The following is a 243,793-nucleotide window of genomic DNA, read 5'->3' on the forward strand; positions in this document are numbered from 1 at the left end:
GCCGATGCTTCCTATCTGACACGGGTGCTCAAGTGAGTGTGCTGCCAGTATCACCTATTGAAAAGGCAGAGTGGTGACATCTCGCTGGAGGCCGCCAGCGGCAGCAGGATCTAGATGTGCAGGACTCGACGGGTGACACTCTGGTTCAGTGGGCAACGTTACACGTTGGACTTTGCTCCGGCTAGAGTGGCTAGACCACTGCTCAGTGCAGATTTCCTGTGTGCCCAGGGACTGTTGGTTCATCTTAAGAACTGCCGGCCTGTGGATATCAAGTATTTTGGTTCATTACTCTGCTCCCCCAGTAAATTCCCCACAACGACCCTGTCAAGCATATGCATCACCACACGTGAGTTTACTCGACTACCGCCGGGCGAATTCTCAGACCCCACCAAGCCCACATTCTCCACTACAGACACAAAACATAGGGTCAAGGACCACATTCCTACAACTGGCCCTCCAGTCCATGCCCGTGCATGTAGACTGGACCCAGATAAGCTGGCACCGCATAGGTTGAGTCATCCAACATGGACAGGTGGCCAGAGGTTGTCTCCCTGGCTTTGATGATGGCTGCAGACGCCGCTCGGGCATTCATCGGCACCTGGGTTGTTCAGTATGGCACGCCGAGTGATATTTCCTCTGACCGCGGTTCCCAATTCATTTCAGAACTCTGGGCTGCGATGGCCTAGAACCTTGGCGTTAGGCTACATCACACCACTGCGAATCACCCACAGTCCAATGGCCGATGCGAGCAGTTTCGCTGCTCCGTAAGGGCTCCTCTGAGGTCTTCCCTGACAGATGGGTGTTGGCGTCATCGTCTCCCATGGGTCCTGTTGGGGGTCAGAACAGCTCCAAAAGGGGACCTGCAGTTGCCCGTGGCTGGGTTGGCATACATTCAGCTGTTGTGAGTGCCAGGTGATTTCATTCCTGATGCCACAAGCACCTGGTCGACTTCTCAACAGCGTTCCACCCTCCTCAGTAAATTCAATTCTATTTTCACCTATTGCTACCTCCTGTCATGGCATCCAGCACTCTTGGGTTCCTATTGATCAACATCCCACCTCGTTTGTTTCAGCCCACCATGATGCACACCAACATCCCTTTAGGCTCCCTTATGAGGGCCCGTTCCACGTTTTGGAACGGCGAGAAGTGACTTTTATCATAGATAACAGGGGTAAACCCGAACTGACCCACCAAGATTTGGAGTATTCTGTTGCCATGCCCCTGGCTTCACAAGGTAACCATGAGTATGTCAACGCACCTCTGGACAAGCCAGCAACACGTGCAGTTCCTCCACCCATGGAACATAGGACCCGAGCTGGGCGACTCGTCCGAACTCCAGACAGGCTTACAATGCTGGTTTCAGTGAATTCTGGGGTGGAGCCTGTGTAGGGTAACGTAACTGGGAGAAATGTACATAATTCCCAACCACCAACGTTGAGATGGTGTCACATTTCAAGGAGCTGGTCTGACGTGATGACGTTATTATGTAAAGAGCTTTTGCGCTTTTTTGTGTTTAGCTTTTGGGAGTTGAACTAAATGTGTTACGGGTTTCATTCAGCACAAAACGTCTCACTTTGTTTTTTTTGCGAAAACTTGCAGGGGAACTTGGGGAATGGCGCAGCGTGGGGTTTTGGGAGAACAGAGATGTGAGCGTCGGGTATCTCCAGGAACGGGAGGTGGAGTGTCGCGGTGTGCGCTCGCAGGACTAGGCCCAAGTGCGCAGGAATGGCAGACTCACTCTGTCACGGTGGTCGCTCGCAATGTAGATTTTAGCAAAAAAAAATTAAGTGAGTCGTTTTATGTTTAATGAAACCGGTAACACGTTTAAGAAACTGCAAAAACTAACCGAAATCCCGCTAAAATGTTTTACGTAAAACGTCATCGTGTCAGACCAACCTCTTAAAGTGAAACCCCAACTCTCTGTCGGTGGTTGTAAATTATGCATTTTTCCACCAGTTACATTACCCTACACAGGCCCCGCACCCCCCAGAATTCATTGTCAGCCTGTCCGGTTCTCGGACGAGCTGCCCGGCTCTGGTCCTGTATTTCATATCTGGAGAAACTGCAGGTGCCTCTGGCTCATCCGGAGATGCTTTGACACGCTCATGGTCACGTCGTGACGGCAGGGCCATGACAGCGGAACACTCCAGATCTCGGTGGGCCAGTTTAAGGTGATCTACCAAAATACATTCTGGTTTATCAATCTTATCTATAATAAGTCTTTTCTCCCCGTTTCAAAATGCAGAACGGGCCCTCATATGGGCGGTTAAAGGAATGTTGGTGGACAAAAACCATCAAGGTGCAACGTAAGTCAATGGGAACCCAGAAGTGCTGTATTCCATGACGGGAGGTAGGAATAGGTGCAGAGGAATTGAATTTACTGAGGAGAGTGGAATGCTGTTGAGAGGCCGACCAGGCAGTTGTGGGGTCAGGAATGAAATCACCTGGCACTTGTAATAGTTGCCCGTGTACCAACTCAGCCACAGTCGACTGTGGGTCCTCTTTGGGAACCGTTCTGAGCCCCAGCAGGACCCATGGGAGATGATCATGCCAACACTCATCGTCAGGGAAGACCTCAGAGCAGCCTTCAAGGAGCAGTGAAAACACTAGCGTAGGCCATTGGACTGCGGGTGATGTAGCCCAACACGGAGGTTCTGGGCCATTTCACAAATGAAATGGGGACCAGGGTCAGAGGAAATATCAGATGGGGTGCCAAACTGAGCACCCCAGGTGCTGGTGAATGCCCGAGTCTCATCTGCCGCCGTCGTCGAAGGTAGAGGGACGACCCCTGGCCAGCTGGTGGTACAGTCCACCGTGGTAAGGAGGTGCGTGAAACCGCGAGGGAGTGGAGAAGACCGACAAGGTCCACCTTGACATGGGCAAACCGTCGCTCAGGGACCTCAAAAGGTGCCAATGGCGCCTGAACAGATGGCTATTTTTTGCCCACTGGCGTTTCACATAGTCTGCAGTCCAATCACACGCGTCCTTTCCGAGACCATGCCAAACAAACTTTAGTGGAACCAGTTTCTGTGAGGGCTTCCAGACTGGTTGAGAGAGGTCATGTACAGATTCAAAAACCGTCCATCTCCGGTTGCTGACATGATGGGGCGAGGGTGACCGGTTGAGACATTAAGCAGAAGAGAAACCCCAGCTTCCCTGAACTTAATGTCAGCCAACTGCAGGCACATAACTGCTGTTTGGTATGCCTGGACCTCTGGGTCAGTATCTTGGTCAGCTGCCAAGCAGGCATAATCAATCCCTATGTGTACGGCCTCAATGGCTGGTCGTGAGAGGCAATCAGCCACGGCATTATTGTTCCCCTTGATATGTCGTATAGCCGTTGTGAACTCTGTTGTGTAGACAGAGGGCGCTGCTGCCATGCAGGCCAAGGGTCTGATATTTTGGCCACCGTGTGCACAAGATGTTTCTGGTCAACAAACGCTGTGAAATGGTTATCCTCTAGAAGAAAATGAAAATGGCCGACAGGCAGATAGAGACCGAGAAGCTCACAGACAAACGTGCTGTATCTCCTTTCGGGGCGACGGAGCTGCCGGCTGAAGAAGGCGAATGGCTGCCACACGCCTCCAACCAACTGTTCGTGCACACCACCCACAGTGTAGCCTGAAGCGTCAGTGTTAATGGCTCTGGATGCATTGCGGAGCGGGGCAGCAGTAAGGTCGCGTTAGAAAGAGTTTGTCTGGTATGATCAAGTGCCCTGGTCTTGTCCACTGATTGCCTTTAAGCACACTATACAGGGGGAGCATAAGATCAGCAGCTCGCAAAATAAAATGACGATAGAAATCTGCCATACCTAAAAACCCTTAGTTTTTTAGTAGGGCGTGGCAGTGGGAAATCCATAATAGCGGCTACTTTTGATGGGAGAGGTTTCGCACCTCCTGCAGAAATACGATGGCTGAGAAAATGACGCTGGAGATATTGTAATGAGAGATGCAGAGCAAGCAGAGGAACTGAATGCGTATTTTGCATCAGTCTTCACAGTGAAAGATGTCTGCAGTATACCGGACAACCAGTAGTGTCAGAGAGGTGAAGTTTGTGCTGTGAAAATTACGACTGAGAAAGTGCTCAGGAAGCTTAATGGTCTGAGGGTGGATAAATCTCCTGGACCTGATGGAATGCACCCTCGGGTTCTGAAGGAAGTAACTGAAGAGACTGAGACGGAATTAATGATGATCTTTCAAGAATCGATAGATTCTGGCATTGTACCATAATACCGGCTGGACTGGAAAATTGCAAATGTTACTCTGCTATTTAAGAAGGGTGGGAGACAGCAGAAAGGAAACTATCGACCTGTTGGGCTTATTTTAGAAAGGATATACTGACATTGGAGAGGGTTCAGAGAAGATTCACAAGAATGATTCCATGACTGAAAGGGTTACCATATGAGGAACTTGTGGCAGCTTTTGGGCTGTGATCCCTGGTGTTCAGGAGAATGAGGGGGGATCTCGTAGAAACATTCTAAATGTTAAAAGGCTTGAACAGATTAGATATGGCAAAGTTATTTCCCATGATAGGGGAGTCTAGGACAAGAGGGCACGACTTCAGGTTTGAAAGACGTCCTTTTAAAACTGAGGTGCAGAGAAATTACTTTAGACAAAGGGTAGTAAATCTGTGGAATTTGTTGCCGTGAGCAGCTGTGGAGGCCAAGTCACTTGGTGTATTTAAGGCAGAGATAGATAGGTTCTTCATTAGCCAGGGCATCAAAGGGTACGAGGTGAAAGCGGGGGAGTGGGGATGACTGGAAGGATTGGATCAGCCCATGATTGAATGGCGGAGCAGACTCGATGGGCCGAATGGCCTACTTCTGCTCCTACATCCTATGGTCTTATGGTCTTAAAATCAATGGTTGACAACCCAAACAGGCTAATAACAGGGCTAATAATCAACACGTGTTGGCTGAAGCGCTCGAAAAATGTGTAGAGGTGAGATATGCGTTCGGATTTGAATGCATTGGCGACAAGTATGTCATCCAGGTAAACAAAAAGAAAATGTAAGTCTTTTAATACAGAGTCCATCTGTATTGGAAAGTCTGTGCTGCATTTTTTTTTTCATTCTAAACAGCGTGCGCAGATACTCAAAAAGGCCAAACAGGGTTATCATAGCTGTTTTGGGAATATCCTCCTAGGCACCTGATTGTAGTCGTTAACTAGATCGACTTTGGAAATTGTGCTGAGAAGTCCTGAATGTGTGGGCCCAGGTAATGATCGGTGGGGTGGGGGTGGCCTCGTTAAAGCATTAGTAATCACTACATGGGCGATAACCACCATCGGACTTGGGGATCATATGGAGGAGCGAAACCCAGGGGTTATTGGACTGGTGTATAATGCCAAGTCTTTCCATGTTGAGAAACTCAGCCCTCACGGTTGTCAGCTTTTCTAGATCCTGTCTATATGCACAGGCATTGACTGCCAGCCCAGTTGTAGGAATGTGGTGCTCGACCCCATGTTTTGTGACTGTAGCGGAGAATGTGGGCTCAGTGAGGTTTGGGTATTCACCCAGAAGTCGAGTAAACTCATGCGCTTGACAGAGTCATTGTGGGGAACTTACTGTGGGAGCAGGGCAATGACCCATAGTCCTTGTCATTCACAAGCCAGCAGCTCTTAAGATTAACTAACAGTTCTTGGGCACACAGGAGATCTGCCTCGAGCAGAGGTTTAGTCACTTCAGCCAGATGGAAGTACACTGAAGCAGAGTGTGACCTGTCATGTCCCGTAGGTCTGGGTCCTGCTGCCGCTGGGGGCCCCCGGCGAGGTTTCGTCGCTGTGCCCTCTCATCCACAGGCGATGCTGGCAGCACACTCACTTGAGCACCCGTGTCACATGGGAAGCATCGCCCTGAAAGGGTGCCCGTAATGAACTGTAGACAGCCCTGGCAGCTGAAACCCATGGTGGTCACATTCCTCTGATGCACTGGCACTGTTGAAGCTGCAAGGCAGTTGGCACTTCCTGGCATTTGTACAAAAGTGAGCATGGTAAAAAGACAGACCCCATGTAGTCCATTTTGCAGTCATGGGCGTCCTTATGTTGGGAGCCTTGCTGACCTGGCTTATTGAGGTAGAGAAAGGAGGAGGAATGATGCATCACTGACAGGCTGAGTGTAGACTAGGAACTTCCTATGGTCCTTCACGGGCACATTAGTGAGGGCTATGCGAACTGGATCAGGCATTTGCTGCATGAAAAGTTCTTTAAAAGTAAAACAAGGATGGTGGTTTCCCAAAAGGAACATTAGCTCCGAAGACTTAGCATTGCCGAGACCGGGTCAGGAGAACAACTGCTTGGCGCGCTCGGATTCCTTAGACCAAAAGTGTGTGAAAGGTGAGTTTTCAGTGATTGTATTTTATCATGTTCGGGCTGGTGTCCTAGTACAGGGGCCCCCAACCTTTTTTGCACCGCTGACCAGTTTAATATTGACAATAATCTTGTGGACCGGCTGACCCGGGGGGGGGGGGGGGGTGTATTCAAGTAGGGTTAAACTCACCTCAACATGTCTTCTACAGTTAGAGTTGCCAACTTTCTCACTCCCAAATAAGGGACAAAAGTAGCAGTCAAATCCCAGGACACTTTACCCCAGGAAAGACTACCATGACCATGAAGCCTTGCGCGAGCACCTGTGTGCGCATGTGATGTGCGCATGCGCGTACGTGCCGATTCCCCCCCCACAAATCGGTTTTGCCTTCATCTTCCCGACTATCTGTACATACGTTATTTCTACTTTATATAGACTGTGTATTTATCATATCATTCCTGCTTTTACTATATGTTAGTGTTATTTATTTTCGATTTTATGTGTTATTTCGTATGATTTGTTAGGTTATTTTTTTGGGTCTGGGAACGCTCAAAAAATTTTTCCCATATAAATTAATGGTAATTGCTTCTTCACTTCACGCCATTTCGGCACAAAAGGTTTCATAGGAACGCTCTACCTTAGCGGGGGAAATACGGGACAAACCACTTTAGCCCAATATACAGGATGCCCCGGCAAATACAGGACAGTTGGCAACCTTATGTTCAAGTTTAACAGTGCCTGACAGGGAATGAGGAAAGGTGCAGCTGACTCATATCGTTTCTTCATGGCCCGGTAGCACATGGTGGTTGGGGACCGCTGTCCTAGTAGACTCACCACTCCTTTAGCCGAGGAGTTGCTGAGTGACACTACCATATAGAAATACCTGGTGGTGTTGCAGAAACCAAGCGACGGCATTTTGCTCCAAAAACTCCGGCAGTTTCAAAAGTGACAGCGTTGGCCGACATGTTCAATAACTCTGGAATTGTCAGAGTATTGGGATTATCTATGTAGTGAAGTGTTTTATGTTTAATGAAACCGTAACAAATTTTATTGAACTCCAAAACCTACACACAAAATCGCGCTATAACTATTTGCGTAATAACGTCATCATGCCAGACCAGCCTCTTAAAGTGAACCCCCAACTCATTGTTGGTGGTTGTGAATTATGTGCATTTTCTCCCGATTACATTACTTTACAGCACCTGCTCAGCACAGGAGCGGCGGACGACAGGCTCATGATTCGACCAAGGAGCGGAGAAACGGCAGAACCGGCGTGAAGAAACAGAACCAAGAGGTTAGGCATAGGGATGTCAACAGGACCTCAGAAGGATGACTGAGCAACACTGCGAGACAGTTTATTCTCCCCAATACAATGACTCCACTAAGGCACTAAATGAGAGTCCTCTTTAAATAATAATAGAATGAGGGCAAAGCCATGCCAGTCACAATTAACTTGACAAGATTAAACTGGAGCACAAGGCTTAGAGGCTCTAGTTAAAGATAACGGTTTGTAAATACATGTGCTCATGAAGCCGAGAAGCTCAGTGTTCTATGGCGAGCCGCAGTGGCCCGCAAGGTTCGTGACAATGTGGACTACCTTGGAGCACTGGAGAGGATGGAGGGTCTCTCGGAATGGGCAAAAGTAGCGAATCTCGCGATACGGCTGACGGTTCGGGACTCCGGGGAACTGGAGAGTGTGGGTGCATCGGGGAACAGGAGAAGGTGGGGAAGTTGGAGGAAGCGTGAGGGTGGGGGAATCTCGGGGAAAAGAATGGAAGATCAGCTGGGAACCAAAGAAGATAGGGGGAATCTCAGAAAACAGGAGAAAGTGGAGGGTCTCGGGGAACAAGAAGGGGTGGGGTATCTTGGGGAGCGGAAGACGTTAGGGATCTCGGGGAACGGGAAATAGGTGGGATCCCAGAGAATGGGAGAGTGTCAGGTAACTCGGAGAACTGGAGAGTATGGGATATCTTGGGGTACGGGAGAAGGTGGTGGACCTTCTGGGAGGGGGTGGGGAGAGAAGGTGGAAGATGTCAGAGAAAGAAAGAAGGTGATACCTCCTGAAATTCCTCCACCTTCTCCTGATCTTGGCGATCCCCCACATTCTCCGGTCCTCCCAGATTGCAATTCCCCTCCCATTCCGAAGATCACCCATCTTCTCCAGTTCCACAGGTTCTCCCACACTCTTCCATTCTCCAAGATCTCCCACCCTCTTCCATTCCCTGAGATCCCTCAGCTTCTCCCATTCTTCGAGATCTTCCAAGGCTCCTAGATCCTCCTCCCTCTCTCGATCTCCGAAATCTCCCCCATTCTCCATTTCCCTGAGATCCCCCACATTCTTGTATTTCCCTGAGAACCAGAACGGTCTCCCGTACTCCGATCCCCCCCAGCTTCTCCCGTTCTCCGAGATCCCCTGCCGTCTCCTGCACCCCAGGTCCATCACCTCCTCTCATCCCGGGAGGTGGAGATTGTGAGTTACTACTTCTCCCGTGACTGGTCGTGGATCAGTGTTTAGTGTCCCGGAGCGGAGGAGTGAATGTTTTCCCCGTTGGGGTACTCTGGGTGAAAATGTGTGTGGGGGTCACTCTTTCCCCTGAGCAGTTCCAGCGTGGAGGGGTGTGTGGGTCAGTGTTTCCCTTGGGAGGGGGCCTGTGTGGGTCACCATTCCCCAGGAGGGATCTCGGAGAGTGGGAGTGAATGGGTCAATGTTTCACCCGGGAGTGACTAGGGAGGGGGACTGTGTGGGTCAGTGTTTCACTTGGGAGGGGTACTGGGGAGGGGAAGTATGTGGGTCTGTGTTTCCACTGGGAACAGCCCTGGGGAGGAGGAATTGTATGGTCCCTAGAAGGGGGACATTGTGCGGGTCACTTTTCCCCCTATTTTGGGTCCCAGGGATGAGGACATTGTGGATCATTATTTCCCCTTGAAGGGTTCTCGGTGAGGAGGGGTGTGTAGATCACTGTTTCCCCTGGGAGGGGTCCCGGGAAGGAGGGGCTGTGTGCGCTTGTTAATCTGGGAAGGGCCCTAGGTGGAGTGTCCTATCCCCCAGCCTGGGTTCGATCCCTGTACAGGCTGTGTGCAGCCAGCAGAGGTCGCCAGCTCCCTCTCCTGCCACGACATCGTCCTGCGCCTAGGATAGATAGATAGATATTGTACTGATCCCGAAGGATCTCAATGTCACAATAGCAATACCATAAGACCATAAGACAAAGGAGCAGAAGTCGGCCATTCGGCCCATCGAGTCTGCTCCGCCATTTTATCATGAGCTGATCCAATCTCCCATTTGGTCCCACTCCCTCGCCTTCTCACCATAACTTTTGATGCCCTGGCTACTCAGATACCTATCAATCTCTGCCTTAAATACACCCAATGCCTTGGCCTCCACTGCCGCCCGTGGCAACAAATTCCATAGATTCACCACCCTCTGACTAAAAAAATTTCTTTGCATTTCTGTTCTGAACGGGCGTCCTTCAATCCTTAAGTCATACCCTCTCGTACTAGACTCCCCCATCATGGGAAACAACTTTGCCACATCCACTCTGTCCATGCCTTTCAACATTCAAAATGTTTCTATGAGGTCTCCCCTCATTCTTCTAAGCTCCAAAAAATACGTCCAAGAGCAGACAAACGTTCCTCATATGTTAACCCTCTCATTCCCAGAATCATTCTAGTGAATCTTTTCTGTACCCTCTCCAACATCAGCACATCCTTTCTTAAATAAGGAAATGAAAACTGCCCACAGTACTCCAAGTGAGGTCTCACCAGCGCCTTATAGAGCCTCAACATCACATCCCTGCTCCTATATTCTATTCCTCTAGAAATGAATACCAACATTGCATTCGCCTTCTTCACCACCGACTCAACCTGGAGGTTAACCTTAAGGGTATCCTGTACGAGGACTCCCAAGTCCCTTTGGAACTCAGTACTTTGAATTCTCTCCCCATTTAAATAATAACCTGCCCGTTTATTTCTTCTGCCAAAGTGCATAACCATACACTTTCCAACATTGTACTTCATTTGCCATTTCTCTGCCCATTCTTCCAATCTATCCAAGTCTCTCTGCAGACTCTCTGTTTCCTAAGCACTACCGGCCCCTCCACCTATCTTCATATCATCAGCAAACTTAGCCACAAAGCCATCTATTCCATAATCCAAATCGTTGATGTACAATTTAAAAAGAAGCGGCCCCAACATGGACCCCTGTGGAACACCACTGGTAACCGGCAGCCAACCAGAATAGGATCCCCTTATTCCCACTCTCTGTTTCCTGCCAATCAGCCAATGCTCTATCCACGTACGTAACTTTCCCGTAATTCCATGGGCTCTTATCTTGTTAAGTAGCCTCGTGTGGCACCTTGTCAAAGGCCTTCTGAAAATCCAAATATACAACATCCATTGCATCTCCCTTGTCTAGCCTACTGGTAATTTCCTCAAAAAATTGTAATAGGTTTGTCAGGCAGGATTTTCCTTTAAGGAATCCATACTGAGTTCTGCGTATCTTGTCATATGCCTCCAGGTACTCAGTAACCTCATCTTTGACAATCGACTCCAACAACTTCCCAACCACCGATGTCAAGCTAACAGGTCTATAATTTACTTTTTGCTTCCTTGCCCCCTTCTTAAATAGCAGAGTGACATTGGCAACCTTCCAGTCCTCTGGAACCATGCCAGAATCTATCGACTTTTGAAAGATCATCGCTAATGCCTCTGCAATCTCCACAGCTACTTCCTTCAGAACACAAGGGTGCATTCCATCTGGTCTGGGAGATTTATCTATCTTTAGACTATTCAGCTTCCTGAGTACTTTCTCTGTCGTAGTGACTGCGCACACTTCTCTTCCCTGCCACTCTTGAGTGTCCGGTATACTGCTGATGTCTTCCTCAGTGAAGACTGATGCAAAATATTCGTTCAGTTCCTCCGCCATCTCCTTATCTCCCATTACAATTTCTCCAGCATCATTTTCTATCAGTCCTATATCTACTCTCACCTGTCTTTTACTCTTTATATACTTGAAAAAGCTTTTAGTATCCTCTTTGATATTATTTGCTAGCTTCCATTCATAGTTAATCTTTTTCCTCTTAGTGACCTTCTTAGTTTCCTTTTGTAAGCTTTTAAAAACTTCCCAATCCTCTGTCTTCCCACTAATTTTTGCTTCCTTGTATGCCCCCTCCTTTGCTTTAACTTTGGCAATACAAATGCACATACATACAAATTTGAGAAGAGAAGTAAGAAAGAATAAAAAAAATAAGTTACCACAGTCTAACAGGAGGGAGTCATCATTTCCCCGTCTATAGGTTAACTCATTGTAGAACCTAATGGCCGAGGATAAGTACGACCTCATATAACTCTCTTTGGAGCAGTGCAGCTGTCTTATTCTATTGCTGGAAGTGCTCCTCTGTTCAGCCAAGGTGACATGCAGAGGATGAGAGACACTGTCCAGAAATGCAGGGGTAGGAAGCCCAGCTCACACACTCGTCACCTTGAGCCAGCCAGATCCCTGCTCCTGACGAACAGCGGGTGGAATACTTCCAGGCCAGGGTACTGTGCAACATGAGAAAGCAAGTGGCAGGATTGGGCTGGGAGAGGCTGCAAAGCCCTTCCTGCCCTCTGTGATTTTCTGTAACATCCAGAACGATCTTCAACCCCAGTGCATCTAATCCAAAATCTGCCAATCTCCATTTTAGACACACTCAGTAACCCAGCCTCCTCTGGAGCAGAATTCAAAAGCTTCGCCATTTCTGGGTGAAGGCATTCCTTCTCACCTCTGTGTTGAACGGCTTATCCCTTACCCTGAGGTGGTGACCCCTGGATCTGAACATCCCAGCAAGAGCAAACCCCAACTCAGTTTCGCTCTGCCAAGCTCCACAGGAATCTCGTACCTTCCAATTAGAGTAGCTTTAGTTCCTCTAATATCTGGAGTTTGCCAGATCGGGCCCATAATCCTTCCTCATAAGACAGTCCTAGTGCTGCAGGGATCAGTCTGGTAAACCTCAGCTCACTCTCTCTACCCCCCGCCCCCCCAGTGTTTGACATTTGGAAGGAAGACCAGGCCTGTCTCCAGGTGTGGGATCAGCAAGATCAATATAACTGTCTCTGCTCCTGCACTCAAACTCTGTGGCAGAAAAGTGCCGTCACATTTCCCAGCCGTGTTCCTGCATGTTAACTTCCAGTGACTGCATACTGGGCAGTGGGCTCAGGGTGCCACGAACATGGGTGCCGGGGAGGGAGGGAGGCTCAAGGAGTCAGGGGGGTGGGCTCAAGGAGTGAGGGATCAGTTTAGGGAGTGAGCGTTCAGTGATGAGAGAGATTGGTTTAGGGAGTGAATGAGATCGGTTAAGGGAGTGAGGGGGGTCGGTTCAGGCAGTGAGTGAGGTGGCCTTGCGGAGTGAGGGGAAGTGCGCTCTGGGAGTGAGAGAGGGTTCAGGGAGTGAGGGAGGTGGGTTCAGGGGGTGAGCATTCAGTGAGTGAGAGAGATCGGTTCAGGGAGTGAGGGGGGTGAGTTCATCCACATCTCCCCTTCACTGACAACCAGCACAGACACATCTCAGGAATGCATGCTTCCCCCGCTGCTCTACTCTCTTCACATTCATGACTGTGTGGCTAAGCACAGCTCAGACACTATCTGTAAATTCACCAATGACACCAGTGACAGTGGCAGAATCTCAGATGGCGAAAGGAGCTTACAGCAGCAAGGTAGATTGGCTAGTTGAGTGGTGCTGCAACAACCACCTTACGTTCAACCGAGGAACTAATCGTGGACTTCAGGAAGGGAAGTCAGGAGAACGCACAGCAGTCCTCATTGAGAGGGCATTGGTGGAAAGGGTAAGCAGGACAAGGTTACGGTGCATCAACATCTCAGAAGATCTGTTTTGGGCCCATCACATGAATAAGGCATGAGTGGGATGACCTGGTGTGAATGTCACCCAAACTGGAAGTCCTGCAGCGGAGGGTGCTGGTGTGGACATGCTGAGCTTGAGTGTTCTAGACTGCAGGTCCTGAGGTGCAGAGCCTTGGTCTGGAGGTGCTAAGCTCCTGGTGCTGATCGGGATTGTCCTGGTCTCGGGATCCTAGGCAGCAGGTCCTGGGACGGAAGTGTCCTGAGGTGATAGTCGTGTCCGAGAGGGTCCTCGGCTGGAACTCTTGGTTCGAGTGCTTTAGCTAAGTGTGCAGCTAATGCAGGAGGACAGGGATTGGGCTGGGACATCTTTCTATAGGGTCAGGGTCATTTCTGGGGGGCGGTGAGGGAGTTGTGAGTGGTGGAACTTCTTCCTTTGATGCTCTGGTTTATGATGCCCTTCTCATTTACCAGGCAGGAATGAAGACAGTGTGTGTGTTCACTCATACACGCTCAAACACACACACACACACACACACACACACACACGGTCATATGTACATGCACATACACGCTCAAACACACACACACACACACACACACACAGTCATACGTACATACACATACACACTCAAACACACATTATATATACACACACACACACACAGAGTCTCTCCCTCACAAACAGTTTCACACAAACACACACTCACACCTGTACTTAAGGGGGGGAGAGGGCCATCAGTCTGAAGATGCTGAAGGTAAGTGTTGGTGAATTATTGATGGGACCAGTAACTGGGCCTGTGCAGTGTTGCTTACACCTGCTCTGCCCTGTCCCTGCCCATCTCCTGCAGCATCAGCAGTAACGTAACACCACCTGGGTGCCAGTGCCTGTGTTCGGGGGGAGCCGATGTCTGTGTGAACATCGGGATGCAGCCTCTCATCCACAGGGCAACGGAGGTGTCAGACCCGACCGTGTGGGTAGGGGTGGTCTCTGTGCAGTGGGGCTTCTCCTGTCGCTGGGGTGGGGCCACTGATCGGCCAGGAGGGGAGACTGTGTGTGTGTGTGTGTGAGTGTGAGTGTGAGTATGAGTGAGTGTGTGTCTGTGTGTGTGTGAGTGTGAGAGTCTGTGTGTCTGTGTGTGTGTGTGGGTCTGTGTTTGTGTGTGTGTGAGCGCGTGCGTGCGTGTGTGCATGTGTGCGTGTCTGTGTGTGTGAATGTGTGTGTGTGTGTGTCTGTGTGTGTGTGTGTGTGAGAGTGTGTGAGAGTATCTGTGTGTGTGGGTGTGTATGTTTGTAAGTGTGTATGTGTCTGTGTGTGTGCATGTATCTGTGTGTGGGTGTGTGTGAGTGCGTGAGTGTGTGTGAGTGCGTGAGTGTGTGTGAGTGAGTGTGTGTGTGTGAGTATCTGTGTGTGTGTGTGTGTATGTTTGTAGGTGTGTATGTGTCTGTGTGTGTGCGTGTATCTGTGTGTGGGTGTGTGTGAGTGCGTGAATGTGTGTGAGTGAGTGTGTGTGTGTGAGTGTGAGTGTCTGTGTGTGTGTGTGTGTGTGTACGCGCGAGGGGATGGGGGGCGAACGGAGGTTGATACCAAGAAATAGTGTCTTCCCACCCTGCCAGAGTTTCCTACCCCCACCTGAAATCACTGTTCTTCTGCTGTGTTCCGAGTCTCAAGCCCACCATGCTGTTTGCTTTCTGTGACCAGAGCTCATGCCCATTTGGCAGTTTGCAGGTTAGATTCATGTAGCCTGACCTCTGTGCTGAGAGCGAGGGTCTCACAGCCCACTGCTCCGTGGGAACTAGCTTCCTCCTGTGCCTCAAGATAACCAGTCACCTCACCCTGGTGCCTTCTGTCTTCCTGGCCAAGGGCAGAGGGATGTGTTACCTGTGTACGGCTATGTTGCTTGCATGTTACCTGCGTACAGGTGTGTGACCTACAGTATGTGCAGCTATGTTACCTGTGTACAGGCGTGTTAGATGTGTCTTACCAGTGTACAGCTATGTTACCTGTCTACAGGTGTTATCTGTGTCTGACCTGTTTACGGGAATGCTACCTGTGTACAGGTGTGTTAACTGTGTCTGACCTGTGTACGGGAATGCTACCTGTGCACAGGTGTGTTAGCTGTGTCTGACCTGTGTACGGGAATGCTACCTGTGCACAGGTGTGTTAGCTGTGTGTGACTGGTATGAACCGCTGACATCTGCCACACCTCACTTTTCCACCTCTGGATGGAGGCTTCCCTCATGGTAATGCCACGCCACTGGCTCTCCCCAGATTCAACCCCCCACCTAACACCAGAGCTACCTTACAGCAGAGACTTGACCACAATCCCACAAGAGTTTGGGATGTGGAAGGAAACCTGTGATCAACCAGATGAACCACAGGAAACCTGTAGGGAGAACATGTGAGCTCCAGCCAGACAGAATCAGGTTTCATGTCATTGGCAGATGTTGTGAAGTATGTTGTTTTGTGGTAGCAGTACATTGCAATACATAATTTTAAAAAACTATAAATTAGAATAAGAAATATATATAAATTAAATAAGTAGTGCAAAAAGAGAGCAAAAAAAAGAAAATAGCGAGTGAGGCAGTGTACATCAGTTCATTGATTCAGAAATCTTATAGAGAAGCTGCTCCTAAAACATTGAGTGTGTGCCTTCAGGCTCCTGTACCACCTCCTTGATGGTAGCAATGAGAAGAGGGCATGACCTGGGTGATGTGGGTTCCTGACCAATGAAGCCACTTTTCTGAGGCATCACCTTTCGAAGGTGTCCTCGATGCTGGGGAGGCTGGTGCCTATTATGCAGCTGGCTGAGTTTGCTTCTTTCTAGAGCTTTGCCCAATCCTGTGCAGTGGCCCCACCATACCAGACAGTGACGCAACCAGTTAGAACGCTGTCTCCATGATAGATTTGTAGAAACTTGTGAGGATCTTTGGTGACGTACCAAGTCCCCTCAAACTCTGAATGAAATATAGCCACTGTCATGCCTCCTTTGTAACTGCATCAACATGTTGGGTCCAGGATCAACCTTCAAAGATGTTGACACGCAGGAACTTGAAATTGCTCCCCCTTTCCTCTGCTGATCCCTTGATGTGGAGTAGTGAGCTTTCCCCTGACTTCCCCTTCCTGAAGTCAACAATCAATTCCGTGGTCTTACTGACCTCGCATGCAAGGTTGGTGTTGTGACCCCACTCATCCAACTGATCAATCTCACTTCTGTACGCCTACTCGTCACCACCTGAAAGCCATCAGCGTGCATCCTCGAGGTGTGCTAGTGTTGATTGTCCGCAAGGAGGAGATGTTACTTCCGATCTTACAGTCCATGGTCTCCTGATGAAGAAGTCAAGGTTCCAGTTGCAAAGGGAGGTATGGGGGGCCAGGTTTTGGAGCTTGTTGGTTAGTACTGAGAGCATGATGGTGTTGAACGCTGAACTGTAATCGATAAATTTCAACCTGGTGTAGGTATTGCTATTGTCCAGCTGATATGCGTGGAGAGCCAGTGAGGTTGCATCTGCTATCGACCTGTTGTGACAAGAGGGAAACTGGAGCGGCTACTAGAGGTTTGGATTGAACCTGGGTCCCTGGCTCTGTCAGCCAGCATCTCTGCTCATTGCTGCCCAGGGTCAGACACATCATACTCAGTTAATTCCTTTCTCACCTGTCCTATTCTGACAACTTTACCAGCCTTTGCTTTTGACTTAAAGATAAATATAGATAAGATAAGCTTTATTTCTCACAAATACATTAACAAAATGTAAAATGCCTAGTTTGCGTCAAAACAAATCAGCAAGATTCATTTTCTTGTGGGGCATTTATAGTAAGTATGAATCTTGCTGATTTGTGTTGGGCACGTGGCCAAGTGGTTAAGGCGTTCGTCTAGTGATCTGAAGGTCGCTAGTTCGAGCCTCAGCTGTGGCAGTGTGTTTGTCTCCTTGAGCAAGGCACTTAACCACACATTGCTCTAGTGTCTGTGCGAGGAGTGGCGCCCCACACAGACTTCCAATCTGCGCCTTGTAAGGCATGAAAATGCCCGATGCAGGCTTCATGGTCTGAGTCGACGTTCCCTCCATAGTAAGCACAAAAAAATACAACAGAATCAATGAAAGACCTCACCCAACAGGATGGACGAACAACCAAGTCACACACACTAAATGCTTGGAGGAACTCAGCAGGCCAGGAAGCATCTATGGAAAAGAGTACAGTCGACGTTTCAGCAGGACAGGAGAGAAAAGACTGGGGAGCAGATTTAAAAGGTGGGAGGAGGGGAGAGGGAACCACCACGTGACAGGTGAAACCTGGAGGGGGAGGAATGAAGTCAAGAGCTGGGAAGTTGATTGGTGAAAGAGACAGAAGGCCATGGAAGAAAGAAAAAGGAGGAAGGAGCACCAGAGGGAGGCAATGGGTGGGCAAGGAGATGAGGTGAGAGAGGGAAAAGGGGATGGGAAATGGAGTGGGTGGGGGGCATTACCGGAAGTTTGAGAATTCAGTGTTCATTCCGTCAGGTTGGAGGCTACCCAAATGGAATATAAGGTGTTGTTCCTCCAACCTAAGTGTGGCCTCATCACGACAGTGGAGGAGACCATGGATGGACATATCGAAATGGGAATGGGAAGTGGAATTAAAATGGGTGGCCACTGGGAGATCCTGCTGGTTCTGGCAGATGGAGCATAGGTGCTTGGTGAAGCAGTCTCCTAATCTACGTCGGGTCTCACCAATGTACAGGAGGTCACTCTGGGAGAACCAGACACAGTAAATGACCCCTACAGACTCACAGATGAAGTGTCGTCTCACCTGGAAGGACTGTTTGGGACCCTGAATGGTAGTGAGGGAGGAGGTGTAGGGTGCAGGTGTAGCACTTGTTCCGCTTCCAAGGATAAGTGCCAGGAGGGAGATCAGTGGGGAGGGATGAATGGACAAGGGAGTTACATAGGGAACAATCCCTGCAGAATGCGGAAAGTGGGGGGGAGGGGGAAGGAAAGATATGCTTGGTGGTAGGATCCCGTTGGAGGGATGGTGGAAATTTCAGAGAATCATGTGCTGGATGTGGAGGCTGGTGGGGTGGTAGGTGAGGACAAGAGGAACCTTATCCCTGGTAGCATGGTGGGAGGGTGGGGGCAAGATCAGACTTGCGTGAAATGGAAGAGATGCGGTTGAAGACAGTGTTGATGGCGGAGGAAGGGAAGCCCCTTTTTTTAAAAAAGGTTATCTCCTTCTTTCTAGAATGAAAAGCCTCATCCTGAGTGCAGATGCGGTGGAGACGGAGGAATTGAGAGAAGGGTTTGGTGTTTTTACAAGTAACAGAGCGGGAGGAGGTAAAGTCTGGGTTTATAATAGCCATCAGTGGATAAGCTGTCTCTGGAGATAGAGACAGTGAGATCAAGAAAGGGGAGGGAAATGTCAGAAATGGACCAGGTGTATATGAGGGCAGGGCGAAATTTGGAGGGAGAGTGGATGAAATCGACGAGTTCAGCATGGGTGCAGGAAACAGCACCAATGCAGTCGTCGATGTAGGGTGGGAAAAATGAGGGACAGCCACCACTGTAGGCTTGGAACATAGACTGTTCCACGTAGCTGACAAACAGGCAGGCATAGTGTGGACCCGTGTGAGTGCCCATGGCTACTCCTTTTGTCTGAGGAAAGTGGGAGGAGTCAAAGGAGAAATTATTTAGAGTGAGGAAGTGAGGACAAATTCGGCTACGTAGAGGAGAGCGATGGTGGAGAGGAACTGGTGTCCAGAAAGAAACCGAGAGCTTTGAGGCTTCCCTGGTGGGGCATGGAGGTGTGGAGGGACTGGATATCCATCATAAAAATAAGGTGATGGGGGTCAGGGATCCTGAAATCCTTGAAAAGATCAAGAGTATGTGAGGTGTCATGGATGTAGATGGGAAAGGACTGAACTAGGGGGGATGAAACATAGTTGAGGTATGCAGAGGGGTAGAAACAAGCTGAAATAATGGGTCTACCTGGACAAGCAGGTTTGTAGATCTTGGGTAGGAGTTAGAAATGGGAGGTGTGGGGTGTGGAAGCTATGAGGTTGGTGGCGGTGGATGGGAGATCCCCAGAGACAATAAGGTTGGTGATGGTGTGGGAGACAATGGCCTGGTGTTCCTTAGTGGGGTCCAGCTCTTTAGTTCATCCCCTCCCACTTCAGGGTTTCACCTATCACCTTTTGTTTCTTTCTCACCTCCCCCGCCTTTTAAATCTACTCCTTAGCTTTCTTCCTCCAGTCCTGCTGAAGGGTTTCAGCCCGAAATGTCGACTGAACTCTTTTCCATAGATGCTGCCTGGCCTGCTGAGTTCCTCCAGCATTTTGTGTGTGTTGCTTGTCGCATACGTCACTTGTTTTCACTCTGTAGGAGGTGAGAGCATTCAAGCCCTAGCACAGCTGTCGAGCACCCTTCAGTGATCCAAGCTTGGTCCCGAATTGCTACCTCGCCATCAGATTGTACCCAGACCTCGTGCATCTTATTTGGTCAAAAGACCTGAACGCTACCGATCTGGCCCTCGGCAGATTGCATATTACTCAGAGGGCAGTGGCTGTGTGGAACGAGCTTCCAGCAGAAGTGGTTGAGGCAGGTTCGATGTTGTCGTTTAAAGTTAAACTGGACAGCTATGTGGACAGGAAAGGAATGGAGGGTTATGGGCTGAGTGCAGGTCGGTGGGACTAGTGAGAGTAAGAGTTCGGCACGGACTAGAAGGGCCAAGATGACCTGTTTCCGTGCTGTAATTGTTATATGGTTATATGGTTATATCTCTTGGTTCATCCAGGGTTTCTGGTTGGGGAGGACTCTGAATGATTGTGTGGGGACACACTCGCCCGTGACAACCATAGTGAATTCGTTCAGATCCTCTGAGTCCTTGAACACAGACCAGTTCCCCAATCCCACAGCTGCTCCTCTGCCTCCTATGGCCACCCCTCTGTTGTCCCAGTCTCTGGAGCTTTGCTCTTTAACCTCTGCTTGTATGCAGGTTGGAGAAGGACAGACAAGTGATCTGATTTACTGAAATGTGATCTGGGCATGGAACTGTAGGCATCCCTAATCATACTATGGTGCTGTAGGTTATATGACAATAGACAATAGGTGCAGGAGTAGGCCATTCACTGTGGTCATGGCTGATCATCCACAATCAGTACCCCGTTCCTGCCTTCTCCCCATATCCCTTGACTCCGCTACCTTTAAGAGCTCTATCTAACTCTTTCTTGAAAGCATCCAGAGAATTGGCCTCCACTGCCTTCTGAGGCAGAGCACTCCACAGATCCACAACTCTCTGTGTGAAAAAGTTTGTCCTCAGCTCCATTCTAAATGGCCTACCCCTTATTCTTAAACAGTGGCCTCTGGTTCCGGACTCCTCCAACATCGGGAACATGTTTCCTGCCTCTAGCGTGTCCAATCCCTTAATAATCTTATATGTTTCAATCAGATCCCCTCTCATCCTTCCAAATTCCAGAGTATACAAGCCCAGTCATCATAGTCATAGTCATAGTCATACTTTATTAATCCCAGGGGGAAATTGGTTTTCGTTACAGTTGCACCATAAATAATAAATAGTAATAGAACCATAAATAGTTAAATAGTAGTATGTAAATTATGCCAGTAAATTATGAAATAAGTCCAGGACCAGCCTATTGGCTCAGGGTGTCTGACCCTCCAAGGGACGAGTTGTAAAGTTTGATGGCCACAGGCAGGAATGACTTCCTATGACGCTCTGTGCTGCATCTCGGTGGAATGAGTCTCTGGCTGAATGTACTCCTGTGCCCACCCAGTGCATTATGTAGTGGATGGGAAACATTGACCAAGATGGCATGCAACTTAGACAGCATCCTCTTTTCAGACACCACTGTGAGAGAGTCCAGTTCCATCCCCACAACATCAGTGGCCTTACGAATGAGTTTGTTGATTCTGTTGGTGTCTGCTACCCTCAGCCTGCTGCCCCAGCACACAACAGCAAACATGACAGCACTGCCCACCACAGACTCGTAGAACATCCTTAGCATCGTCCGGCAGATGTTAAAGGACCTCAGTCTCCTCAGGAAATAGAGACGGCTCTGACCCTTCTTGTAGACAGCCTCAGTGTTCTTTGACCACTCCAGTTTATTGTCAATTCATATTCCCAGGTATTTGTAATCCTCCACCATGTCCACACTGACCCCTTGGATGGAAACAGGGGTCACCGGTACCTTAGCTCTCCTCAGGTCTACCACCAGCTCCTTAGTCTTTTTCACATTAAGCTGCAGATAATTCTGCTCACACCATGTGACAAAGTTTCAACATATGACATTCCCGCCATCCCAGGAATTAACCTTGTGAACCTACACTGCACTCCCTCAATAGCAAGAATGTCCTTCCTCAAATTTGGAGACCAAAACTGCAAACAATACTCCAGGTGTGGTCTCACCAGGGCCCTGTACAACTGCAGAAGGACCTCTTTGCTCCTATACTCAACTCCCCTTGTTATGAAGGCCAACATGCCATTAGCTTTCTTCACTGCCTGCTGTACCTGCATGCTTACTTTCAATGACTGATGAACAAGGACACCCAGATCTCATTGTACTTCCCCTTTTCCTAACTTGACACCATTCAGATAGTAATCTGCCTTTATGTTCTTGCCACCAAAGTGGATAACCTCACATTTATCCATAGTAAACTGCATCTGCCATGCAGCTGCCCACTCACCCAACCTGTCTAAGTCACCTTGCATTCTCATAACATCCTCCTCACATTTCACACTGCCACCCAGCTTTGTGTCATCTTCAAATTTGCTAATGTTACTTTTGATCCCTTCATCTAAATCATTAATGTATATTGTAAATAGCTGCGGTCCCAGCACCGAGCTTTGCGGTACCCCACTAGTCACTGCCTGCCATTCTGAAAGGGACCCGTTAATTCCTACTCTTTGTTTCCTGTCTGCCAACCAATTTTCTATCCATGTCAGTACCCTACCCCAATACCATGTGCTCTAATTTTGCCCACTAATCTCCTATATGCTGATGTTAAATGGGCAGAGATTTCTTCAAGCAAGCCTGATTGAAGTCCCTGACTATGATTTGAAAAGCATCGAGGTGGAGAGGTTTTTGTATGATGGCAGCATTCAAAATCTCAAGTGCCTTATTATTGTCAGCTTTCTGCTGTATGTAAACTGCAGTCAGGAGTTAAGTCCGCCAAATCCTTCAGAAGATTGTGAAATTGCTAGTTCATTGCAACGATTCAAAAGTACATTGCTTAAAGGGAAACTACAGGCTGCAGGTTCAAAAGAGGTATAGTTAGAAGTTTTGCAAGCAGCTCGCAACTCATCACCATGGTTCACCGGCAGCATCTTGCTTCTTGGAGAAATTAGCAATAAATATTGATAACATGAGATGAGGGGTCCTTGAAAGTGAGTCCATAGGTTGTGGAAACAGTTCAGTGTTGGGATGAGTGAAGTTGATTGAGGTTATCCCGTCTGGTTCAGGAGCCTGATGGTTGAGGAATAATAACTGTTCCTGTTCCTGGTGGTGTAGGTCCTGAAGCTCATGTACCTCCTTCCTGATAGCAGGAGAGAAGAGAAGGCCTTGGTAAAGGCCAATAAAAAGAAGTTATGTTTAAGCAGAGCACCCATTGTTGAAGAGAGGCAGTGTTAGAGTGGGGAACTGAGGCTTTGGCTAAAGGTGACTTGGGTGAGAAGAGGTGGAAGCTGCTGTGAGGTGTCTGACAAGTTTCTTTTCCTTTCTTTCTTAGTTCCTGGCTAGAGCAGTGAGAATGGATCCCAGGGAAGTGGTCTGCTTCTCATGTAAGTTGCGGGAGATCTGGGAGACATCTAGTGTCTCTGAATGCTACATTTGTGAGACATGCATCTGAGTGCAGCTCCCTACAGGCCACATTAGGGAACTGAGCTGGAGTTGGACGACCCACTGCTAATTCGGGAAAATGACCAGTTCATAGATATGAGTTACAGGGAGGTAGTCACACTTATGTTCAGGAGACAGGTAGCTGGGTAACTGTCTTTTTTTCTGATTTCTCTGTGGTGGGATATCTGTGCTGTGGAGTTTACATGCCTGCGAGGAGTGTCTGTCTGTTAAATGTTTAGAGCAGATGTGGTGAAGCGCTTGGTGCTGGACAGTGTTATGTACCCCTGGCATTCCTTTTTGCTGTGGATCGTCATTTTAAAGCACAAGAAAGAACTGAGACTAACTTTTGGATTTCTGCTGGGGGGGGGCAGAGTCTGCCTTTCAGCTCGTGTTTACACTTTTACAAGGACACTGACTGCTGCTGTCAGCTTTTGGGTTGCTATGGAAAGAGAGAGAGGTGGAGCTATTTGATGGACAATCGATGTTATAGTTTCCCTGCAGCATGTTTACACTTCTGCAAGGACACTAGCAGCTTCCAAGTTCTTACAGAGAGAGAGAGAGAGAGAGAGAAGGGAGGAGCTACTTGATTGACAGCTGGTGATCAGCACGGTGAGATAAATAGAAGGTCAACTGTTAGACCTACAGACACATGGTTTTGGACACTGAATGAGCTTTGTTGTGCCCCCAGAAAAGGTGGGTTTTGGAGGATCGATCAGGCAGATCGATCAGTGGCTCTCGCAGTGTGAAAAGGGTGTGACCGGTGGAGAGTTATTCGTGTGCCGTCCCTCACCTGGGTTGATAGCTCCACCATAGAAGAACGGTCCCCTTTGTTGTGGTCACAGTCGGTGACTCCTAAAGGATTTCAGAGGACAACAGGAAGATCGATGGCGTCAGCTCACCTGAAGACTCAAATCTCCCCGTCTCTCTCTCTCCATCACTACTCAACTCAATACCACGAACTGAACTGAACTTTACTCATCATTGTAAGACTATCTATTTACCCCCAGACTTGAAGCAGCTTGGTTTTCATATATTTCCACACTTACTTGTATATAATCATTGCTAACCTGTTTGATATATCTGCATTTATATTACTGTATTGCATAGTTATTAATAAATACCATTAGTTAATAGCAATACTGGACTCCAAAGTGTTTTCCATCTCTGCTGGATCTTTAACCCGTCACAGGGTACGTGACAACAGTGTTAATCATCCTTAGAGTTGCTGGAGCTGCCCACATCAGGGTTCGTAGGGAGTGTGTGTTCTATCACATGCCTGACTTTTTCCTTGTGGGTACTGGACGGGGGTGTTGGGAGGTGTGTCATCATCACGGAGTATTCACCACCTACAGCCACAGGTGCCAAGGACCCACACCTCAGGGATCAACAGTACCTTCTTCCCCGCTACCACCAGATTCTAACACTGTATATTCCTCAACTTGCTCTAATGTTCCTCAAGTTGTTTCCACATGTAATTTATATACCATTTATATTAATTTAAAGTTTATGTCAGTACAGCTCAGAAACAAGCCCTTCAGCCCATCTAGTCCAAATTGAACTATTCTGTCTGGTCCCATCGACTCAGACCCAGACCATAGTCTTCCATAGCCCTCCAATCCATATACATCCAATTTTATCTTAAACGTTGAAATCGAACCTGCATCCACCACTTCCGCTGGCCACACTCACCATCCTCCGAGTGGAAAGAGTTCCCACTCATTTTCCCCTTAAATATTTCACCTTTCACCACTAACCCATGACCTCTGGTTCTGGTCTCACCCAACCTCAGTAGAATAAACCTGCTTGCACTTCCCCTATCAATACCCCTCATAATGTTGTATATCTCTATCAAATCTCAACTCATTCTCCTTCAGTCTAAAAACAATTTAAAGACATCAAGACCTAACCTCTTCAGTCTTTCTCTATAACTTAGGTGCTCACGCTGGCAATCAATTTGTAAATTTTTTCCACCCTTGTTCGGTCTTAGTGATATCTTTTCTGTAGTTTGGTGACGAGAACTGTAATTTATGTTTATTGTAATGTACTGTGCTGCTGTTGCAAAAAGCTCATTTTCAATGCCCTGAGTCTGAATGCCCATGAGAATAAACCGAACTTCTTTTAAAGATTAGCTTCATTTGTCACATGTACATCAAAACAGAGAGTGAAATGCGACATTTGCATCAAATCGGATCGATGAGGGTTGTGCTGGGGGCAGCCCATAATTGTCGCTACACTTCCGGCATGCCCACAATTTATTAACCCTAACCCGTATGTGTTTGAAATGTGGGAGAAAACCAGAGCATGCAAGGGAAACTCACGTGGTCATGGGGAGAACATGCAATCTCCTTACAGCGACGGTGGGAATTGAACCGCAATCACGGGGCTGTAAAGTGTCGCATTATCTGCCATGTTACCCTGCCACCTGTGTTTGAGGCCTAACTTGGTTCTTGCATCCAGTGAAGGGGCTGCTCAGAGCCTAATTGCTCGGTCCACTGTGACCCACAGGATGTCAGTGGTGGGATCCTGACAATGTCAGTGCCACTGAATATTCAGAGTGGGGTGGTTCCTACTCCCCTTGTTGAAGCCGTTCCTCAGAGGAACTTGAGGGTTGGAGATACAAGGGACTGCAAATGTTGGGACCTGGAGCAACACATGATAGGCTAGAGGAACTCAAGGAATTGTCAATGTTTCAGGTCGAGACCCTCCATCTGGACTGGGATTCGCTATCCCGCTGAGTTCCTCCAGGCAATGTTCTGCTGCGCCCTCTAAAAGAACCCCCACCATCCCGGCCATGGTCTCTTCTCACTGCTACCATCAGGAAGGAAGTACAGGAGCCTTTGGTCCCTGCCAGCAGGTTCAGGAACAGTTATTACCCTTCAACCATCCGGCTCCTGAACTGGCATAGATAACTTCACTCATCCCCAGACTGAACTGATTCCACAACCTATGGACTCACTTTCAAGGACTCTACAACTCATGTTCTCAGTATTATTTACTTACCTTTGTTTTGTTTTTGCACAGCTTTTTTTTTGCACGTTGGTTGTCATTCTTTGTGTGTAACTTTTCATTGATTCTACTGTATTTCTTGTTCTACTGTAAAATGCCTGTAGAAAAATGCATCTCAAGGTAGCATATGGTGACAATATATGTATTTTGATAATAAATTTACTTCGGACTTTGAAGTTAGCATACAAGTACAGCACAGGATTAGGAAGGCAATTGGGAGACTGTACTTTATTGGAGAAGTATTTGATAAAATGTCTGGCTGAAATCAAGTAGGGCTCTGGTGACACCACACCTGAACTCTCTGCTTATCTGAGGAGCTACCTAGGAGTGCAGGGTTGTGGTGTTGCCTGGTTAGGAAAGATTAAGCAGACAGCCCAGTACCAGAGTGAGAGGGTATCTTATTGAGTGGGGCTTCACAGGGTAGATGCAAGATTAACGTAACCTATCAAACATTGAAAGACCTAGATAGAATGGATGTGGAGAAGATAGTGGAGGAGTCTAGGACCAGAGGGCACAGAATTAGAGTAGGAGGACGTCCCTTTAGAACAGAGATGAGGAGGAATTTCTTTAGCCAGAGAGTAGTGAATCTATGGATTCCATTGCCACAGACAGCTGTGGAGGTCAAGTCATTGGATATATCTAAAGCAGAGGTTGATAGGTTCTTGGTTAGTCAGAGTGTCAAAGTTTACGGAGATGAGACTGGAGAATGCAGTTGAGAGGGATAATAAATCATTCCTGATGGAATGGTGGAGCAGACTTGATGGGCCATGTGTTCTAATCCTGCTCCTATGTCTCATCATCATGTGGTCCGATATTTCCCCAGGACGAGGTGTCCAAAACAGTTTGAAAGTACGGGATTGTCTGATAAGGAGAGAATTTGGAAGGGATGGATATCTTTGGCCAGAGAGTGGAGGATGATTGAAATTCTCTCCTGAAGAGGGCAGTCATGTCTCAGACACCCTCCCTCTGATTCTCCATTGCTACTGTTTTACCCTGATCTTACCTCAGCGTACTCTGATCTGAATGAACAGTGTGCAAAACAAGGATTTCATTGTCTCTCAGCACATGTGACACTAATAAACCAACTCCAATTCCAGTTCCATTTTCTTATTCCCCCCTCCCATCGGCAAAAGCCAGACACCACAGACCACCAGGCTCAAGCAGAGCTTCTATTCCATCATTATTAAACTATTGAATGGTCCCCTAGTACAATAAGATGGATTCTTGACCTCACAAGCTACCGCATCATGACCTTGTGGCATATTGTCAACCTGCACCACATTTTCTCTGTAACTGTGCCATCTCAATGCACTGTCGCAATGAATTGATCTGTGTGAATGATATGCAGTTCAAGATTTTCACTGTACTCATCACATGTGACAATAAAAAATCAATTTAGTAATTTCAGAATATTCTGCAATCTGCTGTTGCCTTTTTTCCCTTTTGTACGACCTTGATGTATTTACAAAACAGACAAAATGCTGGGGGAACTCAGCAGGCCAGGCAGCATCTGTGGAAAAAAGTACAGTCGACATTTCGTGGCGAGACCCTTCGGCAGGACTGGAGGAAAAAAGCTGAGGAGTAGATTTAAAAAGCAAATAAAAAAACATCCAGTGGGTGAAAATGCCTTGTTAATGAGAGAGGTCAGAGGAGAATGGCCAGACTGGTTGAGGCTGACAGGAAGGAAACAGTAACTCAAATAACCACACGTTACAACAGTGGTGTGCAGAAGAGCATCTCTGAATGCACAACACGTCAAACCTTGAAGTGATTGCCTACACTAGCAGAAGGCCACATTACGGGAGGGGAGAGAGGAACACCAGGTGATAGGTGAAACTGGAAGTGGGAGGGATGAAGTAAAGAGCTGGGAAGTTGATTGGAGAAAGAGACAGAAGGCCTTGGAAGATGGAAGAAGGAAAAAGGGGGGAGGAACACCAGAGGGAGGCGATGGGTGGGCAAAGGGATAACATGTGAGAGAAAAAAGGGGGTGGGAAATGGTGAAGGGGGGGAATAGGTACATACTGGAAGTTTGAAAAATTGATGTTCATGTCATCAGGTTGGAGGCTACCCAAACAGAATATAAGGTCCTGTTCCTCCATCCTAAGTGTGGCCTCATCACAACAGTGGAGGAGGTCATGGATGGACATATCAGAATGGGAAGTGGAATTAAAATGGGTGACCATTGGGAGATCCTGCTTGTTCTGGTGGACAGAGTGTAGATGCTCGATGAAGCAGTCTCCCGATCTATATCGGGTCTCACTGACACATAGGAGGCCACACCGCGAGCACCGAACACAGTAAAGGACCCCAACAGACTGACAGGTGTGTTTGCACTCAGTGGCCACTTTATTAGGGACAGGAGTGGAACCCAATGTGGCCTTCTGCTAGTGTAGGCAATCACCTCAAGGTTTGGTGTGTTGTGCATGCGGGGAATCTCTTCTGCACACCACTGTTGTAACGTGTGGTTATTTGAGTTACTGTCATCCTCCTGTCAGTTTGAACCAGTCTGGCCATTCTCCTCTGACCTCTCTCACTAGTAAGGCATTTTCAGTCACTGGAAGTTGTTTTGTTTGTGTAACACGCTGTAAGGTTTCACTGCTAAGGCTAATGTAATAATGGCTTCTATGTAATGTTGCACTCTTAAGGTAGTGGTTTCTCTGTAGCAGCAATGCTTGGGTTATGACTCAAGATAACGGGGCTTTGGAATGCCAGGGCTACCCAATGGGAGAAATGTTGTTCTTTTTTGTGTGTCTGAGAGCCAGGTTTTTCCCGGTTTTTCGTCGAGGAGCGATGGAGAGAGTCGGAAGACCACCAGACGTAGTGGACTGAAGAGCGAGGGTCCGAGGACCGGCTGCGCTTGGAGGTCGACGGGAACAAATGAATGAGCAGTGAGCATCAACGATGCCCAATAGACTGTTTCATGAGAATGGGCCCTTTTCTTTTTTATTTTCTTTACTAACCCTCTATCCAGATTAAGATTTATAAAGTTCAATCATTTAATCGCATATTGTGTACTGTTCAATATTTTGCGGTGCAGATTTGTAACCGGGCAACACATCACGCGGCATCCACATAAAACGAGATTTCCCATTTTGGTGGGGTCAGAAGTTGTTTTTCCCGAGACGAACACGTGCTGGCCAGGCCTGAGGGTTACATTTGTTTCTTTGCACCATTCTCTGCAAACACTAGACTGTTGTGTGTAAAAATCCCAGGGAGATCAGAAGTTCCTGAGATAATCAAACCTCCCTGGCTGGTACCAACAATCACCCCATGGTCAAAGTCACTTAGATCACATTTCTTCCTCCTCCTGATGTTTGGTCCGAGCAGCAACTGAACCTCCTGACCATGACTGCATGCTTTTATGCATTGAGTTGCTATCACAGGATTGGCTGATTAGATATTTGCAATCATGAGCAGGTGTTCAGGTGTACCTAATAAAGTGGACTATTTGTCTGGATAGCATGCGATAAAAAGTTTTTCATTGTACCTCATACATGTGACAATAAAAATCTAATTTACTAATTCATGTTTATTTTCAAGTATGGGGGGGGTAATGGAACAATGAAAAACTTGCTTGCAGCAGCATCACAAGCACAGACACAACACAGGCATGAGGGGCCGAATGGCCTAATTCTGCTGCTATTGTCTAGTTGCCCAATACACATTATACATAAATACATATAAAATTAAACCATACAGTGAAAAATCAACAACGTGCAAAAGCAAGACCTTGGTGTAAAACAAAACCAAAGACGATTGGAGCCCATGGGAGCGCACTCTGTTTCCAGGTGAGGTATGAATTGTGGAGAATCATCCTGGACTAGGTGCTATGGCTGCAGCCTTCTGCCATTGTAATTCACTTTCTGATTACTCTAGCACAGAAGAAAGCCATTCACCCTGTTGGGTCCACGTCGGTCACTAGGAGATCATTCCCCCTCGCCTTACTTTGTGTCCCTGGCAATATATTCTCTCTTGTCTAAACTATTTGTCTTCCCTCGATTAACCCATTCATGTATGTTGCGTGTGTGGGAGAAGAACACGCAAGCTCCGTGGAGACAGTGAGCAGATTCAGGGATTGAACCTGGGTAACTGGAGCTGTGAGCAGTGCTGTTGTGACTCTGTGGCCCTCAGCCTGCTCCTGACGCACCCCACCAAATGAATGGAAGGCATCTCCTCGGGCTACTGTGTGGCCTTGGGTGGGGAGGTTGAGCAGCACGTGCATGGCTAATCCTGCTTGTTAACACGTGCACAGAGACTGGAGTGCTAAGGCCAATTTATACTTCTGCGTCAAATCTACGCCGTAGGTACGGTGTAGCCGCGTGCCCTACCCCGTAGCCTGACGCGCACCTCCCCAAAAATGTAACTACACACCACGGCGACGCAGACTGCAAAAACTGTGATTGGTCTGCTTGGTAGCATCACATTTCCGGTTGCTTCTTCTCGTCAAATCGTCAAATCTACCTGCCGACATCCGAAAATATTTGAAATGCACTGCCTCGTCCATGTCTCTCAGTGGCCGGACAAGCACAGAAAATTCACCCTCCTTCTGCCTCAATCCGCTCAATGGTCGTACACACCATCTCCTCCGACGTCTTCTGTCTTTTCCGCGTTGCAGTAACTTCAATAAAAGTAACTCTTGTTCAACACCTATTAGCTCCAACTCCAACATGATGCGCTCAGTTTCAGTCGCCATTGTTTGAAGTACACAAAGAAACTCAACACAGTGGCATAGAAACCCCACCACCAACTAGTGTCTTGCTGGTGAATTGCAGAGCGACGCAGACACACCATCGCACAAGTATAAAGGCTCACAACAGCATAGAGCCTACGCGGAAGTAGAAATCAGTTTAGGGAGGTGAGCAAGTGAGATTGGTCTGTTGTTAATTTACCAGACAGACTCTGGCTCTCCATGGAACATAAAACGTAGATCAGCACAATACAGAAATGGGCTCTTTGGCCCACGATATTGTGCCAAACTAATTGATGCCTAATTAAACTAAATCCTTTCCGCCTGCACGTGGTCCATATCCCTCCATATTCATCTCTGCCTCACAGCCTCTATCATTTTGGCCTGCACCACCACCCCTGACAGCATATTCCAGACACCCACCATTCCGTGCAGAAAAACTTGCCCTGCACATCTCCTCTCACCTTAAACGCATGCCCCCTAGTATTAGACATTTCAGCTCTGGAAAATAAAGAATACAACTGTCTATCTGCCTTTCATAATTTTGTAAAATTCATTTGGGTCCCCTCAGCCTTTGATGCACCAGTGTAAAACAATCCAAATCTGCCCAGTCTCTCATTACAGCACATGCCCTCTAATCCAGGCAGCATCCCGGTAAACCTCCTCTGCACCCTCTCCGAAGCCTCCACATTCTTCCTGTAATGGGGAGACTGGAACTGAATGCAGTACACTGTTGATGAATGGGTGCTAAATATCGAACAGGGGACACAAGAAATAGCAGATGCTGGAACCGAGAACGACTCACACGATGCTTTATGGAACTCAGTGGGTCTGGCAGCATCTATGGAGAGAAATGGACAGATGATCTTTCAGGCCGAGACCAATTATCATCTGTGGTTGCTGCCTGGCCTGCTGAGTTCCTCCAGCATCTTGTACGTTGGCAAATTTCCAGCACCTGGCTCACTGTGAGGATGTGAGTGATTGCCTCACACAGGGCCGAGGCCTCCACATCGTGCTCACCCTCGGAGCTGGGCTCCAACTCAGAGTGCCAACCGTTGCTAGGGAAACCTGAGACCTGCAGGAAAGGCCGCACATTCCCGGCAGGAATATAATGCAGCTATTAAAAAAAGGGAGCCGATTTGTATCGACTGACTGTGCTGCAGAAATCAGATATCGCTGCATTGTACTGAGGTCTAGTCAGGGTATTGTGCTCCTGTGTCTAATAACAGCTTTAAAAATTCATCAGAGAAGAGGATAAATCTTCAGGGATACACAGTTCAGCCAAAGACTGCCTGACAGAGGGGCAGAGACTGTGCCTGTGTTAGAGTGCCTCTTTTTTTAATGGGACCATTCCATATTTACTTATTGCAGGAAAACAGGCCATTCAGCCCATTGAGTCTGTACCAGGACACAAAGTAATGCCATTCCCCACATAATTCTCCTCACAATATCATTTTGCAGCTGTGTAAAACTTTGGTGAGGCTGCAGTATTTTGTGCTGCTCTGATCACCCTAGACAAATGATGTGGAGGATTTGGAGAGGGTGTAGAAGAGGTTTACCAGGATGGATTAGAGGGCTATGAGGAGAAGCTGGACAAACTAGAGTCACTTTCTCTGGAGGCTGAAGGGAGATCTGACAGTATTTCACAAAATGACGGAAGGGGTAGACAATCAGAATCCTTTTCTTATGGTAGAAGTGTCAAACACTACAAGGTATAGCATTAAAATGAAAGGGGTAAAGGTCAAAGGAGAAGTGCGGGGCAGGCTTTTTTATACCAAGCATGGTAGGTGTCTGGAACGGGCTGCCTAGGGTTGTGGTGGAAGCAGATACAACAGAGGCATTTGAGAGGCTATGAGAAAGGTACATGAATATGCAGGGAAGGGAGGAATATGGATCGTGTGTAGGCAGAAGTGATATAGTTTAACTTGCCATTGTGCTTGGTGCAGACATTGTGGGCGGAAGAGCTTGATCCTGTCCTATACTGTTCTGTGCTCTGTGTAATCCTTGGTGACAAGATTCAACCACTCTCTTTTACAATTTACCTAGCAACCTGTATGTCTTCGGGATGTGAGTGGAAACCAGAGCACCCGGGAGAAACGCATGAAGTTACAAGGAGAATGTGCAAACTCCACAGAGACAGCATCCGAGGTCAGGATTGAATCTGTATCTCTGGAGCTGTGAGACAGGGTCTGCACTAGCTGCACCACAGTACTAACAAGGTAAAGGGTGGTCACTTTTTTCACCCTGTATCGGACACTCCCAGAGCAGATCCAGTGGGAATAGTTGGAGGCTAAAACTCGCTTTACACAGTCAAACTAAACATTCCCAGGACAGCACGGGACATTAGAGGAGTCAGTCATAACAATGCTCCATGTCAGTCCTATCATAGTCTGCTCTGAGCAGAATGGAGTTTTCCCAACCCAGCTGTCCCCGTTCAGCTGAATCCGGTCACTGATCCTATACTTCACGCAAGGTTCAAGATTAAAGACTGGTTAATGCCATTCTTCAGTACACAAAAGCAAAGGAGAGTAACATTTGTGTTACTCCAGGTGTGATGTAGCATAACAAACATAATAAACATGAAGAACTCAATAAAAATACAGAAATGTATAAATATAAAGCAATTTACAAGGGACTGTTATATAGACTGATTGCATGTACTGGCATGGTGGTGTAGTGGTTAGCACAGACGACACGGGTTCAATTTCCACTGCTGCCTATAAGAGGTTTCTATGTTCTCCCTGTGATTGCATGGGTTGCTCCAGTTTCCTCCCACAGTCCAAAGGCGTATCAGGTTGTAGGTTAAATGATCATTGTAAATTTGTCCGTGATTAGTCTAGGATTAAATTGGGGATTGCTGGTGGTACGGCTCAAAGGGCCAGAAGGGCCTACTTTGTGCTCTATCTCAATAAATAATTTTTTTAAATGCCAGGTGATGTGTATGTCGTGCCTAGTTTAGTGTTGGTCAGTATACTCTTCATTCTCGTAACGGTGTCTTTTGCCATCCCTATTCTTCTTTTAATGTCCATGTCACACCTGCCATCTGATGTCACCCAGCTTCCTAAGTAGCAAAAGTTCTGTACTTGTACAGTTATGTTATATGGATCAGAATGTTGGACAATATCTAGTAACATGAGGAAATGAATTGAAGCAGCAGAGATGTGGTTTTTGAGGAGGATGCAAAGAATGTCATGGACGAAATGAATATCTAATGAGGATGTCATGAACAGAGCAAGCACAAAAAGAGAAATAATGTATGAGATCATGAAAAGGCAACGTAACTTCATTGTACATGTGATTAGGAAAGAGGAGTTAGAATGCACGGTAATTATGGGAAAGATTGAAGTGAAGAAAGCAAGAGGAAGGCAAAGACAAATGATGATGGAGACAGCAGCCAGAGAACTGGAAATGAATACCAATGAATTGATCCACTTGACCCAAAACAGGAGTGTGTGGGCCATGACAGTCAAAGCTCAAACTGGGCATGGCACCTGATGATGATGATGATCATGTGTATGTAGTGGGTGGTGAGGGTTGGTAGACTTGGTTAATGGATGGAGGTGTTGATCAGCCTGTCAGCTTGGGGGGAAGTAACTGTTTTTGGGTGTAATGGTGCAAACACAAGGAATTCTGCAGATGCTGGAAATTCAAGCAACTTTCACCCTGCCCTCAAGTTTACCTGGTCCATTTCCGACACCTCCCTCCCCTTTCTAGATTTTTCTGCCTCTATCTCTGGAGACAGCTTATCTACTGATGTCTACTATAAGCCTACTGACTCTCACAGCTATCTGGACTATTCCTCTTCTCACCCTGTCTCTTGCAAAAATGCCATCCCCTTCTCACAATTCCTCCGTCTCTGCCGCACCTGCTCTCAGGATGAGGCTTTTCATTCCAGGACGAGGGAGATGTCTTCCTTTTTTAAAAAAAAGGGGCTTCCCTTCCTCCACCATCAACTCTGCTCTCAAACACATCTCCCCCATTTCACGCACATCTGCTCTCACTCCATCCTCCCGCCACCCCACTAGGAATAGGGTTCCCCTGGTCCTCACCTACCACCCCACCAGCTTCCGGGTCCAACATATTATTCTCCATAACTTCCGCCACCTCCAACGGGATCCCACCACTAAGCACATCTTTCCCTCAACCCCCCCCCTCTGCTTTCTGCAGGGATCGCTCCCTACGCGACTCCCTTGTCCATTCGTCCCCCCCATCCCACCCCACTGATCTCCCTCCTGGCACTTATCCTTGTAAGCGGAACAAGTGCTACACATGCCTTTACACTTCCTCCCTTACCACCATTCAGGGCCCCAGACAGTCCTTCCAGGTGAGGCGACACTTCACCTGTGAGTTGGCTGGGGTGATAAACTGCGTCCGGTGCTCCCAGATGTGGCTTTCTATATATTGGCGAGACCTGACGCAGGCTGGGAAATGGTTTCGCTGAACACCTACGCTCCGTTCGCCAGAGAAAGCAGGATCTCCCAATGGCCACACATTTTAATTCCACATCCCATTTCCCTTCTGATATGTCAATCCATGGCCTCCTCTACAGTCAAGATGAAGCCACACTCAGGTTGGAGGAACAACACCTTATATTCCATCTGGGTAGCCTCCAACCTGATGGCATGAACATTGACTTCTCAAACTTCCGTTAATGCCCCACCTCCCCCTCATACCCCATCCGTTATTTATTTATATACACACATTCTTTCTCTCTCTCTCCTTTTTCTCCCTCTGTCCCTCTCACTATATCCCTTGCCCATCCTCTGGGTTTTTCCCCCCCTCCCCCTTTTCTTTCTCCCTGGGCCTCCTGTCCCATGATCCTCTCATATCCCCTTTGCCAATCACCTGTCCAGCTCTTGGCTCTATCCCTCCCCCTCCTGTCTTCTCCTATCATTTCAGATCTCCCCATCCCCCCCCACTTTCAAATCTCTTACTAGCTCTTCTTTCAGTTAGTCCTGACAGCCCGAAACGTTGACTGTACCTCTTCCTGTAGACGCTGCCTGGCCTGCTGGATTCACCAGCAACTTTTATGTGTGTTGCTTGGGTGTAATGGTGCTGACTTGGATGCTGTGTAGCCTTTTCCCTGATGGGAGTGGGACAAACAGTCCGTAAGCAGGGTGGGTGGGACCCTTCACGATATTGTTGGCCTTTATCCAGCACTTCTCTGTTTATATGTCCTCGATGACAGATAGGCTGGTGACGGTGATATGCTGGGCAATTTTACCTACCCATTGCAGAGCTCTCCTGTATGCCACAGTGCAGTTTCTGTGCCACACAGTGATGTAGCACGTTGGGAGTCTCTCCATTGCGCATCGGTAGAAGATCGTGCGTATTAATGTGCATAGAACAAGAACCTTGTTTCAGGAGTTCCATACCACAGGGGTACTTTCCATCTGGGTTCATGCACAGCTGGCACGTACACAGCAGGCCAGTGGGCATGTTTCTGTGCCGTACAACTCCATGCCAGGTTTAGCAGGATACGTGCTAAGCACAGGCAAATGGAACTAGCTTAGGTGGGCACCTTGGTCAACAGAGACCAGCACAGCGGAAAAGCCTGATCCTGTCCTGTCCTGTCCTAGATTCTCCAGTTACACAAGATTCAAGATCAAGATTTAGCGTTAGATTCAGTCACATGTACATCGAAGCAGACAGTGAAATGCATCGTTTGCATTGACAACCAACAGAACCTGAGGATTGTGCTGGGGGGGGCAGCCCACAAGTGTCAACATAGCGTGGCCACAATGTTCGGCAGAACAACTCACAGCCGACATGCAAGAAGAAAGACACAATATTAGCAAAACAAACCCATTCCTACCACCCACCTGCCACCATGTCAGGACATGCAGGCCTCAAATCCTAGGACAGGCCACCTCTGACCTCAGGCTCGGACTTGCTGACCTTAGGCCCACTGACTCCCCTCCAACCTCGGGGCCTGCTGAACAACCTTCCTCATCTGCCATCCAGACACGCCAACGTTGGTCTGTTCTGCACTGGACAGGCAGGAGGATCTCCAGAGGAGGTCTCTCTGAGCATGAGTACTCCCCGTTACATCAGAAGGGAGGGTGGGGAGTGTTGAACAGAGCAGTCCGTGGGCTGTCTGTCATTTCTGAGGCCTGGAGGACTCATATTTATGTCGACGCTTGAGAGTTTGAAGTGATTTCTCTTCAAATTCTGAATGCCCTTCAATTGGCCTTTGGAAATCTGGTGGTGGGGGTGATTTAGGACTGATTGGCTTGCCAAGGATGCCATCCAAGCCTGCCAAAGGGTCTTAGCCCAAAACATCAACTGTACTTTTTTCCACAGACGCGGCCTGGAGTCCCTCCAGCATTTTGTGTGTGTTGCTGGGGACATGTCTGCTGGCTGGCTGGAGGCCTTCTGGGACTGGTGGGCACTGTAGAAGCCAGTGAGCATCCTGAATACCCAGGGCAGCATAAATTAATTTAATAATTTTTTTGATGTTTTGATAAAGGTCTTTGAAGTAAAATTTAAAAAAAAAACACACAGAATGGGAGCCAGGAATTAAATCAAATCAGGTTAGCTACAAGATTGAAGATTGTTAATTATCATCCATTAACTCACGAGTGTAAAGGAGAACAGAATGATTGTTACTCTGAATCCAAAACAGCGTAAAAAACACAATAAGCATAAATAATACAATATAAAAACACAATAAATATAAACACATAAGATTAGAGTGATTGTATGTACATAAATTGATGGTAGGTACTGGTGTGACAGTGGCCGGCTGGTGGCGCAATGGCATCAGCGCCGGACTCCAGAACGAAGGCTTGTGAGTTCGAATCCAAGTCAGGACACACCCCGGAGCATGCTTTCCATCCATGCTGGGTTGAGCGTCCAGCTAGCCACTCGGCCTCGTTAAAAAAAAAGGGTCGAGTCAGGAATGTTCATATTGTGACCCGGTTAATCCGAAAGGAGACCAATCCTGACATTACGCGCCAGACTGTCTGGTGCGACACGCTAAAAAAAACTGGTGTGACACGTAGATACATAGGGTGACTTTAACAGGAAATGATAAAATAGTGTACAGTATAAAGCTCGGAGAGTAACAGAGTAGACCCCCCTCTACACTACCTCCAGCTAGGGTGGCACTGTGGTTAGCACCACTGCCTCACAGCTTCAGGAGTTCAATCCTGCCCCGGGCACCATCTGTATGGAGCTTGCATGTTCTCCCTGTGTCTCCATAAAGATTTCCTCGGCTGCTCCAGTTTCCTGTCCCAAAGAAGGGTTGGTCGATAAGTTACCAACCCTGAAGGTAGGTGGGTGAGCTGAGAGTTAGACATGGGGGTGCAGAGGGAGTGGATGGGCACTGTGAGTAGGATACAGGGAAAGAATGGGATGGGACGCCACTGAGAGTTGGCAGAGACATGACAGGCAGAATGGCCCTGTCCTATCTCAGAAGGAAATCTGAAATATAAGTTGGTCAGTAAGCTAATTTTTATGGCACGGATTTAAAGCTACAAGTTTTTAAAACAACTCAGGCTGCTGAGGGTGTGGAATAAGGTAGCTGACGGTCTGGTTCAAAGTAAATTTATTATCGAAGTATGTTTATGTCACCATTTGCTACCTTCAGATTAATTTTCCTGCAGGCATTCACAGTAGATCAAAGAAATAGGATTAGAATCAGTGAAAACACAAAGAACGACAAGCAAACAGTGCACAAAAGAAGAGAAACTGCAAATACAGAATCAATCAATAAATAAGATGGATGAATAAATTAAAAAACCTACTGAGAACATAGTAGTTTGTGATGTGGGACCTCCTTCCACAACGTACATGGGGCTTATGTCTGTCCTTCCCCAAGTCAGGGAGTTACAGGACAGAGATCACCAGCACTCAGTAGAGAGATGGCTTTTCCATGGGGAAGCCATGAGCACACGTCCGAACATTTCCCTTTCCTGCAATGGGGCTCCATTGTGCTGTGGCCTAGCCTTCCACATGGAGCTAGCTGAGAGTTATTAGGTCCTCAATATGTGGATGTTTGCCCAGGTGTGGAGATGGACGTTAGTGCTGTGGGGAATGTGTTGATACCCCTCCAGTGCCTAAGATGTCTGCTGTTAGATCTCCATGTCTTGGAGAGGATCTCAGGTGCCTGATGGTTCATGGGGGTTTGTGCCAAGTCTGAGGTGCTGGCCTGCAATTTCCCTTTTCCTCACTCAACCATAGACTGTGCCGGCCCTTTCATCCCAGTGCTGCATTTCATCAGCAATCCCCATCTTCACAGAGGTGGTTCCCTTGATATGGGGAATGCCTCATGTCCTCAGGGGCTTCCCACAGACCTTTATTGTCAGAGGGGCAGAGTGTAGTAGATCATAAACACCAGAGCAGGAGTCCCCAACCTTTTTTGCACTGTGGATCAGCTTAATATTGACAATATTCTTGTGCACCGGCTGACAGGGGGGGTGGGGGTGTTCAAGTAGGTTTAAACTCACCTCAACATGTCTTTTACAGTTAGGGTTGCCAACTTTCTCACTCCCAAATAAGGGACAAAAGTAGCAGTCAAATCCCAAGACACTTTACCCCAGGAAAGACTACCATGACCATGAAGCCTTGCACGGGCACCTGTGTGCACATGCACGTACGTGCCGATTTTTCCCCCCACCAATCAGTTTTGCGTTCATCTTCCCGACTATACTGTACATACATTATTTCTACTTTGTATAGGCTGTATATTTATCATATCATTCCTGCTTTCACTATACGTTAGTGTTATTTATCTTCGGTTTTATGCGTTATTTGGTATGATTTGTTAGGTTATTTTTTTGGGTCTGGGAACACTCAAAAATGTTTCCCATATAAATTAATGGTAATTGCTTCTTCACTCTACGACATTTCGGCACGAAAGGTTTCATAGGAACGCTCTACCTTAGTGGGGGAAATACGGGACAAGGGCGGTCCAGTATGGGACAAACCAATTTAGCCCAATATACGGGATGTCCCGGCAAATACGGAACAGTTAGCAACCCTATGTTCAAGTTCAACAGTGCGTGACAGGGAATGAGGAAAGGTGCAGCTGACTCATATCGTTTTCTCGCGGCCCGGTAGCACATGCTTTGTGGCCCGCTACCGGTCCATGGCCTGGTGGTTGGGGAGCGCTGCACTAGAGATTCTGCAGGTGATGGATCCAGACCACAGCCGCTAAATGCTGGAGGCTCCCCTGACCAGTTACAGGGAAGTGATCTGGTACCTGATCACCAACGGCCAAAATTCTATCAGTCTGTTCACCACGTTCTTTTCACAACCTTAGCAACATGATCTGTCCGGATGGCATGCAAAAACAATGTTTTTCACTGCATCGCAGTACATGTGACAATAATAAACCAATCCCAAATACTGTATTTGACCCCAAAATGAATCTCAGATTATAAACTGAGTGCTCCCTCTTGCAGCCCAAACTCCTCTCTGCCTTGGCCAATGCACTGCTGAAAACCTCACGTTAGCCACCTCTGAGTGTGATTCTTACAACACACTCCACCAGCATGTTGTCCATGCTGAACTGGTGAGATTAATTTCACTCACCTCAACTCTGAACTGATTCCACAACCTACAGACTCACTTTCAACGACTCTACAGCACACGTTCTCAGTATTATCTATCAATCTATCTATTAATTGCATACGTGGTCTTCTTTTGCACATTGGGTGTTTGTCAGTCTTTTTGAATATTTTTTCATAAATTCCATTGTATTTCTTCATTGTCCTGTGAACACCTGCAAGAAAATTAATCTTAATGCAGCATATAGTTGACATATACGTACTTTTTGAGTGGCGGGGTGGAGATACGTCTCTACCGTAGGAGGTGTAAAGTGCTCCTTCCTTTCTGCTAGTCTGCAGCTCACGCTTGGGCAAGGTGTAGCACCTGCTTAGCCACCCGATCAGGTCACATGAAGCCGTGGGAGCAGGTGGTGGATGGTTCATACGAGCAGCTGTTGCAGATCACTAGTGCTGGTTATGCGACCGCTGACGCCAGGCAGACAATCTCTGAAGAGGATTGATAATGGCTGGGGTCACCCGATTTGCCCAGAAGGCGGCAATGAGAAGGCAATGGCAAACCACTTCTGTAGAAAAGTCTACCAAGAACGATCATGGTTATGGGACAATGATCGCCTTCATCATACAACACAGCACATAATGAATAAATTCGATAATAAATTTACTTTGACCTGGACTTTGATATAAATCCCCCTAAGGGAGCCATGGTGTGATGCTATTACAGCTCAGAGTGTCAGAGTTCAGAGTTCAATTATGACGCTGTCTGTCTGTCCTTCCTGCGAAGTGTGTGGCTTTCCTCTGGGTGCTCTGGTTTCCTCCCACATCCCAAAGGTTAATTGGTCATTGTAAATTGTCCTGTGATTAGGCTAGTGTTGAATAGGTGGGTTGCTGCCGGTGTGTCTCGTTGGGCTGGAAGGGCCTGTTCAACACTGTATCTCTGAAAAAAACGAAAATGAATCTTGCAGGAGTACATGGCGACATGTAGTATGTACTTTGACCATCCCTTCACTCCCACCTCTCTGGCCAGGCCAGTTCCCACTCTCCCCTCACTCTGTGCCCATTAAGCCTATAGTTACTCTGGCACTGTCTTGGCATCACACCTTTCACCTTCACTCAGCATCCCTCGGTAGCTTGGTTTCACGCTAGCCAGGACCCACCCTACCCCTCTGCGCCCTGCTGTTCCTACCCCTCATGAGCTCCTAAGGCTCCGCACGACCAGTAAACCTCTTTCCTCTTTAAGCCGCTCATGAGAAGCCAAGCTTCCTGACCGGCCTGCGAGTCATATGCTTTACCGCTTTGCCGCCTGGCTTTGCGGGATAGAAGAGTGCCGAGTGTTTCTGGTGCGATTAAGGGAAAAGAAGGTGAGTTGGCAGCTGCTGGCTAAGGCCTGGGGGTGTCCAGGGCTAATTAGGCTAGAGGGTGGAGGTGTCAGCACTGGGGAAGTAGGCAGGTGTGCACGTAAACACACAGCCGGCACAGGAATGAAATCCAACCCTCGGTAGCCCGGGCCGGCTGTGATTGCACTGATGTTATTGGGGGAGGGTTGGCTGTGTATGTATACCTGGCGCTTGTTGTGGCAACTAGAGCGCTCGCAGTACAGTGCGGCACGGATCCTCCGGACCGGGGTGCCTGCCCCAGCGCACCCCGGACTAGTACCGGTTGCTCCTAGCCGTTCTTGCTCTTCACCAGCTGATTGAACCCTCATGGTTAGCAGTTAGCCGGGGTCGGCTGGCCGCCACTGGGGTGGGGTGGGGTGGGGTGGGGAGGGGAGGGGTTTGAGGTCCAGTTCCCATTTCGGAATCCGGTCCGTGTTTTTCAGTGACGGCAGTGAGCGGATTCCTGGGTGAGGAGGTGGGTCTGAAGGATCGGTGAGTTGCCCCTGGACCGGGGGCGGGGTGGAGGGGATGGGTGGGTGTGCTTGGGAGGGGGTCAGTCCCCGGCGCGGCGGGTTTGAGAGCCGCTGTCGGTATCGGACGGGTTGCGTATCGGGGACGGGTGAGAGTCTCCAGTGTCTAAGATTGGGGGTCGGAGGGATGAGTGGGTGAGTATCCCGATCCCGGGGTCGTGAGGGGGTGGGGGTGATGGGTGAAGGTGAGCGTCCCGGGATTGGAGTCGGGGGTTGGAGTGGGTGAGCTTCCCGGACCGGAGTGGGTGGCAGCTCCACTCCCGGGGCAGGGTGTGGCTCTCTTCCACCCTAATCTCACCCCCGTCTCCTCAACTTCTTGCCCATTTTCTCCCCGACACCCTCCCCACTCCCCTTGTTCTCTCGCACTCTCTACCCGTGTTCCCCCCTCCAACACCTCTGTCCTCCCTTCCCTCTCCCCCACACACCTCCCCTTCCCCCCCACACACCTCCCCTTCCCCCCCACACACCTCCCCTCCCCCCCCACACACCTCCCCTTCCCCCCCCCACACACCTCCCCTTCCCCCCCACACACACCTCCCCTTCCCCCCACACACACCTCCCCTTCCCCCCCACACCCACCTCCTCTTTCCAAGCCATCCCCACTTCTATTGGTCTGATCTATTGGCCATTCCCACTCCCACTTGTTGCTAATCACAGATAAGAGAACATCTACAGATACTGTAAATCCAAGCAACACACACACACAGTGCTGGAGGAGCTCAGCAGGCCAGACAGCATCCATGGAAAAAAGAGCACAGGTATAGCCCACGTTTTAGGCCGAGACCCTTTATCAGGATGGGGGTGGGGGGGGGGAATGAAGATGGTAGGTGAAACTGGAAGGGGTGATGATAGAGCTAGGAAGTTGAAAGAGATACAGGGCTGGAGAAGGGGGAGTCTGATAGGTGGGGGTGGAAGGCCATGGACGAGAGAAAAGGGGGGAGGCGATGGGCAGATACGGGGGAGAAGGGAGTGAGGAATGGTGAGGGGAGAGGACGTTACCACAAGTTGATGTTCATGCCATCAGGTTGGAGGCTACCTAGGCAGAATATAAGGTGTTGCTCCTCCAAGCTGGGTGTGGCCTCATCGCGACAGAAGAGGAGGCTGTGGACTGGCGTGTCATGGCTAGGCCTGTGCTGTATTTGCTCCTAGCAGTGCTGTGTGCAACACTCACAACACGCTGGAGGAACTCAGCAGGTCAGGCAGCATCCGTGGAAACGATCAGTCAACGTTTTGGGCCAGAACCCTTCGTCAGGACTGTAGGGGGAAGGGGCAGAGGCCCTATAAAGAAGGTGGGGGGGAGGGTGGGAAGGAGAAGGCTGGTAGGTTCCAGATGAAAAACCAGTAAGGGGAAAGATAAAGGGGTGGGGGAGAGGAGGCAGGGAGGTGATAGGCAGGAAAGGTGAAGAAAGAATAGGGGAAAACACAATGGGTAGTAGAAGGAGGTGGAACCATGAGGGAGGTGATAGGCAGCTGGGGGAGGGGGCAGAGTGAAATAGGGATAGAGGAAGGGAGGGGGGGGGAATTACCAGAAGTAGGAGAATCCTGTGTTCATACCAAGGGGCTGGAGACTACCTAGTCGGTATATCAGGCATATGCTTCGACAGTAGTTCTGTATGCAGGCGCTAGAGAACAAGATTGCTCTCAGGGAAGACCCAAGTGTTGCTCCATGTGGAGGAACACTGATCCCTGAAGCTAAGAGATTGTGGGGTCCATATATATATATATACACTGATAACAGGTGAGGTTCCAGGTGACTGGAGGATGCCAAGCGTGGTCTTTTATTCAAGAATGGCAGGAGGGAAAAGCCTGGTAACTACTGGACATCGGTCGTAGAGAAATTATTTGAAAAATTCTGAGGGGGGGAATTAATAATCAATTGGAAGGCAGGGACGAGTCAGAGACGCCATGGCTTTGTGAAAGGCAGATCTTGGCTAACCAGTCAGAGTGAATTGTGTGAGGTGGTAGCAATGTACCTTGATGGGGCCTGTGCAGTAGGTGTGTTTTTGTGCAGTTCGGTAAAGTCTTTGACAAGGTGTCACATGAGAGACTGGACCCATGGATCCCAGGGTAAGTTGGTAAATTGGGTTCAAAATTGGTTTAGCAAGAGGAGATGGGAGATGGTCAGATGTTATTTTTGTGATTGGACGCCTGTGACTAATGGTGTTTCACAGGGACTGGTGATGGCACCCTTGCTGTTTGTAAACCAAAAAAAAAGCATGAATGATGTGGATGTAGGAGGCGTGATCATTACATTCACAGCACGAAGATTGAAGTTGTTGATAAAGTGGAGGGTAGTGGAGAGTGATATTAATGAAATGGGCTGAGAAGTGGCAGATGCAGTTTAATCCAGGTGAACATGAAGTGATGTATTTTTGCAATACCAATGAGGCCAGGACATAAACTATGTATGGTAAGGTCTTGGGGAGCATTGAGGAAGTCCAGAAATCCCTGAGGTTGATGGTACAGTTAGATAAACTGGTTGAGGAGGCGCGGAGGGCATTCTGACTGGTATGCAGGTGCCAATGCACAGGATCTAAAGAAGCTGCAGAGGATTGTAAACTCAGTGAGCTCCACCGTGGGCACTAGGCTTCCCAGCACCAAGGGCATCATCAAAAGGCGATGCATAAGAAGGCGGCATCCATCATTAAGGACCCTCACCATCCAGGGCATGGCCTCTTCTCATTACACCCATCAGGGAGAGGGTACAGGAACCTGAAGACGTACATTCAATATTTCGGGACTGCTTCTTCACTTCTGCCATCAGAGTTATGAACTGACAATGGACCCATAAATACTAGCTCTCTTTTTGCACTAATTTATTTTTGTATATTTCTTATTTTAAATTGTATATTTTTAAAGTTATGGCACAGTACTTCTACTGCAAAGCAACAAGTATCATGACATATGTCAATAATATTATAGCTTCTCATTCTGATACTGATTTGGGACACTGGCCCTCATTAGACAGGGTATTGAATATGAGAACAGGGAGGTTATGTCCTAACTTTATAAAACATTAGTCAGATCTCAGCTGGAGTTCCATATGCAGCTTTGTGATAACTAAAGAGAGGGCATAGAGGAGTTCTTGCAGGATGTTGACTGAACTCCTGAGTTCCTCCAGCACCACGTGTGTTGCTATCTGTGAAACCAAGGTCCGCTCCCAGGCCACCACAGCAGCATAAAACTTTATCTTGGGAATCACTCTGGACATTGAGGAAGAAAGTCAACTCCACCCTCAATGCACCAAAAAAGAGTTAAAAATACATGTGGACTAAGATGTTAACTGTCCTGTGCTGTCACCAGTGGGATCATCAGTTGATCTGCCACCTGTCTTCAGGTGTTTCGGCCCACTTATGATAAAGACTCCCTCGAGGTGGTGGGCCAGCGGTGCTAAAGCACCACCTCCCACTAGTGAGCTTAAAAACTTGGCATTTAGAAACTGCCTTTGGAAGTCTGAGTAACGATTGAGATATTTGACCTGACATGAACCCATGGCCTATGGGGCAGCACTGATCTTGCCCTCCGGTATTATTCAGAGATCTGGACTGTTTTCCAGACAGATTCTTCCATACACAATTACATCAAGATAGCACAAAAGGAAAATAAATAATGGAATGCAAAATAAATGTTACAGTTGCAGAGAAAGAGCTGTTAGACAATAGGGTGCAAGGTTATTATGATGTAGACTGAGATCAGGAGTTCTTTATTGTACAAGAGGTCCTTCAGAGAGTCTTCTGACAGTCAGAAGTTGTCATTGAGCCTGGAGTAACATATTCTCAAGCTTTTGTATCTTCTGCACATTGGAAGTTGGGAGAAGAATGAATGAATGGGGTGGGAGGGCTCCTTGATGATGTTGACTGTTTCCCAGAAGTATTATTGTATGGCAATACATTTACTTTGAACTCTGAGGCAGTGGGAAGTTCATACAGTCAGTGGAGAAGAGGCTGGTTTTTGGGATGGAATAAGTTTCATCCTCAACTCTTCAATTTCTTGTGGTCATGCTTTACCAGGCGGTGTGCATCTGGATAAGATGCTTTCTGTGGTGCATCTGTAAAAATTGGTGAGGATTCTTGGAGATGTGCCAAATTTTTTTTAATCTTCTGAGGAAGTAAAGGCATTGATGTACTTTCGTACTGTCTTCGTGGCTGGACTAGAACAAGTTATTGTGATATTTGCACCTAGGAATTTGAAATACTCAACCATCTCCAGCTCAGCACTGTTGATATAGACAGGGGCATGTACTCCACCCCACTTCCTGAACATTCAAGGATGTAACGATACCAAGATAAGGTGGGAGGGATAGGTCATGTTGTGAAGACAGCAAGTCTGCAAAAGGACCTGGACAGGTAGGGAGAGGGGGCAAAGTAGTGGCAGATGGGATATAGCACAGGGAAGTGTATGGTTATGCACTTTGGTAGGAAGAATAAAGGTATAGATTATTTCCTGGGGAAATTAGATGTGGAAAACTTTGGAGACCTAGTTCAGGATTCCCTCAAGGTTAGCTTGCAGGGATTGAGTCATTAGTAAAGAAGGCAAATGTAATATTAGCATTAGTTTTGAGGGGAGTAGTACATCAACGTGAGGTTTGCTCTCAGGCTTTATAAGGCACTTGTCAGATTTCATTTGGAATACAGTGAGCAATTTTGGGCCCTGTATCTAAGGAAGTATGTGCTTCCCCTTGCGTAAGTCCAGAGGAGGTTCATAAGAATGATCCAGGAATAAAAGGCTTGACATATGAGGGGCATTTGTCTCTGGGCCTGTACTTGATGGAATTCAGGAGGATGGGGTGCTCTCATTGAAACTGGATACCGAAGGCCTGGATAGCTTGGACATAGAGATAGCTTCTATTAAGTAAGAGTGTTTACGTTCAAGGCCACAGCCCCAGAATAAAGGAACATACCTTTAAAACTGCGATGAGGAATTTCTTTAGCTCGAGGGTGGTGAATCTGTGGATTTCATTGTCACAGAGAGCGATGGAGGTTCTTGACTGGCATGGGGAGAAGGCAGAAGAATGGGGTCGAAAATGGTGGAGCAGACTTGATGGATTGAATGGCCTAATTCTGCTCTTACATCTCATGGTCTTGTGGTGCTGCTGTTTACTGTAGAGAGAGGGATGTCTCGATGCTTGTGAAAGAGAGAGGCAAAGCAACAGATGGAAAAAGATATGGAAAGTGGGACAAAGCAATAGATAGAGAGAGGCAGAAAGAGTGATAAGTGGATATGGAATATATCCCAAGAGTTGCTGTCACTACAGAGTGCCTTTGAGATTGTCTAACGAATTCACAGTGTGAACAGACATGCAGGCAACAACAAGTGCATGCATCAAGCAGAGCCATTTCTGACCAAGGATAGTTCTAAACACGTTCACTGATCAACAGCGCCAACTCTACTTCAGGAGGCTGCCCCGCCTCCTGCAACAACACAGTCTGCTGGAGGACCTCAATAGGTCAAGCAGCATTTGTGGATGCAGGGGGAGGGGGGTGGGGAGTGGAATTGTTAATGTTTCGGGTCAAAACAATAACTCTTTTCTTCCCACTGACGTTGCTTGGCCTGCTGAGTTCTTCCCGCAGACTGTTTGCTGCTCCAGATTTCGGCATCTGCAGTCTCTTGTGTCTTCCTGATCTCAAAGTTCAGAGTAAATTTATTATCAAAGTACTGTACTTGTATATCACCATATACTACCTTGATGTTCATTATCTTGCAGGCATTCACAGTAAAGCAGAAAAGTAAAATAGAATCAATGGAAAACCTTGATAATAAATTTACTTTGAGGTATCTTTGCTGTTCAATTTCATAAGGTTTGTGAATAGAGTAGCTTAAAACTGGGGGTCATTGTTAGAAACAACTCAGGACAAAGCACATTGAGAACTCAAGTCATCTGTAGTGCATTCGATAGTGATATGTGTTCCTCTTCAATCCACCCAAGTGATTATTGACCAGTACCTTATAAAGATCTATGTTTTCTCTGTGACCATGCCAGCGAAGAAATCTCTTGGGAGTTCTTCCTACAACTTTGTTCAGTAATGGTTCCAAGCTATTTGCCACAGAAGGTCTGGGAATAAAGTTTCCTCCTCTTATTTTTGTTATTCCTGTGAAAGGGGAGCAACTTCTTCACCCAGAGGATGGTCAATATATGGAATGAGCTGCCAGGGAAAGTGGGTGAGGCGGGTACATTAACAGCTTTTAATAGGTGCTTGGGCAGGCACATGGATGGGAAAGATTTAAAAGGGTATGGGCAAATTGCAGGAAAATAGGATTATTTTAGATCACTAGGAACAGGAAAAGAGCATCCATGGGATTGTGGGATTATTTTAGAAAGGGAAATTTAGAGGGATATGGACCAAATGCGGGTAAATGGGACCACCTTAGATGGGAGTTTCTGTTGGCATGGACCAGTTGGGCATCTTTCCATGCTGCTTGACTCTATGGCTCTCCAACAACGCTTCAAGGTATAACTGAGGGATTGAGGCAGTAAACATTCTTCCAAGTCTCAGGCAGATACCCTATGCTCTTCACTACAGCATGTTTCTGGTGCTCTGGTGTTTTACATGGCTGTACTTACTGGAGAAAGTGCATTGGCATTCTGCCATAGTAACAACTTGCACGTCAGTGCACTGGCTGTGAATCAGAACCTCCGAAGACTGCCTGATTTCTGCGGTTACTGTTTGAGGGTTGAGTGATGTACAGGCTGGATTCCCTTAATGGAGAGTGCCTGTGCGTGACTTTGCTTAACATGGGGAGGCTGATGCCAGGGCAGCCACGACACTGTCCTTGACAAACCGAGGTCAGGGTCCAAGGGCATGGAGCGCAGGATGACTGGATATCTCACTGCTGCAGCCATTCTCCGCCTTCGTTCTGTCGTGATGTGTTATCATCTTCTGCCTGCCCTGTAGTTGAGGACCTGGTTGGATCGCTCTTGAGCCGGAACCTTCTGCTTGACCTTCCTCCTGTGGGTGACCTGCCAGGAGCCAAGGGCCAAAGGGCGTAACTCTCGGGATCGCAGGAACGCATGAGCCTCTCCACCACGACAAGGCGACGGTCCTTGGAGAAGGAATATAGTCCAACCCCGTTTGTCGCTGAATGAATTTCTTAACACAAGATCTCCTCTCCGTTGTCATTTGGAATTGTCACGGTTGTTGTTTATCCCTGTCTTGGAAAGTGACCTGTCCCTAGGCAAGTGAAACACTGAAAATGACTACGAGTATAAGCAACAGACTGAACCGATCTCTCCTGTACTGTCTGGTCTTGGCTGCAGCTGTTCTACTGTAGATCGCAGCTTTATTTGAGAGAAACTTTGTTTGATGGTACACACCTTAATGTTATGGTTGCCTTCTAATGATGTGTTCAATAATGTCTGGGAAATCTTATGTAGGCTAGCGGAGAGGTGCGCAGCTGGCAGAGTTTTGTCTCTGTTGTGGACATCTGTCTTCCCTTCCCCTTAGTTTCCTCCCAATCTTGATGACTGGTGGGTTTGTAGCCTAAATGGTCTCTGTAAATCTCGGGGAGGGGGTGTTGTGGGGAAGTGGGGAGAATAAAACTTCTGTGTAGAATTAGCGTTGGTAATGTCTGACGGTCAGGCAGATTCTGCACTGTAGAGACTGTTTCAGTGCTGTGTAACACTATGGTACTCTTCTATAGCTGAGAAGACACGAGGTACTGATGTACTACCTCGTAGAAGAAGTCAAAACTCAAAGTCGAATTCATTGTCGTAAGCACGTGCAATGAAAATCTTACTTGCAGACACATGGCATCATAAGAAAAACATAGATGAAACATAAATTATACAAGGAAGCACACAATGAGAACAAAAAGCAAATTGTTCATGGTGGTGATGTTGTACTGTGATAGTGATTAGGGTTGTGCACCTTGGTTCAAGAACAGAATAGTTGAATGGAAGTAGTGGTTCTTGGAACCTGGTCATAATAGACTTCAGACTTCTGTACCTTTTGCCCGATGGTAGCTGTGGAAAGATGGTGGGGATCTTTATGATAGATGTTGCCATCTTGAGGCAACGGTTCCTGTAGATAGTACTGAGGGTGTGGAAGGATATACCCATGAAGTATTGGGTCGAATCCACTATACTCTGCAGCTTCTTGTATTCCTGTACGTTCAAGTTGCCGTACCAGACCATTATGCAAACAGTGAGAATACTTTCAACAGTGCATCTGTAGAAGTTTGTTAGATATAGTTTCATTCCTTGGAAAATAAACGTCAAAGTGGGCAAGAAAGATCTGGAGGTGTCGATGAGAAATCACTAAAAGCTGTGACAAGATTGATGTCATGGAAACACAATAAGTAGTGGGCATCCTTTGCGTAATATAAACAAAACAGTGAGGTTAAACTTGAAGAGATGTTTGCCAGGAAACACTTGGAGTCCTGCCACCATTCTAGGCTCCGTTACATAATACGGACTAGCAAGGATGAGAGAAAATGCAAGACAGCGAAACAAGAATGATGCTTGGACTGGGAGGGTCTAGCCTTCAGGGAAGCCTGAACCCGTGAGAGCACTTAACTCTGGAAAAGGTGGGATTGAAGGAGGACATGAAGGGGGTTTAATATTATGTAATGGATTTGTAGGGAAGGCAAAGGAATGAAAGATGTTCCTTTCACAGGTGTGAACCAGGCAAGCATGGATGAATATATATAGTGGTACTTGGAGACACTAGGAACAGGAAAAGAACATCCATGCACTTCAGAAGAAACCTGATAAGAGATGAGGAGCAATGAACAAAATAATGTATAGCCAAAGTTTAGAAGAACAGTGGGGGGGGGGGGGAGAATCTCATTGAAACCTATGGAATATTGAAGTCCCTAGATAGAGCGAATGTGTAGAGGATGTTTCCTATAGTGGGGGTGCGAGAGGTGTAGGACCAGAGGGCACAGCCTCAGAATAAAAGGATGTCCCTTTAGTCCAGAGATGAGGAAGAACCTTTTTAGCCAGAGGGTAGTGAATCTGTGGAATTTATTGACAGAAGCTGAGGAGGCCAAGTCACTGGCTATATTTAAAGTGGAGGTTGATTTATTCTTGATTAGTCGGGGTGTCAAAGGTTATGGGAAGAAGGCACTTGAGAGGGATAATAAATCAGCCATGATGGAATGTTAGAGAAGACTCAATGGGCTGAATGGCCTAATTCTGTTCCTATGTCTTATGACCAATTAATCTGCTAACCATGCATCGTTAGATCATGGGAGGAAACGGCAGCAGTCAGAGGCAGCCCAAGCAGTCCGGGAGAAAACGTATGAACTCTCTGCAGACAGTGGCGGGGATTGAACCTGGGGCACTGCCACTTTATTAATGTTATGCTAACCGCTACATTACTGTGCAGCCCCATTTTCAGCTTTTGATGACATCTGTGTCAATTATTCTCTCTCCATATCTCTATTACAGCATCTGCCTCAGCCGATCCGCTGTTGAAACTCTTCTCCATGCATTTGCTTCCTTCCTTCCCTCCCTTCCTTTTATTCTTCTCACTGCTACCATCAAGGAAGAGGTACAGGAGCCTGAAGACACACCCTGAACATTCCAGAAACAGCTTCTTCCATTCTGCCATCGGATTTGTGAATGAACACTGCCATTATAAGAAACTCCCATTATAAGAAAACAGCTAATTTCACAACATATGCCAGTGATATTAAACCTGATTCTGTTTGTGTTCTGCGATAGAAAAGAATACTAGTGATGATGTGTTTCATAATAGAGTTAAATCCTGGGGTTCTGTGTTCTATTATAGAGAAATCCTGTTTAACTTTTGTTCTATAACAGAATGAAATCTTGATGACTGGTGAGGATACATTCCAGAATAGAGTTTCATAATCCCTGTGGTGATGTGTTGCATAATAGAATGAACTCTTACTGACAATGTTCTCTGTAATAGAATGGAGATCCTGGTAACAATGTGTTCTGTAACAGAATGAGATGCCAGAGTGGTGCATTCTGTAGTACAGTATAATGATGTCCTGGTGAGAATGAGTTCAATTTCAGATTGAAATCCAAGTCATGATGTGTCATGATACCAATTATCACAGAGGGATCAGAAGTGGAGAGAGTGAGCAGTTTCAAGTTCCTGGGTGTCAAGATCTTCGAGGACCTAACCTGGTCCCAACATATCGATGCAGTTATAAAGAAGACAAGACAGTGACTACACTTCATTAGGAGTTTGAAGAGATTTGGTATGTCAACAAAAACACTCAAAAACTTCTATAGATTTACCATGGAGAGCGTTCTGACAGGCTGCATCACTATCTGATATGGGGGGTGGGAGGGCTACTGTACAGGACTGAAAGAAGCTGCAGGGGGTTGTAAATCTGGTCAGTTCCATCTTGGACACTAGCCTACAAAGTACCCAGGATATCTTCAAAGAGCAGTGTCTCAGAAAGGCAATGTCCATTATTAAGGACCCCCATCACCCAGGGCATGCCCTATTCTCACTGTTACCATCAGGTAGGAGGTACAGTAGCCTGAAAGCACACACTCAGTGATTCAGGAACAGCTTCTTCCACTCTACCATCTGATTCCTAAATGGACATTAAACCCATGAACACTACCTCACTTCTTTTAATATATATTATTTCTGTTTTTGCACAATTTTGAATCTACTCAATATATTTATAGAGTAATAATTAATTTATTTACTTTTACTTTTACTCTTCTATATTATGTATTGCATTGAACTGCTGCTACCAAGTTAACAAATTTCACAACACATGCGGGTGATGATAAACCTGATTCTGATTCTAGAACAGATTCCTTGTGAAGGTATCACACACAAAATGCTGTAGGAACTTAGCAAGTCAGGCAGCATCTGTGAAGGGGAAGAAAAAATAAATGTTTCAGAACGAGGCCCTTCAACAGGTCTGGAAAGGAAGGGAGCAGAAGCCAGAATTCTGCAGAACACGTCATCCTGGCATCTCGTTCTATAGAACACTTGGTCACCAGGATCTCATTTAAGACTAGAGTAAAATATTAATTATGTAGTTGATAATAGCCATTGGAAGTATATTTAACTGTTCATTATTTTCTCTAGGTTTGTAAAGTGTGAGGGGTGATTTTTAGAAGGCTTTTGTATCTTTTCAGTTACAGCTTAGTTTAGTCAGTCACAGCATTTGGGGGCTCATCTGGGATACATTCAGGACTCATTACACGTCCAACTATCTTACAGTCAGAGGGGAAAAATGTGCATTGTTACATACAAAGCCCTGGGTCTGCGGCTCTGCAAGTCCACTGGGGAATTTGGAGGCTTGATGTCTGTGAGTTTGCTGGAGGGTCGGAGGCACCTTGTCCTGGAGTTGGAGGACTGTCAATGTGTGTGAGTAGGTGGGAAGGAGAAAAGGGTCTGTTTTGCTGTTGTTTCATTGCTGTTCTGTTGGTTTTGCTATGTTGATGCTGTAATGTGTGCCAATATTTGCGGGCTGCCCCCAACCCATCCTTAAGTTGTACATGTGATAAATTATTCTGAATCTGATGAGTAGATGATGTGTTCTATGGTAGAATGAAAATGCTCTGTTGCCCAGTGAAAATCTATTGGTGTGCCTTATAACGGAATATAATTCTGGTATTGATGTGTTCTTCAGTAGAATGAAACCAGATAATGCTATGTTCTGTAATGGAATTAAATAGTGTTGATGACATTTGTATAACAAAAGGAAAACTTAGAGATGAGGTGTTTTGCAAAAGAATGGTTTCCTGTTGACCATACTACAATGAAATCTTGACGATGATTGGTTCTAGAACAGATCCGAAGCCCAGCGCCAGCGTGTTCTAGAACAGAGTGAAAACCCACGAGTGATGTGTGCCACAATCAAGGTCCTGATGTTATGTCCTATAATTGAATTAAATCCAGCTGTTGATACACTCATGGATGGTGTAGCAGTTAGCGTAACGCTATTACAGCCCAGCAACACGGGTTCAATTCCTGCACTATCTGTACTGAGTTTGTACGTTCTCTCTGTGGCAGCGCGTGCTTCCTCTGGGCACTCCGTTTTCCCCCCAATTCAAGGGCGTATGGATTAAATGGGTGGTTTGGGCTGGAAGGGCCTATTACCATGCTCGATCTGTAAATCTCTCACTAAAAAATCTAAATAAATGATTGGAATTAAGTTCAAGGGACGCTGTGGTCTATCATATCATGTTGTCCTGCCTTAGTGAGATGTATTCCATAAGAGGACAAAATCCCCTAAACACTGTGTTTAATCAAATAAATACTACAGTGCCCTAGTCTATAGCAGAATGGTGATGACGTGTCCTCCAGTAAAATGAAAGATAGTTTATATCATATGTTGACGCGTTCTACAATGGAATGATCTGGTGATAATTGTTCTATATAAGAATGAAATTGCCTCGATGACGTGATGTACAGTGGAATGAAATACTAGTGAGGATATACACTTAATAAAGTGGCTACTCAGTGTATGTTTGTGGCCTTCTGCTGCTGCAGCCCACTCATTTCCAGATTTGACGTGTATTCAGTGATGCTCTTCTGCACACCGCTGTCATAACGTGTGGCTATTTGAGTTACTGTGGCCTTCCTATCAGCTTGAAGCAACCTGGCCATTCTGCTCTGAACTCATTAACAAGACAATCTCGCCCATAAAACTGCCACTCACTGTTTTTTTTGGGGGAGGGGGGTTTGCACCATTCTCTGTAAACTCTAGAGACCATTGTGCATGATCAGTTTCTGAGATACTCCAACTATCCTGTCTGGAACCAATGATCATTCATTCTATGGTCAAAGTCACTCAGATCAAATTTCTCCCCCATTCTGATGTTTGGTCTGAGCAACCACTGAATCTCTTGACCATGTCTGTACGCAATTATGCATGAGTTGCTGCCACATGATTGGCTGATTAGCAGCAGTTTTTTTTTGGGAACTTTGACCGGTGACCAATCGGAGAGATTAGAAGCTTGAATGGACGTACTTCACACAGGATCGTGGATTGGCTATTAAAGGCAGTGTATTTGGAGCTTTGAGCAGCAGCCAATTGGCGCTTGGGATTGATTAGCAAGAGCAAATTAAAGTAAGGTAGGGGCAAGTGGAGCAGCCATCGTCACAGTGGCCAGTCAGAATAGAGATTTGGAGGCTTTATCTCTAGAGGCTTCAGTGAGGAGAAGCTTCAGTCAGAAAAGGCAAACACAAAAAGCAGTAGGTACAGGTAACTTTTCCCACCTCCTTTACATTTGCTCAGTTAACACAGCAGAGATGCCAGGCAGGTTAGTGGAATGTTCTTCATGCAGGATATGGGAAGGCAGGGAGACCTGCAATGTTCCTGAAGACTACAATTGTGAGAAGTGCGTGGAGCTGCAGCTTCTAACAATCCACTCTGGCGTTGGAACTCGAACTCTGGATCAATCAGGATGCAGAAGGGGTGATGGGACATAGGTAGTTACGTTGAAGGTGCAGACATAGGAAACTGGGTGACAGAAAGGGGAAAATGGTTAAGGAGCCAGTGCAGAGCACCTCTGTGGCCATCCCCCTCAACAACAGATATATCACTTTGGATATTGTTGTGTGGGGAAGGGGGTTGGTAGATGACCTAGCAGAGGAAAGTCACAGCAGTCAGGTCTCTGGCACTGAGTCTGCCTCTGTGACTCGGAAGGAAAGGGGAGGGCAGGGAGAAGAGGTGAGCTGTGGTGATACGGGATTCATTAGGTAGGGGAAAAGAAAGGAGGTTCTATGGACGAGAACGAGACTCCTAGATGGTAGGTTGTCTCCCAGGTGCCAGGGTCTGGGACATCTTGGACTGAGTCCTCAGCTTTCTTAATTGGGAGGGTGAACAGCCAGAGATTGTGGTCCATGCAGGTACCAATGACGTAGGTAGAACTGGTGACGAGGTTCTGCAAAGGGAGTTCAGGGTGTTGGGTGCTAAGTTAAAGGGCAGGACCTCCAAGGTTCTGATCTCAGGGCTGCTACCCGTGCTGCATGCTAGTGAGGCCAGAAATAGGCTAAGAAGTTGGTGTAGGAGGGAGGATATAAGATTTTTGGATCATCGGGCTCTCTTGTAGGTAAGGTGGGACCTGTACATAACACACAATTTATACCTGATCTGGAAGGGGACTAATATCCTAGTGGAAAGGTTTGCTAATGCTGCATAGTGGAGTTTAAACTAGAGTTGTGGGGGGGTGGAGGGAACCAGGGTACCAGAACAGTTAGGGGAGAGGTTGTGGAGACAGATGTTGGTAAGACCTCAGACAAAGTCAAAAGGTTGATCATGGAGCAACTAGTGTCCTGAGCTGTGTATATTTCAATGCAAGAAGTAACGTAGGAAAGGCGGATGAGCTCAGGGCATGGATCAATACCTGGAATTATGACATTGTGGCCATTAGTGAAACTTGATTGCAGGAGGGGTTGGACTGGCAGCTCAATATTCCAGGGTTCTGTTGTTTTAGGCACGACAGAGCGAGAGGGATTAAAGGAGGAGGGGTGGTGTTACTAGTCGGAAAATGTCATGACAGTGCTCCATCAGGACAGGCTGGAGAACTCAACTAGTGAGGCATTATGGGTAGAACTGAGGACTAGGAAAGGTATGACCATGTTAATGGGGCGATATTACAGACCACCCAACAGGCCGAGGGATTCAGAGGAACAAATTTGCAGAGAGTTCGCAGACTTTGTAAGGAACATACAGTTGTTATGGTAAGTGATGTTAACTTTACACATATTGACTGGGGTTCCCGTACTGTAAAAGGACTAGATGGGATAGTGTGTCAGATGTTTCAGGTATGTTTCCTTCATCAGTACGTAGAAGTCCCAGTGAGTGTGTGCAATATTGGATCTGCTATTAAGGAATGAGACAGGACAGGTGACAGGAGTTTGTGTAGGGGAAATCTTTGCATCTAGTGACCACAATGCCATTAGTTTTAAAGTAAATATGCAAAAAGATAGGTTTGGTCTATGGGTTGAGATTTTAAATTGGGGACAGGCCAATTTTGGAGGTATCAGAAATGATCTGGCAAGTGTGCATTTGGGACAGGCTGTTTTCTGGTAAGGGTGGACTTGGTAAGTGGGAAGCCTTCAAAAGTGAAATTTTCAGAGTACCTAGTAGGAGGAGTCTACACTGGAGTGGAAGAACAGAAAGACCATCAGTGGGGAGACATGAAAGGGACCTAACCACTGAATGGTGTACGAACTCAGAGGATGAGGAAATGGGGGTGTAGTATACATTACCTTATGCAAACTCCCCAAGAGTTGATGAAGGGATTTCTGAATCTCTTCCCCCTTTGAGGAGGTAGTGGGAGGGGGGTGGGGATCTAGCTGTGGACAAGTAAATGTGATGCTCAGCAGTGAAGGGAAACTGGGCTCCAATGTAAATGGGGATGAAGCTGAGCTCAGTCAGGTGATAGTGAGCTGAGTTCCCAGAAGGCATGAGTAATGGACAGGTGGAGGCATCCCCAAGTAGACAGGACAGGTCCCAAGGAGTGCTAGAGGCTGAGGATGGGATATGGAGGTCTCACGGAGTCAGGAAACCCCCAGATAGGCTGGCATATGATGCACCGGGGGAACAGAGTGTTGCATCTATCCCCCTAGTGAGATATATCACTACTATTTACAAATGAATTGAAGGTCCTGTTGTCACGAAATTCCTTTGAAAACTGTGTTAGTGATGATTGGTTGATAAACCTCAAAGTCATCAGGACTTGACTATCTTTGATGGTGGGGAGAATGTAATTCTCTGGTTAAGATTCTTACTGCTAATGCTGTAGGTATTTCATTTTGTAGTATTCTGCAGAAGCATTTTGTCCTGCTCATAACATGTTTGGGTTTCGGTTAAATATAAGGGGGCTGTGATGTTCAACTTGTGAGTGCTGTGTCAGCCAATCAGGTTGGTGGAATGGGAGAAGGTTCTAGAGTAAGTTGGGAGGAGAGGATTTGAGATGGACACTGGTGGGATTCGTAGTCTTTTTGGCGGGAGATCGAGTGAGGAGAGGATTGAGAGAGACGAGGGTAGGATTCAATCAGATGGGAAAACGCAGTTGGAAGGAGTCCAAGATGGGAAGTTCTACCGGTGGTCGGTGATGAGAAGTTGGCACTATGAGCAGGGGGCACACCCAGCTTTTGGAAGTTATGAGCTCCACATGTGCACACTTAGACTGGTTTATTCATAATGGGCCCTTATTATTTTTTCTTTTTTTAATAACTGATTAAACTGAAATTAGTAAATACACCTCCTTTGTAAATGTATGCAGTATATGATCTGTAATTTTTTGCTGATGGATAATTGTATCTGGGCAGTATTCACTTAGGTTGGGGCTTGGGTGGTTAAAACATCCCAACTTTCTGGTTTGGTGGGACCTAAGTTATACTGACCCTAGACATACAGAGTTTGAGAAAGGTGGCTTTCTCACTGCTGAGTCCAGTGTCTGTTAGCAGAGTGGCTAACAAACCAGCTTTCTATAGAAGCCCAGTAAAGGTGGGGCGGGGGGTGGGGGGTGTTCTGAGTGAAAGGTGAAAAGTTTAAGGAGAACATGAGGGGAAACTCCTTCACTCAGAGGGTTGTGAAAGTGTGGAATGAGCTGCCAGCACCAGTGGTGTGTGTAAGCTCGATTTCAACGTTTAAGAGAGGTTGGGATAGGTACGTGGATGGTAGGGCTATGGAGGGCTATGGTCCTGGTGCAGGTCGATGGGAGTAGGCAGTTTAAATGCTTTTGGCATGGACTAAATGAGCGAAGGGCTTGTTTCTGCGCTGTATGTCTCTATGTCTGTATTTGCATTCATGAGCAAGTGTGCAGGTGTACCTAATAGAGTGCCCACTGAGTGTATTCTACAAGAGAACAAAATCTTGATGAAGATGCATTCTGTACTGGAGTGAACTTCTGGTGATGGTGTTCTCCAGTTAAATGAATTGCGGGTAAAATTGTGTCCTACTTTGGAATGAAATCCTGTTGAGTTCTAAAATGTAATGAAATGGCCTAATGATAGGTTCTATAATAGATTTAAATTCTAGTTATAATGTTTTCTGGATCCTGCGTGTTATGTGTTCTATAATTGGATGAAATCCTGGTGATGTTGTGTTTGATAACAGAATTAAGTCTTGTTGATGGGGTGATCCATGTTACAATTAAATCCTGGAGATAGCTTCTGTAATGAAATTGTATTCTGGTCAATTTTGTTTGATTATATATGTAAGGTCAGATGCAGGTGATTTGTATAACAGAATACAATATTGATTTGTTATCCAATTGTGTTGTATCTTGATTATTATTTATTCTTTCATTCATGAAATCTTTACTTTTATTTTACCTTAAACATTATAAATAGTATAAAATGCTGATCAGTGTCTCTTCTATAATGGAAAGAAACCCTTGGCTAGATGTGTTCCAATCTGTCTGATCCACTAATAGTGAGACTAGTAATATTAACAGACCTAGTGAATACTGTTTCCTCTAATATTGTTACACATCTTCACTGTGTTCCATGTTCATTCTACTTTGGCTAACAGATTATCAGTTAGCAGTGTTGTTTTCCAGTAAGCCCAACTCATGACTCATAACCATACCAAATGCTTGATTTTCTTGGAGTCACACAGGACAGAGTCTTTCCGTTCACACCAAACAAGATTCTCATCCAAGCTAGTTCAAGTTGCCAGCGTTTGGCTCACATCCCTCTAAATATTTCCTTCCATGCACAGTACCTGGAATGTTGTTATTGTGCCTGCCTCAACCACTTCCTCTGACCAATCTTTCCACATACATATCCTATGAAAATTACTCACCCCTTTGGAAGTTTTTATATTTTATTGTTTTACAACATTGAACCACAGTGGATAAAATTTGGGTTTTTTGACACTGATCAACAGAAAAAGACTCTTTCATGTCAAAGTGAGAATGGATCTCTTCAAAGTTATCTAAATTAATTACAAATATAAAACACAAAATAATTGATTGCATAAGTATTCACCCCCCTCCCTTTAATATGACACACCAAATCGTCATTGGTTTTAGAAGTCACAGAATCAGATAAATGGAGATCTGTTTTTGGAGACCTGTGTGCAGACAAGGTGTTTCAATTGATTGTAGTAAAAATACACCGGTATCTAGAAGGTCCAACCGCTGGTGAGTCAGTATCCTGGCAAAAACTACACCATAAAGACAAAAGAACACTCTAAGCAACTCCACAAAAAGATTATTGAAAAGCACAAGTCAGGAGATGGCTATAAGAAAATTTCCAAATCCCTGAATATCCCTTGGAGTACAGTTGTCAATCATAAAGAAATGGAAAGAATATGGCACAGCTGTAAATCTGCCTAGAGCAGGCGGCCCTCAAAAACTGAGTGACTGTGCAAGAAGGGTACGAGTGAGGGAGGCCACCAAGAGACCTAAGATAACTCTGGAGGAGTTATAAGCTTCAGTGGCTGAGATGGGAGAGACTGCGCATACAACTGTTGCCTGGGTGCTTCACCAGTTGCAGCTTTATAGGAGAGTAGCAAAGAGAAAGCCACTGTTGAAAAAAAAACACTCACGTGAAATCTCAGCTAGAGTTTGCCAGAAGGCATGTGGGAGACTCTGAAGTCAGGTGGAAGAAGGTACTATGGTCTGATGAAATCAAAATTGAACTTTTTGGCCATCAGACTAAGTACTACTTTGGCGTAAGCTAAACATCACACATCATCAAAACACACCATCCCTACCGTGAAGCATGGTGGTGGCTGCATCATGCTGTGGGGATGGTTCACTGCAGTGGGCCCTGGAAGGCTTGTGAAGATAGAGGGTGAAATGAATGCAGTAAATACAGGGAAATTCTGGAGGAAAATCTGTTGCAGACTGCAAGAGAACTGCAACTTAGCAGAAGATTTGTTTTCCAGTAAGACAATGACCCCAAGCATAAAGCCAAAGCTTCAGAGGATTGGCTTAAAAACAACAAAGTTAATGTCCTAGAGTGGCCAAGTCACAGTCCAGACCTCAATCCAATTGAGAATTTGTGGTTGGACTTGAGAAGGGCTGTTCACTCACAATCTTCATGCGATCTGACAGAGCTTGAGCAGTTTTGTAAAGAAGAATGGGGGAAAATTGTAGTGTCTAGATGTACAAAGCTGATAGAGACCTACCCACGCAAACTTAAGACTATAATTGCTGCCAAAGGCGCATCTACTAAATACTGACTTAAAGGGGGTGGATTCTTATGCAATCGATTATTTTGTGGTTTATATTTGTAATTAATTTAGATCACTCTGTAGAGATCAGTTTTCACTTTGACACAAGTCTTTTTCTGTTGATCAGTGTCAAAAAAGCCAAATTAAATCTACTGTGATTCAGTGTTGTAAACCAATAAAACATGAAAACTTACAAGGGGATGAATACTTTTTACAGGATATATATAATATTTTGTGTGTGTGTGTCCATCCGTCCTTATCCTTAACCCTAAGCTCTCTAGTTCTTGATTCCCCACCCCTGGGGGAAAGAGACTGTGTGCATTCTCCCTTCCTGTGCCCCTCATAATTTTATACACCCTTTTGTCTCCACTCTAATAAGGAATAAAGTCCTAGCCTGCCCAGCTTCTCCCTTATAACTCAGTCTGTCCAGTCCTGGTAACATTTTTGTAAATCGTTTCTGCTCCAGTTTAATAACATCTTTCCTGTTGCAGAGTGACCAACAGTGAACACAGTCTTGCTATAATAATGTCCATGATTATTGTTTTTTTTCCCGACAGGTCAAAACCTTGTGGTGATACGTTCTTTAGCAATGTTCTCCTGTGGTGATGATGTTTGCTGTTGCCTTTTGGATCCCTGGGGATAATGCACCCTGCAACATCATGGACCACTTGTGAATTTGGGCTCCGTAATCACACAGAGCTGTGGTGGGAATGTATTCTGCAAAGGTAGGAACTTGGCTTCATTTTGTACCTCCTGCCAGTGAAGGTCTTCACTTCACACTTTTTCAGATTGAACTCCACCTGCTACTTCTCAGCCCAGCTCTGCATCCTGTCCATGCCCTGTTGTAACCTATGATAACCTACGTTATCCACAGCTCCACCAACCTTCATGTCATCTGCAAACTTACTAACCCACCCTTCCACTTCCTCATTCATGTCATATATATTAAAAAAAATCACAAAGAGCAGTTTCCCAGAACAAATCCTTGCAGAACACCACTGTCACCAACCTCCAAGCAGAATATGCTTCATCTACAACCATCCCCTGCCTTATATGGACAAGCCAATTCTGAATCCACACAGCTAGGTCTCCCTGGAGCTCGTGCCTCCAGACGTTCTGAATGAGCTACCATGGGATATCTTCTCAAGTGCCTTACTAAAATCCATATACACCACATCCTGTGTCCTACCTTCATCAATCTGCTTTGTCACATTCTCAAAAACTTCTATCAGACTTGGAAAACATGACTTTCTGCTCACAAAGCCATGCTGACTATCCCTAATCAGACTATGCTTCTCCAAATACTTGTAAGTCCCGTCTCTAAGAAACTTATTAATAATTTGCCCACCACCTGAGGTAAGAATCACTGGTCTTCCATTCCCAGCATTATCCCTGCTCCCTTTCTTGAATAAAGGAGTACGATTTGCCACCCTCCAATCATCTGGTACCACACCTGTGGCCATTGAAGATGCAAAGATCATCGCCAAAGTTGCAGCAATCACTTTGCTCACTTCCCTTATTAACTTGAGGTATATCCGTCCAGACCCCGGGCACTTATCTATCCTAATGTTTTAAAAGTTTCAGCATATCTTCTTTTTCTTAATGTTGACATGTTACGGCATACCAGTCTGGTTTACACTGTCCTCACAAATAACAAAGTCACTCTCACCGGTGAATACTGAAGCGAAGTATCTATTAAGGACCTCCCCTACCTCCTCCGACTCCAGGCACATTTTCCTCTTCTCTGTAATTGATCGTACCCTGATTCTAGTCAGTACTTGTAGAGCACCTTGAGGTTTTCCTTAATCTTACTGGCCAAGGCCTTCGCATGTCCTTTTAAAACTGAGAATTGGAGGCGTTCCTGCAGCTAGAGGCCGGTGAATCTGTGGAATTTGTTGTAACAGAGAGCAGTAGAGGTCAAGTGATTAGGTATAATTAAGGCAGAGATGGAGAGGTCCTTGATCGGTGAAGAGGTTAAGGGTTCCTGGAGAGAAGGTAGGAGAATGGCGTGAAAGAAAACTAATGAGCTGTGATTGAATGGTAGAGCAGACTCAATGGGATGAATGGCCTGTTTCTTCTACTATATCCTATAATCTAATGGGATGTTGCATTTCAAGTTTATAATTCAACTGTTCACATGCATACTGCTAAATCAGTAATTCCCAGTGGGGTTTGTACTCCGCCCCCAAGAGGGTGTTTACGTGTCCTAAGGTGGCGTTAGGGGAAATAGATGTCGTCACGGGGTGTCAAGTGGTAAGCGGCACCCTAACTTGACGCATGAGATCTGACCAACTATGCCAACTCGCTGCCAGCATCAACATCCAATAGGCATTTCTAGTTGGTGCTAACTTTCATCTTAATGTAGCCCTGTTAATGATGGATAAATATTTTGCGACGCCATCTCTGAGTGAGGCCTTGAATTCTAATCCTGCCAAGAAACAGAAACTACAGAAAGTGCGTCAATACAATTTTACATACCTGAAGTAATGGGTGCTTATACTGTTCCTGTCAGATCAGCAACACCCCATGTAATACTGTACTGTCTAATGAAGCCGTGAAACCATCAAGATTGCAGGAACACTTCTGTAAAAGACACCCTGAATAGACTACTTATGGTATAACTCAGTTCCAGAAAATGTAAGAAGCAGTTGAAAGGCGTTACACATTCGGGTCATTTGCCAAGAAATCTAAAAATGACCTTGATAGTGGTCTCATTGCTTCTTATAACATTTCCAAAATGATAGCAAGTGTGGCAAATTAGCTCATCGTATTGGTGAAATGAATGAAGATATTGAGTATCAACTATGCACAGAGCTACAGAGAACAGAATTTGGGATACAACTGGATGAGCCAACTGTGCGAGACAATGAGGCATTGCTAATAGCATATGTACAGTTTATCAAAAATGGAAAAGTTTATGAAGAGATTCTCTTTTGTAAAAAGTTTAAAAACAAATATGGAGAATCAGTCTACGACGAGCTCAAAATGTATATTGAGAATAAAAGTATTCTGATTAGGAATATGAATTCTTGTGCAACAGATGGGGCACCATACATGACAGGTCGCCATGTTGATTTAGTGGCATTTATGAGAAAGTAATTCCAAGTCTGTTTGCAATCCATGGTGTAATTCATCGTCAATATCTCGCAGCCAAAAAACTCAGCCAGTGACTTTTTCTCAAGCGTGACTCTTGCAATATCTGCTGTCAACAAAATTAAAGCTCACCCATTAAATAGCAGAATATTTTGCCAGTTATGCCAAGGTAACGATGAAGAGTTTGAACGATTGCTTGTTCACACTGAAGTGCGTCGGCTGTCAAAAGGCTGCTGCTTAAAACATTGATCTTTTTGACACTGAGTTTTTGCTCAAAGTTGACAAGAGCTTGGGAAACAGGTTTGAGCTTCAACATGGAGATGTGGCCGATCTGTATGACAAAATGAACATTCTAAATATGAAACTGCAGGATAAAAATTTCAATTTAATCCAGGCAAAAAGTGCAGTGTCCATTTTTATTAGACAATTGGAAGTACATAAGCAAAACATTGGGAGAGGAATGTTCTTGCACGGAAAGGAACTTTCTTTCAGACAGTGATTTGCAAGAGTACTGCTTACACCTGCAGTCACTGAAGAAGGATTTTCAGAATCGATTCAAGGATTTGAACAATCTGGAAATTCTGGACTGGGTAATTAACCCATTTCTTTCTAGGGTGGAAGAACAGGAAGAGAGCTTGCAAGAAGAAATTATCAAAACTCAGGATGATGAAGAAGCAAAAACGTTGGCTTTTGTGGTATATGGCTACACTGTCATATGAAGTTTCCTAGTCTTTGGAAAAGAGCATTTCCATCCACCTTGGTGAAAGAGGCTTCAATGCAGTGAACCACATACTCACAAAGAAAACCAGAAACCACTTGGACATTGTTACACATGGGGACTTGAGTCTTTTGCTGTCACAACTTGAGCCAGGTATTTCAGCTCAAAGATCACATTGATATCGAAGTTGCTCTACAGCGTTATGGGTGAGCCAAGTTTAAAGACAAATAAAAATTAAAAGCAGAATCATTTTTCTCATGTTGGCATATGATAGACATGTTTTTACACTATGGGGGCGCCAGAAAGTATATTGTGCCTAAGAGAGGTGTTGGCAAGTATGAAAGTGCTTTAGGGGGAGTGTTGAGCTAAAAAAGGTTGGGAAACACTGTGCTAAATGAAATGGCATTCCTCTGGGGCCAAAGTGCATAAGGTACAGTACGTATAAAACATATAACAAATAAAATAATATTAACATAATGTTTTGTAAATGTACAAGTTGACAAAGTGCATGTAGTTAAATATACAACAGTCTAATGCTACGGGTACTGTCATAAATACTGTGCCCTGAGTGTTAACAGGGTGTTCAGAATTCTGGGGGAAGAAGCTGTACCCAGTCTAACAGTCTTTGTTCTTATACCGTGGTACCTTCTTCCTGATGGTAGGAGGTCAAAGAGATCATGGGACGGATGGGAGGGTCCTCTTTAATGCCCCCCCCCCCCCAAAATCCAGGACATGTACCAGGAGCACTGTGCTCGCAGAGACCTCGGCATTCTGGTGTGTGTGCTGGATGGTGAGGTTGTGGGGTTAGAGAGAAACCCGATGATTCAATAGTCCCCTCAATCCATTGCAGCATCTTGCGGTCAAATGCCTTGCAATTCTTCATTGAAGCTTCGAGCCTTTTTCCTCTGCTTGGCTGAGAATCTCTTCCCATCGTGAAGTTTGGAATAGACTTTATGCTTCAGGTGTCTGGTGTCAAATACGCTGGAGGAACTGTTCCCCTGGCAGATTGCTTGCTGCTCCAGAAACAATTTGCTTCCTCACACAGGCGCTGCTTGACCTGCTGAGTTCTTCCAGCAAATTGTTGCTTCAGATTCCAGCATCTGCATTCTGCTATGTCGGCATGCACATGGTTAGCCTGTCCTGCAAAGCCACTGTGTACAACCAGGTCCTCAGTGTCAGGGATGTTGGCCAAGGAGAGAGCACTGATGTTGGCTCACTCATCCTTCCACTGAGCTTGCAGGATTTTGCAGAAACCTTGAGATGTCTGTTGTAGGTTGTTCACATCTTAGAAATGCACAGTGGCCACTTTATTAGGTACACCTTTAAACCTCATTAGTGCACGTATCTAATTAACCAATCGTGTGGCAGCAACTCAAGGCATAAAAGCATGCAGACATGGACAAGAGGTTCAGTTGTTGTTCACACCAAACATCAGAATGGGGAAGAAATGTGACCTATGTGACTTTGACCGTGGAATGATTTTTGGTGCCAGACTGGATGTTTTGAGTATCTCAGAAACTGCTGAACTCCTGGGATTTTCAGACACAGCAGTCTCCAGAGTTTACAGAGAATGTTGCAAAAAAAAAAAAAAAAATCCAGTGAGTAGCAGTTCTGTGGATGAAAATCCTTCGGTATTTTTTCCCTCTGTAGCTCCACTTTAGTAATTGCTGTTCAAGCGTCAAGTGAAGTTTATTGTCATTTAACTACGTACATGTATGTATATAACATTGTAATGTACATAGATACGAGATGGCATTTCTTCAAACCAGAGTGTAAGGCATGTAACACACGATAATTTATGAAGGTAAGGATAAAATCTACACACAAATAAGAAACCAAAAGTGAATCAATATTAAATATTGTGAGGGACGGAACAGATTAACCAGTGACACATTGAATACAGTGTGGTTGGGAGTTCAGAGGCCTAATGGCCTGGGGGAAGAAACTGTTTCACAGCTTGACCGTTGTTGTTTTTATGCATCGTAATCTGCCTGATGGTAGATGGTCAGAGGGTGCTGCATGGATGGGTGGGATCCTTAATAATACTAAGGGCCCCGCATAGGCAGTGCTCCTGATGGATGGTAGGGTGACCCCTATGATCCTCTCAGCTGTTCTCACAGTCCTTTGTAGGGACTTCTGATCTGATGCTCAGCTGCTCTTGTACCAGATGGAAATGCAACTTGTCAGGATGCTCTCAATCGTGCTCCTGTAAAATGCAGTAAAGCTGGGGAGTGGGAACCTTGCTGGCCTCAATCTTCTTAAGAAGTGGAAGCACTACTGTCAACTTGTACAGGGAGGCCATATTAAGCGACCAGCTGAGGTCATCCATGATGTGAGCTCCCAGAAATTTGGGGTACCCTTAACTCTCTCTATGGAGGAGCCATGTGTTCGCAGAGGGGGCTGGTTTGTCTGCCCCCTCCTGAAGTCCACAATGATTTCCTTTGTCTTCTCCATGTTAAGGTTTAGGTGGTTCTTCTCACACCAATCCACCAGTCACTCCACTTCCTCTCTATACTCTATCTCGTCGTTGTTCTTGATGAGGCCAGCCCCTGTGGTGTCACTTGCAAACTTGATGAGACGGTTTGAACTGGATCCTGTGACACAGTCACGCGTCAGCAGTGTGAACGGCAGCGGGATGAGCACACAACCCTGGGGAGCGCCAGCACTCGGCGTGCTGGGTCAAGAGATGTTACTGCCCACACAGGCTGATTGTGGCCTTGCTGTAGAGAAGTCCAGTATCCCGTTGCAGAGGGAGGTGTTGAGACCCAGGAAGGGCAGCTTCCCCACCAGTTTCTGGGGTACGATGGTGCTGAATGCACGAGACTCCATTTTCCAGGTAGGACCAGACAGAGTGGAGGGCAGAGGCTATTGCAGCATCAATGGATAGATTTGAGCACTAAGTGAACTGAGAGGGTTCCAGTGTAGCTGGGAGAAAGGCTTTAATGTGCTCCATGACCAGCCACTCAAAGCATTTCATAATGTTTGATGTTAATGCCATCAGACAATAGTCATTTTCCAGGTTACTGTCACCATTTTTTGGCAGTGAAATGATGGTTGCCGCCTTGAAAACTGAGGGGACAATGGGTTGTTCCAGAGAGACCTTGAATATAAATCTGTCAGCTGGGCTGCACAGTCTTTCAGAACCCAGTCTGGTATATTATTGGGCCCTGCACCTTTGCATGGGTTGACTCTGGCCAAGGTCTTCCTCACCCCAGCTTCCTGGGGCGGGAGGGGTGCCTTCCTCGGCAGCACTTTGTTCTTTGCATCACACCAGGTGTAGAAGACACTCAGCCTCTCGGGGAGTGAGGCATCCTGGTCACTGACGCGCAGGGTAGACCTGTAGTCTGTAATCCTCTGAATTCCCTGTGCCTCGTGTCACTGGTATCGCAGAAGTGGCTGTAAATTCTCTGAGAATGCTCCCATTTCGCCCTTCTGATGAAGCGGGAAAGCACAGTTCGGCTTACCTGAGAGCTGTCACAACCCCCGATATAAAGGTAGTATCACGATCCCTCAGGCTGCTGCGGACCTCTGCGGTAAGCCACAGCTTCTGTTTTCCCTGCACCTGGACGTGTCTTCTGATGCTAACATTATCAGTACACTTCCCTATGTAGCTGGTCGCAGAATCCACATATTCCTCGATGTTAATATGATTGCCGTAGGTAGCAGCTTCCCTGAACGTTCTCCAGTTCGTATTATCGAAGCAGTCCTGCAGGGCAGAGATTGCACCCTCGGGCCAAGTTTTCTCCACCTTTAGAACTGGTTTGACCCGTTGGCCTGTTGAGTTCCTTCAGCATTTGTGTATGTTGACCCGTTTAATCACTGGTTTGTGTGCTGGAATTAACATTACAGATAAGTGATCTGAGAGACCCATGTGGGGTTGAGGGACTGCTTTATAAGCACCCTGGTATGTTAGTGTCATCGTTGTGGCTATCCCTCGAGGTCGAGGATGATGGTCTTCATTCTGAAGAAGTGACCCACAGAGCAAAGATGCCCGTGCGTGTATTTGTTTAACATGTACTTGATGTTGCACTCCAAGAAGCACAAGATACTTCACAAATCAACCAACTGATTCCAATGGCATGGAAACCACGACGATTGCAGCTGATGGATTTGTTGCAGCCTTCACAGCCGTTGAGTTCGAAGTAACTTCATCGGTCTGTTCCACCATTGAGGTCTTGGTTGGATTGTTCTTTGTCAGGGACCACACCCTCGACCTTACCACCATGGGTGACCCTACCAGGAGCATAGCTCCAGACAGCATTGCTCTCGGGATCACAGGACCACACAAGCTTCTCCACCACGACAAGGTGACAATCCACAGAGAAGTGGATTGTAGTGTAAACCAGGTCTAGTGTACTTCACCTCTGGTAGCAAAGTCAACATGCTGGTGGAATTTGGGCAGAACTGGTGAGACAGGTCAGAAGGGAACGGCTGGACTCGTTCAAGCTGAAGGAAGGCGACAGTAACTCAAATGGCCACATGTTACGGCTGTGCTGTGGTGTGTAGAAGAGCATCTCTGGACGCACAGCACATTGAATCTTGAAGTGGATGGGCTACGGCAGCAAAAAAGCCACAAACGTCGTCACTTTGTTTCAGTATCTCCTGTACCAAATAAAGAGGCTAGTGCGTGTATATAGGGCTGCAGAAATTCTTTCTGCCCAGTGGGCCATGGGCTTTATGGTGGGTTTACGTTTGCTCTTGAAGCAGCCTTTTCATCAAGTGTATTTCATTAGTGAGGCTGGCTTTCACCTAGAGATGGCTCACATGATGTGTACTGTGCTCCATATGGAATCCCTTGAGTAACACAGCACGGACACAGGCCCCCTTGGCCAATGTCCAAATTCTGACCAAAAGGCCTTGCTGAGTTAGTCCCATTTGCCTGTGTATGGCTTGTTTCAATCTAAGCCTTTCCTCTCCATGTACCTGTCCAACGTCTCTTAAATTTTCTATTTGTACCCACATCTATCACCTTCTCAGACAGTTCATTCCACATACCGGACTTACACGCATGTACACTTGTGTCAAAGTGCCTATTCTGCATTTCAGTTCAGCATTCAACACTACTGTCCCACAGACCTTGGTGAAGAAACTCTTGCTCCTTGGTCTAAATACACCCCTGTGCACCTGGGCGTTGGACTTGCTAACCAACAGACCTCAGATAGTCAGGCTGCACAACCAGTCCTTCCCTCCCCATCATCCTCAACAGGAGTGCCCCCCCCCCCCCCCCAGCCCAGGGCTGTGTGCTGAGCCCGTTGCTGAACACTCAGCTCACACATGCCTCTGTTTTCTGAGGAGGCTGACGAGAGCTGGACGATGCACATCCATACTCATGACCTTCTACAAATGCGCAGTGGAGAGCATCCTAACATGCTGCAGCACTGCATGGTACGGAAACTATAGTGCGGCGGCCAGAAAGGCTCTATAACGGGTAGTCAAAACTACCCAACGCGTCACTGGCACCAGCCTACCTGCTATCGTGGACATGTATACAGAAAGGTGCCAGAAAAGGACCAGTAACATCATAGAAACATAGAAACATAGAAAATAGGTGCAGGAGTAGGCCATTCGGCCCTTCGAGCATGCACCGCCATTTATTATGATCATGGCTGATCATCCAACTCAGAACCCCGCCCCAGCCTTCCCTCCATACCCCCTGACCCCCGTAGCCACAAGGGCCATATCTAACTCCCTCTTAAATATAGCCAATGAACTGGCCTCAACTGTTTCCTGTGGCAGAGAATTCCACAGATTCACCACTCTCTGTGTGAAGAAGTTTTTCCTAATCTCGGTCCTAAAAGGCTTCCCCTCTATCCTCAAACTGTGGCCCCTCGTTCTGGACTTCCCCAACATCGGGAACAATCTTCCTGCATCTAGCCTGTCCAATCCCTTTAGGATCTTATATGTTTCAATCAGATCCCCCCTCAATCTTCTAAATTCCAACGAGTACAAGCCCAGTTCATCCAGTCTTTCTTCATATGAAAGTCCTGCCATCCCAGGAATCAATCTGGTGAACCTTCTTTGTACTCCCTCTATGGCAAGGATGTCTTTCCTCAGATTAGGGGACCAAAACTGCACCCAATACTCCAGGTGTGGTCTCACCAAGGCCTTGTACAACTGCAGTAGTATCTCCCTGCTCCTGTACTCAAATCCTCTCGCTATAAATGCCAGCATACCATTCGCCTTTTTCACCACCTGCTGTACCTGCATGCCCACTTTCAATGACTGGTGTATAATGACACCCAGGTCTCGTTGCACCTCCCCTTTTCCTAATCGGCCACCATTCAGATAATAATCTGTTTTCCTATTTTTGCCACCAAAGTGGATAACTTCACATTTATCCACATTAAATTGCATCTGCCATGAATTTGCCCACTCACCCAACCTATCCAAGTCACCCTGCATCCTCTTAGCATCCTCCTCACAGCTAACACTGCCACCCAGCTTCGTGTCATCCGCAAACTTGGAGATGCTGCATTTAATTCCCTCATCCAAGTCATTAATATATATTGTAAACAACTGGGGTCCCAGCACTGAGCCTTGCAGTACCCCACTAGTCACCGCCTGCCACTCTGAAAAGGTCCCGTTTATTCCCACTCTTTGCTTCCGGTCTGCTAACCAATTCTCCACCCACACCAATACCTTACCCCCAATACCGTGTGCTTTAAGTTTGCACACTAATCTCCTGTGTGGGACCTTGTCAAAAACCTTTTGAAAATCCAAATATACCACATCCACTGGTTCTCCCCTATCCACTCTACTAGTTACATCCTCAAAAAATTCTATGAGATTCGTCAGACATGATTTTCCTTTCACAAATCCATGCTGACTTTGTCCGATCATTTCACCGCTTTCCAAATGTGCTGTTATCACATCCTTAATAACTGACTCCAGCAGTTTCCCCACCACCGACGTTAGGCTAACCGGTCTATAATTCCCCGGTTTCTCTCTCCCTCCTTTTTTTAAAAAGTGGAGTTACATTAGCCACCCTCCAATCCTCAGGAACTAGTCCAGAATCTAACGAGTTTTGAAAAATTATCACTAATGCATCCACTATTTCTTGGGCTACTTCCTTAAGCACTCTAGGATGCAGACCATCTGGCCCTGGGGATTTATCTGCCTTCAATCCCTTCAATTTACCTAACACCACTTCCCTACTAACATGTATTTCGCTCAGTTCCTCCATCTCACTGGACCCTCTGTCCCCTACTATTTCTGGAAGATTATTTATGTCCTCCTTAGTGAAGACAGAACCAAAGTAATTATTCAATTGGTCTGCCATGTCCTTGCCCCCCATAATCAATTCACCCATTTCTGTCTGCAGGGGACAGGGGATTTGTCTTTACCAGTCTTTTCCTTTTTACATATCTATAAAAGCTTTTACAGTCCGTTTTTATGTTCCCTGCCAGTTTTCTCTCATAATCTTTTTTTCCCCTTCCTAATTAAGCCCTTTGTCCTCCTCTGCTGAACTCTGAATTTCTCCCAGTCCTCAGGTGAGCCACTTTCTCTGGCTAATTTGTATGCTTCTTCTTTGGAATTGATACTATCCCTAATTTCTCTTGTCAGTCACGGGTGCACTACCTTCCTTGATTTATTCTTTTGCCAAACTGGAATGAACAATTGTTGTAGTTCATCCATGCAACCTTTAAATGCTTGCCATTGCATATCCACCGTCAATCCTTTAAGTGTCATTTGCCAGTCTATCTTAGCTAATTCACGTCTCATACCTTCAAAGTTACCCCTCTTTAAGTTCAGAACCTTTGTTTCTGAATTAACTATGTCACTCTCCATCTTAATGAAGAATTCCACCATATTATGGTCACTCTTACCCAAGGGGCCTCTCACGACAAGATTGCTAATTAACCCTTCCTCATTGCTCAAAACCCAGTCTAGAATAGCCTGCTCTCTAGTTGGTTCCTCGACATGTTGGTTCAAAAAACCATCCCGCATACATTCCAAGAAATCCTCTTCCTCAGCACCCTTACCAATTTGGTTCACCCAATCTACATGTAGATTGAAGTCACCCATTATAACTGCTGTTCCTTTATTGCACACATTTCTAATTTCCTGTTTAATACCATCTCCGACCTCACTACTACTGTTAGGTGGCCTGTACACAACTCCCACCAGCGTCTTCTGCCCCTTAGTGTTACGCAGCTCTACCCATATCGATTCCACATCTTCCACATCATGAAGGATCCCACCCACCCTGCTCATGGACTGTTCGTCTCACTCCGATCAGGGAGGAGGCTACATAGCAACTATGCCAGGACCACCAGACTCAAAAGCAGTTACATTCCCCAAGCAGTAAGACTCCACCCCATAACTCACCCCATCACCACTCCATCACCACTACTTTATCATTTCCTGTCACGGTCACCTTGTATACAGATACTTCTGTGCCTAGTGTCACTGTATGGACTTACAATCTATCTTTGTATATAAACTATCTTATGTATTTTTACATATTGTGTTTTTTATTATTATTGTGTTCCTTATCTTACCGTGGTTTTTTTTTTTGGCTGCATCGGTTCGGAGTGATGATTTTGTACTGGAAATAGCGTTGAACAAATTTGAGTCTTGAATAGCCACCATCCTCTCTATGGGGAAAAACTTGCCCCTCAGCTACTCTTTAAATCACTTCAAGCTGATGCCCTTTAGCTTTAGACTCCCATTCTCTTGGGGGTGGGGGGAGGACATTGTGACCATTCACCTTTATCTATACCCCCCCTTGATCTTATAAACATTTCAGGTCAGCTCTTACCGTCCTGCACTCCAGGAGAAATGGTCCAGTCTATCCAGTACCCCCTCGTAACTCGGCCCATCCAGTCCGGGCAACACATGCTCTCCAGCTTAATTAAATCGCTCCCTATGGGATGGCTACCACAACTACACATGATATTCCAGCTGTGGTCTCATCAATGCCTTGCACAGCTGTAGACTCTTGCAATCTATTGACAAACTTCAACTCACTTAGAACACTGCTACTGGACTTCAAACTGAAACCAGGATGAGGGAACAGAGCCCTTCCATCCTAGCTACTCTGCATTGGCTTCCACTCTCTTTTAGAATTCACTTGAAAGTTCTCTTAAAGCTCTCAGGACTTCTTCCATCAGTCTCTTAAACTTAAACAATCTCCCTCAAAGGGTACTTGGCAGGTTGGCCTTTTTGAACTACGCTTCTGAACTACGCTTCTAAACTACGCCTAAATAGGGGACGCAGACTCAGACGACACTTTGAAACATCAGCTCAAAGCCTATTTATTTAACCTTGCTTTTAACTAACTTCTTTTTATCTTTTATTTTCATGTTTGCAGTTTATTTCATTGTAAATCACTCTGAACTACGACGTCTGTATGAAAAGTGCTCTATAAATAAGTTATTATTGTACTCAGAACTCAAAGTTCAAAGTAAATTTATTATCAAAGTACATATGTCATCATATACAACTCTTGAGATTAATTTTCTTATGGGCATAGTCAATAAATATAACAGAATCGATAGAAGACCGCAGCAACTTGAGCGTTCAACCTGTGTGCAAAAGACAACAAACTGAGCAAATACCAGAAGAAATAGTGATAATAAATAAAGGAGCAATGAAAATTGAGAACATTAGATGAAGAGTCTTTGAAAGTGAGTCCATAGGTTGTGGGAACATTTCAGTGATGGGGCAAATGATGATGAGTGAAGTTATCCCGTTTGGTTTAAGGGGTAGTAACTGTTCCTGAACCTGGTGGTGTGAGTCTTGGGGTTCTTGTACCACCTTCCTGATGGCAGCGGTGGGAAGAGATCACGTCATGAGTGGCAGGGGATCCCCAATGATGGATGCTGCTTTCCTGGGACAATGCTTCTTGTAGCTGTGCTCAATGGTGGGGAGGGCACAGCCTTGTGGGACACCTGTGCTGATGGAAACTGTGGACGAGATGTTGTTGTCAATGCCTGTCTGATGAAAGGAAGCACGTCAAATTCTGCTGCCTCTTTTCTCAGTGTGTCATTGCTTACAGTGAACGATGTATTGTGTATTGTTCTTTCCACTCAATCTCCTCCTCTACCATGGGGGGAAAAAAGTTTCAAGCTATCTACCCTATCTGTGCATCATTGTTTTACGTATTTCTGTGAGGTTGCTCCACTACCTCCTCCACTTCAGGGAATACAAACCCGGCCACCCAATCCTCCCTGTATCTGAAGTCCTCCCAATCCAGGTAGCACGATGGTGAATCTCTTCTGCGCTCTCTCCAGCATGAACGTATGAATCTGTGGAATTTGTTGCCACTGACAGCTTTGAAGGCCAGGTCACTGGGTATACTTAAAGTGAGGGTTGATAGGTTTGTGATTAGTAAAGGCATCAAAGGTTATGGGGACAAGGCAGGACAATGGGGTTGAGAGGGATAATAAATCAGCCATGATGAAATGGCGGAGCAGACTCGATGGGCCAAATGGTCTAATTCTGCTCCTATGTCTTATGGCCTTGTATCCTTCCTGTAGTGTGGTGACCAGAAACGTAGACAGTGCTTCAGTACATAGCAAATCAATTCTCATGTTCATGCCTTTATTGCTGCCCTCAAGCCCTTTTTAAGATTCAACGACAACTTTGTAGAACGTCGGTGCTCAGTTGTGAGGCAATATATTATTTACCCTCACAGCCGCTTACTGCACTTTGTACTTTGGCCTTCAGTAACTTTTGTACGTGGACACCCAGCTCCCTTTGAACATTGACACTACCCAGTCTGTCACCTTTAAAGTGATACCGAGTATTCCTGTTTTCTTTCCCAGAGGGCAACCTCACAACTTTCTGTATTGTATTCTATCTACCACGTTCTGGGGTGAGTGCTACAACACTCCCCAGAACCTTACAATTTATGCCCTTGTTTGGCGTAACAAAATGTGAAGCCTTGCGATTATTTGAATTATGCTCCATCTGCCATTCTTCAGCCTACTCCACTGGCCCAGATGGTCAGGATTCTTAGCTGACCTTCTGCACTCTCCACCACACCAGCAATGTTGATTTCCTCTGCAAACTTACTAACCGTGGTACCAGTGATCGTCGTGTGTTGATTCCATGTTGAAGCATTGTAACCATTAACTAATTCCTCAGGTTCAGTCACTGAGTTACCAAACTGCTCTTCCTTGGTGGCAAAGCTCTCACCCGCAAAACAGCATTTCTCATCTGGCCTGCCCTTCCAGAACCACCCGCTCATGTATGCCTCATAATACAGTACAGGAACAGGCTGCTGTGCCGAGCTAATTAAACTATTGACATCTCCAAGGAGCGCTGCCATGAGAAAGCAGCAGCCAGCATCAAGGAACCCCGCGAACCAGGCCGTGCTGTCTTCCCGTTACTGCCATTGGGAAGGAGGTACAGGAACCTTGGCTCCCTTGCCAGCCAGTTCAGGAACAGTTATTGCCTACAACCATCAGGCTCCTGAACCAGTGTGGATAACTTCACTCACCTCAACACTGAACTAATTCCACAACCTGTGGACTTACTTTCAAGGACTCATGTTCTCGGTATTATTTATTTATTTATATCTCTGTCCCACCTATTTATTATTTGTTGTATTATTTTGTATTTGCACAGTTTGTCTTTTGCATATTGGTTGTTTGTTGCCCTTTGTATGTATTTTACATTGATTATATTGTATTTCTGTGTTTTAGTATGAATGCATGCAAGAAAATGAATCTCAGGATAGGATGTAGTGACATGTACGTACTTTATATTAAATTTGACCTTTTTGATCTTACCCCATCTGCCTGTACATGATCCATATCACTCCAATCCCCAAGAATTCATGTGCCTATCTAATGCCTCCTGAATGTTACTGCTATATCTACCCTGGCAGCATGTGATAGACATTTATATATAAAAAAATAACTTTTCCCCTCTTACCTTAAATCCAATCTCTTAAACTTGCTGAAACTTTCTGTGTCCGGAGAATCACGTTGGTGTGAAAATGTCCAACTTCCTGAGCTATGATACAATCTGTCATTGCTGGGGTTGTCCATGAGGGCCCATACTTCATTTTGTGTCCTATCTGTTGCCGTGGACAAATACCATTAAACAAGAGGTCCATGGACCCCAGGTTTGGAACCCCGGTGTGGAGTGGAAGTTCTATGTATGATTTCCTTTTGTGTGAACTAGATGTTTCACATTATCACACTGACTTCACAGGTGATGTCATAATCCAGTGGCAAGGGGACACAAGATGATTTCAGATTTATTTATCACAAGTACATTGAAACATACTGCGAAATGTGTGAGTTGCATTAATAACCAACATACTTAAGAGTGTGCTGAGGTCAACCCACAAATGTGGCCACACATTCCGGCACCAGCTTAGCATGGCCACAATTCACAGCAGAATAACACAGAACACAACAAGCAACGGAATGACAACAACAGCAAAACAAGCCCTTTCCTCCCTTCTCCCTCCCCCTACCCCCACACACCCACACAAACACAGATAGAACTCCAACTCCAGGGCTGAGCTCTGGGACCCCGGTCTCCGAGCTTCAGCCATTGAGCTTCGACTGATCGTGCGGTCCTTGATGAAGTGCTGCTCTGTGAGATTTAATGATTTCGCTTACTCCTGCACGAGGCGTTCTTATCAAGAATTGTTCCCTTTTAGATGAACCTTTCTGAAGTGCCTGTTTCCACGCTGTGTTATTCTCTAACTCTCTCTAGGAGTCTCTGAGATCAGGAAGAGTAGTTAGGAACCCAGGGAGGTTTGTCAATTAGTTTTAAATTTTTATTGAGAGATACAGTGCAGACCAGGCTCTTCCGGCCCAACAATCCTTACCACCCAGCAACCCATCGATTTTCACCCTAGCCTAATCACGGGACTATTTACAATGACCAATTAATCTACTAACTGGAATGTCTTTGGACTGTGGGAGGAAACCAGAGCACCCGGAGGAAACCCACTCACACACTGGAAGGAGTGTACAAACTTGCTTACAGAGGATGTCCAAACTCCGACGCCCCGAGCTGCAATTACGTCGCACTAGTTGCTACCCTACCATGGCGGCCCAACAATCTTCCCTAACCAAGAATTGAACCTGGGCCGCGACAGTGAAAGTGCTAAATCCGAAGTACTAGAGCCCTTGCCACTGGTCTCGGTCTACTTCAGGTGTGACTACCTCTTGCAGGTGAGTATGAGTCATCTTTAGGGAGATGCAAAGGAAGTTGAATTGACACCAAATTGGTAAAGTAGTTTATTATTATTATAACGTGTACAGTGGGAAAAACTTTGTTTTGCCATCCATACCGAACATTTCATTGCATTAGTGCATTGATGTAGTACAAGGGAAAACAATGGAATGCAGAATAAAGTGTTACAGTTACAGAGAAAGTGCAGTCAAGCTGATAATACACTCATTGGTACTGTCCGCTGTATAGGCCAAGTTGTTGGGTAATTTTAAAGCGGAGATTGATAGGCTCTTGATTAGCAAAGGCATCAACGGTTACGGGGCAAAGGCAGGGGGATGGGGTTGAGAGGGATAAATGATCAAATGGCGGAGCAAACTCGATGGGTCTAATTCTGCTCCTATTCCTATGTCATATGGTTGAATATGGTACAAGGCCATGATTAGATTATTAGATTAGATTAGATTATGAAGACACACAGTCCTCTTTTATTGTCATTTAGTAATGCATACATTAAGAAATGATACAATATTCCTCCGGTGTGATATCACAGAAACACAGAACAGACCAAGATTGAAAAACTAATAAAACCACATAATTATAACATATAGTTACAACAGTGCAACAATACCATAACTTGATGAAGAACAGTCCATGGCACAGTAAAAAAGTTCGAAGTTTCTCGAAAGTCCCACATCTCACGCAGACGGGAGAAGGAAAAAAACTTTCCCTGCCATGCCCGACCACAGTCCGACTCTGAGTCGTCCGAAAACTTGGAGCTGTGATCAGCCCTCCAACACTGAGTACCGAACACCATCTCTGTCCGAACATTTCGACCTCAACCTTGGTCACCAGTAGCAGGCAAAGCCAGGGATTTTGGGGCCTACCCTTCGGAGATTCTCGATCGCACAGTAGCAACAGCAGCGAACCAGGCATTCCAGAGATTTCTCCAGATGTTCGTCTGCTTCTCACGTCTGTCTTCATCAAATCAAAATTGTCCACGGCCCCTATTTAACAGATACGATATCATTTTTCACCGGAGAGCTGTGCGCGTGCGTCACGCTGCCATCTTCTCCTCCCGCCGACAGATGAGACAGATTGTGAGGTCAAGAGTCCATCTCATCATACAAGAAATCCGTTCCAGTTTTATAACAGGGACAGGAGCTATATTGAGCCTGGTGGTACATGCTTTCAGGGGTTTTTATCTTCTGCCTGATGGGAGGGGTGGTAGAAAAGAGAGTGACTGGGTCAGTAGGGTCTTTCGTTATGTCAGCCACTTTTCCGAGGCAATGGGAAGTAAAGCCAGAGTCTTATCAGGATCCCGGCAGAGTTACAAATCCAGAATGAAACTAGCTTCTGGTGAATTGCCTCGGATCTGGTGCCGACCCAAGCCAGACAGTGGAGAGGGGGTGGTGAAGTAAATAGCTGCAGCCAACTACAAGAGCAGGTGAAACTCTGCCCTGGAAAGGACAGTCCTCCCTAGGAATAGGGAGGAGAGATGCTCGCTTTTGTCTGCCTCAGCCTCTCTTTTCCCCCTTTCTTCCTCCAGAACACCACTGCTGAATTGATCCTGAGGAAGCAAGTGCCAGAAGACAGGAGTGGGACATCAGAGCCGACAGTGGGGTGAGAGATCATGGGCAACCGTCAGGAGGAGTGAAGCCCGACACTCAAGGGAGTGATGAGGTCCAATGTGGGAGTGAAGCATAAGGCCCAACTGGGGCTCAAGGCTTTAGTTCTAAGAGCACAGCTTGGAGTTGGGGGGAGGCCCAAGGCCGTCGTAAAGAACTTCCCAACCCTCTGCATTCATGGCCTTTGAACAAAAATACCAAACAGGAAACATTTTCTCTGCATCCTTCTCTCTGCAACAGTGCCAACTTATTCTGCCTGAAAGGTGTCACGGCTCATAGTTCTACTTTATTATTCATTTTATCGGTTGCCATAACAACTTACCTTTTTCTCATTTCCTTCTATCGTTTTGTTTGCATCTACACTGTCAAGACCCTTTGAGACACGATAACACTATGGACCCTTGGTGTGAGGAAAGCCCGAGCGCATCATCTCTTCTGTGCAACCAGAACCATTAACCCTTTGTGACAATGCAATTCTATCACATAGTTTTCTGTTAAAGGTGTAGGTAATGACCATAAGACATAAGAGCCAATTAAGGAAATTCGACCCATCAAGTCTGCTCTCCCATTCCGTCATGACTAATCTGTTATCCCCACAACCCTGTTCTCCTGCCTTCTCCCCATAAACTTTGATGCCTTTACTAATCGGCAATGGTGTTTGGCCAATAGGCTGTGATCCATTTACTTGGGATGTTGATTTGGAAACGAGAATTTCAAAACTCGCAGAGCAGCTGAGGTGTTTAGATTCAAGTTATTAAGTGAATGAAAATTCCTGAAATAAGAAAATTGTCGGGATATCCTTCAGGGAGGAACTGACCATCCTTCCCTTGGTTGGTCTAAGTTTGACCAGATAATGTGACTGAGTCATAGCAGGTGGGGGATAGACAATAAATGCTGTAAATTCTGGTCTATCTGGGAGTCTTTGTATGTAGTTTTTCATTGATTCTGTTGCATTTCTTTGTTCTATTGTGAATGCCTGCAAGAAAATGGATCTCAGGGTAGTATATAGTGACATATACATACTTTGAAAATTTTCTTTTGAATTTTGAACAAATAAATTGAAGCGTACCTCTTGTAATTGTGTGCTGTAGTGGTATAGATCTCTGTGGGTGTGTGTTCTTTAAAGATATTTAACCCTTGGGGGCTGTTTAACAGAGTGGGCCCTTCCTGATGTAAAGTTCTGTACTGTACACCTGTATGGTGGGTAGCTTTCTGATGTATTACTTCCTTAGTACGATAGTAGATGATAGTGGTGTTAAATGTTATGTTATAAAAGCCTTGTGACTTTATAGTGATAGAAATATACAGGACAGAAACGGGCATGTCAGCCACTGGTCCATGCTGACCGAAATCAGTCTCATTTGCCAGAGATCCCTGTCTCAGTATTATTTTGAAGTTGTTTTTATACCTGCTTCAACTACTTCCTCTGGCAGCTTGTTCCATACATGTATGAGGAACAAAAATAAAAGTTGCTCCTCAAGTTCCTATTAAATCCTTCCCCTCTCGCCTTAAACAAACATAGAAAGCCTACAGCACAATACAAGCCCTTCGGCCCATGATGCTGTGCCGAACATGTACTTCTTTTAGAAATTACCTAGGATTACCCACAGCCCTCTATTTTTCTAAGCTCCACGGAGTCTGTTAAAAGACCCTATCGTATCTGCCTCCACCACCGTCACCACCATTCCACGCACTCACCACTCTCTGCGTAAAAAAAAATGAAAAAAACTTGTCCCTGACATCTCCTCTGTACCTACTTCCAAGCACCTTAAAACCAGTGCCTTCTAGTTTTTGAATCTCCAACTTTAGGGAAAAGGTTGGGTGCATTCATCCTATGTATGCCCCTCATGACTTGACTCCTCTAGAAGGTCACCCTGCTGTCTCCTACACTCCATGGAATGAAGTCCTAGTCTGTCAAACATCTCCCTACAACTCAGGCCCTCAACTACTGGCAACATCCTTATAAATCTTCTCTGAACTCTTTTCTCGTTTAATAACATTTTTTCTATAGCACAGTGACCAAAAATGACTTTCAAAAAGTGTGGTCTCACCAGCGTCTTGCATTTAGAATGGATTCCTGTGCTCAGCAAGTGCGTGGACCCCTGGGACTGTATCCTTTAGGGTGATTTGTTACTGTCAGCTTGGTGCCCACACGCGGGATGCTCGGGAATAGAATGGACTCCAGCTGGAGAGGCAAGCTATGGCAACCTGAAATCTTGTGATACAGAAGCAGCTGATTGTTTTTATTTGCTGGAAATCTAAAGTAAAGTCAAAAAGAAAGATGGAAGTATTGGGTGGATCAGACAGAGGGATATCGTTTCAGATCGATGGATTGGTTAGTTTTAATGAGAGCTTGGGCTCTTGTGATGTTATATAATGAACCCATATTATTGGGGCTGCATGGGAGCATAGTGGTTAGCATGTAGCTTTACTGTACCAGTGACCCGGGTTCAATTCATGCCACTGTCTGTAAGGGGTTTGTAGGTTCTCCCTATGACTGCGTGTGTTTCCTCCAGGTGCTCCAGTTTCCTCCCACAGTCCAAAGACGTACCGGTTGTAAATTGTCCCGTGATTGGGCTAGGATTTTATTGGGGATTCTGGCTGGCGTGGCTTCAAGGGTCTATACTGCATTGCACCTCTCTCAATAAATAAATAAATAAATTACTGTTGTGTCCTTGGCATTGTCCTCCACAGAGATTCTGCAGATGCTGGGAATCTGCCCTGATGAAGGGTCTTGGCCCAAAACGTTGACTGTTTATTCCTTTCGATAGATGCTGCCTCCAGCATTTTGTGTGTGTCCTCTGTATCGGGTAGGAATCCTGAGAATCACGCTTTGCAATTGAATCTAAAGTCAACGTCACCCATTCAGTCACTAATGATAGCCGAAAGCAGTGCATCTGAAGCAGCAAAAGCCAGCATTGACGAAGCAGGTCAAAGTAATAAAAACACCAAAACCTGGCACGGAACTGCTCCATACAAAAGTGGGCCATTATGCTTCAGTTACACAAGACAACTGAGTTCACACCTGGAATAACACGTCTGGTTTTGATGGTTTTCTAATTTAAGGAAGGATGTTAAAGTGTTGGAAGCAGTTCAGAGGTTTGTTGGTATTGGCTTATTATTGTCACGTGAACTAAAATACGGCAAAAAAGGAAAATGAGTGCAGAATACAATTACAGAGCAAGGGCAGTGCAGATTTACAAAGTGCAAAGGTGTGGCAACATAGATTGGGCGATCAAGAATTCATCTTCAAGTGTATGAGAGGTTTGTTCAAAAGTCTAGTAACAGCCAGATGGTATGTGGTCCCAAGCTTTTGATTCTTCTGTCTGACTGGAGATGGAGAAGAGGGAATGATTAAGGTGGGTGGGGTCCTTGGTTACATTGGTGCTTTCCAGAGGCAGGGGAAAGTGTAGACAGAGTACGTGGAGGGGAGGCTGGTTTGTGTGATAGATTGAGCAGTGTTCACAATTCCTAAGGTCTTGAGCAAGACCAGTTGCCATACCAGGGTATCCAGATAGGATGCTTCCTGTGGTGATTCACTTTATGTACATACAGTCAGTCTATGTATACAGGCTAATCCTATGTATATATGGCCACATTGTACATTGTGTTTTATAGCATTGCTTTTATATTTATTGTTCCTGATTTTTTAAAAATTCTGTTCCTTATGGTTATCTTGTTTTTTAATGCTGCATCAGACCTGGAGTAACAATAGCTTCATTCATCTTACACTTGTGTACTGAAAAATGACAATAAACTATCTTGAATGTTGGATCAAAGTTCAAATCTATTATCAAAGTACATAAACCACATACAACTTTGAAATTCCTCCTCTTTCAGGCATTCATGAAACAAAGGAACACAATAGAATTCACGAAAAAACATGCACAACAAAGACCAACACAAATCCAATGTGGAAAAGGGGACAAATTAAGCAAATAGTAAAAAAAAGACATGTAAATAAATAACATGTGCAAGGTTAAATGCAAAGTTCCCAGAAGTGAATCACAGCTGTGGAGCAGGTTCAGCCCTGAGGTGAACTACATGGCAACAACTGCTCCTGAATTAACTTCTGTCAGGCCTTGGTGCAGTGTCGGCCCCCAGCAATGGCCGTACCGGCACTCTTGTGACTTTAATGTGCTGAATCTCCCAGGAGATTCCAAAAAGCTCCTGTTTTGCCGGTTCAATGTTGCCGCCGATTAACTGGACTTTGAAAAGTACCCTCATTCCTCAAACACACTTTATTTACTTGTGCTCAGGGAGAACAGCAGGGCCCCTGTCACCCCACTGTTCTGAAATCTGAACAGAGAAATGCCATTTTAATACAAAAATAAATTGACTGGAATTGTCTAGCGGTTATGGATATGGACCAATTGGTAAACTGTGTATGTTCAAATTCCTTATTTGCAAGATCAATTGCCATTCACAATACAAGTGTTAAAAGTTGATAGAAACTACAAGCTAACAACCCATGGTACTTTGAAGTTAGAAAAAGTAATTGTCCCCTTGTAGGTGTAGCCTTCCAATGCATACATCCTTATCTTGTCACAGTACACCAGATGGCTCCAGTCCCCTGCTGTGCAAAGGGAAGCTATGCTTTTCAAAGACCTTTCTTCAAAGAACTCACTTGCTTGGGCTGATTGCACACTATCCATACACCACCCTTGCCTGGACGTAATCTTAACCCTTACCTTACTGCAACTTCCACACATCTATAAAAGTTGCTGAAAGCCATGGGTGCCCTGCTGTACTACTTCAGGCATCTGAACAAGCAGCTTGTGCTGATGTGCTTTCTTGGCTGTAATTTTCACTTGACTGGATCAGGACAAAAGGTTGGTGACATCCACACCAAGGAATCTGAGCTGTTGATCATCTTCACCTCGGTACCTTTGACGTAGCCATGGGCATGTACTCCATCTTGTATCCTGAAGTCAATAACCTGAAATAAGGCGTTCTCAGGAGAGTTTGGACAACCTGTGGACGTTTTGAAGAGTGAGGAGATTTGAATGAAGCAGATAAGATTCTGAAGGGTATTGACAGGGGATGTGGAGAATTTGATTATTCTTGTCGGAGAATCTCAAACTGGAAGTGATCATTTAAAGATATGGGGTTGCCCATTTAAGACCAATTAAATTACTATTTTTCTTCTTGGGCCCCATATCTAAGAAAGGGTGTACTGACATTGGAGAGGGACCAGGGAAGGTTTATGAGAATCCCAGGAATGCAAGGATTAATGTATAGGGAGCATTTGATGGCTCTGGGCATGAGAGGATGGAGTTTAGAAGAATGACGGAGAGCTCATTGAAACCTACCAAACATTAAAAGGACTAGATATAGTGGAGGTGGAGAGGATGTTTCAAATAGTGGGAGAGTCTAGGACCAGAGGACACAGCTTGTGAATAGAAGGACATCCCTTCAGAACAGACATGAGGAATTTCTTTCACCAGAGGGTGGTGAATCTGTGGAATTCATTGCCACAGGTAGCTGTGGAGGCCAAGTCATTGGATATATTTAAAGCAGAGGTTGATTAAGTTCTTCATCAGTAAGGGTGTCAAAGGTTACAGAAGAAGGCAGCAGAATGTGGTTGAGAGGGATCATATATCAGCCATGATGGAATGGCAAAGTAGACTTGATGCTAATTCTGCTCCTGGGTCTTTGGAACACTCATCCGCAAAGGGAGGTGGAAGTTCAAAGTAGAATCTTTGAATACTTCCAAGCAGAGATTGATGGATTCTCAATAAACAAGGTATGAAAGGTTCCTGTATGTATGTGGGAGTGTAGATTTAAGGGTTGTAGTCAGATCAGCCATGATCTTGTTGATCAGCAGATCAGGCTTGAAGTTCCTAACTCATTTGCTACTGTTTCTAATTAACTTGTTTGGATAGAAAGGCAATTCAAAGGTTTCAAAGGTACATTTAATGTCAGAGAAATGTATACAATATACATCCTGAAATGCTTTTTCTTCGCAACCGTCCATGAGAACAGAGTGCCCCCAAAGAATGAATGACAGTTAAATGTTAGAACCCCAAAGTGCCCCCCAGCTCCCCCCTCCCACGTGTAAGCGGCAGCAAGCAACAACCCCCCTCCCCCACCAGCAAAAAAAAAGCATCAGCGCCCACTACCAAGTACTCAAGCGAGAGCAAAGCAACAGTAAAGATACAGACTTGCAGTTATCCCAAAGACTACTCGTCCACTTGGTACTTGACATACTACAGGCTCTCTCTCTCTCTCTCTCTCTCCCTAATAAGGGAAAAAGAGGTGTCTCTGTTTCACAGTGAGAAGGGAGACATAACAAACAACTAGCTGGTTTATGACGTTAAAAGTTTGTTGCATCACTTTTTCCGAGCTCTGTGCCCAAAGAACTCAGGTCTCTGGGCACACAGCCTAGATCTTCCAACTCCCATGACACACCGATCTTCTGCCAGGACACTGACCTTCAACCTACCTGTCTCCAGAGCCACGAGATCTCGGACTCCTGAAGGTGAGCTAAGCTCTTAGGCCGCATACTCGGCATGTCGAATAATGGCCAGTTGTGACACCCCGAGAGCGGGTCCCATTCCTGCAAGGAACCAAAGTCAGCGGGTAACTCCAGGTCAGCGTCTTCAAAAGAACCCTGAAAGGGAAAAATAGAGATATTAAACATGGAAATTTATATTGAGAAGAAGAGATGGAGATAGAATTCCAAAGTTTAGTGTGTCGAGTTTAATGTCATGTGCCCAAGAAATGTTAGGTACACTATAATGGAAAACTTGTTTGCAGCAGCATTACAGGCGTGTAGTGTAGGTACAGAAAAAACCCGATAAAAAGTGATGTGATCAGGCAAAACAGGCATAGCCCTCCCTAATATTGAGCACATTTGCAAGGAGCACTGCCACAACAAAGCAGTATTCCATCATCAAGGACCACATTGGTTGTTAGTTTTCCTGTGTAGTTTTCATTGAGTGTATTGTATTTCTCTGTTCTACAGAATGCCTGCAAAAAGATGAATCTCAAGGTATTATGTAGCGACATACATGTACTTTGATAATAAGTATATTTTGAGCTTTGAACTTTGGACAACATACAGAATATAAATTATGTATCAATTGTAGTAGATATGGAACAAGAAAAAGATTGCAAAGCAAGATATTGGTGCAAAATAAAACCATTATCAAGTTGGTGATCGTGTGAAAGGTGGGCCATAGGTAGGTTTAGGATCTTGCAGATCTGTTCAAGAACTTTCCTAATGGTTGCAGGAAAGTAACTGTTTCTGAACCTGGTGTGGAACTTGCTTCTGGACCTCCTGCTCAACATTAGTGGGAGAAGATGGCGTAACTCGGGTGCTGCCTTGTTGAGGCAGTTCCTGTTGTAGGTGCTGTCAATGGTGGAGAGGGCTGTGCCTGTGATGGACCAGGCTGCATCCATCATCCTCTTCCAAAGCCTCTTGCAATGCTCTGCATCAAAGTTGTTGTACTAAGCTGTGATGCAACTGGACAGCGTACTTTTAATAGTGCCAGTGGTGGAACAAACCAGGTCGGGGGTGCAGGAGATGAGAAGAAATCCTGCGGTCACATAGAAACGCTTGAGATGCTGCATGGTGGAATGGTGGAGCAGACCCAATGGGCTGAATGGCCTAATTCTGCTCCTGTGTCTTATGGCCAACAGCAGTATTGTGTCCTTTAAATAAATAGCCATCCGTTTGTCTCATGAGACCATGGATTTGCACCTTGGAAGGTTTCCAGGGCAAGGTTGTATGGAAGACCAGCAGTTGCCCATGCTGCAAGCCTCCCCTCTCCACACCACCGATGTTGTCCAAGGGAAGGGCTTTAGGGCCCATACAGCTTGGCACAGTGTCATCGCAGAGCAATGTGTGGTTAAGTGCCTTGCTCAAGGACACACACGCTGCCTCAGCTGAGGCTTGAACTAGCGACCTTCAAATCACTTAACGTACGCCTTAACCACTTGGCCACGTGTCCTATAGCCCTGATTTCCACAATCAGAGCCACTGTAATTCTATTTGCTGTAATTATATGAAACACCAGTGATTAAACATTCTGTACGTGCAGATGAAGTGGTGTGGGTGATGGCCCTGTGTTGTTGCTCCCAGCTCCTTGAATCCTGAAGTCACGCATGGGTTCTGTGTCTTTGAGCTGCCGACTTGCAGCTGCCTACAGAGTCATACCGGCTCCCAGACAACCGCCCCTGACTTTCATCCCAGAAGAGTATGCAAGTCTCGTGGTCAAAGGACAGGGATGTATGTAAGGTGTAGGGAGCCCTTACCGTGAGTCAGGATGAACACCTGGGGCTTTTATTGTGAGTAACACATTAAGAATGAGCAATAAATTCAAAGTACAGTTTGTAAATTTCTAGCTGCTAAGACAGTAGAAGCACTGTTGTGCCATTTTTGTGATGGCACTTACGCACTGGTCCCAGGACAGGTCCTCTGTTATGCTAAGGAATATAAAGTTACTGGCCCTCTCCACCTCTGATCCCCAGATGAGATTCAGCTCATGAATACCCGGCTTCCTCCTCCTGTAGTCAATAATCAGCTCTTTGGTTTTGCTGGCGTTGAGTGAGAGGATGTTGTTGGGGTACCGTTCAGATAGATTTTAAATCTCCCTCCTACATGCTGATTCGCCACCACCTTTGATTCGGCCAGCAACAGTGGTGTCGTCAGCAAATTAAAATGTAGGCTTGGAGCTGTGCTTGGCCACACAATCGTGGCTATAAAGTGGAGCAAAGCAGGGGGCTCTGCAGTAAATGCTGGCCTTGCTGGTGATGCCAAAAATACAAAATCTAATTGAAAATAAGAAGATAAACAGTAATTTGCAGAGAGATCTATGTCTCCTTGCACATAATTTGCAGAAGGCCAAGGTATAAAAAAGGTATAGCAAGTAATTAGAAACACTGGCAGGATGTTGACATTTATTGGCAGGGAAATTCCGAATTGAAAAGTTTGAGAGATTATTTTTCAATTATCTAGAACATCTGTGAAATGACACATGGTGTACTCTGTACAGTATCGGTCTCTGTGAATGCCAGCAGGAAAACGAATCTCATTTGGTGACATATACAGTCCGTACTTAATAAATTAATTAAAATATCTGTCCAAAACACTTTTTAAACAAGATAATCACATCTGCCTCTACCAGCTCCTCTGGCAGCTTGTTCTAAATGTTCACACTCTCACTGAATTACTCCGCCCCCCCACCCCATCACAGAGTTATGGAGCATGGGAACATGCCCTTCAGCACAGCTCATCGATGATGACCCGCGTGCCTTCCAGAGCTAATCCTGTTTGCTCGTGTTTAGCCCGCATCCCTCTAATCCCTTTCTATCATATACCTGCCCAGATGTCTTTTAAACTTTGTAATTGTACCTTCATCTACCACTTCCCCAGACAGCTTGTTCCGTATACCCACCACCCTCTGTGTGTAAAAATGGTTGCCTTGAATTCTTTTCCCTCTCTCTTTAAACCTATGCTCTCTAGTTTTAGACTCTCTTATTTAGGAAATAAAAATGGTGACCATCATCCTATCATTGCCCCTGATAATTTTCTAAGCCCCCGTCTCCTTCATTGAGAGGAAAATAGTCCCAGCCTATCCAGTCTCTCCCAATAAGTCCAGCCGCCCCATAACGTTCTTGTGAAGCTTTTCTGCATCCATTCCAGTTTAATGACGTCCTTCCTAAAGGGGAGGAATCAGAACTGCGCACACACACAGTATTGTTGGGGGAGTCTGGGGCTTATTCCCAGTAACGGCGAAGGAGTGGTGACGCATTTCCAAGTTGGGCCTGTGTGATTTGCAGAGGGACTGACAGGTGTGGAAGTTGCAGCAAGACAAGGGTTGAGATAATGTCCAGGCAAGGACAGTTTGCAGATAGTGTGATGTCAGCCCAGGTGAGTGAGGCCTTTGATGAGCAGAGCTTCCGTTTGCACAGCAGGGGACTCAAGCCACTTAGCGTACCAGAACAAGATAAGGATGCCTGTGAATGATGATAGAGTGACACTTGGTCAGTTACCTTACTAATTCTGAAGTATTATTGGCCTTTAACATGTAGATTCTGCCCGCCAGAGAAAGCAGGATCTCCCAGTGGCCACACATTTTAATTCCACGTCCCATTCCCGTTCCCATTCTGACATGTCTATCCACGGCCTCCTCTACTGTCAAGATGAAGCCACACTCAGGTTGGAGGAACAACAATAGACAATAGGTGCAGGAATAGGCCATTCAGCCCTTGGAGCCAGCACCGCCATTCACTGTGATCATGGCTGATAATCCACAATCAGTACCCTTTTCCTGCCTTCTCCCCATATCCCTTCACTCTGCTATCTTTAAGAGCTCTATCTAACTCTTTCTTGAAGAATCCAGAGAATTGGCTTCCACTGCCTTCTGAGGCAGAGCACTCCACAGATCCACAACCCTCTGTGTGAAAAAGTTTTTCCTCAACTCCGTACTAAACAGCCTACCCTTTATTCTTAAACTGTGGCCTCTGGTTCTGGACTCCCCCAACATCGGGAACATGTTTCCTGCCTCTAACATGTCCAATCCCTTAATAATCTTTAAAAACGCAAACACGAGGAATTCTGCAGATGCTGGAAATTCAAGCAGCATACTTCTCTAACTTCCACTAATTCCCCACCTCCCCCTCGCACCCCATCCATTATTTATTTATATACACACATTCTTTCTCTCTCTCTCCTTTTTCTCCCTCTGTCCCTCTAACTATACCCCTTGCCCATCCTCTGGGTTTTTCCCCCCTCCCCCTTTTCCTTCTCCCTGGGCCTCCTGTCCCATGACCCTCTCATATCCCTTTTGCCAATCACCTGTCCAGCTCTTGGCTCCATCCCTCCCCCTCCTGTCTTCTCCTATCATTTTGGATCTCCCCCTCTCCCTCCCCCTCCCACTTTCAAATCTCTTACTAGCTGCTCCTTCAGTTAGTCCTGACGAAGGGTCTCGGCCTGAAACGTCGACTGTACCTCTTCCTAGAGATGCTGCCTGGCCTGATGCGTTCACCAGCAACTTTGATGTGTGCTGCCTTAATAACCTTATATGTTTCAATCAGATCCCCTCTCATCCTTCTAAATTCTGGTGTATACAACCCCAGTCGCTCCAATCTTTCAACATATGACAGTCCCACCATCCCAGGAATTAACCTCGTGAACCTACGCTGCACTCCCTCAATAGCTAGAATGTCCTTCCTCAAATTTGGAGACCAAAACTGTACACAATACTCCAGGTGTGGTCTCACCAGGGCCCTGTACAACTACAGAAGGACCTCGTTGCTCCTATACTCAATTCCCCTTGTTATGAAGGCCAACATGCCATTAGCTTTCTTCACTGCTTGCTGTACCTGCATGCTTACTTTCAGTGATGAACAAGAACACCTAGATCTCGTTGTACTTCGCCTTTTCCTAACAACGCCTTATATTCCGTCTGGGTAGCCTCCAACCTGATGGCATGAACATTGACTTCTCTAATTTCCGTTAATGCCCCACCTCCTCTTTGTACCCCATCCGTTATTTATTTATTTATTACTATATATTTTTTTCTCTCTCCTTTTTCTCCCTCTGTCCCTTTCACTATACCCCTTGCCCATCCTCTGTGCTTCCCCCCCCTTTCTTTCTCCCTAGGCCTCCCATCCCATGATCCTCTCATATCCCTTTTGCCAATCACCTGTCCAGCTCTTGGCTCCATCCCTCCCCCTCCTGTCTTCTCCTATCATTTCGGATCTCCCCCTCCCCCTCCCACTTTCAAATCTCTTACTATCTGTTCTTTCAGTTAGTCCTGACGAAGGGTCTCGGCCTGAAACGTCAACTGTACCTCTTCCTAGAGATGCTGCCTGGCCTGCTGCATTCACCAGCAATTTTTATGTGTGTTGCTTGAAATTTTGGCATCTGCAGATTTATTTGTGTTTACATGTAGATTCTATTGGCTATTAATACCGGTATTATTGTAGTGTGAATGGCAATTGAGAGATATGATCTTCCCTGCTCAAAACTATACCGACTCTTCCTTTTCTCTCCCTGCCTTTTCAAGTGAACATAAATTCTGTCTCTCAGAATCTTCTCTGACAGAAGGTACACAGCCTGTAGTTTCCAGGTTTATCCCTGCTGCCCTTTACGAAAAAGGGGACAACATTGCTGATCCTCCAGTCTTCTGGTACCTGACCCATGGCTAATGGGGATGCAGAAATCTCTTCCTGAACCACAGCAGTCCTCTCCCTTTCTTCACTTAGCATCCTGGGATAGATCCCATTAGACCCTGGGGATTTATCCACTTTAATCTGTTCTAGAAATAGTACATAGAACATCTCAGTACAGCCTCTCAGAAATCCCATTATGATAGTAACCTCCCTGTTTGCTGGAGAAATTGTGGAAATCAAAATGCCAACCATTATCATATTTTCTGGGATTGCCCTGTTATCAAAGACTATTGGAGTGGGATACACAATGCCCTACAAGACATTTCTAAATGTCAGATACCCTTAGAAAGTAAGACCATATATTTTGGGTATGTACCTCAAAAACGGTTGAAAAGAGATAAATATTTAATGAATATACTGCTGGTGGCTGGTAAAAAGACCCTTACCAGGAAATGGTTATCACAGGAGAGCCCAACTTTAAACGCATGGATGGAAATTACACTGGACATTTACAAAATGGAGAAGATAACGGCATCTGTTAATCATAAGTTGGAACAATTTGATTCAAACTGGGAAGACTGGTATGGCCAGATTTGGGAACAGCTTCTTTCCAACTGTGATAAGACTGCTGAACGGATCCTGACCCGGATCTGGGCCGAACCCTCCAAATATCCAGACCTGCTTCTTGTTTTTTTTTGCACTACCTTACTTTCCCTTTTCTATTTTCTATTTATGATTTATAATTTAAATGTTTACTATTTACTATCGATCTATACTCCAGGGAGCACGAAGCGCAGAATAAAATATTGCTGTGATGATTGTATGCTCTAGTATCAATTGTTTGGCAACAATAAAGTAAAAATGGTTCAACTGCATAACATCTCATAGGCCTGATTTTACTCTCTCAGATTAATGAATATGTTGTAAAAAAAATCACTCCCTACTGTACATAGTTTTCTCCTTTTGCTTGATCTATCTTTCCTCTCTTTTCTATAGGTGTATACCTCAGATAAATATTATGTGGAGATTTGTGGCAAATATGATTATATGATATACATGTACAATATCTGAAATACATCTTATGGAAACGTTTGTTTGATGACAAACTTCAATACAAAATACTGTAAGTGACCAAAAAAAAGAACATCTCAGTACAGGACCTTCCACCCGTGATGTTGTGCCAACCTTTTAACCTATCCAAGATCAATCTAACCCCTTCCCTCCTACGTTACCCTCCATTTTTTCTGTCATCCACGTGCCTATTAAGAATTCTCAAATGCCCATAATGTATCTGCCTCTACCACCACCCACAGCACATTCCACTCTGTACAAAGAACTTTCCTCTGACATCTCCCTACACTTTCCTCCAATCACCTTAAAATGATGTCCCCTTGTGTTAGCCATTTTCACCCTGGGAAAAGTCTCTGGCTATTCACTTGATCTGTGCCTGTCATCATCTTGTACACCTTTATCAAGTCTCCTCTCGTTCTCCTTTGCACCAAAGAGAAAAGCCTAGCTCACTCAACCTATCATAATAAGACATGCTTTCTAATCCAGACAACTTCCTGGTACATCTCCTGTGCACCCTCTCCAAAGCTTTCACATCCTTCATATAATGAGGTGATCAGAACTAAACACAATATTCCAAGTGTGCTCTAACCAGAAATTTGCAGACCTGTTTTGAGACACATTCTGCCCTTGTGTACAAGTTACCACCATTACAGAGCAAAACCATTTGGGACACTATTATGACCTCAGAAAATGGTCAATCGTTCCAAGGAATCCATGTTGAAATTTTTTTTGAATAGGGCCTCAAACATTTCCCCCTTCCTGATACAGATGTGTTCTAGGATATCAATGTACCCTTCAACTCTCCAGCCTCCACACCTCTCAACGCGATGAACGCTACTGAAAAGTATTCACTCAGATACTCACTGAAATCCCCTGGCTCCAACATGGATTACTACTGAAGTTCTTCCATCCTTTAGTTACCCTGTTGCTTTTAATATACGCTCAATGGCCACTTTATTAGCTACACCTGTGCACCTGCTGGTTAATGCAAATATTTAATCAGCCAATCACATGGCAGCAACTCTGCATAAAAGCATGCAGACATGGCCAAGAGGTTCAGTTGTTTTCAGACCAAACATCAGAGTGGGGCAGAAATGTGATTTAAGTGACCTTGGCTGTGAGATGATTGTTGGCGCCAGACAAGGTGTTTTGAGTACAGGTTTCCCCCGCCATCCGAAGGTAGCGCGTTCCTATGAAACAGTTCGTAAGCCAAAATGTCGTAAAGTGAAGCAGCAATTACCATTTATTTATATGGGAAAATTTTGTGAGCGTTTGCAGACCTAAAAATAACCTACCAAATCATGCCAAATAACACATAAAACCTAAAACAACAGTAACATATAGTAAAAGCAGGAATGATATGATAAATACACAGCCTATATAAAGTAGAAATACTTCTCTACAACGATTGCCTGCACAGATCTCCGGAGCGAAAATCTCACGCAAGCGCTGTTGGCAAAAACACGGCGCAAGTGCTCTCCAGTAACCTTTAAACTATGAAGCTGCCAAATCATACCAAATAACACGTAAAAATACACAGCCTATATAAAGTAGAAATAATGTATGTACAGTGTAGTATCACTTACCGGAATTGGTTCAGCGCCGAGCACACTGGATGGTGTGTTAGGCTGAGTCGGAGTTTGGATGGTGCAGTGGCCCCCACCCTCCAGGCCGCTGAGCGATACATTGCTGCGAAGAATGCAGGGGTCCAGCGGTAGCCGGGAGGTACACAGCACACCTTTAAGAAAAAAGCCGAAACAAACATGCTAATTAATTAGGTCCCGCCCGTAATTGTCGGCACAGATCAGTGCTGATGTCCGATTGTGTCGTCTCTGATCTGGGCCGACAATTATGTGTCAGCGGCACCTAATTAATTAGCATGTTTATTTCAGTTTTTTTCTTAAAGATGTGCTGTGTGCCTCCCGGCTACCTTTGCATTCTCTGCGAATCGGTATCTGTCCGTGGCCTGGGGGTTTGGGTGGTGGGACACTGGGGTGTCATCTCGTCACCTGTTTTCATAGAGCAGGAAGCTCATCTTCTTCTATCTCTGCCCGCCTAGATGTCGAAGGTCGAGGTTCATCGTCTGCTGTGGCTGATGTGGCAGGCTTGCTTGACTGCTGAGCCTCGCGTATTTTTCTATCACACAGTTCTTTAATAAGGACTCAAACCATCCTGCAAATATCCCCTAAACCGACATACCCTTTCAAAATTAAAGTCGTACTTTATCATTACTCATTCGGTTTCGATTGTTGTCCTTTTTTCTTCCAATTGCATCAGCTCTTCATCTGTCAGTTCTTGGTGATGGGATGCCAAAACCTCTTCAACATCATCTTCGTCAACTTCCACAAGCCAAACTCACGTTGTCCTTACTTCATTAACCACGATCAAAACGCTTAATTATGTCTAGTTTTACTGTAAGTGTAACACCCTGACGAGCTCTTTCAGGCTTTTCTGATACCATAGAACTCATCTTGCAAACGGCTGCTCACAGGCTCGTGTTTAAGCAATGCTGGTGAGAATCCGGGGGAGAGCGGCTGCTCGGGGCGCGCTGCCTTTTATCGCGCGCTGAATTTTTTTTCGTAACGGTGAAAACACCTTCTGAAAGCGAAAATAGGGTACTAATGTAGGTCTTTCGTAACAGTGAGGTTTCGTAAAGCGAACGTTCGAAAAGCGGGGGACACCTATATCTCAGAAACTGCTGATCTCCCTGGATTTTCAAGCAGAGAAATGGTGCGAAAAGCAAAAAAAAATCCAGTTCTGTGGGTGAAAGTGCCTTGTTAATAAGTGAGGTCAGAATGGCTAAACTTGTTCAAGCTGGAAGCAAGGTGACAGTAACTCAAATAACCGCACATTACACAGCGGTGTGCAGAAGAGCAACTCGTCAAACCTTGAAATGGATGGGCTACAACAACAGAAGACCATGAACATATGCTCAGAGGCCACTTTATTAGGTACAGGAGGTATCTAATAAAGTGACCATAGGTTATAGGACTTATCATAATCCTATTGCTATTTGGAAAGGCTCCTTTTTGCCTTCCTCCTTCTTTGCCTTCTTTCTTGTTTCCTCCTGTATTCCTAATAAACCTTGAGCAACTCGCTTAGTACCAGTTTCCCATAACTGACTTGCACTTCCTTCTTTTTCCTAATCAAACGTTGTGTCCTCTGCTTACTAAAGCCTGCATACGGGCTACACCGTGGGCCTGATTTATCCCCCTGTGTAGCCCTATGCCGTAGCGAGCATGTGTTGTGTCTGCGTCACTCTAATTCACCGCCAAAACGCTAGTTGGCAGTGGGGTTTCTATGCCACTGTGTTGAGTTTCTTTGTGAGACACATGGACGAGGAAATGCATTTCAAATATTTTCGGATGTCGGCAGGTAGATGACGATTTGGTTCATTGTCTCCAACCATTTAATTTTGCATCTGTGGACAGACTTGGCAGAGAAAAGCAACCAGAAATGCATCGGAGGAAATGCGATGCTACCAAGTGGACCAATCACAGTTGTTGTGGTCTGCGTCGCCGCGACACCTGAGTTACTTTTTTGGGGAGGTGCACGTCACCCTACGGTGGTACCTACGGCGTACATTTGATACAGGAGTATAAATCAGGCTTAAGGTGACACCCTTTTGCCTTTTACCTAGGAGCCATTCTAAGTGTTCTCAGAAGATGGATCATGGAAGAGCTACGTGCCGAAGACATTTGTGTGGACAGTATGTAGGCCATTGGCAAGAGTTTTGTGTATTGGGCATATGTGGATAAAGAGTGAGATAAATTCTGTCAATGTGTACATTTTATCACCAATACATAGAAAGAGCTCCTGGGACACTATTATGATCTTAGAAATGCCCAATCATTTCAAGGGGTCCATGTTGAATTTTATCAAAAGCAGAACAATAATTTACTTGTGTTCATCCAAAATGGAGTGAAATTGGACATGTGGGTACTTGTACTACTGTGAATGTTCCTTGTAGAGTGAAGGTACCCATGGAACAACAGCTGAACTAGTGGCTGATAGTGTAGCACAGTTCCTTTCACAATCATTTGACAGTTTAGCTCAGGTTGATGTTTACTGACTTCTCTGTGTGAATCTGCTTCCGATTTGGGGGGGGGGGGGGCAGTGGAGGGAGATCTGTACATTTGCTGAAAGAAGCCAAGAAGAAGCAGGCTTTCTGTGATCACTCTACAATAGACAATTGGATGACTTCATGTTTGCATGCAGCACAACTCCACTTAAGAGATTAGCTTTATTTGAGACATGTATTATACGTTGTTTAGTGGATAGTCAAGTCCCATTTAGTGCTTCCTCACAGGGTAATCCTTTGATCCCAGGGATCAATGTTTTCTGAACTGCCTCCAATGATACAGTGGTCAAAATTGTACCCAGCCCTCCAGCTACAGTCTTGCCAGGGTCAAAGCTGAGTTTGTTGTCAGATGCACAAGTATGTGTATGTACAGGTGCAATGAAAAACTTAATTGCAACAACATCTTATTAAATTTTTCCTGCAGCATGCATTTTTTAAAGAGGGACGGTAGTATAGGATATTTGTGTGTAGTTATATAAATAAGGCATGTATTCAGAGGATGGAATTATATCAATGTGTACAATATATGTGGTAGCACCAAGTGTAGGGAGTTCCTTGCTGGTTGAGTTAGATGAAGCACTCAAAAAGCTGAACAAGCTCAGAGGGTCATGCAGCATTTTTTAAGGGAAATAGACAGTCAATGTTTTGATCTGGGTCCACTTAAAGAATAGCTTTATTTGTCACGTGTACATTAAAACATATGTACAGTGCAATGCATTATTTGCATCAAATCAAATCAGTGAGGATTGTGTTGGGCTGCCACACTCCGGCACATTTATCTTCCTAGCAAGACAAATAAAGGTTACATATAGTAGATGGCACAGATAAAGGGTCTCAATACAAGACATCCCACCATAAACACTGCCTTTCTCCGGTGTTTGTGTGTTGCTCCAGGTTTCAGCATATGCAGTCTCTTGTGTCTCCATTAGAGTAAGCACTCTTCTTTGAAGCCTGTCTGTTTTGTAACTGTCACTGCAGGTATAACTTGCCAAGACTTCAGCAGGATCCAATGGGTACTGTCAGTTGCATACTTTGATGTTCTGCTGGAATAAGAAGTTGTGTTGAACCATCAGGTGCTTGCTCTTGAAAAATTACACAGTGGGTGCATCTGGATTTTGTCCCTGGGCTGAAGTTAAGCACAGAGGTTCAGAAACACAAATGGATGCATCTGGATTTTGTCCCTGGGCTGAGGCTAAGCACAGGGGTTTACCTGAAGGAGCTCTCCTTTACTGTCCCCATCCTAAAGGCAGGCTTTTGGTCGTTGTGGAGGAATGACCCATGTAGAATGCTGATAAACTGACTCTGCGACCAGGTTAGCAAGTCAGTGGCCCAGATGTTGAAATGGGGTTTCACTTCCAGATCTAAGATCTGCAACAGCAGCAGGAGACGGTCTTTGAAACACCTTTTGTTCTGACTGTCAATAAAGAGAGGCCCCTACACAATGCAAGACCTTGCCAGATTGAAATTTGCTGTCACTGAAGACAAACGTAACAACAAAAGTGAAGCTTCCAAAGTCCCTAAAAGCACCAATGGTGGGAAAGGTACAATAAATCTTTCTGAATCTAGCCAATCCTGGTGCAAAAAGGGGAATGGAAAATGAGAAATTGCATGCAAATGAGAAATTGCTCTTAAAGTCATGGGCGTAATTTTTATTTTATTTAGAGATACAGCTCGGTAACAGGCCTTTGCAGCCCAATGCGTCTGCACTGCCCAATGACACCCATATGATCAATTAGCCCATTAACTTGTACGCCTTCAGAATGTGGGAGGAAATCTATGCGATCGTGGGGAGAATGTATAAATTCCTTACGGACAGCTACGGATTTGAGCTTCCGTCACAGGCGTTACGCCATTCGCAATGCTACTGCACCACCCATCAGTGGGATGAGCTGTACACAAAGTAGAGATGCAAGAGACCGTAGGTGCTGGAATCTGGAACAACTCACAAAGCACTGGAGGAAGACAGTGGGTCAGGCCGTGTCTGTGAACAGTGGGTATCCTGTAGAAAAAGGTGGGGGTGGGTCAAAAGCTGTCTGGTGATGGGTAAATGCAGGCGAGGACGGGTGATGGGCAGAGGAGGGACAGGAGAGTGGGAATGGCCTCAGAAGCTGGGGGCTGATAGGTGGAGGCAACAAAGTGCTGAGGGTGATGGCATCCGATGGGGGAGAAAGGTGGGCGCATGGACTCGAGGGAGGGAGGGAGGTGAACCAGTGGGAGGAGTGTGTGGGTGATGAGCAGATAGAAGGGGGAGGGAGGGGAAAAAGAGCGGGTGTGATGGGGATGGTGGGGGGTATACAAGGAGATGGGTAGATCAGGGGGAGAGAGAAAATAACGAAAGGAACGGGGGGAGCAGATCACTGGAAGCTGGAGAATCAGAATCAGGTTTAATATCACTAACAGATGTAGTGAAATTTGTTTTGTGGCTGCAGTATGATGCAATACATAAAGTATTATAAATAAATAAGTAAGTAAATAAATAAATATTAATAATTAGTGCAAAAAGAACAAAAATAGTAAGTTAGTGTTTACGGGTTGGTCTAGTGTCCATTCAGAAATCTGATAGCAGAGGAGAAGAAACTGTTCCAAAAGCGTTGAGTGTGTGTTTTCAGGCTCCTGTACCTCCTCTCTGATGGTAGTAAGACGAGGACAGCATGTCCTGGATGATGGGGGTCTTTAGTGATGGATGCTGCCTTTTTAAAGCATTGCCTTTCGAAGATGTCTTTGATCCTGAGGAGTTTAATGTTCATGCCGTCAGGTTGTAGACCGCCCAGGTGGAATATAAGTTTTGAGTTTGTGTTCACCGTCACCCTGGCAGTAGAGGAGGTCGAGAACTGACGTGAAAGTGTGGGAATGGGGAGGAAGGTCAGAATGGCCGGCAACCAGGAGACCCAGGAGGACAGAGCGCAGGTGCTTAGCCAAGCAACAATCCTGTTTCTGCTCAGTCTTACCAAAGTAGGTGAGGCCCGAGCAGGAGCATTGGTCACCACAGATAGCACTGCAGAATTCACATCTGACAGACCGCAACACCTGGAAGAGCTGCTTAGGGCCCTGGATGCGTGCACAGGAGGAGGTGTAGGGGAGGGAGGGCACGGATGACACAGACAAGGCAAGCTATCGATCTTCGATTGTGCTCTTCTCTCCGTACGGAACCGCTTGCAGGAAGGACATGTTGGAGACACTGGTCATCATGGCGAACATTCAGTGCCAGTGCCAGCACCAGCACAGGTAAGGCCAACGTATAGTGTGGGCCACAAGTAACGATGCAGAGGGAGGAGGCCCACTCGCCCGGCATGGCCACTGAGCAGGGTCAGCTAACCTACAATGGTCCCCAGCTCTGCTCGGAATTCCATTGAGGTGAGGCTTCCTGTTTTTTTGGTTGGGGGGGGGGAGCCTTTGAACATTCTGACCTGTGCATTCCACATTCTGGGCTGTAATGGATACAGTCCATCACAGGAAAAGCCCTCCCTGCCACTGACAATATCTACAGGGAGCGCTGTCGCAGGAAAGTAGCATCCATCATCAAGGACCCCCACCACCCAGGCCCAGTGCTGTCTTCTCACTGCTGCCATCGGGAAGAAGGTACAGGAGCCTCGGGTCCCACACCATCCGGTTCAGGAACAGTTACTACCTTTCAATCATCCAGCTCCTGAACCAGCGTAGAGAACTTCACTCACCTCAACTCTGAACTGTTCCATAACCTATGTACTCACTTCCAAGGACCCTATTCTCAATATTATTTATTTATCTATCTATCTATCTATCTATTTATTTGTAATTACACAGATTGTCTTCTTATGCCCATTAGTTGTTTGTACATCTCTGTGTGCAGATTTTCAGTGATTCTATTCTGTACTGTGAATGCCCACAAGAAAATTAATGCGGTGACATCTACATACTTTGACAATAAATTTACTTTGAACTTTGAACTCCTGATTGCCTCTGCTGTTGCCATCAGGGAACAAGGTTTAAAGTAGCAGCCAGGAGAGCTGCCGCAGAGACCTTCTTGTGATCCTGACCACAGGTGCTGTCTGCGTGAAGTTGACACGTTCTCGCCGTGGCCGTGTGGGTTTTTCCCTGAGCGCTACAGTTTCTGCCTACGTCAAATACTACTGGGCGTGCATTTAGGGAGAAAGGAACTCAGGAAGCTGGTTGGCTTGTGTCCTTAAGTCGCCCAGCTTCAACTTTGCCCGAAATCAGACAAGACAGCACATGCCTGTCCTCACCGAGGGGTCGGCAGTGGAAGGGGTGATCAGCTTCAAGTTCCTGGGCGTCAGCATCTCAGAGGGGCCCAACTGGTGGTGGGGAAGGCACGCCAGCAGCTGTAACTTCATTTGGAATTTAGGGAGATTTGGTACGTCATCACGGCGCCTTGTAGATTTTTCCAGATGTCCAGCCTGATGTTTGCATCACCACCTGGTATGCAATGCACAGTCTCGCAAGAGGGCTGCAGAAAGTTCTAGACCCAGCCAGTTCCATCGTGGGCAGTAGCCTTCCCACCATCCTGGACACCTTCACAAGGCAGCACCTATCATTAAGGACCCACATCACCCGGGACATGTTCCTATCATCAGGAAGCAGGTACAGGAGCCTGGAGACACTCAAATTTGGAAGGGTTTCTTCCTCCATCCCCCATCAAATTTCTGAACGCTACTTTGTCATTCCTTTTTATAACACTTTTTTTTGCAATTTATAGTAACGACGTTTGCACTGATAGGCTGCAGCAGAACATCACATTTCATATCATCTGAATTAGTTATAATAAATCTGATTCAAGGCCAGCACCCTATTATCATCGTCTTTCCGGGGACCTGTCTGCCCAGTACAGCACCCTGCCCGCAGACCACCCTTCACGGGACAGCACTGGGGGACAAGCACCTGGCGTCCAAGTTGCGGACGGGGTCGGTACCCGGAGAAGCCCGGCGCGCTCCTGCTGAGGCGGAATTAAAGCTCCCGAGGCTGGGACGGTGCAATCAGTGTTCTGGTTCGGAGGTAGGCATTGGGCTCGGGCCTGCCCCCGCCCTCCCTCCCCGCTCACAGACCTGTGCTGAATTCTAAAACAGGCCAATTTACATCCATTCATGAATCGGTGACGTCAGCAGCCTTCTGGGCTGTTTGCAGTGGGCTGCAAGATTGTGTGGGAGGATTTTTTGTTTTAATCAGCGAGACTCCTTTCTCTACCGTCTCCCCTCGTGTTCGGAAACTGGGGGCTGAAAAGAAAGGATGAGTTCCGTCCGGAGTAAGTGATGGGTTTATTTGCTTCCTCTTGCATCCCTCGCTCGGCGTCTGGCTGGTTTGTTTTATGTGTGTGTGTGTTTTTTTCCCTGGGCTTGGAGGTTGCCGTGATGTGAAGGACGGAATGCTCCGTAACGCTGCTATCAGTGCCGGGAGCACTTAGGCCACAAGGAGCTGACTAGCAAAATGGTGCTGAATGCTGGCCCACGGAATGTGCATACCCCACCGAGAAGCTCCTGTCTCTGGCTCTCCCCCTCCCTGCCTGTCCTCCTCCTCCTCCTCCTCCTCCTTCCTCGCCCTTTTATTTACGTCTTTTAACCTCGGTTATAAATACTTGCGTGCGTTTAAAAATAGACCAGAGCTGCTCCTCTGCCAATGTCGCCGAGAGTTGGGTTAGTTCAGCAGTGGGCAGCCTGCTGAAAGGGCCCGATTGCAGGGGTACGGTACTGAGCTGAAACAGGGCAGGTTTAGATGTGGGTCTGATGTGTATTAGATTGTGTTGGGGGAGGGGAGGGGGGAGGATAAGAACAGAGTGAGGAAGGTCCTTGGAGAGATGTGGGCTGAAGAGAGCTGTCTTCCCCCAGTGTGTATTTTATATGGGGATACGGTTGCCCCTTGACATACGGCATGTTTACAGGGCGACACAGGCGCAGCTGCAGAATAGAGACCCGTGTCAAGGCTATTACTGGGGTGACGCCTGACCTCTGGTTAATTGCTGTTGTGTCTCCCGTCTGGGCAGAACTGAGTTCCGTTTCCACAACATGTTAATCACCTCCGCAGAATCCGCTGACAGTTTTCACATCATTCTCCAGGATTTAATGCTTGGTGCAATTTGGCCGGGAGACGCTACCTTCTGGTGGGGTCAGGCAGTACCTCCCCGACACTTCTGAATCTTGTTTAACAACAGAACTCGTCCCAAGACTAGCCAGTAGTTTCTGATTTAATTCTCTAATGGGAAGTCAGAGGGGTTAGCTTTGCAAGCCCGTGAAATCTTGACTATAAAAGCAAAAGTTTATGAAGTTTTCGGAGTCTGACGCTGTCTCAAATCAGGTGCGGATACTGTGTGCGTGTGTGCATGTACTCTCAGGCTGCTGTACAGAACTTAGAACTCTAGATCCTTCGCTTCCACGATATCGTGCCGACCTTTTAATCTGCGTTTAAAATAATTCTAGCCCTCCCCTCTTACGTAACCCTCCGATTTTCTGTAATCTCTGTGCCTGTTTAAGAATTTCTTAAATAGGACATAAAACATTACAGCACAGTAAGGCCCTTCGGCCCACGTTGTCGCTCCAACTTTTAAATCTACTCTAATATCAATCTAACCCTTCTCTCCTACATTGGCCTCCATTTTTCTTTCATCCATGTGATACAGTTCGGACCATCCAGTTTAGTACCAGTTCACTGACTGATCCTGTGTACCTGTATATCTGCAGTAGTGGAGAGGTAGTTTAAATCCCTACAACCTTCCCATGGTGTGAACTCCCTAGATGTGTTACAGGAAGCTTTCCCTAATCTTCTGTTGGGATAATATTCTCCAGATATTCCTGGTTTCTCTTTGAGAAACACTGTCAGAGTTGAGTCTGCGGTGATAATCGTCTCAATTTTAATGCATTACACTGATATTAGGTAGACTTGTACACCTAGTTAATGCAAATATCCAATCAGCCAATCATGTGGCAGCAACTCCGTGCATAAAAGCATGCAGACATGGTCAAGAGGTTCAGTTGTTGTTCAGAGCAAACATCAGAATGGGGTAGAAATAAGTGAATTTGACGGTGGAATGATTGGTGCTAGACAGGGTGGCCTGAGTATCTCAGAAACTGCTGATCTCCTGGGACTTTCATGCACAACAGTCTCTAGAGTTTACAAAGAATGGTGTGAAAAAAACATGGTTGAAGCTGTTTACAACCAGTCTGGCCATTATCACAGTTACAACAGTGGCATGCATCTCTGAACTCACAGCACATCAAACCTTGAAGTGGATGGCTACAGTGGCAGAGGACCGTGACCAACACCATGAAAAAACGCACAGTTTATAACATCAACAACTCTGCACGGGAGGGCATTATTGCCGGACCTGGCCTATATTCACCGGCCTCCCTCCGATTCCTCCGTCAGTTCCCCAATGGATATCAAAAGCAGTTTTCGTTCCTCTCTCCACCCCAGGAGTGCTAACATAAAATACTTTCCTCAACTCTTGTATAACCCAGAAAGTTCACCGCAGACCCAGAATGGATTTGAGTTTTAGATACCAGGCAGCCCAGGGAGGCTGGGACTACCATCCAAATGAACCCTGTTGGACTGTGAACTGAGCAGGACCTGGGAATTTCCAGCAGATAACAGAAATGCTCTCTGGGGGTGTCCCTTCTCCCTGGAGCCAGAAGTGCAATTTATGAAAATCAGATATATTATTGCTGACTTGTATGAATGAAGTGAAGTATGTTGTTTAGTGGCATCACTGGTCACATGGGTGTAACTGGGTGGTGTGGCTCATTGGGCTGCAATAGCCTGTTACTGTGCTGTATCTCCAAATAAAATAAAACAAAAATGAGTACTGTGCAAAGACATAAACTTGTATGTGCAAAAGCAAATAAAAAGTGTAAAGCAAAAAGGAATAACGAGCCGGTGTTCATGGGTTCTGAGACCGTTGTGAAATCTAATGACACAGGGGAAGAAGCTGTTTCTGAATCGTTGAATGTGGGCCTTCAGCCTCCTGTCTATCTGCTCTGATCGTACTGACGAGAAGGGAGCTTGTTCAGGTGGTGAGGGTCCTTAGTAACGGATGCTGCTTGAGCCAGCACTTCTTGGAGATGTACTCGATGGTGGGAGGGTTGAGCTGCAGGAATGAGAATAGGGTGTCTCCCAGACGGTGAGGGTCCTTAGTAATGGACTTTGTTTGAGGTACACCTTCTGAAGATGTATTTGATGGCGGGCAGGAGGAGGAGGTTTGTGCTCGCGTTGGAGCTGGCTGAGTTTGCAGCCTCTTGCGATCCTGTGCACTGGACCCTCCATATCAGGCTGTGATGCACTCAGCTAGAATGCTCTCCATGGTACAACTGTAGATATTTGCTAGAGTCTTTGGAAATCTCAAGCTCCGAATGAAGCCTAGCTGCTGGTGTGGCTTCTTCGTGATTGCGTTAATGTACTGGGCTCAGGATAGATTTTCAGAGACATTAACACCCAGGAACTTAAATTTGCTTAGCCTTTCCACTGCGGACCCCTCAATAAGAATAGTGTATGATCTCAGTTTCTTGGTCTTCTGCTGTTGAGTGTGAGCTCTTTGTTGCAACACCACTCAACCAGCTGATCTAACTCACTCCTGTGTGCCCCTCGTCACAGATTCTACCAGCAAAGTTTACAAACCAGCAGAGTTTACAAACCACCAAATTCGATCCCTGACCTTTGTAGAGTTAGGATCCTAGCGTTACAACAACAAACACAAATGAATGACCCCCCACACACTAGATGTTGGAGGAACTTAGAATTCAAGTGGAATTTATGGATGGGAATAAATAGTCAATAGTTTGGGCTGAGGCTCTTCATCAGGGTCGGAAAGGAAAGGTAGGTGGCAGAAGTCAGAATAAGAAGGTGAGTGGAGGTAAAGGAGAACCAGCTGGCAGATGATAGGTGAGGGGAAATGTGGGTGGGTGGGGGAACGGAGGTGAAGCAAGAAGCTGGGAGGGCATAGGTGGAAGAAGCAAAGGCCTTAAAAAGAATGAATCTCATAGGAGAGGACAGTGGACCATAGAAGGAGGAAAGAACCAGAGGAAGGTGATGGGCAGATGAGGAAAAGGGGTGAGAGGGTAATTAAAATGGGGAATGGAAAAAGAGAGAAGAGGCGACCATCACCTTTCTCTGATTTCTGTTCTTCCCTTTCTTCCATAGTCAAATGTTCTCTTCTGTTAGACTCCTTCAGCCCTTTACTTCTTCCACCTATCTCCTCCGGGCTTCTTGCTTCGTTTCCCTTGTCCTATCCACCCACCTTCTCTACCCGCCCCCCCCACCACCACCTTATTCTGGCTTCTGGCCCCTTTCTTTCTAGTCCTGACGAAGGGTCTCAACCCAAAGCATTGACTGTTTATTCCTCTCCATGAATGCTGCTAAACTTGCTGAGGTTCTCAAGCATTTGTGTGTGTGTGTTACTCAAGATTTCCAGCATCTGCAGAATCGCTTGTGTTTACAAGTGAATGCCACTTTGTTAACTGATTGAAAAGCAGGTTACTCCAGGTTAAACCAAGGCAATGGAAAAAAATCAGAAGGGGGATACGAAAGGTTGATGAAAGCATGTTTTCTGATGTCTCTCACACTATACTAAGTACTGACTTAGAAGGGAAGAAGGAAGAAAGATTTGCACCCCCATAGCACCTTTCATGTCTTAAAACATTTTGTTCAGACATGAGATTTTGGGTTGATAATCTGCTTTTGCAGATGTTAATAGAGGGTTCAGTTGTGGCCAGGTCACCTGGGAGAGTTTGCCTTCTAGTAGTATAGTGGGATCTTGGAACAAGTCTCTGCACTGGGGTTCGAACATGCAACTTTGTGACACAGAAATCAAACTAAGCTAAGGCAAATACACTCAGTGGCCACTTTATTAGTTACAGAAGTGAAACCTGGTGTGGTCTTCTGCTGCCGTAGCCCATCCACTTCAAGGTTCTACATGTTATACGTAGCGATACCCTTTTGCACACCAGTGTTGTAACGTGTGGTTATTTGAGTTACTGTCGTCTTCCTGTCAGCATCAACTGGTCTGGCCATTCTCCTCTGACCTCTCTCTTTAACAGTGCGTTTTCACCCACAGAACTGCCACTCACTGGATGAATTTTTTTTTTTGCACCATTCTTGCTAAACTCTAGAGAATTTTGTGTGTAAAAGTCCTAGGAGCAGATCAGTTTCTGAAATACTCAAACCACCCAGTCTGGAACCAACAATAATTCCACGGTCGAAGTCATTTAAATCACATATCTTCCCCATTCAGACGTTTGGTCTGAACAACAACTGAACCTCTTGACCATGTCTGCATGCATTTGAGTTGCCTGGTCTGTATATTAGCATTAATGATCAGATGTGCCTAATAAAGTGGTCACTGAGTATGTGTTTTGCCTGAAGTGGAGATCCAATATGCACCTTTAGAACAGGCAGAGACCAAGCCCTATGCCTTTCCCCTGTGCTCCCTGCGTCTCTTCAGTTGCTAACCGGCTCTCTCCCTTGAAGGCTCCTGCTCAGGCTCTCCCTGTGAGTCTCTCATTGGTGCCACCAGACAATACATCCCGTGATCTGGGTCAGGAATTTGCTGGGAAATCTCAGGTTCCAGCTCAAAAGAATTTGGGATAAAGCGTAACTGTTCATTCTGTGAGTTCTCTAACAAAGTGTAATGAAAGTGGACAGACATTTTAAACACTTCAGTGAAATTCTGCCACACTGGAGAAAGTCAAGAGATTGTGGATAGTGGAATCTGGAGCATATGTCTCAAAGCGATGACAATTCCTTTCTCCCGACAGATCCTACTCGAACTGCTGAGTTCCTTCAGCAGATTGCCTGTTGCTCCTACTACATTAGTTTTGATGAAAATTGGTTTATTTTTGTCACCTGTACTGAGGAACAGTGTTTTGCATCCCATCTGTACATTTCATTTCAAATGTGTATAGAGGTAATAATAAGAGCAAACAATAACAGAATTCAGAATAAAATGTTACAGTTACAGTGAGGATGCAGTACAGGCAGACCGTAAGGTACAAGAATCATAACGAGGTAGATGTGAAGAGTGCACCTTGTTGTACTAGAGGACCGTTCAGTAGTCTTATAAAAGAAGCTGTCCCTGAGTCTGGTGGTGGGTGCTTCTGCCTGATGAGAGGTGGAAATGGGAGAATAACTTGCATGGAAGGGGTCCTTGATTACCGAGGCAACGAGAAGCGTAGGCAGAGTCCATGAGGGCAGGTTGTGTGAGTCCACAACTCTCTGTAGTTTCTTGCACTACTGAGCCGAGATGCATCCATATGGGCTTTCTGTGGTACAGTGATGAAAGTTGGTGAACGTCAAAAGGGACGTGCCAAATTTTGTTAGTCACCTGAGGAGGTAGAGGTGCAGGAGCAAATTCTTGGCTGATTCTTGGTGTACAAATTAATCTCAAGCTGACCTTTATTTAAGTGTATACCTTTAGTTTTTTTTTATTTTTATCATTTCTTAATGCATGCATTACTAAATGACAATAAAAGGGGACTGTGTGTCCTCATAATCATAATATAATATATTATATAATATCATAATATATGGCAAAATAATACAGAACAAACAAAAAAAACTACAGATATTTCAGTTTCCTTTTATCATTTCTTTTGAGGTATATTAGCAAAATTTGAGTATGTGTGAGAGGTAGTAAGTAGGCAACAGGAAGACAAGGGCACCACTTTCTGCAGATTTTCCCTCTTATCATACAACACCCTAACTTAGGACCGTAAGATGTAGCAGGATTAGACTGTTTGGCCCATTGTGTCTGCTCCACTATTCAATCATGGCTGATATACTCCTTCACCCTCCCAGCCCATTCTTCTAAACTACAGCAAGTACAGGCCTAGAGCCGTCAAACACTCCTGATATGTTAACTCTTTTTATTGCCGGCATCATTCTTGTAAACCTCCTCTGGACCCTCAGCAGTGCCAGTATATCCTTTCTTAGATGTCGGCCCAAAACTAGTCTCAGTACTCGATGTGATCTTACCAGTGCCTTACAAAGCCTCAGCATTACATCCTTGCTTTTATATTCGAGTCCTTTTGAGTTGCATGCTAACATTGTATTTGCCTTCCTTACTACTGACTCAGCCTGCAAGTTAACTTTTAAGGAAGCCTGCATAAGGACTCCCAAGTCACTTTGCACCTCTGATTTCTGAATTTTCTCCCCGCTTACAAAATAGTCTATGCCTTCATTCCTTCTACTAAAGTGCATGACCATACACTTCCCTACACTATATTCCGTCTGACTTTTCTTTGACCATTCTCAGAACCTGTCCGAGTCCTTCTACTGACACCTTGCTTCCTTAGCACGACCTGCCCCTCCACCTGTCTTTATAGCATCTGCAAACTAGGCCATGAAACCATCAATTCCATCATCCAGATCACTGACATGATGTGAAAAGTAACAGACCCAACACCAACTCCTGCAGAACTCCACTAGTCACCAGCAGCCAACCAGAAAAAGCCCCCTTTATTTCCACTCTTTGCCTCCTGCCAGTCAGCCAAACTTATATCCAGGCTAGTATCTTTCCTGTAATACCATTGGCTCTTATCGTGTTTAGCAGCCTCGTGTGCGGTACCTTGTCAAAGATCTAATGAACGTTCAAGTAAACAATGTCGGCTGACTCTCCTTTGTCTACCTTGCCTGTTATCTCCAACAGGTCTGTCAGGCAAAATTTCCTGTGAAGGAAACAATGCTGATTTTAGCTATGGTATCGTGCACCTCCAACTACAGTACCCCAAAACCTCATCCTTAATACTGGACTCTAACATCTTGCCACTGAAATATATTGCCACACATTCCCAATCCCGGAAAACTTACTTCCCAGTACAGCTTCCCTGGATAGACTGCAGCAGTTCATGGCGGTGCCTCTAAACCACCCTCTCCAGGGCAACTAGGGATGAGCAATAAATGCTAGTCTTACCAGTAATGTCCACTTCCTGGCAAATGAATAAAACAAGCTACTACACGTTCATAGCACCAGTATCATACCGTGGCAGAGTGGACTTCCAGAGCTACAGAAGCTGACTTTGAAAGATTGAATGGAAAAAGTCAGGGATGTTCAGGGAACTAGAATCTCGAAATGAATTTGATAAAAAATTTCCCTCTCAAGGCTGAGACTGGGAGAGAACAACATCATAGTTGTCAGTGCTGCCTGGGATAAAAAAAAAGGAGACAGTGTCTTGCGATCATGAGGGGAAAATAGTTGTGTCTTTTGAGAACTCTTGGGTGTAGACCTCTACCCCACTCCCAAAGTTCAAAGTATATCTATTATCAAAGTACGTGAATGTCGTTTCCTTAAGGTTGTCATAGCCAGCGGGGGTAAGCTCCCAATGGCGTGTGTCTCAAGTAGCCTCCGACAACCAAGTCTATCTCCTGCTCTTCACTTGTCGCTCAGCCAGTAAGCCCAGCTGAAACATTTCCACTGACAGGAGAAGGAGCAACGGTGGGTTACTGGAGCCTTAAAACTAGTCACTTTGGGCAGATGGGGCTCATCAGCTGTGGTTGGCTGCTCACCTAGGAGGAGGGAGACTCTGATCTCAAAACTCCACTGCCTTGTGGCTATACCCGCTCATGGGGAAGGCTTCAGGAGTAAACCTTGAGGGAAAAATCTGGAGCTGGAGTCCCTAAGGCAGTCCTACGTTGAGCTTGCTGGTGCCAAACTGCATCGGTCTCTACCGTTCTTGTGAATCCATCAGCTGCAGAGGGGTCACTGCTGCATGGGCAACAGCTTGCTCTGCATATTGTACTGCCCTGGATTGTGTAGATATCCATGGTCGTCCCTGATCAACAGATGGTCTACAGATATACTATCCTGAGATTCCTTTTCTTGCAAGCATTCACAGTAGAACAAAGAAATACAATAGAATCACTGAAAAACGACACACAAAGATTGACAAACATTCAAAGTGCAAAAGGAGAGAAACAAAAGTAATAATAATGAAATAAATAAATAATACTGAGAACATGAGTTGTAGATTCCTTGAAAGTGAGTCTGTAGGTTGTAATATCAGTTCAGAGTTGAGGTGAGTGAAGGTTCAGGAGCCTGATGTTCAGAGGTATTAGCTGTTCCTCAACCTGGTGGTGTGGGGCCCAAGGCTCCTTTATCTCCTTCCTGACTGAACAGCCTGGATACTGGAGGTCCTTGATGTTGAATGCTGCTTTCTTGTCGCAGTGCTCTTTGTAGATGTGTTCAATGATGAGCAGGGCTTGTCCTGGGCTGATTCCACTATTTTTTCTAGGTTTTTCCATCCTTGGGCATTGGTCTTTCCATCCCAGGCTGTGATATGATTGGACAGCTGAATAAAGCACCAGGTGATGTACCTATGTCCAAGGAACATATCCTTCACACTCACGTTGTACTGAAAGTTGTGATTCTGGAAACAAATGATAATTCACAAGTGTTGGTGCTGGGCTTTGATTGGAGCCCTGTCAATTGAGTTCAACATGAATGTTGCAAGGTATCCTTTAACAGGACATTTCATCCTTTTGCCATCGGCGCACTATCCTCCCTAATGCAGAATTCAGTAGCAGGGGGATGGAAATTGAAAATCTGGCTAAGGGAAGGCTGTAGGAGAGAAAAGGCAGACACCATTTCTAAAGTCAAAATCGGATTTATTGTCATATGTATGAGTAGCTGCATTTTCAGGTGCAATGTAAACTACCTTGCAGCAGCATCAAGGCACATAGCACCCACAAGAAAATCATAAAGGTAAATTATAAGAAAGAACACAATTGGAAGAAAACAATCTACTGGAATGCAAAGTGGTCATAGCGTGGATATACTAAGGTAGTGATTAGGCTTGTGCAGGTTGGTTTAAGAACCAAACAGTTGAAAATATATACAGTTGTAAGAAACACTTACCTGATTTTCTGTATTAATTACTCATAAAATGTGGTCTGATCTTCATCTAAGTCACAATAATTAGACAAACACAATCTGCCTAAACTAAAAATACACAATTGTACTTTTTGTCAATACTGAGTACACCATTTAAACAATCACAGTCCAGTTTCAATAAAGTATGTGAACCTCTGCGGTTCAAAGCTATTTGGAGTCAGGTCTTTCAGTCAATGAGATGAGATTGGAGGTGTGGGTTGTAGAGGTGCCCTGCTCTATAAAAAAAGACACAAAGTTAGGTCACTGACAGAGCGTGCTTTACGTGCACCATGCCTTTCAGGGGACCTTAGAAAAAGAATTGTAGAGATGCATGAAGTTGGAAAAGACTACAACAGCATTTGTAAAGACCTGAGTGTTCATCAGTCCACAGTAAGAGAAATTGTCTCCAAATGGAGGAAACTCAGTACTCCCTTGGAATGGACATCCTGCAAAGGTCACACCAAGAGCACAACATGCAGTGCTGTAGGAGAGGAAAAAGAACCCAAGCGTAACAGTAAATGATCTACAGAAATCTCTAGAACCTGCTAAAGTCTTTGTTCATGTATCCAGTATAAGAAAAATACTGAACAAGAATGGTGTTCGTGGAAGGACGCCACAGAGGAAACCACTGCTCTCCAGAAAAACTCATTTCTCCACGTCTCAAGATTGCAAAAGACCACCTGGATATTCCACAATGCTAATGGACAGGTGAGACAAAAATTGAACTTCTTGGCAGGGATGCACACTGCTGTGTTAGGAGGAAAAAGGGCACTGCACACCAACACCAAAACCTCATCCCAACTGTGAAGAATGGTGGAAGGAGCATCAGGGTTTGGGGCTGCTTTGCTGCCTCAGGGCCTGGGCAGCTTGCAATGGTTGAGGGAACGATGAATTCAAAATTGTATCAAGGTATTTTACTGGAGAATGTCAGGGTAGCTGAACAGAAGCTGGATGATCCAACAGGACAATTATCCAAAACACAAGAGTAAATCAACAACAGAATGGTTTAGAAAGAAGAAATTTTGTGTTTTGGAATGGCCAAGTCAGAGTCCACAGACCTTAAGCCAATTGAGATGACCTGAAGAGGTCTGTTAATGCAAGATATCCCAAAAATATTGATGAACTAAAACAGTTTTGTGTGGAGGAATGGTCTAAAATTCCTCTTTGTGGAAGTCTGATCAGTAGCTACAGGAAACATTTGGTGGAGGTTACTGCTGCTAAAGGAAGTTCCACCAGTTATTAAATACAGGGGGTCACATTTTTTCCAGCCTGGACTGTGAATGATCGAACAATGTGTTCAATAAAGACACAAAAAGTACAATTGTTTGTGTGTTTATTAGTTTAGGCAGATTGTGTTTGTCTATTATTGTGACCTAGATGAAGATCAGACCACATTTTATGAGTAATGCAGAAAACCAGGTAATTGCAAAGGGTTCACAAACCTTCTCTTGCAACTTTAGCTGTTATTGAACATGGTGGTTTGGGTGTGAATTCAGAAATTGGAGGTGCAGACCAAAGGGAGGCCTAGTTCCAGGATTCCCTAGAGGTTAACTTGCAGGCTGAGTTAGCAGTAAGGAAAGCAAATACAATGTTCACAGTCATTTTGAGAAGACTAGAATATAAAAACGGAGTTGTAATGCCCTGGCTTTATAAGTCAATGATCAGATCGCTTTTGGAGTATTGTGACCAGTTTTGGGCCCATTATCTAAGAAAGGATGTGCTGGCTTTGAGAGGGTCCAGAGGAGGTTCACGAGAATGATTCCAGGAATGAAAGGGTTAATGTATGAGGAGCATTTGATGTCTCTGGGCTTGTACGTGCTGGAGTTTAGAAGAATCGGGGGGGGGGGGTAATCTCATTAAAACCTATTGAATATTGAAAAGCATAGATATAGAGTAGATGCTGCAAGGACGTTTGTAATAGTGGGGGAGTCTCAGAGTACAAGGGAGCCACTTTAGAACAGACTTGAGGAACTTCTTTAGTGATGAACCTGAGGAATTCATTGCCACAGACAGCTGTGGAGGCCAAGTCATTGTGTATATTTAGAATGTAAGTTGATAGGTTCTAGAGGTTGAGAGGGATAATAAATCTGGAATGGCAGAGCCGACTCAATGGGCCAATTGGCCTAATTCTGCTCCTATGTCTTGTTCTCTTCAGGCATCTATACCTCCTGCCAGGTGAAGTCTGCAAGGAATTGATGTGGTTCAGATGGTGGGGATCTTTGGATGTTGCCTTCTTTGGGCAGTACATCCTGTAGATGGTGGGGAGGGATGAGCACGTGATATATCGGACTAAGTCCACTCTCCCAGCACTTCCTATGCACCTGCATATTGGAATCGCTGTACTAGACAATGACACAACCAGTCGGGATACCTTCAAGAGTACATCTGCAGAAGCTTGTTAGAGCATTTGGTGACACGTCAAAGCCCATTAACCTTCTGAGAAAGTAAAGACACTAGCGTGACTTCCTTGAGATTGTGTTGGCAGGAGGATTTTGTGCATGGGGCATTAATCAAGATAATTGAAAGTTGTGATCTGGAACACGGGTAATAGCAGATAATAGATACTTCTCTAAAGGGAAATTTTTGAAGGAGGATGTCTTCTGTCCTGTTATCAATGGAGTGGTGGTGTTGATGGAGAGCCTCTTTCAAAGGCTTGTGAAGGAAGAGCCATAATGCCATAGACCTTCCTATGCTGCGGCGTGATAACTTCTGAGATTTTGATTGGTTGTTAGTTCTTTAGGTTTTGAGCTGGATTCATAGAAGCAACTGGCATTAGGACAGCTTCTTAATCTCTGTCATCCCGGCCATTACCCTCCACAGATGCTGCCTGGCCAGCTACGTTCCTCCAGTGTCTCTGTTTCTCTTCACCTCTGTAATGCCGAATTACATTGGGAAGTAGCAGGAACACTCCCAAGGCTAGGTCAGTGAGGAAGGGCATTTGGCTGTGATAATGATGGCAGATGTCGCTGTTTAATAGTAACTTTGCTTATTCTGCATACTGAAAATTTAAAAAAACTTCCATTTATAAGCACCAAGGACATCACAAAGTGCCTGATAGCCAATGAAGTACACACAGTGGCCTCTTTATTAGGTACCTCCTGTACCTTATAAAGTGGCCAATGAGTGTATGTCCGTGGTCTTCTGCTGCTGTAGCCTGGTTTGATAAGTTACGCCTTCAGAGACGCTGTTCTGCACACCACTGTTGTAGGGCATGGTTATTTGAGTACCTCCAACAACCACACCTTCCTGTTAGTTTGAACCAGTCTGGCTATTCTCTCATTAACAAAGGTGTTTTTGCCCATAGAATTGCCGCTGACTGCATATATTTTGTTTCTAGAACCATTCTCTATAAACTCGTGAGACTGTTGTGTGTCAAAATCTCAGGGGATCAGCAGTTTCTGAGATACTCAAACCACCCTGTCTGGCACCAACAATCATTCCATGGTCAAAATCACACAGATCACATTACTTTCCCATTCTGATGTTTGGTCTGAACAACAACTGAACCTCTGGACCATGTCTGCATGCTTTTATATATTGGGTTGCTGCCACATGATTGGCTGATTAGATATTTGCATTAACATGGTGTGCAAGTGTATTTTTGAGCTGCAGCCACTATTGTAATGTAGGAAACATAAAAAGCTGGTTTGAATGGCACAGTCCCACAAACAGCAATGTGACAATGATCAGGTCACCTTGTTTACAGGATGCTGGTGATGGACAAAATGTTGGCCGGAGCTGTTTGGATAATGTCTTCATTCTGTTTTGAAATGGCTGTGTGTTTGGGCAGGGAATCGCTTAAACATCTCCCCTGAAGGATGGCATCCTTTACAATGTAGCAGTCTCTCAGTTCCAGCTTCTATTTCCATCTGCCCTGCCCTTTGAAGCAACCGCCGGTAGCTGTGCTGCATGTTACTGAACAAGATTTAAGCAAAGAGGGGAGATTTGATAGGTGTACAGAATTCAGAGGTATAGATAGGGTAAATGCAGGCAGGCTTTTTCCACTGAGGGAGGGTGAGATGAGAACTAGAGGTCATGGGTTAAGGTGAAAGGTGAAATGTTTAAGGAGAACATGAGAGGTACTTCACTTAGGGTGGTGAGATTGTGGAACGAGCTGCCAGTGGATGTGGGTCTGATGGCAATACTTAAAACAAGTTTGAATAAATACACACATGGAAGAGGTATAGAGCGCTATGGTCATACTGTGGGTCAATAGGTGCACTTAATGTCGGGGAAATGTATGGAACATTCTTTTGAATTCTTTTTCTTCACAGACATCTATGAGAACAGAGGAGTGCCCCAAAGAATGACAGTTAAAATGTTAAACCCCAAAGCCCCCCACATGCAAGCAGCAGCAAGGCAACAATTGGCTAGTCCCACTGGGACCAGACAGAGTTATAGTTTGGCCTGGACTAAATGAGCCAAAGGCCCTGATTATGTGGTGCAGTACTCCATGATTCTATGACCAAGACTCAACTCCAGCTCCCTCAATGATAAAAGAGGGAAGTGAGAAGCAGCAGCGGGAGAGGGGGAGGAAGGACGGCAGCTAAATGGGAGTGGGGTGATGCAGAAGGGTAGCACTCAGGATGGGTGGGTAGGAGGGCTGATGCGCAAGAGGAGGTCGGGGACAGGAGGGTAGAAACGGGACATCGAGTTCAGCCAGACGGTGGAGGGGCAGAAACTGCTGAGAGCAGGAGGGTGGGGACGAGAAGGTGCTAGGACTGAGTGGTGTAGCGGTCAGTCTGTGGAGGAGGAAGGGCATTAAGCAGGACGTAAGGGCGCAATATCTGGTGGTGAGGGGGAACATCAGTCCTAATGAAGGGTCTGGGCCCCAAACGACGGCTGTTTATTCCCCTCCTTGTGCGTTACTCTGGACTGCCAGCATCTGCAGAATCTCTTGCATCTGTGAAGGAGGGAAATGGTAAAACACAAGAGATTGTGCTGGCAATCCAGAGCAGCGCTGAAAGAGCTCAGCAGGTCAGGTCGCATCAACGGAGACTGGTGGCAGAGGGCGGGGCATGTGGTTGGGGCGGGTCTCACGCCGGGACAAGCAATAGCCAATCAGCTCGCTTTTATTTTTAGTGGCGGATTGAAGAGGCGGTGAAGGTGTCTGGCGTCATCGTTCGCGTGACGTCATTGCGCGGTGGACGTCGCCCCCGCTATTGGCTAGTTGGGGCGCAGTGTGCTGCAGTTGCTCACTGCGGCGAATGAGACGGCCCGGCTCGAGCTCCATGGTAACCGGGCAGGCCGCAGCTGACCATCCCGTTGCACTGCCGATACCGCTGGCTGGCGCCGCTCCAGGCAGGGGGAAGGGGCGGACGGGTCATTGAGGGCTGCCGACCAATTGGTTGCAACCACATTCACGTAGGACGCCGAGGAGTCGGTGTCACGCCGGTCAGGGGAGGGCATCACGGGCCGGCCATTGGTCACGTGAGTCGTTACCTCTGACCAGCTCCCCCGCTATAAAACTCTGCTGCACCTGCAGAGCTGGGGCAGCTACCACCCACTGATTTGGGTGTTGGATTATTATTGTCACGTATGCCAAATCCAATGAAAAGCTTTTAATGGCATGTCATCCAGACAGATCACGCCCTGCATAAGTTTGTATCTTCTCCCCGTTACTGCGATAGTAGGCTCATTGTAAATTGCCCTGTGATTAGACTGGTATTAAATAGGTGGGTTGCTGGGATACACGGCTTTGTTGGGCTGTTACTCCGAATAAAAATGAAGTACGAAGGAAACGATGCAGGATTTAATGCTACCGTTATACTGAAAGTGCACTGCAGGTAAATACATGGATAGGAGAGGTTATGGGCCAGACGCCGGCAAGTGGGACTAGCTTAGTGAGCACCTTGGTTGGCATAGGCACATCTGTGGAGGGAGGGGTGGTGATGCTCTGGGACTGGGAAAATGTAGTGGAGATGGGGAAAGGTTATCAGACCATGTGGAACTAGTGTTTTCACTGGGGGCCTACTCTCCCAGCTTAAAGGGTCTTAACCCTTCAGTGAATCAAAATAAGGATTCTGGGTTCAAGGGAACTGCCAAAGGAAGTGGTAGAGGCAGTCACAATTACAGTGTTTCTGCTATGCTTATCAGGCACGTGGATAGGAAACTTAAAAGATGGTTTGTTGTCATTGTTCAGTACACAATTGTAAATGGGAATGAACTGATTGTTCTGAATCTGATGCAGCATAAAAACAAGCATGTACACGATTTAGAAAAAAAATTAAAGCAATCCTATAAAACACAATGTACAAGTAACTATTCTATACCTATACTGATTGTATGCACATAAAATGATGCTAATGTACGTAGTGGTGGTGGGATGGTTAATGGGTGGAGGTGTTGATCAGCCTGTCGGCTTGGGGGAAAGTAACTGTTTTTGGGTGTAATGGGCCTGGTGTGGATGCTGTGTAGCCTCTTCTCCGATGGGAGTGGGACAGACAGTCCATAAGCAGGCTGGGTGGGACCCTTCACGATATTGCCGGCCTTTATCCAGCGCCTTTCTATATATAAATAGGTCCTTGATGGTTGGTAGACTGGTGCCACTAAAATTTTAGAGGGATGTTGTCAATACAGGCAGCTGGGACTTAGCCCAGATAGGTCACTTGGTTGGCATAGATGAGTTGGGCTGAAGGGTTTGTTTCTATACTGTATAACTAATATTTGATAGATTGGGCTTGTTGCCTTTGGTACAAAAGAGGTTAATGGAATATAAGGGAAGACAGAGAGAAAAATACTATTGAAGAGCCCAGACTGGAGTAAGTTGATAGGACCTATGTGATTATAGTTTATAAGGAAAGATCTTAAATGTTAGGTAGTGGGATTAGAGATGACAAGGGAAAAACTTTTTTTTCCCCAGTTGAGTAGTGGCCTGAAACTGTGCTTGAAAGGGTGGTAGAGGGAAAAACATGAAATACTACTTGGATGAGTGCTTGAAGAACCTGGAGGGATATGGAGCGTGGGATTAGACTGGGTAGCTCTTCTTTTCACCAGGCGTGTTGGGCCAAGCTGCTTCCTTAATTGTACCAGTTCATGGGTCTGTTCTGGGTTATTGGCATTGTTGGCAGTGATGAGGTATGGATGTAGGTTTCAGTAGCAGATGAGCCAAAGCACAATGAAATTGAGCAATGTTAGAAAGGTGGAAGGTGGGAATGTGTAATCTTACAAAGTCTGCCTGAAATGTGATCTTGGAGCCAAATACCACACCAAGTTTGGAAATAACATGGTTTAGGATCAGATGGCAGGGAACGGGATAGGGTTAAGAACCTGTAGTGAGGATGCACCCAGTTGGGACAAGTCATTTGACAGTGTAACACTTAAAGGGCATTTAGACAGGTACATGGTTATAGGGAGGTTCAGAATGATATGGGCCAAATGCAGGCAGGTAGTTTTAGCTTGGGTAGATAATTTGGTTGATGTGGACGAGTTGGACCAAAGGGCCCTTTTCTGTGCTGTATAACTGACTCCTGGTAGACGTTGCAGAGGTGTAGAGAATTGCTCATTAATTAATGGTGGGTATTAGCATACCTGTGGGAACCAACACATTTGGATAATGATACTGGTGGGCAAGATGTAAATTAAAAGTGTGTGAGAGAATGACATTTCCATTGGAGCTGCAGAGGTGATAATGGGGAGGTGACAAACAAGATCTTTGGTAATTCTGTGGCCACATCTGGACAAAAAGGAATTATCAGTTAAATGTGGTCAAATAAACCAGATGATGTTGCAAAGGCAGTGATGACAATGTGATCTGCAAAGGTTGAGAAAGGTGAGGCAGAATGGTTTCTGTCCCTTGCAGTTACACATAGGATATCACTTGTGAATTTCTGAGAGTCCCTTTGCTGCTGTGTCAGAGACGAAAATAAAATTGAAGAATTCAGATATCCAAGATCTGGGAGTCAGCGATAGACTTTAGAGAGACGATTGTGGTTGGAGATGGAGGAATCATAGTTTGGAAGCTTGAGATTACAGAAGTATTGTCTTGGACAAGTTGAGTATGGTACATTGCTACTATCAGGGAGGAGGTGCTGGAGCAGGATGGCCTACTCTGTTCTGCACTGTTCAAGAACACTTTGTTCTCCCTCTTTTTCACTGTTCATTTATTGTAGCTGCTGCCGGTAAGGAGTTTTGTATGTTCTCCCCGTGATGTGTGGGTTTCCTCTGGGTGCCCTGGTTTCCTCCCACTGTCCAAAGACATGCCAGTTGGTAGGTTAATTGGCCATTGTAAATTGTGCCATGATTAGGCTAGGATTAAATCTGGGGATTGCTGGGCGGCACGGCTCAAAAGGCTGGAAGAGCCTATTCCATGTTATATCCCAATAAATAGTAATACTTTGTGACTTTTAGTTGAGCACCCTGGCTCCATCTGCCCCATAAGGTGGGATTTCCAGGTGCCCCCAGTTTTGGTTTGACTTCCCATTTCCATTCTGATGGTTGGTGCTTGGCCTCTTCTACTGCCATGATGATGCCACACTCAAGTTGGAGGAGCAACACCTCAGTCTATCTGGGTAGCCTCCAACCTAATGAATTGATCACTGATCTTTGATAACTTCTGGTAATTTCTCACTTCTCCCCCTTCTCTCTTTATCCATTCCCCATTCTGGCACCCCTCTATTCCCTTCTTGTCATCTGCCCATCACCTCCCTCTGGTATCCTTCCTCATTTCCTTTCCCCCATGGTCCATTGTCCTCTCCTTCTTCATCTCTTTCCCTCTTCCACCTATCACCTCCCAGCTTTTTACGTATTCCCCTGTCCCCCATTCACCCATTCACCTTCTGCCTCACCTGGCTTCACCTATGACCTGCCAGCTTGTACTCTTTCCCCTCCCCGACCTTATTCTAGTTTCTACCCCTTCCTCTCCAGTCCTGATGAAGTAACTTGGCCGAAAATGTCCAATGTTTATTCATCTCCGTAGATGCTGCTTGACTGCAGAGTTGTTCCATCTCCAGAATCACGTGTGTTACTTATTTTTATGTCTTGCACAGTACCGCTACTACAAAACAAAAAAAATTCATGACGTATGTCAGTGGTAATGATTCAGAGAGTGCATGAAGGTCTTGAGGCTCTATAGAGAACAGTTAAATTGAGACATTAACGCTGGGAAAGTTATGGAATCACATTAAAAGTGGAAACTAGAGAACAAATAATAACAGTGCACCTTCAAGGGAGAATGTCTTGTCTAAACTTGTTGAATTATTTGTAAGGATGAGAAAGTAAGGGTAGATAAGGATAACTTCGTAGTTGCAATTTATCTGGACTTCCTAAAGGCCTTTGATAGTCGACTAATGAATAAACTGGAAGGGTACACGCAGTCACTGGTCAAGTAGCAGAATGAAAAGCTTGTTGGCTGTAGGTCAGGTTAGCGGAGAATAGGGGAGTTGAGTGGCATAGGTGGAGAATTGCTGTCGCAAAGATCAGTGTAGAGATATGCAACTAGGAGTAAAAAGTACATAACTTTGCAAATGCCTCGGCGTTGTGATGGTTGTAGGGGTAGTGAATTGTAAATACTTCAGCAATCAGTAAACTTACAGAATAAATGCATTTGGCAAATAATTTAAAACCATGATTATGTTACTAACGTTTGGAATGACAGGGGACTGTCTTGTCTCCCTTTCTCTTCACCATTTACACCTCGGACTTCAACTACTGCACAGAGTCTTGTCACTTTCAGAAGTTTTCGGATGACTCTGCCATAGTTGGATGCATCAGCAAGGGAGATGAGGTTGAGTACAGGGCTACGGTAGGAAACTTTGTCACATAGTGTGAGCAGAATTATCTGCAGCTTAATGTGAAAAAGACTAAGGAGCTGATGGTAGACCTGAGGAGAGCTAAGGTACCAGTGACCCCTGTTTCCATCCAGGGGGTCAGTGTGGACATGGTGGAGGATTACAAATACCTGGGGATACGAATTGACAATAAACTGGACTGGCCAAAGAACACTGAGGCTGTCTACAAGAAGGGTCAGAGCCGTCTCTATTTCCTGAGGAGACTGAGGTCCTTTAACATCCGCCGGAAGATGCTGAGGATGTTCTACGAGTCTGTGGTGGCCAGTGCTATCATGTTTGCTGTTGTGTGCTGGGACAGCAGGCTGAGGGTAGCAGACACCAACAGAATCAACAAACTTATTCGTAAGGCCAGTGATGTTGTGGGGTTGGAACTGGACTCTCTCACGGTGGTGTCTGAAAAGAGGATGCTGTCTAAGTTGAATGCCGTCTTGGTCAATGTCTCCCATCCACTACATAATGTACTGGGTGGGCACAGGAGTACATTCAGCCAGAGACTCATTCCTCCAAGATGCAGCACAGAGCGTCATAGGAAGTCATTCCTGCCTGTGGCCATCAAACTTTACAACTGCTCCCCTGGAGGGTCAGTCACCCTGTGCCGATAGGCTGGTCCTGGACTTATTTCATAATTTACTGGCATAATTTACATACTACTATTTAACTATTTATGGTTCTATTACTATTTATTATTTATGGTGCAACTGTAACGAAAACCAATTTCCCCCGGAATCAATAAAGTATGACTATGATAATGGAGGGCCATATTGGTATTACTGTTGGTTATTATTATTGTCATATGTACCAAGACATAGTGAAAAGCTTGTCTTGCATTTTGTTTCTACAGATCAAATCATTACACAATGCATAGAGTTAGAATAAGGTAAAACAATAACTATGCAGAATAAAGTGTAAAAGCTACCAAAAAAGTGCAGTGCAGGTAAACGATAAAGTGCAAGATCATAACGAGGTAGATCAAGGTAGATGGAGGCCAAGCGTCCATCTTATCATACAAGAGATCCATTTAAGAGTCTGATAATGGGATAGAAGCTGTCCGTGAGTCTCTTGGTAAGTGCTTTTAGGCTTTTTGTATCTTCTGTCTAATTTAAGAAGGGAGAAGAGAATGTCTGGGGTGGGTGGCGTCTCTGATTATGCAGGCTGCCTTACTGAAGCAGTGCGAAGCAGAGACGGAGTTTATGGAGGGGAGACTGGTTCCTGTGATGTGATGTGCTGAGCTGTGTCCACAAACTCTCTGCAGTTTTGCGCAGAGCAGTTGCCTCAGCAAGCTGTTATTATCAGGTTGTTGGGGACACACTGAATTTCTTTAGCCTCCTGAGGAAGTAGAGGCATTGCTGAGCTATATTGACCCTAACTTGAGTAGAATAGGCAGTTGGTGATGTTCACACCTAGGAACTTGAAGCCTTCATTCCTCTCAACGGCAACACATTGATGTAGACGGGAGCATGTGCTCTGTCCTCCTTTCTGAAGTCAATGACCAGTTCTTTTGTAGATAATGAGGGAAAGGTAGTTGTCACAACGCCGCAATATGGCACGGAATGATAAATCGGAGAGAAACAAAGTGCAAAAATGCAAATTACCAGAAGTAACAATACAGGCTAATAATGCTGTCCCAGATTTTAATCACAAAGAATTCTATGGATGCTGGAAATCCAAAGGAACACACACACAATGCTGAAGGAACCCAGCAGGTCAGGCAGATTGGCTTTTCCCCCCTTATTTTCAAAAAGGGATTTGAAGAGGAGAAAGTTTTGCTTGCTTCAGCTGGATCAGATAAAAAGGATACAGAGGTTCTGAAAGAGTGTTGCTAAAACTTGCAAGGATGATGCAAGAAATCAAGTTTTTCAAATTATATGAACATATTAGGTTCCTCCTGTACCTAATAAACTGGCCACTGAGTCATGGTCTTCTACTGCTGTAGCCCATCCACTTCAAGGTCCGATGTGTTGTGTATTCAGAGATGCTGACCACTGTTGTAATGTGGTGATTTGAACTACTGTTACCTTCCTGTCAGCTTGAATAAGTCTGGCCATTCTCCTCTGACCTCTCTCACTACAAGGCCTTTTTGCCTACAGACCTCATTGGATCTTTTTTTGTTTGTTTTTCACAACGTTCTCTGTACAGGTGTACCTAATAAAGTGGTCTCTGAGTTTATATAATTTTCAGCATCCCAGTTAGTTCCATATTCTCACCATTCTTTGGTTAAACAGGTTACCTGTGAATGCCCTATTTGTATGATCATACTCACAATCCTTGGTTTGGCCTTGCTCACGAGCGGAAACCATTTCTGTGGCTATCTTCATTATTGTAAACGTGTATTCAGGTTCAGCAATCGTGTCCAGTTAAATGGAGCAGCCTTTGGTTTCACTGAGCCAATGACTCCCACTGACCAGACGTGTTCTAAAATGGTTTGGGGTAACGAACTTGTTGGCTTTGAATGTTTTCAGCAACCCCCTTGGGCCGGTCATGGAAGTGCACTGCCTGGGGAAGCAAAGGGCTCTGAGCATTTGTGGAATTGTACCTGTCATGGCCGTCTGGAGGGATGTATAGGAAGATAGGAACTGAAGGAACCCAATTAGCCCCTTGGACCTTTTACACATTGTTATGTCAAGATGATCATTATCTTGGTACCATGTCCATAGCTTTGGTTACCTTGTGCTCATTAACCTTCAACTTGCGTATAGTAGCCATAAATCTCAGTACTGCATCTAACCTACTAAATGTCGAGATTAGGCTAAGTTGAACCCATGCCAGAGGTTTGCTTTGTACCTGATCTAGTAAGAATGTTTAAGAGTCAGCCAATGCAATTGATTTTTTTTTCTCCTTTTATAAAATAAAATGTTTTCAGTCACTCTGCAGAGTTGGCAAAGGTGATGCAGAGTAGTTGGAAACCCTGCAGCAGGTATTTTGGTGAGAAATCTTGTTTCTGGGTTTGGATTATCTGTATACACTCTGATTTCATGGGCGAATTCGAGGGAGTATGTGATGAACTTTGTGTAGGCACCTTGCATTCGCTGTATGATATTCTGTGACTTTTTAGTTTTGCTTTAGTAGTGCCCCATATTCCTTCCTCCACTTTGCATATCTCAAGGGGATGAAATACTTCTCTTTGGGTCCCAGCTACCCTTTTGCACGTCATCCTAGAACATAGAATAGTACAGCACAGTACAGCCCTTTGGCCCACAATGTTGTGCCAACCCTTACACCCTCCCATATAACCCTCCACCTTAAATTCCTCCATATACCTGTCTAGTAGTCTCTTAAACTCACTAGTGTATCTGCTTCCACCACTGACTCAGGCAGTGCATTCCACGCACCAACCACTTTCTGAGTAAAGAACCTTCCTCTTATATCCCCTTTGAATTTCCCACTCCTTACCTTAAAGCCATCTCCTCTTGTATTGAGCAGTGGTGCCCTGGGGAAGAGGCGCTGGCTGTCCACTCTATCTATTCCTCTTAATATCTTGTATACTTCTATCATGTCTCCTTTCATCCTCCTTCTCTCCAAAGAGTAAAGCCCTAGCTCCCTTAATCTCTGATCATAATGCATACTCTCTAAACCAGGCAGCATCCTGGTAAATCTCCTCTGTACCCTTTCCAATGCTTCCACATCCTTCCTATAGTGAGGCGGCCAGAACTGGACACAGTACTCCAAGTGTGGCCTAACCAGAGTTATAGAGCTGCATCATTATCTCACAACTCTTAAACTCTATCCCTCGACTTATGAAAACTAACACCCCATAAGCTTTCTCAACTACCCTATCCACCTGTGAGGCAACTTTCAGGGATCTGTGGACATGTACCCCCAGATCCCGCTGCTCCTCCACACTGCCAAGTATCCTGCCATCACTATCACTATCACCATCACTATCCTCCAGTGAGACGTTGGAAGACTGAAATGTTGTGCCTTTATTTAAGGGCTGCAAGGATAGACCTGGTACTTATAGACTGGCTTATCCAATGTCTGTGGCAGCTAAGATGCTGGAAAACATTCTAATTAATAAGATATACTTACATTTAGAAAGACAAGATTTGATTGGGGTAGCCAAAATGGTTTTATATGTGAGAGATCTCTTATAAACTTGCTTGTGATTTTCGATGAATTGCTCAAAGTATATTTATTTAACCTTGCTTTTAGCTAACATCTTTTTGTCTTTTTTTTCATGTTTATTTTAATTTTATTTTATTTTCATGTTTGTACTTTTGTCCCATTGTAAAGTACTTTATACTTTATTGTTGCCAAACAATTGATACTAGAACGTACAATCATCACAGCAATATTTGTTCTGCACTTCCCACTCCCTGGATTACAAATATTAAATATTTAAAATATTAAAAATAGTAAAAATTAGTAAAGATTAAAAAATTAAATTGTTAATCATAGACAGAAAATAGAAAAATGGAAAGTAACGTAGTCCAAAAATCCGAGAGGCAGGTCCGGATAGTTGGAGGGTACGGCCCAGATCCGGGTCAGGATCCGTTCAGCAGTCTTATCACAGTTGGAAAGAAGCTGTTCCCAAATCTGGCTGTATGAGTCTCAAAGCTCCTGAGCCTTCTCCCGGAGGGAAGAGGGATGAAAAGTGTGTTGGCTGGGTGTGTCGTGTCCTTGATTATCCTGGCAGCACTGCACCGACAGCGTGCGGTGTAAAGTGAGTCCAAGGACGGAAGATTGGTTTGTGTGATGTGCTGCGCCGTGTTCACGATCTTCTGCAGCTTCTTTCGGTCTTGGACAGGACAACTTCCATACCAGGTTGTGATGCACCCTAGAAGAATGCTTTCTACGGTGCATCTATAAAAATTAGTGAGGGTTTTAGGGGACAGGCCAAATTTCTTTAGTTTTCTCAGGAAGTAAAGGCACTGGTGGGCCGCCTTGGCAGTGGACTCTGCTTGGTTGGACCAAGTCAGGTCATTTGTGATATTGACCATGAGGAACTTAAAGCTTTTGACCTGTTCCACTTGCGCACCACCAATGTAAATTGGGTCGTGCAGTCTGTACTCCTTCTGAAGTCAACAACCAATTCCTTCATCTTGCTGACGTTGAGGGATAGGTTATTGTCTTTGCACCATGCCACCAGGTTCCTAATTTCCTCTCTGTACTCAAACTCATCTGTACTTTAACCCCATCATTTGTATGAAAAGTGCTCTATAAATAGTTATTATTATTATTATTGTTGATGAGGAAGTTTGATAAGGGGATGATGGTAGCTGTAATATATGGATTTCTCTAAGGGGTTATTGGGCACGTGGCCAAGTGGTTAAGGCATTCGACTAGCCATCTGAAGGCCGTGAGTTCAAGCCCCAGCCGAGGCAGCATGTTGTGTCCTTCAGCAAGGCACTTAACCACACAGTGCTCTGCGACGACACTGGTGCCAAGCTGTATCAGCCCTTGCCCTTCCCTTGGACAACATCGGTGTTGTGGAGAGGAGAGACTTGCAGCATGGGCAACAGCCGGTCTTCCATACAACCTTGCCCAGGCCTGCGCCCTGGAGAGTGAAGACTTTTCAGGTGCAGATCCATGGTCTCGCAAGACTAACGGATGCCTTTTAAGGGGTTTAATATGGTTCTGCATTGTAGGCAGCTCTGGAAGTGTTGATGCACATCATAAAGAGTTGTATGAAAACATGAGGGGCATAGATAATGTGAGCCATCAGTTTTCCAAAGCTGATGATCGAAAACTAGATGGCATAGGTTTAAGATGGGAGGTGAATGGTTTAATAAGAAAGGTGGCATCCATCATTAAGAACACTAACCAGGACATGCACTCTTCTCATTGCTACCATCAGGGAGGAGGTACAGGAACTGCAAGACACACACTCAACATTTCAGCAACAGCTTCTTCCCCTCCGCCATCTGACCCCGGAATGGGCAACGAACCCATGAACACTACCTCACTATTTTTGCTCTATTTGTATAATTTTTATTTACTTATTGTAAATTAGACAGTAATATCTTTTATGTATTGCAATGTACTGTTGTTACAAAACAACAAATTTCATGACTTACATTGGTGATATTAAACCTGATTCTGATCTTCATTCTTAAGAACTCAATGGACAACTTCTTTACACAGTCGATGGAATGAGCTGACAGATCAAATGGATGAGGAAGGTACATTTGATGGTCAAGTAAATGGATAAAAAGATTTTAAAGATGTGTGAACCAAGTGGTGGGAGATGGGATTAGCTTCAATATATATGATGATCCAAAGGGCATTTTTCTGTCCCGTGCAACTCTAATGCGGACATTACCCACCAGACAAACCTCCTTTTCCAAACTTTTGGGAGACTCTGAAGGGTTACTAAAACAAAAACTTCACACCATTTTACAAATTTCTTCCCCCCAGGCAGTTAATCTGACCAACCATTCTCATTAGCCCAACCCTACCCCTCTATCTATTACACCACTGTTATAAAGCTGTTTACGTTGAAAATACATGCAGGTATTTATTTATTTATTTATGCATACTTATTCCATATTTTAACCACTAAGTTTATTTTTATGTAATTCTCTATTCTTTATAATTGTTGAATGTTGTTGTTTTTGTTACATGTCACTCCCTAACCAACACACCACAGCAAATTCCTGACACATGTAAATCTATATGATGAATAAAGATCATCTTTGATCCTTGATCCTATACCCTCTCCTCTGCAACTTCAAACACACTTGTATGTGGTGGTGGTTGTCCATCATGTCCAACGATGACAGAAAACCTTGCCCGGAGAGTTTTTAAAGTGGAAAAGTCGTCGCACTGGGGCATTTCCAGGACTGAATGGCTTGTCAAATAAAGAGCGTTTGATGGCCCTGGGCCTGTATTCACTAGAATTCAGAAGAATGAAGGGTCACCTCATTGAAATTTATCAAATGGTGAAAGGTGAAATCTATCGAGTAGATGTTTCCTATGGTGGGAGAGTCTAGGACCAGAGGACACAGGCTCAGAATAGAGGGGTATCCTTTTAGAACAGAGATGAGGAGGAATTTCTTTAGCCAGAGAGTGGTGAATCCGTGGAATTCTTTGCACACGCATCTGTGGAAGCCAAGTCTTTATCTCTATTTCAGACAGGTTGATAGATTCTTGATTGGGCAGAGCATGAAGGGATGCAGGGAGAAGGCAGGAGATTGGGGCTGAGAAGAAAATTGGATCAGCCATCATGAAATGGTGGAGCTGACTCGATGGACCAAATGGCCTAATTTTGTTCCTAGATTGTATGGTTTTATGGTCTTACGGTCCCACTCTCTCGTCCTGTGGGCTATTTTTCAAATGTTCTTCAAAACTAAATTGTTTTTTAGGTTGATAGGGATGGTTTTGGGGACAGAAAGGGGAGTTAGGAGTCAGGTTTAGGGACAGGGTTGTGGGGAAATTAGAGGTCAGGCCAGAGTCTAGGCCTTTGCTCCACATTCCATGTTTGAAGGCTGCATTGTGGATGGTGATGAAGGACATCCATGGTCAGATGTTTGGCCAGCAGGACAGCGAGGACAAGATGTTGGTGCACCTCTCCCCCAGGTCAGTGAGTTGTTAGTGGGTTCCAAGGTCAAAATTTTGCGCAGGCAGAAGGCACAAGGGCCAGTGACTCCTCTCCCACCCCACCCACCACCAAGCAAATTGTTGAGGATAGAATCCAAGGCCTAGATTTTGGGGTCCTGTCATCAGTGGGTCTGGTGTTTGATGTCTTCAGTTATTGTCGTCAGTGAATCCTGGGGCCACACTGAAGATGGAAGTCCGTAGGTTGATTGGAAATCTGTAAGTCAAGGCCTGAGCCTTGATTCTGGGTCACTGGGGAAGCCAAAGGCCAACATCTACAAATTTGTGAGTCGGCTGGAGGCTAGAGGCTGGAGATGGTCTGTGCTGGGGTCAGAGGACTGCATATGTGTGTAGGTGTGTGGTTAGGTTGGAAGGAGGAGAGATGCTAGAGTTGCTGCTGCTGTTTAGTTGCTTGGTGTGTTCTGAGTTATTTCACTGAGCATTGTGGGCATGCTGTGTTGGTGCTGGAACATGTGGCCACATTTGTGGGCTGTCCCAGTACAGCCGTGGGCTTTGTTGGTTGTTCATGCAAATGACACAATTCACTGTATGTTCTGATGTGAAAAGTAAAATGAATCTGAAGTGTGTTGATACAGAATGTCTTTGCAGCCCAAATCATCCTTTCTGCATCCAATGATTAATATTTTAATCAACTCAATCAGATCACTTTCTAAATTTTCTAAACTCACAGGATGCCATTCTTTTAGAATGTAACCTCTGAAGTCCCAATGTCATTCCAAGGAGTTTAGACTACATCATCACCAAGGCAAACTATCCTGCAATTTAGTGCGCAGACTAAATGTAGAACTGTAGACCACCCAAGACTGTTTGATATTAGACTGCTATTCTCAAAGTAAAATGGTTAATTCTGGATTTAATGGAGATACCAGCAGCAGACCCACATTTGTGGCTAGATTGTGCAGCAGATTGTCTCCACTGCTTACAGACTAAACTCCATCTCCTGTGTGTCATATTAAAAACTATAACTTAATACATAAGCACAGCAGATGGTCGTTCGGACCTTTCAGCATGAATCATAAGTCCAATTACAGCCTTGTTCCCTATCCCTTAATAGTCTTACCAAACAAAGGTCTGATATCCGAATTTCAAAGACTTCGGTACGTTTCCTTGGTGGTGAGTATCCCAATTTCTATCTGAATGAAATATTTCCTAACATCACACCACTCTAGTTTTAAGCTTAAGATCCCGATCTGTTGTCTCCCAGCAGAGGAAACAATTTCCCTATAGCAACCTTATTAATTCCTGTAATCTTAGTTACAGTATCTCTTAATAATCTAAACTCTAGGGAATGTATGCCCAGCATGTGCAATCCATTCTTGTAAATAAATTATTTTATCCTTTATTGGTGTGTTATCAGAAATGCACCATTATAATAGAATAATTTTTTGAATGCTATGGAATCTGAACTGGAATTTATTGTTAAACTAGGACCAAATGCCAAAGCTTTTGTAAAGAACATTACTTTCTTGTTCTGCTGGGCAAACCACTTAATCCAATGCATGAATCTTGAGGTAAACACGAGGAATTCTGCAGATGCTGGAAATTCAAGCAACACACATCAAAGTTGCTGGTGAATGCAGCAGGCCAGGTAGCATCTCTAGGAAGAGGTACAGTTGACGTTTCGGGCCGAGACCCTTCGTCAGGACTAACTGAAGGAAGAGTTAGTAAGAGATTTGAAAGTGGGAGGGGGAGGGGGAAATCCAAAATGATAGGAGAAGACAGGAGGGGGAGGGATAGAGCCAAGAGCTGGACAGGTGATTGGCAAAAGGGATATGAGAGGATCATGGGACAGGAGGCCCAGGGAGAAGGAAAAGGAGGGGGGGGAGTCGAAGAATCTCGAGGAACAGTATGTTTGTGTATTGAGTTTTGGACTGTCCAGAGCTCCCAATGATCAATATGGAAGAGAAAAGATTTGGCAGAAAATCCTGTCATAGGAGCAGAATTAGGCTATTCAGCCCATCAAGTCTGCTCTGCCATTCCATCATGGTTGATTTATTATCTCTCTCAATCCCATTCTCCTGCCTTCTCCCTGTAACCTTTGATGCCCTGATTAATCAAGAACCTATCAACTGCTGCATTAATTATACCCAGTGACTAAGCCACCACAACCATTGGTGGCAATGAATTCCAGATTCACAAACCTCTGGCTAAAGAAATTCCTTCTTATCTTGTTCTAAAGAGACATCCTTGTATTCTGAGGCTGTGCCCTCTGGTTCTAGACTCCCCCAAAACAGGAAACATCCTCTCCACATCCACTCTATCTAGGCGTTCCAATATTTGATGGGTTTCAATAAGATCCCCTCCCCCCACAATTCTCTAAACTCCAGAGAGCATAGGCCTCGAGCCATCAAATGCTCCTTACATGCTAACCCTTCCATTCCTGGGATCATTCCCTTGAACCACCCACCTCTGGACCCTCTACATCGCCAACACATCCTTTCTTAGATTTGGGGCGCAAAACTGCCCACAGTACTCCAAGTGCAGTCTGACTAATGCCCTGTAACACCTCAGTGTTACATCTTGCTCTGTCAACTTTGGGAGGAAGAGCTGCATCAAAGCTGCTCAGAAGGTGGGATCTCAGTGTAGTGTTTCATCGAAAGTTGGGACATCAGTCTTCGAAATTTGGAATTGAATCTCCAATCAGACATAAAACCTATGTTGCAGCAATGAATTGCTGAGTGCTTGCAAATGTATGTACCTCAGTAGAAGTGTATGTATTCATCTGTTTTGGAATATACAAGTGTCTATTCCTTCGATTAAAAACCTTTGATCAGCTGTCTGATCATTCCCCGATACACTCCCTGTGTTATGGGCCACTACATACATGCAAGGTTTTGTTTCTCAGAGATTTACACAATCTGGATTCCCAATAGCCAGGCCAGTGCTGTTGCTGTGTCTTACTTTCCTTTCTTCACCTGCTGGTTTCAGATTGCAGTCGCCCTGCTGCAATCTGATTATCCATTATCCTTGACAGACGAGCAGCGGATCAGGTTGCCCCAGGCCGCAGTAATGGGCTGACAAAAGGTTTGAGTTTACACTGATTTCCCAGTGCGCTGCCGCATGAAATTTCAAACCAGCCATCACCACGCTCCCCTCGGTGTGTCCTCCCCCCACCCCTTTCCGTCACATGCACCTCTTCAAGGCATTTTTCCTCTTCTGTCCGAGGCATTGATGAATGCAGTACAGAGCTGCAGCTGTCTTTACAAACTGAACATGAGCAGCAGTTTCAGGAAAATTCCACTGATTGCAACTCGAGGAATAGGTGAGAATTTGGTTTTATTTGCAGTCAGGGACACTTTGGGACACAATCTGTTTTTTTTTAAATGTTTAGGCATATACTGAGTACAAATACATTGTCAAGCCACATTTGGAGTATTGTGAGCAGTTTTGGGCCCCTTATCTAAGAAAAGACATGCTGGCTTTGGGGAGGGTCTGGGAATGAAAGGGTTACATGAATATTTGATGGCGCTGGGCCCGTCCGTACTCACTGGAGTTGAGAAGAATGTTGGGGGTGGGGGAGTATCTCATTGAAACCTATTGAACACTGAAAAACCAAGAGAGTGGACATGGAGAGGATGTCCCTTTAGAACATAGATGAGGAGGAATTTCTTTAGTCAGAGAGTGGTGAATCTATGGAATTCATTGCCACAAACGGTTGTGGAGGTCAATTCACTGGGTATATTTAAAGTGGAGGTTAATAGGTTCTTGATTAGTAAGGGTGTCAAAGGTTATGGGGAGAAGGCTGGAGAATGGGGTTGAGAGGGAATCAGCCATGATGGAATAGTGTAGCACACTCAATGGGCCAATTGGCCTAATTCTGCACCTATGTCTTATGGTCTAAGTAAACTCATGGATCATCAGATTTCTGGGGAGGAGGGACCTTGGAACCTATCCCTCAACCCTCAATAAACTCCTCCCCCCCCCCATTCCATTTCCTACTCGAGCTTAAAAGCTTCTGTTCATTCTGAGCTGTGAGTCCTTTGGGTCAAAAGCAGTAAATCAGGGCTCTTGAACATTTTTTAAAAAGGTAGGTTGAAGTGCAGCAATGAAAGGGTACCACAGGCCAGCAGGGAACAGGAATAAAGTCAAAGGGCTGTACAGCGCTGAACCGGGCCCTGCAGTGCACCAGGTGTGTGCCAACGCTTTGTCCATTTACACTAATCCCATGTTCCCTCAGTGGGTCTTCATCCTGTTCCCTTGCCTACTCAAGTGTCTGTCTAAATAGCTCCTAAAGGTTCATGATTGTATCTGGTTCCACCACTTCTTTAGGTAGAGAGTGCTAGACATCAATCACTGTGTTTTTATTTAAAAATAAATAACTAAAGTCCTCCAATCCAGTGGCAGCATCCTGGTGAATCTCATCTGCACAATCACCTCCTTTCTACTTGAAGTTCTGCTCTAACATGATAGTTATGTTCCTAAGAAACTTTGAGCTGTAGAAGGTTGTGTTATTAGCAGGACAAGCTGTTGTTGCCTTCAAAGCACAGTTTTAAACACATTATTGTGACTGTGCTGTTACCAAGGTCCTGTAAGCAGCCTACTAAGTGTGGTGGACACAGCCCAGTCCATCACAGGAAAAGACCTCCCCATCTACAGGAGCACCACCACAGGACAGTAGCATGACCATTAGTGAAACAGCGAAGAACAGACCCATCCAGCCCAGCAACTCACCTGTTTAACCCTACCCTAACCACAGGACAAATTGCAATGACCTGACCACCTGGGTGTCTCTAGGGTTTACAGAGAACGGTGCGAAAAACAAAAAAAAAATCCAGTGAGTGGCAGTGCCGTGGGAAAATAGGCATCCATTCGTCTCGTGAGACCATGAATTTGCGCCTTGGAAGGTTTCTAGGGCGCAGGCCTGGGCAAGGTTGTATGGAAGACCAGCAGTTGCCCATGCTGCAAGTCTCCCCTCTCCACGCCACCGATGTTGTCCAAGGAAAGGGCATTAGGACCCATACAGCTTGGCACCGGCGTTGTTGCAGAGTACTGTGTGGTTAAGTGCCTTGCTCAAGGACACAACACGCTGCCTCAGCTGAGGCTTGAACTAGCAACCTTCAGATCACTGGACCGACGCCTTAACCACTTGGCCACGCGCCAACACCGTGGGCAAAAACACCTTGTTAATAAGAAAGGTCAGAGAAGGATGGGCAGACTGCTTGAAGCTGACAGTAATGCAAGTAATCACGTGTTACAACCGTAGTGTGCAGAAGAACATCTCAGAATGCACAACATATCAAACATTGAAGTGGATGGGCTACAGCAACAGAAGACCACAAATATATTTAGCATCAAAACAACCTACTTACAACTCTGCTGATCTTCACTTCAGCCACAAACTTACTACTCATACCTCCAACATTTACATTCAAGTAATTAATATAAGCAACAATGGTCCCAGCAGCAATCTGCACACTCCATTACCGGTCACAAACTTCAAATCAGTAAAGCATTCTTCCATCATTACCCTTTGCCTCCTACCACCAAGCGGATTTTAGATCTAATTAGCCAGCTTGCCTTAGATCCCATGTGCCTTAACCTTCTGGACCAGCCTGCTACATGTGACCTTGTTAGATGCCTTACTAAAACCACTTAGATGAGATTTGAAAGTGGGGAGTTAAGGTTTGATATAGATCCCACTTAAGGGACTGGGTGGCCTATTCCTGCTTGTCAGATGGACGCTGATGTGAAAATCACATTGACTTCAGGATGAGGGTAGCGAGAAGTGACACTGGTGAATCGTTCTTTTGCCCTGTACAACTTTGTCACCCCATTATCCCAAATCCTAATTAATGTCAGGATTTTAGTTGTACCTTTCATAACTGCAGTATTACCCAGCCAGTGAAATCCCATTTTGATATAATTGCTGTGAATCCTACAAAAAAAAGAGTAAACAGAAAGTTTGCACAAACAAATGTGAATGTGATAGTGATCTGATCATTTTGTCTTGTAGCGAATGTGGGTTGAATTATAAATCTTGGCCAGGGTTGGGAGCAGGAGAGGTGATATGATGGGAGTTCATCAAATTATGAAAGGCATAGATAGGGAGATGGCCAGGGTCTGTTCTCCTTTTGTCATGTCTAAAATGAGGGTGTAGTTTGAAGGTGAGAGGGAAGCTGAGGGCTAAATTTTCCACACAAAGAGTAGTTGGTATCTAGGATGAGCTGCCAGAGGCAGGAACAGAAATAACATTTGAGAATTCAGACGGGTACGTGAATGAGCAAGGCAAGGAGGTGTATGGAATTGATGCAGGCAAGTAGGATTAGTGTAGATGGGCAAGGGTGGTCAGTGTGGGCTGAAGGACACCACTTTGTTCAGGGTCAAAAAGGTCCCGCTGGATGTTTTATGAGAAGATGTAGGACCTTTGGTTTAACATGGTGTTTCTAGTGACCTCTGGCTGAATGTAACTTCCTTATTTCAGAGGGAATGATCTCTTTTGAGTTTGATATGAGATGGCATACTTCCCTTTCACCTTACCCAGCCAAGATAATTATCCAGCAAAGGATGACTCCAGTCCAGGTTTTGCATCTCCCCGGAGAAACCCTGGTTCCTTGATGGCTGTGAAAGTAAATAATATATTAGTCTTTTCAGGCAGGCTGTGATCCTCCTTCGGGGATTTCCTGGAAAACTGCTGAGGACTCTAGTGCAGAAAGGTTACCAGCCCCTCACAGGACAACGTACCAACCATGGCGATCTACAGTAGTTAACTGTCCTTAACAGCTGCTCTGGCCAGGTTTGTTATCAAAGACTGACCTTTAACTGCTGGCAGCTCCTGCTGCGGGAGAATGGAGGGAGGGAGTAACTTCCCTTCCTCTCGGTCTCGAGAGAAGAGTCATGAATTGTCAACAACCCCGTAATGCATGAGAGGACTCGTATGTTCTAGGGAAATTGACCGCTGGTTTACACCCAGTGGCCACTTTATTAAGATCACCTGCACACCTGGTTGTAAATGCAAATATCTGATCAGCCAATCACGTGACAACAACTTGCTGCATAAGAGCATGCAGTCATGACCAAGAGGTTCAGTAGTTGTTCAAACCAAACGTCAGAAAAGGGAAGAAATGTGATCGAAGTGACTTTGACCGCAGAGTGATTGTTGGTGCCAGACGGTGTGGTTTGAATATCTCAGAAACTGCTGATATACTCAGATTTTCGCGCACAACAATCTCTAGAGTTTACAGAGAACTGTGCAAAAAACAAAAAAAATCAATTTCTCTGGACAAAAATGCCTTGTTAATGAGAGAGGTCAAAGGAGAATGGCCAGATTGATTCAAGTTACGACAACAACAGTAACTCAAATAACCATGTGTTATAACAGCAGAAGAGCATCGCTGAACACACAGCATGTCGAACCTTGAAGTGGACAGACTACCCCAGCAAAAGACCAGTCAGCTCCACTGACTGAATTTCCTACATGATTTTTGATTTAAAGGGATTAAATCCCAGATCGGTCTTGAACGGAATGCCTCTGGGATACTCTGATCTAGCACATAACAAGCTTTGCCCAATATAGGCGAACTTGGTATTATCTCTCATTAACATCATAACTATCCTCAGCTCAGAACTGGATTGTTTTCTGGACTGCAACTTGAACCATAACCTGAATACTGTTGTACTTATAAAGATGGATTTGTCTGTGACCAGAGGAAGATCGCTTTGGAGGAGTACGAACCAGATTCTTCACTCTACCCTCTGTGCGATTTGTGAAATGCAGGTTAACTTAAAGTAGCAAAACTTGGGTCAACTTTTGTAAGTCTGGAAAAATTTGTCATACCTAGCATTGGGAGCACACTGTTTATAAAACTGCAACATCTTATGTTCAAAAATAAATCTGTACACAACGGGAGTGCAATTTTTAGCTCTGTGTTTGTGGTATTACACAGATACTTCATCTTATTTTATTTATATTCTACGTGTGATCAGGCTCTCTAATTGATGTACAACCAACGAAACCTGACCACCTTTACGACTGGAGGCATTAAAAGGCCACACCACTCAAGAGGTTGAAGCATCGTCAGAAAACAAAAATGAGCCAGGCGTTTCCCCTTCTCTTTTCCCAGTAAATCCCACGGCAAAACGTAGTTGTAACATTGGATGAGGTCTAGCTTCAGTGCATTCCACAGTTAAATGGAATGAGAATTGGTTTATTATTGCCACGTGTACTGAGGCACAGTGAAAAGCTGGTCTTGCATACTGCTCGTAAGATCATTTTGTTACACAGTACATCGAGGTAGTAAACGGTAAAACAATAACAGAGTGCAGAATAAAGTGCAACACCTCTATCAAGATGTCTTGATAGGGGTTTATAAGGTGATAAGAGGCATAGATAGAGTGGACAACCAGAGACTTTACACCCCGTGCGGAAATGGCTAATATAAGGGGCATAGCTTTAAGGTGTTTGGAGAAATGTATGAGGGGATGTCAGAGGTAAGTTCTTTATACAGAGAAAAGTGGAACGCCCTGCCAAGGGTGGTGGTGGAGGCCGATACATTTGGGCCGTTTAAGAAACTCTTCGTTATGCACATGGATGATAGAAGAATAGAAGTTTATGAAGGAGGGAAGAGGTAGAATGATCTTGGAGTAGGTTAAAAGGTCGCCACATTATTCTGGGCCAAAGGGCCTGTACTGTGCTGTAATATTTTATATTCTGTGTTCAGCTACAGAGAAAAGGCAGTACAAGTAGATAATAAGGTGCAAGATCATAATGAAGTAGATTGTGAGGTCAAGAGACCATCTTTTGTGCTAAGGAACCATTCAATATTCTTAATAGTGGGACAGAAACTGGTTATGCTTTCAGGCTTTTGTATCATCTGCTTGATGGGAATGGAAAGAAGAGATGAAGTCCAGGGTGGGTGGGATCTTTGATAATGCTGGGTGCTTTACTGAGGCAGCAACAAGTATAGAATCCACAGTATAAGTATTATGTAACTCCATACGCAGTCACAGATAGCAGTTGCCAATTCAAGGCATGATGTATCTTGTTAGGATGCTTTCTATGGTGTGTGGATGTTGTCTTTGGCCTTCTAAGTAGGGGCGTTGGCAAGTTCTCTTGGCCATGGTTGAACCAGGCCAGACTATGGATTAGCAAGGCTCACTGTTGGAAGTTTACATGAAGGACGAGAACCAGTCACCAACGAATCTAAATGACCAACTTAAGGAGGAGATAAAACAGACCTTAAAGAGCTGGAGCATGCCTTTTGTTGGTGACATTTCAAATCATTATGGGCTCGAAATTGTGTTGGACTTCGTTAATGCGATCAGAAATCCTGGACAATTGTGTGACGGTCACTGCTACAAAGTTTCAACCTTATTGCTGAGGTTATATGCGCAACAGGAAGGAGGTACAGGAGACTTAGGTTCCACACAGCAGGTTCAGGAACAGTTATTATACTACAAACATCAGGCTCCTGAACCAGTGTGGATAACGTCTCTCACCTCAACACTGAACTGATTCCACAACTTATGGACTCACTTTCAAGGACTTTACAGCACATGTTCTGAATTTTATTATTATTATTTTTATTATATTTGTCCATTTTGTCTTTTGCACATTGGTCATTTGTCTTTGTCTGTGGTTTTTCATTGATTCTGTTGTGTTTCTTTGTATGTACTGTGAATGCCCACAAGTAAAAATGAATCTCAAGGTAGTATATGGTGACATACTCTATTCTTTGATTTTTGAACTTTGAATGTGAATCATTGAAATTCCAGCCAGTAGAATATTCAATATATTCCTGAAATATGGATCACTTTATATTTCTTTGCTACAAATCTGAGCTACCAGTTTGAACCCAAAAATGTCTCTTCAGATACATCGCTCCTGTGGAAATAACATTAATTGCAGACCAGTGCTTCAGTTGCACAGAGGGAAAGGGCTTTTACAGGGTGAGTGTTGCATTAAGCATATAGAACATATCTAAGTAAGATCGTAAAAGAATGACAACTTTTTCATCCTAATTGTTGCCATGGAGACCAGCTTGTCACCACCTAATTTTTCTTTAGATCCAGTCTGAGAGTTTTGGTGGTGTGTCATCTGTCTGAAGCCATGAGTCATACCAAGCCCTTACGTAGGGTTGGAGGTGCAAGGCTTCCCCTGCTCCTCCTGTCTCATTCTCTTGATCTCTTTACACTGCCCCCCTCACCAGTCTCTCTTCCTCCCACCCACCCACTTCAAGTTGATGTGCTTATGTAATGTTGTTGGATATACAGTATTGCCTTTTGGACAAGACTTAGTTACTCATCTCCTTCTCAGATGGGCACAGAAGCCTATGTAGCCTCTCCTGTGTAAAGAACAGGAGAGGGTTCCTTGAATTCTGGCCTGTGTTAATATGGGTCCCTTTTACATGTAGCCTGACCAGCCCATGTCCCATATTGAAATGGGCCTCAAGATTCCTCCAAGACCATTTACAAAGAAATTGGGGATGGCCTAATGTGTTGAAAAGTGCTGGTTTAAAAAGAAAATCAATAGTTTTTTTTGTCTGTGCAAGAGCATGTTGAGGCCACTCCATGTAGTTTCTGCCTTTGTCCGCTGTCAGTCTGTCGGATGCCGACTATGTGAAGGGCTGTGTTTGGTGAATGGCTTCACTGCACCTGTATGTTGAAGAATGTAGGCAGAGGACTCGGCAAATTGGTGGCACATTCTGAATCGCAAAGATTAATGTTAGCTTGAGTTCCTTGTTTGCAGTCCAAAAATCCTTGAGTGTAAACATGAGCCAATCGTCAGGGCTGTCACATGATAGTAACCAATGAGATTTGTATTTTGGTTTCAAAAATAGTTGCATTTTTTTCTGTACATGGAAATTCCAGACATGACAGGTTGCACTGGTTTGCTTCATCGGGATGTGGTCTGTAGCCACACAAAGCTCTTGGATATCTCTACCTCACTTGAAGGTCAGTCAGATATTTTGTTTGTGGGAAGATTACAACAGAGTTCTGCCTAATTCTGTCCACACCTGGCAGTGACAGTGCGAATTCATATCTTCTCTCACTAGATTGGGGTGATTGTAGGAAGTGCTAGATGTGATAACAAGAGCAAACTGCGTTTATTTGGCACCAATAATTTCTGCTTGTATTGCAACTTCAGTAACTTGAATATATCCTGAAGTCCAAGTCAAGTTCATTACCATATGCACAAGTACATGTATACACAGGGGCAGTGGGAACGTACTTGCAGCAGCTACACGAACACTCAGCATCATGCAAGCAGCATTCACAGAAAAATATAAACATAATTATATGTAATTTTTGCAAGAAAAACACAGAACAACATATAGTCCCATTTTAGAGCTAAGTGATAAAAGTTGTCGTAGTGTTGTAATTAGTTTGTGTAGGTCAGGTCAAGAACCAAATGGTTGGAGGTAAGTAGTTGTTTTGAACACAGTGGTGTGGGGCTCCAGGCTTCTGTACTCCTGCCCGATGGTAGTTGTGAGAACGTGGTTTGGCCCAGATGGTGGGAATCTTTGATGGATGTTGCCCTGAGGCAGTCCCTCCTATATATATTGATAGTGGGGAAGGATGTGCTGTGATGCACTGTGTTTGAGTCCACTCCTCTCTGTAGTTCCTTGTGCTCCTGTGTGTTTGAATTACAGTGCCAGAACATATGAAATGGGAGCAGAACTAAGACACACACACACACACACACACACACACACACACACACACACACACACACACACACACACACAATGCTGGAGGAACTCAGGACTGGAGAAAAAAAGCTGAGGAGTAGATCTAAAAGGTGGAGAGGGGAGAGAGGTAAACACAAGGTTGATCAGTGAAACTGGGAGGGGGAGGGATGAAGTAAAGAGCTGGGAAGTTGATTGGTGAAAGAGATACAGGGCTGGAGAAGGGGGGAGTCTGATAGGAAAGAACAGAAGGCCATGGAAGAAAGAAAAGGGGGGAGGAGCACCAGAGGGAGGCGATGGGTGGGCAAAGAGATAAGGTGAGAGATGGGAAATGGTCAAGTAGGGGGGCCGTTACCAGAAGTTAGAGAAGTCAATGTTCATGCCATCAGATTGGAAGCTACTTAGATTGAATATAAGGTGTTGTTCCTCCAACCTGAGTGTCGCCTCTTCATGACAGTAGAGGAGGCCATGGATAGACATATGGGAATGGGAAGAATGATTAAAATGAGTGGCCACTGAGAGCTTCTGGGTCACTGGGCCCTTCGGCTCCACCATCCAATCATGGCTGATGTACTTTCCCTCTCACTCCGTTCCCCTGCCTTCTCCCTGTAACCTACGATGCTTTTACTGATCAAGAACCTACCAGCAGCCACCTTAAGTATGCTCAATGACTTGGCCTCCACAGCAGTGAATTCCACAAATTCACCACCCAATTAATACTGACAGCATTCTTTCTCATCTCTGTCTAAATAGGTGACCCCTTCTTCGGAAACAATGCCACCTAATTCTAGATGCCCAGCTAGGAAATACACTGATGCCCTAACACTACAAGACATAGAAGCAGAATTAGGCTATTCGGTCCATTGAGTCTGCATCACCATTCCATCATGTCTGATTTTATTATCCGTCTTAACCCCATTCACCTGGCTTCTTCCATAACCTTCGACACCCTTACTGATCAGGAACCTGTTAACGAAGAGGAGAGGACATTACACTGTTGATGAGGGAGGCTATCATTGCAGTAATGAGGGAGGATCTTCACATGAGGCACTGTGTGCAGGTCTTAGAAATAAAATCCTGTGTCTTAAATATATTTCAGAATCAGGTTTAATGTCAATGTACTTGCATTGCAATACATAATTTAAAAAAAACTGTGATGGGATCCTTAATGATGGATGCCACCTTCCTGAGGCATTGCTCCTTGAAGATGTCCTGGATGCTGGGCAGGCTAGTGCCCATGATCGAGCTAACTGGGTTCACAACTTTCTGCCCCTCTCCCTTACCAGACAGTGATGCAGCCAGCTAGATTGCTCTCCATTCTATGTCTGTAAAAAGTTGAGCCTTTGGTGACATACCAAATCTCCTCAAGCTCCAGATGAAATACAGCCACTGTTGAGCCTTCTTTGTAGCTGTGTCAATGTGCTGGGCCCAGTGTAGGTCCTCAGAGATGTTGACACCCAGGTTTTGAAATGCCTCACCCTTTCCACTTCTGACCCCTTGATAAGGACTGTTGTGTGTGCCCTCGTCTTGCCTGGTCTGGTCCCCAATCAGTTCTTTGGTCTTGCTGAAAATGAATGCAAGGTCATTGCTACCTCACCACTCAACCAGCCAATCTGTCTTGCTTCTGTACACCTTCTCGCCACCATCTGAAACTCTGCCAGCAATAGTTGTGTCATCAGCAAATTTATAGATGGCGTTTGAGCTGTGCCTAGCCACACAGTCATGGGCGTAGAGAGGGTAGAGCAGTGGGCTAAGCACGCATTGTTGAGGTGCGTCAGTGTTAGGTATCAGTGAGGTGGAGATGTTATTTCTGATCTGCACAGACCGTGGTTTTCCGGTGAGGAAGTCGAGGATCCAGTTGCAGAGGGAGGTTCCGAGTCCCAGAGTTTGGAGCTTTTTGGTCAGACTTGTAGGAATAATTGTGTTAAATGCTAAGCTGTAGTCAATGAACAGCAGCCTGCGTAGGTATTAGTACTGTCCAGGTGTTCCAAGGCCGTGTGAGGAGCCAATGAGATCGCATTTGCTGTAAACCTATTGTGGCAATAGGCGAGTTGCAGTGGGTCCAGATCCTTGCATTGGCAGGAGTTGATTCTCGCCATAACTAACCTCTCAAAGCACCTCATCGCGGTAGATGTGAGTGCTACTGGTTGAATGAGGGAGCCTGTAATGCTTTGATAGGATGTGAATTCCTAGACAGAGAATTTCACAGATTCACTGGTTCTGGGAGATGCAATTTTTCCCCATTTCCATCCTAAATCTATTCCCCTGAACCTTGGGGCTATGTCCCCTAGTTCTATCCTCACTTACAAACATTCCTGTCTATGCCTCAGAATTTAAAGCTACCGATCCCTGCTGTAGACTGGTGAACATTTGTCCTCCTTCACCTTCCTGAAATCGGTAAAGTGTCCCAAGCTGCTTCTGAAGTGGACAGGGAAAAATAATTTGACACCCAGGCACATATGGGGAATGCTATCGTTGAAGAGGTGGATTTCAGAGTGGAGAAAAAACATAGTGAGTCAGAGTTTAGACTAGAAATTCCAGTACACAGGGCCTCAGCAAATGAAGTCACAGCTGGATTTGGTAAAACTGCACAGGACCAGAAGTGGAGGAACATAGACAGCTCAAAGGTTTGTAGTGTTATAAGAGGTTATAGAGGCGCTGTAAGGTGAGATCATAGACAGAATTACACCCAGTTGTCACTTTATTAGGTACAGGAGAATAGCTGAGTGGAACTCCATGTGGTCTTCTGCTGCTGTAGTCCATCCACGTCTAGGTTCAATGTGTTGTGCGTTCAGAGGTGCTCTTCTACACACCACTGTTGTAACGCATGGCTATTTGAGTTACTGTCACCTTCCTGTCAGCTCGAATCAGTCTGGCTATTCTCCTCTGACTTCGCTCATTAACAAGCCGCTTTGCCCACAGAACCTCTGCTCACTGAATGTTTTTTGTTTATTGCACCATTCTCTATAAACTGGTATGCATGAAAATCCCAGGAGATCAGCAGCTTCTAAGATACTCAAACCACCCTGTTTGGCACCAACAATCATTCCATTTCAAAGTCACTTCGATCACATCTGCACCCCATTCTGATGTTTGGTCTGAAGAACAACTGAACCTCTTGACCATGTCTACATGCTTTTATGCACTAAGTTGCTGTCACATGATTGGCTGATTAGATATTTGCATCAATGAGCAGGTGTGCCTAATAAAGTGATAACTGAGTGTATAAGTAAAGAAATGAGCAAAGTATGGACCAAGAACTAACAATAAAACAATGGAGAGAAAATACAAAAATCTAAGGCGCAAAGGGATTTGTGAATCCTTGTGCAGGATTTCCTAAAGGTTAATTTGCAAATTGAGTCAGTGGTGAGGAAGGCAAATGCAATGTTGGCATTCATTTCAAGAGGACTGGAATGTAAAAGTAGGGATATAATGTTGAGACTTTATAAAGCACTGCTGAAGCCTCACTTGGAGTATTGTGAGCAGATTTGAGCCCCTTATCATAGAAAGGATGTGCTGAAACTGGGGAAGTTTCAAAGGAAATTCAGGAAAACTATTCCAGGATTAGCTGCTTGTTTTTAAGAAGAAAGTTTGATGGCTCTTGCCCTGTATTCACTGGAATCCAGAAGAATGAGGGGTGACCCAATTGAAACCTATCGAATGGTGAAAGGCCTTGATAGAGTGGATGTGGAGAGGACGTTTCCTCTGGTGGGAGTGCCTAAGACCAGAGGACACAGCCTCAGAGTAGAGGGGCATCCTTTTAGAATGGAGATGAGGATGAATTTCTTTAGCCAGAGAATGGTGATTCTTTGGAATTCATTACCACAGGCAGCTCTGGGGGCCCTGGAAAATGATTCCAGGATGAAATGCCTTGTCATGTGGGGAGCATTTAATAGCTCTGGGCCACTACTCACTGGAATTCAGAAAAGTGAGGGGTGACCTCATTGAAACCTGTCAAATGCTGAAAGGCCGTGATAGAATAGATGAGGAGAGGATGTTTCCTATGGTGGGGGAGTCTAAGACCAGAGGACACAGCTTCAGAATAGAGGGGCATTCTTTTAGAACGGAAATGAGGAATTTCTTGAGCCAGAGACTGGGGAATCTATGGAATTTGTTACCACAGGCAGCTGTGGAGGCCAGGTCTTGAAGTATACTTAAGGCAGAGGTTGATAGATTCTTGATTGGTCAGGGCATGAAGGGTTGGGGGAGGATGGATAAGGCAGGAGATTGGAGCCAAGAGGAAAAATGGACCAGCCATGATGAAATGGCAGAGCAGACTTGATGGGCCAAATAGCCTAATTCTGCTCCCTTGTATTATGGTCTCATAAATCAAGAATAGTGATGATAATTCTGAAATTGGGACATGTGTGACCCAGCGTAAGATTTTACAGTAATCTATCAGGTCAGTTGGATTACTAATTCCCTGCTACTTTGTCACTACTTTGTTAACTGCAAGCAAGAAGGGCTGAATGGTCTCTCTCTCTCGCTCTCTCTCACTCTTTGTCCTGCCAAGAAAGAATAGAAACAACTTTTGCACGCACTATTTCTCCACACCTCAAGGTAGTCCAGAGTTCGTTACTGCCAATAAAGTATTTTTATCACATATTCACTGTTGCAATGTGGGAAACATTGCATCCAGCCAAAGCTTAAGGTTTGAAATTCTAGATAGTTGTTTTCAGTTCTGTTCAGAGACACTTTTTGATTTCTATTAGAAGTTGTTGTAATCTGGTTTGACATATCAGTGAATTGTGTCTGCAAGGTACGTGGTGAAGCTATTCTGTGATTTGAAATCCACCCATCCTGATTTTACATGTATTCAGGTGTGGGACCCATGCTGCTTGTTAGAAATGAAGATCTTCTTTCAAGCAAATAAAGTGGATTCTGGTTAATTGGGACACATTGGGACCTCTACATCTTGGCCTGCTTAGTGGCTGCCCCAATTATTCGAAGTTTCATGAAAATAGATTAGATTATGAGGACACTCAGTTCTCGTTTATTGTCATTTAGAAATGCACGCATTAAAAAATGATACAATGTTCCTCCAGAAAGATATCACAGAAACACAGGACAAACCAAGACTAAAACTGACAAAACCACATAATTATAACATATGGTTACAACAGTGCAAAGCAATGATAAAGAGCAGACCATGGGCACGGTAAAAAAAAAGTCTCAAGTCCCGGTAGTCCCATCATCTCACGTAGAAGGGAGAAACTCTCCCTGCCAGTAACTCCAAGCGCTGCAAACTTGCCGATGCATTGGAAGCACCCGACCGCAGCCGACTCTGAGTCTGTCTGAAAACTTCGAGCCTCCGACCAGCTCTCCAACACCGAGCACCATCCTCTGCCGAGCGCTTTGACCCCACCCCAGCTGCCGAGCAACAAGCAAAGCCGAGGACTCAGGGCCTTCCCCTCCGGAGATTCTGGATCACACAGTAGCAGCGGCAGCGAAGTAGGCATTTCAGAAGTTTCACAGATGTTCCTCCGTGCTGTCATGTCTGTCTCCATCAAATCAGGATTGTGCACAGAACCCTACTTGACAGATAACAGATATTCAACACCGGAGTGGCCGCTGCAAGCTGCGTCTTGCTGCCATCTTTGAATAGTTAAAAACATATCAAAGCAAGACAAACTACCATTTATATATTTAAATGAAATACAGAGCAATTGGAACACTAACAATGCTATTACTGTATTATAAAATTGTAGTCCCGGATGGTTATTGACGGAGGCATTCATCCAGTTTACACCACTGTGTTCTTTTGACTGTAAAAGAACAAAATCAGCGCAGACACCTAATACAGATAATGGACTGCCTTCATACAATGCTTTCAATAATTGCATCCTCCAAGCCTTCATTCTCATTGTCACATTCAAGATGATTGTTTGTAACCTTCAAATTCTTCGTAGTTCCTTGTTGAAGTACTGAAATGGTTTCATTTTCATTCCCGGCCATTTCCAGCAACTCAAAGCCTGAACGCTTGAAACCACAGTGAGCAAAGCAGTTCCGAATTGTCTTTCTGCTTTTTGAACACAAACACACAACTGACACTATTTAAAAACTGTTCACGGTGTGGAGTTGAATGACCACACACGTGCGTGCAGCCTAGACCTAGTTAGAAGCAGTCTCCTGTCCCAATTAAGCGGCATAGTGACCCAACTAACTGAAGGGAACCCCGGCTATTTTCTCAATTAGTCTTTGTCCTTGTAAGAGTTCCCAAATAAGTGGCTGCCCCACTTAACCGATTGCCCAATTAACTGGCATCCACTGTATTAGATTTTATCATTCACAAATGCACATTATTCAAACCGTACATGCAAGTTGAAATGAACTTGCTCTCCAATCTGGATGGTCTCTGTATCTTATATCTTTTATCTTAGCTGATAACAGCCTAATTGTATGTTGGCGATAATTTGCAAAATTCCTGCTGAGATTCATGCCTCGAGTGAAATTCCTGAGATTAAACAATTTGGCCAAAATCTTCATTTTCTTTCACACAATCCCTCATGCCTCTGTTACTTTGCCGCAGTTGCTCAGATGCTTTTGCTTCCCTGGGCTATTTTTCTCACTATCATGTCACTAACTAGCGTGTTCCATGGACAAGTGGTCTTTTCCCGAGAATTACTAACTGAGACCCAAGCTGTAAATACGAAGTGAATTTTGCATGTTTTCTAGCTGGTTATGGCATAGAGATTTTTCAATCATATAAAAGAATAAGAAAGCACAAAACAAAGGAGCAGAGCTAAGCCACTTAACCCATTGAGTCTGCTCTGCCATTCCATTACAGCTGAATTTTTTATCCCTCTCAACCCTGTTCTCCTGCCTACTCCTCACAACCTTTGATGCCCTGACTAATCAAGAACCTATCAATCTCTGCTTTAAATATACTCAATAACTCAACTTCCACAGCCGTCTGTGGCAATGAATTCCACAGATTCACCTCCCTCTGGCTAAAGAAATTCCTCCTCGTCTCTGTTCTAAAGGGACGTCCTTGTATTCTGAGGCTGTGCCCTCTGGTCCTAGACTCCCCCACCATAGGAAAAATTGTCTCCACATCAACTCTATCTCAGCCTTTCAAAATTCAATATGTTTCAATGAGATCCCCCCCTCCCCCATTCTTCTAAACACCAGCAAGTACAGGTGCAGACCCATCAAACGTTCCTCATATGTTAACTCTTTAATTTCCAGGATCATTCTCGTAAACCTCCAATGCCAGCACATCCTTTCTTAGATAAAGGGCCCAAAACTGCTTACAGTACTCCAAGCTGAATGCTTTAGAAAGCCTCAGTTTAAAACTGGAAAATTTAATCCATTCCAGTTTCACCAGTTCCAATGAAAGGAACTTTACCCAGTATCTAACACACACAGGAAGTGGCCTAAATGTCCTGATTGTGTTTGTTGAGAGGAATGAACTTTACTCTGACCCACACTGTTTGTACCCTGGTGAAGCGTGTTAAGCAGGGATTGCCTGAATTGGAAATTTCTCTTCTACCTTCACCTTACGAATAAGGAGAATTAAAATGAGGGACTTTTGTACGGGCTCCTCTTCCTTTGCCGGTTTGAGATAATGCGATCACCTGATGATTGGGAGCAACCTTTGTACCGCAGCAAAGATCAAGGTATTCTCCAGTGAGTCATCTGTGCTGTCTGTGTGCAGTGGGTGAGGTTGTTGTGAGAATTGTGGAATTTTAACAATCTCCACTGTGACTCTGGAGTGATTCATCGTAGTACAAGGTGGCTCGTGAAGGCAGAAGCCTGAGTAGACGGCGCCGCAAATGTTCAGCAGGTTAGTCAGTACCCGAAAGTGGAAAATGGACATTTCTGACGTGGAAACTTTTTGTAGTGTAGCTATACCAGGAATGTTTGTTTAGACATTGTAGGGGGAGCTATATGTTGTATCCAATAGTTGTACTCCTACCCGGGGGTGTGTGTGACGGGGAAACTTCTCTCTGTATCTAACCAGGTTCTCCCAGGGTGAAGACAGCTTTACCTTGTGTCTAACTATATTGTCTTACCCTCAGCGAGGGCTATGGACTTGAGCCCCAACAACCCTCTGTTGACAGGAGCTTTATGCAGTATCTAACCTGATTTCATCTAATACTCTGCCTTCAGAGTGCATGATGGGACAGCGTACAGGGAATTTCGCTTCCTATTTAACTCATGCTGTCCGTGCCCTGGCAGTGTTTGACAGGACAGCTTTACTCTGTGTGAGCTATGCAGTGCCTACATACTCTACATATATCCCTTACAACACAGACAACATGCTGGAGGAACTCGGCACCTATGGAAATGAATAAACAGTCGACATTTCGAGCTGAGACCCTTCTCGAAGAAGGGTCTCCGACTTGCTGAGTTCCTCCAGCGTTTTGTGCGTGTTGCTTTGGATTTCCAGCATCAGCAGATTTCCTCATGTTTGTGAGGTATACATATCCCTTTTCTCTTTTAGTAAAGGGTGAATGACAAAACACTTTAAAACATTTTCCTGGATGTGCTCCAGCCTGAGCGGTGCCCACTCATCCCAGAATTCCCCTGGAGCGTCAGCGGACACACATGCTTCCTCTCCACCAGTAACATATAGAGGAATCACAGCTCCCTGAATGTAACCACACAAGTAGATCGGCTGGTAAAGAAAGCTTATGATATGTGAGCATAAGAAGTCGTGTTATATTTATATGAAAGTGGTTAGACCACACTTGGGATATTGTGTGCATCTCTGATCACTCCATTACAGGAAGATGTGGAGGGTCTGGGAAAGGTTCAGGAGATTTTTACCGGGATGCTATCCAAATTAGTGGCTATGATCTTAAAGGAAAGATTGGGGAGACAGGATTTGTTTTCCCTGAAGCATTGGAGGCTGAGGAGAGACATGAAAAAAGTTAAGCACAGTGCAGAACGTAGATGGAGACAGAGTCATTTTCCTGGGGCATAAATGTCAAATACTAGAAGTAATACTTCATTGAAGGTGAGAAAGGGAAAGTGTAACGAAGATTGTGAGGCAAGTTTTTCTTTGCACAGTAGGTGCTGGAATGAGCTGGTGTAATCGTGTTGGAAATAGACAAGACTGTAGCATTTAAGAAGCTTTTAGACAGACACTTGAATATTGAAGGATTGGATTGATATGGATCACGTGCAGGCTGAAGAGATTTAATTTGGTATTGTTTAGCACAGAGATCATGAGCCAAATGGCCTGCTTCAGTACTGCTAGATAACCTTGATTGGATGAGGGGCTGGCGGTCAGAGAGATGGCCCCATTGCAAATGCCCACTATCTATCTGTTAATCGTTGCCTTGACCAGGCCTGGGGAACAGACCAACAGGGAGCTCCCCTGACTGACTCGCCCCCTCCCCTTCAGCACTTCCAATCAGGGATTGGAATTGGTTTATTATTCTCACATGTACTAAGGTACAGTGAAATATAAACATGAGAAATTCTGCAGGTGCAGGGAATCGTGAGCAATGTGCACAAAATGCTGGAGGAAATCAACAAGTCAGATAGTATCTATGGAGAGGAATGAATGGTCGACATTACAGTCCTGAGCCCCAAACGTAAATGACCAAAATGGGGCATGTTTTCTATATGCATGAACTGGGCTTCAATAGACATTCACCCAAGAGATTCTGCAGATGCTTCATCAGGTCAGGCAGCATCTATACAGCGTTATAAACATCTGACTCTTTGATACGTGGCCCTTCATCAGCACTGGAAAGGAAGGAGGCAGAGTTGTTTCATAGTTAAATTCCTTTTTTTTTTGGGAGAGGTCTGGAGGGTTATGGCAGACATCTCACCTCTCCCGGAAGTTCCGGGAGTCTCCCGTATATTAACAGCAGCTCCCTGATGCCTGCAATTTATATACAATATCCCGGAAATGAGAGGGAGAGCGGGAGCGGGCATCCTGATTGGTCTCTCTTTGTGCTAAGTAGACCTATCAGTTTTCTCTGTGGACGGGCTTTACAGACGACCTCTGTCTCTCCATCAGTTCATTTTAGTGTCCTGCACTGCCATGGCAGAATGTTTCAAAAAAAGAAAATATAAAATGCACTTCACCCCGGACTACACTAAAGTGTACCCCTGCCTAATAGGGGTCAAAAATAATGACAGTGTTGCTCGCTGCACTGTTTGCAACAGTGACTTTTCTATTGCCCATGGTGGGTTAGGACTGTAAAAGGCATGTTGAGGTGAGTTTAACAGGTGTCATTCGTTCATTAGCATAGCTAATGTTATTTAAACTAGCTGGCTAACTGCTAAGGAGCTGCTCTATTGCAGACATCCCACCTCTCCTGGAAGTTCTGGGAGTCTCCCGCAAATTGATGGTGCTACCTCCCTGAAACGAGTTTTTGCAGGGTGGGATGTCTGGTTATGGACTGGATGCAGGTCAATGGGACTAGCAGAATAATGTTTCGGCACAGACTAGGAAGGGCCGAATGGCCTGTTTTCTGTGCTGTAGTGTTCTATGGTTCTTTTTGAAAAATCTACTTGCCAAGAATGAAGCCCAATACTCAAGAGATAGAGACACTGCTGACGATGTTTAGTGGAATGTGGCAAAGCAAGAGTTGAATGGAATGTGGAGTTGAATAGATGTGCTCATTTTTACAATACCTTGTCTGTTGTCAGATGTTTCACTTAAGAAGGTTAAGTAATGGCAGGGGAATTTTCGAAAAGGTAGATTATGGATCCAGTTAGAGATCTTTTAGTACTATTACTTCCTGTCGCTACTTTTGTGTGCTCTTTTTAGGCTGTTTGAGTTACTGTTGTTCAGCTTTTTCTAAATAATTCAAAACAAATGCGAAAATATTGAATTGTCTTGAAATTCGAGCGAAGCAATGTAACAAATTGGAAATTCATTGGTTAGATAATTTAAGTTGACTGTTTGATAACACTAGATAATTTGAACCAATCCATCCTCTGCCAGCCTGCCCACTTTGCCTGATCATTCCATGAAGCAAGTATGTTAGCAGCATTGAATTGAATTGACTTTATTTCTAGCAACCTTCACACACATGAGGCGTAAAATCTTTACATTACGTCTCCGTCTGAATGTGCAATTTATAGTAATTTATAAAAAAAATAGTATGTACAACAGGACAGTCAATATAACATAGAAATACAGTTGTGTCAGCATGAATTAATCAGTCCGATGGCCTGGTGGAAGAAGCTGTACCGGAGTCTGTTGGTCCTGGCTTTTATGCTGTGGTACCGTTTTCCGGACGGTAGCAGCTGGAACAGTTTGTGGTTGGGGTGACTGAGGTCCCAATGATCCTTCGGGCCCTTTTTTTCACACCTGTTTCTGTAAACGTCTTGAATCATGGGAAGTTCACATCTACAGATGCGCTGGGCTGTCCGCACCACTCTCCGCAGAGTCCTGCGATTAAGGGAAGTACAGTTCCCATACCAGGTAGTGATACAGCCAGTCAGGATGCTCTCAATCGTGCCCCTATAGAAAGTTCTTAGAATTTGGGGGGCCATACCAAACTTCTTCAACCGCCTGAGGTGAAGGAGACACTGTTGTACTTTTTTCATCACACAGCTGGTATATACAGACCACGTGAGGTCTTCGGTGCTGTTTACGCCAAGGAGCTTAAAACTGTTCACCTGCTCAATCCCAGATCCATTGATGTCAATAGGGGTTAGCCTGTCTCCATTCCTCCTGTAGTCCACCACCAGCTCCTTTGTCTGCACGTGTATGTTTGCAACTTCTTAAGTAGTGATAAGGCCACGGCTTTGAGCAGAGGTATTCTGGGAAGGAGCATTACCAGTAAACTTAACCTCTTGAGGTTTGCTTTCCTGGGGTGTAATGTCATTGCTTATGATACAAGCAAACACCAGGACAAGTGTGTCAGCAAGCGCCCATTTATTATGACAGACTCTTCAACCCACGTTGTGTTTAACTGGATCATATTTAATCTGCACCTCAATTCCTTCTTGCTGCTTTAGATTCATGTATCTGAATAGTCTTATTCAAAAGAAGTTATATTTTACAACTTCAGCAAACCCAGACATCCCACCTCTCCCAGAAGTTCCGGGAGTCTCCCGCATATTGACAGTGGCTCCCTGATGCCCGCTATTTATATACAATATCCCGGAATTCAAATTTTGAGAGAGAGAGTGCAAGAACGAGAGAGAGGAGAGAGAGAGAGAGAGAAAGAAAACGAGAGAACGCGGGCGAGAGAGAGAGAGTGTGCCATGGCAGAAGTGTTTCAAAAATAGAAAATATAAAACGTATGTCACCCCAGACTACACTAAAGTGTACCCCTACCTAATAGGGGTCAAAAATAATGACAGTGTTGCTCGCTGCACTGTTTGCAACAGTGACTTTTCTATTGCCAATGGCGGGTTAAGACTGTAAAAGACATGCTGAGGTGAGTTTAACAGGTGTCATTCGTTCATTAGCATAGCGAACATTATTTAAACTAGCTGGCTAGCTGCTAAGGAGCTACTCTATTGCAGACATCCCATCTCTCCCAGAAATAACGGGAGTCTCCCGCAAATTGGTGGTGCTACCTCCCTGAAATGAGTTTTTGCAGGGTGGGATGTCTGCAAACCTCTCTCTCTCTCTCTCTCTCTCTCCCTTTTCTCTCTCCTCCCGATCCACCCAGTTCTTTCTGTCCTCACCCTGGACTCCTAGCACCCTATTTCTTTTCTCTCATCTGTCCATAACTTCCACTCTCCTTCCATTGATTTCCTGTCTGCCATTGTTCCTATCTGCCACATCTGTCCCTTTATACCATGCTCCACTTTCCTTTCCTATTTGGTTCTATCATCTGTAGCCCCTTGTCACCTCCACCTATCACCTCCCAGCTTCTGTCGCTATTCCCACTGTCACCCCTCCTCCATCTTCCTTTCAATCCTCCTCACTTGGATCCTCCTGTCACCTCCCAGCCTCTGTTGCTATTCCCACTCTCTCCACCCCACCCCTCCCCTTCACCTTCTCCTTCTCAGGTTGGGTATCTCAACCTGAAATGTTGAATGTCTGTGATGCTGATTGACTAGCTGAGTTCCTCCAGCATCCTGTTTGTTTCCAGCATCTCCACTCTCTTGAGACTACCAAAACCTGGAGAGCCTCTTAACTTGGGAGGGAACTTCATTTCTCCTTGCTCCAAAAGAATGCTGCTTTCCTTTCCTTCTGCCCCATTTAACTAATGCTTTAAATACTTTATTCAGCTAATTCCTCAGTCAAATGTACACAGATGCAGATCAATTGCCTCATAGCTTAACCCAGGGGTCCCCAACCTTTTTTGCACCGCAGACCAGTTTAATATTGACAATATTCTTGCGGACCGGCCGACAGAGTGTGTGTGTGGGGGGGGGGGGGTGTTTAAGTAGGGTTGCCAACTTTCTCACTCCCAAATAAGGGACAAAAGTAGCAGTCAAATACGGGACACTTTTGTTTACCCCGAGAAAGACTACCGTGACCGTGAAGCCTTGCGCGGGCACCTGTGTGTGCATGCGTGACGTGCGCGTGTGTGTAAGTGCGGATTTTTTTCCTACAAATCGGTTTTAGCTTCACCTTCCCGATTCTGATACACTGTACATACATTATTTCTACTTTATATAGGCTGTGTATTTATCATATCATTCCTGCTTTTACTATATGTTAGTGTTATTTTAGGTTTTATGTGTTATTTGGTATGATTTCAAGTTCAACAGGGCGTGACAGGGAATGAGGAAAAGTGCAGTTGACACGTATCGTTTCATATTGCCAAATCATATTGTTTCCTCGTGGCCCGGTAGCACATGCTTTGCAGCCCAGTGGTTGGGGACCACTGGCTTAATCCATGGAGTACACAGACGGTTCTCCTTCTGCAGTTGCCCAGAGATGTATCAGCCAGATTCTGTGACAGCTCATGCCTGCGAAGCCAGAGATAACAATGAGTGAAATGGGTAAACGTTCCACAGTTAGTACTTTGCACTGGGGATGTGGCCAGGGTGTGGAAAGCGACAAGCATCCAGTGTGGAATTTACTCTGAAGCAGTAGTGATTCACGTTTACATGCCGCAGCTGTCTATAAGGAGCTGGTACCTTCTCTCCTGTGGCCGTGTGGGCTTCCTTCGGGTGCTCCAGTTTCCTCCACGTTCCAAAGATGTACAATTGGGGTTAGTAAATTGAGGCCGTGCCACGTTGGCTCCAGAAGTGTGTCGAACTTGCGGGCTGCCCCCAGCACAATCCTCGCTGATTTGATTTGACACAAGCAACGCATTTCACTGTGTTTCAATGTACATGTGACAATTAAGCTAATCTTAATGTTTAGATCTGGATCTTTTACACACTTTCAGCCAGTTTTAGCTGTGTTGAGGTATGTGAAACTTAGAAACAGTAGGGACTTTCATAACCACAAGAGATTCTGCAGATGCTGAAAATCTTGAGCAACTCTGGCGAAGTGCTGGAGGAACTCAGCAGGTCAGGCTGAATCTGTGGAGGGGAATGAACAGTCGATGTTTTGGACCTAGTCTTGATGAATGGTCTCAGCCCAAAACGCTAACTGTTTATCGAAATTTACAGCACATTACAGGCCCTTCGGCCCACCATATTGTGCTGACCATGTAACCTACTCTAGGAACTGCCTCGAATTACCCTACCACATAGCCCTAGATTTTTTTTTAAGCTCCATGTGCCATCTAAGAGTCTCTTAAAAGACCCTATTGTATCCGCTTTCACCACCACTGCCGGCAGTGTATTCCACGCACCCACCACTCTCTGTGTGGAAAAACTTACCCCTGGCATCTCTGTACCTACTTCCAAGCACCTTAAAACTATGCCCCCTCATGTTAGCTATTTCAACCCTGGGAAAAAAGCCTCTGACTATCCACACAATCAATGCCTCTCATCATCTTGTACTCCTCTATCAGGTCACCTCTCATCCTCCATCACTCCCAAGGAGAAAAGGCCAGGTGCAGTCAACCTATTCTCATAAGGCACACTCTCCAATCCAGGCAACATCCTCGTAAATCTCCTCTGCACTCTATAGCATCCATATCCTTCCTGTAATGAGGTGATCAGAAGTGAACATGGTACTCCGTGGGGTCTGACCAAGGACTACTATGGCTGTAATATTACCTCACGGCTCTTGAACTCAATCCCACCGTTGATGAATGCCAACACACCTTACGCCTTCTTAGCAGCACTGTCAACCTGCGTAGCAACTTTGAGTGTCCTATGGACACGGACCCCAAGATCCCTATGTTTATTCCCCTCCTTAGATGCAGCCTGATCTGCTGAGTTCCTCCAGCACTTTGTGTGTGTGTGTTGGTGTTGCTGGAGGTACTTTCAACCAGTCAGGTACACCCAGAGTGAAGGTTGTAGAGAAAACCTTTCCCAGACTGTCAGGTAAAAGGGAATGTTGGTCTCCTCACGTAGACTAATACAGCAACTGGTTCATGTGGACAAGGTTCCCACTTAAGCAAGTCCCATTGCCTGCATTTGGCCCATGTAGCTTGAAACTCTTCCTGTCCTTGTACCCGTCTTCTAAATGTTGTTACTGTACCCCCTTCAACCACTTCCGCTGGCAACTCTTTCCGTACATATGGACGACCTCCTCTGTGAAGAAGTTACCCTTCAGGCTGTGAACTCACCAGCTGAGCGCGAGCCCCGGCTTGCACCCGTGAAAGGAAGCCAACTGCAATATGCATGATGAGGTTGTTGATAATGGTTCTAGGATGTGTATGGTTGGCTTTGCTGGAGATGATGCCCCTTGTGCTGTCTGTCTTTGCATTGTTGGTTGCCCAGGACATTAGCTTGTGATGGTTGGCATGAGACAGAAAGACAGATATTTTGGTGATGAAGCTCAGAGCAAAAGAGCTATCCTGAGTTTTAAATCTTTGCCCTCTCACCTCAATCCTATGGCCTCTCGTTCTTGATTCCCCGGCCCTGAAAATAGACTGTGGGCATTCACCCTATCTGTACCCGTCATGATTATACACACCTCTATGAGATCACCTCTCAGGCTCTGACGGTCATTGAGTGAAGTCCTAGTATGACGAACCTCTAACCAAGCTCATAAATCTCCACTGCACTCCTTCCATCTTAATGATGTCTTTCCTATGATAGGGTAACTGAAGCCGTCACAATTCTCCAGCGCTGCCTGGGTCAGAGGCCTGTGTATAAGGAGAGTTTTGACAAATGGGTTGTTTTCTCTGGAAGCTGAAGGGAGACCTGATAATTTTTTTTTTAAAGATTGAGATGCCTAGATAGAGCAGACAGCCAGTATCTTTTCCCCCAGGGTTGAAATGGCTAATTCAAGGTTCAAGGTTGTTTGTTGTCATTCTTGAGTGTAAAGGAAAGCAAAATGATTGTTACTGTGGATCCAATGCAGCATAAAAAACACAATGAACATAAAGAACAAAATTTTAAAAAACAATCCTATAAAACACAATGTGCAAGCAACTGTTATTAGAGAGACTGATCGTGTGACGCAAGGTGATATGGTGGGTGGGTTAATAGTTGGAGGTGTTAATCAGCCTGATGGCATCAGAAGGCATGCATTTAAAGTGAGAGATGGTATTGGGGGGCATGAATTTAAGGTGAGAGAGGGTAAGTTTAAAGGAGGGGTGTACGGTAAGATTTCTTTAACACAGAATCGAGGGTGCCTGGAATGCGCTGCCAGGAGTGGTAGTGGAGTCAAATACAATTGAGGCACTTTAAGAGGCTTTTGGATGGCAAATGAGTATGTTGAGAATGGAGGGATGTGGACACTGTGTAAGTAGGAGGGATAAGTTAGGCATTTAATGTCTGGTTTAGTTAGCACAGCTTCGTGAGCTGAAGGTCCTGTTCCTGTGCTATACTGTTCTGTGGTCAATGAAGTGTACAGAATAATACGTGGGACACGAGGAGCTCTGACAAATGGCATGTCCCATTTTAAGCTGGGCTGAGAGTGGAATGCTAGATTATTGAATGCACCCCACAAGTTTCCCAAACACTGTGATCACAAAACAACCTTCCCCAATCACCCTGTTTCCATGTTACCAAGCCACTATTAATTCCAACTTGCCATGGACCTTTCAGTCTGGTATTGGTTGTATCGAGCATTGTTGTCATTGTGCTGCTCTCCTAGCATTTGACTCCATTGTATCTTGTTGTTCTACTGTGAATGTGCACAAGAAAAGGTATAGTGGATGGTGATATATGCATACTTTGATAATACACTCAGTGGTCACTTTATTGGGTACACCTGTACTCCTTGTTAACGCAAATATCTAATCAGCCAATCACGTGGTAGCAACTCATTGCATAAAAGCATGGAGACATGGTCAAGAGGTTCAGTTGTTCAGACCAAACATCAGAATGGGGAAGAAATGTTATCTAAGTAACTTTGACCATGGAACGATTGTTGGTGTCAAATGGGGTGATTTGAGCATCTCAGGAATTGCTGATCTCTTGGGAGTCTCTAGAGTTTACAGAGAATGGTGCAAAAGACAAATAAAATTCAGTGAGTGACTGTTCTGTGGACGAAAATGCCTTGTTAATGAGAGAGGTCAGAGGTGAATGGCCAGACTGTTTCAAACTGACAGGAAGACGACTGTAACACAAATAACCATACGTTACAACAGTGGTGTGCAGAAGAGCATCTCTGAATGCACAACACGTCAAACCTTGATGTGGATGGGCTACAGCAGCAGAAGACCGCAGAGTTTCACTCCTATACCTAATAACCCATGTACTTAATAGTGTACATAGTTCAATATTCACTGTCCTATTATGGGTCGCAATAATCTTTCGAGCATTGGGAAGTCTTCACTTAGGTAAAACCATGATGCATGTCACCCAGTCCTCCTGTGACACTTTCACCAGTACTCCAGATCACTCCAGTTTGTTTAGCTGTCTTGCCTGGACTTTTAGCACAAAAGAAACAAAAAGAATTACAATAAATTTGTTTGGTTTTATAAATATTACATAACAGATCCTCTTGCAAGTGTTAGATGAACACTTGAAATGCAGTAACATGAATGACTTTGGACTGAATTTTGGAGAAGGGGGATTATCGCAGATTAGTTGATAGCCAGCATAGACATAGTGGGCTGAATGGCCTATTTCTGTGTATGCTTGGTGCATTTTAATGCCCATGAATAAATCTTACAATACATCTTCATAGTGTTCCATAATGTATACATGCTAGATACATTCTTCCAATCCAGTGTCAGTTCTTTAGGCTAATTATTCCCTGATCAGTTCATGTAATCAGCTGCTATATTCGGTGACCTTGGCTTTTGCCCATTGCGGAGGATTACACATTACATTTGTCCTAATGTTCTCAGGGTCTGGCTGGAATATGTTCACAACTTTAATATGCTTCTTGCTCATGACACTGTCTGGCCAATTGTTCATCTTCCCAAGCTGGAGTGATTAGCAGCTGTGTCAATATTCATATTAATACCTTGATTATTAATCTTTAATTTTGAAATCACTATTTTTAAATCTCTACTGGTGGCATGCCTTTGATTTAAAATAATTTCCTTGCATGCTACATCTTTTGGTGTTACATAACCTCCCATGTGATTTGTTTTGCCTTGCTGTACACCCGTACATGCAGAGTCTATCTGTGCTTGTTTTATTCAGCTGTTCAACAGTATAGCAAAGAGCAGGCCCTTCGGCCCATCATGTTAGTGCTGATTACAATGTCGATTTAAACTGTACTCCTGCCTACACATGGGTCGAAACCCCAGTTCATGTGGCTGATAGATTCAGATTAGTATATTGTCATGTTTCGCAGGGTGCGCTAAGCTGCTGCAGTTAACACTGAACGACTCCCAGAACAGGAGTTGTAGAACTTCTTGCAAGCTCCACTTTTCTGGCCGCTGACTGAACCTGGACTTTGTGTTGGAGCTGCTGTTGGTCCATCCTGTGCGATGAATCGATCTTCAACTCACCATGCCCAACAACCTGTGCGCTTGTCCCGTTTGCCTGCATTTGAAGCGTAGCTTTCTGAGGCTTTGTTGGCTCGAGTGCTCCTTTGATGGTCTGAGAGTACTTGACTCCAGCACCTCCTTGGGCAGCATGTTCCAACATATTGTGCTTTGTGTCAGCTGGAACTGCTTGCATTTTCAGAAATTACTCCATGGATGTAGCTTTCTTGCATGCCTGTTTGGGCAGTAACACCGCCAGTGACTTGCAGTACATATATTCATCAGATAGGCTGCATACAAACAGCCTGCAGCTCACAATCGGAGTACTCACGGAGGCTGCAATGCCTTACTGATTTTTTTGGGATGCTGTGTCATCCCTAATTGTATCCCCTGATCTTTGATCATGGGCTCCAAACCTGTAGCTGCATGATTGTGGCTGCTTGTGGTTGTAATTTGGTTAATAGGCCACCCAGAGGCATTGATAGGTTTGTCTACGTCATTTAAGCACTGGGCCCTGATTCTATTAACAGGATCATTTCCTGTCATTTGCTTATGGCCTTGTTCCAAATACTTTCACCTTCACCCTCTATTTCAATTAGGCTATTTGCCCTGAAAGTTTTCCACCCATTCTGTGCATGAATTTCAGTACTATTGGCCAAGACACCCAGTAATGCGGATCTGGTCATTTTTGTGGAGCTTTGCACTTGACAAGTTGCCGGGCCTGTCTTTTCATTCACAACCATATTTGCAGGCACCACAGGCAGAATGCTGGAGGAGCTCAGCGAGTCGGGCAGCAACTATGCAGTACGGTCCTGGTGAAGAGTCTCGGCCCAAAACATGGTCTGCTTATTCCTTTCCACAGATGCTGCTTGACCAGCTGAGATCCTCCAGCATTCTGTGTGTGTGTTGCTCAAGATTTCCAGTATAAGCAGAACCTCTAATATTTCATATTTGCAGGCACTACCTCTTCTCTCTTGGTTCTTGAGTCTGCACCTGAGACTCTCTGGAGTTAATCATGACTCGCCCTACCAATGCAGTCATGTGGTCACTGGATGACCTTGGCAACCTCAATACTTTTGATAGCTGTGATCCTTTGCCCTCCTGTCCAGGATGTGTGTTCAGTGAGTTCTCCCTCTCTAATGAAGCCCATTGCGTGCTATGTCTACTTCATTTAAAGGTTTGTCGCAGATTGACCTGTGTGCCCAGTAATGACTATAAACTGCCTTGCATATGTTGTCATATGTTGCTGGCAGGATCAAAGGGAAAGGAGTAAAGGAGAATTTTACTCACGGAAATCGAATTTATCTTAATATAAACATAGACAGACACACACACACACACACACACACACACACACACACACACACACACATATATATATATACATACATATATATACACATACATACACACACACACGCCACTGATGTTGTCAAAGGGAAGGGCATTAGGACCCATACAGCTTGGCACCGGTGTCGTCGCAGAGCAATGTGTGGTTAAGTGCCTTGCTCAAGGCCACACACGCTGCCTCAGCCAAGGCTCGAATTAGCGAACTTCAGATCACTAGACCAATGCCTTAACCACTTGGCCACATAAGAAAGCAGGAACAGGAGAAGACATTCAGTCCCTCATGCCGGCCCAATATTGGTGAAAGACACTGTAGTCCAGTGGGGAAACCACAGTGCCTTCCAGCACCAGAGACCTGGGTCCAACCTTCGGTGCTATTTGTGCAGAGTTTGCATGTCCCCCCGGTGACTGGGCGCTCCTCTTTCCTTCCACATCCCAGGGACGTGCAGATCAGAAGGTTAATGGGCCGCTGTAAATTCCCCCAAGCGTGTAGGTGAGTGAATCTGGGGTGGGAGTTGATCGAAAGTGGGGAGATTGAGATTAAGGTAGCATTCGTGTTTTAACGGTTAGACAGTGGCCAAAGGGCTTGTCTCCATGTTGTAACTCTTCACAAGGATGTTTCCGGGAATGAAAGAGTTATCATATGAAGACCATTTGATGGCTTTGGGCCTGTGCTCACTGGAATTTAGAAGGATGAGGTGGGTCCTCATTGAAACCTTTCAAATGTTGAAAGACCTAGACAGAGTAGATGTGGAAAGGGTGTTTCCCGTGGTGGGGGAGTCTGGGACAAGAGGGCACAGCCTCAGGATGGAGGGGCGTCCATTTAAAACAGGGATGCGGAGAAATTTCTTTAGCTAGAGGGTGGTGAATTTGTGGAAATGATTACCACAGCCAGCTGTGGAGGCCAGGTCAGGTCATTGGGTGTATTTAAGGCAGAGCTTGATAGGTTCTTGATTGGATATGGCATCAACAGTTAGGGGGAGAAGGCCAGGGAGTGGGGCCAAGGAGGCAAAAAAAATGAATCAGCCATGATTGAATGACGGAGCAGTCTCAATGAGCCAAACTGTTCCTGTGTCTTACAGTCTTATGGTTTATTAATTTAGGACAACTTCTGTCCTGCTCTTAACAGACTCTTGAACAGAACCCTTGTACGTTGACAAATTCTTGATCCCCCAGTCTACCTTGTCATGGTCCTGACCTTCATATTTTCTATTTACTGCTCTTTACAACTCATCTATTCAATATTATTTATTACTTTTAATTATTATTATTTTTTGTTTTGTATTTGCGCAGTGTGTCTTTTGCGCATTGGTTGTGTGACCATCTTTGTGTGTAGCTTTTCATTGATTCTATTGTGTTTCTTTGTTCTACTATGAATGCCTGCACGAAAATGAGACTCAGGATAGTACATTGTGACATGAAGGCACTTTGATTAAAAAAAAATTTCTCTAGACTTTCCCGACAGCTCCAACACTATGTTCTGCATTCTGTTTTTACACCTTGATGAACTTGTGTATGGCATGATCTACATAGATGGAATGCGAACAAAAGCTTTTCACTGTATCTCCGTACATGTGAGAGCAATAATCAATGCCAAATCATAGCTGAACTGCTCCAGGCTTCATCTTTCGTGTATCAGTTCCCCAAAACCCTCAATTCCCTGTTCTCTCAAGGTTTTACCTAGTTCCTCTTTAAGTAGCCACACTGGTCTAACTCTGCAACCCTGTGGGGTAGAGAACTCCAGAGATTTGCCCTCTTCCCCCCCCACTTCTTTTTACCGCAGGCTCCTGAAGGTTATGAATGTAGCAATATCTTGGGAGATAACTGTAGGAGGAAGTTGCACGTGTAAATTTGTGACAGCATGTTTATGCAAAATTTGCTAACTCTTGAAGCTTTCATTCATCCCATCTCGTGTCTCTGACTGCTTTGGCCTACTGTCATTAATTCCCTTGTGGAACACGGCCCTTTCAAATATTTACAAAGCAAATAGAATCTGCGTTGCCCATCTGGATGAGACTTGACTGTCAAACAGCCTTTCCCCATCTCTTATACGCTCAGTGGACACTTTATTAGGTATCTCCTGTAATTAATAAAGTTGCGTCTGATTGACTGCTCATGGTCTGTTCTGCTGTAGCCCACCTGCTTCAAGGTACGACGTGTTGTGTTCAGAAATGCTGTTCTGCACCCCACTGTTGTATTGTGTGGTTATGTGAGTTACTGTCACCTTCCTGTCAGCTTGAACCTGTCTGGCCAATCCCCTCTGACCTCTCTCAGCAACAAGGTGTTTTCGTCCACAGAAATGATGCTCACTGATTACATTTTTTGTTTTTCGCACTATTCCCTGTAAAATCCAGAGATTACTATACGTGAAAATCCCAGATCAGCAGTTTCTGTGATATTCAAACCACCCCATCTGGCACCAACAATCAGTCAAAGTCACTTAGATTACATTTCTTCCTCATTCTGATATTTGGTCTGAACAACATCTGAAACTCTTGACCATGTCTGCATGCTTTTGCATTGATTTGCTGCCACATGATTGGCTGATTAGATATTTGCATTAACGAGCAGGTGTACCTAATAAAGTGGCCACTGAATGTCCTGTGCAAGTCGGAACAACGTCTTAAGACAAAATAAGAGTCATACAGCATGGAAACATACTTTGGCTCAGAAGGTCCATACCAAGTAAGATGTCCAACTAAGCTAGTTCCATTTGCCCATGACTGGTCTATATCCCTAGTCTAAACCTTTCTTATCCATGTACCTGTCCCAAGTGTCTTTTAAATGTTAATTTACATGCTTCAACCACTTCTTCTGGTAGCTCACTCCATATCCTGACCACCCTATGGGTGAAAACGTTACCCCTCTGATTCCTATTAAATCTTTCTCTTCTCATCTTAAAACTTGTGCCCTCTTGTCCTTGATTCTCCAACCTGGGAAAGAGAATGCATATATTCCTCCTATCTATGCACCTCATGATTATATAGAGCACAATAGGAATACCTCTCGGTGTCCTGTGCTTCAGCGAATCAAATCCCAGTTTATCTAACCTCTCAATCCCTCAAGCCCTGGCAACATCTTCGTAAATATGCTCTGTACTCTTTCCAGTTTAATGGTACCTTCCCTATAGCAGGGTAACCAAGACACAAATATCAAGACACCAACATGTTGAACAACTGTAGTATAACATCACAGTGTCTATGCTCGGTGCTCTGACTGATGAAGACCAGCCTTCTTCACCTACCTTGACTACCGTCACTGCAGGACTTGTATGTGTCCAGGACAAAGAAAGGAGGCAGGTAAAAATCACCGGCAGTTTGCCTGGTGGGCAATGTGTACATTTTCCAAACTAGGAAGTGCTCTGGGGCTATTAAAAGAAAAAACCTCACGCCATCTCTTCCATCAGGCATTTAGTCTGATCAACCATTCTAGTTATCCCCTCACCCACCTCTGTCACTGCATTGCACTTTGAACTATTGCTGTTTACATTGTAAATACATGCTGGTATTTATATATGCATATTTTATTCCATATCTGTGCTTCCAACTTTATTTTTATATAAATATTTATTTTTTATATTTATTTTCGAACAACATGGCATAGGCCCTTCTGGCCCTTTGAGCCGTGCTGTCCAGTAACCCCTGATTTAATCCTAGCCTAATCATGGGACAACTTACAATGACCAATTAATCTACCAACCAGTAGGTTTTTGGACTGTGGGAGGAGAACAGGGCACCCAGAGGAAACCCTTGCAGTCAAGGGGAGAATGTATAATCCTTACAGACAGCTGCAGGAATTGAACCTGAGTCGCTGGAACTGTAAAGCATTGTGCTAACCACTACACTTCTGTACCCCCTGTTGAATGTTATTGTCTTTTGCTGCACGTTGCGCCATTTTCCTAATTCATGTGAATGTATATGGCAAATAAAGTTGATCTTTGATCCTACTGTGATGCTACCTTCAGGGAACCATGTTCTAGTACTTGTAGGTCCCTTGGTTCTAAAACACTCCCATCCACTGTGAAAGTTCTACCTTCCTTTGCCGATGCAAGAACAAAAGATTGTGCACTTACACTAAGTGCTGCATAATGAAGTACACCTGGTCACCTTGTTAATGCAAATGTCTAATCAGCCAATCATGTGGCAGCAACTCAAAGCCTAAAAGCATGCATATATGGTCAAGAGATTCAGTTGTTGTTCAGATCAAACATCAGAGAGAGGGGAAGAAACGTGATCTAAGTGATTTTTGACCATGGAATGGTGCCAGATGGGGTGGTTTGAGTATCCCAGAAACCGCTGATCTGGTGAATGATGTTGAAAAACAAAGAAAAAGCATCCAGCGAGTGGCAGTGCTTGTTTAAGAAGAGTGCTTGAGCACCTTGTTTAAGAAGAGAGGTTGGAGGAGAGTGGTCAGGCTGGTTCATGCTCACAGGAAGGTGGCAGTGACTCAAGTAACCACGTGTTACGATAGTGGTGTGCAGAAGAGCATTTCTGAGAGCACAGCATTTTGAACCTTGAAGTGGGTGGGCTACAGCAGCAGAAGACCAGGAATATACACTTAGGCACCACTTTATTAGATACAGGAGGTACTTAATAAAGTGTCCACTGAGTATATACTTGAGACTTAATTAAAACCATACTTCTGGGGTTCACCTAAGATTTAACTCTCAGCAGTGCACAAAAGATTTGTCATTCTCTCTGCGAAGGACCTTCGGGGCACTCCGGGGAAGTCAGCAATCCGAGTTTTGACCAACGTAAAGAAAATAATTGGCTGTTTGTATGTCTCCATTACCCATCAATGACCCCTGCTGTCCGATCAGCTTATCAATGCATTGCTATCAGTATATTCAGAGTGCAGATTTCTCTCTTGAGTGCCCAGCTGTACCTAAGATTACATGGCAGAATGGAGCTCTTTGTGTCTCCTACAAGCTTGTGTACAGTGATCAGTGCCCAGCGTAAAGGTCTGTAAGTGATACGGAGAAGCTGCAATTATTATCATTGGGCCCTGTTGAGTTAATTAAATTGGAGCTAGTCAGCCTGTGAATAATTCAGAGAGCGCCTGGATCCTGTCCTGTTCTTGATGGTCGATCCAGTGGGCCAGGTGAGTAAAAACTGGTCGAGGAGGAGGCATTAAGCACATCTTAGAGGAGATAAACAGAGAGGTTTAGGGAGGGAATTGCAGGGTTTAGAGACTAACCAACTTTGAGGGCACATCTACTGCTGGAGAGGTGAAGGAAGGCCAGGATGCCCAAAACGTTTAGTCTGTTGAAATACTTTTCTGATTAGGTTGGACGGAGGTGACGCAGAGGGGCTACTAAGCTTCCCTGTTAAGCAGTCTCTTCCACCGTAGTTTTCATTAGAAGTACCAAATACAACCTGACTCCGGGAAGGAATTTAGAACATTGCTAATGTTTCAGAAATACATCCAGACGAATAACAGCAATCAACATTTGTATGGCATTTTCTCACATGGTAACGTACTCCAAAGTACCCTACAGACAAGCCAGTACCCAGCCAGACAGTTTGTTGACCTGCTTGTGAGACTGGCTGAGTAACAGGATCAGAGAGGAGAGATAATAGGTGGGATATGATTAATTTGAGGCTTCAGATGGGGACCATGTTTACAGCTTGCAGGGGCAATGGGATTGGAACCAGAGTAAACCCACCCGGTCACAGGGAGAACGTGCTAACTCCTTGTAGGCAGACCCCGATCGCGATTGCCGTCTCTGCGATAGTGGTATGCGAACTGCCATGTCATCGTGCCTCCCCAAACAATGCTCATAAGAAAAACATAAATTGTACTAAAATTCTATGAGAGAGGAACACAATTAGAACAAAAAAAAAGTCCTTTTTAATGTAACGACCCACCGGCCAACGCACTTTTCGTCCCTCTTCCCTCCGGGAGAAGGCTCAGGAGCTTGAAGACTCATACGGCCAGATTTGGGAACAGCTTCTTTCCAACTGTGACAAGACTGCTGAACGGATCCTGACCCGGATCTGGGCCATACCCTCCAAATATCCGGACCTGCCTCTTGGTTTTTTTTGCACTCTGTTTTCTATTTATGATTTATAATTTAAATTTTAATATTTACTATCGATTTGTACTCCAGGGAGCGCGAAGCACAGAATTAAATATCGCTGTGATGATTGTACGCTCTAGTATCAATTGTTTGGTGACAATAAAGTAAAGTGATCAAAGTGGTCATAGTGTAGCTAAACTGCAGTGATTAGGGTTGTGCTGACTGGTTCAGGAAATGGATGGTTGAAGTTGAATGGAAGTACTTGGGTGCAGTATGGAACCTAACGCTCCTACATCTCCTGCCCGGTGCAGCAGCGAGAAGAGAAGTGTGGCTTGGATGGTGGGGGCCCTTGACAATGGATGCTGCCGCCTTGTGTTAGTGCTCCCTGCAGTGGTCTCGACGGTGGAGATGCTTTTCCCTTTGATGGACTAGGTTAGATCCACTACCTTTTTGTAGGTTTTTCTGTGCAATGGCATGAGTGTTTACGCGCCAGACTGTGATGCTACCAGTTAGGATGCTCTCCACTGCACAACTGTTGAAGTTTGTCAAAGTTTTAGGTAGCATGGTGAATCTCCGCAAACTTTTAAGAAAGTAGAGCCTTTGTGAGGGCTCTTAAGTGCGGACCCAGGATAGATCTGATGTTGGTTGCAAACAGAATAGCCATTATAAATATATATGAAAGCGGCCAGTTAAAGTCGGTGGCCTTTTGCCTGTAACAGTGAATGATGCACAGCCGGTGCATTGTTGAGGGTGAGCTCTGAGCACACCCTGAGTCTGTGCGCTCCCCTGACTTGAAATGGTGGCGCAGTGGGCTTGCCAGTGCACACCATCTTTGGCTTCATACAGAATGGCACCTGAGCTCCCCACAGAATGTTGCCCAAACATTAAAACCAGCCTGGGCCCTTCATTGCCGTAGTTGGACTCTGGTCCAGGGAAGGAGACTCGCCAGTTAGGCTCTTTCTCAAACTGTAAGGAGTGTTTGAGGATGGATTGCAGTGAGTTTAGTTATGTCACCAGCCTGGAGATTGCTACGGCTCTGGCTGAGATTGCAGCATCTTTGCCGGCCACAAAACCAAGGAGGATGGCAAGTAGCGGCGGAGAAAAGCCTGCTAATCGCAGACCAGTGAGCCTACCATCAGCAGCAGGAAAGTTATCGGAAAAGTTTTTTTGAGGGACAGGATAAATCTTGACCTGGGAAGGCAGGGAACAATCAGAGACGTGACATGCTTGTGCGGGGACATTTTTCATACAGACTGCAATATATGAAGTTGTGGAATTTTTGGCCCACCTCAGAAAGTGGTATGAAAGCTGTGGATGTGTGTTAGTGGATTTTGTGACCACGAACTCCTTCATAACCAGATATATACTTTCTATGGGGCTTGGGAATGGGAGATAAAGGCCGCAGTGCGTGCAGACAGAAGTTAAGCTGTTGTTCTTCAGTGTTGAGTTGGGGGTCCATATAACACAATAGGTGAGAAAGGTCTGAGAGAAAAGCGGAAGCAGTGCGCTAGAGACGCCTGCATGGCTCTTTATTGCCATGAGTGTGCAGGGCGTAATCACAGTAACACCAGGTCTGGAGAGGTGCCATTTCACTGGCTGGCAAGTCGAGTTTGTTTGGCTGTCACTTGAGAGCTCTTTTCCTAGTTCTGCAATCTTCCCATGTCAGGTGGTGACTGGTTAGTGAAGGATTATCTGCTACCTTATTCACATGCTGAAATCCAGCCAGTATTATTTCCACGCAAGTGTTGCTTTCACCATCTGGAAGCTGCAGAAGTTGTCGGCCCCTCGGGTGGAAGAGGGAGTGAAAGGGAAAAAGCCTGCGGGTAGGTGGTAGGCTCGTAGGAGAGAGTCGAGACAGCTGCAGGATTGCCCCAGGGGCTTTTAACTTCGCAATATACACCTAGTAGCCACTTTATTAGGTACCTCCTGTACCTGAGAGAGTGGCCACTGAGTGTACGTTTATGCTCTTCTGCCGCTGTAGCCCGACCACTTCGAAGTTTGCCATGTTGTGCATTCAGAGATGCTCTTCTGCACACCACTGTTGTAACGCATGGTTATATGAGTCACTGTCGCCTTGCTGTCAGCTTGAACCAGTCTGGCCATTCTCCTCTGACCTCTCTCACTGACAAGGTGATTTCACCCACAGAACTGGCACTCACTGGATGTTTTTAGTTTTTCACACCATTCTCTTAAAAACTCCAGAGGCTGTTGTGCATGAAAATCCCAAGAGTCTCTGAGATAGCCAAACCACCCCTTCAGGCACCAGCAATCATTCCACAGTCAAACCCACTGAGATCACATTTCTTCCCCATTCTGATGTTCGGTCTGAACAACATCTGAACCTCTTGACCATGTCTGACTGCTTTTATGCATTGAGTTGCTGCCACACGATTGGTTGATTAGATATTTGCGTTAATGAGCTAATAAAGCGGCCATGGAGAGTGCAGCTGTCAAGGCAGAGGTAAGAAGAGCAGATTTCTGTCATGCTTTTCGTGATGCCAGTCCGCCCGAAGAGCACTCAAGGTGCGCAGTCAGTGTTGTGAAGAGATATGGCACTGGTATGAACACAGCTACACCCACAAGCTCCAAAACCGTTGCCTCATTTGTGAAAAGTAGGTGAGAGTTCGCAGGAAACCCAGTAATAAATCCATTCACGGAAATGTCGGGGGTAGGGGGACGCGTCACACAAAGCGGAGCAGATACCACTACTCTCTGAATGTGTTGTGACACCGACAGGGAAATGAGGGCCCTGAGTGGCTTTCCATGGGTTCTTCCAACATGAAGCCTGGTCTTGCATCGACCCTTCCCTTGCTTCTCACTTTTGAAGTGAAGAATCAGGAGTGTTTGATGGCTGCGGGTCTGTACTCGCAGGAGTTTAGAATGGAGGTGGGGTCTCAATGAAACCTATCGACTGTTGAAAGCTCTGGACAGAGTGGATGTGGAGAGGATTTTTCCTATAGTGGGGGAGTCTAGGAGCAGAGGACGTAGCCTCAAAATGCAAGGGTGTCCCTTCAGGACAGATGAGGAGGAATTTCTTAGAGGGCGATGAATCTGTGGAATCCGTTGCCACAGATGGCTGTGGAGGTCAGGTCATTGGGTATATTTAGAGCAGAGGTTGAAAAGTTCTTGATTAATCAGGGGGTCAAAGGTTACAGGCAAAGGCAAGAGAATGAGGTTGACAAGAATAATAAATCAGGCATGATAGATTTGATGGGCTGAATGGCCCAACTCTCCTATATCTTCTGGTCTACCTGCTTAGGCTACACCTCACAGAGTGGCTGGCTATTCATGAATCTTTCTCCACTTCCTTGCAGGTTTGGTTGCCTGGCCTTGTCATTTGGTTGTACCCTGGGATTGAAGTGAAAGCCACCCCTGGCCATCTACCCCATGCACACACACAGTGTGATGGCCAGTCCGCAGGAGGCTCTGACCTGGTCGCCCCCCTCTAACCTCATCAACCAGAACCTGAAGGAAGAGCTGGGGACGCCGGGGCAAAGGGCCAGGGTCCGAGGAGTGGAGCACAAGCCGGCGTACTCTCCCCCCGAGATCCTGGATAACCTGCAGGAGAAGGGGCTGCCCCATGGGGACAATTCCAACCACGCTGTCACCGTCACCGTGCTGACCAGCCTCAGCGAGGACTCCCGCGACCACTTTGAGAACAGTGTGTTGCAGCTGAGGGAGCACGAGGAGGCGGGGCCCACCAGGACCGCCGAGGACGGAAATGGGAACGGGGACGGTGGCGGAGGCGGTGACGGTGACCGCAGCAAGCCAGATGAAGTGAGGGTTCACTATAACCGGACGGGTTCGGGGTCGGGCTCCAGCTCGGGTGGATTCCTGGAGGGGCTGTTTGGCTGCTTAAGGCCAGTGTGGAACATCATCGGAAAAGCCTATTCCACGGATTATAAACTGCAGCAGCAAGGTACGTGCCATCAGTGCTGGCTTTTCTCATACCGGTCAGTAACGTTCTGCTCGGCTCTATACCTGGCGGCTTTCTGCCAATGAATGTTGTACAGTTTGCATCGTCCCACTTGCTTTTGATGCCCTTGCTTTCTGATTATTTGGAAATTCTGATGAGGTCTGTCTCACCAGACACTGGTTGCCGCCCTCCCTTCAAAGTCCTGTTTCTAGCACTTCTTTTAAACTCACCAGGCCCTGTTTCCAGTGTTCCCACTAAATCCGCAGTTCCTGCAATTCCCACATGCCCTGTGTAATTCACCTTAAACTCACCAGGTGCAGTTCCCGCAATTCCCACATTCCCTGTGTAATTCACATTAAACTCACCGGACCCCGTTTCCAGTGTTCTCATTAAATCCGCGGTTCCCGCAATTCCCACAATTCCCACAATTCCCACATTCCCTCATTCCCTGTGTAATTCACCTTAAACTCACCGGACCCCGTTTCCAGTGTTCTCATTAAATCCACGGTCCCCGCAATTCCCACATTCCCTGTGTAATTCACCTTAAACTCACCGGACCCCCTTTCCAGTGTTCCCAGTAAACGCACCTGGTTCTTTTATTTTCATATTTGGCGATACAGCCCGGTAATAGGCCCATTGGGCTATATGCTGCCCAATTGCACCCACGTGACCTTTTATCCCACCAACCCGTACGTCTTTGGAATGTGGGAGAAAACCCACACGGTCACAAGGATAACGTCCAAACTCCTTACTGGGAGAGGCAGGAATTGAATCACAAACAAGAGAAAATCTACATTTGCAGGAAATCCAAGCAACACACACAAAACGCCGGAGGAACTCAGCAGGCCAGGCAGCATCTGCGGAAAAGAGTAAACAGTTAACGACTTGAGCTGAGACCCTTCGGCAGGATTCGGCCCAAAACGTCGACCGCACTCTTTTCTGTAGATGCTGCCTGGCCTGCTGAGTTCCCGCAGCGTTTTGTGTGTGTTGACAGGAATTGAACCCAGTTTCTTTGGCACCTTAAAGCACAATGCTAACCACTACTCTACCATTCCACTTCCCACACTTACATTAATCACACCAAGTCCTGTGCCCTGCTGGCCCTGAAACTCACCAGGGTCCCATTTCCACACTCCCTTTAAACACAATGGGGAAAACGTGTTTACTCTCCTATACTAATCCCTACCGAGGACAGAAAAGCTTGAAGGCATCAGGCTGAAGGACAGCTTCTAACCCAGTGTTACAAAACTCCTGAATGGACCTGTGGCATGGTGACTGACCTTGACCTCGACCTCGACCTTGTTATTTTCTGTGCTCCTTACCGCCTGCCTGCACTGCACTTTCTCTGTAATTGTAACACTTCATTCTGCGTTCTGTTATCGTTTTTTCCCCTTGCACTACCTCAATGCACTGATGCGATGATATGATCTGCATGTATAAGCTTCTCGCGGTACATCGAATCATGTGACAGTAATAAACCAATGACCAAATTGTTGTTAGTGATCAAGGGCCCCCATCCCCCCGGACGTGCTCCCTTCCTGTTACTACCATCAGAGAGGAGGTACGGGGATCTGAAGGAACGTTTTAGGAACAGCTTCTTCCCCTCGCCCGTCAGATTTCCGAGTGGACAATGAATCACCCCACAAACACGACCTCACTAATTTTATATAGTAATGCGTATTATACTGTGCTGCCTGAAAGCAACACATTTCATACACGTCAGTAATACTGTACCCGATTCTGGTTGTGATTTTATTAGCCTGTGTTTAACTTCGAGCTGGCTTGATTCTGTGTGACAAGAGCCTCACTGGGACACCGTTTCCTCCTTCGCTTTAAGCTCATCAGGTTCGACTCCCTGGGCCCCCTTCAGACTGCTTGGCCGTGTTTCCTATGCTCCCTTCAAACTTACCGAGTTCATTGGGAAATGTATCGTACTGTTACTTAATTCCTTAAAATTGAAGGATTTTAAAGTATTCATCAGCGTAACATCAATAGCCTGGAAAAACTGACAGCCAGTAAAGTCCTGAGAGTACCAGATTGGTGGAGTTCTACTGTTTGTTGTACTAATTAGTATTATTTACCTGTCAGCATTCTGTCCAGTTTCATTTGGAGTTATTGTGTGTCTGCTTACACGCCAGTTAGTATTCGATTTCTTGTAGTATTGTGTATCTATCAGTGTGTCTGTGGGGGGTGGGGGGAGTGGTGCAGGGTGTATATATTCTTCATTGCCCTGTCTGCCTGCATCGGGATCTTGGTCTCTTGGTGCTACAGCATTCCTCAGTGTTGGGTCTACCTATCAAATATTGAAAGACCTAGATAGAGTAGACATGGAGAGGATGTTTCCTATAGTGGGAGAGTTTAGGACCAGAGGGCACAGCCTCAGAATACAATGAACCAACAGTCCCTTTAGAACAGAGGAATTTCTTTAGATGGCAAGGGAATCCAAGTAATTTGGCATATTTAAAGTGGAAGTTGGTAGACTCTTGATTAATCAGGGTGTCAACAGTTATGTGGAGAAGGCAGGAGAAAGGGGTTGAAAGGGATAATAAATCAGCCATGATGAATTGGCAGTACAGATTTGATGGGCTGAGTGACCTAATTCTGCTGCTGTGTCTTATGGTAATTAGTTTTAGTTTTTCATGCTATCTGTACAAGGTCATTTCATCAGATCTGTACATTGAGGTAGTAGAAGGGAAAACAGTAACAGAATGCAGAATAAAGTGCTACAGTTGCAGAGAGTGCAGCGCAGGTGGGGAAATAAGGTGCAAGTCACAATCAGGTAAATTGGAAGATGAAGAATTCATCTGTAGTGTATGAGAGGTCTGTTCAAGTGTGTGATAACTGCTGGGTAGAAGCTATCCTTGAGCATGGTGGTATGTGTTCTCAAGATTATGTATCTTCTGTCCAATAGTGGGGAAGGGGAGAAGAAAGATTGACAGGGGTGACTATGTTGGCTGTTTTCCAGAGGGAGTGAGAGGTGTCGACAGGGTCAGTGGAGGGAAGGCTGGTCTGTGTGATGGACTGGGCTATGCACAAACAGTCTTGGACAGAGCAGTTGATGCATCTAGATCGGATGCTTTTTATGGTGCATCTGTGAGGTGAGGGTCAAAGGGACAAGCTGAATTTATTTAGCCTCCTGAGGAAGCAATGGTGTATGTTATCGGCCAGAGCATCCAAGAAAGTTCTTGGAGATATTTGCACCTCACAGCTTGAGGCTCTCAACCATCTCCACCTCAGCACCATTGATACATACAGGAACATGCACTCCTCTCCACCCTGATGTCAATGAACGGCTTTTTGGCTGACATTGAAGGGAAGGTTAGGGCTATGGCTAGGCTTGATGCCATGCCAGTAGACTCTCTATCTCTTTCCTGTACTCTTTGTCACCTCATCGTTTGAGATCTGGCCATCTGCAAACTTGTAGATGACATTAGAGCAGAATTATGCCATTTGGCCCATCGAGTGTTCTCCACCATTCCATCATGACTGATTTATTATGCCTCTCAATCTCATTTTCAAAGATTCACCACCATCTGGCTAAAGAACTTCCTCCTCATCTCTGTTCTAAACATGCATCCTTTTATTCTGAGGCTGTGCCCTCTGGTCCTAGACTCCTCACTATAGGAAATAGTGGTGAGTCTGTGGAATTCATTGCCACAGACAGTTGTGGAGGCCAAGTCTGGGTATATTTAAAACAGAGGTTGATAAGTTCTTAATTCGTAAGGGCAAACAAGTTTATGGGGAGAAGGCAGGAGAATAGGGTTGAGAGGGATAATAAATCAATCATGGAATGGCCAAGCAGACACAATGGCCCAAACAGCCTAATTCTTCTTCTTCTGGTCTTGCATTCCAGCACATTGGCTCAGAGCTGATTTACAGCCCAAAACATCCAGTTAAATTAATGGAGTGGTGGGATAAGTGTGGAAATGGATTCCAATTGGATTTCACACCAGAAATAAGCACTTTTTTTAGTCACAAAACCCCGAAGAAACCCTGTGTACGCTTTGATGTTATGTACCTTGTGCTGCTGGGTACTACTTCCCCAAAGGAGATGGACTTCCTCTGCTTTGTCGCCTACCCACTGTTTAATCTCACTACCTCTAACCACCAGTGCCAATAAGCTCATCTTTCAACTTTCTAACTTGCTGAATTCCCAACGGCCCAACCCTCCAAACTTCCTGCATGCCTTGTTGGGTACTTGTCTCGCTGGGGACCACATGCAGAAAATATTAGGGGAGCTCAGCAAGTCGGGCAGCATCTATCGAGGGGAATAGACGGTCAACGCTTCGGGCCAGGACCCTTTGTTAGCGTTCAGGTCTCGGCTTGAACCGTCGACCGTTAATCCCCGTGCATAAATGCTGCTTGACGTGCTGAGTCCCCCCAGCATTTCGTGTGTGTTGCTCGTGACTTCCAGCATCTGCAGAACCTCCCGAGCTCACCTCTCGGGGCCAGGTGATGTGGGGCTGCGCTTCTGGAAGCCCCTGGGGTACCTCCCGTTGTCAGTTCGGGTTTCTGACGTGTGCGGCGCAGTCCTTTGCCAAGGTTTTGCCCGCTGATGCTGGTGCGACTCCTGTTTTGCCAGATTCCTGGGAGGTGCCCTTCGAGGAGATCTCGGAGCTCCAGTGGCTGGGGAGCGGAGCTCAGGGAGCCGTCTTCCTCGGAAAGTTCCGGGGCGAAGATGTGGCCATCAAAAAAGTCCGGGAGCAGAAAGAGACGGACATCAAGCACTTGAGGAAGCTGAGGCATCCGAACATCATCGCGTTCAAGTAAAGTTCACATCTCCGCCGTCCCTTTTGGCAGAGGGGGAGTTGGGGGGGGGGGATTCACACACCAAGTTTTGTCCCAGGGATGAACTCACCGACAGCAGAGACAATCCCTGTGGTCAGAGTGGGAAAGGCGTTTTACCCATTCTGCTACTCATCCTGTCTGCTATGGGACTGGTGTTGCCGTACAAACTGCAGGGCACCTGGGAGAAGGCACTTGCAGCACGCTGTCTGCAGAGGGAAAGGGTGGTACGTCACAAAATGAGGCCAAACTCAAGCTCTCGGGGAAAGACCGGTCACTGTGACTGCACTGGGGGAGCCTTATCTCAGTGTTGGGCAGCTTCCCAACAGTTTCCAGTGGAGCACTGTTGTTGAAGTTCAGTGTTTCCTTATCCCGGAGCCTCTCGGGGGTTAAATAGAGTCACAGAGACACACGGCATTGAAATAGGCCCTTTGGCCCAACTCAGCCATGCTGACCAAGGTGCCGAGCGGAGCTAGTTCCATTTGCCTGCATTTGACACACGTCCCTCTGAACCTTTCCAATCCGTGTACCTGTTCAAAATGTCGTCTTAAATATTGTTAATGTACCTGCCTCAACCACCGGGCAGCTCGTTCCATATACCTACCACCCTCTGGTTGACCCTCCAGTTCCCTTTAAATCTCTCACCTCACAGCTCTCCCAGTGGCCACACATTTTAATTCCACATCCCATTCCCATTCTGACATGTCTATCCACGGCCTCCTCTACTGTCAAGATGAAGCCACAATCACACCTTATATTCCGTCTGGGTAGCCTCCAACCTGATGGCATGAAGATTGACTTAAACTTCCGCTAATGCCCCACCTCCCCCTCGTACCCCATCCGTTACTTATTTATTTATACACACATTCATTCATTCTCATTCCCTCTCCCTCTCCCTCTCCCTCTCCCTCTCCCTCTCCCTCTCCCTCTCCCTCTCCCCCTCCCTCTCCCCCTCCCTCTCCCCCTCCCTCTCCCCCTCCCCCTCCCCCTCCCCCTCCCCCTCGCCCTCGCCCTCGCCCTCGCCCTCCCCCTCCCCCATCCTCTGGGCTCCCCCCTCCCCCTTTTCCTTCTCCCTGGGCCTCCTGTGCCATGATCCTCTCGTATCCCTTTTGCCAATCACCTGTCCAGCTCTTTGCTCCATCCCTCCCCCTCCTGTCTTCTCCTATCATTTTGGATCTCCCCCTCCCCCTCCCACTTTCAAATCTCTTACTAGCTCTTCTTTCAGTTAGTCCTGACGAAGGGTCTCGGCCCAAAACGTCGACTGTACCTCTTCCTAGAGATGCTGCCTGGCCTCCTGCATTCACCAGCAACTTTTATGTGTGTTCCTCGCAGCTTAATCCTGTGCCCTCTATTTTCGTACTCCTATACTCTGGGGAAAAGATGCTGGACCTTACCTATGCCCCTCATGACTGTTACAAACTTCTACAAGGTCATCTCTCGGACTCCTCCGCTCCCAGGAGAAAAGCCGCAGACTGACAGAGGAATAGGGTACGGTTGCAACACTTAAGAGGCATTTGGATTAGTAAGGACCATTTGGGCCGAAGGGCCTGTATTGGTGCTGTGTATCCGGCCTCTGCTCAAAGCGCGGGCCCTCCAGCCCCAGTAACGTCCTTTGCAAATGCTTTAAATTCTGACGCAGGTACTTGAAATAGGTCACCATGGAACTGTGAATGGTTGATGGTGGCAACCGTGGAGGGGGCAGTATGGGAGAAGAAAGAATTGCCAGCCATACCTTGTGACCAGTAAGCAGTGGGAGGAGCCAGGGATTGTGGTCCCTGGGACAATCTGCCCTCCGGCAATAAGAGCATGCCGTGTGTTTGTCTCTCCCCAGGGGGGTATGCACACAGGCCCCGTGTTACTGCATTATAATGGAGTACTGTGCCCACGGGCAGTTGTACGAGGTCCTACGGGCTGGCCGGAAGATCAGTCCCCGCTTACTGGTGGATTGGTCCTCGGGAATCGCCAGCGGAATGAACTACCTACACCTCCACAAGATCATCCACAGGGACCTCAAGTCACCCAAGTGAGTAAGCGCACCAACACACGAGTCCATATAAACCGGTGACGCGTTCGGAGGGTAGTGGGTCACCAGGAGTGAGACTGGGGACGTGACTCAGTCTCTGAGGAACTTTCATGGACCAGAAACTTTCATGTATCCACAAAATGTTGGAGGAACTCAAACTCATCAGGTCAGGTAGGGGATAAACGGTGAACATTTCAGGCTGAGACCCTTCATCAGGTCTGGAGAGGAAAGGGGAAGAAGCTGGAATGAAAAGGTAGGGGAGGGGAAGGAGCACAAGCTGGTAGATGATAGGTGAAGTCTGGCGATGGGAAGGTGGGTAGATTACAGCACTAGATTAGTTTCCACGAGTAACTAGTAGTCTTGTACTTATCGTTCCATGTGACTACCTTTACCAGAGGACAACTGAATGTGTGGCTGAGGAACTGGTGCGGGGGGCAGGGCTTTAGGTTCTCGGACCATTAGAATTTCTGGGGCGCGGTGACCTGTATAAGAGGAGCAGGTTGCACCTTAACTGGAGGGGAACCAATTTCCTGGCCGGGAGATTTGCTTGTGCAATTCAGGAGGGTTTGAACTGGTTTGGCAGGGGGATGTAACCAGGTCATAAAATGGAGAGGTTGAGAGGAAGGGAGATGTTGTGACCAGTAAGAACAGACAAGAGCAAGGTAATAGACATGGTCGGGCAGACAAGTTGAAGTGTATGTATTTTAATGCCAGGAATATTATACGAGAGGGTGAAGGAATGAAGCGTGGATCAGTATATGGAACTGTGATGAGACTTGGTTGAGAGAGGGATAGGAATGGATGGTAGAATTCAAGATGGTTTATTGTCATTTTTCAGTACACGTTACACAGTATCCGACACAGCATTTTTAAAATACACAATATAAATATGAAAGCAATCCTATAAAACACAATGTATGAGTAACTGTAAAGTGGCAGTGCACGGGGGAGGTGGGGGACGGGCATGGATGCTGTCTAGCCTCTTCCCAGTGGGACAAACAGTCCCTGAGCAGGGTGTGTGCCATCCTACATGATATTCTGGGCCTTTTTCCAACATCTTTCCGAAGGAGGGGTGATTGATAAGTTCGTGGCCTAAGGTAGACGGAGATGAGTTATACAGCTCTCGTTACATGCACATGCAGTTCAACGCTTTGAGTGATTATGCAGAAAGTTTGAATAACTTATCAGGGGTGATTGATAACTTCGTGGCCTAAGGTAGAAGAAGATGAGTTATTAACTTCAAACTTTCAGCATAATCACTCAAAGAGTTGAACTGCATGTGCATGTAACAAGAGCTGTATAACTCATCTCCTTCTACCTTAGGCCACAAACTTATCAATCACCAAGAGCTGTATAACTCATCTCCTTCTACCTTAGGCCACAAACTTATCAATCACCCCTGCTGTGGACACTTTCCGGAGGCCCAAGATCCGTATGCTGCACGACCGTTGGACTAAGCATGTAAATGTAGGAGGGGACTATGTTGAAAAATAAATGTGCTAGGTTTTCTAAAATTGACTCCTTCTACCTTAGGCCACGAACTTATCAATCACCCCTCGTATATATGTCTTCGGCGTGTAGGCTGATTTGAAGTTTTAGTAAAGATACAGAAGGGGGTAAAGGGAGTTGGAGAGTAGTTGTAGTATTAATCAGGGACAATATCACAGCTGCACTGAGATGGGGGGTACTGGAGGGCTCATCTATATGAATAGAACTCAAAAATAAGAAAGGTGCAATCATTCTAATGGGATTATGCCTCATAGTGTCCAATAGCCACTGAGACGTTAAGGAACAGAGATGCGGGTAGATAAGGGAAAGGTGTGATAACAACAGGGTTGTTGTCATGGGTGACTTCAATTTCCCTTATATAGACTGGGACCTCCTCAGTTTAAGATGGGGCAGAATTTTTTAGGTGCATCCAGGAAAGTTTTTTTTAAATCAGTACATAGGAAATCTAACAAGCAAAGTGGACAAAGTCAGTATGGTTTCCTCAAGGGAAAATCTTGCCTGAAATCTGATGAAAATCTTTGAAGAAGTAACAAGCAGAATAGACGAAGGAGAATCAGTGTCTGTGGCATACTGGAATCTTCTGAAGGCCTTTGACAAGGTGCCGCATGTGAAGCTGTGTAGCAAGATAAGAGCCCATGCCATTACAGGAAAGATACTAGCATGGATAGAGGATTAGCTGTTTGGCAGGAGGCAAAGTGCGGGAATAAAGGAAGCCTTTTCTGATTGGCTGCCAGTAGCTAGTGGTGTTCCGTAGGCATCAGTGTTGGGACCAATTCTTTTTGACGTTATATGTCAATTATTTGGATGGCGGATCTGATGGCTTTGAGGCCAAGTCCGTGGAATATTGGTACCAACCACATAGATAGGAAAAGGGAGGAGGTCCTGAAAACAGACTACAGAGCGTTAGGAAGGAAGTTGAGAAGCAGAACCTCAAAGGTAGTAATCTCGGGATTACTGCTTGTGCCACGTGACAGTAAGTATAGGAATAGAATGAGGTGGAGGATAAATTCGTGGCTAAGGGATTGCAGCAGGGGGCAGGGATTCAGATTTCTGGATCATTGGGACTTCTTTTGGGACAGGAATGACCTGTACAAAAAGGACGGGTTGCACTTGAATCCAATATCCTGGTAGGGAGGTTTGCTAAGGCTACTGGGGAGAGTTTAAACTAGAATTGCTTGGGGGGGAGGGTGGGAACCGAACTGAAGAGACGGAGGAAAGGGTGGTTGGCTCACAGATAGAGAAAGCTTGGAGGCAGCGCGAGGGGGAGGATAGACAGGTGATAGGGAAGGGACGCGCTCAGTCCAATGGTTTGAGATGTGTCTATTTTAACGTAAGGAGTATTATGAACAAAGCAGATGAGCTTAGGTTGCGGATCAGTACCTGGAGCTATGATGCTGTGGCCATCACAGAGACAAATGGCTCAGGGGCAGGAATGGTTACTTAGTGTGCCAGGCTTTTGATGTTTCAGAAAGGACTGGGAGAGAGGCAAAAGAGGTGGGGTCGTGGCACTGTTGATCAGAGATAGTGTCACAGCTGCAGAAAAGGAGGAAGTCATGGAGAAATTGTCTACTGAGTCTCTGTGGGTGGAAGTTAGGAACAGGAAGAGGTCAATAACTCGACTGGGTGTTTTTTTATAGACCACCCAATAGTAACAGGGGCATCAAGGAGCAGATAGGGAGACAGATTCTGGAAAGGTGCAATAGTAATAGGGTTGTCGTGGGAGATTTTAATTTCCTGAATGTTAATTGGCATCTCTCTAGAGTGAGGGGTTTAGATGGGGTAGAATTTGTTAGGTGTGTTCAGGAAGGTTTCTTGACACAATATGTAGATAAGCCTACAAGAGGAGAGGCTGTACTTGATCTGGTATTGGGAAATGAACTTGATCAGGTTCTCTCAGTGGGAGAGCATTTTGGAGACAGTGATCACAATTCTATCTCCTTTACAATAGCTTTGGAGAGGGATAGGAACAGACAAGTTAGGAAAGTGTTTAATTGGAGTAAGGGGAAATATGAAGCTATCAGGCAGGAACTTGGAAGCATAAATTGGGAACAGATGTTTTCAGGGAAATGTACAGCAGAAATGTGACAAATGTTCAGGGGATATTTGCATGGCATTCTGCATAGATACATTCCAATGAGTTGGAAAGGATGGTAGAGTACAGGAACCATGGTGTACAAAGGCTGTTGAAAATCTAGTCAAGAATAAAAGAAAAGCTTATGAAAGGTTCAAAAAACTAGGTAACGATAGAGATCTAGAAGATTATAAGGCTAGCAGAAAGGAGCTTAAGAATGAAATTAAGAGAGCCAGAAAGGGCCATGAGAAGGCCTTGGCAGACAGGATTAAGGAAAACCCAAGGCATTCTACAAGTATGTGAAGAGCAAGAGGATAAGATGTGAGAGAATAGAACCAATCAAGTGTGACCGTGGAAAAGTGTGTGTGGAACCGGAGGAGATAGCGGAGGTACTTAATGAATACTTTGCTTCAGTATTCACTTCGGAAAAGGATCTTGGCAATTGTAGGGATGACCTGCAGTGGACTGAAAAGCTTGAGCATGTAGATATTAAGGAAAAGGATGTGCTGGAGCTTCTGGAAAGCATCAAGTTGACCAAGTCACTGGGACCGGACAGGATGTACCCCAGGCTACTGTGGGAGGCGAGGGAGGAGATTGCTGAGCCTCTGGCAATGATCTTTGCATCATCAATGGGGATGGGAAAGGTTCCGGAGGATTGGAGGGTTGTGGAAATTGTTACCTTATTCATGAAAGGGAATAGAGATAGCCCAGGAAATTATAGACCAGTGAGTCTTACTTCAGTGGTTGGTAAGTTGATGGAGAAGATCTTGAGAGGCAGGATTTATGAACATTTGGAGAGGCAGAATATGATTAGGAATAGTCAGCATGGTTTTGTCAAAGGCAGGTCGTGCCTTACGAGCCTGATTGAATTTTTTGAGGATGTGACTAAACATATTGATGAGGGTAGAGCAGTAGATGTAGTGTATATGGATTTCAGCAAAGCATTTGATAAAGTACCCCATGCAAGGCTTATTGAGAAGTAAGGAGACATGGGATCCAAGGGGACATTGCTTTGTGGAACCAGAACTGGCCTGCCCACAGAAGGCAAAAAGTGGTTGTAGACGGGTCATATTCTGCATGGAGGTCGGTGACTAGTGGTGTGCCTCAGGGATCTGTTCTGGGACCCCTTCGTGATTTTTATAAATGACCTGGATGAGGAAGTGGAGGGAGGGTTAGTAAACTTGCTGATGACACAAAGGTTGGGAGTGTTGTGGATAGTGTGTAGGCCTGTCAGAGGTTATAGAAGGACATCGATAGGATGGAAAACTGGCTGAGAAGTGGCAGATGGCGTTCAACCCAGATAAGTGTGAAGTGGTTTACTTTGGTAGGTCAAATATGATGGCAGAATATTGTATTAATAGTAAGAATTTTGGCAGTGTGGAGGATCAGAGGGATCTCAGACACTCAAAGCTGCTGTGCAGGGTGGCTCTGTGGTTAAGGCGGCATACGGTACATTGGCCTTCATCAACCGTGGGATTGAGTTCAAGAGCAGAGAGGTAATGTTATAGCTTTATCAGACCCTGGTCAGGCCCCACTTGGAATACTGTGCTCAGTTCTGGTCGCCTCACTATAGGAAGGATATGGAAACCATAGGAAGGGTGCAGAAGAGATTTACAAGGATGTTGCCTGGATTGGGGAGCATGCTTTATGAGAATAAGTTGAGTGAACTCAGCCTTTTCTCCTTGGAGTGACGGAGGATGAGAGGTGACCTGATAGAGGTGTATAAGATGATGAGAGGCATTGATCGTGTGGATAATCAGAGGCTTTTTCCCAGGGCTGAAATAGCTAACACGAGAGGGCACCATTTTAAGGTGCTTGGAAGTAGGTACAGAGGAGATGTCAGGGGTAAGTTTTTTTACACAGAGAGTGGTGAGTGCGTGGAATGGGCTGCTAGCGAAGGTGGTGGAGGCGGATACGATAGGGTCTTTTAAGAGACTTTTGGATAGGTACATGGAGCTTCGAAAATAGAGGGCTGTGGGTAACCGTAGTTAATTTCTAAAGTAAGTATGTGTTCGGCATAGTATTGTGGGCCGAACAGCCTGTATTATGCTGTAGGTTTTCTGATATGAAGGTGGGTGGAGGGGCAGGTAATATTGCGGAAACAGGAGGCTGCAGAAGGACTTAGTTTAGAATGGACAAAAAGTGACAAGTGGAATATAGTGCCAGGAGGTGTATGATCATGCACTTTGGTAGAAGGAATAAAGGGTAGACTGTTTTCTACACGGGGAGGAAATTCCAAAATTCAAAGTGCAATGGGGCTTGGGCGTCCTCGTGCAGGAATCCGTAAAGGTTAATTTGCAGGTGAGTAAGTTGGTGGTGAGGAAAGCAGGTGCAAAGTTCGCATTCATTTTGAGAGGAGTAGAATATAAAAACAAGGACGTAATGCTGAAGCGTTATAGGTAAGGTTTCACTTGGAGTATTGCGAGCAGTTTTGGGCCTCTTATCTAAGAAACAAAGTGTTGGCATTGGAGAAGGCTCAGAGGAGGTTCACGAAAAATATTCTGGGAATGAAAGGGTTATCATATGAAGAGCATTTGATGGCTCTGAGCCTGTTCTCACTGAAATTTAGAAAAATGAATTCCAGTGAGACGCAATCGGCGATCGCCTCTGATCTGGGCCGACGTTTATGTGCCGGGCGGCACCTAATTAATTAGCTTGTTTATTTCGGCTTTTTTCTTAAAGATGTGCTGGGTGAGTTCTGGCTACCGCTGCATTCTTCGCGGCAATGTATCGGTTCGCGGCCCGGAGGTTGGGGACCGCTGTCTTAAAGAATGTTAAGTTCAGTAAGTCTCCAAGGCTTGATCCTCGGTTATTGAGAGAGGCAAGAGGTGAGAGTACTAGGATATTCACCATTTTCTTTCTGTCCTCTCTCGCCACAGGTGAGGTCCCAGAGAACTGACCAGTTGCTAATATTGTTCCATTATTCTAGAAGGGAAATGGGATAATCCTGGAAACTAGAGACCGATGATTCTCCATGTCGGGTGACAGGGAAGCACTGGAGAGGATTATTAGAGATAGGATTTATAAGCATTTGGAAAACCATTACCTAATTAGAAACAGCCAGCATGGCTTAGTGTAGAGCAAGTCGTGCCTCACTAACTTGAGTGAGTTTTTTTGGAGGCAATGAAGGTGACTGATGAAGGTGTCTACATGTATTTTAGTCAGGTGTTTGGCAAGCTCCCTCAGGGCAGGCTCCTCCAGAAGATTAAAATGCTTGGGGTCCACAGTGAATTACCCTGCGCATACAAGACAGAGGGTAGTGGTTAATGGGACTTATTCTCCCTGGAGCTCTGTAACTTGTGGTGTGCACAGGTGCTTATGATATGTACAAGGTCAGGGTCAAGTTCATGGTCATTCAACTGTACACATGTACACAACTAAACCAAACAGCCGCCTTCTGGGACCAAGGTGCAAATCACAGTACATAGATCACATTCAGCACATAAAATAATATTAACAGAATAACGTTAACAGATAATAAAAATATTCTGTAGATGTACAAGTTGATATGAAGTGAATATATGACCTATAGTTACATATACAACAGAATAACGCTACTGGCATTGTCATCAGTAATGTGTAGTGGGTGGTAGCAGGGTGTCTCACAGCTTGGTGGGCCGGGGGGGGGGGGGGAGTAAAAGCTGTCACCCAGCCTGGTTCTTGTAATGTAGTACCTTCTGCGTGATGGTTGGAGGCCAAAGAGATTGTGAGACAGACGGGAGGAGTCATTGACAACGCTGAGAGCCCTGCGAACACAGCGCTTCCAGTAAATGTGCTAGGATGCTGCCTGGATTACAGGGCACGTGCTGTGAGGAGAGGCTGGACTAACTGGGGTTGTCTCTGGAGCAGTGGAGGCTGAAGGGAGATCTAAGATTAGGAGAGGCATGGATAGAGTAGACGGTCAGTATTTGTTCCCCAAGGTTGAAATGTCTCCTACCAGAGGGCATGCATGTAAGTTGAGAGGGGTCAGATGAAAGGCGATGTGCTACATGGTGAGTGGTGGGTCCCTGGAGTGTGTTGCGGGGGGGGGGGGGGTGGTAGAGGTGAATGTGATAGAAACTGTCAAGAGGCTCTTAGATAAGCAGATAAATGTGCGGGGAATGGATGGGTCTGTACGTTGTGCAGGCAGGAGGGATTAGTTTAGCTGGGCATTTGATTGCTAATTGATTGAGTTTGCCACAACACATAATTTTTTATTTAAAATTATGAGGGGGATAGATAGAGTTGACGTGGATAGGCTTTTTCCGTTGAGAGTGGGGGAGATTCAAACAAGAGGACATGAGTTGAGAGTTAAAGGGCAAAAGTTTAGAGGTAATATGAGGGGGAACTTCCTTATTCGGAGAGTGGTAGCTGTGTGGAATGAGCTTCCAGCAGAAGTGGTTGAGGCAGGATTGATGTTGTCGTTTAAAGTTAAATTGGCTAGATATATGGACAGGAAAGGAATGGAGGGTTATGGGCTGAGTGCAGGTCAGTGGGATTAGGTGAGAGTAAGAGCTCGGCATGGACTAGAAGGGCCAAGATGGCCTGTTTCCATGCTGTAATTATTATATGGTTATATCATGGGCCAAAGGTCCTGATTCTGTGCTGTACTGTTATTTGCTGAAAGTTCCAGAGCTGTGGGAATTTGAACTTTAGGTTCAGGCCTCTAGACTATTAAACAGTAACCTAACTGTGATGCCACGTCCATACCCAGAAGCAATAAGCAAAGACAAGTGTTCACCTGTACGCATACATCCATGGTACAGAGGCACAGACTGAAGTGTACTCCTATGTACGGTGGATTCCCGTTAACTGCGGTGCATCGGGACCCGTACAAATTAACTGACTGGCCCAATTAGCTGAAGTTTCATAGAAATAATTAAAAAGGTATAAAAACAAAAACTGAGTAATAAATGATGTATTTAAATGAAATACAAATTAGATTACTACCAATAGTGCTATGAAACTATGTTAATTCCTAATGGTTATTGATGAGGGAATTCATCCAGTGCACACAATGACCAAAATCAGCACAGACACTTAGTGCAGGTAATGGATTGCCTTCATACAGTGCCATCCTCCAAACCTTCATTCTCATTGTAACATTTAAGATTATCAATACCTTCAAATACTTCATAGTTCCTAACCTGTTGAAGTCGTGATCATTTCATCTTCACTCCTGTCCGTTTTGGGGCATCTGCAAGCCTGAAGCCGCAGTGAGCAAAAATTTGTGGGTTGTCTAACACACACACATACGCACACACACACACTCACACTCACACGCTACGCACGCCACACACACCCTTGTGTTTCATAGCATTGTTTTTATATTGATATTTATTGTGTTTGTGTTTTTTATGCTGCATCAGATCCGGAGTAACAAGCATTTCATTCTCATTTACACTTGTGTACGAAAGAATGACAGTAAACAATCTTAAATCTTGAAGTAAACAACATACATGTAAACAAAAATAAGCATATCTACATGCAAAAATACACGAGAGCACAAAAACACAAGGAAAATAAGAGCCCCTCAACCTGCCAGACTGTTCAGCACAGTTGTGACAGATCTATGCTGCTTCCAGTTCTTCTTCTGTTCCAGTTCCGCATTTCCATGAACTCCTCAATCTTTCAAAGTTCAAACAAAATTTATTGTCAATGTCACCATATATGTACGACCCTAAGGTTCATTTTCTTGCAGGCATTCACAGAACAAAGGAGTGCAATAGAATAACTGGAAAACTACACACAAACAAAGACTGACAAACAACCAACGTGCAAAAGAAGATACATTGTGCAAATGCAAACAATAACAACAATAACTAAATGTATAATACTGGAAACGTGAGTTACAGAGTCCTTGAAAGTGAGTCTGTGGGTTGTGGAGTCAGTTCAGTGATGAGCTGAGAGACCTGGCTCAGGCTCGGGAGCCTGCTGGTTGGAGGGTAATAACTGTTCCTGAATCTGAAGGCGAGGGACCTGAGGCTCCTGTCCCTCCTTACCGATGGCAACAGCTCGGGAGCCTGGATAACGTGGGACCTTCATGATGGATGCTGCTTCAAGTACTTGCCCATCTTCATTGTAATTACACAGAATGATCTGCCCTCCACTTCCCTCGGGGTTCAGAGAATTCCAGAGATTCACTACCCTCTGAGGGAAGAGATCTCTGCACACCTCAGTTTTAAATGACCAGCCTCATCCCCTTCCGTACTCCAGTAAATGTGCGTGCACACTCCGCATATATAAATCCTAGTAAACGTGTGCATTTACACACACATGAAAAAAGTCTGTAATCGCGGAACTACACAAAGCAGTTGTACTGTATATTATTTACAACTCACCTCTAAAAGGAGACCTCCATCACTTAGGATGTGTGTACTCTCTTCTGTGTGCTACCACAGGGAGGAGGGACAGGAGACGGATGACACACACTCAATGTTTCAGGAACAGCTTCTTCCCATCCACCATCAGATTTCTGAGTGGACAATGAGCCCATGAACAGTACCTTGGCATTTTTTCCCCTCTCTTTTTGCACTAGTTATTCATTTAAAATTTATATATATATATGGTTTTTTATTATTGTGTATTGCAATGTACTGCTGCCACAAGACATCAAATTTCACGGCATATGCCAGTAATATTACACCTGATTTACAGAAAGTGGTGGAAGCAGCCCAGTCCATCACAGGCAAAGCCCTCTCCACCATTGAGCACATCTACAAGGAGCGCTGTCATAGGAACGCAGCATCCATCATCGAGGACCCCCACCATCTAGTCCATCCCCGGTCCTCACTGCTACCATCAGGAAGGAGGTACAGGAGTTTGCAGTAGCAGGTTCAGGAACAGTTATTACCCTACAACCACCAGACTCCGGAATTGGTGTGGATAACTTCACTCACCTCAACTCTGAACTGATTCCACAGCCTATAGGCTCACTTTCATGGACTCTATATTTTCCAGTTTTTATTTGTACAACTTGTTTTCTTTTGCAAAGTGATTGTTTGTCAGTGTGTTTGTGTATAGTTTTTCATAAATTCTATTGCATTTCTCTATTTTCCGTAAATACCTGCAAGGAAATGAATCTCAGGGTAGTATATGGTGACGTGTACATACTTTAATAAATTTGCTTTGACTTGATGGAAATACACCTGTATACATAAAATATTCCTAAGCACTTCCTTAACAAAAGTAGTCGTGCAGACTGACATTTAAGGTGACTTATAGAAAATACAAGAACATACACATAATGCGAGTGTTACGAGTTCTAATGAAGGAAAGAATTCTTTATACTTTATTGTCACCAAACAATTGATACTAGAACGTACAATCATCACAGCGACATTTGATTCTGCGCTTCCCGCTCCCTGGAGTACAAATTGATAGTAAATATTAAAAATTTAAATTATAAATCATAAATAGAAAATAAAAAATGGAAAGTAAGGTCGTGCAAAAAAACCGAGAGGCAGGTCTGGATATTTGGAGGGTACGGTCCAGATCCCAGATGAAAGAACAGGTATATGTCGAATCACTGTTTGTGTGAGCACTGCCCTCTGGTCCCTGATATTAGATAGCTGTGTCCTGGCACTCTAATCCACATGGCCAGGCCCACACGAGATGCCTTGTTTTAGAGAGGCGGGCTGGAAGGGGCTCTCCACAGACCCTGGCCCGTTGACCTGTAAGTACAGCTGGGGCCCTGATGTCGAGCTGGAGGACTCTGGATCCTGCCTTGTGTTTCAGTGTGCTTGTTACCCATGACGACGCTGTGAAGATCTCTGACTTCGGCACCTCCAAGGAGCTGAGTGATAAGAGCACAAAGATGTCCTTCGCTGGCACTGTAGCCTGGATGGCCCCTGAGGTGATTCGCAACGAGCCTGTGTCGGAGAAGGTGGACATTTGGTAAGCTGTGTGGTAGGGTGGGTGGGGATTGGGTTGTGGTGGTGTAACTTATCAATAATACCATAAAGGAGCGGATCGAGATCGTTCAGCCCATTGAGTCTGCTCTGTCATTCTATCCCATTGGGGCTGATTTAACCCTCTCAACCCTATTCTTTCTCCTCTTCATAACCTTAACTAATCAAGAACCTATTAGCTTCCACTTTAAGTATACCCAATGACTTGGCCTTCACAGCCACTAACAGATGTTTAGCTCTTAATCTCCAGAAAGAATTGAAAATAAGATGTTTGCTTCAGTAGAGTTTATTCTGAGGGGCAGTGTGATCAAATTTGGAACTGGGATTGTCGGAGTATATTCCAAGATACAGCGATAAACTTCACAGGCCACTTTCAGATCCTTTCAAAGATAAGTACATTGAGGGAATACAAGAGAAAAGCAACAGGAAAATGAAGAATAGTGTTCCCCTTACAGAGAAAACAGGGTGCAGGGGCCATGGCGAGGTAGGTTGTGAGGTCCACCTTTAACGTTCAATATTCTAACAACAGAAGCTGCCCTTGAGCCTGACAATTTTTGAATTGTCAAAAGGCAATGTGAGCAAAAGCAGACAATTTCCTGTCATGGAGTCAGACAGTATGAAACAGGCCCTTCAGCCCTTTGTTTCTATGCTGGTCCTGAGTTACCTGTTTATATTAACCAATTTCCAATATTTGGCCCTTAGTTTTTAATGCCTTGGCATTTCAAGTACTTCTCTAAAAGTGTTGTGAATGATGTGAGAGTCTTTCCCTCCTGCACCTCCTCAAGCTGTTCATTCCAGTTTACAGCCACCATATGGGTGAAGACAAATCCTCCTTGTGCCATCTTGTCATGGACGCGGACGTTAAAGGGAACAGTTTGCCTCAGCACGCCCCTCTTAGTTCTGCGTACCTCGCCTGGTTCTGGGTCGAGAACGAGAGACCACAGACATAAGAAAAAATAACAAAGCTTCCTCTTGCTCCGCAAACATCTGAATACAGTGAGAATTGCTGCCATGTGCGATGTGGTTAGGTGCTGATGAGGAAGGATAAGTTGCCCATTTCATGGGAGGCTGATCTGGTCCTACGTTGCCTCCTAAGTGTGGTGAAATCAGAATCGGCTTAATTATCACTGACAGGTGTCGTGAGATTTGCTGTTTGGTGCCGGCAGTGCAGGATAAGTAAAAATATATAAGTTACAGTAATAAATAAATAAATAAATAAATAAATAGGGAGATGGATAGGTATATAGGTGAAGAGTTGGATAAAACAAAAGGGGAATAATTGGAGCTGGATTAAAAGTCACCTCTGGCCAATGAATTGCCTGGTTGTTACTGAGCTCCCCCTGCTGGCTGTGGTCTGCATAGGCTTGCTCCTGGCCTTCAGTTTGTTAAGATGAGGCTTTGAATTTGACCTGCGTCTTGTGTTTGCCCCCTCTTTGGCACAGGTCGTTCGGTGTGGTGCTATGGGAGCTGCTGACCGGGGAGGTGCCCTACAAGGATGTGGATTCCTCAGCCATCATCTGGGGTGTGGGCAGCAACAGCCTGCACCTGCCCGTCCCTTCCACCTGTCCCGACGGCTTCAAGATCCTCATGAAGCAAACCTGGTGAGGAGGAGCGATGGAGGTTCTGCAGCTGCGTGAGGTTACCTACCATGCAGGGTGGCACGGTACCACGGGGGGGGGGGGGTGTAGCATGTTACAGCATCAGCGATCACAAATCAGGATTCAATTCCCACCACTGTCTGCAGAGTTTGTATGTTCACCCTGTTACCACGTGGGTTTCCTCTGGTTTTCTCCCGTGTTCCAAAGAGGGTGAGTGAGTTGTGAGTTGGCGCCGGAAGCGAGGCCACACTTGCAGAATCTCGGACTGTGTTGGTTGTTGTCACAAACGACACATTTCACCCGATGTTTGATGTTTTTGATGCCCAAGTGACAAATAATTGGCCAACTCCACGGTAGGGACACAGAGAGAGGAGAATGCAGCAGGTGACTCTCCTCTCCCCCATGTGACCGGGGAATACTGTATTCTACTGCCCTCTGGTGGCATAGAGTGGAGACTACAGGAGGTCTGCAAATTGCAGCCATAGCAACCAGAGGCATGAATTGGGCTGATCCACCATCATATGTGCTTGGAGACTGTCAAAGATGTTCTAGCTTCTTACAAATATATCTCACCCTAACCCCCCCCAACTCTCTGCCTCCCTCCCCCCTCGCTCTCTCCCTCCCTCTGCTCTCTCTTCCCTCTTCCCTTCCCCACCCCCACCCCATGTGTGTGTCTCTACAGCTCTCCTCTGATGTCCCTACCTCTCCTGTTGGCACATCCACAGGTCAGTTGGGTTTTAGTTGGCCTCCTGACTTTGGTGAATCCCTTGACTTTCCGAAGGTTTGCTTGGTGCCCTGGGGATGATTGGAATACTGTGGCCACAGAAAGGCTGAGATAGCTGACGTAGAACCGTACCGCATGGGAACAGGCCCTTCGGCCCATGATGTGGTGCTAGCCCAATGGAGCTAATGCGTATAGCGTGAGGCCAGTGGTGGGTGCAGATGACCTTCTGACCTGCAACTACTCTCTTCTTCAGGCACAGTAAACCTCGCAACCGGCCATCTTTCCGGCAGATCCTCCTCCACCTGGACATCGCATCGGCTGACGTGCTTGGAACCCCTCAGGAGACCTACTTCAAATCCCAGGTAACTCACCAAGTTGGGCTGAGACGCTGCAGGAGAGATCCGATTCACAGCGTTGTCTTGGGATGTCCCCAGTCTATGCTCCGTTGAACAAGGTCAGTTGCCCTTGGCAACAAAGCAGTAGGCCCAGATGCAGTCAGTCAAACTGCTTGTTTTTGGCCGTTATATTTCTTTGCCTCACCTATAATTCGCGTGAAGACAACTGGACATATGTAGGTATCAGAAACCAGCATTGAAAACCCCCTGGGGTGGGTATTAATGAGAATTTGGGGAAGTGGGACCGGAACCATGCACTTGCCTTTGCCATGTGTAAATCTCAACATCAGTAGAATCCCTAGAGCTTCGATATTGGCTGGTGCAACTCCCATAATTATTGGAGGGGAGCGAGGGGGTTTATGAAGAAATTTAAGAACAGGCCCCCAGTAAACTGAAGGTGCCTCACACAGGTGCTGTCTGTGGGCTGTCAAGCTGAATGATGGGGACCTCTTGTAATTGAGGCTCCTGAACTGGAGAGAGAGAGAGAGAGAGAGAAAGAGCCAGCGTTCCTGCTCAGTCCCAACCCAGTGACTCTTGCCATGAGTGAGACCACACTGCCGCTGAAGGTTGGGTTTGTTCATGAAACCTCCACAGTCAAGACAAGTTTTGGTGTCGAGCGACAGTCACCTTTGTGTGTGGGCACAAGCTGCGTGCGGTGGTGAGCCTTGTCCCAGTGGGAACCCCCCCCCGCCCCCCCAGTAAAGCAAATGATCTCTGCTTGCAGGCTGAATGGAGGGAAGAGGTGAAGAAGCACTTTGAAAAGATAAAGAGTGAAGGAACGTGCATCCACCGGTTAGATGAAGAATTGATCAGACGGCGGAGAGAGGAGCTGAGGTATGCTCGGTGCTGGGCTCATCTCTGTAACAAGAAGTAACCATTCATATCACTCTGGGCTGAGAACGTTCATGGTTTGTCTGACTCTCGCTTAGTATAAGAGTTTATTGTGGTCTATTCCCACAGTAATTGAGGGGCTGAGTTGGGGAGTGGGGGAAACTCCTCAATTGTTGTTGTAGTATACCACCCCAGGGGGCACATGTGTGGCAACAGTCCTGTTGAGGTGTAGGAAGAGCAATCGAACAGTTCGGAAACCATTGACTATGAGTGAGGAGGCATTGCACAGTTTATTGTCGTATTGTTTTACTCTTGCTTAATTGTTTTCACTTTTGACAGTGTTAGACATAGCGAGCTGACAAAACTTACCTCCACCTCAGGCCTGAAGAAACTAAGTAGCTGGAAATCTCCTTTACAATCCTGGCTCAGCCCATCCGGTAGTTAAAGGTCTGACCCTCCATTCAGGGAGAAGCACGCTGTGAGGACCGTATGGTCTGACCCTCCACTCAGGGAGAAGCACGCTGTGAGGACCGTATGGTCTGACCCTCCACTCAGGGAGAAGCACGCTGTGAGGACCGTATGGTCTGACCCTCCACTCAGGGAGAAGCACGCTGTGAGGACCGTATGGTCTGACCCTCCATTCAGGGAGAAGCACGCTGTGAGGTGTGAGGACCGTATGGTCTGACCCTCCACTCGGAGAAGCATGCTGTGAGGACCGTATGGTCTGACCCTCCACTCAGGGAGAAGCACGCTGTGAGGACCGTATGGTCTGACCCTCCACTCAGGGAGAAGCACGCGGTGAGGACCGTATGGTCTGACCCTCCACTCAGGGAGAAGCACACTGTGAGGACCGTATGGTCTGACCCTCCACTCAGGGAGAAGCACGCTGTGAGGACCGTATGGTCTGACCCTCCATTCAGGGAGAAGCACGCTGTGAGGACCGTATGGTCTGACCCTCCACTCAGGGAGAAGCACGCTGTGAGGACCGTCTGGTCTGACCCTCCACTCAGGGAGAAGCACGCTGTGAGGACCGTATGGTCTGACCCTCCACTCAGAGAGAAGCACGCTGTGAGGTGTGAGGACCGTATGGTCTGACCCTCCACTCAGGGAGAAGCACGCTGTGAGGTGTGAGGACCGTATGGTCTGACCCTCCACTCAGGGAGAAGCACGCTGTGAGGACCATATGGTCTGACCCTCCACTCAGGGAGAAGCACGCTGTGAGGACCGTATGGTCTGACCCTCCACGCAGGGAGAAGCACGCTGTGAGGACCGTATGGTCTGACCCTCCACTCAGGGAGAAGCACACTGTGAGGACCGTATGGTCTGACCCTCCATTCAGGGAGAAGCACGCTGTGAGGTGTGAGGACCGTATGATCTGACCCTCCACTCAGGGAGAAGCACGCTGTGAGGACCGTATGGTCTAACCCTCCATTCGGAGAAGCACGCTGTGAGGTGTGAGGACCGTATGGTCTGATCCTCCACTCAGGGAGAAGCACGCTGTGAGGACCGTATGGTCTGACCCTCCACTCAGGGAGAAGCACGCTGTGAGGTGTGAGGACCGTATGGTCTGACCCTCCACTCAGGGAGAAGCACACTGTGAGGTGTGGGGACCGTATGGGCACAGTCCAGCCCTCCCCTCCAATCCCTGAGCTGAAGCTCGAAACTTGCCCCATGGTTGCTACTAGAGGGAGGGGCTGCCTTGTCTTTGAGCACTTTAAGTCCGCAGTCTCATCACTGATAAAACGCACTTTCTGAAATAGTAGAGTGAACTGCCTAGTGACATCTCTGCTGCCTTTTGTTCCAGGCATGCCCTCGACATCAGAGAGCATTACGAAAGGAAGCTGGAGCGAGCCAACAATCTCTACATGGAGCTCAGTGCCATCATGTTGCAGCTGGAGATCAGAGAGAAAGAACTCATCAAGTAGGTACAACAGTAACAGTGTGACCCAATGTAGCACGCAACAAGGCACTTCAGCATCTGGGAGCGCGGAGCAGGGGTTCTCTTTGGGTCAAATCTGTATCAGGTTCATTACCTCTGACTTGATGGCATGAAATCTGTTGTTTTGCAGCAGTGTTATTGTGCAAATTACTCTGAATTACATAAATAAATAAACAGTGTAAAATTCCGAGCATTTTTGACCATAAGACATGGAGCAGAATTAGGCCATTTGGCCTGTTGAGTTTGCTCTGCTATTTCATCATGGATGATTTGTTATCCCTCTCAACCCCGTTATCCAGCCTTCTCCCTATAACCTCTACTAATCAATAACTTATCAACCTCCATCTTAAATATACCCAGTGACTTTTCTGGCAATGAAACCTCCTTCTGGTGAAAGAAATTCCTCCTCCTCTCTGTTCTAAAGGGACGTTCCTCTATTCTGTGGCTGTGCTGTCTGATCCTGGACTATCCCCACCATTTTATTGGCCTTGCTCGGTCCCGTAGGCTTTGATTGGCTAAACTGCTTCACAGGGCATAAGCTGAGGCTGGAGTTATCCATATATTTTACCTTGCAACTGCACTTGCCAGACTAGGTAAGGAAAGTGTTGACAAGTATAGTCTGATCTAGGTTAGGCAACTCACTACACAATTCTTAATTAATCAAAGCTCGCACTTCATTGTCTCTGCACTAACAACAACATAATCACATTGACCCCGGGCCAACGGCTTAAAACATGAATTCTGCTGTTCCCTCTGTAACAATACTCACTCAGAACACTTCTCCAATTTATAACACAGACAGGGGATGTCTCATTGGCCAAATGATTGATCCTTTCTCTCCCAATCCCTGGCATGGGGATCTTCCTTGTGATAGTTAGTCTCCAGAGCTCTTGCCCCTTTACATTTGAAACCCCTAATTTGTATACTCTTTCCATATCAGTTCAAATGTTGTGTTTCAATCTTTTTGGCTCATGATCATCTTCCTGTGTCTGTTTCCCATTGGATGTAGCCAAGGGCTACACAACTTTGTGCCTTGGGTGACTGCTTTTGTGCTATTCGCCCCAGGTTCATACCAGTCAGACCGAGTCACCCGGTCACTGGGTCAAGATAACAAAATTACTTCTGCAAACCTGCCATTGTACACAATAAACAGAACAGTCTCAAGTTTAGCAGATCAGCAGCAGAAACTCCTTATGTCAACATTCAATTGCGCTGATTAAGTTATTCCAGAGCAAGAATCAATTCATCAAACAGTTCACAGAGTGGAGGTTACAGAGCAACTTCACAAAATGGCAGCCTCCATTCCTTCAAGCACATGGCAAGAGCAAAGAGAATTGGTTTGACTATTTCCACTGTCCTTGACTCATTAGAGTTCGATGTTTTTTTCCATATTTTAATTTCTTCGTGGCCAGCAAAAGCATCCCTCCTACAGGGCATTAGTGAACCAGCTGCCATCTTCTGTCAATTCTGTGTGCTCTCTGACAGATCCACGGTCACTATTACTAGGATCCACTTCAGTAATGATGACATGACAGCGTAGCATTTAGCGCAATGCTTTTCCGTGCCAGCAATCACTAATCGGGGTCAATTCCCACCACTGTCCTTAAGCAGTTTATACGTTCTCCCCGTGATAGCGTGAGTTTCCTCTAAGCACTTTGGTTTTCCCCCACATTCCGAAGGCGTACGGATTAGTAACGGTTAGTAAGCTGTGGGGATGCTGTGTTGGCACTAGAAGCATGGCGACACTTGGGGTTTGCCCTCCACCACATCCTTGGACTGTGGGACTGTGTTGGTCATTGACACAAGCAAGCCATTTCACTGTATGTTTCCACGTACCTTATGTCTGTAAGACATGGGAGCAAAATTGGGCCATTTGGCCAGTCGAGTCTGCTCCACCGTTCCATCATGGCTGACATATTATCCCTCTCAACCCCATTCTCCTGCCTTCTCCCCATAAACTTTGACTGTTTGACTAAGCTCACTGTTAGGAAGATGGTGAAAGATGTTTCCAGCCTGCACATGGAAGTAGATGGTCACCAAGGGACAGATGTGATTGAGGAAATGGAGGAGCAGCAAAGCTGTACCTTTCGGGTGGGAACGGAGTTTAGACCATAAAGATATAGGAGCAGAATTAGGCCATTTGGTCCATTGAGTTTGCTTCACCATCTTATCATGGCTGATCCATTTTCCCTCTCAGCCCCAATCTCCTGCCTTCTCCCTCTATCCCTTCATACCCTGACCAATCAAAATTCTATCAACCCTTGCCTTAAATATGCAAAATGACTTGGCTTCCACAGCTGGCTATGGCAAAGAATTCCCCAGATTCATCACTATCTGGCTAAAGAAACTCTTCTTCATCTCTATTCTAAAAGGATGCCCCTTTATTCTGAGCTGTGTCCTCTGGTCAGAGACTCTCCCACCACAGGAAAATCCTCTCCACATCCACTCTATCAAGGCCTTTCACCATTCGATAGGTTTCAATGAGGTCACCCCTTATTCTTCTGAATTCTAGTGAATACAGGCCCCAGAGCTATCAAACATAGAAACATAGAAAATAGGTGCAGGAGCAGGCCATTCGGCCCTTCGAGCCTGCACTGCCATTTATTATGATCATGGCTCATATCGTCATATGACAAGACATTCAATCCTGGAATCATTTCCATGAACCTCCTTTGAACGCCCTCTCCAGTTTCAGCATATCCTTTCTAAGTAAGGAACCCAAGCTTGCAAACCTGTTTGCTGTGAAGGGTTAGGAAGAGAGGCGCCATTGCTGAGATCGATTGGCTTTGAGCAGACAAGTGAGAGTGGAGACCGCTGAGTGAGATAGATTGGTAAAGAAGCCATAGTAAACACAAAAGATTTTACAGAACCTGAAAATCCAGAGTAACACACACACTCAGCAGGTCAGGCAGCATCTGTGGAGAGGAATAAAGAGCCAGCGCTTCAGGATGAAAGAGGTCCTGATGAAGGTTTTCAACCAGAAACATCGGCTCTCAATCCTCTCCATCAATGTTGCCTCACCTGCTGAGTGGCACCAACATTTTGTGTGGATTCAACAATCTTGTCTTCATCGGTGGGAGCACTGAGTATGAGAGTCAGGAAGTCCTGCTGGAGCGAAATAAAACTTTGGTGAGGCTCTGTTTTGAGAATTATAATCAATTCTGGTCCCCCCCCACCTTTCTGTCTCCCCTCCCCCCCATTACAGAAGGGATGCAGAGGCTATGGAGAGAGTGCAGAAGGGTCTGACAGGACGCTGCCTGTATTAGAGGGTGTGAGCTATAAAGAGAGGTTGTACACACTTGTTGATTTCTCTGCAGCAGCAGAGGCAGAGGGAGGGTGTTGGAGTTTGGAGTTCAATCCCGACAGCATCAAGGAGTCAGTACTTCCTCCCCGTGGAATGCATGGGTTTTCTTCAAGTGATCCGGTTTCCTCCCACAGTCCAAAGACCTGCCGGTTAGTAGGTTAATTGGTCATTGCAAATTGTCTGGCAATCAGGCGAGGGTTAAATCAGGCGTAAATTGGGAGTTGCTTGTTGGTATGGCTCAAAGGGCCAGCAGGGCGTATTCTGCGCCCTGTCCCCACGTACGTATGTACATACCTGAATGAAGTTCATCCAGTTCTGAGGCATAAATAGGGTCGACAGGCAGGAGCCAAGATAGAACGGTCAAATACTAAAGGAACTGCTGTAAGGTGAGAGAGAATAAGTTTAGTGGAGATGGGCAGGGCAAGTTTTTATTTACACAGAGAGTGGTGGGTGTCTGGAATGGGCTGATGGGAGCAGTGATGGAAGGAGGTGTTGGACAGACACGTCAATATTCAGGGAATACAGGGATACGGATCGTGTGCAGGCAGAAGGGATTAGTTTAATTTGGCATCATCCTTATCCAGAGGGTGGTGAGCCTGTGGAACTCATTGCCACAGCTGGGTGTAGAGGCCAAGTCTATTGGATATATTTAAAACAGAGGTTGATAAAGTGGATCTTAATTTAAAGATTATGGGAGAAAGTGGGAGAATCGGGGAAAATAAATCGGCTTCGATCGAATAGCACATAGACTCAGTGGGCTGGATGGCTTATGATCGTATGACCATGCTTGTGGGCCAGGGGCTACAACGACCTGCATTGGCTTGTGGTTTCAATGCCTCAGATCTAAGGGCTTCTTCATTCCTGTGATGAATTCCCTTCCTGCTCCCGATCGGACATGCCTTTGTTCACCTGCTTTTCAAGTGTCCACCTTTCTGCAGTGACCAACAATGGGGTCTGGTCATCTGTACCTCAGCTCATTCCAGTCTGCGGTTTGGGTGACCTTATTTGGTCATTTGTCTTTCTTGCTTTTGTTCCACTGTCCGGTTTAACGTAAAATGTAGAACATTATAACTCAGTACAGGCCCTTTGGGTCATAATGTTGTGCCAACTGTTTAACCTGCTGTAAGATCAATCTAACCCTTCCCTCCTACATATCCTTCTATTTTTCTGTCATCCAGGTACCTATCTTAAGAGTTTCTAAAAAATCTCCTAATATATCTGCCTCTACCACCAGCCCTGGCAGGGTGTTCCACACATTCACCACTTTCTGTGTTTATATAAAGAAAAGCATACCTCTGACACCCCAATACTTCCCTCCAGTCACCTTTCAATTATGTCCCCTTGCATTAGCTATTTTCGCCCTGGGGAAAAGCTCTGGTTGTCCACTCAATCTATATCTTTTTTTCATCTTGTTCACCTCTATCAAGTCAACTCTCATCCTCCTCCGCTCCAAAGAGAAAAGCCCTAGCTTGCTCAATCTATCCTCATAAGACATGCTCATTAATCCAGGCAGCATCCTGGTAAATATCCTCTGCACCATCTAAAGTTTCTACATCCTTCCTGTAATGAGGCGACCAGAACTGACCACAGTACTCCAAGTGGGGTCGAACCAGGGTTTGTGTATATTTTTCCTGCCTCCTGTATCCAGGTCCAGCCAGACTGTGTTCATATTTCTCTGTGTCGTCCCACGTTCCTCCTGAGCGTAGAATCCTTCGCCAGTAATCGGACAGCAGCAGGGGTGTTACTACCTGCACCGCCTTGTATTTCTCTGTTCCAGAGCCCAGTTATCATATGCGGAGTAGCAGCAGAGTGAACCACCTCCTACCTGCTAATTACAAATCTAAACATATTGACAAAGCGTATTGGGGGGTGGGAGAGGGTGACACAGTGGCAGTAGTTAGTGCAGCCAAACTGGTAAATCGGTGTGTTATTATTATCGCAAGTACTGAGATGCAGTGTGAAACATTCACAAAGTGCTGGAGGAACCCAGCAGGTCAGGCAGTATCTATAGAGAGGAATAAATAGTCGACATTTCAGACCAAGACCATTCAGCAGAACCTTTACCAGGTCTTGGCCTGAAACGCCAGCTGCTTATTCCTCTCCATAGATGCTGCCTGACTTGCTGAGTCTCTCCAGCATTTTGTGTGTGTGTTAATCTGAATTTCCACCATCTACAGAATCTCTTGTGTAAAACAGTGTTTTATATATGTGTATAAATATATATGCACTATTATATGTATTTATAAATGTGCCGAAAGAGAACAAAAATAGTTCATGGTGTGGTTCATTGTCTGCTCAGAGATCTGATGGCAGAGGGGAGAAACATAGGACATAGAATAACACAGCACATTACAGGCCCTTTGGCCCACAATGTTGTACCGACCCTCAAACTCTGCCTCCCATTTCACCCACCACCTTAAATTCCTCCATATACTTGTCAAGTAGTCTCTTAAATTTCACTAGTGTATCTGCCTGCACCACTGACTCAGGCAGTGCATTCCATGCACCAACCACTCTCTGAGTAAAAAACCTTCCTCTAATATCCCCCTTGAACTCCCCACCCCTTACCTTAAAGCCATGTCCTCTTGTATTGAGCAGTGGTGCCCTGGGGAAGAGCTGATCCTAAAACATTGAGTGTGTGTGTGGTTCCTGTACCTCCTCTCTGATGGTAGTAAACAGAAGAGGGCATGTTCTGGGTGATGGGGGCCTCAATAATGGATACCACCTTTTTGAGGCATTGCTTTCTGAAGATGTCCTGGACGCTGGGGAGGCTGGTGTCCATGTTGGAGCTGACTGAGTTTGCAGCCCTCTGCAACATTTTCCAGTCCTGTGCTGTGGCCCCTCCATACCAGACGGCGATGTGAACGGTCAGAATGCTCTCCATGGTACTACATCTGTAGAAATTTGCTGGAGTCTTTGTTGGCATACCAAATTTCTTCAAACTCTTAATGAAATATAGCCACTGGCCTGCGTTATTCTTAAATGCATTGATATGTTGGGCCCACGATAGATCTTCAGAGATGTCGATATCCAGGGACTTGAAACTCCTCACCCTTTCTACTGCTGATCCCTCGATGAGGACTGGTGTGTGTTTCAACTCCTCCTTCCCGAAGTCCACAATCAAACCCTTGGTCTTATTGACGTTGAGTGCAAGTTGTTGTTGTGACATCACTCAACCCACCGATCTACGTACCTCACTCCTGTACATCTCCTCGTAACCAGCTGAGATTCTACCAGCTGCAGTGGTTTCATCGGTAAACGTATAGATGGTGTGTGGGCTGCACAGTCACGAGAGAGTAGATCAGGGTAGAGTAATGTGTAGAATATCACTATTTCCAGTTTTTTTTTTATCCACCTGTCAGCTCCCTCTCCACCTTTGTCGTGTAGCTTTAGGACTGTGGTCAGATTGGGAACGAGGAATGTGTATACCCTTGAGTGGGAACTGTTTGGATTGTCGGTGTTCAGGTGGGTTTAGACTGGGTTTTATGTTATACTGAAGCAGGTCACTAGATGGCAGTGTCGAGGAGCCACAGGCCTGCTACTGTCATTAGCTTAGTTTGTTGATCCTGAATTCACCACCTCTCTTTTGAAGTAAAACAGGCCTCTCCTGTATAAACTCCTTGGATTCAAAGTCATATTGGTTAATTGTATGAGTGTTTCCATATTCAGGTTGAGCAAGTTAGTTTGATGAAACAGCTAGGGATCCAAAATACTTTACTGTTATAAAATGATAGGTGAAGCATGACTGTGTAATATCTTAGACTGGAGGGAAAAAGGAGGAGAGTTTTATTGAAGTAAGATGAAAGGTATTCAGAGGATCGTGGTTTCATACAGCACAGAAATAGTCCTGTTGGTTACCGTATCTGTGCTGAGCATGTTACCTACCTGTACCATGTATAGGCACAGCAGTGGAGTGATTAGTATATTGTTGTACAGCACAGTGATCACTGATCAGAGTTCAGTTCCAGCTGCCGTTGTACGTTCTCTCTGACCCTGTGGACTTCCTTCAGGTGCTCCGAATTTCCTCCCACATTCCCTAGCCTGTACAGTGAGGGTTGGTAAGGTGTGGGCATGCACTGGAAGCACGACGGCATTTGCAGGCTGACTGGCACAAATCTTGTCGATTTCAGTTGATACAAACAACACATTTCATTGTATGTTTCAATGTATATGTGACAAATAAAGCTAATCTTTTAATCTTTTTCTTCAACCAAAATTCCCATCTAAGCAAGTCCCATTTGCTCATGTTTGGCCAATATTCCTCAAAACCAGAGGTTCCCAAACCTTTATGGGTTACTGCCCCCTTGTCGCCCAGACCACATCCCGAGCACCCCCTCTCCCTTACTGGTCATTACATTAAAAACTGTAAAGAATTTTGATTAAGGATGCACAGTGAAGGAAAATAGGAACTACTAATTCAAAGCAGTGATAAACAATTGCAAAAATTATTCAAGTCATTCAAAGCTGCAAATAAAATGATTCATTTATTTAATTACAGTTGAAAACAATTCTCATCAACAATTTTGGAGTGCACATTAGTTGTCCTACTATTCACTTCATTGCTTTCTCACCTTTCAATGAGATGGATGGACTTGGTATTATCGTCTCCACATCAGGCCGAATGTCACTCAGAAAGAACCTCAGATCTCCATGTTCAGTAATTTGCAGGCTGCTTTGTGCTTTGAAAGAAGTTAGGCAACTGCACTGAAACACTATTCCCCTACACATTATGTTGTAAAGGCAATGCAGGACAACTGACTTCTTTCCACTATACAAGATAGTGTTCAAAGATTTCCTTCTGCAACCAAAAGTCTTGATTTGATTTTTTGAACCTTGGCTTCAGCTCAGTCATTTTGCGGTGCGATCCATCCTTCCTCTTAATTCCTCATTACAAGTGGTCAGGAACGGATTTATTACCGAATCTGGGATTTGATTGAAGAGAGGATCCTGAAATCTCTCTGACATGTCTTTATCAGTTCACCCAGGTGGGCACTGTGTACTTGAAGATCATCATCTGGTATTCTTTATTTCTCTTACGAAGAGAGGCTTGGAAATTGGAAAAGGTTGCAACGACCAATGTTGCACTTAAGTAGGGTTAACTTGGACAGAAATGTGGAGTCGACTGATTTGACTTTGATAAGATTCACATAATTTCCTTGCAATTGAAGATTGATTTCATTAAACTTATGAATAATTCTGACAAATAAGCAATATCATGCCTAATATTTGTTTCAAAAAGTACGTAGAAGTATCTCGGGCAGTTTCCTTTTTGTGTGCAACTGCAAGCTTTCAAACTGTTCATCGTTCTCATACAAACTCTTGAAATAGTCGAGAATTGAGAGTATGGGACTTGATTTTATTTGCTGCTGTGATAATGGTGTTTAATAGTTTGTGCAGCCGATCATTATATTTTTGTGACAAGATGTTGTCTGTGAATTACACAGAGAATGGTAGATGTGTTAGGTACAGCTTTTTTCAAGAAAGTAATAACCCAAGGTGGTGTCCTGTCATTGATGATGCCTTGTCTGTTGCACAGGCAAGAACGTTGGTGAGTGGAATGTCTTTCTCATTGGAAAAATTGCTCAAAAACCTGAAATGTTGAATTCCCTTTCATATCTGTTTCTCGTCCCCTTGCAAGTAACAACTCTTGAACCATGCTTTCATCTTTTATGAAGCAAAGACTTGTTGCCTGGCGAGGTTGACTCATCCAGCTGCAGAGCAAATTCTGTTGTCCCAGGTATGTTGCACAGTGAGTCTTCCACATTCTCAGATATTTCCTCTACGAGGGGTGATTGATAAGTTCGTGGCCTATGGTAGAAGGAGTCAATTTTAGAAAACCTGGCACATTTATTTTTCAACATAGTCCCCTCCTACATTTACACACTTAGTCCAGCGGTCGTGGAGCACACAGATCTTGGACCTCCAGAAGGTGCCCACAGCAGGGGTGATTGATAAGTTCATGGCCTAAGGTAGAAGGAGATGACTTATTCGGCTCTCGTTACATGCACATGCAGTTCAACTCTTTGAGTGATTACGCAGAATGTTTGAAGTTAATAACTCATCTCCTTCTGCTGTAGGCCACGAACTTATCAATCACCCCTGATGAGTTATTAACCTCAAACTTTCTGCATAATCACTCAGAGTTGAACTGCACGTGCATGTAACGAAAGCCGTATAACTCATCTCCTTCTACCTTAGGTTACCATACAATAGCAGCCGCAGCGAAGCGGGCATTTCAGAAGTTTTCCAGATCTTCCTCCGTACTCTCACGTCCGTCTCCATGAAATCAGAATTGTGCACGGTCCCCTACTTGACAGATTACAGATATCATTCACCGGAGAGGCCACGCGTACTGCCGTCGCACTGCCATCTTCTCCTCCGTCATAATATTAAAACTATATTGTTTGATTAAACATTCTTGTTAGTTTAAATAATTTTAAATAATTCATGAGGGGTTATGTGTAAAAGTATGTGAATGGCATACGTCATCACACCACCACATCACATGTGCATGGCTCACTTAAAGTAAAAATGAAAGTTAGTCGCACATTGCCAGCTCCCTGTTTCATTTAAATTCGTTTTATATCTTGGAGTTACAAAACATATAAAGAACCTTTTGCCCTTTTCTATGTTATTTATCCCAAAACATGGTTATCCTCATCTCCTCCCCCCTTCCCCCACCGTCCTTTCAACCTGACTTGAAGTGTTCCTCATCTCGGAACCAGGTGGGTGACTTCATCATAATCTACTCCATGTAGGTTTCATAGAGTCATAGAGCACGACAGTGTAAAAACAGACCTTTCAACCCATCCAGTCCCTGCTGGCCTGGTCTTCTGCCTAGTCCTCTCTCCCTGCACCTCCATACCTCCCTCATCCAAGTACCTATTTAAACTTCTAAACGTAACAATTGAAACCGCATCTACCGCTTCCGTTGGAGGCTCGGAGTTTGATTCCCTGTGCTGTCAGGAGTTTGTACGTTCTCCCTGCTTCCCCCCGGGTACTCTGGTTTCCTCTTTCAGAAGACCCTGAAAATCTTTTGTTGCCCCGCAGACGTGAGCAAGCTGTGGAGAAGAAGTACCCCGGGACGTACAAGCGGCACCTGGTCAGGCCAATAATTCGCACTAACGCTGTCGAGAAGCTGATCAAGAAGAAGGCATCAAACCACAAGCCTGGGGCCCAGGGGAAACGGTGAGTGAGGGATTGGATGAGGCCGTTCAGTGGGACAGCCACGCCACGGGGCTGAGACAGTGTTGGAAGGTTCTGTTTCAATGGGACCGTTGTCATTAATCCTGTTCTTCAGCACAGCTGCGAGCACATTACTGACACCCATTAGAAAGACACACAAAGTACTGGAGGAACTCAGCAAGTCAGGCCGCACTAATGGAGGTCGCCATTTTGGACCAAGACACTCCCATCAGGAAGGGGCCAACCTGATGGCATGAACACCAATCTCTCCAACTTCTGGTAATTTGTTCCCCCCCCTTCTCTTTTTCCATTCCCCATTCTATTCTCTCTCTGTTTCTTCTTCTCATCTCCTCACCTGCCTATTACATCCCTTTGGTTCCCCTCCTCCTTCCTTTTCTCCCATAGTCAATTGTCCTCCTATCAGATTCCTCCTCCTTCAGCCCTCTACCTCTTCAACCTATCACCCCCTTACTTCATTCACCAGCCACCTAAGCTTCCTGCTCACCTGGTTTTGCCTATCACTTTTCCAGCTTGGACTCCTTTCCCTCCCCCCACATTATTATTCCTTATTCCCTTCCCATCCTTCCAGTACAGATGAAGATGTCAGCCTGAAACCTTGACTGTTTATCACGATCGATGCTGCCTGACCTGCTGAGTTCTTCCAGTACTTTGTGTGTGTGTTGCTCAAGATTTCCAGCATCTGCAGAATCTCCTGCATTCAGAAACCCATTGCCCCCCTGTCAAGTCCACCAAGGCAGTCTCCAGGTTGATCTGTTGTAGACTGACAAAGCTCTTGGCAGCTGTCAGAACACAGTGGTCCTCTGCTCTGCCCACTAACCCTGCAGGAGTTTGACTGGTCACTGTTCCTTGTTGATTGCCCAGCAGACAATGGGCAGTGCTAGAATTAGCCCTGTGTTTTATGTGACAGAATGTTCGAGGTAACTTGAGACCAGATGGAAACAATGAGAATTCCTGCTTGTCTTGGCATGAAGGGCTGACGTAGAACTTAGAACAGTACAGCACGAGAACAGTCTGTCTGGTTCTCTGTGTCTCTGCTGATCATACCAGTCTAACTAATCCTTTCTGCCTGCACATGATCCATATCATAACACTATAAAATAGAGGAGCAGAATTAGGCCAATCGGTCCATTGAATCTGTGCCACCAGTCCATCATGGCTGATTTATTATCAATCTCACCCGCCTTCTGCCCGTAACCTCTGCCGCCCTTACCTATCAACCTGCACTTTAAATATATCCAATGATTTGACCTCCAGAGACACTTCCCACTATAGGAAGTTCCCCTCCGTTCCCTGCGTGTTCTTGTATCTGTCTAACATACTTTAAACACCCCATCGTATCTGCTTCCTTCCCCCCCCCCCACCCCAGCACCCATTTCCAGGCATCAACCATTTTCAGAGGGAAGAAAATCTTGCCCTGCTCAATTCATTTAAACTTTCCCCTCCTCACATTAAACCGCTGCCCATTTGTACCCTGGGAAAATAAGATTTTTCTATCCTATTCATACTTCCCATAATTTTAGCATTTTCCTATTGGGTTTCTTCTCAGTCTCTGGTGCTCGACAGCAAGGGTTCTCTACCATGGACCTGTACCATTAAGCAAGGGGTCCTTGGACCTCAGGTTGGGAACCTCTGCTCTAGGGGAAATCATCTTGAGTTTATCCAACCTCTCCTTACAGCTCATATCCTCTAATCCAAGCAGCAACCTCTTCTGCATGCCCTTGTCAAAGCTTCCACATCCTTCCTGTCGACCGAGATACCTCTGTTGTGCAATACTCCCTACCATACTGTGTAACTTCCCACCCCGACATCCTACTTGGGTTCATTATTCCCACCAATCCCATGAGATTCCCTACGTCCTGGCCATGAAGGTCGCTGTTAGATGCCACATATCCTGAGGGCTATTGAAATTAAAAAGCATTACAGCCTAATTATTCTGTTACCTGGTGGTCAGACTGCCCTGTTGTTCCACAGCCTGACAGAGTGCTCAGGATCTAACCCAAGGTCTCATCAATGCCGCTTGGGGTCAGACTAATTAGATGGAAAGGCCACTGAGTGCTCAGCCTTTGATTTACTACTGTAACTTCCGCTGAGTTTCTGGTCAAGTTACCAAGGGTTGCCCCCCCCAACATACTGTGTGGTTCAAATTTTCACTTGTGTCAGTGGTAAGGAAGGCAAATACAATGTTAGCATTCATTTCAAGAGGATAGAATATAAAGGCAAGGATGTAATGCTGAGACGTTATAAGGCATTATAAGGGCTGTGTGTCAGACATGGCTATAAGCAGCAGTCATGTCATCTGCAGACATTCTCTGAAGATTCAGCGATAGTTGGGTGTATAAAGGGAGGACGGGAAGATGAATGCAGGACCCTGGTAGAGGACTTTGTCAATGGTGCAAGCTGAATCATCTGCAGCTCAACATTAGTAAGACAAAGGAGATGGTGATGGACTTCAGGAAGACCTGCACTGCTCCCTGTTACTGTTGATGTGGTGAGGACATACAAGTACCTGGGGTGCACCTGGATGACAGACTTGAGTGGAGCACCAATGCAGAGGCTGTGTACAAGAAGGGCCAGAGTCATCTCTACTTCCTGAGGAGACTGGTGTCCTTTGGAGTATGCAGGCCTCTCCTTTACATGTTCAACCAGTCTGTTGTCGCCAGTACAATCTTCTCTGTGGTGGTGTGCTGGGGCAATGACATCAACACGGGTGATGCCAACAGGCTCAGTAAACTGATTACAAAGGCTGTCTCTGTTATAGAAGTCAAACTGGTCACACTGGCGTCTGTGATAGAACAAAGGACCCTACGGAAAATGCTGGCAATTCCGGACAATGTTTCTCACCCTCTGCATGCCACCTTGGCTGAACAGAGGAGCAATTTTAGTAATGGACTAAGACAACTGCACTGCTCCAAAGAACACTATACGAGGTCGTTCTTACCCTTGGCTATTAGGCCCTATAAGAGTCAGCCTATAGCCAGGGAAGTGATGGCCCCCTCCTGTTAGACTGTTGAGGCAACTTATTTTTTATTCTTTCTTACTTCTCTTCTAATATTTGTATATTTGTGCACTTGTAATGCTGGCATGACACTGTAATTTCCTTTGGGACCAATAAAGTGTCTATCATCGTTATCAGTCGGACCACACTTGGAGTACTGTGAGCAGTTTTGGGCTCCCTGTCTAAGAAAGGATGTGCTGGCATTGGAGAGGGCCCAGATGAGGTTCATATCAATGATCCCAGGAATGAAAGGGTTGGCGTATGAGGAACGTTTGATGGCTCTGGTCCTGTACTTTCTGGAATATGGAAAAATGAGGAGGAGAGGGGATCCCATTGAAACCCAAATATTGAATATTGAAAGGCCTAGGTAGTGGATGTGGAGAGGATAGTTCCTGTAGCGGGGGTCTAGGATCAGAGGGCACAGCCTCAGAATACAAGGATGTCCCTTTAGAACAGAGATGAGGAAGAGTTTCTTTAGCCGGCGGATGGTGAATCTGTGGAATTCATTGTCATAGATAGCTGTGGAGGCTAAGTCATTGAGTATATTTAAAGTAGAGATTGATAGATTGTTATTAGTAGGGAGAAGGCAGCACTGAGGGATAATAAATCAACCTTATGATGAAATGCCAGAGCAGAATCGATGGGCTGAATAGCCTCATTTTGCTCCTTTGTCTTATGGTCTTACGCTATCACAGCCTCATCCGTACCCACCTTTGAGTTTTGTAGCACCAGCTAAAATGTGCTACTGCTGGGGCTCTATTAGGCACTGGTCAGGCCCCAGTGGGTACATTCTGAGCATCTATGGGAAAATGTGTTGTCCGTGGAGGGGTCCAGAGAAGGTTTACAAGAATGAGCCCAGCATTAAAAAGCATAACATGAGGAACATTTGATGTTACCGGGCCAGTACTCGATGGGTTCAGTAGGATGAAGGGGAATATCATTGCTATGCTGGGTATACTGCAGGCCTGGATAGAGTGGATGTAGAGAGGGTATTTCCATTGGTGGCAGAGTCTAGAAACGGAAGGCACAGCCTCGGAATGGCGGGATGCCCCGGTTATTATTAGTATTAACTGCATTAATTTACATTTTCGGTTTCGAGATGCAGCATGGTAACGAGCCCACCTGGCCCAGAGAGCACGCGCGCCCAGTTACACCCGTGCAGCCAATTAGCCCACTAACCCGTACGTCTTCCAAGTGTGGGAGGAAACCAGAGCACCCGGAGGAAACCCATGCGGTTACAGACTGCTGCGGGGAACGTATCTGGGGGTCTGGCATTGTAACAGTGTTACACCAGCTCTATACTGCCATGCCATTCTGCATCTATTACTGTTTCGCCTTGCTTTGCCTCGGTGCACTGTGTGATGGTGTGGTCTGTACCAACAGCCTTTTCACTGTACTTTGGGGACGTGCGGCAGTCATAAGCCCATAAGCTAACTTCTAATCATGAATCAATTCCAGTTCCACCATCCCCAGTTGGAACGTTGCTCTACAACTGACCCAGGCTGTTACTGTCTGCATAAAAATCCAGAGGGAACACCAGTGTGCGTCATGGTAGCATAGCGTCAGCATAACCCTGCCACAGTACCGGCAACCAGGTTCACTTCCTGCCACTGTCTGTAAGGAGTTTGTACGTTCTCCCCGTGGCCATGTGGGTTTCCTCCGGGTGCTCACAGATTTCTCGCCCGTCCTGATCAGTCACTTGAGAGTAACTGGGTGGCGTGGGCTTGTTACTGTACTTTTTCTTTTTCAATCTTTCTATTAGTTTCATAAAGATATAAACCTAACATTGTAGTAGTACAAAGTTATTGGGAATACATTATTATAATTAACATGAGTAATTATAAAGCCCAGTAATATTTAAATGATAAAACTCCCAATCATATAGGATACAAATGAATAATATAAAACAAAGAAAAATATCTTTAAAAAAGCATGAAAAAGGAAAAAAAAATAACCCCCCCCCCCCCAAAAAAACTAATCTAAACAGAATTGATCAACTAAACTAAAAAAAAAGACCTGGGCTGTTTTTTAACATCGTAAAAAATGGGAGAAAAGAAACCTTAGTGTCGACAACTCCGTTCCACTCAACCAACATTACAGAGAAGTAAAATAATTTGGAAATGGTCAAATTACATCATGTGAAAATGCTGAGTAAATGGCCTCCAAGTCTTTTTGAATTTAATGGAGGGGTCGTAGGCTTGTTACCGTACCATGTCTCTAAATAAATAAACCCCAGTCTGACTGACACATCCTCGAGGGGCTCCTTGTGTTCAGCCTGCAGCCACTCGCACCCTGTGCCGGTGTTAACCCCCTCTTCTTGTGTCTCCCACAGGCCCGACCTCCTGAGGTCAGACGGCATCGTGCCAAGCGTAGAAGTTGGCCCGACTCACACGCCCACCCCCGGCAGCCCCAAGGTGTCCACCCCGCCGGGGAAGACGAGGTACCGCGGCAAGCAGCGACACCGGCGGGCCAACAGCAAGGGCAGCCACCAGGAGCTGGCGGGCTTCCTGCGGGCCATCGCGGGCCCGGAGCACTGCGTCCTGCAGCACCAGCACCGCCTGGGCGACGCGGCCAGCTGCGTGCACAGCCTCAAGTACTTCGGCCCAGCGGCTGTCCTCAGGAGCCCTCACACCGATCGCCTGCAGCTGAGGCTGTCCGGCTCCAGCCCCGACCTCATCTCCACCACGCTGACGGCCGGCTGCCGCAGGCGGGGATCGGAGAGCGGCCAGGTCACGGACTGTGGGCACGGAGCTGCCGGTCAGGGTGCCGACTGTCGGGAGCACAAGGGTGGCGTGAAGGCTGAGAGACCACCCAGCGGGTACAAGCCGGCCCCCGGTCTCTCCCAGACTGCGGCGCACCACCCCGCAGTGCATTACAAGAACCCCAGGCTCCCAGAAAACAACAGGCCTTCGGAGGAGAGGCAGGCAGACAGCTCCAAAGCAGGATCGTCCCTGAGCACTCCTCAGCAGCACACCACACCCACACTACCTCGTAAGCCGAGAGCCCCCAGAAAGGAGGTAAGAACATGCTGGGCGGTTTTTAGTTCTTCTGGGTCGCGGCCGGTTTATTGCTGATAGCTGCTGGAAAAACGTCTGACAATGTACCATCTAATTATCAGAATTAGCCCCCCGGTGGACTAAAACGCCACACTGCTGGGCACAAGGAATTAGGCAGGGAGTGTGTTGGGAAGTTAAGTGGAAGGAAGGAGTTTAGTGCCAGCGATACACTGGATGCTGGAGAAACTCGGCAGGTCAGGTGCTTCTGTGGAGGGAAGTGGGCCAGCAGCATTTTGAGTGGAGACTCTTCATCTAAAGGGAAAGGTAGAGGGGAAATGGCCAGTGTCAAGGGGTGGAGGGAAAGACTGGGGCAAGAGCCAGGGACGGTGGATCCAGCTGAGGAGGGGCGGATAGGCAGGCGAGAGGAGATCGTGACAGAGGCTGGGAGGTGTCAAAGGGCCGCAGACGATGGTTCTGATGGGGATCGCGGGTGGAGCATTGGGGTAGAGGGGTGGGGAGGGCAGATGGGAGTTGTGCCAGGGGAATGGGCAGATGATGGAGAGGGTGGAGAAGTGGGATGGGTGTGGGAGGAGCTGGGTAGATCAGGAAGGGGGAGCAGTTTACCAGAAGAAGGAGAATTCAATCTTCATGCTGTCGGGCTGTAGACTGCTAGTCCTCTCCCTCTTCCCCAAGGCCGCTGTTAGGGTTGCCTTGTTTTATTCCTGTGCATTAATGCCCATACCTGGCTGTCAAAAGCAGTGTCACAAAACTGAAAGGTTATTTCAGAATGTGTTTAGCAACGAAGAGTGTTGAGCCAGACTCCTACGATGCCAGATGCCAGATGCCAGATATAGGCATTCTGGTGGCAAGTGAACTCAACAAGGAAAGCAGAAAGATTTATGGCTGGGAGACTGCATTAGGCCTGAGAAGTGATTCACTTCTGTAAGATGACGGGCAGGCAGTGTAAGCCAAATAGTATCATTCGAAAGAGGGTGGAGGAAAAGAGATGAGGATGTGTGCCCAAGCTTTGGACACTGAGACCATAAGTTGGGAAGGCATGCAAGAACAGCCTTATGAATGAAAGTGTAGAATACGACACAAGTTATTCAAGCCTTTTTAAAGCACTGGTTAGGGTGGAGTATTGTGACTAATTGTGGGTCCCTGCTTGAGCAAACAAGGCTTTAAAACAATTTAGCAATCATTTTGAGAGGACTAGAATATAAAAGCAAGGATGTAATGCTGAGGCTTCATAAGACATTGGTCAGGCTACACTTGTAGAATTGGGCACGTTATCTAAGAAAGAATGTGTTGGCATCAGAGAGGTGGTTCACAAGAACAATTCCGGGAATGAAAGGGTTAACATATGTGGTGCGTTTGATGGCTCTGGGCCTGTGGTAGCTGGAGCTTAGAAGAACTGGGGGGTGAGGAAGGGGGATCTCATTCAAAACTATTGAATTTGAAAGGCCGAGACAAAGTGAATGTAGAGAGAATACTTCCAATGGTGGAGGGAGTCAAGAAACAGAGGGCGCCACCTTAGAATAGAGGATGTCCCTTTAGAACAGAGATGAGAAAGAATTTCTTTAGAAGAGGCTGGTGAACCTTTGGAATCCATTGCCACAGACAGCTGTGGAGGCCAAGTCATTGAGTATATTTAAAGGAGAGGCTGATAGTTTCTGGATTAATAAGGGCACCAAAGACAGGAGAATAGTAAGGGAGATAGTAAATCAGGCATGATGGAATGGCCAAACAGACTTAGTGGGCCGAGTGGCCTCATTCAGCTTCTAGGTCTTATGGTCTAAAAGTGATATCTGTTGGTACCAGGAGAATCAGGATAAATATCGCTGTGGGGTCAGCAATGTCCATGTAGAAGGTCAGAACAAGTTTGTCTTAACATTTTCCCCAAAAGGATGGCAGTTCTGACAGAGCAATACACACCCCCTCCACAGTTACGCACTGACACCCTCACCCATACACTGATGACTGGGCTGTGGTCCAGGGTTACCTGACTGGGTGATGGTGGGTGCCATTGCAAAGCTCCACCCAACGAGCTCTTCAAATGCCCAAAGTCATTGTCAAGTTTATTACCATATGCACAAGTACATAATCCTCACAGGTGCGATGAAAAACTTACCGCAGCATCACATCACATCAGAGTCACAACATTCACAAGACAAGCATAAATTACGCCAGTGATTATAAATCCCCAGCTGCCATGTTCTTGAGGGATTCTGACCACTACTTAACCTCTGTTCTGTTGGATACCACATTCAAACATATATTTAGGAAGAAATCATTTAACCACTTCACTCTGCTCCTCCGTTTTGTGAGAAAGTCCATGATTTTTATCTCAACCCATGTTTATTTCCCATTCTCCCACACTTTTTTACAACAGCATTTATCAGTACTACACTTTACGGTTCTGACAACTCAGGACAGTAAGATTCAGTGGGTGAAATTATCTGATAAGTCTGAGGCTAAATTCCTTTTTCCTGTTTGTTGATGGAGATGGTGGCACTTAAGAAATCAGACAGCATGGAAACAGGCCCTTTGGGGTCAAACAACATGGAACCAGGCTGTTTGAGTTCATACGACATGCAAACAGGCCCTTTGGTGTCATACAATATGGAAATGGGACCTTTGGAGTCAGACAGCTTCAAAACAGCCCTTCAGAGTTGTACAACATGGAAACAAGCCCTTTGGGGACAAACAACTTGGAATCAGGCCCTTTGGGGTCAAACAACATGGAAACAGGCCCTTTGGGGTCAAACAACACGGAAACAAGCCCTTTAGTGTGGGCACGTGGCCAAGTGGTTAAGGCATTGGACTAGCGACCTGAAGGTCGTGAGTTCGAGCCCCAGGCGAGGCAACGTGTGTTGTGTCCTTGAGCAAGGCACTTAATCACACATTGTTTTGCGACGACACTGGTGCCAAGGTGTATGGGTCCTTATGCTCTTCCATTGGACAACATTGGTGTCATGGAGAGGGGAGACTTGCAGCATGGGCAACTGCTGGTCTTCCATACAACCTTGCCCAGGCCTGCGTCCTGGAGAGTGAAGACTTTCCAGGTGCAGATCCATGGTCTTGCAAGACTGACGGATGCCTAAGAGTCAAAGAACATGGAAACAGGCCCTTTGGAGTCAAACAACATGGAAACAGGCCTTTTGGGGTCATGGAAACAGGCCCTTGGGGTCAAACAACATGCAAACAGGCCCTTTGGTGTCATACAACATGGAAACAGGTCCTTTGGAGTCATACAACATGGAAACAGCCCCTTTGGGGTCATACAACATGGAAACAGGCTCTTTGGGGTCATACAACACGGAAACAGGCCCTTTGGGGTCATACAACACGGAAACAAGCCCTTTGGGGTCATACAACATGGAAACAGGCCTTTTGGGGTCTAACAACACGGAAACAGGCCCTTTGGGGTCAAACAACATGGAAACAGGTCCTTTGGAGTCATACAACATGGAAAGAGCCCCTTTGGGGTCATACAACATGGAAACAGGCTCTTTGGGGTCATACAACATGGAAACAGCCCCTTTGGGGTCATACAACATGGAAACAGGCCCTTTGGGGTCAAACAACACAGAAACAGGCCCTTTGGGGTCAAACAACATGGAAAGAGGACCTTTGGAGTCAAACAACATGGAAACAGACCCTTTGGGGTCAAACAGTATGGAAACAGGCCCTTTGGGGTCAAACAACATGGAAACAGGCCCTTTGGGGTCAAACAACATGGAAACAGGTCCTTTGGAGTCATACAACATGGAAAGAGCCCCTTTGGGGTCATACAACATGGAAACAGGCTCTTTGGGGTCATACAACATGGAAACAGCCCCTTTGGGGTCATACAACATGGAAACAGGCCCTTTGGGGTCAAACAACACAGAAACAGGCCCTTTGGGGTCAAACAACATGGAAAGAGGACCTTTGGAGTCAAACAACATGGAAACAGACCCTTTGGGGTCAAACAGTATGGAAACAGGCCCTTTGGGGTCAAACAACATGGAAACAGGCCCTTTGGGGTCAAACAACACAGAAATAGGCCCTTTAGTGTGGGCACGTGGCCAAGTGGTTAAGGCATTGGACTAGCGACCTGAAGGTCGTGAGTTCAAGCCCCAGCCGAGGCAACATGTGTTGTGTCCTTGAACAAGGCACTTAATCACACATTGCTCTGTGACGACTTGGTGCCAAGCTGTATGTCCTAATGCCCTTCCCTTGAACAACATTGGTGTCGTGGAGAGGGGAGACTTGCAGCATGGACAACTGCTGGTCTTCCATACAACCTTGCCCAGGCCCGCATCCTGGAGAGTGAAGGCCTTCCAGGTGCAGATCCATGGTCTCGCAAGACTAACGGATGCCTAAGGGTCAAACAACATGGAAACAGGCCCTTTTGGGTCAAACAACATGGAAACAGGCCCTTTGGGGTCAAACAACATAGAAACAGGCCCTTTGGAGCCAAACAGCTTGGAAACGGGCCCTGTGGGGTTATACAACATGGAAACAGGCCCTTTGGAGTCAAACAACATGGAAACAGGCCTTTTGGGGTCATGGAAACAGGCCCTTGGGGTCAAACAACATGGAAACAGGACCTTTGGGGTCAAACAGCATGGAAACGGGCCCTGTGGGGTTATACAACATGGAAACAGGCCCTTTGGAGTCAAACAACATGGAAACAGGCCTTTTGGGGTCATGGAAACAGGCCCTTGGAGTCAAACAACATGGAAACAGGACCTTTGGGGTCAAACAACATGGAAACATGCCATTTGGAGTCAAACAGCATGGAAACAGGCCATTTGGAGCCAAACAACTTGGAATCAGGCCCTTTAGAGTCACAACATTGAAACAGGCCCTTTGGGGTCAAACAACATGGAAACAGGCCCTTTGGGGTCATGCAACATGGAAACAGGCCCTTTGGGGTCAAAGAGCATCTAAACAGGCCCTTTGGAGTCAAACAGCATGGAAACAGGCTCTTTGGGGTCATACAACATGGAAACAGCCCCTTTGGGGGTCAAACAGCTTCAAAACAGGCCCTTTGGGGTCATACAACATGGAAACAGGCCCTTTGGGGTCAAAGAGCATCTAAACAGGCCCTTTGGAGTCAAACAGCATGGAAACAGGCTCTTTGGGGTCATGCAACATGGAAACAGGCCCTTTGGGGTCAAAGAGCATGGAAACAGGCCCTTTGGGGTCAAACAACATGGAAACACGACTTTTGGGCTCATGCAACATGGAAACAGCCCCTTTGGGGGTCAAACAGCTTCGAAACAGGCCCTTTGGGGTCATACAACATGGAAACAGGCCCTTTAGGGTCAAATAACATGGGAACAGGCCCTTTGGAGTCAAACAGCATGGAAACAGGCCCTTTGGGGTGAAACAGCTTTGAAACAGTCCCTTTGGGGTCAAACAGCATGGAAACAGGCTCTTTGGGGTCAAACAGCATGGAAACAGGCCTTTTGGGGTCAAACAGCTTCGAAACAGGCTCTTTGGGGTCAAACAGCATGGAAACAGGCTGTTTGGGTTCATACAACATGGAAACAGGCCCTTTGGGGTCAACAGCTTCCAAACAGGCCCTTTGGAGTCAAACAGCATGGAAACAGGCTCTTTGGGGTCATACAACATGGAAACAGCCCCTTTGGGGGTCAAACAGCTTCGAAACAGGCCCTTTGGGGTCATACAACATGGAAACAGGCCCTTTAGGGTCAAATAACATGGGAACAGGCCCTTTGGAGTCAAACAGCATGGAAACAGGCCCTTTGGGGTGAAACAGCTTTGAAACAGTCCCTTTGGGGTCAAACAGCATGGAAACAGGCTCTTTGGGGTCAAACAGCATGGAAACAGGCCTTTTGGGGTCAAACAGCTTCGAAACAGACTCTTTGGGGTCAAACAGCATGGAAACAGGCTGTTTGGGTTCATACAACATGGAAACAGGCCCTTTGGGGTCAACAGCTTCCAAACAGGCCCTTTGGAGTCAAACAACACGGAAACAGGCCCTTTGGGGTCAAACAGTGTGGTAAAAGACCCTTTGGCTCTCTAAGTGCATGCTGACTGTCAAGCACCCCTTTACGCTGTAGTCAGTTTATTGATATTAGTCACACACATAGAAAAAGAGAGGAACATTCTTGATCAAGACAGAAGGACAGACGGAGGCAAAGGGAGATGATAAGAGATGGTGAGGAGAGGGAGAGAAAGAAAGGAGAGACAGGGACAAAGATACAGGCTTGAATATTGCAGACAGTATTTGAGAGCTAAACTTAGAGGGTAGAACAAGTTTGTTGACCGTTTTCCCAAGTGCCTCTCACCATACACTGATTAGTGGAGCTGGTTAGGGTGTTCTTTCAGATTTATAGTCCAACTTTGTCAGCTGTCTGGATCACTGTGATGTAGAGTTGTGATGTCAGAATGGCTCTGGTCAGGAAGAGACATAGCTGTGAGACTGGTCAGTGAGCACCGGGTGTTTGATGTGGTCAGAGCCTAGAGCCACACTTCAGACCACATGTAAGATTGTGAGAGGTTGAGGAGGTTGACGTTTGTGAGGAGGCTCCAAGGAGGGAAGAATATTCAAGAGAGTTTGCCAGCTCCCTGGATACCAACTTCATCCTTTGCTATCCTTAAATGGGCTGAGAAGGAGGAGTTAAAATTTAAACATGCCGCCTATTAAGCTGGGAGAAAGAGAAACAAATAAAAGGCAATTAGATCCCGTCAGAATTCACCCCCTCTTGCACACATACACACTGTAAATATCAGGGCTTTGTATTACTGAGTGGAGAAACGTCTTGTCCGTCACATGTATAGGAACAAGTGATGAAAGCTTAGCATCATAACTGAGAGGGGGTAAACAGAGGGAGGGGAGCTGTGAACACGAGGGGTTGGAAATGGCCTGATATCAATGTTATTATATGACGCATTCCTTCCATATCCCATGAATCATTCTCGGACAAGGATTTGGATAGTCCCGATCCGTGTCAGGTTGGGATTGGTTTAATATTGCTTTGCGTGTATCACTTGATATAACGTTACACTCTGCTCACCGCACTGACTGCTGATGAGGTCACCTGGAGGGCCGGCTTTTCAGCAGGGCACTCATCCAGCTGTTGACTCCACGTCGCCTGCTAATTGTGAGAGGGACACGTCTCGGCAAGGCAGTTTGCCATGTCTCTCTGAATGAGCATCATGTAACAGCCCAGCCTCGGCAGAGGTCCAGAGGCTCACAGAACTATCTCCGGTGACGGGGTCGCTACTATAATTGGGAGGGAAGAGTGGCATTAACACCAGCTCAGACCTGGGAGCCCCGGCAGTCTGCCGTAGGCTTCGTGCACCCAGAGCACAGGTCTGACACCGCAGAAGTAAATTCCATCTATATCACACCTTCAATCTAACGTAGAGAGGGGAAAAAATCAGAGTAGCATCCTCACCAAACACATTGAACTAATTGTGATATCAAGCCAACGAGTTGAAGAGAGGTTCTAAGGAGATACATACAAGAGGTAGAGGTTCAGAGCTGGATCTTTTCATTCTCCTTTACACTCGTGTGTGGAAGAATGATAATAAACAATCTTGAGTCTTTAGTGGGGAGATGGAAGCGCACAGGGTGAGGAATGAACAGAGCCGTGAGAGTTAGAATCAACAGTACAGGGCAAGGCCCCTTGGCCCATCACGTTTGTGCCAAATTATACCAAATTTCTTCTGTTTGTACATGATACATATCCCTCCTTCCCTGCATATTCATGCGTCTTAACAGCCTCTTAAGTATCTCCGTCTTACTTGCTTTTACCACCAACCCAAACAGCCCGTTCCAGACATCAGCTCTCTGTATGGGGGAAAAACATTGCCCTGCACGTTTCCTTTTAAACTTGCCTCCTTTCACCTCAAATGCATGTCCTCTTGTACTTGGCATCTCAACCCCGAGATAAAAGTTCTGACTGTTAACTCTATCTGTGCCTCTCATAATTTTATAAACTTCTGTCAAATCCGCCCTCAACCTCCAGCACCCCAGAGAAAACAGCGCAAACTTGCCCAGCCCCACTCACCATGCCGCATATACCCTCTAATCCAGGCAGCATCCTGGTAATCTGATAAACGAGGTTCAGGAACAATTAGAAACCATAGAAACTACAGCACAGAAACAGGCCTTTTGGCCCTTCTTGGCTGTGCCGAACCATTTTCTGCCTAGTCCCACTGACCTGCACACGGACCATAACCCTCCATACACCTCCCATCCATGTATCTGTCCAATTTATTCTTAAATGTTAAAAAAGAACCCGCACTTACCACCTCGTCTGGCAGCTCATTCCATACTCCCACCGCTCTCTGTGTGAAGAAGCCCCCCCTAATGTTCCCTTTAAACTTTTCCCCCCTCACCCTTAACCCATGTCCTCTGGTTTTTTTCTCCCCTTGCCTCAATGGAAAAAGCCTGCTTGCATTCACTCTATCTATACCCATCATAATTTTATATACCTCTATCAAATCTCCCCTCATTCTTCTACGCTCCAGGGACTGAAGTCCTAACCTATTCAACCTTTCTCTGTAACTGAGTTTCTCAAGTCCCGGCAACATCCTTGTAAACCTTCTCTGCACTCTTTCAACCTTATTTATATCCTTCCTGTAATTTGGTGACCAAAACTGAACACAATACTCCAGATTCGGCCTCACCAATGCCTTATACAACCTCATCATAACATTCCAGCTCTTATACTCAATACTTTGATTAATAAAGGCCAATGTACCAAAAGCTCTCTTTACGACCCTATCTACCTGTGACGCCACTTTTAGGGAATTTTGTATCTGTATTCCCAGATCCCTCTGTTCCACTGCACTCCTCAGTGCCTTATCATTAACCCTGTATGTTCTACGTTGGTTTGTCCTTCCAACGTGCAATACCTCACACTTGTCAGTATTAAACTCCATCTGCCATTTTTCAGCCCATTTTTCCAGCTGGTCCAAGTCCCCCTGCAGGCTCTGAAAACCTTCCTCACTGTCTACTACACCTCCAATCTTTGTATCATCAGCAAACTTGCTGATCCAATTTACCACATTATCATCCAGATCATTGATATAGATGACAAATAACAATGGACCCAGCACTGATCCCTGTGGCACACCACTAGTCACAGGCCTCCACTCAGAGAAGCAATTCTCTACCACCACTCTCTGGCTTACTCCATCGAGCCAATGTCTAATCCAATTTACCACCTCTCCATGTATACCTAGCGACTGAATTTTCCTAACTAACCTCCCATGCGGGACCTTGTCAAAGGCCTTACTGAAGTCCATGTAGACAATATCCACTGCCTTCCCTTCATCCACTTTCCTGGTAACCTCCTCAAAAAACTCCAATAGATTGGTCAAATATGACCTACCACGCACAAAGCCATGTTGACTCTCCCTAATAAGTCCCAGTCTATCCAAATGCTTGTAGATTCTGTCTCTTAGTACTCCTTCCAATAACTTACCTACTACCGACGTTAAACTTACTGGCCTATAATTTCCCGGATTACTTTTCGATCCTTTTTTAAACAACGGAACAACATGAGCCACTCTCCAATCCTCCAGCACCTCACCCGTAGACAGCGACAATTTAAATATTTCAGCCAGGGCCCCCGCAATTTCAACACTAGTCTCCTTCAAGGTCCGAGGGAACACCCTATCAGGTCCTGGGGATTTATCCACTTTAATTTTCCTCAAGACAGCAAGGACCTCCTCCTTTTCGATCTGTACAGTTTCCATGATCTCACTACTTGTTTCCCTTAATTCCATAGACTTCATGTCAGCTTCCTTAGTAAATACAGACGCAAAAAACCTATTTAAGACCTCCCCCATTTCCTTTGGTTCCGCACATAGCCGACCACTCTGATGTTCAAGTGGACCAATTTTATCCCTTACAATCCTTTTGCTCTTAATATACCTGTAAAAGCTCTTTGGATTATCCTTCACTTTGACTGCCAAGGCAACCTCATGTCTTCTTTTAGCCCTCCTGATTTCTTTCTTAAGTATTTTCTTGCACTTCTTATACTCCTCAAGCACCTTATTTACTCCCTGCTTCCTATACATGTCCTCTTCTTCTCTATCAGAGTTGCAATATCTCTTGAGAACCAAGGTTCCTTATTCCTATTCACCTTGCCTTTAATCCTGACAGGAACATACAAATTCTGCACTCTCAAAATTTCTGCTTTGAAGGCTTCCCACCTACCGATCACATCCATGCCAGAGAACAACCTGTCCCAATCCACGCTTTTTAGATCCTTTCTCATTTCTTCAAATTTGGCCTTCTTCCAGTTAAGAACCTCAACCCTAGGACCAGATCTATCCTTGTCCATGATCAAGTTTAACTAATGGTGTTATGATCACTGGAACCAAAGTGCTCCCCTACACAGACTTCTGTCACTTGTCCTAACTCGTTTCCTAACAGGAGATCCAATATTGCATCCCCTCTAGTTGGTCCTTCCTGAACACATTTTACAAACTCTAAATCATCTAGACCCCTAACAGTGTGGGAAACCCAATCAATATATGGAAAATTAAAATCCCCTACCACCACAACTTTGTTTTCTGCAGTTGCCTGCTATCTCTACAGATTTGCACTTCCAATTCTCTTTGACTATTGGGTGATCTGTAATACAATCCCACTAATGTGGCCATACCTTTCCTGTTTCTCAGCTCCACCCACAAGGACTCAGTAGACAAGCCCTCTAATCTGTCCTGCCTGAGCACTGCTGTAATATTTTCCCTAACAAGCAATGCCACTCCCCCACCTTTCATTCCTCTGCCTCGATCACATCTGAAACATCGGGACCCTGGAATATTAAGCTGCCAGTCCTGCCCCTCCTGTAGCCAAGATTCACTAATTGCTACAACGTCATAATTCCACGTGTCAATCCACGCCCTCAACTCATCCGCCTTCCCCGCAATACTCCTAGCATTGAAATATATACACCTCGGAAGATTTTTACCACCACTCACAACCTTTCTATTAGTGGATTTGCTTGAACTTTTATTTTCACCCCAGCCACACTGTCAGCTCTGGTACTGTGGTTCCCATCCCCTTGCAAATCTAGTTTAAAGCCCCCCCAATAGCATTAACAAACCTCCCTGAAAGGATATTGGTCCCCCTGTAGTTCAAGTGTAACCCGTCTCTCTTGTACAGGTCCCACCTGCCCCAGAAGAGGTCCCAATTATCCTGAAATCTGAAACCCTGCTCCCTACACCAGTTCCTCAGCCACTTGTTCATCCTACAGAGCACCCTATTCCTACCCTCACTGGCATGTAGCACAGGTAGCAATCCTGAGATTACCACCCTCGAGGTCCTGCTTTTCAACTTCCTACCAAGCTGTCTGTACTCACTCTCCAGGACCTCCTCACTTTTCCTTGCTATGTTATTGGTACCGATGTGCACCACGACATCTAGCTGATCAGCCTCCCACTTCAGAATGTCATGCAATCGATCAGAGACATCCTTGACCCTGGCACCTGGGAGGCAACAAACCATCCTGGATTCTCTGTCACGACCACTGAACCTCCTATCTGTACCTCTAACTATCGAGTCCCCTATCACTACCGCTGTCCTCTTTTTCCAGCCTCCCTTCTGCACTGCAGAGCCAGAGATCCGGCTACTGCAGCTTGTCCCAGGTAAGTCATCCCCCCCCAACAGATCCAATGCGGTATACTTGTTGTTGAGGGGAATGGCCACAGGGGAACCCTGCTCTGCCTGCCCTTTCCCCTTCCCTCGCCTGACAGTGACCCAATTTCCTGTCCTCTGCTCCTTTGGCGTAACTACCTCCCTGTATCTATATAAATACGATCTATAATCTCCTCATTCTCCCGAATGACCCACAGGTCATCCAGCTCCTGCTCCGGTTCCCTAATTACTACCCTTCGACCATCAGGCTCTTGAACCAGGTGGATGACCTCATTCAGCTGAATTGATTCTACGGCCTGTGGACTCACTTTTAAAGTCTCTACAACTCATGTTCTCAGTATTAATTTTAATTGTTTTTTCTCCCCCACGGCTTCAGAATAGAAGGATGTGACTTTAAAATAGAGATAAGGAGGAATTTCATTAGCCAGAGGGTGGTGAATCTGTGGAAATCATTGCCACGGTGGCTGTGGAGGCCAAGTCCTTGAATTGGAGATTGTTAGGTTCTTGATTTGTAAGGACGACAAAGATTATGGGGAGAAGGCAAGAGAATGGGTTGAGAGAGATAGTATGTCAGCCATGATGGAATGGCTGAGCAGAATCAAAGGGCTGAATGGCCTTATTTTGCTCCTATATCCCATGATCTGCTCCAGATTATCCACATACCACTCCCTATAACTACCTTCCACAATCGTCTGCTTGGTGAATACATAGTTCATATAGGATCTAGCCCACATCCCTGGTCTCCACGCCCAGATTGCTCTTTGGTCTCCAAGGGGGTCCACTCTTTTCCCGTCTGCCTCTAGCTCCTGAATGACTTGTCAGAAGGATGTTTCTAAATGCCCGAGCTTTGATGGCCCAGGAATTCCTATGAGATGGTGAGGAGACTGGATTGTTTCAAGGGGGTTTGAGAACATCCCTGAATCTTTCTCCTGACAACCTCAGAGATTTGAGAGTCGAGTTCCCGTTTCACGATTTGGGTGCTGAGCGTGTGAAAGATGTGGACTGTCCATCGGAGGTGACGGGTGTGACTGGAGATACTGGCCTGGAAGTGTGTGCTATTTGGATGGTGAAACTGATGGCTTTGTGGACAAGTTGGTGGATGATATGAACAAAGGTGGAGGGGCAGGTAGCTTTGAGAAAGTAGAGAGGCTACAGAAGGACTTAGACAGATTAAGTGAAAGGGCAAAGAAGTGACAGATGGAATACAGTGTCCGGAAATGTATGGTCATGCACTTTGGTATAAGAAATAAAAGAGTAGACTATTTTCTAAATAAAATTCAAAAATCTGAGGTGCAAAGGGACCTGGGAGTCCTTGAGCAGGATTACTTAAAGGTTAACTTGCAGGTTGAGTCAGTGGTGAGGAAGGCAGATGCGATGTTAGCATTCATTTCAAGAGGATTAGAATATAAAACAAGGATGTAATGTTGAGGCTTTATAAAGCACTGGTGAGGCCTCACTTGGAGTATTGTGAGCAGTTTTGAGCCCCTTATCTAATAAAGGATGTACTGGTGTTGGAGAGGGTTCAAAGGAGGCTCATGAAAATGATTCCAGGATTAAATGGCTTGTCATGTGAGGAGCATTTAATGGCTCTGGGCCTCTACTCACTGGAATTCAGAAAAGTGAGGGGTGACCTCATTGAAGCCTCTCAAATGTTGAAAGGCCTTGATAGAGTAGATGAGGAGAGGATGTTTCCCGTGATGGGGGAGTCTAAGACCAGAAGACACAGCTTCAGAATAGAGGGGCATTCTTTCAGAACAGAAATGAGGAATTTCTTGAGCCAGAGACTGGTGAGTCTATGGAATTTGTTGCCACAGGCAGCTGTGGAGGCCAAGTCTTTTAAGTATATTTAAGGCAGAGGTTGATAGATTCTTGATTGGTCAGGGCATGAAGGGATATGGGGAGAAGACAAGAGATTGGGGCTGAGAAGGAAATTGGATCAGCCATGATGAAATGGTGGAGCAGACTCAATGGGCCATTCCGCTGCTATATCTTATGGTTCATTTACCCCACTGATGGATTTTGTGAGTTTGATGGAACAAATTCTTATTAAATTCTCCCAAGGTGGGGAGAACTCAGGTTAGACACAAAGAGAACCTCCCATTGTACTGCCCCTTTACACATTCCCAAGGCAGGGACAACATTGATTAGATATGGAGTGAATCTCCCTCCACACTGTCACATCACACACTCCCCAGGTCAGGGACAATATGATGAGTAACAGTGGAAAAAGTTCCCTCTGCACTATCACACACAACTAAAGTAGAGAGAGAGCACAGGTTAGACACAGAGTGAAACTCCCTCTACAGTGTCCCATCACACTCCCAGATAGGACAGGACAGGCTTCTAACATTGAATTAGCCAGAACTTCAGCACAATACTAATTCCATCCTAAGGGACTTTTTAAGTATGACTAGTCATGAATGAGGTTTAGTATTAATCTCTGGACCAGTGTTGGCTTGGTACTGGGTTGAGGCTGAGGCAAATGAGTACCTGAACTTGCCTGACTTTGACAGCAAACCAAGCCAGTCAGGTCGATAAAAGTCTCTAAATGAAGAAACTTGTGGCTTCAGTGTATGTGGTGTACCGAACACACTGGCATTGTTTTCTGTTGGTCACAGAATGGAGACGAGTCTTCAGAGGAGGAAGAGGGAGAAGTGGACAGCGAGGTGGAGTTCCCTCGCAGGCAGAGGTAAGAGATGAAATCTAGCTGTCCCAAGCAGACTGGGACGCCCTCCTTTCCCAGTGTCCTGCAGGGAGTCTGGAGTGCATGTTCAACCCGCAGCGGCTACTCATTGATTAGGCCAGGACTCTGGAGAAGGAGCTGGGGGACCCTCCTGGACCCTCCTTGAACTGCTGCCCTACTTCTGGCGAAGAGTTCTTGCAGTGCTGCTGGAGGGGGAGATCCAGCAATGAGGAAACGCAGAGATCTATTTCCAAATTAGAATGGTGAATGCTTTGTAGCGGAGATTGCAGCTGATCTTTAGATTTAGAGAAACAGCATGGTCTGACGAGCCTGCGTGCCCAGTTATACCCCATATGACCAATGGTGGACATCGGAATCTGGGGGGTTTACTTCACTGTCCCCTAAACCATTTCACCCCTGACCGAAGTAATGCTTTTTTTTTACCATCGGTCAAAGGAATGTGTTTAGAGGGGCGCACCAGGTGTCATTTGGTGGGCTGCTTTGCGTGGATGCAACAAAGCTTCCTGTCTTGTGGTCTAATTGAATTGTTGCTCCTCCTGTGGCTCCAGAAGGAAGTCCGATGAGACCAGTCTATGGGAGATCTGACCACACAGGGACCTGGTGCTTCTGCACCTCAGGAAGGACAGGGGACAGCCGCCAACACAGTGCTGCTCATTCCGAAATCTCATGGTTGACACCCAGATGGTTCTAATACAATGTTCAAATCAGAGCAGGGAAAGGCTGAATGGATAACGGACTACTTGTATAAACATTGCCACTCATTAACAGCCATAACTAAATGGAACGAAGAGACCTCCTGCTCCCTTCCACAAGCAAAGTATTTTGCTGTGTCATTATTTTGTGTCTCAGTATCTTGTTGAAAAGTAGCAGTGGAATAATCTTTACCATGTCATAAGCATGGGAAATAGAAAGAGGAGAAGGCCATTTGGCCTCTGATTGCTATTCTGCTGTTCAACAACAATGGGGCTGAAACTTTACCTCGGCACCACCTCCCTGCATCGTATGCCCGGACCACACCCCCCCCCCCCAATGTCTACCAATCTACGGATCTCCATCTTTGAGTTTATTCCATGAGTCGAGGTTCACCACCTTCTGTATCGAAGTGAGTATTTCTCCTCATCTGTCTGAGTTAATTTGACACTGATCCCCCACACCACCCCAGTCAGATGAAACATCATCCCGACGAAGGTACTTACACCACCTTCAACAGGATCCTACCACCAAACACATCCTTACCCCCCCCCCCACCCCCTGCTTTCTGCAGGGATCGCTCCCTCCTTGTCCATTCGTCTCGCCATACTGATCTCATCTCCACCCCGGCAATTAGACCTGCAAGCAGCACAAGTGGTACACCTGCTCCCTCACTATCATTCAGGACCCCAAACAGTCCTTCCAGATGAGGTGACACTTCGCCTGCGAGTCTGTCAGGGTCATCTGCCATATCTGATGTTCCTAGTGTGGCCGCCTCTACGTTGGTGAGACATGGTGTAGGTTGGGGGGGGGGGGGGGCTGCTTTGTTGAACATCTTCACTTGTCCGCAACGAGCAGGATTTTTCAGTGGCCAACCATTTTAATTCACTCCCATCCTGACATGTCAGCGCATGACCCCCTTGTGGTACATCGTGGTTAGCAGATGGTATTGCAGATCAGGGTTCAATTCCTACCACTGACCGTGAGGAAGTTCGTATGTTCTCCCCTTGACTAGGTGGGTTTTCTCAGGGTGCTCTGCTGTCCTGTCGTAATCCAAAGGTGTCTGGGTTAGGGTTAGTGAGTTGTAGGGACACTATATCGGTGCAGGAAGTGTGGTGACACTGCCCCGCACAATCTCTGCTGATTTGATTTAAGGCAAACGATGCATCTCACTGCATGTTTCCATGTACATGTGACAAATAAAGCTAATCTTTCTTTCAATCTTCAATGTCTGCTCCTGGTGCTCAAGTTTAAAATGATCCTTCTACCCTGCCTTCTACTGTACTACCCGGGCAGTTACTGTCTTCATCAGCAAACAATCAGCAGCATCTGTGTGGAGGGCAAACTGCATCAGGACTGAGAGTTGAGACAGGAGATGGCCGACATACAGAGGGGTAGTGGTGAGATAGAAGTCTGAGATGATCGGTGGACTGAGGATGTGTGTCAGATGACCGACAGGTGTTGCCAGGTAGGGGAGAGGGGGCGGATTTGGGTGACAGTGGGAAGGAAGGTATGATAGATGCAGACGAAAGTATGGAGAAGCAGATGGAACAAGATGAGGAGAGGAAGGGTGAATGCTGTGGACAAATGTTGGAAGGAGATGAGCAAGAACACCAAGAGCTTGACATCGGTGGTTGGGAAATTGTTGGAGTCGATTGTCAAGGATGAGGTTACAGAGTACCTGGAGGCATATGACAAGACAGGCAGAATTCAGCATGGTTTCCTTAAAGGAAAATCCTGCCTGACAAACCTATTGCAACTTTTTGAGGAAATTACAAGTAGGCTAGACAAGGGAGATGCACTGGATGTTGTATATTTGTATTTTCAGAAGGCCTTTGACAGGGTGCTTAACAAGATAAGAGCCCATGGAATTACGGGAAAGTTACATACGTGGATAGAGCGTTGGCTAATTGGCAGGAAACAGAGTGGGAATAAAGGGATCCTATTCTGGTTGGCTGCCGGTTACCAGTGGTGTTCCACAGGGGTTCGTGTTGGGGCCGCTTCTTTTTACATTGTACGTCAATGATTTGGATTATGGAATAGATGGCTTTGTGGCTAAGTTTGCTGATGATACAAAGATAGGTGGAGGGGCTGGTAGTGCTGAGGAAACAGAGAGACTTGGATAGATTGGGAGAATGGGCAAAGAAGTGGCAAATGAAATACAATGTTGGAAAGTGTATGGTTATGCACTTTGGCAGAATAAATAAATGGGCAGACTACTTAAATGGGGAGAGAATTCAAAGTTCTGAGGTGCAATGGGACTTGGGAGTCCTCGTGCAGGATACCCTTAAGGTTAACCTCCAGGTTGAGTCAGTAATGAAGAAAGCGAATGCAATGTTGGCATTCATTTCTAGAGGAATAGAGTATAGGAGCAGGGATGTGATGTTGAGGCTCTATAAGGTGCTGGTGAGACCACACTTGGAGTACTTCAGGCAGTTTTGGGCTCCTTATTTAAGAAAGGATGTGCTGACGTTGGAGAGGGTTCAGAGAAGATTCACTAGAATAATTCTGGGAATGAGAGGGTTAACATATGAGGAACGTTTGTCCGCTCTTGGACTGTATTCCTTGGAGTTTAGAAGAATGAGGGGGGACCTCATAGAAACATTTCGAATGTTGAAAGGCATGGACAGAGTGGATGTGGCAAAATTGTTTCCCATGGTGGGGGAGTCTAGTATGAGAGGGTATGACTTAAGGATTGAAGGGTGCTCATTCAGAATAGAGATGCGAAGAAATTTTTTTAGCCAGAGGGTGGTGAATCTATGGAATTTGTTTCCACGGGCGGGGTGGAGGCCAAGTCAGTGGGTGTATTTAAAGCAGAGATTGATAGGTATTTGAGTAGCCAGGGCATCAAAGGTTGTGGTGAGAAGGCGGGGGAGTGGGACTAAATGGGAGAATGGATCAGCTCATGATAAAATGGCGGAGCAGACTCGATGGGCCGAATGGCCGACTTCTGCTCCTTTGTTTTATGGTGTTACGGTCTTAAGAGCTCCCAGTGCTGGACTGTGATAGGTGAGGATGGGAACCATTGGGAAGAGGTGAATGGCAAATGGTACAAAGACCAGACAGTGAGTGTGGTGGGAGATGGGGGAGCCTCTCTGTGCAATGGGTGGATGAAACCAAGAGGAAGAGGGGGAATGACAATAGGTGATGTGGGCTGAGGTAGCGGATGAGGTTGAGGCAAAGGGGACTAAAATGGGAATTGTGGTTGGAAGGGGAGAAAAAAGGGGTGGGGAATAACCCTCTGGAGGTCAATCCCACTAAATTAAAATCTCCCTTCTGCACTCTCAGTCCTGATGCAGTGTTTCAACTTAAAACATTAATAATTCCATTCCACAAGAGATTCTGCAGATGCTGGAAATCTTGTGGCTACCCATTTCAATTTGACTTCGCATTCCCATGGAGACGTGTCTGTCCATGGCCTCCTCTACCATCATGATTAGGCCAAATTCAGAATGGAGGAGTAACTCTTCATATTCCATCTGGGTAGCCTCCAAGCTGATGCCTCGAACATGAATTCTCAAACCTCTGGTGACTTTTTTCCCCTACCCCTTCTCTCATTTTCTCTTCCTCATTCTGGTTCCCCTCTCACCCCTTCTCTTCTCCTCACCTGCCCATCACCTTCCTCCGATTCCCCTTCTGCTTTCCTTCCTTCCATTCTCCACTGTTCTCTCCCATTAGATTCCTCCTTCTTCAGCCCTTTACATCTTCCACCTCCCAGCTTGTTACTTCATCCCCACACTCCCACCTTCCCTATCACCTGCGGGTTTGTACCCCTTCCTTTTCCTTTCCAGTGCTGATGAAGATTCTCGGCGAAAAACACCGACTGTTTACTCCCCTCCATAGATGCTGCCTGACCTTCTGATCTCCTCCACTGTTCCATGTGTTATTTTCCAGTGAACCTTCATTTTTACTTCACTTTTTCCCTTCTATTTTCTGTTTTTTTGGCACTTTACTTGTTCTCAGACTGCCCTGAGCTGAGCTCTGTACCCTAAGCACCTCATCATGCAGGTTTCCGCTTTGTAACTTTGCTACCTGTCCTTAAACCTTCCAGCTCTAACGTGGAGCTGAGCTCATTGACTGCACGAGTAACAGCGACCTTGAGGAGAGGACCACATCCAATCCTTCAAGGCCCTACTGCTCCTGGGCCTGTAAGTGCCATGATTGCTGTGGGCTGATAGAATCAGGGCTCTCCTCTGCTCACTGCTAAACAGGTCAACCGGCTGTTGGCCACCTGAGCTGACCACGTGGGCAGCTGGCCAGAAGGACAGGTTGTCTCTAAACACAGAACCAGGGGGCACAGCCTCAGAATACAAGGACGTCCCCTTAGAATAGAGAATTTCTTTAGCCAGAGGGTGGTGAATCTATGTGATTCATTGCCCCAGATGGCTGTGGAGGCCAAGTCAGTGGGTATATTTAAAGCGGAGGTTGATGAGTTCTTGATTAGTAAGAGAATCAAAGGTTACAGAGCGGGGGCAGGGAATGGGGTTAATAAGTCGACCATGGTGGGATAGCAGAGCAGACGATGGGCTGAATGGCCTGGTTCTGCTCTGTCTTATGGTCCCCATCTATGACAACCCTCCATGCTGACCTATGGTATAAAAGTGGATCACAACTCCATCACCATGCCCCCAGTACCCTCCTGCTGTTAGCCACAGTGTTGGAAGACAATGTAACGGCAGCAGGAACCATGCTGAGCTCCCCCCTCCCACACGTACTCTCCAGTGACCATCACTGTTCCAATGACAAAGAGCAGGAAAACTGAAACGGACTCCTCCACTGCTACAGCATTGAAGCCAGTCCTCAAACTGGGATGGCACCATGGTGCAGCCAGTAGAGACCACTGCCTCATAGTCCCAGTGACGCTGGTTTGATCCTGGCCTCGGCTGCTGTCTGTGTGGAGTTAGCAAGTTCTCCCTGTGCCCATCCCACCTGAGTTTCCTTTGGATGTTCCAGTTTCTTCCCACATCCCAAAGGGGTTCGGGTCAGTAGGTTAAGTGCCTCACTCATCGAGTTGTACAACACACAACAGGCCCTTTGGATCAGATCTCTCCATACATTTCCTACCCATGTACTGTACCTGTCCAACGGTCTTTGAAATATTGGAATTGTATCTGTCTCTACCACGGTCTCTGGCAGCTCATTTCACGTACTCATCACCCCTCTAATCCTCAGATCCCTTTTAAGTCTTTCTCCTCACCTCAAACTTGTGCTGCATAATTTTAGACTCTGATACCAGTGATAAGACTGTAATAATTCACTGTTACCTATGCCCCTCATGATTTTATAACCTTCTTTAAGGCTCCTCAGCCCACATTCCAGGGGGAAAAGTCCCAGTCTATCCACAGCAGCGCAACGCCATTAGAGTTCAGAGTTCTGTTCTGGCGCCGTCTGTCAGGAGTTTGTACGTTCTCCCTGTGACCCCGTGGGTTTCCTCCGGGTGCTCCAGTTTCCTCCCGCAGTCCAAAGTTGGACCGGTTAGTAGGTTAATTGTTTGTTGTAAATTGCCCTGCTGTTAAATAGGTGGGTTGCTAGGCGATGTGGCTCATTGGGTTGGAAGTGCACTGTATCTCTCAGTCGAATAAATATCCATCTCTCTTTATAACTCAAGCCCTTCAGTCTGAATTACATCCTTACGATTTTTTTGTACCTTCTCTAGCTTAAGGACTCCTCTCCCATACTGTGCAACCAGGACTGGTCTCACCAGTGTCTGGTACTGTTATAGCATGACTTCCCATCTCTTGTACCCGGTGCCCTGACAGATGAAGGCACAAGTGCCAAATGCCTTCTTCCCCACCCTGTCTACCTACGCCTCCTTCAGGGGAACCATGTCCCTATCTCCCTAGGCTTCTGCTCTACGACACTTTCAAGGGCCCTACCATGCTGATGAATAGTAGAAACTGGGGAAGGCTGATGGGCATGTGAGAAGAAGAAAGTGAGGTGGGTGTAAATGGGTGTGTGACAGTCGACCTTTATTTGGTGTTTCTGTGCTGTATGACTCTGACTCTGGCTTTAGAGAATAAATCCAGAACACAGTGAGAGCTGTATAGCGAGGCAAACAAATGCAGCAAATGTAATAAAAGACGCAAAAGGCATATGAAGCATCTTGCACAGAGATATCAAAACAAACAGATAAAAATATTTTATTAAGGGAGATTGGTTAGGAAAGGGAAACGTAGACTGATTAAAATGGATGTAGTTGGGTCTATATTGGACAGTGAGGAAATAGTGTCCTTGCTGCATGATTACTTCATGTCCATTTTTGTGGATGAAATACCATTGGCAGAAGGGAACCCAGAACTCAGGATCAGAATCAGGTTGAATATCACTGGTGTATGTTACAAAATTTGTTGTTTTGTGCCAGGATAACCATGCAATACATAAAAAATATAAATTACAGTAAGTATACAGTGTATATATATAAAAATTTAAATAAGTACCGCAAAAAGAGCAAAGAGAGTGATGGTGTTCGTACATTAGTTCATTGTCCGTTCAGAAATCTGATGGTGGCAGGGAAGAAGCTCTTCCTAAAATGTTACTGTTGACTTCAGGTTCCTGATGATAGCAATGATGTCTTCCCTGGGTGATGGGGGTCCTTAATGATGGATACCGCTTTCTTGAGGCATTGCCATTTGGAATCTCATGTGGATAGGTTGGTGAAGAAAGCTTTTGGTTTGCTGGTCTTTATAAATCAGAGCATTGAGTATAGGAGTTAGGATGTAATGTTGAATTTGTATAAGGCACTGGTAAGGCCAAATCTGGAGTATTGTGTACAGTTCTGGTCACCGAATTATAGGAAAGATGTCAATAAAATTGAGAGAGTACAGAGGAGATTTACTAAAATGTTGCCTGGGTTGGGTCTTTATACTTTGGAGCGTAGAAGGTTGAGCGGGGACTGATAAAGGTACTTAAAATTATGAGGGGGATAGATAGAGTTGACGTGGATAGGCGTTTTCCATTAAGAGTGGGGGAGATTCAAACAAGAGGACATGAGTTGAGAGTTAAAGGGCAAAAAGTTTAGGGGTGACATGAGGGGGAACTTCGTTACTCAGGGAGTGGTAGCTGTGTGGAACGACCTTCCAGCAGAAGTGGTTGAGGCAGGTTCGATGTTGTCGGTTAAAGTTAAATTGGACAGATATATGGACAGGAAAGGAATGGAGGGTTATGGGCTGAGTGCAGGTCGGTGGGACTAGGTGAGAGTAAGAGTTCGACACGGACAAGAAGGGCCGAGATGGCCTGTTTCCATGCTGTAATTGTTATATGGTTATATATAAATAGTAAATTGGATCTAGAAAAAGGGCCCTTAGGTGACTCTTGTCTGTGGAAAGTAAAACTGTGGATCAAAAAAATAACTGGACTGAGTTGAACATAAATTCACATCATTCTAGTGCTGAATCTGACCTCCAGACTGAATGGCAGGCATAGTGCAGAGGTGAAGGGCCACGGCAGCGCAGTGGTTAGTGGGAGGGGAGAGAGTTAAAGTGGATCAGAGGGGTGGTGAGGTCAAGCACCTCTTGCCTTGCCCGGGTTCTGAGAACTGCGTTCTCTCCGTATCCCCTCAGGCCCCACCGCTGCATGAGCAGCTGCCAGTCGTATTCCACCTTCAGCTCGGAGAACTTCTCAGTGTCGGACGGGGAGGAGGGCAATACCAGTGACCACTCGTACAGCGGCACCCCCGACGGGCTGAGCAACAACAACGAGGAGCGGATGGAGGAGAAGCTTGAAGACATGCTGTCACACACCCCGGAGATCCCCATCGAGATATCCACGCAGTCCGACGGACTGTCCGACAAGGAGTCGGCAGTGCGCAGGGTGAAGACTCAGATATCGCTGGGGAAGCTGTGTGCGGAAGAACACTGCCACGAGGTGAGATTCAGATTCCTTTTGATCATCACGTATGCATTGAACCATACAGTCATTTGATTTAACAGACAGAACTCAGCAGGGGAGGTAGACTGACCATGTGTGATTTTGTGTGTGTTACTCTGGATTTCTGGCATCTGCACAATCTCCTGTGTTTATGATGAGCTGTGCTGTGAGGGCAGCCCGCAGTGTCACCATACATTCCGGTGCCAATCCAGCACGCCCACAGTGCTTGGCAGAACACAACAAGCAACAACAGCAAAACGAGCCCCATTCCTCCCTTACACCCACCCATGCACACACATCCCCATATCTCACCAGCAGGCTATTGTTCCAATGCTCTGCTCCAGGTAGATTCACAGGAGAGTGGGAGCACTGTCCTCCGAGGAGGCGTTGACAGGTTGTCAGGCCCATTAAAGAGCCTCGTGAATCCTTTGGCTACCCTTAGTCTAGGAGGTTACGGTGAACTGTCATTAGATTTAATTCCAGTTTTGGGAGTGGTGCAGAGGAGATCCTTTAAAATGCCTCCAGAAATGAGGAACTTCAGCTATCTTGTAAAGTTTATTTCCTGATGGTACAGCTGGTTAACAGGAGACCCTATGAAAGGTGTTCGAACAATGTCAGAGGTCAGTAACCTGGAGCGGAGGTAGACTGAATAAATCTGCAAAGAGCTTATTGTCAAGTTTGAGCTTTTTTTGATTCATACCCAGGGTATATAAATGCCATGAAAATTAGCTTTCTGAGGCACCATCCCAGTACAAGACAAACATAACTTAACATAAATTATGCAAAATTTATACAATAAGCTAATGACACTAGCACGTTGATCATAAGACATTCAGCCCCTCGATTCTGTTTGACCATTCCATCATGCCTGATTTATTATCCCTCTAATCCAATTTTTCTGCCTTTCTGTAACCTTTGACACCTTTCCTAATCAAAAACTCTCAACCTCTGCTTTAAATACACCGAATGACTTGGCCTCCACCGCTGCCTGTGGCAATGAATTCCACAGATTCACCATTCTCTGGCTAAAGAAATTCCTCCTCATCTCTGTTCTAAGAGGACATCATAAGAAATAGGAGTTGAATCTGGCCCATCGAGCCTGCTCCGCCATTCAATAAGATCACGGCTGATCTGGCCATGGACTCATCTCCACCTACCTGCCTTTTCCCCATAACCTTTAATTCCCCTACTATGCAAAAATCTATCCAACCTTGTCTTAAATATATTTACTTGAGGTAGCCTCCATTTTCACTTTGGGCAGAGAATTCCGCAGATTCACCACTCTCTGGGAAAAGCAGTTCCTCCTTATCTCCATGCTCAATCTACTCTCCCGAATCTTAAGGCTATGTCCCCCCAGTTCTAGTCTCGCCTACCAGTGGAAACAACTTTCCTGCCTCTATTTTATCCATCCTTTTCATAATTTTATATGTTTCTATGAGATATCCTCTCATCCTTCTGAATTCCAGCGAGTACAGTCCCAGGCAACTCAATCTCTCCTCATAGTCTAAACCCCTCAATTCTGGAATCAGCCTTTGCATCCTTCTATTCTGAGGCTGTGCCCTCTGCTCCTAGACTCCCTCAGTATAGGAAACATCCTCACCACATCCACTCTATCTGGGCCTTTCAATATTTAATAGGTTTCAATCAGGTCTCCCCTGCCCCAAATTCATCTAGACTCGGGAGAGAACAGGCCCAAAGCCATCAAACGCTCCTGATAAGTTAACCTTTTCATTCCTGGAATCTGAGAGAATTCAGTGAGAAATATGTAGTCTGAAGTAATGATGCTTCAGGTGAGTTGAAGAACCTGACGGTAGTGGGGAGAAAACTGTGCTGAACCCTGAGATGTGTATCTTTACGCTCTGGTGCTCCCCACCTTTAGGCAGCATTGTCAAGAGGATATGGCCGGGGTGGCGGTGGGGATCTGAGACGGAACTGTAGATGGTGCACCTCCTGAATGAAAGAACACTGTGAGAGAGGCCATGTGGAGGTGGAAGTCATTGCGCTCTTGTGACCCTAAAGTCTGGCGTTTGTGTCCCCCTTAGAACCCCGGCCCCTTGGCAGAATCGGAGTGCGACTCCTCGGAGGCTGAGTGTTCAGATGCGACCGTCCGCCGAGGGAAAGCGTGCAGCTCGTCCACCTGGTGAGGACTGGCACAGGCAGGGAGTGAGTTCTGCCTGGAGAGTGTGTGGAAAGGTCAAGGAGAACACACGCTCACACACACAAAAGACTATCTGAACATCCCATGGGAACAAACTGCAATAACACAGAGACTCGAGACTCTTCGATGTCAAGTTGTGATGAAGTAATTGTAGAGTTCACCATCATTTCAATCAAGTATGGCAGGGATCCACTTTGTTCAATAATGTAGCTAGTGTAACATTAACAATTTATTTTTGTTTGACACTTCATACTGTAAAAATATCAAGTACTTAAGAGACATGGAGGGGCAAAGAAGATGGACAAGACATCGCTAGTCTTAATCGTTATACTGCATGAAGCCCAAGGCTCAGGGCAAAAGATTATGGACCAACATTAACCTGTACTGCTGCTTCAGCCGAAGACTGACCGATGTAACAGGGTAAAAAGAGACCAAACTGGGTCAGGGCTCATAGGATGAGGCTACTCCCGTCACTCACAGGTGCAGACAAAACACTGAAGATGCACACTTCAGCCTTACGAACACTAACTGGTTCAGTGTAAAGGCAAAAGGCCTCGTTGGGGGGTGGCATTGGAAGGAGTTTGACAGCCAGCAAAGCGCCACTCTCTGGGGAACTCAGCTGAGTGACACTGGTCAGAGAGCTGGGGCGGCAGTAATGAACAAAACTGTCTGCAGAAGGGATCCAGACACCACAGGGGTGAGCGGGCGAATTATCGAAGGGTTCCCTCTGTGAGGTGTGGAGCACCAAACTGCAGATACCTTGCTGCGAGGGGGTGGAGAGCTGAGAGAAATCTACACAAAGCAAAGCAACTAAATTTGAGGCTACTACCTCAACCCCATCTGTAGTTCTCTTCCCCTATCAGTTGCAGAAGTTCCCATTGTCTCATCATTCCTAGTGGTTCTGAGGAGCGTGTCCCCAACGTGCACTGTGCTTTGAGTGGGGAAAAGGCCTTCTTAATTTTAGAAATCCGAAAAACAAAACAAGTAGAAACTGAAAATACTCTGCACGCCAGTCAGCGTCCACGGGAAACTGAAAAGCATTTGGCTGATTCTTTTCTGGCCCTGTATCCTTCAACGGGACCACAGAGAAGCTCGAGACCAAAATGTAGACCGACTGAAACCTGTGCTTAACTCAGTCCGTCAGAACATTTTGCCTGAATGATGGCAAAGTTTCGGTGCCCAACCGGAAACAGGCCAGGATGATCCAGTAAGTCTAGTTCTGGCCCTGGGCCCCAGTGACCAGCACTCAAATACAGCCTATAACAAAGTGGGTGACATCTGCTTCTGTAAGAATCTGTCAGCACTTGGCCTCTTCTTTGGAGGAGAGTTTAGTTCTTTCGGGAGACCAGTGCTGACCTCAGGCAGCGGAAGGTGGCTGTCACAGAGTAGTCAGGGGCACCACTCTGAAGGCGATGGTACTGACTGGGGTGTGGCTGACAGGTTGATTGTAGAGGAATTTTACTATGTATCCAACCTACGCTGACACCACCCATGGAGTGTGTGTGGGGAAATGCACTCTGTCCAACCCATGCCCTGAAAATGTTCAGTGGGACACTGCAGAGGGAGCTTTACCGTCCCTACCCTGGGAAATATTTTTCAAGGAACTCCCCACTCCCTTCTCTTCCTCATCCTCGAGTTCTTCTTTTCTCTTCCTCCAGTCCTCCTCAAACTGAAGGCAGGTTGGGTGATGTTGCGAGAGAGGGCAGCTGAGTGAGCATGTCCGCTGCCCCCTCTCTCCCTCCTTTCCCGTGAACGTGTCCCAGGAGTGCACCAGGCGATGTAGGCATGGTCTGTCACCAAATCTCCCACATCGCTCCGACTGATCCTAGATGAGGCAAGTCAAGCTGGGATGAGGGGTGAGACCCCGAAACGAAATGCCCATCGAGTGGGCTCCTCCATCAGCTGCCTCCCCTGCCTTGCTGGACGCAGTACTGGTTGCCGTGAAAAGTTAGCCCAGAACAAGTTCCTCTCCAAGCACAAGGTCCATCTGTCGCCGACCGATACAACAGCTGCCCCTCCCCAGGACGTGCTCCTCATTGCTTCATCGGACGGGGAAGCTGGTTTACATGGTGTCGGACCAAGCATCGACCATTCCACCGGGAAACCGGTCTCGGGAGCCCTCCTGGATGGAGCTCACCATTATTTCATCGCCTCAGAGGTGGGGGTGGCTCTGGCTTCTCCACAGGAAGAATTGAATTGTTGTAAACTGATGATTTCTGCTTGGCCTAGTGTTCGGTGGGAGATACGTCCCTCTGTCAGCACAGGCTTCAGTCTGAGCCACCTTGCTCTGTCTGTGCAGGGCACTGTGTTTCGATGTGCAAATGTCAAAACCTCCAGAGAAGCACGTCCCTTTCAGGCTTTTACTCTGCTAACTATCTTCCAGTTTTGATTGTGTATTATTTAGATCCCTGACATTTGGCTGACTGAGGCAGTGGGCAACTCGGACAGACCCACTATCGGCTGCAGGCTGCAGGGAACGGTTCGTTCCGGTGTGATGGGTAAATTTGTTCATGATACCGTGGATAACCTGTAAGCCCTTGGATATCAGGTGGAGAGAATCACATCCCCCCCCTCCCCCCCAGCCCCCATGAGGGTCCAAAGGGAGAATGTTCTGTCTGTGTGTCAGCCCATGACCAGAGAGTGGCCACTTGGATAGGATTCCTGTGTCCCTTCTGAAATATTTACCCTGGGAGGACAGTGAGTTCCCAATGTCAAGTGACAGCCTTGTGACTCAATGATGGGTGTTGTGTTTCCCTGCCCTCTCTCTCACTGGACCCCTCTACACCCTGGTGACTCTCACTCTAGCCTAGAGGGTGCCATTCAGTACTTCTGCCAGTATCTCTCCCCCGGCACTGTGGATTTGAAGACCTGTATCACAAGGCAAACATCAAATTCAGATTAAAAGCCCTTGGATCCCTCAAGTTAGATTAGATCCAGCCAGCACCATATATAACATGTATCACATATATCTGAACATACCGATCAGTTCCCAAACTGATGAACGTTCTATGTAGAAACAACCCAATTTCCCCACCCTTCACACTGATTATATGCAAATGTAACTCGATCCTGCGTAATTATCACTCTTTATCTAAATAGTGTGACACCTGCAGCCTAGGCCGTTGCTGTCCCTGTCAGTGTTGACTGGGTGAATATTTCTCGTTAATATCTCTGAGATGCAGGAAGCGTGTTTACCGGTAATTGATGGGGCAACTGGATCTCGGAAGCAGTCCAGTTCCAGGAAAGCCCTTGGATCCCTCAGTATACCACTGCGTGAGTAGTTCAGTTGTCCTGTGAGAGCAGACCAAAGCAATTGTGAGCAAGAGGACCTCAGGAGAGCAGAGAACTGTGCGTCGCAAAGATATCCTAACTTGCTCAATCCCTGCGTGTGCAGAGATGCCATTGGACTTTTCCATTAGTTCATGTAGCTGTCTGTTCCTCAGCGCCTTGCAGGATTATTTTACGTTCAAATATTTATTTAGTACACTTCTGAGAGATTTTCATTGGTGAAGTAACCAAACTGGCAGTGTTGGAAAAGCCTGAATCGGATAGTCTGGATGGTTCTTGCTCTCTCCATATGTAATGTATAATTGCTCTTTTCATATTTGTTTACAGTCTGTGGAAATGTAGACTCTAATCATTCTTTCACAGATTTTAGTACCTGTGTAATTTTACAATGGCTCATTAATGCAAAAACAGTATCAGATCATTTTAAATTATTCTTTTTGGTTCTGTAGCTGGACTACATCAGAATTCTTAACTTATCACTGAGGTTTTAATTGTGTTTTTTTTTCTGTAGATCAGAATTTTTTGTTTTCTTCCCCCCTCTCCCTCCCCCCCCACCCCCTCCCCCCCCCCACCCCCCGAAGGATCTGTGAATTGTATTTGTCCGTCTCTGGTTCCTTTGAGCTTCGGCTGGAGTGCATCACATCACATGGGGGCAGGGACTGAAGTGAGGGGTTGGGGTGGTGGTGGCCGAGGCTCTGAACAAGGTGCAAAGCTGGTGGTCGGAAAGGTGGTTCAGTACTTCTCTATGGTCAGCGCTGTGGGAGCACCGCACAGGCGGGATGCTTCCTTCTTCAGCAGGCGGGATTTAAAGGTGAAATCTGGTCTCCTCGCATGAGTTTGCAGCCCGGGAACAAGAGACATGAGCTTTGCTGCAGTGTTGTGCTGCACTTGTGTTTTAACACACACCTCGTTTTCCACAGCCCTGCCTCTGCTCCAAGAACGAGCCTGTTTGACACTATTGTTGGTTGTAAAGACAAGGGAATTCTTCCCTCACCTCCAGCCTATGAGCCTGTTGTACAAAAGTTCATTTGAACTTTGCTTCCTAAGTTTCCGCCCCATGAACTTCCTCTCTCCCTGGGACATCCAGTCCCTTGAGGAGCTCAGATCATTGTGGCAGAGTTTTCAATTCGTGCAGCCCAGGAGGCACCATCACAGGACAGCCAGCATCCATTAGGCTCCCAGTATCAGTTGACCAATGTGTCCTTCTTCAGGCTGCTCCACCTTCCTGGGGGAACAACTATCCAACAAGAAACTATCTCCAGTTCACAAAAGAAACATTCCCAGTTATTTTATAACTGCAAAGTATTACAAGGAAATGTATGGAACAATAATTTTTCTAATGATTTAATGTCCCTCTCTTTGATCTTCTGCCCTGGTTTACATCTGCTCACACTGACCTTTGCAGCATCCAAAATAGCAGCATTCAGACTTGCCCCGTCCCTTTGATCTTTAACCACATCGCGGTCTAGGGTTCGTTCCTCTGTCCAGACAAGTTGGGAAGAGAGACTTGATTCCGCCAGGCACTCACCTCGCACCAATGTACCTGTACTTCTCCATCCTGAATTCCAGCCCATTCCCTCATTTAATGCACTGCTTTGTTTTTAGAATATGTCAAATTTTAACCTGTGCATTTCCAGACACATCACCCTAAATATTGTTTTCATATCTTGGGAGACTTAGAGTCTTCCACCACTGCTCCAAAACCTCCACCAACAGCCCCTATCCTTCACCACTCCTCAGTCCCTGAACCACTCAGTCTTTGTTCCTGTACTTACCCCTCTGCTTCAATTCATTCTCCCTTGCCCTCTCCCTCTCCCCTCTGTTCCTCTGCTGACCTCGCGCCATTTTCTCTCTCAGCTGCCTGTCTCTCCCTTCTACCCTCCCTTTCACCATCTACCTCTCTCTTCTCCCTCTCACCCTCTTTTCTGTGTCTGTGCTCTCTCCCTCTGCTCACTACCCCACCTCTGCTCTTCCTCTTTCATTTGATATTGTGAGAGTGGAGTGGAGCCACTTACCTTGTTTGGGGGGTGGGGGAAGGGTGTAATGCTCACTGTTTGGGTTCTGCTACCACACCGAACAAGATCCCAAACTGCAACTCTGAGCCTCTGTTGCCCTTGCTCCAACTTAACACATAGATCAGTTCAGCATTTGGTTTCAAAACTGTGATTTTTTTTTTATACTCTTGTCTCATCATTGTCACCCCCGGTCATGTGTCCTACTAGGATTCCTGCTTGCATTTGTTCAGAGTGGGCACAACTCTTTCCTTGTGTCCCACCAGCTGGCCCTGATCCAATGTGGATCTGTCTACCAGTGAACCAACAATACTGTGAATACAGCAACACTGATCTTCTTCCACCAAACCTGTTCCGCTATTCAATAAAATCATATTGAGTCCTGATCAGCTGCCCCTGAAGTCTCACTAGATCCTAAAAAGAACATCTCTGTGCCTTAGCATTTGTTCCCCTTAATAAACCGAAGTCTGGCTGTTTTGATTTGAATTTTTCATGTGCTCCCTCTTCTTTGGGGGAGGGAAGTGAGATGAGATATTCCCAAACATCGACCCATGCAATTGAAGTTGACAAAAGCAGCCAATTAGAGACATTAAGTGGGAAAGGCGGTGTGTGTGTGAAGCACGGGCTCGGTTTGGACCTTTCTGCAAAACGTGTGTGTAAAAATATATATATATATATATATATATATATATATATATATAATTGACAGGAGTTTTTCTTCCCCACTTGAAATGTACTCCACCAAAGTCTCACATCTGACTTTCCTTTACCATTTTTGGTAAAGTCACCACCCTCCCTGTTGTGGAGTAACCACAAATTATTGATCACCCTTGCACTTAGGAGACAGTATTGTAGATTCCTTTTGTACTAAATTTCAAGATCCACCTGGCACCATGGACTCCAGAGAATTTCACCTGTGTTCCCTCCGTCCCCCCCTCCATCCACTGAGGGTATGGCTATCTGGCTCGATCCACTTTCACCTTGGATCTCCTGACAGCAGCAGAGCTGACTCAAGCGATTGGATTTGGGTGATGTGGAGGGGGGCGTCAGAAGAGTAAAGACAACAGAAAAAATGCATGGAATAAAAAGCCAGTGTACTGCATGAGACTGTGTTGGTCTGTCTCTGTTCTGTTTACCTTCAGCAGTTGTACACTCTTACACGGGGAGGCAGGAGCAGGGGTGGGTCGGGAGGTGTCACTTTGATATTGGTCCAGTGAATCTGGTGCAGGGGGCTAACTCACCAAGTTACCAAACTGAATTAGGATTATGGGGAATGCGTCTTGGCCTTTCTGGAACATCGCCCCCTGCCCCCGCATTTAAAAGCTGGGAACCTGTCGTCAAGGCCAGGCAGCATCTCTAGGAAGAGGTACAGTCGACATTTTGGGCCGAGACCCTTCGTCAGGACTAACGAAAGAAGAGCTAGTAAGAGAAGAGTAGCATCTCTTACTAGCTCTTCTTTCCGTTAGTCCTGACGAAGGGTCTCGGCCCAAAATGTCGACTGTACCTCTTCCTAGAGATGCTGCCTGGCCTGCTGCGTTCACCAGCAACTTTTATGTGGGTTGCTTGACGTTCCAGCATCTGCAGATTTCCTCGTGTTAACCTGTCATCAAGAATTGTTTTTAACCAAATGGATATCACACTGAGGAGGCATTTAGTAGCTGTGTATGGTCACTTAGGCCGCAATGAAAGGATGGCTGGTTACAAGTGAGATTTTAAATCAGTCCATCAGCTGATTAGCCTTGCCCATTATACTGCCAGGTTGCACTTACAGTGAACAAGGTTTAAATCAGTAATCAATTAAAGTGTTGAGGTGAGTAACGTTACCCACGCTGGTTCAGGAGCCTGATAGTTGAAGGGTATTAACTGTTCCTGAACCTGGTGGTGTAGGACCTGAGGCTCCTGTACCTCCTGCCCGATGGTAGTAACAAAAAGAGAGCCAGGCGTGGATGGTGGGCTCCCTGGTGCTGGAGGCTGCTTTCCTGTGGCGGCACTCCTTGTAGACGTGCTCAGTGAATGTGATGGCTTTCTCTGTGATGGACTGGGCTGTATCCAGTACTGTATTGAAGGCTTTTCTATACTTGGACATTGGTGTTTCCATACCAGGCTGTGATGCAATGTGTCAGGATACTCTCCACTGCATCTATAACTGTTTGTCAAAGTATTGGATGTAATGCTGAATCTACATATTATTCTAAGAAAGTTTAGGCGCTAGTAGGATTAGAACATAGAACAGTACGGCACAGGA

General features: G+C 45.8%; 1 protein-coding gene across 5 annotated transcripts; it reads left to right on the plus strand.

Annotated features, from left to right (window-relative positions):
* The first annotated feature begins 41,998 nt into the window (after nt 1–41,998).
* Nucleotides 41,999–242,640, plus strand: map3k13 (mitogen-activated protein kinase kinase kinase 13). 5 transcript variants are annotated; one of them, XM_072261192.1, is made up of 16 exons: nt 41,999–42,032; nt 61,711–61,878; nt 127,689–127,753; nt 170,326–170,930; nt 175,510–175,693; nt 177,544–177,735; nt 189,032–189,190; nt 190,647–190,805; nt 191,780–191,888; nt 192,646–192,755; nt 194,557–194,673; nt 205,046–205,183; nt 210,529–211,213; nt 225,449–225,519; nt 233,784–234,087; nt 236,133–242,640. In XM_072261192.1, the coding sequence occupies exons 4-16, from the start codon at nt 170,399–170,401 to the stop codon at nt 236,232–236,234; spliced, it is 2,862 nt and encodes a 953-aa protein (XP_072117293.1). In that variant the 5' UTR covers nt 41,999–42,032; nt 61,711–61,878; nt 127,689–127,753; nt 170,326–170,398; the 3' UTR covers nt 236,235–242,640. The 5 variants fall into 5 exon arrangements, with proteins under 5 accessions (XP_072117293.1, XP_072117295.1, XP_072117292.1 ...); XM_072261194.1 differs by lacking the exon at nt 41,999–42,032 and adding an exon at nt 42,110–42,159; XM_072261191.1 differs by lacking the exon at nt 41,999–42,032 and adding an exon at nt 42,116–42,205.
* Nucleotides 242,641–243,793: the final 1,153 nt, after the last annotated feature.

This window comes from Mobula birostris, chromosome 6 (genome assembly GCF_030028105.1).
Source record: "Mobula birostris isolate sMobBir1 chromosome 6, sMobBir1.hap1, whole genome shotgun sequence".
NCBI classification, from domain to species: domain Eukaryota; kingdom Metazoa; phylum Chordata; class Chondrichthyes; order Myliobatiformes; family Myliobatidae; genus Mobula; species Mobula birostris.

Excerpts from the sequence above, each read along its gene's own strand:
- map3k13 (XM_072261192.1), top strand. The coding sequence starts at position 170,399 with ATGCACACACACAGTGTGATGGCCAGTCCGCAGGAGGCTCTGACCTGG. Across the intron at positions 170,931-175,509 it reads TTATAAACTGCAGCAGCAAG|ATTCCTGGGAGGTGCCCTTC; the intron begins GTACGTGCCATC and ends CTGTTTTGCCAG. Across the intron at positions 177,736-189,031 it reads AGGGACCTCAAGTCACCCAA|TGTGCTTGTTACCCATGACG; the intron begins GTGAGTAAGCGC and ends CTTGTGTTTCAG.